General features: G+C 40.4%; 1 protein-coding gene, 1 non-coding gene and 1 pseudogene across 3 annotated transcripts; 2 read left to right on the forward strand and 1 right to left on the reverse strand.

Moving 5' to 3' along the window:
• Positions 1–101,901: 101,901 nt before the first annotated feature.
• Positions 101,902–227,146, forward strand: ARHGAP21 (Rho GTPase activating protein 21). 2 transcript variants are annotated; one of them, XM_039478678.2, is made up of 25 exons: positions 101,902–101,989; positions 153,208–153,387; positions 156,956–156,980; positions 181,727–181,819; positions 183,666–183,744; positions 187,178–187,232; positions 193,895–193,924; positions 195,226–197,122; positions 204,157–204,315; positions 204,456–204,558; positions 207,584–207,620; positions 209,076–209,201; positions 210,225–210,509; positions 212,762–212,826; positions 213,189–213,325; positions 213,878–214,020; positions 214,738–214,893; positions 214,986–215,064; positions 215,585–215,658; positions 215,735–215,824; positions 218,968–219,093; positions 219,276–219,317; positions 219,630–219,735; positions 221,635–221,666; positions 224,640–227,146. In XM_039478678.2, exons 1-25 carry the CDS (start codon positions 101,927–101,929, stop codon positions 226,332–226,334), a joined length of 5,877 nt encoding a protein of 1,958 aa, XP_039334612.1. In that variant the 5' UTR covers positions 101,902–101,926; the 3' UTR covers positions 226,335–227,146. The 2 variants fall into 2 exon arrangements, with proteins under 2 accessions (XP_039334612.1, XP_074261016.1); XM_074404915.1 differs by lacking the exon at positions 193,895–193,924.
• On the forward strand, positions 160,658–168,773 carry LOC141585296 (coenzyme Q-binding protein COQ10 homolog B, mitochondrial pseudogene; annotated as a pseudogene).
• LOC120367699 (U6 spliceosomal RNA) lies at positions 217,525–217,631 on the reverse strand. Its single transcript, XR_005582017.1, has one exon. It is a non-coding gene; the product is annotated as a U6 spliceosomal RNA (small nuclear RNA).
• Positions 227,147–255,340: the final 28,194 nt, after the last annotated feature.

Genomic DNA, 255,340 nt, shown 5'->3' on the forward strand with positions numbered 1-255,340 from the left:
AATAATATTTCCTTTTCTCTTGCAAAACGGTCTAGTTAATACCACCAAGTTTATTCACTCTGAACCAAACATGCAAAAATTTATTACTTGATTAACAACAAATCCATTATTAATTTAGTGTTCCAAAGCTGATTTATAAGGCGGAAAATGTCTGAGTTTGCGTGTGTGTATGTGTGTGTGTGTGTGTGTGTGTATTTCATTGGGAAGTTTGGATTCAGTTATAATCAACATAATTAGTAATACTCTGGGATTTCCCAAACAAATTAGAACCCCTCATTATAAATGGGTCCTTTCTTACAGGGACTAGAATGTACTCATTGCTGACCCATGGACCTCGTAGATGTAAAAGGCAAATAGTCAAATCCCATCGTACCTTGATTAATTTTTGCATATAAGATGGTTTGCCATGTTCCAGGCCTTTTGAGACTGTGAATTTCAGAGCACAGTCAGGCATTTGAACAGCCTCCTGTGAAATCAACTTGTGTTTTCTCAATGGAGAGAAAAAGCAGGCTATCCCACATCTAGAGACCTGGTGTCATGGAAATACGCCCTCCCTTTTGTAATAGAGGTAGTGTGTTCTAGGAAATCGAAATCCGAAACCACGCTCTCCACCCAGTTGTCTGACTAATTTGGGTAAACTGAACATTTGGGACTTTTACTGACTTTGCAATCATGAAGCTTCTCTGGATCCCAAGATGACATTTGAGAGCTGGCAATAAGCTAGTTTCAGGAAGGGAAGAAGGGGATCTCAGGAGGAGCCTTTGCACACTGCTGAGAGGAGGTGTGCAGAGATGGTAAGAGGGTAGCTCACACCTGTAATCCCAGCACTTTGGGAGGCCAAGGCCAGTGGATCATGAGGTCAGGAGTTGAAGACCAGCCTGGCCAAGATAGTGAAACCCCATCTCTACTAAAAATACAAAAAAAAAAAAAAAAAAAAAAATAGCCGGGCACAGTGGCAGGCGCCTGTAATCCCTAATCCCAGTTACTAGGGAAGCTGAGGCAGGAGACTCGCTTGAACCCAGGAGGCGGAAGTTGCAGTGAGCCAAAATCGCACCACTGCACTCTATCCTGGGTGACAGAGCAAGACTCTGTCTCAAAAAAAAAAAAAAAACCAACAGCGGTATTCATGGTTATCTTTGTGCTGCATAATGAAGCTGACAGGCCAGCCACTCTGCACATTTCATTGAGGAGCACGGGGAAGCTTTGGGGTGGGAAGAAGCAAGAAAGTAGCTCCATGCTAGCACCCCAAGCTCTGCAGTTTGGGGAGCACTGTGGGTGAACGGGCACTTCCCAAGACGCCAACCTCCAGAGTCGTCATGCACCACAGACATCCACAAGGAGACCAGAGGCCACGTGAGAGAAATGTGGATAGACAAGATCCAAAAAGCTCAGAGCACCCCAGAAACCCAGTTACGGCAATAGCTTGTGCAACTGCACTACTGGTGCCCTCACAAAGACATCAAGCCAGAGGGAGCCTTGGACCCTGGCTAGCCACTGCATCAGCCCTCAGGAAGAGGTGCCTTTTCCTAAAAAGACGGTCTTTTTCTAGTCCTCTCAGAAAGATAGGTTTTTGCAATTTCTCAGCCAGGAGGGAGTGGCTTTTTAAGACAGGGTGGAGTGACAAAGCCCTATATTGCCCAAGTGGGAGAAAGAAGCCTGAACTAACGTTACCCTGACCTCCTTTGCGTCCAGAGCCTAGTGAGCCTGGAGCAGAAAGTAATCTGTGAGTGAGGAAGTTGTTAAGGAGTCACTCAAGAAGCCTGGCTGTGAAGAGAAGAAGACATACACAGTCGTAGCTGGCAAGATGGGAGATTCCTGTGAACTCACTTGGGAAAAAAAATGATGCGAGAGACTTTCGAGTTTTTATTTGCTGTAGCGAACAGCCACAAAATCCAGAGGAAGTGTATTCCTTGTTAATTGGGGGTAGGGGTTGGGAGGGTCTCTTGCCTGTCTTTGGTGGGATAATTACTTGAGGCCAGGAGTTTAAGACCAACCTGGGCAACACAGCAAGACCCTATCTCTACAAAAAAAGAAATTTTTTAAAATTATCCAGGGGTAGTGGCATGTGCCTATAGTCTCAGTTACTCGGGGGGATGAGGCTGGGAGGATTGCTTGAGCCCAGGACTTCAAGGCTGCAGTGAGCTATGATCACACCACTGCACTCCAGCCTGGGCAACACAGCAAGACCTTGTCTCTAAAAAAAATAGTAAATAAATAAATAAATAAATAAATAAATAAATGTTGATTGCTTTGTAGCAAATCATTCCAAAATTGAGTACTTTAAATCAACAGTAATTAGTTACTGTCTTTAATGGTCGACAAGAGCCAGGAATGCAGAGAAGGCATACCGAAGGTAGTTTGCTTCTGCTCAGTGATGTGCAGTGCTTCAGATGGAAGACTCCAAGCCACAGATTTGTAGCCAAGTTGAACGGAAGGGTGGACAACCTGGGGACCCAATATTTGTGACTGGTCTCTGGAGTGAAGGCAGTCTTAGGGAACTGAGCTTTCAGACCTCTGGAGTCTGATGCTAACTCCAGGTAGTTAGCGTTAGAACTGAATTAAATTGTTGAACATCCACTTGGTGTCCAGAGAACTGGAGAACTGGTTGATGGAAAGAGAAAACATTCCAGAAAGATTGCACTTAGAACAGAATTCTCAAGCTTCTAATGTTTACCAATCACCTGGGAGACAAATAAATATAAATTACTTGGACCTATTCCTAGAGGTGTAGATTAAGTAGACCTAAGTAAAAGCCTACATTTTTAACAATCCCTTCATCTCCTCCAAATGATTTTAATACAGATAATACTCTAGTCATTCATCAATCCAAGGGAACAGGATCAGAATGCTAAATGACCCTTCCAAGTGCAGAATCAGGAAGGAAAAAAAAGGGATAAAGTTCATTAAGGACAAATGTAAAACCATTTACTATTGAAAAATAATACAATAGAGAAAGTGTCACTGCATAAGTGTATAAGAAAAACACTAGAAAGCCCTAATTAACAAAGTACAGGTATTGATCGACTTATGACCTATGCAACTTACGACCGTTCGACTTTACGACCACAATCACTAGCCACGACTGCTCGGCGTCTGGCAGCGCAAACGTTGCCCAGCTGGGCGTATGACAGTGTGGACCAGCCTCTGGCAGCACTACCATCTCCACGTGCACCATTTCAACTGTAAATATGGCCTATTCAACTTACGATCAAATCGTGTTACGACAGTTCCGCGGTCCTGACCGTGGTCCTAAGTCGAGCACTACCTGTATGGATCAGACAAAATGGGGATAAACATTACAGACCATTAAAACAGTGATTTTCCAACCTTTTTATCACATAAATATTTATAAGCAATCATGCTATGCTTAATGACAGGAATACATTCTGAGAAATGCATTGTTAGGTGATTTCCTCATTGTCTGAACGTCGTAAACTTGCCCAAACCTAGGTGAGATCATCTACTACACACCTAGGCCATATGACAGTCTTTTGCTCTTAAGCTACAAACCTGTGCAGCAGTTTTACTGTAGTAAGTGCTGTGGGCAATTGTAACAGTGGTATTCATGTATGTCAATATAGAAAAGGTACAGGAGAAATAATGATAATATAATCTTATGGGACCTTCATTACATATGTGGTTTGTTGTTGACTGAATTTTTATTATGTATTGCATGACTACATATAGAAATACTTCTTTCAAGCACATTTCCAATGTGATCTTCCTGTTGTGAATTCTAAGATCTTTTATGCCTGAGAATATTTTTATTGTGTTCTCATATTTGAATGAATTATTTACTGGCTATCTGTATTAGTCTTTTCTCACATTGCTATAAAGAACTCCCTGAGACTGGGTAATTTATAAGGAAAACAGGGTTAATTGACCCACAGTTCCGCAGGCTATTCGGAAAGCATGGCTGGGGAGGCCTCAGGAAACTTACAATCATGGCAGAAGGTAAAGAGGAAGCTGTCACGTCTTACATGGCCGGAGCAGGAGAAAGAGAGAGAAGGGGGAGGTGCTATACACTTTCAAACAACCAGATCTCATGAGAACTCACTCACCATCACAAGAAGAGAAAGGAGAATATCCACCCCCATGATCCAATCACCTCCCACCAGGCACCTCCTCCAACATTGGGGATTACAATTTGACACAAGATTTGGAAGGGGACACAAATCTAAACCACATCAATATAAAATTCTAGGCTCAGTGTCCTTTCTCTTCAACAAGTGAACACACACTATTTGTTCACCATCTTGCACCCAGTATTACATCTCAGAGGACTCAACCTGAGATTTTATATTTATTACCTTGTGAAGTGCAAAGAATGGGGAGAAAGTCTAGGATCCATGCACTGAGGGAGTCTGATAGAAACAGCTATGGCAGGGCCAGGCACAGTGCTTCACACCTGTAATCCCAGCACTTTGGGAGGCAGAAGCAAGTGGGTCACTTGAGGCTAGGAGTTTGAGACCAGCCTGGCCAACATGGCAAAACCCCATTTCTACTAAAAATACAAAAGTTAGCCGGGTGTGGTGACCCATACTTGTAGTCACAGCTACTCAGGAGGCTGAGGCAGAAGAATCACTTGATCCTGTGAGGTGGAGGCTGCAGTGAGCTGAGATCATGCCACTGCACTCGAGCCTGGGTGACAGAGTGAGAGTCTGTCTCAGAAAAGAGAGGGAGAGAGAGAGAGAGAGAGAGAGAGAGAGAGAGAGAGAGAGAAATACCTTTGGCAAAAAGAAAAAATAATCATTTATAATGGAGCCAGAACTGACTCACGGGTGGATGTTAGAATTCACAAACATCATCATTAAAATTCCCCCAAACTAGGAAAATTTGCCTGCCTCAAAACTTGATGTGAAGCAAAGATGAAAAATATCTCCCTGAAAATTCAGAACAACTAGCAGCCCTTACTTGAGTTTGCAGGCCTAGTTTACATTCAAAGCAAAAGAGTGAATTGAAGAATTGTACAATAAATCTGAATAAATTACTCAGAATACAATGCAGAGAGATAATTGAACAGAAAATATGAAACCAAGTTTAACACACAGCAGCATAGAAACAGAAGATGCAACCTACATTTACTCAGAATTCTAGAAGTGATAGAGACAATGGACAAAGGCATTATTTGCAAATAATAATAATAATAATAATAACAATTGTACATATTCCAGGACTGGTAAATAATACCACTCTACAGATTACAGAAGCCCCGTGAATCCCAAACTAAATGTGTTAGTGAAAGTAACTCTAGGATATGCAGTGGCAAAAAACTGAATTCAGATGTCATTGGCTTAAAACAAGAAAAGATTAGTTTTTCCTCCAGCAAAGTGAAGTGATTTAGGTGGCCCTACTGATTATGTAGCTCTGCTAGGTGGAATGTACTGGCAGGGAAGAGCAAGATGAAAAACAAATTTTGATTATAACTGTCTCAGCCAATAAATGCCACTCATTATTTTACAAGGCATACAAAGGGGCAGACAAAAATACAACACATAGAAGATAAATCAGTCACTGGAGGTGGACACAGAACTGAGTCCAATATTAGATTTAGCAGATATGGCCAGGCGCAATGGCCCACGCCTGTAGTCCTAGGACTTTGGGAGGCTAAAGTGGGTGGATCATTTGAGGTCAAGGGTTTGAGATGCCTGGCCAAGATGGTGAAACCACATCTCTTACTAAAAATACAAAAATTCTCCAGGTGTAGTATCAAGTGCCTATAGTCCCAGCAACTAAGGAGGCTAAGGCAGGAGAATCACTTGAACCCATGAGGTGGAGGTTACAATGAGCCAAGATCGCACCACTGCAATTTAGCCTGGGAGACAGAGCGAAACTCAAACTCAAAAAAAAAAAAAAGATTTAGCAGACATGGTTATTAAAACATCTACTAAAACTGGTCCAGATATTTAAAAATATTAAAGTTAAGTGGAGATATAAAATATACATTTTTAAAGACCCAAATCAAACTTCCAGAGTAAAAATAATGTTTGGTTTGAAAAATACACCAGATGGGATGACTGCTAGATTAGATTTCTTGAAGAAAAGATTCGTGAACTCTAAAACATAACAAAAGAAGGCTATCTAAAATGAAACATACAGAGAAAAAAAGAATTTTTAAAAATTAACAGAGCATCATAAGATCTAAGTGGCTTAATATAGGTGCAGTTGAAATCCCCAAGAATAGGAAAAAGATAATGGCACAGAAAATATATTTGAAGAAATTATGGCCAAAAATTTTTCATATTTGATGAAAACTATACACGCAAGTTCAATAAATCCAAGTAAAAAAACATTTTTTAAAAATCCACAGAAGAGAATGAGTACATCTTTAAGTACTGAAAGCAAAATCTGTCAACCTACATTTCTATATGACGGCGAAATAAAGATGTTTTCGGAAACACAAAAGCTGAAAAAATTCGTCATCAGCAGACCTGTATTACCAAATGTTAAAGAAAGTTCTTTAAGCAGAGGAAAAAATGATACCAGATTAAAGTATACAGTCATATTCAGTGTCCGCAGGGGCTGCTTCCAGGACCCTCAAGGACACCAAAAACTGCAGATGCAGTCCCTTATATATAACGCTAAAATCAGTACGAACATCGTAGAGTTGAATGACACTGTAGATCAACACGACCTGATAAATATTTTTAGCACACATTATTCAACGAGTACAAAATACACATTCTTCTCAAGGGCATGTGGAACATCTGTATTCTCTGTGGTCAAACAAGTCTCGTTTCAGAACTTGTTAAGAAATTTAAGATATGCAAGATAATTATCTGACATCCTCTCTAGCCACGAAACAAGTCTCAATAAATTTAAAAATATCGAAATCATACCAAGTATATTTTCAGGCCACAGTAGAATAAACTAGAAACCAACTACCAAAGGAACCCTTAAAAGCACTGGCCTCCCAGTGCTGGGATTACAGGGGTGAGCCATCCTGCCCAGCCATTTTTTTTCTTTTTTGAGCTGGAGTTTCACTCTTGTTCAAAGAGAGTGTAATGGCATGATCTCGGCTCACTGCAACCTCTGCCTCCCAGGTTCAAGCAATTCTCCTGCCTCAGCCTCCTGAGTAGCTGGGACTACAGGCATCCACCACCACCCCAGCTTATGTTTTGTATTTTTAGTACATGTTGACCGGGCTAGTCTCAAACTCCGGACCTTAGGTGATCCGCCTGCCTCAGCCTCCCAAAGTGCTGGGATTACAGACTTGAGCCACGGAGCCCCGCCTTAAATTTCTTTATGTTGGTTTTCACTTTTCTCTGGTATCTCTTTGAGTAGCTTAATAATCACCCTTTTGAATTCTTTATTTCTGGTCTTTCAAAGATTTCATCCTGGTTTGGATCCATTGTCAGAGAGCTATTGTGATCTTCTGAAGGTGTTATAGAAGCCTGTTTGTTATATTATCAGAATTATTTTTCTTATTCTTAAATTTATCTTTGGTTTGCCTCTGGGTTTTTTTTGGTTTTTTTGTTTGTTTGTTTTTTTGTTTTGTTTTGTTTTGTCTTCATTTCTTCCCCCTTCCCCCACTTAAGAATGTGACTTTATTTTTATTTTAATTTCTATTTATTTATTTATTTGAGACCAAGTCTTGCTCTGCCTTCCACCGTGGAGTGCAGTGGTACAATACAGTTCACTGCAACCTTCGCCTCCCAGGTTCAAGTGGAGGTTACAGCAAGCCAAAATCTCACCTTTGCACTCCAGCCTGGGCAACAAGAGCGAAACTCCATCCGCCCCACCCCCACACCCCTCCAAAAACAAAAAGCTATTTTGTCCCATTGACCTAACGATTAATTTGACTTTCTAGAGTACCAGCACTAGTTCTGGGTATAACACATTAAAAAAAAAAAAAAAGTAGAGGATAAGGAGAGAGCAAAAAGTTGTAAAGAAGTAAAAGTCGAGGCCGGGTGCAGTGGTCACGCCTGTAATCCCAGCACTTTGGGAGGCTGAGGCGCGCGGATCAAGAGGATCAAGACCATCCTGTCTAACATGGTAAAACCCCGTCTCCATTAAAAATACAGAACAATGAGCTGGGCGTGGTGGCACACGCCTGTAGTCCCAGCTACTCGAGAGGCTGAGGCAGGAGAATCGCTTGAACCCCGGAGGCGGAGACTGCTGTGAGCCGAGATCTCGCCACTGCACTCCAAGCTGGGTGCGACGGAGCAAGACTCTGTCAAAAAAATTTTAAAAAGAAGTGAAATTTGAAAGACAGACTAAAGGAACTTAGAGAAAAATCTAGGGCTGGGGTAGACTTAGAGTTTAATTCCAATGTTAGGAGGTGAAGGGCTGAACCCCATTCTTAAAAATCAAGTCCAAGAGTTCCTGCTCTCCATTAGAAAGAAAGAGAAGCCACAACCTGGATTTCTTCTGATAATAAGAACATTTTTCTCAGCCAGCCCGGTGGCTCATGCCTGTAATCCCAGCACTTCGGGAGGCCGAGGTGGGTGGATCACCTGAGGTCCGGGAGTTTGAGACCAGTCTGGCCAACATGGTGAAACCCTGTCTCTAATAAAAATACAAAAATTAACCAGGCATGGTGGTTTATGTCTGTAATCCCGGATACCCGGAAGCTGAGGCAGGAGAATCGCTTGAACCTGGGAGGCAGAGGTTGCAGTGAGCAGAGACTGCACCATTGCACTCCAGCCTGGGCAACAAGAACCAAACTCCATCTCAAAAACCAAACAAACAAAAAAAAAAACAAAAAAAAAAATCATTTTTTTCAATTCTCTGTCTGGTCATACACTATGATTCTACACTTTAACATTTTAAAAATAAGGCCAGGCACGGTGGCTCACGCCTATAATCCTAGGAGAATGAGGTGGGTGGATTGCCTGAGCTCAGGAGTTCGAGACCAGCCCAGGGAGCACAGTGAAACCCCGTCTCTAACAAAAATACAAAAAATTAGCTGAGTGTGGCAGCGGGCACCTGCAATCCCAGCTACTTGGGAGGCTGAGACAGGAAAATCGCTTGAACCCACAAGGGGGAGGTTGCAGTGACCCAAGATCACACCCTTGCATGCCGGCCTGAACGACAGAGTGAGATTCCAACTCAAAAAATAATAATAATAATTTTAAAATAATAGATTTCTCTGAAATGTGTCTTTTGTGCAGAAGGGAAGTAGGCAGGATGATAGAAGGGATGGTCTAGGCCTCCCAAAGTCCTTTCAGCTGTATTAAGCTATTAAGAGTTTCTAAATGGGCAAGAATTGAAAGCATTTTTCCCTAGTGTTTAAAATACACACACCGATGAACTTCTCCATGTTCACACACACTTGATAAACAACGTCGTCTTTAGGATTATCAAAAGTAAAATGTCTCCCAAGATGCGTCGTATTTATTGGTCCTAATATAGATTTGCTTTTTATCATACACTATGTATAGGACCACTGTTTACTAAATATCATCTATTTTCAATATCATTCCTATCTATGGCTCAGATCGTGTTTTGAATACTTAAATTCTGTTTGGTACAGGATCGATATTTTCTCATTTTGTAACACTGTTTATTATGCATATCACAACATGCTTTAATCCAAAGGGCTGCTAAACTTTGCTCAACTGTGGTTGCACCCGATGACTCATAAGCTTCTTTTTTTTCTTTTCTCAATTTAATTCAACAACATCTGGTAGCTTATATAAGGAGAGAGGATGCTCTTTATAATCGGTGACTTTTCTGGACAACATGTTTCCACAATTGGCAGCCTTCCATTTTTCCCTGAGTTACTGCTCTCTTCATCGAGTCTAATATTGGCATCTTAATTTTTTTTCCTAGAGATAAACATGTGTGGGAATTTGGTCTAATATTGCACCATAAACTTTTACAACAATTAGTTACTAAGTCTCTTCTATTAATTTGTTTTGAATTGATCCAAACTTGAAAAAAAAACTAAAAATAAATGTGAACAAATTAAAAGAAACAAGACATCCGTCTCATGCACTTCCTATGTAGGATGTTTTTTCTTTTAGGGGGTTTTATATTACGAAATCTTTGTAGTCTTTGATGACCACTAAAAAGAAGATAAGGGTCAGAGATTGCAAAATGTATCTCTAGATACACTATTCTTTTCTACCCCAATGCTTTCACATCCTTTCTGACTCACAGTCCTTCAGACAGAGATGAACTATGCATAATATTCACACTACTAAGGATTCGTGAAATGTGTCCCTGCATTTCCTTGATGTTCTTACTTTAGTCTTTTATTCATCTTTAAAGTGGTAGTGGGGAAAAATAAACCTGTTGTCTGCAAAGGAGTTATAAACGCTTAGAGTCCTTTAAAATGTTTCTACTTTTGTTTCTTCAGACAGAAAAAGAATAACATTCATGAGAACACATGGACACAGTGAGGGGAACATCACACACTAGGGCCTGTCGGGGGCGGGGACATGGTGAGGGACAGCATTAGGACAAATATCTAATGCATGCGGGGCTTGAAATCTAGTCGATGGGTTGATAGGTACAGCAAACCACCATGGCACACGTATACCTATGTAACAAACCTGCACATTCTGCACATGTATCCAGGAACTTAAAGAAAAAAAAATTTAGAAAAAAAGAATGTTCATTCGAGCCACTTCTTCTTCAGGTGTTTGCATTCTATTTTGCTGGGAAAAAATACCCCAAGAGTTAAAAAACAAAATACACTGCAGTCAAACCGGCTGACAAGATAATAATTAGCTCCATATACTTAAAAGCATCAAAATGAATTTTAGAAAAAAGATGTTGACATCTCATATAGGATGATTATCAACGAATAATCATTAATAATGATTCTAAATAAGGTGTTCAACAAAAGCTATTTTTTTACTTATCTTTGCAAGAAACTGCTTTAGCTTTCTAGTAAATGGATGGGGTTCACTTGAATATTTGATAGTTTGGAGGATTTTAATAAGTGTAATATTTCTACTTCCTCTTTCAACCTTCATTCCATAATATTCATTAAAGAATAAATCCTATCATTAAGCCCAAGAAAAATAATTTGGGTTAAAACAATGTCTTTTGAAGAAAAATCATACACACTTGAAATGTTTCCAGCATAATTCTTTGAGGTCTTGGCATAGTTTCAAAAGTTTCTAATGTTTCAAAGGGTCACTAGTATCTTTCCTCCTGCATTTTTACTCCTAACTGAGACCTTCAATACACTCCTCTAGTTAACACAGTACTGTCTCAGTATAAGAAAGCACTATTTCCTAGCCCATCTATATTCATAGCAGCACTATTCTCAATAGCCAAGAGGCAGACTGAATCCAGTTGTCCATCCAGAGGTGATTGGAAAAGCAAAATGTGGTATATACATTCAGTGGAGTATCACTGAGCCTCAGACAGGAAGGAAATCCTGTAATGTGCCACAACGTGGATGAACCTTGAACCTTGAGGACATTATGCTGAGTGAAATAAGCCAGTCACAAAAAGACAAATACTATATGAGTACACTCTTATGAGTAGTAGGTAAACTTATAGAAACCAGAAAACAGAATGTAATTGTCAGAGACTGGCAGGAGGGGAGAAGGAAATGAGGCTTTCAATGGGTATAGTGCAAGCTTGTCCAACCTCAACCCACAGCCCTGGGAGCCCCAAGCAGCCCAACAAAAAATTGTAAACCTTCTTAAAACATTATGAGATTTCTTTTTGTATGTGATTTTTTTTTTTTTAGCTCATCAGCTATAGCTTGTGTTAGTGTATTTTATGTGTGGCCCAAGACAATTTTTCTTCTTCCAGTGTGGCCCAGGGAAGTCCAAAGATCAGATACCCCTGAGTTTCAGTTTTGCAAGATGAAAAAGTTCTAGAGATCTGTTGTACAGTAATGTGAAATACTTAACACTACTGAATGGTGCACTTAAAGATAGTTGAGGTGATACACATTATGTTCTGAAGTTTTTGACTACAGTTATAAGTATAAAAATATATAAGAAATTACTATTTGCTCAAAGAGGCTTTCCCACTGTGGTAAGAAAGGAATAGAAACCTGTTATCTCATGCATAATATCTTAAAAATAGAGCATGCATCCATTTTTCCTTTTCTAAGCTTCGTAGGGATTAATTTTTCCTGACAAAACTTGATTGTTTTGTTTTGTTTTGTTTTGAGACAGAGTCTTGCTCTGTCACCCAAGCTGGAATGCAGTGGCATGATCTCAACTCACTGCAACCTCTGCCTCCTGGGTTCAAGCAATTCTCATGCTTCAGCTTCCTGAGTAGCTGGGATTACAGGCGCCCACCATCACACTCAGCTAATTTTTGTATTTTTAGTAGAGACAGGTTTCACTATGTTGGCCAGGCTGGTCTCAAACTCCTGGCCTCAACTGATCTGCCTGCCTCAGCCTCCCAAAGTGCTGAGATTACAGGTGTGAGCCATCAAGCCAGTCATTGATTGGGTTATAGAATTTCCCAGCTTTCAGGCAGGAGAATTTTTAAAATTGAAATTTGAAAGGAAGTAAGCACTATATTTATTTAAAGGATATTGAAAATTGCAATTAACTCATAGCCATGCTCACCCGGGGAACTATTAATTTTCATCAAATGGGATGGAGGATTCGTTTTTAGATAAAGAGGAAAGCACTTGGAAAGAAGGGGATACATACGTGGTACAGGCTGAATATTCTTTAAGTGAAATGCTTGGGGCCAGAAGTGTTTGCAATTTCATATGCATAATGAGATCTGCACATACACAATGAGATGGGACCCAAGGCAAAACACAAAATCCATTTATGTTTTACATACACCTTATATAGATAATCTGAAGGTAATTTTATACAATATTTTAAATACTTATGTGCATTAAACAAAGTTTGTATTAAGTATTTATGTGTGGAATGTTCCACTTGGGGAGTCATATCAGCACTTAAATAGCTCTGAATTTTGGAGCATTTCAGAATTTCAGATCAGGAAGCACAGCCTCTATAAAAAAAAAAAAAAAAACAGAGTATCTTCTATTATTCTTACTTCTATGCTCTTCCCTCTTGCTCAGCCAATGCTGTGATCCATTTCTGTTGTGTGGGTGTTTAAGGCAGAGGCAAAGTGACTAAACTCTCTCTTTCAGATGCTCCCATATGCAGCATTTAGGAATCTGGCGTTTAACTCATTTTCTAACCTGCGAGTGGTACACACAGACTTTAGGAAGTTGAATACATGCTCTTCTGCACTGGAGTCTGTGAGAAGGCTGGAGGCAGGAAGGCTGAAATTGACCTTCATCAATTATTTTCTACCCTCACTCCACACCCGCCCTGGGGTCTCTTTCCTGAGTTTCAATTTTGTGGGGAAGGGGATGGTTTCTCCACTTCACAAATGAAAGAAGTATTTCATGATGTATTAGTTCGTAGTTTCTTTGGGTTGATGTAGGTCTCCTAACAGAGTTCCAAAAAGTACCACTGTCCCCACTGATCCTCAGTTTTGCTTTCTGCAGTTTCATTACCCACAGTCAACAGTGATCCAAAAATATTAAATAGAAAATTCTAGAAATCAACAATTGATAAGTTTTAAATTGCATGTTGTTCTGAATAGTGTGGTGAGATCTTGTACCGCCCTGCTCCATCCCACCTGGGATGTGAATCACTCCTTTGTCTAGTGTACCCTGAGTTATAGATGTCACCTGCCCCTGAGTCACTCAGTAGCCATGTCATCTCAGTTATGAGATCAGTGATGAAGAAATCACAGTGCTTGTGTCCAAGTCGCCCTCATTGTACTTAATAATTGCCCCAAGGTGCAAAACTGGTGATGCTGGCATATTACAATTGCCCTACATTTAATTATTCTTGTTCATCTATAGGTGCCTAATTTATAAATTAAACTTTATCGTAACTACCTATGTATAGGAAAAATTAGAATCTATACAGGATTCGGTACTATCCAAGGTTTCAGGCATCCACTGAGATAGTCTTGGAATGCATCCTTTGCAGCTAAAACAGACTACTGGATAGATTCTTTTTCTCTTTTTCTTTTTCTTTTCTTTTTTTAAGAGATGGTGTCTTGCTCTGCCACCTAGCAGGCCGGAGCGCAGATCATAGCTCGCTGTAGCCTCAAACTCATGGAATCAAGCCATTTTCTTGCCTCAGTCTCTCGAGTAGCTGGAACTATAGGCCCAACCTACCACACTGACTAATTTTTTAATTTTTTGTAGAGACAGGGCCTCACTGTGTTGCCCAGGCTAGTCTCAAACTCCTGGCCACAAGTGATTCTCCCCACTTTGGCCTCCCAAAATGCTGGCATTATAGATATGAGCCATCTCACCTGGCCTAGAGCTTCTCTTTGATTCAGTTCAGGTTCATTCATTCACTTGACAAATATTTATTATTCAAGATATACTAGGCAGTGGTCCTTTACAATACAGTGCATGCCTGGCCACGGTGGCTCATGCCTGTAATCCCAGCACTTTGGAAAGCAGAGACAGGTGGACCATGAGGTCAGGAGTTCGAGACCAGCCTGGCCAACATGGTGAAACCATGCCTTTACTAAAAATACAAAATAATTAGCTTGGCGTGGTGGTACATGCCCGTAATCCCAGCTACTTGGGAGGCTGAGGCAGCGGAATTGCTTGAATCAGGAAGGCAGAGGTTGCAGTGAGCTGAGATCACTCCATTGCACTCCAGCCTGGGTGATGGAGTGAGACTCGGTCTCAAAAAAAAAAAAAAAAAAAAGTGCATGTCTATTTAGTATGACTCTTAAGTATCCTAGATATTAGGCCTTTAAAAATCACAAAGTATCTCAAAAATGACTCTAGATTGAAATTGAATGGTGATTTTTTTTTTTTTTTTTAGAGAGATGGGTCTTGCTATGTTGCTCAGGCTTCAGTGCAGTGGCGATTCACAGGCACAACCACAGCCTGGAACTCCTGGTCTCAAGCAATCCTCCTGCCTCAGCCTCTTGAGTAGCTGGGACTCTAAGCACCCTGCTTAAATGATGATCCTGACCATGAACTAGATATTAAATATATAATGAGGCACGTTTTTTTAAATTGCACAGATTCTTACATCATTTACGGAAATAAACAAACCAGCCATCTTTCAAGGTGATATTTCCCAAAGTACCCATGGTGGTGCTGACACAAGCTTGCTCACAGGGAATCTACCCTGGCCTTGAACGCTCACCCCTGTGACCCAGTTCTGGTCTAGGGCTCCCCTGGACAGACCCCAGGACAGGCTACTGTTGGAGCAGCTGAAATATGCAAGGCCTCCAGCCTGGGCCTGCTGGGAGCTAGGGCTGGTGCCTCAGGGCATCCTGACTGGCTGGCTGGTTTCCATCCATTTTGCCTTGGCCCATGGACACTCCTGTCTGCTCACCTTCTGGACCTCAGGCTGTTGGCATTTCCAGTCTGCTGCTGGCTTTGCACCCCGTCTCCATGATCTGCTGCTGCTCAAGCCCAAGCTTGACAGTCATGACTAATGGGGGCAGGTCACCCTTTCAGCTCCAAGGTGATATCCCATCTACCTCCCTCTAGCCTGTCTTACTCAAACAAAGGCATTTTCTTCTAATCCCCAGCAACCTCAGAGCAACTCCAACTGTACATTTGCTTCCTAAACTATAAAAACTAAATGAGAAAGAAGTTTCCCTTACATTCCTTAGAAACAAATGGGAACAAATTTATTAGAAATCACCTTGCAGTTTCATCCAATCTCTTACTGTCTACATATCAACACCTCATTTTAGCTCTCTGGAACTCAAACTTAAAATGCAGGTGCTAAGCTAACCCACTCCTGCAAGCTCTCCTGGTATAATACTGGAAGGAAGAGGTTAAAAGCATAGTCTTTGCAGACAGTCACACCTGTGTTTGAGATTTCTTTCTCTTTCTTTCTTTTTTCTTTTCTTCCTTCCTTCCTTTCTTTCCTTTTTTCTTTTCTTTCTTTTGTCTTTCTCTCTTTCTCTCTCTCTTTCTTTTTTTCTTTTCTTTCTTTTCTTTTCTCTTAGATGGGGGAGTGCAGGGGCACGAGCAGGCTGGAGTGCAATGGTGTGATCTTGACTCTTTGCAATCTCCGCCTTCCAGGGGTCCAGCAATCCACCCACCTCAGCCTCCTGAGTAGCTGGGGACAGAGGCGCATGCCATTTGCACCCAGCTAATTTTTTGTATTTTGGGTAGGGACAGGGTCTCACCATGTTGCCCAGCCTGGAAATTTACTAGTTTTCAACCATGGACAAGTGGTTTAACCTCTCTGAACTTCCATTAAACAGAGATAATATCTACCTCATAGTGTTGTTTTGAGAGTTAAATGAGAACTATATGCGCAGTTCTTACAAAACAGTATTAAACAACACACATAAAATATACAAATACATAATTACATGTAAATGCTTCGTGCTTATATTTTTTTATCATTCATCTCTGGGTATCTTCTTCTTAATCTCGGTCCTTGCTACTTCAAAGCATACTTTAAAGAATAACTAAATGTTTCTGCGGCCAGGTAATATTTGCCAGAAACTTGTGTTTTTTTTATTGGGGTACAGAATTTTAGTTTTTAAAGATACCTTTATCAAAACTATGGTTAAAATAGTTGTGGAGCTGCTCTAATTTGAACAGATGGCTTTTTTTTTGTATAAATTCTTTTGGCAACCGTTTTCTGATCTGATTACAATAAAAATTTTCAAAAGAAGTTTCCATTTTATGGCCAGGCGCAGTGGTTCACACCTGTAATCCCAGCACTTTGGGAGGCAGAGGTAGGAGGATCGTCTGAACTCAGGAGTTGGAGGCCAGCTGGGCAACGTGACAAAACCCCCATCTCAAATTTAAAAGGGAAAAGTTCCAGTTTTAGCTGTTGGGTTTTTGTTTTTGGGGTTTTTTTTCCTGAGACATGGTCTCACTCTGTCACCACAGTATAGTGGCACAATCATGACTCACTGCAATCTCCACCTCCAGGGCTCAAGCAATTCTCCCACCTCAGCCTCTCAAGTAGCTGGGACAACAGGCATATGCCCCCATCCTCAGCTCATCGCTTTGTAGTAGAAAGGGGGATCTCACCGTGTTGCCCAGTCTGGTCTCAAACTCTTGAGCTCAAGCAATCCTTCACAGAGAGGCCAAGATTACAGGTGTGAGCTATAACACCCAGCCAGAATTTCCAATTTTTTTATCTGAAAATCAGAGTAACTCAGTAAATCATTTCTACACTGAGGGAAGAAACCATCCAAGAGGTATTCGTTTGGTGTCCCAAGTTCATGAACACTTTATAAGGCATCTTTCAAGTCAGGCAGCAAAAGAGAAGGTATGCCAACAGATAGGGGAACAGAGAGAATTGTAATCTCATCATACCTCTACTCTGTGAGGTCAAAAATTAAGACCTACCATGTTCCACCCTTCTTTTTCAATTAAAGGCAAAGACGTGAAAGATTGAAGCCGACACTCAGAACTCAGAACTCAAGTGATTCTGACGGCTACACCGTCAAGCTATAACTCCAGGTCCAGTGGATCCTTTCCAGGCCTTACTCTATTCATCTAAGAAACCCAGGAGAGCCAAACAGGCCCCCTCCTCAGCATAGCTATGGTGAATAATTAATTAGCTAATAATAGAAAGGGAAATGTATTATCAATAGTAAATGAGATGCTTACAATTAACTTGGGAGAAAGAAGTAGAAATCAAGAAATAGCCTGAAGCTGGGCATGGTGCCTCGTGCCTATAATCCCAGTGCTTTGGGGGGCCAGGCCTCCTGCTTGAGGCCAGGAGTTTGAGATCAGCCTGGGCAATATAGTGAGACTCTGTCTCTTCAAAAAAATCAAAAAATAAAGAAGTTAGCTGGGCATGGTGGCACACACCTTGCAGTCCCAGCTGCTCAGGAAGCTGAGGTGGGAGGATCACTCGAGCCCAGGAGTTCAAGGCTGCAGTGAACTATGATTGGGCTGCTATACTGCAGCCTGGATGACAGAGCAGACTCTGTCTTTAAAAAAAAAATAGCCTAAGATGCTTCTTTTCATCCCAAACTGCCCTGTTCTCTGAGGCAAGGCTGTTAAACTGCTAGCATTTAGAGAGGCCTATTTCCAAGTCAAATGTTCTTGGAATTTACATCAGTTCCAAGGCAGACTTGTTCAGCATGAGACAAACCGGGTCATGTCAGGTGGTGACCAGAGGCTCTGGAAGGCTGTGCCCACGTGCAGCACACTGTCATTCATTCCTTCTGTGGTGGTAATAGAGTGGCTCCCCAAAGACTTCACATCCTCAGCCTTACAATCTGTGACTATGTTGCCTTACCTGGAAAAATGGACTTTGCAGAAGTGCGAACAAGTTAAGGATCTGGAGATGCAGAGATTATCCTTGATTAGCTGGGCAAGTCCAGTGTAACCTACTTAAAAGAGAAGGAGGAGAGTCAGACTCAAAGAAGGAGACGGGGTGGCAGAAGTGAGGTCAGAGTCATGGACAGAACTTTGAAGATGCTTCACTGCTGGCTGTGAAGGTGGAGGAGGAGGACACAAGCCAAGAAATGCAGGAAGTCTCTGGAACCTGGAAAATGCAGGGAAAGAGTCTCCCCCGCAGCCTCTAAAAGGAAGGCAACCCTGTGGACACTTCTTCGACTCTGGCCTAATGAAGGCCATTTCAGATTTCTGACTTCCAGAGCCATCATAACAAACTTGTGTTGTTTTCAGTTACTAAATGTGTGCTATTTTGTTGCAGTGGCAATAAGAAACTAATACCTTTAGGAGGCAGAGAGTAAAAGATGAAAAGGCACATTTCTCCTGTGGGCATTAGTTCAACGAATATTTATTGGGTTGCTCAAAGTGGCATGATAGCTCGTGCTTATCAGCCACCCGTTACCTGTCAGGCAGAATGGTAAGTACTTTCCGTGCATTTCTCCGGTCCTCAGACCCATCCTCGTATACTCATTGCTGACATCTATTAAATACCATACACTAGACACAGTCTTAAACATTTAACATGTATTATCATGTTTAATTCTTATAACCCTGAGATAGATCACAATCATTCTCATTTTACACAAGTGGAAACAGATGAAGGGAAGCTGAAAGTAGTTTCTCAAGGTCAAATTGCTAAAAGTGATGAAAATTTTGGCTTGTCTGCCTCCAGAGCCTGCTCTCTGTTTTCCCCATTTTCCAGATGAGTAAAATGAGGGGAACATCAAACACCAAGGCCTGCTGGGGAGTCAGGGGCTAGGGGAGGGATAGCAGGGGGAGGGGGACTGGGAAAGGATTAGGAGAAATACCTAATGTAGATGATGGGGTGATGGGTGCAGCAAACCACCATGGCACGCGTATACCTATGGAACAAACCTGCAGGTTCTGCACATGTACCCTAGAACTTAAAGTATAATAAATGGAAAAAAAAAAAAGGAATGGCCTTATGTTTAAAAAGAGGCAAGGACAAGGGGTCATTTATCTTTTAAGGAATATAGTGACTTAAGTAAGAGACACAGAGGGCCACAGGCTCTGTCCTGTTTTGTCTTCTAAGCATCCCTCCGGAGATCTGCACATCACCACAGAGCCAGGTGCTTGGTGAAATGATGCTGGCAAGCAGAAATGAGCAGATATGGCTTCTGTTTGCTACTCCATCTCACAAATGCTTTTTACTTTCTCTTTACCAATTCATACCCCTCCTGTCCATCTCCTCTTGGGTTATTGCCACCCCAACCAGATGATCCCTGAAGTCACATTCCCTCTGTTCTGACAGGCATGCTGGATTGCCAAGGTAAGATTATGTCCATCAAGGCTTGTATCTCTGCATCCTGTGTGTCCTCAGGAAAGTCACAAGCCTTGGGCTGGTAGAAATCATAAAATCATATCTTCTATTTCTTTCCTATCAAACTCTGCCAAGACACTTATTAGTAGAGATATTAATGAATTCAGTTTTTAGTAAGTATGTCATAAATGGTTCTCACTGAGCTTGTTCTTTTATACAGGTAGAAAGAGCAGACCTTGGTTTTAGTCCTGGTTCCATCTTGAGCTATCTGACTGGTATTAGCTGGGGCACTTCGCTCCTGCCCACACGCCTCTCAATTATAAAATGAGAAAGGCCAAGTGCAGTGGCTCATGCCTATAATCCCAACACTTTGGGAGACCAGGACAAGATCACTGGAAGTTGGAAGTTCAAGACCAGCCTGAGCAACATAGCAAGTCAAATCTCTATAAAAAAATTTAAAAACTAGCTGGGCATGCTGGTGCACAACTGTGGTCCAACAGAACGCTCAGTAGATGTTAGTGATTGTCATCATCTTTATTATTATTTGGGCTTTATGAATTATTATTGTTATTGGCTCTTAAGCCAACACAATTTTTGCCACATTGCCCAGGCTGATCTCAAACTCCTGAGCTTATGCAATCCACCCGCCTCGGCTTCCCAAAGTGCTGGGACTACAGGAATGAGCCACTGCACCTGGCCCCTGAGTATATACTAAAAAGGATGAACAGCTGTGAACTTGGGCAGGTTGCTCAATCTCTGAATGCCTCAGTTCCTCACCTGAGATGAATAATACTCCCCACTTTATAGGCTTCTGGTGAGGATTCACACAGTTAGACCTAGACTGGCTACTTAGTAAGCACTCAGTAGATGTTAGCTATCATCATCATCTTGATTATTATTAGGGCTTTATTTATTAACATTATTATTGTTATTATGAGACAGTCTTGCTCTGTCACCCAGGCTGGAGTGCAATGGCACAACCTCGGCTCACTGCAACCTCCGTCTCCCAGGTTCAGGCAATTCTCCTGCCTCAGCCTTCCAAGTAGCTGGGATTACAGGTGCCCACCCCCACGCCCAGTAAATTTTTTGTATTTTTAGTAGAGACGGGGTTTTACCTTGTTGGCCAGGCTGGTCTCTGAACTCCTGACTTCAGGTGATCCGCCCACCTCGGCCTCCCAAAGTGCTGGAATTACAGGCGTGAGCCACCGCACCCAGCCAATTATTATTATTATAGACTCTTAAGCCAATCCCAGTAGGAATTTTACCCACGTGAGGACGGAGCTCCGGCAGGAGAGGGAGGTGAGCTCGTGTTGGAGCCAGTCTACTTGCTGGGAAGCAGAGAAGCCCGGGGTGCCGCCTGCCGGTATTTTTAGCAGTGATGGTGAATCACGAGCAGTTAGTGTCAGAAAGACTGAAAATTGAAATAGCTTCTAACACCTCGACAGTATTTTTACCACACTGTTTTATCTGGGCATTACAAACATATACGGTTTTAATTATATCTTGCTTTGCAGGAGAAAAAAAAAAAAAGAACCCTCAACCGCTTGCCATCTCTCTCCTTTTTATGCGCGTCTTTCTTCATGAACAGCAAGCCTCTAAAAATGACGGCATGAAGTGGGGTGTCTCTCGGCCAGCGGGAGCTGGCCTCCCAGGTCGCACTGAGCCCAGTGTTAGGACAGGAAATGAATGCATTGTACTGAAGGCCGTTTGTGGCCCATTGTTGCTCAGGCTCAGGCCTGCGTGGGGCTGTTTGTCCTCCTGCACACACAGCAGCCATTGTGTCCCCTGCAACATCCGACGTGCAGCTGTGAACAGTTGTGCCCGAGCCAGTTTCTCGGCCGTGGAATTCACTGAGAAAGGAATTGTGAACAACATGTAAAGTCAGGGCCCACATTTTCTCTGGGAATGTTCTGAGCTCTCCGGCATTCCTCCTGCCACTCGGCCAAGAAAAACAAACAAACAGTGGCCTCCTTTGATGTATGCACCTCTGGGCTATTCAGAGGTGGGACTTTTCGGGAAAGGATTGCCAATGTCTACATGGAATCTCCATTCACAACTTTCTGGACCCAGAGACCTAAGGCAACAGAGTCTCATAACTACAAAGGCTGTCCCTGCCACCGATCTCTGGGGCCAAGTGGTGTCCCCACTGCAAACAAAGTCAAGGGGGGGGTCACACCCCATCATTTCACACCATGACAGCTGTGAGACTAATTTGCAGTGTGACTTTATGAACACTGTGTGGTCCTTTCGGGTTTCATATGGCCCACCTCCAATAGGACATATATTTAATTCATCAGAACATGAAATACTTGGCTGGGCACAGTGGCTCACCCCTGTAATTCCAGTACTTTTGGAGACCAAGACAAGAGCATTGCTTGAGGCCAGGAGTTCGAAACCAGCCTGGGCAATATAGAAAGACCCCGTCTTTATTTTTTAGTTAATGAAAAATAAAAAACCAGGAGGCTGAGCGTGGTGGCCCATGCCTATAATTCTAACAGTTTGAAAGGCCAGGGTGGGTGGATCACCTGAGGTCAAGGGTTTGAGACCAACCTGGCCAACATGGCAAAACACTCTCTCTACTGAAACTACAAAAATTAGCCAGGCATGGTGATGGGCACCTGTAGTCCCAGCTACTTGGGAGGCTAAGGCAGGAGGAGCGCTTCAACCTGGGAGGCAAAGGTTGCAGTGAGCCGAGATTGTACCACTGCACTCCAGCCTGGGAGACAGAGCAAGACTCTGTCTTAAAAATATATTAAAAGAAAAACAAACAAACAAAAAAAACAAAAACAAACGGGAAAAACAGCTCCCAGGATAGAAATAAGAGTCAAGGAAGACTGAAGCAGTGAGTTCACAGATGAACATTCATGTCAAGTCTTGGCAACTGTTTACACGTGACAGTTGAGGCTTGGGTTGGCTTAGAAACATTGGTCATTTTTTCTTAAGTGCAGTCCCTACAATTTCGGTTGGTAAATGGTGGGGCGTATAGGCTTCGTTGTGTAAAGTGAACCAACCATCTCGGTTTTTCCTTGGACTGCAGTGGTGCTTAACACAACATTTTGCAAGAGGAGACGTAAGCTAAACATTCACTATAAAACATCTATGTGTATCTGTCTGTGTATGTACACATAAATGTAAAACTGTGTGTGTACACTTGTGAGAATGAATCTCTAATGCTGGGAACAGTGGCTCACACCTGTCATCCAACACTTTGGGAGGCCAAGGTGGGTGAATCACTTAAACCCAGGAGTTCGAGACCAGCCAGGGCAACATGATAAAACCCTGTCTCTACTAAAAAATATACAAATTATCTGGGTGTGGTGGTGCATGTCTGTAGTCCCACTTACTAGGAAGACTGAGGTGGGAGGATTGCTTGAGCCTGAGAAGTCAAGGCTGCAGTGAGCCATGAGCATGCTACTACCTGGGTGATAGAACAAGACCCTGTCTCAAAAAAAAAAAAAAAAAAAATTAAATCTTGAACAAATATAATATATCAATATTTGCCAACAAAGTTTAAGATAGGTAGAATTAAGAAGAACATGACTTAACTAAGTCCAAATGCATAGATGTAACTTTTCCTGACTGACCAAATTTCCAGTTTTCACTATTAAATGTGACTCTGATGTCCATGAACGGTGCAAAGGAGGAAATAAACTTAACTTATTCAACTTGTTCTTCAGAGTCTAAAAGCCTTGTGGGGCATATGTTTAACTTTTACACAATGGCTTTGGCATTAAAAGTCTGCACAGCCTGCCTGTAATCCCTGCATCTTGGAAAGCCAAGGAGGGAGGATTGCCCTGAGCCCAGGAGTTTGAGACCAGCATGGGCAACACGTGAGACTCTGTCCCTACATTTTTAAAACTAGCTGGGCATGGTGGTACATGCCTGTAATCCCAGCTACTGGGAAGGCTGAGGCAGGAGGATTGCTTGAGCCCAGGAGGTTGAGGCTGCAGTGAGCTGTGAGTGTGTCACTGCACCCGAGCCTGGGAAGCCCTGACTCAAAAAAAATTAAAAAATACATAGAAAATTTTAAAGCTGTCGCATAGTTTTCCCTGCTGCTGGAATAAACCGATCTTCTGCTAGCTCTAATTGCCCTAGCAAAAGAACATTATGTTTGACCATGGATCCTAAGAACCCAAATTCCTTGCAATTCCGTTACCAAAGGAAATCCCTGTTTTCCCTCCATTCCCAGCCCCGGAATGCTGTTTTTCTTGTAACCAACAAAGAAGAGTATAAAGGTGTTTATGGAAAGAGCATCCCTGGGAGCCCCTTTTCTGGGACAGTTATTCTTTTCCCAAACAGAGAAGGGTTCTTTTAATAATCAAGTTAGCGATGTATTCTCAACTCTCCCCTCCCAACCGATATTTGAAGCTTGGAATGGCAATAAAAATAACATCACATAGAAAGCTAATTATATTCCTCTTCCCACCCATCCTTCTTGCCAAGTAATCTTGGGTTTTGCCACTTTTTTTTTTTTTTAACATGAAAAAACAGAAGAAAGAGGAGGAGGCAGCAGAGAAAGGGAACAGATTAGACTTTAAAATAGATGTGTCAAGGTGGTTCCCTGGCGGCTCTGTTCCTTGATCTAGTAATTGGTGACTTCAGATCCACTTGCTTTCACAAGCATCCAGATAGCAGTAGATCGAGCAGCAATTAAGGGATAGGCCATTAAGCTGAATTAACTTACTTCTCTAGCCTAACTATTGTCTTTCATGGTTTCCAGTGAAAAACAAATTGAAACAAACATAAAATATCTACCTGAACAAACAACATGTGAAAAAACAAATCCATAGAAATCGGTCAGTTGTTCAGAGGATATTTGCAAAACACTCTAAATTGGAGGTCCTTAAACTTTTTACTCATAACTACCCCCGCTCCACTCCAAAACAAGAAGTTTGAAAAACTATGCAGCACTTTCTCACCTGTTCTAAGGATAACATCTAAAGTTTTTCAACAGCAGTTTAAATAGTTGCCAAGGATGTAATTTCCAGCGGACTGTAAATGTTAATATGGTAAACTAATCCCACAGATCACCTTTAAATGTGTCTGATGAAATCCAAATATCTGGACAATTTAATAGTTATTTTCTTTCACTAAAAAGTATATGAGGCTGGACACAGTGGCTCATGCCTGTAATCCCAGCACTTCGGGAGGCGAGGCGGGTGGATCACCTGAGGTCGGGAGTTCGAGACCAACCTGGCCAATACGGTGAAACCCGTCTCTACTAAAAATACAAAACACTAGCTAGGTGTGGTGCCACGTGCCTGTAATCCCAGCTATTCAGGAGGCTGAGGCAGGAGAATCACTTGAAACCGGGAGGTGGAGATTGCAGTGAGCCAATATCACACCACCACACTTCAGCCTGGGTGTGACAGAGCAAGACTCCATGTTAACAAAAAAAAGTATATGAAAGCTGTTGTTTAATATTTCAAAATAAAATATCTTTGTTTCTTCTTATGGCCTTCTATTTCTTCATGTAATTTTATCCTAATGAAATTTATCCTTATCTATGTTTCTTTTCTTTTCTTTTTTTTTTTTTTTTTTTTTTTTTTTTCAGAAAAGGTCTTACCCTGTCACCCAGGCTGGAGTACAGTGGCATGATCATGGTTCACTGCAGCCTCAAGCTTCTGGGCTCAAGGGATCCTCCTGCCTTAGCCTCCCTAGCAGGTAGGACTACAGGTACCCACTGCCATGCCAAGAGACTTTTATTTTTTGTAGACATGGAGTCTTGCCATGTTGCCTGAGCTAGTCTCAAACTCGTGGTTTCAAGCGATCCTCCCTCCATGGCTTCCCAAAGCACTGTGATTGCAGGCATGAGCCATAGCACCAGGAATTGTTTTGTTTTGTTTCAAGATAGGGTCTCACTTTGTTGTCCAGGCTGGAGTGCCGTAGGGAGATGACAGCTCACTGTAGCCTTGAACTCCTGGGCCCAAGGGATCCTAGCTCAGCCTCCCAAGAAGCTAGGACTTCAGGTGCATACTATCATGCTCAGCTAATTTTTAAATTTTTAAAAATGTGTTGTAGACATGGGGTTTTGCTATGGTTGGGGTCTTAAAATCCTGGGCTCAAGTGATCCTCCTACCTCAGCCTCCCAGAGGGCGGGGATTACAGGTGTGAGCCACTGCAACCAATGAAAAGTTGTCTTATTCATCATACCGTCATACTTCTCTGTCACAAAATAGATTTAAAAACTGCACTTATGACTGGAATTTGGAAGGAGAGATCGAGGTGGATTTGTGATTTGAGGGGTTGGCACAAGCCTGGGAAAGCACTCAAGTTTGGTTCAGCATCATGAGCCGTGTGCTTGGAGCAAACACCATGGGGTCTGGGACATAGCTGTTTCCACCAGTTTCTCCCAGTGAACAAGCATCAGAATCTTGATGCAAGAAAAGAGGGAGGCAAGTAAAAATGAAAGTGCTTTTTCAGCTGGGTGTGGTGGCTCACACCTGTAATCCCAGCACTTCGGAAGGCTCAGGTGGGCAGATCACTTGAGGTCAAGAGTTTGAGGCCAGCCTGGTCAACATGGTGAAACCCTCTCTCTGCTGAAAATACGAAAGTTAGCTGAGCATGGTGGTGTGTGCCTATAATTCTAGCTACTTGGGAGGCTGAGGCAGAAGAATAGCTTGAACCAGGGAGGCCGAGGTTGCAATGAGCCAAGATCGATCCACTGAACTCCAGCCTGGGCAACAGAGGGAGACTCCATCTCAAAAAAAAAAAAAAAAAAGTGTTTTTTCATGCAAAACTCTTTGTGAGATTTTGGAAGCATAAAGCGGGACTGCTTTGGTCTGAGGTATAAGACCATGCCCTAAAAGTGATGGGGAAAGTTTATCCCTACTTTTGTAAGGCCACTCTGCATGGGTGCCCTGGACACCTTGAGACTGCAGCCCTGGAAAGCAGCATGCAGTCACGATTTGCAGCCCCAGGCCAGCATCTGCTCTGGTGGTGCCTGCTTCACAAGGGGTTGCAGACCTCAGCCCAGAATGAGAACTAGGGCTGTATCTGTGGCCAAGTCCATGATAACGGCACTGGCAATCTCAGCATGGTGTTGGCAGAGACACCCCAACATCAGCCCCAGCATCCCTAGAGCAATGATGCCTTCTGTGGTCGTGAGTGACTTCACCCACAGCTGATGAGAGCAAAGTGTCCGTACTTTTGTTCAGATGAATGAGCTGCAGCTTCTGGGGTGACATCTCCTAAAGGAGACCAAATAAATGGCCAACACTCAAAAGACATATTTGCAAACCCAGGTGAAACATCAACCAGGACCCCCTCAAAAAGACTGGTATGGACTTTGAAGAGTCCCGGAGGTACTGCAATAGCAGAGGAAAGCCAGAACCAAGAAAGCATTGCTCTTCTGCATGGATCTGCCTTTATTTATTTATTTGCAAGGCAGAAACGAGGAATTTTCCAGTCCTGCAGAGCACCCAATCAAATTAAGTAGGAAATAGTATTACTGTGGATCAAATCAGAATGAAGGGTACAGGTTGCAAAGAAAAGCAGAAGTTAGTGTGGCAAGACCAACCTTCTAATTCTCTACAAGAGGAGAGAGAGGGGAAAAAAGAGGCATTTGTCAATAATCAGTATCTAGTTCCAATAAACAGAATGCTCAGCGGCCGGTTTTAGTTGTCATTTTTCTTTTTCTTTTCTTTTTTTTTTTTTTTTTTTTTTTTGAGATGGAGTCTCACTCTGTCACCCAGGCTGGAGTGCAGTGGCATGATCTTGGCTCACTGCAACCCCTGCCTCCTGGGTTCAAGCCACTCTCCTGCCTTGGGAGAGTCTCCCAAGCACTTGGGATTACAGGTCTCTGCCACCACGCCTGGCTAATTTTACTATTTTTTGTAGAGACAGAGTTTCACCCTGTTGGCCAGGCTGGTCTCGAACTCCCAACCTCAAGTGTTCCGCCAGCCTCAGCCTCCCAAAGTGCTGGGATTGCAGATGTGAGCCACCACACCTAGCCCTATTTTAGTTGTCTTTTCAGAGGGTTTGAAGATCTATGACTGAGAAGTAATGTAGGTATATGCCAAGCATATCATGGATGACTAAAACAGATGTCTCTCTCTTCTCTATGAGAAAAATGGAGGGGTGGAGGCAGGAAAAGAATCTGTACTCTAGAGAAGACGACATTTTTAAAAAATGAGGCCCTACCTCTAGCAAATTGCCAAAAAATTAAAAATGGGTAGGCAGCTGAGCCCGGCACAGAACAGGTTCCGAAAAGAACTTGCTGTATCCACTAGCATTCTCCCTCTCGGTTTTTAATTTTTCCCAGAAAAATGTGAAAACAACCCTGTACTAAAACAGCTCTGAGCAAGGAAAGCATTTTGGCTTCTGAAGACAGGTCAGCATGTGCTCACATTCCCAGAATCCCCCAGATCCACCCCCCATTAACATGAAACTCCCTAAACCCCAGTTCGCTCTGCAGAGGTGAAGATGAACGCTAGGCTCTATTGCACGGCTGGGTAAAGAAAGCCATCAAGGTCTCTCCCAATCCCAGCTTCAGCAAGTCTCCAGGCCTCTGTCCATAGTCCACTACCTGGTTCAGTTCTAGATGACTTATCTAGTTGTTTGGTTTCTTTCACAAAATTATAAGCTCTTTTCTTCTTCCTCTATGTCCTCCAGATTACCCAGGACACTGGATGGGGCTTAATAAATACTGTTCAATTGATTCGATACACATCATTCAATTGCTGAGCAAAACAAGCCATTATCAGAGAGAATTTCCGCATAGTCCTGAAAAATTTAACCTCTGCAGATCCTTTAAAAGTGAATGTCCTGTAGTAGAGTAATTGCAGTGGAGCAGTGTAATTGCATTTTGGTGTTTCCTGGGCCAGATCCTGTGTAGCTGTGGGAATCTGGGAGTTATATTTTGGACTGATAATTATGTACAGTGGGAAAAGGAGCAAAAAATGGGAGCAAAGGAAGTTCTAGGATATGGCAGACAATTTTTACATATGCAAACTCATTCATTTACATGACAACACTGAGAAGTATTCATTTTACAGATGAAAAAAGCAAAGTTCATAAAGCTGTGAGAAATCGAATCAGGGAAAAAAACTAGAACTCAGATCAAACAGACTCTGAATTTGGGCTCTTTTCAGCACACCAGAGGTCCTCCTGCAGAATGGAAGAAGTCAGGGTTAGGGCATCCGGATGCCTGCTAAAGCTTGCTGACCTCCGGCTCTTGTGTTGGTCCCAGCCCCTGCCAACCCCTTTCCTTTCCTCAGCATCAGGCAAGGGTTCAATGTCACAGATCCACCAGAGCAAAGTGCCCCACTTCCCACAAAAATTTCCCATCCAAATCCTGAGTTCGTTGTACTCTTCCAGGCACAAGGCAGCTACTCATTTAAAGGAATCAAATAAGAAAGGGGCTTTCCTGGGACGGGCGTCCCAGGCTCACGCCTGTAATCCCAGCACTTTGGAAGGCAGAGGCGGTCAGGAGTTCGAGACCAGCCTGGCCAACATGGTAAAAATCTGTCTCTACCAAAAATACAAAAATTAGCCAGGCATTGTGGCGGGTGCCTGTAATCCCAGGTACTCAGGAGGCTGAGACAGGAGAATCACTTGAACCTGGCAGCTGGAGGCTGCAGAGAGTGCAGAACGTGCCACTGCACTCCAGCCTGGGCAGCAGAGCCAGAGAACGTCAAATGCACCATCCGGGAGAGGCGTCAGGTTAGGGTGGCTTTGCATTGTCAGCATTTTACTTTCTTCTTGCCTCTGCTGAAGTCAAAAAAAATAAATAACAAATTTCAGTGTCTGGTTCCCTGAAGATGATATAACCCACGGTCTCCTCCTTTCTTTTTTCTTTTCTTTTCTTTTTTTTTTTTTTTTTTTTTTTTTTTTTTTTGATCCTGTCTTGCTGTGGGAATCTGGGGGTTGCATTTTGGACTTACAGAGTCTCACTCTGTCACTCAGGCTGGAGTGCAGTGGTGTGATCGCTGCTCACTGCAGCCTCTGCCTCCTGGGTTCGAGCAATTCTCCTGCCTCAGCCTCCCGAGTAGCTGGGATTACAGGCGCCCACCCCCACACCCAGCTAATTTTTGTATTTTTAGTAAACACAGGGTTTCACCATGTTGGCCAGGCTGGTTTTGAATCCCTGACCTCAAGTGATCTATCCTCCTCGGCCTCCCAAAGTGCTAGGATTACAGGTGTGAGCCATCGAGACCACTCCTCGTGGTCTCCTCTTAAGATCTCTGTATTTACATCATATTTGCAGACTGGCACTCACAATGACTGCTAGCTCCATATTCATTGGTCAGCCCAGGTACAAGAAACAATAGATCCTTGAATTGTTAGCAACTAAGGATGCTAGCAGGCAAGAGGGAAATGATGGAGTTAAACTGATGTCATTTGTATCATTTGCTGCCAGGAGGCAAGAAGTTAGGTTCCCTAAACAAAACAGAAGGCCAGGTACAGTGGCTCAACCCTGTAATCCCAGCACTTTGGCAGGCTGAGGTGGGGGGATCGTGTGAGGTCAGGAGTTTGACACCAGCCTGGCCAACCTGGTGAAACCCTGTCTGTCCTAAAAACACAAAAGCTAGCTGGGCACAGTGGTATGCACCTGTAATCCCAGCTACTTGGGAGGCTGAGGCAGGAGAATCGCTTGAACCCAGGAGGCAGAGGTTATAGTGAGCCGAAATCAGGCCACTGCACTCCAGCCTGGGTGACACAGTGAGACTCTGTTTCAAAAAAAAAAAAAACAAGAACAAAACAAGACACAGTATATCCCTATTCTTTGTCCTGTTCAGAAGTATGTCCTCAGTTAAATACGGCAGGTTTAACAAACACCTAATACATCTAACAAAATGTTAATAATAAATAAAGGGACTTTCCTGAAGAGAAGGAAAGAGGACATCTAAGGAATAAAAAGGTAAAAAGTTAGAAAGACCAGAGAATGATATGTTACTATCTCTTTAGAATAAAAAATGAATGGATGCGATACTATGCAGAACTGAGAACCCAACCACCTAAATGCCTGCAAAGCGGGAAAAACAAAGAAAGGGGAGTCATTTTTCCCACTTGCCCCCACCAGAGCCCCAGAAAGCACCATGTTTTGGAATCACCAAGTAATATGGAAGATTGTATTAGGCACAGAACTGAAAAGATGGATACTGGATGAAAAGACTACATACACAGGCCAGTGGTGTCTCACGCCTGTAGTCCCAGCACTGCAAGAGGCCGAGGTGGGAAGATCACTTAAGTCCAGGAGCTCAAAACCAGCCTGGGCAATATAGCAAGACCCCCATCTCAAAAAAAAATTTTTTTTTTTTTAAATTAACTAGGCCGGCCAGGCGCAGTGGCTCACACCCATAATTCCAGCACTTTGGGAGTCTGAGACAGACAGATCACAAGTTCAGGAGATGGAGACCATCCTAGCCAACATGGTGAAACCCCATCTCTACTAAAAATACAAAAAATAAATAAATAAATAAAATTAGCTAGGCGTGGTGTCACACACCTGTAATCCCAGATACTTGGGAGGCTGAGGCAGGAGAATCGCTTGAACCAGGGTGTCAGAAGTTGCAGTGAGCTGAGATTGCACTGCACTCCAGCCTGGCTACAGAGTGAGACGCTGTCTTAAAAAAAAAAAAAATTAGCTAGGCCCGGTGACATGTATTTGTAGTTCCAGCTACTTAGGAAGCTGAGGTGGGAGGATTTCACGAGCCTGGGAGGTCCCCATTGCAGTGAACTGGTGGTTACACCACTGCACTCCAGCCTGGGCAACAGAGCAAGATCCTGTCCCCCCGCCACCAAAAAAAAAAAAACTACATACATAATACACCTTGTCTTATTTTCCTTATATATCCAGACATGAGACATACTGCCTACTCACCCACCACTCTAACTCCATCCCACACAAATAGGAAACAAATTACTGTCAATCTGAGACTCTGGATTTAAAAGGGCCTATTGTACACCAAACCACAGACATCACTGGGAAATTCCAGAACATAAAAAATAAAGAGGAGATCCTAAAAAGTTCTAGAGAGGAAAAAAATACACAAGAGTTTACATAAAAAAGCATCAAGAATCAAAAGGGCATTGAATCTCTTCATAACAATAGCAGAAGCTATACATCAATGGATTTATTTTTGATTTTCAAAAAACCTGAGGGGAGTTTGTTTTCTGACTTCAATTTCTATATCCAGCCATATTATAAACAAAGTATAAAGATAGAAACAAACAAAAAAGATATTTTCGGGGGCTGAACGTGCTGGCTCATGCCTGTAATCCCAGAAATTTTGGAGGCCGAGGAGGGTGGATCACTTGAGGTCAGGAGTTCAAGACCAGCCTGGACCACATGGTAAAACCCTGTCTCTTCCAAAATACAAAATTTAGCTAGGCATGGCGGCCCGTGATTGTAGTCCCAGCTACTAGGGAGGCTGAGGCAAGAGGATCATTTGAACCCAGGAGATGATGGAGGTTGTAGCGAGTCGAGATTGCACCACTGCACGCCAGCCTGGGCAACAGAGTTAAGGCTCTGTCTCAAAAAAAGAAAAAAAAGAAAAAAATCTTTTTAGATATTTAAATCCGCAAGTATTTTACTTTTCGTTCACACTTGCAAAGTGTGTATAAAATACTGAATGATGTTCTTTGGAACAATAAGACAGAAAACCAAGAAACAGAAATTATAGAAACCAAAGAACGCAGCAGAGCATGACAGCTGCATGGGAGGCACAGGAAGCAACCAGTTCGGGTTAGACCTGAGGAGAGAAGTCTCCAAGAAGAAGCTCTCCTGGATAAAAGAAAACAAAACAAAACTGATGCACTTGTGTGAAAAACAGAATCAAGAGGCATGTTACAGAGCTGTAGGAGTATTTGGAATTAATGACTGCACAAATTAAAAAAAAATATTGAGTCAATAACTCCAGAAACATGTAGGGACTTTGCATGATGATATCCTGTAAAATATAAAGCAAAGCAAAAAGAAAAAATTCCAGGAACATTTTAAAATTTTTAATAAGAAAAAGAATATATGCTCATCTACTTACCTCAGCCAAAAAATAAAAAATTTACATAGTCAAAATAATGTGAATTCCAAGTATTGATTTACCCAAAAATTATGATATAAGTTAGGAAGAATGAGAAGTCGGGACAGCAGTGGTGTAAGAAAGCCAGATCCTCATCTAGGATAACAGATGATTAAATTTCAAAATGGATTCAGTGAAATACGGTGCTATGAACACCTTACTAAGAATGACGGAGGAAAATGCCATACAGGATAGCTTTAAAGTATATATCATTAAAAAGCAGGACTATGGCTGAGGAGGCGTGGGAGAGGGGTCTTAAAGGTTTTTTTTATTCGTTTGTTTCTTTTTCTTTGAGATGAAGTCTCACTGTGTTGCCCCAGCTGAAGTGCAGTGGTGCAATCTCGGCTCACTGGAAACTCCGCCTCCTGGTTCAAGCAATTCTCCCGCCTCAGCCTCCTGAGTAGCTGGGATTACAACCATGTGCCACCACTCTTGGCTAATTTTTGTATTGTTAGTAGAGATGGGGTTTTGTCGTGTTGGCCAGGCTATTCTTGAACTCCTGACCTCAAGTGATCTGCCCACCTCGACTTCCCAAAGTGATGGGATTACAGGCGTGAGCCACCACACCTGACCAGGGGTCTTAAAATTCTAAAACTACATTCATGAGTTACTTTGGTAAAAAATTTAAATTCATTCACTTTAAATGGTAGTGTGGAAGTACCATTTCAGGTGTCTAGGATGGCAGATGACATGTTTTTGTGTTTGCTAAGACTTGAAGCAGTCACCACCCATAGTAATGGACAGTACATCACTACCCCTCTAATTGTTGATGTAATTAGGAAGAAAACCCAGATTGAAAATGAGTTATTTTTACAATGACTGTGTTTTTTGTTTACTTTCCCTTTTGAATTTATAAAATTACAACATTTAGAATTGGAAGAGACAGGAGATTGAATTAAGATGGTTAACTCAGCACAGACGCCTAAAAATGACAGAAAAGAGATTACAAGTTTAAAATAATAAACCCATAACTGGACTAGAGAACAGGAAGGGGTATTCTTGGAGCACCAGAAATAAGAAGGAATATCTAAATAAGGGAAGGCAGGCAGGGTTGGTTCATAGAGGAGGCTGTTTTTCTGAAAGCCAACAATTGTTGCAGAGAAAGAAGGGATGCTCCAAGCCTCCAGCCCCGAGCCAGACACAGGTTGGGAGGAGTAACAGGGGATCCCAGAGGCAAACCTGCGGGTAACTGGCTTGGGACATGCATTAGGAGCAGCCAGATAAGATGAGCTCTGACCTCTCCTTGCCAAGTAGAGGTGTCTGCCATTGGGTGGGAGCAATGAATGTGAGCTTTGGAAGAAGTCTTGCAAACATTCAGAAATAATGCGAGTCCCTACATCCAGGAGACTGACTGTGGGTACAGTCCACTTGACAGTAGGTATATCTCACCCCTTCTCGAGAATGCTGGGAAGCAGAGAAGGCATTCTAGACAGGATACAAGGACATCCCAGTCATAAAATGAGTTCACACCTAAGAATGGGCACTTTTTTACAAAACCAATATCCTGAAGAGTGATATCAAACTCAATAAGCAGAAGCTCATTTTTTTCTGAGGACACAGAGTTAATATCCTCAGAGAGATAAGAGAGGATATTGCATCCCTGAAACTGAACAGGACTTTTTTTTTTTTTGAGATAGGGCCTCACTCCATTATCCAGGCTGAAATGCAATATCACGATCATAGCTCACAGCAGCCTTGAACTCCTGGACTCTAGCAATCCTCCTACCTCAGCCTTTCAAGTAGCTCCAGGGCTGCAGGCAAGTGCCACCATGCCCAGCTAACTTTTTAAATTTTTTATTTGGTAGAGAGAGGGTCTTGCTATGTTGCCTAGGCTGGTCCCCAACTCCTGGTCTCAAGTGATCCTCTCACCTTGGCCTCCCAAAGCACTGGGATTACAGGCATGAGTCACCACACCTTGGCCATTTTTTTTTTTTTTCCTAAGGAAAAGATTAGAGGCACAGAAATCAAAACTACGGCTAGGCGTGGTGGTTCATGCCTGTGACACCAGCGCTTTGGCTTCCTATTAAACTATAAACTTCCTCAGGGCAGCAACTCTACCTCACTCATTTTCAAGCCTCCGTAGCACCCAGCACTGTCTCTGGAGCATAGCTTGTGGTTAATAACTATTTACTAAGGAGATAAACCTAGTAGTGAACATTGGAGAAACAGGTCTACTTACTTATTCCCTGGGGTTCTTCAAGGAGAACACCACCACTCATGTCTGCTTAGATGTTATTACTAACAGCGGTTGAGTAACCTGCAAAAGTAATAAAACCACTGTGTAAAAATTAGGCCACATCCGGCCATGTTTGGTGGTTCACGGCTGGGTGTGGTGGCTCACAGCCTGTAATCCCAGCACTTTGGGAGGCCGAGGCAGGCAGATCACGAGGTCAGGAGTTCGAGACCAGCCTGGCCAACATGGTAAAACACTGTCTCTATTAAAAATGCAAAATTAGCCGGGTATGGTCTCTGTAGTCTCAGCTACTTGGGAGACTGAGGCAGGAGAATCACTTGAATCCGGGATGCAAAGGTTTCAGTGAGCCGAGATTGTGCCACTGCATTCCAGCCTGGGTGACAATGGTCACATCAAGAATCTTTCCGATTCCATTTGTATTTTCCTTCCTACTGCATTCTTGACCGTTTCTGTGTTGACAGGGAGCTCACCATCTTATCAGTCTACTACAGGTGTCCCCAAACCTTTTACACAGGGGGCCAGTTCACTGTCCCTCAGACCGTTGGAGGGCCACCACATACTGTGCTCCTCTCACTGACCACCAATGAAAGAGGTGCCCCTTCCTGTAGTGCGGCGGGGGGGCCGGATAAATGGCCTCAGGGGGCCGCATGCAGCCTGCGGGCTGTAGTTTGGGGACGCCTGGTCTACTCTGTTGTTGGAGAGCTCTAATTTAAAAGTTTAACAGTTTTCTTGGGTTTCGAATTTTGTCTTCTTGCTCTTAAACCCACTGGTCCTGGATCTACCTCTAGAGCAAAACCATGTTTGCTTTGCCTTCTACAAGAAAGCCTTTCAAATATTTGCAAACACTTATGATGTCTCTCTCCTTAGCCTTCTTGTCTCTGAGCCAAACAGTTAATTTATTCAACTGTTTTTCACCTGACAGCTCCCAGACGCTGTTTTCTTCTGCTAACCTTTTCCCTGCTCTTTTTAGAGTATCCCCAATACCTGGGATAGAAACAACCTGTGGTAGATCCGGAATTGCACATATTTTGGATGTGGCCTAATTTTTATTATTTTTATTTTTTGAAACAGAGTCTCACTCTGTCACCCAGGCTGGAATGCAGTGGCGTGGTCTCAGCTCACTGCAGCCTCTGCCTCCCAGGTTCAAGTGATTCTCCTGCCTCAGCCTCCTGAGTAGCTGGGGTTACAAGTGCCTGCCACCACACCCGGCTAATTTTTGTATTTTTAGTAGAGACGGGGTTTCACTATGCTGGCCAGGTTGGTCTTGAACTCCTGACCTCGTGATCTGTTTGTCTCAGCCTTCCAAAATGCTGGGAATACAGGCTGTGAGCCACCATACCCAGCCATGAGCCACCACACCTGGCCAGATGTGGCCTAATTTTTACATAGTGGTTTTATTACTTCCGCTGGTTATTCAACTGCTATTAGTAGTAACATCTAAGCAGATATGAGTGGTGTTGCTTTCCTTGAAGAACCCCAGGGAATGAGTAAGTAGAAGTAGTCATTAACCTTGAGTTATGTTCCAGAGGCAGTGCTGGGTGCTATTGGGCTTCGAAAATGAATGAGGTGTAGTTGCTGCCCTGAGGAAGTTTATAGTTTAGTAGGAAACTTAAGATAGACATATAAATAAGCCTCTAATGTGGAAAGTGATACCGATGGTAGAAGGATACAGATATAGAGCTATGGGATCCAAAGGCGATGCATCATTTAAAAGCAGAAATGCTTCCTGATAAATAATATCTCAGAAGACTGGAGATAGGCTGGGCACGTTGGCTCATGCCTGCAACCCCAGCACTTTGGGAGGAAGGGGCGGGCAGATTGCTTTAGGTCAGGAGTTTGACACCAGCCTAGCCAATGTGGCAAAACCCATCTCTACTAAAAATGCAAAAATTAGCAAGGTGTGGTGGTGCATGCCTGTAGTCCCAGCTACTCAGGAGGCTGGGATGGGAGGATTGCTTAAACCTGGGAGGTGGAGATTGCAGCGAACTAAGATCATACCACTGCAGTCCAGCCTGGGTGACAGAGCAAGACCTTCTCTCACAAAAAAGAAGGCTGGGGTTGGAGTTCCTGCTGTCCAGACTCCTTGCCTGGACTTGGGTTCTCTCTTTGCCCAGCTTTGTCTTCCCATCTTCTCCTCAGTTTCAGAGCTCAGTGTTTGTCTCTGTTTGGTCTGATTGTTCCCTCCTGGGCTTAAAGATGGGCTGAGAGGCCTAGCTCCAAGAATCAGCCTAGGACTGGGTGCAGTGGCTTATGCCTGTAATCCCAGTGCCAAGGCAGGAAGATCTCTTGGGCCCAGGAGTTCAAGATCAGCCTGGGTAACCATAGCAAGACCCCATCTCTACAGAAAGCTTTACAAAATTAGCTGGGTGTGGTGGTGTGTGCCTATAGTCCTAGCTGATTGGGAGGCTAGGGTAGAAAGATTGCTTGAGCTCGGGAGTTTAAGTCCAGCCTGGACAACATAGCAAGATCCTGTTTCAAATTAAATAAATAAATAAAAGGTTAAATGGTAAATTTTGTATTATGTGTATTTTACCTCAATTAAAAAAAAAAAAAAAAAGAATCAGCCCATCCTTGGCCCTTGGATACTACCGAATTCAATTTCTCACCTCTTTTCCGGGATTTGACCCACAGTTCACCCCTCCTTCTAAGGACTGGGTTGACTTGGTGCTACTCCTCACATGGGCCTGTCTCATGGCTGCAGTGATGAAGATGAAAGATTAGTTAAGGGAAACCATCTTCCCAGAGTTGGGCCTTGTCTTCAGGGGACACAGTCAATAGACTAAAGCTAGAACTCTCCAGGACAAGACTGACATTCCAGTCAGGACTCACCTTCCCATAAACTTGTATGCAGCAGGCTCATTAATTAGCCAGGAGGCTCGTTTGGCTCTAGTCTAGACTGGAGCTGAAGTGGAGAATCTTCATCCCTTCCCCTGCCAATCTCACCAGTGTCACAGAAGCATTTTTTTTTTATATATGAGGTCCCACTATGCTGCCCAGGCTGGTCTTGAACTCCTGGCCTCAAGCAATCTTCCCACCTCAGGCTCCCAAAACATTGGGATTACAGATGTGAGCCACGGCACCCAGCCTCAAATCCCTCTTACAAAGAAAGAAGAGTCTTTTCAAGAAAGAAGAGTTATTTGTTCATTCAATCAGTATTTATTGATCTTGATGTGATCATTATATGAATATGATAATAACAGATTTATGAGAATAAATGGGTCTGTGATTGATTAAATGAAAATTCTCTCCTTACAGGTCCATAAGTATTCCATTTTTATATGAAGACTCTTCTGCCGCAGTCTTGTAGAATCCAAAACAACTGTATCTCTGGGTATGCGTGGAGGCCACTAGTGGCACAATTCCACGTACTTGGTTGAATTATGTCCCTCTCCCTCCCAAACTCATATGTTGAAGTCCTAACCTCCAGTACCTCAGAATGTGACATATTTTTAAGATAGAGTCTTTAAAGAGATAAGAAAATGTCCTACTCTGTTTGGACAGCAATAGCCGAATGCGACAGACCAGGTAGCATAACAACAACAGAATGCTATTTCTCATGGTTCTGGAGACTTGGAAGTCAAGGTGCTGACAGATTTGGTGTCTGGTGAGACACCTGCTTCCTGGTTCACGAGGGCCACTGTGTTCTCACAGGTGAAAGGAGCAAGGGTGCTCTCTGTGCTTTCTTTCCTAAGGGCGCTAATCCCAATCATAAAGGCTCCACCCTTATGGCCTAATCACCTCCTAGAGGCCCCACCTCCCAATAGCATCAACCTGGAGGCTAGGATTTCAACATGCACATTCTGGGGATGGGAAGCACACAAACATTCAGTCTCTAGCATTAAGGTTAAATGAGATCACTATGGTGGGTCCTGATCTAATACTCTTATAAGAAGAGATTAGGACACAGACACAGAAAGAGTATGTGCAGGAAGACACAGGGAGGAGATGATCATCTATAAGCCAAGAAGAGAAGCATTAGAAGAAATCTACCCTAGCCGGGTATGGTGGCTCATGCCTGTAATCCCAGCACGGTGGGAGGCTGAGGTGGGTAGATCACTTGAGGTCAGGAGTTTGAGACCAGCCTGGCCAACAGGGTGAAATCCTGTCTCTACTAGAAACACAAAAATTAGCCAAGTGTGGTGGCACATGCCTGTAATCTCAGCTGCTCTGGAGGCTGAGGCAGGAGAATCATTTGAACCTGGGAGGCGGAGGTTGCAGCGAGCTGAGATTGTGCCATTGCACTCCAGCCTGGGTGACAGAGCAAGACTCTGTCTCAAAAAAAAAAAAAAAAAAAAAAAAAAAAAAAAAAAAAAGAGGAAGAAGAGGAAGAAAAAAAAAGGAGGAGGAGGAGGAGGAAGAAAGAGAAGAAGAAGAAGCCAAACCTACTGACATAGTGATCTCGGATTTCTGGCCTGCAGAATCGTGAGACAATCCATTTCTGTTGTTTAAGCCCCGCCCCCCGCCCCAGCACACGGTGCTTTGTTATGGCAGCCCTAGCAAATGAACACACTCTATCATTGCTCGGCTACTTCTCTCACAATTCAATAACCCTAATCCCTTCAGTGACATTTTGAGACAGAAATCATATCCAAGACATTAGGACTGAACTGTTTTGATTCATGAAAGAATTGAAGAAACACCCAGCTAATAAGCATTCCTAGCAACACAGTGTGCTTTAGGAAAGGAAAAAAAATACGGTGGGGAGGCGGTTGAGCTGTATCATGTCCCAGCTCAGCAAGCTGTCGATCTGCTAAAAAAGCATATTTGTTATTACTCACATTTCCTTCCAGTGTAGGAAGGCTCCCGGGAGCTGGCATTGCTGCATCAATGTTCAACACCCAGGCACGTGGTCACCAGCAGTTCACTCAAATTGTGCAGTCTTTTAACAAGGACCCAGAGATTACAATGTAGATGAACATGAAAACTCTCCAACTTTAATCCCCAAAGAAGGAAGCCATTTCCAGCAGTCGGTGAATACAGGTGATTAGCACCATAGCTTGTTCTCCTAAATGTCTGCCTCGTGATTCTCCTCCCTTTGGACGCTCCCCCTGCCATGCCCAACACACTCCACTGGAGCCATGGGTCACACCACATCCCCAGCTTGGCCATGTCAAGATCCACTTTTGCTTCTCCAGGAAACATTTCTGGCTATGGTCTCTACCTGTTGCCCAAATTTCTTGCCAGCATTTTGAACATTTTCCCAGTTTTTCCCCTAATCTCATGAGCCTTGAGCCCAGTGTGCTTCTTTTTCTTTCTTGTTTTTTTCTTGAGGCAGGGTCTCATTCTCTCACCCAGGTTGGAGCACAGTGACACAGTCACAGTTCACTGCAGCCTCAACCTCCTGGAGTCAAGCAATCCAAACAATTCAGCCTCCCCAGTAGCTGGGACTACAGGCACCCACAACCATGCTTAACTAATTTTTTTTGGTATTTTTTGTAAAAACAGGGTTTACCAGATTACCACCCTCCTCAGCCTCCCAGAATGCTAAGATTACAAGCATGAGCTAAAGCACCTGCCCCCGCCGTGTGCTTCGTAACTTATCACAACCCCTCCATTCCCACTTTGCCCATGACTGAGCTGCCTAACTTATAGATTCAGTTATTCCTCTGGAGAACGTCACCCAAATATGACCTGCTCACCTCAGCCAGGCCCATCAGTTCTCCTAGTTGATGGTTATGAGCTTGTCCCTGTTCTCCTGGCCTAATACACTACCTTTCCAGACCTAGTAAGAAGTCCCCAGGCAAAGCAACCTTTTTGCACAAATCGCCTTATTACTGCCTGAAGTTTGGCCAACATTTATATATTTCTCCCTTCTTCGCATCTTGTAGAAAGAATTTTTGTGTCCAACTCAATGGCAAAACAAATTCCATATTTACTGAAAGCTGGGCACAAAATTCTTCCCTAATGCTCTCTTCTATCAATATTACTGGTAGCAAGCCTACTTGGCAAACCTAAGGACCCAGTTTCTTTTCACATTAGAATATATGTTAGATGCACCAGAAAAAAATAATTCACAAAATGCTCAACATCACTAATAATCAGAGAAATGCAAACTGAAATCACAATGAGGGATTATCTTACATCAGTCAGAATGGCTATTGTTAAAAAGTCAAAAAAACAACAGATCTTGGAATGGATTCAGAAAAAAAGAGAACCTGATTTGATCTGGCTATGTCCCCACTCAAATCTCATCTCGAACTGTAATCCCATAATCCCCAGGTGTGGTAGGAGGGATCTGGAAAGTGGTAACTGGACCACGGGGGCAGTTTCTCCCACGCTATTCTCGTGATAGTAAGTTTTCACAAGATCTGATGGTTTTATAAGGGGCTTCTCCATTCGGCTCTCATTCTCTCTCCTGCCACCATGTGAAGAGGGACGTGTTTGCTTCCCCTTCCGCCATAATTGTCAGTTTCCTGAGGCCTCCTCAGCCATGTAAAATTGTGAATCAATTAAACCTCTTTTCTTTATAAATTACCCAGACTTGCGTATGTCTTTATTAGCAGCGTGAGAACAAATGAATACAGAACTCTTATATACTATTGTTGGGAATCTTACTACAACCTCTATGAAAAACTGTATGGGGATTTCACAAAGAGCTCAAAATAGAACTGCCATTTGATCCAGCAATCCCATTGCTGTGTATCTACCCAAAAGAAAAGAAACTCTTATACGAAAAAGACACCTACACTTGTATGTCGATTGCAGCACTAGTCACAATAGGAAAGACACAGAATCAACTTAGATGAGCATCAATGGTGGACTCTACTTTTACAATGCGGTACATATAATACCATGGTATACTATGCAGCCACAAAAAAGAATGAGCTCATATCCTTGCAGCAACATGGATGGAGCTGGAGGCCTTTTTCCAAAGCGAATGAATGTAAAAACATCACAAGACATTCCCAGCTTGCCACGTCAAGATCCGCTTTTGCTTCTCACTTCCAAGTGAGAGGTATAATTCTCTGTGAGTGAGAAGCAGAAGCTACGTTTAATTAACATAACTTACTCCACGTGTTCTCACAACGGGGACTCCAAATGGTGGGAGGTTGGCAGAGAGATGAGGGTTCAAACTACCCACTGAGTACAATGTTCATTATTTAGGTGATGGGGACACTAGAAGCCCAAACCTCACCATTATATAATACATTCTTTTAACAAACCTGCAAGTGTACCCTCTGAATCTAAAAAAAAAAAAAAAATTGCAAAATGTAACTAAGACTTATAATGCTGCCCCAACCACTGTGAGAGCTCTCATTACAGTCACCCTTTTGGTTTTGGGGGGTCATCCACTGAGCCACCACAATGACCTTACTCTGAAATAAACCTTCTCTCAACCCCTCACTGGCTGTTAGACTAGATGACAGGTAAGTTTCTATCATCTTGCACCCCACTTCCTTCCTCCTCCACTTCGCCACAGACATGCTATGTCACCTCGGATTCTGGGGTGCCTTTCCATGCCCTCTCATTTCTCTCTGCACTTTCTTATCGCACTCTTTCTGCTTGTTCAAAACCACAGCATCATGTGCGCAGAGCTGTTTATGCCCGAGGCGATGCCAGGCCAGTGTATGTTGGGAATAGCCAGGACCCTGCAGCACATATTATTGCCCTGAGGAATACTAATTGCCTCGCTGATAAATTGAGAAGGAAGAAAAGCCTCGAAGACAATGCCAGGTCCATTTTAAAAGGGAACTCTTAAAGCACATATACAGAAACATCATTCGTTTAAAGAAACAATCCCTTTCTCTCTCCTAAATTTGTACTTAATTGGGCTTCATCCTCTGCTCCTCTCTTAGGCCATTTAAAGATCATCCTTTTCAGGGCCTGAACAAGGCATACCCAGCCGAAAAAAAGAAAGAAAGAAAAAGAAACCACAGAGCCCAGAATCAAGGTCTCTGCTGTTGTCAAGTTCAGGATTAGCTGAAAAAGCCCAGCCTTTCTGGTCTTGTCCCGTTATCATGAAACGCCATTTTCCCAAGACATTCTTGTAATACGTCATCATTCGCCAATCAGAGAGCCCAGTGGGGTGATATTTAATTCATGCCTGTCAATCACGACACAAAGAAAAGGCCTTCAGCTGGGCACCGAGAGAATCCTCTGCTGACCGAACAAAGAGTCCGCAGGGATCTGGTCCCAGCCACGAACTGCTGTCAGGAGCGGCTCTGCCTTGCTACCAGGCCCTTGCGTGGTTTCAAAATAATTGATGCTTTGGAAGCAGCAAGGCAGATTAAAGAGATTAAACCGACAGCATCTCTGTGACATGGTCTGGAGAGAATAAGATGGGGACTTTCATGTTTTAGCTCTTCAGTGGCAAATCAGCATGTCCTTGGCATTCGACCTCTGCATCAAATCCAAATATTTGAATTTTAGGGTAAACTGCCGTAGCCTAACCCTGTCGACCGGGGTTTGTATCAGCTCTGTGAGTTCTAAATGGATGTATCAGCAAAACTAGTAAAACTAAGTAGTTGAGATGTGAATCTGGTATATGAAAACTCAGAAACCTTCATTTCCATGCCTTACATTTATCTTTGGAAGTTGGAGGAATACAAATAATAAATAAATGAAATTAAACACTTCCGTAGCCATTGTTGGTAACACAAACACAGGATTCAAAGGCAGCAGCTGGACAACAAAGGGAACAGTTCCTCACATTCAAGATTAGCTCACCAAGGAGTTTTTTTCTCCCCAAAACAGTCCCTGGATAGTACAGTGGTTTTTTTCCTCCCTGCCTCTCTTGTACTAGTAATAGAATCAAAATGGTTTTATATTACATGTTGACGCGAAGTAGGGGAACTCAAGCTTATGCGTCTCAGTGATGCAAAATGGAATCCCACCTTTTTTCTATCCCAAGAACCCTTTACATTTATCCTGTATCTTTTTCCTCCAAAACACTTTCATATTTGTTCATTCAACCTTAATGAAGGTAAAAAATTATTATCATGCCACTGCACTCCAGCCTGGCAACAGAGCGAGACTCCATCTCAAAAAAAAAACTCTTTTACTAACTCTTTTTTAGCTCCCTCTTCACACATGAAGAAACAATGAGGGAAGGTGGCATAAAAATCAATCAATGGGAAAAGTGGAAGAACAAAAGCAAAAGCAAACGGGGTTTGGAGACGGGGAAAGCCCGGTGTTGAACCTCAGCCTCCAATTTCCAGCTCTCTGACTTTGGCAAGATGCTTAAACTCTTTAGGGTTTTTGTTTTGTCTTGTTATGTTTTTGTTTTTTGAGACAGAGTTCGCTCTGTCTCCCAGGCTAGAATGCAATGGCATGATCTCAGCTCACTGCAACCTCCACCTCCGGGTTCAAGTGATTCCCCTACCTCAGCCTCCCGAGTAGCTGGGATTACAGGCACCTGCCACCACGTCTGGCTAATTTTTGCATTTTTAGTAGAAACAAGGTTTTGCCATGTTGGCCAGGTTTGTCTTGAACTCCTGACCTTGAGTGATTTGCCTGCCTTGGCCTCCCAAAGTGATGGGATTACAGGCATGAGCCACCACGCCCAACTAGACGCTTAAACTCTTTGATCATCCGTTTCCTCTCCTGTAACGTGGTAATCATACCTATCTCACAGCAGTCTCACTGCAATTAAGTCAGATTACACAGGTGAGAGTTCCTGGCACATACTAGGCTCTTAGAATTAGTCATGTGTCTCTACATGTCATACTGGGCTGTAGCACAGCCCTCAAGATGACACAGGTACATCTCTGATCCTGCCCTATTTGGGCTTTGAGGGCTTCTATCTGGAGAAATGCCCTCAGAAGGTAACCGCTAAGTGTGGCAAAGAATTGACCAGTGTTAGCTTCTACAGCCATCTGCAAGGAGGCCACCCCGGTGGTTTTCTAGGAGAGCCACAGGAGGAAGGGAACCTCTTCAGGGGCACTGGAATCCTTTGTGCCAGGTGCTTCTTTTCATCAGAGCTGGGGAGTACATTTCAGTGACTTCTTAGACATTTGTGTGGGACACACATGAGCCTGAGGGAATTTTTAAGCCAGGCACAAAGTTAGTTTCAAATACTAGTTAATAAATCTATTTGTCTTCATTTCCTTTTTTTTGCACAGAAGCTCGTAATCGAGGACCTACGTGTGAACAACTTTATATGCATATTTTTTTGTATTTGGTTTACTTGGATTGATAAGATACACTATATTTAAGTTCCTTGAACACTGTGGATCCCCCTCACGTGTATGAATGACTGAGGCTTTGCAAATTAAGGGACGTTTGTGTGAATAAAGTTATTTGATGGGGTCAAAGAAAAAAAAAAGAATTACAGTCATGTGTTGCTTAACAGCAGGGATACCTTCTGAGACCTGCATCGTTAGATGATTTCATTGTATCTTGTAGAGTGTACTTACACAAACCTAGACGGCACAGCCTATGACATAGCAATGCCATATGGTAGAGCCTACTGCCCCTGGGCTACAAATCTGCACCGCATGTGACTGCACTGAATACTGTAGGCAACTGTAACACAATGGTAAGTATTTGTATATCTATCTAAACATAGAAAACTTACAGTAAAATATGGTATGAAGGCTAAAAATGGTATACCTACCGGGCATGGTGGCTCATGCTTGTAATCCTAGCTACTTTGGGAGGCCGAGGCAAAAGGATCACCTGAGGTCAGGAGTTCAAGACCAGCCTGACCAACGTCGAAACCCCGTCTCTACAAATATACAAAAATTAGCCGGGCATTATGGTGGGTCCCGGTAATTCCAGCTACATGGGAGGCTGAGGTGGGAGAATTGCTTGAATCCAGGAGGCTGAGGTTGCAGGGAGCCGAGATGGTACACTGCACTCCAGCCTGGATGACAGAGCAAGATTCATTCTCAATCAATCAATCAATCAATCAACCAAGTGATTTACCTATATAGGGTACTGACCAGGAATGGAGCTTGCAAGACTGGAAGCTGCTCTGAGTGAGTCAGTGAGTGGTGAGTGAAGGTGAAGGCCTAGGACATTACTGTGCATTGCTGTAGACTTTAGAAACCTTGTACATTTAGGCAACACTGAATTTACTTAAAAACTTTTTTCTTCTTCAATAATAAATTACCCTTAGCTTACTATAACTTTTTTACTTTATAAACTAAATGTTTTAAAACTTTTAGGCTCTTTTGCAGTAATGCTGCTTAAAAAAAAAATATATTGTACAGCTGTACACAAAAAAAACTTTTTTTTTTTTTTTTTTTTTTTTTTTTTTTTGAGACAGACTCCTGCTCTGTTGACCAGGCTGGAGTGCAGTGCCGCCATCTCGGCTCACTGTAACCTCTACCTCCAAGGTTCAAGTGATTCTTGTGCCTCAGCCTCCCAAGCAGCTGGGATTACGGGTGTCCACCACCACAATCAGCTAATTTTTGTATTGTTAGTGGAGACAGGGTTTCACCCTGTTGGCCAGGCTGGTCTCAAACCTCTGGCCTCAAGTGATCTGTCCACCTCGGCCTCCCAAGCTGCTGGGATTACAGGCATGAGCCACTGTGCCTGGCCTATTTTCTTTCTTTATATACTTATTCCATAAGATTTTTTCTATCTTTAAATTTTTTAACTGTTTTAAGTTTTAAACGTTTTTTGTTAAAAACTAAGATAAAAACAGACATTAGCCTAGGCCTACCCAGGGTGAGGATCATCAACATCACTGTCTTCCACCTCCACATTTTATGCCCACTGGAAGGTCTTCAGGGGCAGCGACCTACATGGAGCTGTCATGTCCTGTGATAGCATGACAATGTCTTTCTTCCGGAATACCTCCTGAAAGCCCTGCCCGAGGCTGTTTTACAGTTAACTGTTTTAAAATAAGCAGGAATACAGCTCAAATAACAATAAATAGTATAGTAAGTACATAACCCAGTAAGATAATTAATTATTAGCTAGTATTATGTACTGTACATAATTGAATGCACTAAACTTTCATGTGAATGGCAGTGCAACAGGTTTGTTGACACCAGCATTACCACAGACACATGAGTAACGTGCTGTGAGTAACGTTATGACAGTGACGATGTCACTAGGGATAGATTTTCAACTGCATTGTAATCTTTTTTATTTTTTTTATTTTTGAAACAGAGTCTTGCCCTCTTGCCCAGGCTGGAGTGTAGTGGTGCAATCTCGGTTCACTGCAACCTCCACCTCCCGGGTTCAAGTGATTCTCCTGCCTCAGCCTCCCAAGTAGATGGGATTACAGGCACCCACTGCCACGCCCAGCTAATTTTTGTATTTTTAGTAGAGATGGGGTTTCACCATGTTGGCCAGGCTGGTCTCAAACTCCTGACCTCAAGTAATCCACCCATCTCAGCCTCCCACAGTGCTGGGATTACAGGCCTGAGCCACCTCACCTGGCCAACTACATTGTAATCTTATGGGGCCACGGCTGTATATGTGGTCTGTCTAGATGGAAGCGTCATTACGCAGTGCGTGACTGTAGCAGTTTCCTCCTTATGCCAGGAGAAGGTTTGCAGCAGAGCCGGAACTTCTGCCTCTAGCCAGGATGCCCCTGGACCACTGGCTGGCTAAATTGATTCTCACAGCTGACTGGTGTTGCTGGTATCATTCTTAAACTAGATCCCCTTGGGCTCCTTTCCTGCCCCAGCAGGAGCAGCCAGAGCAGACTTTCCAGAAGTTTCTCTCTTTCCTGTTATTTGCTGACCTAATGGAAACCTGGGACTGGAGAAACTTCAGGTAGAGATTAACCCTATGAGACCCAGGGCCTTTTGTGCCCGACACCCGCCTATCATCGTAGGCTATAATTAAGATTCCAAAAGTAGAAATCTCCAGAAAATTTGCCTTTCAAATGTGCCTGCCTTGGCCAGGCGTGGTGGCTCACACCTGTAATCCCAGCACTCTGGGAGACCAAGAAGAGTGGATCACTTGAGGTCAGAAGTTTGATACCAGCCTGGCCAACATGGTGAAACCCCATCTCTGTTGAAAATACAAAAATTAGCCAGGTATGGTTGTGGGTGCCTGTAATACCAGGTGCTTGGGAGGCTGAGGCAGGAGAATCACTTGAATCTGGGAGGCAAAGGGTGCAGTGAGCTATCATGCCACTGCACTCCAGCCTGGGTGACAGAATGAGACTCTGTCTCAAAAAATAATAATAATTTTTAAAACTTTGTTTTAAGTGCTTCCTTGGCCAGGCATGGGGGCTCATGGCTGTAATCCCAGCACTTTGGGAGACTGAGGCAGATGGATCACTTGAGGTCAGGAATTCAAGATGAGCCTGGCCAGCATGGTGAAAGCCCATCGCTACCAAAAATATTCAAAAAATAGCTGGATGTGGTGGTGTGCCCCCATAATCCCAGCTACTTGGGAGGCTAAAGCAAAGAGAACTGATTGAACCCAGGAGGCAGAGGTTGCAGTGAGCCGAGATCATACTACTGCACTCCAGCCTGGGCAACAGAGCAAGACTCCATCTGGAAAAAAAAAAAAAAAAAAAAAAAAAAGTGCCTTCCTTAAGGTGGGAAGCAATAATGATAGCAACAAAGTTTAAAAATGTAAGTTGAGGCCAGGCTTGGATTACAGGCTCACATATATATATATATGTTCAATATTCTAGCATCCCAGAGGTTAAGTAAATATCCTAGCATCCCAGAGGGTTAGGGTTCAGAGAATATGTGATTTTAATAATTATATATATACATACATAGATAGGTATATATACATATGCCATTTTGTCTGTAGAAAAAATTATATATGTGTATATACACACACACACACATATAAATATCATGTATTCACTGAGCCCTAACTCTCTGGGACGCTAGGGCATTTAACTTTGAGCTTCTTGGGGTTTTCTCACCTGCATCCCAGGACACAGTTCCAGAGCCTCACACAGCCCTGGGGCATTGCTGGAGACAGAAGGTGGGGGATGTCTATTGCCCTGGTCCACAAGGGTCCTTCTGTGACTCCCCCGCCACGCTCAGAATAAAGGAATCTTCTGTTAGGCGGTGAAGTCCAGTGCGCCTGGTCTCTTTTCCTTCTCTGAATTCGTGCCTCTGCCTCTTCCCAGGCCACTCCCAGGAGGCCGCTCTTATCCCCACGGTAGGAAAGTTCCTCGAAGTCTGGTTGCCGCCTACTTCTCAGCCCGCCTCTGTCCCCCTTTCACAGGCATCCTCCACGGCTGCCACGCCAAGAAGCCCCCTGCAGCTCGCCAATCCGCCATGATCCCTCATGCCTCCTTGGTTGGCATTGCTGGCCCCTCTACCTGGAATACCGTTCAACGCCCTCCTCCCCACCTTTATCAGCTGTTGTTCATTCCTAAGCAGAAGCTAACTTGTCACCTCCTGCAATGAGTCATCGTTCAGGCCTCCTCCGGGCTCTGTACCGGCTCCTCCTCCATGCTGCTTGCATAGCACATCAGCACAGTGGCACTGATTCCATTTTATTGTAATGGCCTGGGTGCGTGTCTCCTTTCACTGCTCATGTAAACGCAATCTGAGCTTCATCTTTCTTTCCCCAGCCACTGCCTGACATACAGCAAGTGCTCAGTTTAGGCTTGTTAAGTCAATTTTCTTAACAGCATCCCTAATCATCCCTGCCCTCTGCACTTGAATTTATGGCAGTGCTGTCCACAGTGGAGCCATTTAGATATTAATGTGACCACCAGGGGACCACGGGTTTGAATGAATGAATTACATGTTCTCTCTGCTAACCTCCTAATTACAGGGATCTTAGTGGTCAGCCAGTCCAACCTCCTGTTTAGCACAGAACTCACCTTATGAGTAGTCATTCCATCTCTGCTTAAATAATTCTTAATGCTCTTATATCAAGTGGACATAATGCTCTTGTCATGGAAAACACTAGCATGTGGGGTAAATATTAGCAAGAAAACATCTTGGTCAACAGAGGAATCGTCACTCAGTTTATAAGGGCAGAACAGTCCAGAACGATGCTGGGAAAAAAGGGATATTCTGTTTTCAGTGGAGCTTGTTTTTCTTCCAAAATTCGGGCCAGGTGAAAAGGAAGCTTGATTACCCTAATCTCGTGGGCTGTGTCCTGTGGGCTGGTTTTGGCCGAAATTCTCCAGGTGAAATGACTGGAGCCCTCTGCTCCGTCTTCGAGGAGCCTTTGTTATCTCCACAGCGAGTTTTGGACTCTAACAGTTTTTGGAGAAGAAAAAAAGAGGCGAAGACAGTGGCTCTTTGTGTCTCTCAAAGGAGACACTGTTTCCTTGGGTTGGCACAGCCCACCGGCAACGTGCTGCCCTTCATGCCTGATGGTTTTCCTGCCCGGACACACGGACTGCGTGGTACCAGCCTTCACGCGGGACAGAAAGGATGGCTGTCTCCTGTAACGTGAGGGTGACTTCCAAAGCAGCAAATGGAGTAACCGTCTGACCATGACTGTCAGTGATTCATCACCCCTCTTTTTATGTCTCCATGACGCAGGTCTAGGAGAGCACTAACAGCCCTAGCATTTGCAGCTAACAGTGGTCTTCAGCTTAGAAGCGGAGTTTCTAAGGATCTCTCTCTTATTTCCTTTATTTAGATTCATTATCCGAAGTTGAACGTCAATGACACCTTAATCTGTATAAATAGCTGTCGCTTTGGTGCACCCTGAACTTCCAGAGTGATATGGTTTGGATTTCTGTTCCCACCCAAATCTCGTGTCAGGTTGTAACCCCCAGTATTGGAGGAGAGGCCTGGGGGGAGGTAACTGGATCATGGGGCAGCCTTACCCTTTGCTGTTCTCGGTGATAGTGAGTTCTCACGAGATCTGGTTATTAGAATGTGTGTAGCACCTCCCTGTTCTTTCTTCTCCTCCTTTTCCGGCTTTCTGCCATGACGAGAAGTTTCCTGAGGCCTCCCCAGCCATGCTTCATGAACAGCCTACAGAACTGTGAGTCAATTAAAACTGTTTTCTTTATAAATTACCCAATCTTGGCTGGGCGCAGTGGCTCACGCCTGCAATCCTTGCACTTTGGGAGGTTGAGGCACGTGGATTGCCTGAGGTCAGGAGATCGAGACCAGCCTGACCAACAACTGAAATCCTGTCTCTACTAAAAATACAAAAGTTAGCCAGGCGTGGTAGTGCATGCCTGTAATCCCAGCTCTCTGGGAGGCTGAGACAGGAGAACCACTTGAACCTGGGAGGCAGAGGTTGCAGCGAGACGAGATGGTGCCACTGCACTGCAGCCTGGGCGACAGAGTGAGACTCCATCTCAAAAACAAAAAATTACCCAGCCTCAGGTAAATTACCCAGTCTCTTTATAGCAATATGAGAATAGAGTGATTCAGCATCATTCATTCTTTTTGTAGACATAGGGCCTTGGTATGTTGCCCAGGCTGTTCTCAAACTTCTGGCCTCAAGAGATCTTCTCTCCTCAGCTTTCCGAAGCACTGGGATTACAAATGTCAACCACTATCCTCAGCCTTGTTCATTGGTATAGTTAACACACATTTGTTGAGCACCAGCTCTGTGCCCCTGCTGTGCCTGGCAATGAGGATACATATCAGACTGTCACTATTCATGGAGTGCCTTGAAAGCCCAGAGGAAGAGCTCCTGAAACATGGCCAGTGGGAATCATGGAAGGCCTCTCGGTGTAGGTGCTGATAGAGCTGTCACGGTGAACAAACAGGAGTCAGCCAGGGCCTGAGTGGAGGAAAGACATGCAGGATTGTGAAGGTAGAGAGAAAGCTTAGCACACAGAGCATAGAAATTAATTTTCAGTGGCTGGAGTGGGGGGTGTATGTATATTGGGAGAGTGGCAGGAGATACTGATAAAAGTAAAGAGATTTTTAAAACATGCTTTGGTGACTTTGGATTTTTTTTTTAATTTTTTTATGCTTGCCATGGTGGGTCACGTCTGTAATCCCAGCACTTCGAGAGGCCAAGGTGGGCAGATCACCTGAGGTCAGGAGTTCGAGACCAGCCTGGCCAACATAGTGAAACCCTTTCTCTACCAAAAAACACAAAAATTAGCTGGGCGTGGTTGCACACGCCTGTAATCCTACCCACTCGAGAGGCTGAGTCGCAAGAATCACTTGAATCTGGGAGGTGGAGATTGCAGTGAGCATTGCACTCCACCCTGGGCGACAGGGAAAGACTCCATCTCAAGAAACAAAAAAATTGTTTTTAGAGATGGGGTCTTGCCCTGTCGCCCAGGGTGGTATGGAGTGGTACAGTCATAGCTCACTGCAGCCTCAGACTCCTGGCCCCAAGAGATCTGGCTTCAGCCTCCCAGGTAACTGAGACTATAGGCATGCACCGCCATGCCCAGCTAATTTTTAAATTTTGTGTAGAGTCAGCATCTTGCTACGTTGCCCAGCCTGGCCTCAAACTCCTGGGCTCAAACCGTCCTCCTGTCTTGGCCTCTCAAAGCATTGGGATTACAGGCATGAGCCACCATGCCTGGCTGGATTTTAGATTTTATCCTGAAGGTATCTGGGGGCTTCTGAAAGATTTCTTTCATGGGATGGTGAGGTAATCGGATAAAGCCGACAGACCATATGTCAGGACAGCAAAACAATCACACGTGGAGGCCACACATCCTCAGTGGCTCCTGCCAGCCCTAGGAAACAATGTTGCCACAGAAGACACCAACACAAGTTTCAGAAAACTGGATGTTGTCCTTCATCCCTACTGCCTGCATTCCTTAGAGCAGGCGTCCCCAAACCACGGCCCGCGGACCGCATGCGGCCCCCTGAGGCCATTTATCCGGCCCCCTGCCGCACTTCAGGAAGGGGCACCTCTTTCATTGGTGGTCAGTGAGAGGAACACAGTATGTGGCGGCCCTCCAACAGTCTGAGGGACAGTGAACTGGCCCCTGTGTAAAAAGTTTGGGGACACCTGCCTTAGAGGCAGGGAGAGTTGTCTGTACTACTAAGAGATAACTGGTCTAAGAGATATGTGGTAGGTGCTCAACAGATGTTTGTTGAATGAATGAAGGAAGGAAGGAAGGAAGGAAGGAATGAGCAAATGAGTGGTTCTGCCCTCTGGGAGAAGAGGGAACAGAACAAACCTTCTTTGATGGGATTTCATAGTCGACTTTCTGATACTTGAAGATCACTATTTCTTTTTTCTTTTACATTATTTAATTTTTTGTGGAGATAGGGTCTCGCTATGTTGCCAAGGCGGGTCGTGAATGCCTAGCCTCAAGCGATCCTCCTTGCCTTGGTTCCCCAGAGCCCTGGGATTACAGGCACAAGCCACTGTGCCCTAAAACCACTGTGGGGCCTCCGGGCCTCCAATCCCCGTTTAAGTGGCGCTGCTACTACTCAGTTTTTATATGCTGTGGTGCTACGTAAGATTTTATTTGGGGGCTTAATTTGAGTTGGGGGGAAGGAGTTTCTCCTGGCTTAAAAACAATAAAAGGTCAGGCTTAGTGGCTTACACCTGAAATCCTAGCACTTTGGGAGTCCAAGGAGGGCGAATTGCTTGAGCCCAGAAGTTCAAGTTCAGCCAGAGCAACATGGTAAGATCCCGCATCTCTATAAAAAATACAGAATTTACTTGGGTGTGATGGTGCACACCTATAGTCCCACCTACCTGGGAGTCTGAGGTGGGAAGATCACTTGAACCTGAGAGGTTGAGGCTGCAGTGAACTCTGATTGTGCCACTGCACGCCAGCCTGGGCAACAGAGTGAGATCCTGTCTCAAAAAATAACAAATAAACGATTGAAGTCTACTAACAAAGAGAAGGCTTCCTAATAAAACTGGTTAGAAAACAGCCCTGATTTGCTGAGTTCATACAGCAAATATATTGTCACCAATAAAGTTCTTTTGTTGTTTGGTTGGTTGGTTTTTTGTTGTTGTTGTTTGTTTTTTGAGACAGAGTTTCACTCCTGTTGCCCAGGCTGGAGTGCGATGGTGCGATCTCAGCTCACTGCAACCTTTGCCTCCTGGGTTCAAGTGATTCTCCTGCCTCAGCCTCCCAAGTATCTAGGATTACAGGCACCCTCCCACCACACCCAGCTAATTCTGTATTTTTGGTAGAGACAGAGTTTCACCATGTTGGTCAGGCTGGTCTTGAACTTCTGACCTCAGATGATCCACCTGCCCCTGCTTCCCACAATACTGGGATCACAGGTGTGAGCCACTGCACCCAGCCAGACCAATAAAGTTTTGCCTGAAATTTGTTAGGACTGTTTCTCTTGATGACTTGTGTCCTTCTTTTCAACCTAAGCAATACATTTTCTAGATCCTCATGTTCATGTATTGATTAGTAGTAAATTTGGAAGTTATTTTTTTTGGAGTCAAAAAATACCTTCCAGTGGTTGATATTAATAGTTCCTGTAGACTCTCTTTGGATGTAATGATCCTTGGCCTATAACTAGTTTTTCTTTTGTGTCAAACAGCTGTTCTCAGATACTCTAATTTGCTTTCCTCTCAGCATATGGTAGCATTGAACTTTGTCCTGCTGAAATTGCTCATGGCCATGTGATTTGCTTTGGCCAATTACCAAGACCAACTCCGCCATAAAGAACCCCACCCAGGCGGCGCTGAAGGCAGTAAGAAGCCGACACCCAGATAGCACAGCAAAGTGGGACTATCTGGGGAACAAAAACAGCCTTCTGAGCTGAGAGCCTCAGGGAGCTGACAGCTTTCCAGGCTAAGACCTGCATAGTTAGTCTCTCTGAACAGGTGATTATTATTAACAAACAGGTGTTCAGGGTTTTCTCATAGCAGCTGGCTTTTGCTTACCACTGATCAAGGAAAATCCAGAAGGTATTCTCCACGAGGGAGCCACAGGGGCAGGGTCATATATCCCATGCTTAAAGAATTATTTTAACCGATGTGTGATATACATATACTGTGGCAGGGGCGGCAGCTAGGTTTTCCTTGCCATTGTTCTTCTTAGCAAACAATATATTTTATCATAAACTCAGCATTTCTCAGCAATTAGACACTCAGCATTTCTCAACAGCCAATGAAATGAAACTGAAGGTGATGTGTGGACTCTTCTTGAGAGAGGCATTTCACTACCAGTGGCAGGTACCTTACTGCTCCCTTCCATGTCCCATGTTGATTAAAAAAATAGCAGAGCAAAGCATGCTTGCAACCCGTGCTAAACATGTAGCATAATGAAAAACAAGCGTTTTGTTGTCATAAGCACCTGAGATTTGGGATTCGTTTGTAATTAAAACATAAGCTAGTCCATGCTAATATGGGGTTTATCGTACATTTATTTTCCTGTACTTTAAGTTATATTTATGCTTGTTATAATTTGTGTCTTTGTTTCTATAGTGATGAATGTTGATTATTCTTCTTACAGCTCTATACTATTTACTAGGCCATAATAATTCTCTCTTCTGATTTTCCAGTGGTTTTTTTTTTCTATGAAAGAGTCACATTGCAAGAATCTCTCTTAAACGACTATCAATAGTGGGATAGTTGGAAGAAATACTTTTTTCATTATATTTGGCAAAGAAAAAATATACTTCTTTTTAGAGGCTCTCCACCCTTCAGCTGCAACTCATTACTGTCTACCTAAATGCGCTAAACTGGCCAGAAAGCAAATGTTTCCCATTACAAATGACATTTATCAGCTAGTCTCAGGAATCGGTTTCCTTCAAAACTGATCTAGTTTGGAAGTCATAGTTATGACTCACTACTGGATCTTTCGGTGCTTTCAAAGCATAAAAGTACAATGGGTGATATGATTAACATTGACCCACTGCATTTTATTGTATGCGTATATCAACCATAACATTTATTTTTCCAAGAAGACATATTTTTGGCTACCAGTATCAGAATGCCTTCCTTAATATGTCTGGTAGTCTTTCATTTGCATTCATGCTTTGCATTTTAAATTTTTTCATATAACATATTCATCATTATATTTTTAGAATCTGTTATTTGAGTTTTCGCTGCTGCCCATACATCAAATTATATTGTTAAGAAAATGTTTTGAGTAAATGCCATCCAGACTTGAAACCCAATTGAAACATAAGAAGTCCTCAACTTCCCCATGGGTTATGTTCTGAAGATTTATAGTCTGCATTTTGGAGCATGGGTGACATTTCCTAGAAATAATAATTCTGAGATTAATCATTAGTTCCCATCCCAGCCATCCAATGCTGAGTTAACCCCTAAAGTAATTGACATATTTGTTTTGTGTGGGTCGTCTTAGACGTCTAATCAATCACCATTTATAGCAATGTTTGAGAAAACCAATCCGTTAGCATTAACAAAAGGTATACATTGATTTGGAGAAAATGTTTGTATTCGTAACCTATCTTAGGAGGAGGGAAGAAATGTAAAGCCCTAGGAACACATTTTGTTTATTTAATTTTTTAGAGGTGAAGTCTTACCATATTGCCTGGACTGGTTTTGAACTCCTGGACTTAAGTAATCCTCCTGCCTCAGCCTCTCAAAGTTCCAAGAACATGCTTCTTATCTCTCTTACGGCCACAAAAACAATGAACTGCTGACATGTGTTTTTAGAAAGAATGTGGAAGTATAGGAACCTCTTCCTTTATGTGGTAATTGAGGTGAGCATCTTAGAACATCTGGTATGGCTTAGGATGGATGGTAAGATAAAAAGATCTTTGTAAATCAGACATTTCTCATTTCAAACTCAATTTCACACAGTGGCTTAAATGATACTTGAAATAGATCCATGTAGAAGCAACATAATGCAAAATTAACTCAAGTGGGGTCTCACTTTCTCATTCTGATTTTTCAGTTGTAAAGTATTGATCATAATCTACTAGGAGTATAGTCTAACAATAATTTTTAATTAGATGATGCAGCTACAAAACCCACATTCCAACCAGTTTATCCCTACAGTGCTACGTCCATATTGAAATGACTTTGAAACTCCAAAATTTGTTGGTATAGGACAAATAGTATCTGTTTATGTAGTCACAAATTATAGGTGCCCTGGCGTTCTGTCATCTTGACTCAAAGATGAAGTTGTTCAGTGTTGAATCAATAGGAACTTGGTTTTTAGGTATTGTTGGCTCCAGTTTGAAAGCTGTAAAATAGTGGCCCGTGGTCAAGAGAAGGAAGTAAAGAGGAAAATACATGACTTAATGAGGAATTTACCCAGTTCGGCCTTTGGCCATTATGATACTTCTCAAAAGAAATAGAGAAAATGCTTCTCAAAAGAAATAGAGAATGAGATCAAAACAGAGCTTGAACTTTTGAAATCTTGTAGGCATAGCTATGATTCAGGCATTCAATAACACTGACAGCAAAATCCTTCCCATCATGTCTTGAAGAGTGAAACTAGAGTCAACTGTGAGGTTAAATGGTCTTGAGAAAGCTGCCTAGAAGATAAATGGAATTTTCTCTAAGTCACTAGTATTAACCTGTTTGCTAAATTGAATAGAGAATGCCAGGCAGTTTGAAAAATCTAGGAAAAGGTGAAGCAAAAATACAGAGTAGGAGGTCTTGGCTGTCATGTCTCTTCTGTGTTCTATTAATTTCCTGGTCATTTTGGCAACTGAGAGTTAATTTACCCCTCTGCAATGATATCTTCTTGGATTACTTGCTCTCTAACTCTCTTCCAACTTTGATATGTTCATATCTCAGTGGCATGTTACTGACAGACATAGGCATTTCTAGGTACTAAAAAGTGGACGGTCATTTATATTATGTCAGTGATAAGTAGCAGTGGGAGCAGCAGGCTTAGCTACCGTTCATTGACTATTTATTATGGACAAGATTCCATGCTGAGTCCTATATATGGATTATCTCATTCAATCTTCAAAATATTATCAGAGATTTGATAAATTTTGCCCAAGTCCTCCCAGCTATGAAATACCAAACGTAAAAAAGAGTAGTGGATATTGATCTTCTAATCACTTGCTCAAAAAAGTTAACTACCATAACAGCTTTGAATGAAAATGTAAATCTAATATATTCATTCTCTCTGGAAATCAGATGTCTTGTGTGTGTTGGCAACAGAGTTTTGTTTAGGTAACATATGAATCTATTCATAAGTATTATGTGTGCTATCTCATGATTCACTGTTCAATATAGTAGCCACCAGTCATATGTGGCCATTTAAAATTTAATTTTCATTAATTAACTTAAAAACTTAATTCCTCTGTCACTAGCCACAGCTCAGTGCTCGGTAGCCACATGTGGCTCGTGGCTACCATATTGGACAGTGCAGATACAGAAAATTTCCAGCAATACAGAAATTTCTATTGGACAGCATGGCTTTAGTTCCTACATTCTAGTTCTCTCTTCCTCGCTCCTCTCAATGCCTCAGTTTTGTTAAGGTCAGCTCCAATCACGGTAGCAACAATAGCTGTAGAAATTCAAAACCTCATCCCATCTAGAGGAAGAATTTTCTTTTGGGGGTGTTAGAAGTGTGAGGGAACTTTTTTTCCCAGAAGTTTCACCACAATATTGTTATGTCTCATTGTTCCAAATTTGATTATATCCATCTCTGAGTAATCTTTATGGCTCGAGAGATAGGATGTTCTGATTGGCGTAAGCCAATCAGGTTCATGCCCAGAGCAATCTCATTGTAATGACTACAGTTTCATGGCTGTTATCCAATGGGTTAGCAAAAAGATTCCTTGAAAACAAGTTGGAGAACATTAAACAGAAGAATGGAAGATAAATTTTGGTAAGCACCATAAAAATATCCATCATAGCTTTCATTTTTGCTGTTTTTCCAAATCAAGGTTTAAGGATATATTAAAATGCTACGCTGACTGTCACAGGACTCAGACCATAAAGTAGCCTGAATTGTTTCCATAGTCCTGTATTAGAAACTATATTACAATGGCTCTCCAAACTATTCTGATTCAATATGGTCAAAGTCCTTAAAATAGTTTGAATGTTGGCTATATTAAAAGATATGTATCTAAAAATTAGCCAGGCATGGTGGCAGGGGCCTGTGATCCAGCTACTCAGGAGGTTGAGGCAGGAGAATTGCTTGAACCCAGGAGATGGAGGTTGCAGTGAGCCGGGATCACACCACTGCATTCTAGCCTGGGTAACAGGGTGAGACTCTATCTCAAAAAAAAAAAAAAAAAGAGAAACAAACAAAAAGAAAATATATGTATCTTTGGGTAAATATCATAGGAATTGTTGAATGCACCATAGTAATGGATGTTGAAGTTTAAGAGTTTTGCCCAGATCCAAGGAAGAGAGATCCAAGGAAGTAAATGGTGTCATTGGTCAATAAATAAATTTCTTTCAAGTCTTTGCTTTCAGTTTTAATACATATGAAACCTCGGTCTTTTTTTTTTTTCCTTATTTTTTAAGACAGTCTCTCTCTGTCACCCAGGCTAATGTGCAGCAGTGCAATCTTGGCTTACTGCTTCCCGGGTTCAAGTGGTTCTCATGCCTCAGCCTCCCGAGTAGCTGGAACTACAGGTACACACCACCACGTTTGGATAATTTTTTTTGTATTATTAGTAGAGAAGGTTTCACCATGTTGGCCAGGCTGGTCTCAAACTTCTGACCTCAAGTGATCCACCCACCTCAGCTTCCCAAAGTGCTGGGATTACAGGCATGAGACACCGTGCCTGGCCTTATTTTGTTTCTAAAAGTTAGGTAAATGTATACCCCAAGAGGAATTCTCCAACTTGGTCCTCCTTAAACATAAATACACAAAAGAAGAATGCACACTAGTCTGTTTACAATGTAGAACCAAAAAAAAAAATTTTTTGAAAAAGTCATGGTGATGAGTCCAGAATGTCGAAGCCAGTTTTAAGTAAGCTGGCCTTTGAGTTGCTAAGTGTGTTTATTTTTTCCATTCTCCTCTGAAACCATAGTTGCTACAAAATCCCAGAAACAGAACTGCAGTGAATCTACAGAACTACTTTATTCCATCAAACCCCAGTCAGCAAACTGTGATTAAATGGGTGTGAAGAGTAAAACAGCCCAAGATTCCTAAAATGTCACATATTTGCAATTTGACCAAAATGGAACTGAGCCTGTAGGCTTGTCTCACAACATTTTGGCAAGGGAAAGGGAATATCCATGGAAATGGTCTTAAAATTGTCCTTGTTTTCTTCTGAAAAAAAAAAAAAAGTATCAATTTATAAAATAAATTTTTATTTTTATTACTTATTATTATTTAGAGACCTAGTCTCCCTCTGTCACCCAGACTGGAATGCAATGATGCAATCATAGCTCACTGCAGCCTTAACTTCCAGGTTCAAGCAATCTTTTCACCTCGGCCTCCTGAGTAGCTAGGACTACAGGAGCAAACCTCCGTGCCTGGCTAAATTATTTTTTATTTTTTGTAGAGTTGCTGTGTTGCCCAGGCTAATCTCAAACTCCTGGCATCGAGCAAATTCTCCTGCCTTCATCCTCTAAAGCACAGCGATTATGGGTGTGAGCCACCGTGCCTGGCCCCTATAGAAATAAATTTTAAACCTAGAAAAAGGTGTTAACATAGGCACAGAACAGAGCCTCTCAAAGAAGAATAAACCTACTCAAAGCTTCGGTATTTGCTGGATGTGGTGGCTTATGCCTATAATTCCAGACTTTGCGAGGGCAAGGTGGGAGGAGGACCACTCGAGCCCAGGGTGTAAACCAACCTGGGCAACATAGTGAGACCCAGCTCTATTTTTTTTTAAATTAAAATATATTCTTTAAAAAAACGTTGGCATTAGAATTATGCTAGGGACAGTACTGAGACAACTAAGCTTACATTTTAGAACATGCCTTCACCTTTACTAACTGCATTATAAAGAGATCTCTCGACCTTAAAGTGGCTACCTTCTTTTTGAGGTCTACACACTAGCTCTTTCAGGACAATAATTGCAACTCTTATCTGAAATAAATGAACTCACTAGCTTATCTAGACTAACAGGAAGCATTTCAGTGACCTTTGATTATGATGGGGTCAGTTCTTCCTTTGAAGAAATGCCCATTACAGAAATAAGCAGGCTCAATATTCTTCTGTCTAACAATGGATTCTGCGGGTAGAACAGTTATATTGTATGTTGGTCTGTTTATTTGTTCTAGTTTTTGAAATGACAATAGCATGTGTAATTGTCCCATATTAGTTCCTTATCTAAGGCAGAAAGCAAGTCCATCAGCTTAACAATCTCTGATGTCTTTCTTCTTTCTTAAGGTTTAAAAAAAGTAAATCAGAAAGTCAGAATTCTCTGCACCCCTCATTGCACACTTTTGCCTTTCAGGATGAATATTTGACAGTCTTGGAACAAAAGACATGCTATTCCAGGCCGTATAGTACTATACATGTACTCATAAAACATTACTCACCTCTAAATAGTCTTGTGTGACTTTCAGATATTAACAGTAAATCAATAATTAGATGAAGAAAGAAAATATATATATAGTCTTAAGTTTAAACCTAAACAAATATAGAGCATGTTTAATTTATTTAAAGAATTGGTGCTGGGCGCAGTGGCTCAAGCCTGTAATCCCAGCACTTTGGGAGGCCGAGGCGGGTGGATCACGAGGTCAAGAGATCAAGACCATCCTGGTCAACATGCTGAAACCCCGTCTCTACTAAAAATACAAAAAAATTAGCTGGGCATGGTGGCGTATGCCTGTAATCCCAGCTACTCAGGAGGCTGAGGCAGGAGAATTGCCTGAACCCAGGAGGCAGAGGTTGCGGTGAGCCGAGATCGCGCCATTGCACTCCAGCCTGGGTAACAAGAGCAAAACTCCGTCTCAAAAAAAAAAAAAAGGAATTGGTGAGGAAAAATTGATGTACTTGTTAGTTGTGTCTGCTGCTCTAATAGAAAGAGAAAGCTCCTAAAAATATTTGCTAACCTATATTATTTCAACCACCACTACCCTATAATGATAAACAGATTCAGAGTCTTTACTCTAAGTCACTGACAACAGCTGGCAGCACCCAAGATGACTGTTTCCACAGGTTTCCTAACAAAACAGACAACAACGACATGAATGAAAACAGAATATAGTGCTGCAAACAAATACATTTTTCTGAAGAATGTTAGAAAGAATAGGATGTAGTGTAGTGTTGGGGGACATTGTCATTGATGTCACTGGAGCGTAGACCTAGTTCTGGCACTCCAGATGCCAACCTTTTTACTTTCAGAATGCTGTCCTTTCCTTTCCTTTACACTCTATAGTCTGCTTCTAACTCTGGAAAACTTTCCTCATCTATATCCTTTGTTGATATCCTTCTGCCTCCTAAAGCTTATGCCCCCAAAACTACCTCTGGGATTTTCCTCTCTCTCTCTCTCTCTCTGTCTCTCTCTCTCTCTCTCTCTCTCTCTCTCTCTCTGTCTCTCTCACTAATCTCATCAGTATCCTAGGACTAAATATCCCCTTTAGGTGCATGATTTTTACATCAGTGTCTCTAATCCATGATTCAGTTCTGATACCCAGAACTACGTTTCCAATTGCCTGATCAATAGATTCACCTGCATAGTGCACAGGTAAATGACACTCAAGAATGACAGCTACCTTCTCAAAGCAGCTCTTCGTATTAGATTACTACTGATTCCTATTTCTATGAATGGCACCATTTTCCTCCACTCCCAATATGTCAGGAGCATAATTGATTTCTCTATTTCTTCTCATCTCCAATTTCAGTTTTACTGATTTTTTCTCTACAGAATCTTTTGTATCCATTTCCTTCCCATTTTTAGGTCACTGCCACAGTTCAGTTTCACTTTGCCTCCTGCCTAAACTATTATGTATTAAATCATCACATGCGCACCTTAAATATATATAATTTTTTGTCAATTATACCTTAATAAAGCTGGAAAATAAAATAAAATAAACAATTAAAGTAGCCGACCAACAGCATGCCTGGTCTCTTCTAATTTATTCATTGCATGCTGCCAGAAAAATCTTCCTAAAGCATAACTCTACATATATCATCCCCCTAAAACAAACATTTTTATTTATTTATGTAATATGTTTTTGAGACAGGGTCTCACTAGGTTGCCCAGGCCTCTGGATGCAGTAACACCATCATGACTCACTGCATCCTCCACCTCCCAGGCTCAAGTATCCTCCCACCTCAGCCTCTCAAATATCTGGGCCTATCGGGTCATGCCACCACCCCCAGCTAATTTCTATATTTTTTTTGAAAAGACGGAGCTTCACCATGTTGCCCATGCTGGTCTAAGACCCCTGGGTTCAAGTGATCCACCCACCTTGGCCTCTCAGAGTGTTGAGATCACGGGCATGAACCACCATGTCTAGCCAATAAACACTTTTGAAGACTCTCATTTGCACATAAAGTTAAATTCATACTTCTGTGTATCCTGGTTTCATTTTATTTATTTATTTATTTATTTATTTATTTATGTATTTATTTGAGATAGAGTCTCATTCTGTTGCCCAGGCTGTAGTGCAATGGTGTGATCTTGGCTCACTCAACCTCCTCCTCCTGGGTTCAAGTGATTCTCCTGCCTCAGCCTCCCAAGTAATTGGGATTACAGGCACCCACCACCACACCTAGCTAATGTTTTTTGTATTTTGAGTAGAGTCAGACTGGTCTTGAACTCCCAACCTCAGATGATCCACCTGCTTTGGCCTCCCAAAGTGCTGGAATTACAGGCATTAGCCACTGCACCCAGCCTCATTTATTAATTAATTCAATGAATATTTATTTTTAAATGCCAAAAACACAACAAGGAGCAAAAGCATGCATGATTTCTGCCCTCAATAAATTTTCAGTCTATTGTAGAAAATAAATGTTACAGATAAAGGCTTTAAACAAGTTAGAATTGTGAGCACTTTATGAAAGAAAAATAAAACTCATTTTGAAAGATTTAACCTGGTCTGAGAAGACTCTCTTATAGAAGTTGTATATACATACATATATATATAATACACATGTAGAGACTTTGGTTATCTCAAATCGTCGGCTCAAAATTGACCTTTAATTAAAATTGAACGTTTCAGTCCTTGATTAGGCCTTCTTCTGTGCTTTGTTTATGCTGCAGCCTTTCCTGGTAACATATTTTACTGTCCTTCACATCCCACCTCTTCCTTGCAGCCTTTTTAGTAATTTCTTCTCTCTGCTGTTAGTTCTTGCTCCCTAATCCCCGACTTTATATTTACCTCTCTTCAGGTGTGTGTATGTGAATGATCCAATAATCTTGTTAAAACCATACTGTTTGGAGGATACAGGGTTAATATACAAAAATCAATTGCATTTCTTGAAGTAAGTAATTAGAAAATGAATGTTACAAAATCCACTTAAAATAGCGTTTTAAAAAAATAGAGACTCTGCTTCCAGCCCAAATAGAGAAATAGAGGTTGATTTACTTTACCACCTGAAGCAACCAAACAACAAGAAGACAGAAAAAACCTATGAAATAATAGCTTTGAAGGCACTGAGTATAGGTGATGAAGGACAGTGATTCCTGAGGAACAGTCAATGAACAAGGGGAGTGCTACAGATGCCCCACTTTTACCACCATGAGAGTTTAAGAGTTTCTAGGCTGCAACATAGAGAGAAACCAGGCAAAACCCAGTGAACTCCTTGAATTGAGGAGATGCACTTGAGAGTCCAGAAAGGCAGTGGAAGCTAGAGTGTTGAGGACAGAGTAATGGACAGAAGAGTACTACATAAAAGCAGAAGTCCAGGCTAGACACAGTGGCTCATGCCTGTAATCCCAGCATTTTGAGAGGTCGAGGCAGGAAGATTACTTGAGCCCAGGAGTTTCAGGTCAGCCTAGGCAATGTGGTGAGGTCCCGTCTCTACAAAAAATACAAAAATTAATCCAGTAGGGTGGTATACCTCTGTAGTCCCAGCTACTTGGGAGTCTGAGGTAGGAGGATTGCTTTAGCATTGAAGATCAAGGCTGCAGTGAGCTACAGTTGTGCCACTGCACACCAGCCTGAGTAAAAGAGTGAGACGGGGGCAGGGGGGGGGGGGGGAGGGGAGGGAAAGGGAAGAAGAAAGAGGAGGGAGGAGAGAGGAAAAGAGAAAGAGAACGGATGAGGGAAGAGGAAGCGAGGAAGGAAGGAAGGAAGGAAGGAAGGACCTATCCAGATATCTGGAGAAGGTCACCCTTAAGTATGCAGCAGAACATTGAGCAGGGAATGCATGTGAGGAAAGGACTTGATACTGGGGAAAACAGCATTCAAAAGATTAAAGAAAGCACCCATTGCACACAGAGGGCCAGGAATAGTGCCTGCTCCCACTGGACAGAGTGGAAAAATACTGTAATTCCCTGGGCACTGAGTTGAGTATACAAAAGGCTCTTGCCTCAGTATTGAGGACAATTAGCCTTAGACTGAGCACTATGCTGGTCCTACCTAACAAAACTCAAAGCAATACCCAAATGAATCAAACTGCTCCCAAGTTACGTAACTGCACCCCAGAACAAAGCTCAAGAATATTTACAGGAATATAAAATATCCAGCACCTAACAAAGTAAAGTTTACTATGTCTGGCATCCAGACAAAAATTACCAGACATAAAACAAGCAGAAAATAGGACCCTTAATGAGGAGAAATATTTGAGTCCGTTCAGACTGACTCAAAACTGATGTAGATATTAGAATAGACAAGGACTTTAAAACATGTTATTATAACTGCATTCCATATGTCAGAAATTTACATAGGGACATGGAAGGTGCTTTTAGAAGACCCAAATTGAACTTTTGGACATAAGAAATAGAATGTATAAGAGGACAAATCTCTAGATGGGATTAATGACAGATTAAACACTGCAGATGTAAATGTTAATAAACTTGAAGATAGACCAGTAGAAACTATTTTAGTAAAAGACGAGAGAAAAAGAATTTTTTTTTTAAATGAAAAGAGCATCCATGAATGGAATAACTTCAAGTGATCTAATGTATGTGTAACTGGAATCTGCAAAGGAGATAGGAAGGGCAGAAAAATATTTAACAGCCCCAAATTTTCCACATATGACAAAAATTATTAACCCACAGATCCACTAAGCTAAGTGAATCCTCAAGCACAAAAAACAAGTTTTTGTACTAAATTGCAGAGCTTTTAATTACATAAGGCAAAAACTAACGGATCTGAAAGGAGGAATAGAGAAATGAGAAAATACAGTCAGAGAACATTAGAGAGAAGTATTCCCCATGAACATAAATTCGAAACAGAATTTTATCAAAATTAAATCCAACAACCTATTAAGAGCATTATGGCCAAGTGAAGTTTATTCTAGAAATGAAGATTGGCTTATTCAAAAAGGAGTCAACTTAACTCACCATATTAATAAGCAAAAAAAAAAAGAAAAATTATGTGATCATCTCAATGGACACAGCAGATGCATTTGGCAAAACACAACATCCACTCCTGATGAAAATTCTCAACAAAAATTCTACAGATAACATCATACTTAATGTTGAAACACAGAATAATTTCCCTCTAAAATTAGCCTGGCCAACATGGTGAAACCCCATGATGTGGTTTGGCTGTGTCTACACCCAAATCAGCTTGAATTGTATCTCCCAGAATTCCTATGTGTTGTGGGAGGGACGCAGGGGGAAGTAATCAAATCATGGGGCAGGTTTTTCCCAGGATATTCTCATGACAGTGAATAAGTCTCACAAGATCTGATGGGTTTATCAAGGATTCCCACTTCTGCTTCTTCCTCATTTTCTCTTGCTGCTGCCATGTAAGAAGGGCCTTTTGCCTCCTATCATGATTCTGAGGCCTCCCTGGCCATGTGGAACTGTAAGTCCAATTAAACCTCTTTTTCTTACCAGTCTGGGATACGAAAACAAACTAATACACCATGTCTCTACAAAAAAAATACAAAAATTAGACAGGTGTAATGGCATACACCTGTAGTCCCAGCTACTTGGGACGCTCAGGTGGGAGAATCACTTGAACCCAGGAGTTGGAGTTTGCAGTAAGCCGAGATCACAATACTGCACTCCAGCCTGGGTGACAAAGCAAAACCCCATCTCAAAAAAAAAAGAAAAGTTAGATAAATATTAGCCTTGTCAGGTGATAGATCGTGATTACTAGTTTATACAGCTTGTTAATGAGCTATAAACAAGTATTTAATTTTGTAAAAGTAATCTTCAAATTTTCACTCTGTAAAACATCAAATATACATAATCTATTCAGACTTTAAATGTACATGCTTATAAAAATCATATATAGTTTGGAGCCTTTACTTCATCCAACGGTTAAAAGTTTTAAGAAATATAAGAATTGCTGAGCTATGTATAAAGACTCTGAGAAAACAGAAAACAAATGCTCCTGAACTAGCATTTGGATGAGATCAAATGGACTTCAAGACTGAAATAAAATTCCACAGTACCAAAGACAGAGAATGATGAAGAAAGGGAAGAACAAATGAAAATTACAGAAATAATTATACTAGGACTAATCGAATAGAAGTAATGAATGTGATAACTAACAAGCAATGATCCATGTGGAGGAATGTAACTCAGGAAATATGCCTTACAACTGTGAGCCCTACAATGACCCTGGGTCCTGTTCTCATGCCATGCATACCTCTCATTCCACGGGACACAAATATGCCTTTCACATTAGAATGAAGACTATTTCCTATATGCTCAGCCTTTTCAGTGGCCATCAGCAAGGCATAGGGACAGGCTGCTTGTATTTTCCAAAACCTTCCCTTCTTCCTAGACAATAATACATGATTCTCTGAAAGCTGGTTCATTGGCCTCATTAAATGCTATATTTGAGAACAAGATTTTCACATGTGTTTAGAACAAAATATACAATTTGAGAAACAAGATCTGTAAATATAATTGATTATGAATAATTAAGATCTAAAATGGGGGATGTCACATGGATGATGGCCATATTTTTATGGTTTGTTGTGTGTGTTAGAGTCACTTGCCTGCTCTGTTTTCTCTGTTCAACAAGAAGCTCCATGAGGGCAAAGGCTTGTTTTACTTAACTGTGTCCCTTCTGCAGAGCCTTGAGCGTGAGGGGACTTTCCCAATAATTAACCATAATGCCTCAATTAGAGGCATTTATGTCTCTCTGGTGCAAATGCTTCTAATCAATCACTTCTATTACTCTCTTTGGTGTGTTTTGGAAGTGGATTTTTGAAAAGATTCACTCATGCATCTCTTAACTGATTTCTTTCTTCTTTCGTGAGGAGTTCAACAGATAAACAGATAAACTGTTTCCGTTTGTGGTTTGAGTCCTGTTTTCTCTATGATTTCCTCCAAAAGAAAGAGCAATAAGTAAAACAAGGCAAACATGAGCTGTGTCAACATAGCAAAACACCTGCAGAACAACACTCCAAGCTGACAAAGACTTATGCAACTGTTTAATGGTTTGTCCTGGATCCAGCAATAAGATTTTCCTGACAGTAACTCTCTCCCTGCCAAAGTGGCCATAATCCTTAAATCTGGTAGAGAAATTGGAGAGTATAATACTGTCCTGTTGCTTCTGGCAGTGACAGAGTAAAATATGTGGTTGGAGTCTTAAAAAAAAAAAAAAAAAAAAAGATGTACATAGATTTGCACACAAGGCAGAAAACAAAAAAGATAGCAACTAAAACATTTAAAATATATAGGCTTTTGGCCAGGCACAGTGGCTAATGCCTGTAATACCAGCTTTTTGGGGGGCCATGGTGGGCGGATTGCCTGAGGACAGGAGTTAGACACCAGCATGGCCAACATGATGAAACACCATCTCTACTAAAAATGCAAAATTAGCAGGGTATGATGGCATGTGCCTGTAATCCCAGATTCTTGGGAGGTTAAGGCTCAAGAATCACTTGAACATAGGAGGCAGAGGTTGCAGTGCCCTGAGATCATACCACTGAACTCCAGCCTGGGCAACAGAGCAAGACTCTGTCTTAAAAAATAAAATAAAATATGTAGGATTTCATGTTTTACATACATTATATTAGTCCCTTCACCCCCATGCAAATACATATGACAAACCTTGGGGTCGCTGTAATTTTCTTCCTTGCACAGATAAGGAAATGGATTCTGAGCAATGGGAGTATTTCAAGGTCACAAAATCATATTCCTCTTTGATACTCTTTGATTCCTCTTTCAACTCTAATGCATTCATCAACTAATTCAATTTATGAATTAGTGTATGATTATCGACTTTGAGTAGAGCCATTCCTCAGCTTCGACACCATGCTTAAAACTCATTAAAATAACTTCTGGTTTAAATATATATAAAGTTTCTCCCAATTGTCCACTAAAATGGCTATGAAACTACAGAAAAAAAGAAGAAAAATTATCACACACAAAAAACGAAGACATATACAACTTATCGGAATCTGGGCTGAATCTTCATCAACTGAAAATTAGATTTGGCAAACATTAATGAGAAATTCTGAACACTTATACTCTGTGCCAGGTACCTTGCTAGGTCCTAGGAATACACAGTGGACAAATATGGTCATGCTACTGGACTTTACAGAGCTTACGGTCTAACTTGACGGAGAAAATCGCTGAGACATTGCTTCATAGTATACCTAACTCACCTGAAAAGACGTAGAAGCACATTTTTTCACCAGCCCTGTTATTCTTGCATTCAGAGATTCTTTAATAATTGGAATATTGGGCAGATAGTATATTGCTCATAGATCCCGACTTATGTGGCAACCAGAGCACTGATTCACTAATTCTTCTTCTTTTTTTCTGCCAGCACCTGATCTTGGATGCCTGGCTAACTGTTTTTAGAGATGGGGTCTTGCTATGCTGCCCAGGCTGGTCCTGAACTCCTGGCTTCAAGTGATCCTCCCTCCTCAGCCTCCCAAGGTACTGGGATTAAAGGTGCAAGCCACTGTGTTCAGCCTGATTCTTCTTATCCTTCACCTCACTCTCCCGTCCCCCCACATCTTTCTATATTTTTACATTGGCTAGGACAGCAGATGTAAAATCCTTAGCATAGTCTTTGAGTCAGAATACGTTCCCATTAATATGAGCCATTTTCATTATCAGTTTTATTTTTTTGATTCAGAGGTAGCAACCAAAGACTGGGCAGAAAGCAGTGCTCAGGAAAGCGGGTGGTAGAATATTACAGATATAAATGCCAAATGTTAAGTTTCAAAGTCAGAGGGCCAAGACTAGAAGAATCCCATTAAGGGTACTGTATTAGTCAAGTTTCCTCAGAGAAACAGATCCAAAAGTGTTATTAGTCCATTGCCACACTGCTATAAAGAACTACCTGAGACTGGGTTAATTTATGGAGAAAAGAGGATTAGCTGACTCACAGTTCTCCAGGCTGTACAGGAGGCATGGGTTGGGAGGCCTCAGGAAACTTACACAGCACAAGGCAAAGGGGCAGCCGGAACAGCTTACCTGGCCAGAGCAGGAGGAGGAGAGAGAGAGCAAAGGAGGAAGTGCTGCCCACTTTCAAACAAGCACATCTCGTGAGAACTCCATCATGAGACAGCACTGGGGATGATGCTAAACCATTAGAAACTACCCTTATGATCCAATCGCCTCCTGCCAGGCCCCTCCACCAACACTGGGAATTACAATTCGACATGAGATTTGAGTGGGAACACAGAGCCAAACCATATCAAATAGGATGTGGACAGAAGAAGATTTATTTATTTATTTTTAACTTTTTTTTTGAGATGGAGTTTTCACTCTTGTTGTCCAGGCTGGAGAACACAGTCTTGGCTCACTGCAACCTCCACCTTCTGGGTTTAAGTGATTCTCCTGCCTCAGCCTCCCAAGTAGCCTGGATTACAGGCATGCGCCACCAAGCCCAGCTAATTTTTTGTATGAAGTAGAGATGGGGTTTCACCATGTTGGTCAGGCTGGTCTCGAACTCCCGACCTCAGATGATCCACCTACCTCAGCCTCCTAAAGTGCTGTACTAAAAATATAAACATGATATTTTTATATTTAAAAATATAAACATGATATTTTTAGTCTCTACTAAAAATGCAAAACTTAGCCAGGCATAGTGGTGCGTGCCTACAATCCTGGCTAGTTGGAAGGCTGACGCACAAGAATCACTTGAGCCCGGGAGGTGGAGGTTGCAGCGAGCCAAGATTGTTCTACCGCACTCCAGCCTGGGTGACAGAGTGAGACCCTGTCTCAAATACGCACACATACACACACACACACACACACACACACACACACACACACACACACAAGATCTTTAGTCTCCAAAATTAAAATAACATTTTAAAAAGATGTTTAGTCTCCTTAGCAAGACCAGTCTTAGTGAAATTGTAGAGGAAAGAATGAAGACAAGGTAAGGCATAGGCTATTGTTTTAAAAAACTTTGCCAGGCATGGTGGCTCACACCTGTAATCCCAGCACTTTGGGAGGCTGAGGTGGGTGGATCACTTGAGGTCAGGAGTTTGAGACCAGCCTGGCCAACATGATGAAACCCTATCTCTACTAAAAATTCAAAAATTAGCCAGGCGTGGTGGTGCGCCTGTAATCCCAGCTACTCTGGAGGCTGAGGCAGGAGAATAGCTGAACCCATGGAGTGGAGGTTGCAGTGAGCCGAGATCATGCCATTGCACGCCAGCCTGGGCGTCAGAGTAAGACTCTTTCCCAAAAAAATGAAAAATAAAAATCTTGACATGAAGAAAGAGTGAATAATGGGATTGCTATTCTAGAGTAAACAGTTGAAGATTTTGTCTTTTGTTTTGAAATAGATGACTTGATTTTTACTTCATACATCAGTTAGCTATTGCTGTGTAACAAACTTCTCCAAAATGTATTGACTTAATTCAAAAGGCTGAGGGCTAGATGCTCTAGGATGGTTTCAGTTGGGAAACTAATCCCTGCTCCATGTGGTCTCTCATCCTACAGTAGGCAAGTCTGGACTTGTCTTATAGTGGCTGCGGCATTCCGAGGAAGAGAATGGAAGCCCATAAAGCTTCATGAGGCTTAGACTGAGAACTGGCACACTGTCACTCACCTGCATTTTACTGGGAGAACATAGCAGACAAGGTCAGTCTAGAGTCAACGGATGAGAAAATCAGCACCACCTCTTGATGGTGACAACTGCAAAATAACATGGCAAAGGATGCAAACAGAGGAAAGAGTGGAGAACTGGGACCATTTTTATAGTCAGTAGTCATGAGTCCATACCCTATGTCATAGCCAGCAGGAAAAGCGGTACTGAACCTGCAGCAGAGTGAGTTTCTTTTTCTTTTTCTTTTCTTCTTCTTTTTTTTTTTTTTTTTAAGATGGAATCTCGCTTTGTTGCCCGGGCTAGAGTGCAGCAATGCTACACTCTCTGCTCACTGCAACCTCTGCCACCCGGGCTCAAGCAATTCCCCTGCCTCACCCTCCCAAGTAGCTGGTATTACAGGGGCCCACCTCCACGCCTGGCTAATTTTTGAACTTTTAGTAGAGACAGGGTTTCACTATGTTGGCCAGGCTGGTTTCGAACTCCTGATCTTAAATGATCCACCCACCTCAGCCTCCCAAAGTGCTGGGATTACAGGCATAAGCCACTGCGCCAGCCCAGAGTGAGTTTCTTAATCAGCCAATCTGGTTGTTCCTGTTCTGTGATCTGCAAGGATCTTTACTTATTCATGGATCTCAGTGGGTTGACAGCAGTGTTAGAGGCTTCCCTTTCTAGGAAGACAAACCAGCACTCAGATGCAATTATGAATGTTCACATTTTGTGAAATAATTCAATGTCCTGCCATATCAATCCTGTAACTTCATAATTTTATAAAAATTAGTTTACTCAACCACAAGTTTCTTCCTATTCTCCATGATCTTATAGATACTACAAATCATTTTTTGTGGAGTATATTTCTCTAGCTATATTGATTTCTTTAGTGAAGTTGAGGAGCCTTATTGTTTATTTTTTAAATGTATAATAAATAATAATAATAATTGAGACAGGGTCTCCCTATGTGGCCTAAGCTGGTGAACTCCTGTACTCAAGCAATCCTTCTGCCTTGGCCTTCCAAAGTGCTGATATTACAGGCATGAGCCACCGCTCCCGGCCGGAACTTTATTTTTTAAAGTGTTATTTATTCCTTCAAACATAATTGTCCATCAAGCAAAGAAGCAATTTTCAAATGGTCTTATTCCTTAGAACCTACTACCATTAATCTGCTGTTGCTTTTTAGTTTATTTTGCTGGAGTGTGATGTTTGTATTAATGTATGTCTACTTTTAAATATTATTTGTTTTAAAGACTAGGACAAGATCATTGAAAAATGTCGGCCTTGGCTGAGCGCAGTGGCTCATGCCTGTAATCCCAGCTCTTTGGGAGGCTGAGGCGAGCAGATTGCTTGAGATCAGGAGTTCGAGACCAGCCTGGCTGACATGGTGAAACCTGGTCTGTACTAAAAATATAAACATTAACCAGGCGTGGTGCTGCATACCTGTAGTCCCAACTACTCGGGAGGTTGAGGCACAAGAATTGCTTGAATCCAGGAGGCGGAGGTTGCAGTGAGCTGAGATCGTGCCACTGCACTCCAGCCTGGGCAACAGAGTGAGACTCTGTTTCAAAAGAAAAAAGAAAGCAAGAAAAAGGGCAGCCTGAATGAATTATGACCTTTACAAGATTTTATACATATATAAGTAATGCTATACTTGCCGGGCGCGGTGGCTCAAGCGTGTAATGCCAGCACTTTGGGAGGCCAAGGCTGGTGGATCACGAGGTCGAGAGATCGAGACCATCCTGGTCAACATGGTGAAACCCTGTCTCTACTAAAAATACAAAAAATTAGCTGGGCATGGTGGCACGTGCCTGTAATCCCAGCTACTCAGGAGGCTGAGGCAGGAGAATTGCTTGAACCCAGGAGGCGGAGGTTGCGGTGAGCCGAGATCGCACCATTGCACTCCAGCCTGGGTAACAAGAGCAAAACTCCGTCTCAAAATAATAATAATAATAATAATGCTATACTTTCATTTAGCATTTCAGTTTATGCTTAAAAGTAATTATTATGATAAAGAGACACCTACAAGGACTAAAAGATTATGCTCTATACCTTATGAGTGTCACCCACTACTCTAAATAATTTACAGAAACAAATATAAGGCCAGGCACAGTGGCTTACGCCTGTAATCCCAGCACTTTGGCATACTGAGGCGGGCAGATCACTTGAGGTCAGGAGTTCAAGACCAGCCCGGCCAACATGGTGAAAACCCGTCTTTACTAAAAATACAAAAAATTTAGTCAGAGCATGGTGGGGCATGCCTGTAATCCCTGCTACTTGAGAGGCTGAGGCAGGAAAATTGCTTGAACCCAGGAGGCAGAGGTTGCAGTGAACTGAGATTGCCCCCTGCACTCCAGCCTGGGTGACAGAAGGAGACCCTGTCTCAAAACAATAACAAAAACAAAAACTATTGTTTTTATAATGTGCAATGTTAAAATTTTTCAAATAATATGGAAAGTTTTAAAATCAGTGTTTGGTCTGTCACTTAGCGCTTAGTCCTGCAATCTTCAGAGTTTGTTTATCATTTCCTGCCAATAAGTGCCTTTCCATAAACGTTTTTAATATATAAATTATACACAACCACATATTTTTTCATACAATTCTGTATCTACTACTGCCTTGCATATCAGTGCACACATATCTAACTTATTTTAACAATCACATAATATTTAATTTTAGGTATGTACCATAATTTATTTACCAATCCATATTTACAGCCATTAAGCCAAATATTCATTACCTATAAGGACAGCTTTCTGCATGTAATCAAACTGATTTTAGAATTCCTCATTCTATTTGTTGCAAAGTAAATATGAAAAAATATGAAGATATTTCTAACATCATTTGTTGATATCTTTTAAGGATTAGAAAATGGTTGGGAAGTGCTTTGAAATTATTATTTTACCACTGATGTGGCTGTCTCTTCCTTCCCACTTGCAAAAGAAGTTTTGTCATCCTTATACTTTAAGGGTGTATATCATACTTATAAATATAAATAAATTTTTAGCCAGGTATGGTGATTTACACCTATAATCCCAGCACTTTGGGAGGCTGAAGAGGGTGGATCAGCTGAGGTCATGAGTTCAAGACCAGCCTGGCCAACACAGTGAAACCCCATCTCTATTAAAAATACAAAAGTTAGCTGGGTGTGGTGGCACATGCCTGTAATCCCAGCTACTTGGGAGGCAAAGGCAGGAAAATAGCTTGAACCCAGGAGGTGGAGATTGCGGTGAGCTGAGATCATGTGCACTGCACTCCAGCATGGACGACAAAGAAAGACTCTGTCTCAAAAAAAAAAAAATACTATATATATAAATTTTTTAATGTTCAAAATATTATTTTACTATGAACATTAGAGTAAATGCTGATAAGCCTTGCTTACGAATCTTTGATTTTGAATAGAATAATCAGGTTTCAAATGCTCTTCCTTTCTGTATAGCCATCTCCTCCCAATTTCAGAAATGATTAAAGGAACTGAACATTAGATAAACAAATGTGGCTTCATCATGCTTAGAAATTCAGGGACTCTGAACCAGATCTATTCATGATTCTGTGAGTTGTGGAAGCACTCACAGTTCAGATAGAAAGAGCTTATCAAGTATTTATCAAGAATGAAGAGACACTTCCTCATACATAGGCTGATCACAGCTGGAATTGCAAAGAAAAACAAAAATCCCACAAGCTGTACTGATGCACCCAGAAAAGGTTACTTTAAAAAGGCAAAAATAAGTTGGCATCAAAATTGTTTTCTGTAGCATTAAATATCAGAAGGGAGTGAAGCAAATTTTAAAATATTGTGAAACTATTATCAATTTTATGAAATGCCTTTGAATTTTGTATAATAACTAAAAATAATTGCACATATAGTTTGAAGCGTTTTGCATAGATTAGCTCATTAAATCCTCAAAACCAGGTGTTATCTCCATGTTGCAGACTGGAAAACTGAAGAAAGAGAGGTTGCCAAAGGTTTGCAAGTTTACCCATGCAAAGCCAGACATGGGTAAGCCAGCATTTGCACCTCGGCCATGTGAGAAGAGAACTTGATTTCTTAACTATGACTCTGTTTTGACCCATCATAAGAGACAATATGGTACTTTCCCCAACCTGCTGCTTCTAAATACAATTAAAAACATCAGACATTAGGCCGAGTGAGGTGGCTCACGCCTGTAATCCCAACACTTTGGGAAGCTGAGGCAGCCAGATCACCTGAGGTCAAGAGTTCGAGACCAGCCTGGCCAACATGGTGAAAACCCGTATCTACTAAAAATACAAAAATTAGCCTGGTATGGTGGCATGCACCTGTAATCCCAGCTATTTGGGAGGCTGAGGCAAATCGCTTGAACCCAGGAGGCAGAGGTTGCTGTGAGCTGAGATCATACCACTGCCCTCCAGCCTGGGTAACAGAGCAAGACTCTGTCTCAAAAATAAATAAATAAATAAATAACCTATGCATTATATATAAAACCAACATAAGAAGAGCACATGAAAAGATGTTCTGCATCAATAGCCATTAGGGAAATGTGAATTAAAATCACAATGAGATATCACTATATACCTGTCAGAATGAGTACAAGAAAAAATTGTAACATCAAATATTGGCAAGGATGCAGAGAAAGTGGATCACTAATACAATCCTGGGGGAATATAAAATGATGCAATCACTCTGGAAAACACTTTGGCTGTTTCTTTTAAAATATACCACTACTATATGACCCAGCAATTGTACTTCTAGGTATTTATCCCAGAGAAATGAAAACTTATATTCAGGGAGTATAAATTTGTACACACATGGTCTTACAGTAGCTTTATTTGTAATAACCAAAAGCTGGAAACAACCTAGATGACCTTTAATGGGTGAATGGTTAAACAAACGATGACACCTGTAACAAGGAATACTGCTTAGCAGTGACAGGAGTAAGTTATTGATCATGCAACATTCTAAATGAATCTCCAGAGAATTATGCTGAGTGAAAAAAAGAAAATCCCCAAAAGTTACAGACTGTATGATTCCATTTGTAAAACATTCTGGAAATGACAAAAGTAGAGAAAAAGAACAAGTCAGTGGTAATGGTTGCCAAGAGTTAAGAGTGGCTGGGGGAGGGGCGTGGAGAGAAGTGGGAGTGGCTAAAAAAGACAAGGCAACCTAAGGGATTCTTTCTTTCTGTTTTTTTGAGACAGAGTTTTGCTCTCCTTACCCAGCCTGGAGTGCAATGGCATGATGGCACAATCTCAACTCACTGCAACCTCTGCCTCCAGCTATTCCAGCCACTCGGGAGGCTGCGCCAGGAGAATCTGGGAGGTGGAGATTGCAGTGAGCCAAGATCACGACGCTGCACTCCAGCCTGGGCAAGAGAGTGAGACCCTGTTTCAAAATAAATAAATAAATAAAAATAAAGGCTGGGGTGCAGTGGCTCATGCCTGTAATCCCAGCACTTTGGAAGGCCGAAGTTGGCAGATCACTTGAGGTCAGGAGTTCAAGACCAGCCTGGCCAACATGCTGAAACCCTATCTCTACTAAAAATACAAAAATTAGTTGGCCATGCTGGCCTGAACCTGTAATCCCAGTTACTTGGGAGGCTGAGGCATAAGAATCGCTTGAACCCAGGAGGTGGAGGTTGCAGTGAGCTGAGATCGAACCAGTGCCCTCCAGCCTGGGCAACACAGCAACACTCTGTCTCAAAAAAAAAAAAAAAAAAAAAAAAAAAGTTCATAAAAAATAAAATAAAAACTAAAAAGAAGAAGAAAAAGAAATAGAAGCCAGGAGGTGTGATGGAGTGCACCTATAGTCCCAGACACTGGGGAGGTTGACATGGGAGAATCACCTGAGCCCAGGAATTAGAGGCTACAGTGCACCACGATTACACCTGTGAATAGCCACTGCACTTCAGCCTGGGCAACATAGAGAGACTCTGTCTCTAAAATTAAACAAAAAGTGAATGTGCCTCAACCCTGAAAACCATATGTATTATGTTCAAGAACAACAGAAAGGACTGGATGCGGTGGCTCACACCTGTAATCCCAGAACTTTGGGAGGCTGAGGCATACAGATCACCTGAGGTCCAGAGTTCGAGACAAGCCTAGTCAACATGGCAAAACCCCATCTCTTCTAAAAATACAAAAATTAGCTGGACATCGTGGTGCACCTGTAATCCCAGCTACTCGAGAGGCTGAGGCAGCAGAATCGCTTGAACCCAGGAGATGGAGGTTGCAGCGAGCCAAGATAGTGCCACTACACTCCAGCCTTGGGGACAGAGTGAGACTACATCTCAGAAAAAAAAAAAAAAAAAAAAAAGACCACAAAAAGTCATGCTGAGATATGCCACACTATTACCCTTTGGGATGGGGAAGCAAAAGAGGGTGGCATTGGTGCTCGAAGAAGTTCTTCAAATTGAGAGGTAGAGAGGCCAGGCACTGTGGCTCACTCCTGTAATCTCAGCATTTTAGGAGGTCGAGGCGGGAGGATCACTTAAGGTCAGCAGTTCAAAACCAGCCTGGCTAATATGGGGAAACCCTGTCTTTACTAAAACTACAAAAATTAGCCAGGCATGGTGGTGAACACCTGTAGTTCCAGCTACTCCAGAGGCTGAGGCCAGAGAACTCCTTGAACCCAGGAGACGAATGTTGCAGTGAGCCGAGATGGCACCACTGTACTCCAGTCTAGGCAACAGAGTGAGACTCCATCTAAAGGAAAAAGTCTTCTGGTTTATCCATGTTGTAGCATGAGTCAAAATGTCCTCTCTTTTGTTGAGAGGGTCTCTCTCTGTTGCCCTGAATGGAGTGCAGCAGCACAATCATGGCTCACTGCAACCTCTGTTTCCCTGGCTCAAGTGATTCTCCTGCCTCAGCCTTCCAAGTACCTGGGACAGATGCATGCCACCATGCCTGGCTTATTTATTATTATTATTATTTACAGACAGGGTTTCATGCCGTGCACGGTAGCTCATGCCTATAATCCTAGCACTTTAGAAGGCTAAGGCAGGTGGGTCATGAGGTCAGGAATTCAAGACCAGCCCGGCCAACATGGTGAAAACCCGTTTCTACTAAAAATACAAAAAAAAAAAAAAAAAAAAAAAAAATAGCTGAGCATGGTGGCGCATGCAATCCCAGCTACTCAGGAGGCTGAGGCAGTAGAATTGCTTGAACCGGGACCGGAGGTGGAGGTTGCAGTGAGTTAAGATCACAACACTGCACTCCAGTCAGGGCTACAGAGCGAGACTCCATCTCCCCCCTCAAAAAAATCCAGAAACAGGATTTCACCATGTGGCCCAGGCTGGTCTCACACTCCTGGCCTCACACAATCCTCTCACCTTGGTCCCCCAAAGTTCTGGTATTAAAAGCATGAGCCACTGTGCCTGGCCAAAGTTTCTTTTTTTTTAAAAAAAAAGAATTAATAATATATCTTTCCCCTTTCCCTTCCCCCCTCAGAGTTCCCCTCTTAAAAAAGAAAACAAAATAATTAATAAGATTACATGCATGCCTGTAATCCAGCGCTTTGGGAGGCCAAGGTAGGTGGATCACTTCATCCCAGGAGCTCAGAGACCAGCCTCAGCAACGTGGAGAAACCCTGTCTCTACAAAAAAATTCCAAAATTAGCTGGCTGTGGTGATGTATGCCTGTAGTACCAGCTACTTAGGATGCTGAGGTGGGAGGATCACTTGAGCTTGGGAGGTCGAGGCTCCAGTGAGCTGTGATGGTGTCACTGCACTCCAGCCTGGGTGACAGAGTGAGACCCTGTCTCAGTATATATGTATATATAAAATAATATTACATTTCCGTGTGTCTGTGTATCAACCACAGGTTGTATGCATTCATTCATGGCTGGACACATGAGTTGCTTTTGTGTTTTGGCTATTATAAATAATGTAAATAATGCTGGTATGAACATGGGTATACAAATATCTGCTTGAATCCCTGTTTTAACATCTTTTGGGTGTATACCCAGAAGCAGGATTGCTGGATCATATGGTGGTTGTATTTTTAATTTTTTGAGGAGCCACCATACTGTATTCCTTAGCGACTGCACCAGTGGCCTTCCCACCAACAGTGCACGAGGATCCCAGTCTCTCCACATCCTACGAAACCCTTGTTATTTCCTGTTTGTTTTTTAAATTTTTTTTGCTAGTAACCATCCAAACGCATGAGTTTTTGCTATTGTTGCTTTGCTTTGTTTACAAATTGTGACAGTATATTTTTATACATTGCCATAATCAAGAATTATATTTATACTAAAAAAGAATATCTGTTTGCAAAAGCCTCTGAGATGTATCATCTACAGCTGGCTATGCTCAGTGCAGTCTCTCTCATGCCTGTTAGCAAGTCTGCAGACACGGATTTTAGGAGGAATTAGCTTTTGTGAGGTTACCTCAAAATCCCACACCTACTAAGTGATGGTAACAGCCTATTATAGAGGCTATTCTCCCTCTCACCTTATCTGCCTAATGCTCCCAGCTTTCTCCTGTGCCAGCCACTTCCTACATAAATGTTTTGTTTCAGGTTTTTTTGGTTTTTTTTTGTTTTTTTTTTATTTTTAGAGACAGGGTCTTGCTATGTTGCCCAGGCTGGTCTTGAAACCCTGGACTCAGGCAATCTGCCCACCTTAACTTCCCCAAGTGCTGGAATTACAGGCATGAGCAACCATGCTCAGCCCTTGTTTCAGTTTTAGTAGGCTTCAATATTCATTTCAGAGGAAGAGGAGGAGGAATGGAAAAAAATATTCATTTCAAATGCCCATTACTTGGATGTATACATTCTTCTCCATGAAAATAAGAAATTAGGTTGGTCACAGTGGCTCACACCTACAATCCTAACACTTTGGGAGGCCAAGGTGGGCAGATCACCTGAGGTCAGGAGTTTGAGACCAGCCTGGCCAACATGGTGAAACCCCGTCAGATTTTTGATTTTATAAAAATAGAAAAATCAGCTGGGCGTGGTGGTGCATGCCTATAATCCCAACTACTAGGGAGGCTAAGTCGGGAGAATTGCTTGAACCTGGGAGGCAGAGGTTGCAGTGAGCTGAGACCGCACCACTGCACTCCAACCTGGGTGACAGAGTGAAACTCCATCTTAAAAAAAAAAAAAAAAGTTGAGCTTTATGTTTTTACTAAGGCCTTTGACGTATGTGTATTTATTAATATAAAAGTCATAATTCAGTCAAATTAAATCTTTGCTTTAGAAATATTTTCTATGGAAATAAAAGAGAAGGAAAAAATCGCTTAGGAGAAATAAAGTTCCTCTATACCCCTCAGAAAATCAAAGCTATAATGGGTAAGTTTTTATTATTGCCTCACCCTACTTGTTCCATTTCATACAAAACCAGAATAGCTTCCTGTTGCATTGCCAGATGGTTGAATTGATTTCACGGGGACATCGCCCACACGTGCTTTAATGAAGTCCAAACAGAATAGTTTACATTTCTGGACTAAGAAATCCTAAAATGCCTTCTGCTCCAGAATAAGAGAAAGCAAGATATGCAGTCTTGCACACATTCTGAAGTGTCAAGTTTCTGATGGCTTCTGTGAAGTAAGCATTTCCTTTCCCACTAATTGCCTCTCTAGCAGGTGGTTCCCATCCCTGATGGCACAGTGAGATCACCTGAGGGAATTTTTTAAATCCTGATGTGCAGGTCCTACCTCCAGAGAGCTTGAATTCATCTATCTCTATGCTGGCCTGAGCCTCAGGAGTTTTTATTTTGTGTGTGTATGTGTGTGTGTGTACATATATATATATTGTGTGTTTCTGTATCTATGGGTGTGTCTCACTACGTTGCCCATGCTGGTCTTGAACTCACAAAATGTTGAAATGACAGGTGTGAACCACCGTGCCCAGCAAGTGTTTTTAAACTCTTAGAACATTTGATTGTTACCCAGGTTGTGAGGCCAGGTACTACTTAATTGCCGCTTTTATCAACTCAATTTCTAGCCTGATGAATCTGAGATTGAGCCATTGCACTCCAGCCTGGGCAACAAGAACGAAACTCCGTCTCAAAAAAAAAGAGAAGGAAATAGCAAGTTAATTTCATGTCGGTTCCTGACTCATGCAGCCACATAGCTGTATATCTGCTATTCCCTGTTCCCTCTCATGGCCAGCTTTTGTGTTAGGCCTCTGTTCAACCTGCAGCTAGTTGCTGCCGAAAACCTTGTAGTACTTTTATTTATTTATTTAGTTAGTTAGTTAGTTATTTTTATGTATTTTTTTTTTAGATGGAGTTTCCCTCTTACTGACCAGGCTTGCGTGCAATGGCGTGATCTTGACTTCTACCTCCCAGGTTCAAGTGATTCTCCTATCTCAGCCTCCTGAGTAGCTGGGATTTTAGGTGTCCACTGCCAACCCCAGCTAATTTTTATATTTTTAGTGGAGATGAGGTTTCACCATGTTGGCCAGGCTGGTCTTGAACTCCTGACCTCAAGTGATCCACCCACCTTGGCCTCTCAAAGCACTGAGATTAAAGGTGTGAGCCATTGTGCTCAGCCTGAAAAACCTTGTCCTACTGACCTTCCTTAACACAAGGTTCTATGGCCATGCTAGGTGGAGGGGTGATTAGGGAAGGCCAAATTTCCATTTACTGCCCAGTCCTTTTCCAAAACACTCCATCTGAATATATGAGGTTTGCTGAAGTAATGCAACTAACTAAAGAGAATTACAGCCAGACTCAGTGGCTCATGCCTGTAATACCAGAACTTTGGGAGGGTAAGGTAAGAGAATCACTTGAAACCAGGAGTTCAAGACCAGCCTGGGCAACACAGCGAGACCCTCATCTTTACAAAAAAATTTAAAAATTAGGCCAGGCATGGTGGCTCATACCTGTAATCCCAGCAATTTGGGAGGCCAAGGCGGGCAGATTGCTTGAGCTCAGGAATTCAAGACCAGCCTGGGCAACACGGCAAAACCCCATCTCTACAAAAAAAAAAAAAAAAAAAAAAAAATTAGCTGGGCATGGTGGCACATGCCTAGAGTTCCAATTACTTAGGAGGCTGAGATAAGAGGATTGCTTGAGCCTTGGAAGCGGAGGTTGCAGTGAGCAGAGATTGTGGCATTGCACTCCAGCCTGAGTGATAGAATGAGACCCTGTCTCAAAAAAAAAAAAAAAAAAAAAAAGCCAGGTGTGATGGCATGCACCTGTAGTCCCAGTATCTTAGGAGGCTGAAGTGGGAAGATCCCTTGAGCCCAGTAACTGAAGGCTGCCATGAGCTATGAACATGCCACTGTACTCCAGCCGGGGTGACACAGCAAGACTTAGTCCCATAAAAAGAGAATTACAGGCCAGGTGCAGTGGCTCATACCTGTAATCCCAACACTTTGGGAGGCCAAGGCGAGAGGATCATTTGAGGTTAGGAGTTTGAGACCATCCTGACCAAATACGGTTAAACCCTGCCTCTACAAAAAAATACAAAAATTAGCATCGGAGGGAGTTCACAGGGGTGCGGGGTGGCAGTGGTGGTGGTGCATGCCGTAATTCCAGCTATTTAGGAGGCTGAGACAGGAAAATTGCTTGAACCCGGGCAGCAGAGGTTGCAGTGAGCCAAGATCATACCATTGAACTCTAGCTTGGGCAACAACAGCAAAACCAACGGGTCTCCACTAAAAATACAAAAATTAGCTGGGCGTGGTGGTGGGCACCTGTAATCCCAGCTACTCAGGAGGCTGAGGCAGAGAACTGAACTGCTTAGACCTGGGAGGCAGAGGTTGCATTGAGTCAAGATTTCGCCACCGCATTCTAGCCCGGGAGACAGAGCTAGACTGTCTCCAAAAAAAAAAAAAAAATCCTCCAAAATATTGCATCGGTGGTGATGTGCTGCAGTTTTTTCATGTTAATTTCCTTTCCTGACTAGATTTGGATTTCATGATAGGCTGTATACGCACAGCACCTCTCACCTCATCAGTTGTACATTTGATTCAAGCAAGATTCGTTTTAAAAAGTTACACATTGATTTATTGATCAGTACTCTGTGACTAGTCACAGCATATTTTCCATGACCAATAACAACAAAGAAAAAATGCATATGTTTCCAGCAAAGTAGAAAAGATTGATTAGATTTTTATCTTTTTCATCTTTAAATATTAAACATTATAAATGTTAAGTAAATATTATTATTTTAAAGTTAAGGCTAAATTGAGTGCAGTATACTCGACCTATTATTTCAGCACATTGGGAGGCTGAGGTGGGAGCCCAGAACTGTTTTTGTTTGTTTTTGAGATAGGGTGTCACTCTGTCACCCAGGCTGGAATGCAGGGGTAGTATCTTGCCCTCACTGCAACCTTCACCTCCTGGATTTGGGCAGTCCTCCCACCTCAATCACCACATCCAGCTGAGCCCAGAAGTTTGAGATGGTGAAACCCCACCGCTACAAAAAATAAAAGAATTAGCCAGGCATGGTGGCATGTGCCTATAGTCCCAGCTACTTGAGGGGCTGAGGCAGGAGGATCACTTGAGCCTAGGAGGTCAAAGTTGCATTGAGCCATGATTGTACCACTGTACTCAAGCCAGGGAAACAAAGTGAGGCACTGTCTAAAATTAAATGAAAATTAAAAAGACTAAAAGATGAATAAATAAAAGATAATATTTAATACATATTCCTTGCAAAATCCTGTAACATTACAAAACATAACAAGTAGAAAATAATAGCAGTTATTGACATCTTTTGGTCCTACTCACACTACCACTATTCAGAGTGAATATTCTTCCCAATACTGTTACCTGTTTTATTTAGTTTTTACTTAATAATATATCATTACTGGCTGGGCATGGTGGCTTATGCCTGTAATCCCAGAACTCTGGTAGGCCATGGTGGGTGGATCACTTGAGGTTAGAAGTTTGTGACCAGCCTGGCCATGTGTTGAAACCCCGTCTCTACTAAAAATACAAAGACTTAGCTGGGGGTTGTGGCAGGTGCCTGTAATCCCAGCTACTCTGGAAGCTGAGGCAGGAGAATTGCTTGAACCCAGAAGGCAGAGGTTGCAGTGAACTGAGATCTGGCCACAGCACTCCAGTCTGGGTGACAGAGCAAGACTCCGTCTCCAAAATAACAATGACAATAATAATAATACATTGTTACTATTAGGTTGGTGCAAAAGTAATTGCAGTCTTTGCCATTAGTCTTTTCTTTCTTTCTTTTTTTTTTTTCTTTTATCTGAGACACAGTCTTACTGTGTCACCCAGGCTGGAGTGCAGTGGCATGACCTCAGCTAAACTGCAACCTCTGCCTCCTGGGTTCAAGTGATTCTCCTGCCTCAGCCTCCTGAGTAGCTGGGATTACAGATGTGTGCCACCACGCATGGCTAAATTTTGTATTTTTAGTAAAGATGGGGTTTCACCATATTGGTCAGGCTGGTCTCAAACTCCCAACCTCGTGATCTGCCTGCTTCAGCTTCCCAAAGTGCTGGGATTATAGGTGTGAGCCACCGTGCCTGGACTTCTTTGCCCTGTCACCCAGGCTGGAGTGCAGCGGCTTCATTTTGGCTCACTGCAACCTCCACCTCCCAGGTTGAAGCAATTCTCCTGCCTCAGACTCCAGAGTAGCTGGGATTACAGGCACCTGCCATAACACTCAGCAACGTTTTTGTATTTTTAGTAGAAATGGGGTTTCACTATGTTGGCCAGGCTAGTATAGAACTCCTGAACTCAAGTGATTTGCCCACCTCAGCCTCTCTAAGTGCTGGGATTACAGGCGTGAGCCACCACACCCCGGCTTTTCCAATTACTTTAGGTTTTTTTTTTGAGATGGAGTTTTGCTCTTGTTGCTTGGGATGGAGTACAATGTCGAGATCTCAGCTCACTGCAACCTCCACCTCCCGGGTTCAAACAGTTCTCCTGCCTCAGCCTCCTGAGTAGCTGGGATTACAGGTATGTGCCATCTGATCGCAGATGATCTGCCTGCCTTGGCCTCCCAAAGTGCTGGGATTACAGGTGTGAGCCACCACACCCGGCCTTCCCATTACTTTTAATACCAGAGAAGAAGGCTTTAATTGGTTGCTATGGAGAAGGAGAATGGGAGACAGTTTCAAATCTATCTCCCTTAGCTACTAAAATTGGGGTGCTTATACAGCAGAGAAGGTGGGAAAACAAGGATTAGGGAAGGGTAAGGAAGCAATCCTGTTGGATGAGGGTCTTCTAAGTCCAGATGCACTGATCTGAAGAGTTTCAATCCCTTGCCTGAGGGTTGGTTTCCTAAGAACAGATAAGACAAATGTATGTTTCAAGTTTTAAGACTGGGAGGGTCAACTTTTATGTTTATTTTTTTCAAAACCTGTAAATAACAGTTCTATGGGACAAGGGGCACTTTCAGAAGAAGCAGGGGTACTACCTCCTGTGGTTCAGTTGGGTCCAAGACAGCCGGAGTCTTTCTAATTTAGGAGGAGGATTACTAAACCGAACTGGCTCGCACTGAAAGCCATGTTTTCCTAACAGCCTAATCAATGATAACCTTTTTTTTTTTTTCTTTCCGAGATGGTGTTTTATTCTTGTTGTCCAGGCTGGAGTGCTATGGTGTGATCTCTGCTCACCATAACCTCCCCCTCCCGGGTTCAAGTGGTTCTCCTACCTCAGCCTCCCAAGTAAGTGGGATTACAGGCATGCCCCCCAATGCCTGGCTAATTTTGTATTTTTAGTAGAGATGGGTTTTCTCCATGTTGGTCAGGCTGGTCTGGAACTACTAACCTCAGGTGACCCGCCCACCTTGGCCTCCCAAAGTGCTGGAATTACAGGCATGAGCTGAGATTACAGGCATAAACCACCATGCCTGGTCATTTCTGTCACATATTTATCATTCATGCTTTAAAGGATTTGGGGAAATTTCTTTATTTATGCCCCAGAAACATTTAAACTGTATAAAAAGTAAAGATCTGGAAAAAAAAATTTCCATCTCCCAAGAAGCCTCTGGGTTTATGGTACTTTCTTCTTCCTTCCTTCCTTCACCTTTCTTTCTGTCTCTCTCTTTCTCTCTCTCATTCTTTCTTTTTCTTTCTTTCTTTCTCTCTTTATTTCATCTTTCTTTTCTGAGACAGGGTCTTGCTCTATCACCCTGGTTAGAGTGCATCCATGCAATCATAGCTGACACCAGCCTGGAACTCCTGGGCTCTAGTGATCATCCCACTTGGGTCTCCCAAAGCTCTGGGATTACAGGCATGAGCCTCTGTGTCCAGTCTCTTCCATGTATAGTCTATGGGGTGTCTAGTATATGCCAGGATTTGTTCTAGGCACTAGGAATGTAGCAATAAATAAAACAGACTTGTTTCCTGTTCTGAGATTTACATTCTACGCTGAGAAGATAGGCAATAAATAAAATATTAAACAATAGGTGGCAATAAGTGCTTTTTGACAAATTAAAGAAGGTATGTATAATGGGTGGAGGTGGAGAGAGAGAGTAATTTGGGTGGGGTGGGGTGAGGTAGGTGACTATGGTGCTATTTTAAGTAGGATGATTAGGGAAAACCTGTTAGAGCAAAAGCCGGAATCAAATGAGGAGGGTGGATATCTGGCGGGGAGAAGCATAGTCTAGCCTGGGGGAATAACAGGTGCGAACAATAGGTGAGTGACAAGTGTAGTGGGGGCAAGCCTGGGTATTGAGGAAGGTTGAGCAGATTGGGATAGCCTGGAGGTGGATCAGTAGGATAAAGTAAACTACTCTAAAGATTTTGGCTTGTTATCTGAGTGAAATAGGAAGCCACCAGAGAGTTTTAAGCAAAGAAGAGACAAGACCTTATTTAGGTTCTAAAACGGTTGGCCTGGTTCCTGTGTTGAGAGAAGACACTAGTAAAGACACAGCAGAAGACCAGCTGAAGGCTGACATCTTATCCAGGGGATCAAGGACGTCGCTTGGACTTGGGTGATTGCAGTGGAGGTGATCAGATTCTGGATATAATATGACGGTGGAGCTGACAGAGTTGACTGACGTGGGGATGCAGGGTGGGAGAGAAAGTAGGGTCGAGGCTGTTTTGAAGTTCATGGTCTGGAGCAACAGTACCACCAGAGTTGCTACTTAATGTCGAAAGGGCAGATTAGGCTGTCTTTAATATGAGACCTCTTGAATTTTGAGGTGGGGCTAGTCATTTCCAATTTTGCAGATAATCCAGGGTCTGAGGCTTGAGCAACCTGAGTTGCCATTGACTGGTTTTGTTTTGAGACAGAGCCTCGCTGTGTCACCCAGGCTGGAGTGCAGTGGTGGGATCTTGGCTCATTGCAACCTCCCCTTCTCAGGTTCAAGCGTTCCTCCTGCCTCAGCCTCCCAAGTAGCTGGGATTACAGGTGCCCACCACCAAGCCCGGCTAATTTTTGTATTTTTAGTAGAAACGGGGTTTCACCATGTTGGCCAGGCTAGTCTGAACTCCTGACTCAGCTGATCTGCCGACCTCAGCCTCCCAAAGTGCTGGGATTACAGACCTGAGCCACCAGGCCCGGCCTGCTTCCTGGTTTTATATTTCTTACCTGAAGTGCTTCTGTTTTTATCAACAGTTAAGTACTTGCTGTTATCAGATTGATTTTTGCCAGTTTGATGGGTTTGAAATTGGTCTCACTATCATTTTAATTTGCATTAACCTGATTTCAGTGATACTGAGCATCTTTTAATAAGTTTAGTGAAAACATATATTTTCTCTTTCATAAATTGCCTATTTATCTTTTCTATTTTATTTATTGGTTTATGGAGGCTCAGGTTGTGAATTCTTGGTGGGTTATATCAGTTGCATATATCTTCTGATAGAACGGTAGCTTGTTTTCTTCATTTTGTTTCTAATTATTTGATTCATCAAACACTATTTTTGGCAGATTAAATAACATACGACCAGCTTGGGCAACAAATCGAGACCCTGTCTCTACAGAAAAATAAAAAAATATTAGCTAGGCATAGTAGTGCTTGTCTTTGGTCCCTGCTACTCAGGAGGCTCAGGTGGGAGGATCAATTGAGCCCAGGAGGTCAAGACTGCAATGAGCCGCGATGGCACCACTGTACTCCTGCCTGGGCAACAGAGCAAAACCCTGTCTCAAAAGTAACTACAAAATATATACTAAAAATTTATTTGTCGTTTATCTAAAATTCAAGTTGAAATGGGTATCCTATATTTTATCTGAGAACTCTACTGGAGCATCTGCCTTTGACCAAGAGATAAAAACCACCTATGGAAGACAGCAGAGCTATCGCAGCAGGCCTAAAGAGCATACTTTGGGACTGTTACCTCAAAAAGACATAACTTTCTATGTAGCAACTTCTACACACAAGTGCTGTAGTATTTAAAATATCTTTTTGGTACAAGAGCTTAGCCTTTGTTCTAACCAATATGTGAAAACTTCCTTGCAATTCCAAGGATTAAAAGGATTGGCCAGGTGCAGTGGCTCATGCCTATAACCCTGGCACTTTGGGAAACCCAGGCAGAAGGATCACTTGAGTCCAGGAGTTCAATATCAGCCTGACCAAAATAGTGAGACACTGTCTCTCTTAAAAACATTAAAAAAAAAATTTTTTTTAAAAAAAGGATTTACTATGTTTCAGGAATTATGAAAGCAGAATAGTGACTTGGAAGTTACTAAACTTTGGTATAAGAAAAGAAATCTGGCCAGGCATGGTGGCTCACACCTGTAATTCCAGCACTTTGGAAGGCTGAGACAGGTGGATGACTTGAGGTCAGAAGTTTGAGACCAGCCTGACCAATATGGCAAAACCTGTCTCTACTAAAAATAACCAAAATTAGCTAGGCATGGTAGCGGGTGCCTGTAGTCATAGCTACTCAGGAGGCTGAGACAGGAGAATTGCTTGAACCCGGTAGGCAGAGGTTGCAGTGAGCTTCGATCATACCACTGCACTCTAGCCTGGGTGACAGAGTGAGACTCCATCTCAAAAAAGAAAATAAATCTTACAAGAAATCAAAGTGAATTACCTGAAGCAGGGGTTGGCTGAGTGTGGCATATACGCCAAATCCAGTCTTCCATCTGTTATGAAGTTTTATAGAAAACAGCCACTCAATCATTTATACATTGTCCATGCCTGTTTCAGCACTGTAACAGCAGACTTGAGTAGTTGCAACAGAGATCATCACTGTAAAGCCTAAAACGTTTTCTATCTGGCCCCTTACAGAAAAAGTTTGCTGATCCCTGACCCAAAGGAAAACTGTTACTCAACCTAAAAATTTTTCTCCCACATTAATTGATATGAAACATTTTGAAGAAAGCAAATAATGTGACTTAAAAGTTGAATCATGTGGTCATTCACATTTAAAAGCAGCTGAAAGGCTGGGTGCAGTGGCTCATGCCTATAATCCCAGAACTATGGGAGACTAAGGTCCGAGGCTTGCTTGAGACTGGGAATTCAAGAATAGCCTGGGCTAAATTAGCTACTATGCCCAGGTAATTAAAAAAAAACCTTTTTTGTAGAGATGGGTCTAATTATGTTGACCAGGCTGGTCTTGAACTCCTGAGCTCAAAGAACCCTCATGCCTCAGTCTCCCAAAGTGTTGGGATTACAGATGTAAGCCACTGAACCCAACAGTATGCTTTTTTTTTTTTTTTAAATGAGACACACACTAAAATCTGATTTGTTTATTGCCTGCAACATTTTTCCTTTCTTTTTTTGTTTCAAACACCAATTCAAACCAGGCTTTTTTATACTAAGAAGTTATCTGTTGTTTATCTGATGTTCAAATTCAACTGTCTGCTCATTGCTTTTATTTGCTAAACTTGGCAACCCTATCTCTAGCCACTGTGAATCGGGGAAGGGTCTAGGAAGCCACAAATAGAAGCCTTTTAAGGGAAGGCTTCCAGAGTGACACACAGTCATTCCTGCCCATATTTCATTGCCTAGAATTTAGTCATGGCCACACCTAGACACACCTAGATAGAAGAACGGCTGGGAAATAAAGTTTGCTGGTTAACCAGGTGCCTAACTTCTATAATGCCTTCTCTATAATGCCTTCTATAATTCGATTATAGAAGAAAGAGAGAACATTAGGGAAGAACATTATAAATGTGGGAATATTTAGCAGGCTACCATAGCATATCTTTGAAAAAATTTTTTTTTAGTTTCGTTAGTTCTAAATTCTGTCAGAGACATCAATTTCTCTAAATCAGATTTCTGTTGTCTTCCATATTTTCCATTTCCTGTCTAATCACTTAAATCTCTGTCCTTTTCCTTTGTATGTGATGTGCTTAAAAAAATCTATCATTTATCCCACAATTTTCTGCCAGATATTTCTTAGTTTTATTTTTTTAAAATAGAGATGAGGTCTCGCTGCGTTGCGCAGGCTGTTGAACTTCTGGGCTCTAGTGATCCTCCCACTCTGGTCTCCCAAAGTTCTGGGATTACAGGCATGAGCCACTGTGCCTGGCCAGACATTCCTTATTTCTTCTTATTTCTAATTCATATTATCTCTGCAATGGTATGATTTTCCCCTCTTAATACCTTCTGTTCGCCTTTCTAACATCTTTTATATTTCATTCATTGTCTTGTGACTTCACTTTTGATATATTTTATTTTCTTCAGGGCATGAAACATTTGTCTCTATATTTCTTCTGTTTACCAGGGTTAATCTTCTTTCACAATGTATCTTTTCTTTCTTTTAGAATATATTCCGTTATTTCATCTCTTCCCCAATGTCACAGTTTAAAAAGTTTATATCAGTCTTATTTCCTTTTCATTCATTGATGAACATTTGCTATCTAAAATTTCTATTTATACTGAAAAAAAACAGGGTAGATGAATTATCTTTGAGCACCCCAGGATTCTTGTTGAATTCAAGCAATGAGGAGCCACAGAAGAAAGTCAGAAGGAGGCATGAGAATGGGTTTATAAAATATAGTATGAGGCTGGGCCCCTTCATAGTTTCAGTGTTTGTTTTTTTCTTTTTTGTGTTGCAATTTTAAAAAATTAAAATATAATTGAAAAAATATTTGAGGAGAAAAGTTATGTAAGCCTGCATCTATCCTACTTAAGCCCAGATGTGAATTGCCACATATTATCCTGCAATCTTTTCCTATCTGAGGGAAGAAACTTTGGTTAGTTGACTTTTGGATTAATAAGGAATGCAGGAGAGGGTTGAGGGGAAAAAAAAAAAGTAAGGAATGCAGGCAATTATAGGAAGAGAGGAATGGAATCTACCGTGCTAGGCAATATTGAAAGATACTCAGAGTCTCTTGAATCAAGTAATAGAGAAGTCTTTAGGTGTCTCTCCTAATTCTGCCCAATCATGATGAAAGGGAAGGCTGAGACTTTTTATTTTTTTGTGATGAAAAGATTTGGTTACTTGGGATTTGGCCTATGATATTAAAAATCAACTGCTAACACAGTTTCCTAGTTAAAATGATTGGAATTTAGCTTTGTATTCCAAAATGATTAAAACATACTTCAATTCTCCAGTTGTAATATGGGTTTCTCCAGATTGCATGGTATTTTCACAATGTTCCAACTCATATTTAGTTGGGTGGGTGGAAACATTTTAAAAACTGGTCTCATATTTTTAAGGAAAGTTGGAATACTTATAAATGAAAGTCACGATTCTTAGGATAAAATAAAAACTTGCACATGGATTTTTTTAATTCATATTTTTTCTTAAAACATGTAAGTAAACTTAACAATGTTGATGACTATGACTAGCATACCACTAAATTTTAATTATGGAAATTCTAATGCTGAATAACAATTTGGATCTAAAAGAAAACTTTTGATATATGATTATGGATAAGCTATGGGGTGAAATTTTATAGTTATTGCCAAAATGCAAGTGATATTAATTTTTAGGATGGCCTTATGGCCAAAAATCAGCTAAATCATTGACGGTAAAATTTACTTATCGACTTATTGAGATGGAGTCTCACTCTGTTGACTGCCTCTTGGGTTCAAACGACCCTGCTGTCTCAACCTCCTGAGTAGCTGGGATTACAGGCATGTGCAACCATGCCCGGCTAATTTCTGTATCTTTAGTAGAGATGGGGTTTCACCATGTTGGCCAGGCTGGTCTTGAACTTCAGATCTCAAGTGAACCGCTCACCTGGGCCTCCCAAAGTGCTGGGATGACAGGCATGAGTCATCGTGCTGAGCTAGAGAAGTTTAGAAAAGGAGATAAAGTGTGGTATTTCTGAAAGGTGAGGCCCACTCCAAGTGTTCTCTTTGTGGACACCTCTTGTAATTTACACTCTTTTTTTTCGGCATATTCACATAGGCCTACACGTATATCTTTCTGAGGCCTGGACCATTATTGGTCAACCAGGAATTTCTTGAGGTATAAATCTTTATCAGTAATAGTAACGCAAACACCTTTTATTTCCTGAATAATTCTGTGGCAATTTCTAAGTGTAAAAGATGTGGTAGGTATTAGGGGGATGCGAAAGTTCAAAAGCTCCAGGAGGCCTGGCTTGCTGGCTCAGGCCTGTGATCCCAGCACTTTGGGAGGCTGAGGTGGGCGGATCACCTGAGGTAGGGAGTTTGTGACTAGCCTGACCAACAAGGAGAAACCCCCTCTCAACTAAAAATACCAAATTGGCCAGGTGTGGTGGCACATGTTTGTAATCCCAGCTACTTGGGAGACTGAGGCAGGATAATTGCTTGTACCTGGGAGGTGGAGGTTGTGGTGAGCCGAGATGGCGCCACTGTCCTACAGCATGGATGATGAGAGAAACTGCGTCTCACAAAAACCAAAAGCTCCAGAAATTTCCTCTAGAGAGGTTTATAATCTAGATAAAAAAGGAGATAATATTTAGCTAAATAAGCTATTTTTTTCCTATAATATATACATGTAACAAAAGAAGATTGTTTATGATCAAGTAATGGCAAAAAACAAAGATAGAAACAACAAACCAAGACAAACACTAGTACTCTAGTCCAGAAGAGGAAAAGAAGACCATAAACTGAGGGCAGGGAAATTATTCAAGAATATTTGAATTGTGTTCGCAGCCGCCACCGCAACGCGGTCGCTCTCCAACGCCAGCGCCGCCTCTCGCTCACCGAGCTCCAGCCGAAGGAGAAGGGGGGTAAGTAAGGAGGTCTCTATGCCACGGCTCGTACAAAGCGGACTGCCCGCAAATCTACCAGTGGTAAAGCACCCAGGAAGCAACTGGCTACAAAAGCCGCTCGCAAGAGTGCGCCCTCTACTGGAGGGGTGAAGAAACCTCATCGTTACTGGCCTGGTACTGTGGCCCTCCGTGAAATTAGACGTTATCAGAAGTCCACTGAACTTCTGACTCGCAAACTTCCCTTCCAGCGTCTAGTGCGAGAAATTGCTCAGGACTTTAAAACAGATCTGCGCTTCCAGAGCGCAGCTATCGGTGCTTTGCAGGAGGCAAGTGAGGCCTATCTGGCTGGCCTTTTTGAAGACACCAACCTTTGTGCTATTCATGCCAAACGTGTAACAATTATGCCAAAAGACATCCAGCTAGCACGCCGCATACGTGGAGAGCGTGCTTAAGAATCCACTATGATGGGAAACATTTCATTCTCAAAAACAAACAAACAAACAAACAAAAATTCTCTTCTTCCTGTTACTGGTAGTTCTGAATGTTAGATAATTTTTTTTCCATGGGGTCAAAAGGTACCTAAGTATATGATGGCGAGTGGAAAAATAGGCGACAGAAATCAGGTGTTGGCAGTTTTTCCATTTTCATTTGTGTGTGAATTTTTAATATAAATGCGGAGACGTAAAGCATTAATGCAAGCTAAAATGTTTCAGTGAACAAGTTTCAGCAGTTCAACTTTATAATAATTATAAATAAACCTGTTAAATTTTTATGGACAATGCCAGCATTTGGATTTTTTTTAAAACAAGTAAATTTCTTATTGACGGCAACTAAATGGTGTTTGCAGCATTTTTATCATACAGTAGATTCCATCCATTCACTATACTTTTCTGAGTTGTCCTACATGCAAGTACATGTTTTTAATGTTGTCTGTCTTCTGTGCTGTTCCTGTAAGTTTGCTATTAAAATACATTAAACTATATATATATATAAAAGAATATTTATTGTGTGTAGCACTTTATTAGGCATCATATATAGTGAATTAAATAAATCATTGCCTTCTGGAAATTAATAATTAAAGATAGTAATCATGTGTAGAGAAATAATGATGTATATTTAGCAATGCTGAACGTTAAATTAGTAAATCATTTACATTATTTGTTTAAAAGAGATGAAGGAAGAAGCCTACAAATTGTTGACTGTGGAGAATCATTCTCTTCTCTCAGTTACAATAGTTATATGCCTTGCAAGTGTGGTGGGATTTCTGTAGCTGTTTAGTTCAACATGAAAATCTTTTGCTTTTTTGTCCAGGTATGGTGGCTCACAGCTGTAATCCCAGCACTTTGGGAGACCAGGATGGGTGGATCACCTGAGGTCAGGAGTTCGAGAGCAGCCTGGCCAACATGGTAAAATTCTGTCCCTACTAAAAAATACAAAAATTAGCTGGGCGTGGTGGCACATGTCTGTAGTCCCAGCTAACTGTGGAGACTGAGGCACGAGAATCACTTGAACCCAGGAGGCAGAGGTTGCAGTGAGCCAAGGTCGCACCACTGTTCTCCAGGCTGGGTGACAAAGTGAGACTGTCTCAAAAAAAACAAAAAAAAGTATTTTGCTTTTTCAAAGAAATATTAGTAGGTAATGTGTCTTTTTGGTAATGTATGAATAAGATATAAAATCCATAGCATTTTCATAAAACCAACAAAACAAACCCCTTACTCTTCTGAGGGCCATTGGTCTTAATGTAGTTTTGCAAATGCTTCAACCCAAATTCAAATTTCATTTGTGGAATTCACCAGCAAACACTTGTGCTTCTCAGAATTGGCAGCTTCTGTTAACATATTCAGAGTAGAAATCATTCATAGACGATCACAGAATGACCTTACACACTAGGGACAGGGATACTTTGACTCTGTTTCTGGCTTTGACATTTTTTCTCCTTGATATTGGTTCACCAAAACAATCTTATGTCATCAGCAAAGTCAAAACTTGCCTTTTGAGGATATAGTTTCCATCTTCAAAAATGTCTTGCCTAATTTTTAGTGTATAAGGCTGTCTTGTAGTTTTATTAATATAGCTATGGTTAAATTAATATTTTATTAATCTAACTAATAAAATAATTTATTTATTAAATTAATATTTTATTAATTCAGAGACTATTTCAAAGGATAGTCTAAGAAGTTTGGTTATAGGAAACGTACACATTTATTAGGTATACTTGAAGGAGGAAAATAGCCTTTCGAAGCAAACAAACCTAGAATTACTGTTACCTGTTGTTTATCCACGATATTTGGGGATAAAGAAAACTATCAAGATAGCAACCATTTAGTTTCAATCTTCTTTCTGTTACAATGACCCAAAACCTATTGTTTTACCAAATCTCTGACCAGAACTGCTAACAGAGGGCCGCAAGACTAAGTTTGGCCCCCTTTCCTTTCTCTTGCCCTCCCTCTGGTGGGCAGTGTCCAGGTTGGGCTGCTAAAGAGAATTCCAGCGGTTTCCACCTTCCATCAATTACACCAATTAGCCTTTGGAAGGGAGAAAGACTGGCTGTAGGCCTCCTCTTTCCCATGCCTAGGGGTGCCACACCCATATTTTGGTCTGATCAGAAAGCATCCAAATGATGACCAGGCATAGTGGCTCATGCCTGTAAACCCAGCACTTTGAGAGGCCGAGGCCTCAGTTGTTCGAGACAAGTCTGGGCAATGTGGTGAAACCCTGTATCTACAGGGGGAAAAAAAAAGAAAGAAAGAAAAATTAGCCAGGCGTGGTGGTATGTGCCTTGTAGTTCCAGCTACTCAGGAAGCTGAGGCGCAAGAATCCCTTGAGCCTGGAGGGCAGAGGTTGCAGTCAGCTGAGACTGTGCCACTGCACTCCAGCCTGGTGACAGGGTGAGACCCTGTTAAAAAAAAAAAAAAATCCAAATGAGAGCTCATATTAAATATTCTTGTTCATAGCTTCAGAAAGGAATAGACCTAATTTGTAACTAGGTTCATGTATTCCTAAAGAGTGTCAATAAAATGTTATAAACAGTAGGGTTCCTGTTGGCAAAATAGTAAACTTCTGCTTCATAATAATATTTTATTTTTTGAGACAGAGTCTCACTCTGTCGCCCAGGCTGGAGTGCAGTGGTGCAGTCTTGGCTCAGTGCAACCTCTGCCTCACAGGTTCAAGCAATTCTCATGCCTCAGCCCCTCAAGCAGCTGAGATTATAGGCGCGTGCCATCACACCAGGCTAATTTTTGTATTTTTAGTAGAGGCGGTCTTTCACCATGTTGCCCAAGTTGGTCTCGAACTCCTCAAGTGATCCACCCGCCTTGGCCTCCCACAGTGCTGGGATTACAGACGTGAGCCACTGCACTCAGCCCATAATAATATTTTAATTGAAATAATGTTTTTTACATTTTAAAAGCTTCTTCTGTTGTCCAGGCTGGAGTGTGCTGGTGTGAACCCAACTCACTGCAGCTTTGACCTCCTGGGATCAAGTGATCTGGAACCACAGCCATTGGCCACCACAACTAATTTTATTTTATTTTTTTTAATAGAGATAAGGTCCCATTATATTTACCAGGCTTCTGGAACTTGTGGGCTCAAGTGGTCTTCCTGCCTGGGTCTGCCAAAGTGCCGAGATTACAGGCATAAGCCACTGCACCTGGCCTTAAGTGTCTTCAGATCTATTATCTCATTTGATTCTCACAACAGTCCAGCAAGACAGGGAGGGTGCTCTTACAGCTCAGAGGCCCAACAGAAGCCCAGGACACAGGTTTTCTAAATCTTAGCTACGTGCCTTTTGCACTTCTTCATCCGGATAGCCTAATACACTTAAGATAGTAACTTACGGCAGTTCTTAAAAACAGTTCCAAAGTTTGGAACATCACACTTAGATTTGTCCCAGGAATAGAGTTAAATTGGCACTCAAAGGCCACAATAATTAACACACAGTTACGTGTAAGTTGTTATTATTAAAAACCCCAAATTAAGAGGTAGTGTAGTGTTTTATTTATTTATTTATTTATTGAGACACAGTCTGGCTCTGTTGCCCCAGCTGGAGTGCCACACTTGAACACGGCTGACTGCAGCCTTGAACTCCTGGGCTCAAGCCATGCTCCTGCCTCACAGCCTCCAGAGTAGTTGGGACTACAGGCGCACGCCACCATGCCCAGTTAACTTTTTGTTTGTAGAGACGGGTCTTCCTATGTTGCCCATCCTGGTCTCAAACTCTTGGACTCAAGCGATCCTCCCACCTCAGCCTCCCAAAGCACTGGGATTACAGGCGTGAGCCACTGCACCCAGTCTAGGATAGTGCTGTGAATAAAAGAATGGACTCTGAAGCCAGATCCTCTGGGCTTGAATCCTTGCTTCACCATCCACCTCTCTCATTATGTTGTGAGTAAATACCTAGCAGGTGGCAGTTAATTTGAAAGCTCTGGTATTTAGACATATAAGGAATAATTTGCCCTAAGTTACAGGGTAAATGATGAAGTTGGATTGTAATCTTGATCCTTACATCTTACTACCGCTTATAGAAATATTGCCTATCTAGATTATTTTTCCATAATTCTTAAAATATGTTTTCTTTCCTTTTCCTTCTCCTTTCATGGCCCACATTTTACTTTCTTTTATTAAACTGAAAACCTTTTTTATAATCAACATTTACAAAAATTTCTAGTGCAAAAATTTTAACTCAAATGTCCTCAGCTGTTAGGTACTTCGTTTATGCCATCCATGCACATTTGCATGTGTAAGGAGTTGTTTTGTGCTGTAAATTGTTTTTCCCTTCTGGACATAGCTCACTAGCGGTGAGCCACTTGAACCTTGCATTTCCATTCATTTCTTGTTAATTTACTCAATAGTGTCTCGCACTGGATACCGTTGTAACCAGTGGGTTATTCAATAAATTACCAACTGACTGGCAGTTCCTCCTTGTGTTTTATTCTATGTTTCTTTTCTTGATTATTAGCTGACTTGTTTGGTGAGGGGCTGTCAAGAACATGCAAATTTCACAGCCATATAAAAATTACCTCGTCAATGTCTTTCCTCGAATTGAAGCAGAGGATTTAGTGGCAGATTTGGTTTGGCACCTTCCACTCTAAGGAAGATGTAAAAACTAAGGCGCATGTACTCCAGCTGCGGGGAGTTTTCGTCGCCGCTACCCTGTCCCTCATAAAGAAACAGGACCTCAGGTGGTGGGCGGGCGTGGGAGGAGAAGGGGTGTCTTTAAGTCTACAGGGGAGAGTGTAGCAAGAAAGAAGGAAAAGGTAAGGGGACTCTACAGCTTCTAGGTTTTGTTCCTTTTTTCCCTCTGGACGGTGGTGGCAGCTGATCAGACACAATAGCTGGCAGTCCCCCACCGAAGTGAGGATAAAAATGACCCTCAACAGCACCAGCAGGAGCACTGAGGAGGGGAGGGGAGTGTGTACGGAAGGGGGCGAGGATGAGGGTGACAAGGTGACAAATGCTGCCGCCGACCGCGAGCAGCTCCCCTCCGGCCCCGCGAGGCTCGGAGTCCGGGAGCCACTTCCCCGGAGCGGGGCGGGGTGGGAAGGGGAGGCCGAGGGGGCGGCGGCCTTCACCCGGGGGCGGGGCAGAGGGCGGAGCGCAGCCTGCATTACCAGCTCCTGATTGGCTCCAGTTCTCTCATCGCGTCTCCCGATTGGGCAATTTGCAGCGGGAGATGTTGTGAGGCGCGGCGGGGCGGAGCGAGCTGCCCGGGGTCTGTGACAAGGCCCCGGAGCCGAGTGGGGAGGGCGGCGGTTGCGCCGCGGCTCCGGACCCTCTGTGATCTCGAGTGTGGCGGACAGAGAAGCGCAGCCGCCTCTCCACAGTTCCGCTAGCCGCGCCAAATCTGCTCAGCCGCTCTGCAGAATGTATACAGGGGAAAGAACCGAAAGAGCGACGTTTCGCTAGCTCCCCCCTTCCCACCGCGGGGAGGGATTTTGCTGTGGGGCGTGAGGGGACACTCCCTTATCTGGAAGTCCCACGTCTCGTCACAGCCTCATTGCCTTCCCGCTGTTAAAAAAGGGGGGGCACAATTCACCAAGCCCTGTCCCGCGGTCTGGGACCTTGGATCCCTGAGTCTGCAGATGTCGCCGTTAGAGGCTTGTCCCCCTCTCCACCCCTGACGCCGACCACCAGGTGTCCCTTCCCCGGGAGCAAGCCCATCCTTGGCCGCCGCTGCTCAGCGCTCGGGAGTCTGCAGGGGCGGGGAGAGCTGTGTGTGCCTGGTTTTGGGGTGCTGGGGAGGGGCGAGGGCTCGTAGGTCCCGCGACGCACGGGGAGGGGGCAGGCGGGCACCCCCCTCCAGCCCCCGGCTAATCCCCGTTCTCCAGCGTCGGTGCCCCGGGCCCGTGTTATTCAAGACAGAAGATACTCAGCCCCAGAGCCTCCCCTGGGGAGGGGAGGGGAAGGAGGTGGAGTGGGAGGAGGTGGGTCCAGGGAGGAAGAAGCGAGAAATCCGCCCCCGGGAAGCAGCTCCGCGCGGTCGCGGAGCGAGGCGATTCTGTCACTTGGCGTTCGCGGGCGCCGGAGCGGGGCCCCGGCCCGGCCCGGCGAGGCGAGGGGAGAGTCCGGCGGCCGCCGCCCCGCCCCACGCCCTCCCGCGGCGGCCGAGAGCCCGGGGCCGGCCGGGGCAGGTCGCGGCGGTGCCTGGGAGCGGCCGGCCGGGGGCGGCGGCCTCGGAGCGCGGCGGCGGCGGCGGCGGCGGCGGCGGCGGCGGCGGGATCGTCCTCCTGCGGGTCCGACTGGCGCTGGGCGGGCGGGGCGCGCCGTCCTGGAGCCGGCCAGCCCCGTGCGGATCCCCTCGTCCCGCTTCCTCTGGTGCGTGTCGGTTTCTGTTCCGTCTCAGCCGGGAGGGCGCTGCGCTCGCCGGCCGTGGAGAGCCCGGCTTGCCGCGGGCTTCCTCCCTTCCCGCCACCTCAGGCCACCCGGCCCGGCGCTGGCTCGGGGCCGGAGGGAGCCCGCGGCGGGCGGCGGGCGCCGGGCGGGGGCGGAGGGGCGCGCCCGCGTGTGCGGAGCGAGGGCGGGCGGCGGGGCGGAGGAAAAGGCACAAAGGCCGGCGGCGGGCGCTGGGGTCCGGCCGGGCGGCCGGCCGTGGAGGAGGGGCGCCCGGGGCGGCTCATGAATATTAACCGAGCCTGCGGCCTAGCGCGTCCCGGCCGGGCCCGGCGCCCGGCCCGCGTCCCCGCTCCAGCTCGCCGCCGCGCCTCGGCCGCCCGGCCCGAGCGGGCGGGAAGGGTAAGGCCCCCGGTTTTGTCTGGTCCCGGGACTCCCCGCACCTTTGAGAAAGTCCTTATTGGGGCCGCTCTCCCCGGGAGCTCCCGGTCCCCGACCCGCCTCAGGAAGGGGCGGGGGAATCGTGGGGAGGTGGGTGGTGGTTTGCTTTTTCCTCGTTTTTTTTCCCCCTAGGTGGCCACAGGGCAAAGGAAACGGTGTCGAGTTGTAGTTGGGGGAGCGGCCGCGACTGGAGAGTTGCTCGGGTGTAGCTCCGGAATCATGCCCCGGAGCGGGAGTGGCGCCCGCGTCCCACCCGCGGCCGCGCACGCCTCGCCGGCCGTCCCCTCCGTCCCCACCCAGCCCCGCCGCGGGCCAAGGAAAACAGCCGCCTCCTCGGGGACGCCGGCCGGGGCGGAGGGGTGGAGGGGCGGCGCCCGAGTCACCCGGAGACGCCGTCGAGCCCACGCCGGCCCCAGCCAGGCTGGCTTTGTGCTTGCGTTTTTGGGGACCGGAGAGGAGCGAGGAGGGGGCTTGAAAAGTGAGCCCGTTTCAGCCTCTTGGGGGAGAAAACTTCCCCGAAGTGTCCCTGTCTGGGTGATGCAGAAAGGAGCATAGACACCCCTCTGCTCTGCCCAGGAAAGACAGGAATTAAAATGCACTTGAACGGGGAGCGTTTTTTCTTGAGGGCTGCAAAACAGCCAGGTGTGTTTGTCGCAACCGCTGGGCATTTCTGAGGTTTCTCGTTTTTAAAGCCCCCTCGGATTTAAAGACTTTTTGTTTGTTTGTTTACTGTAATTTTTAGTTTATTTCTTTCGCACCGGAGGAAACGCGAATTTGGTGTGGACATGTGGGCGAGACAGTGACAGGCGCCTGGAGAAAGTTCACGCCCTTTAACTTCTCCTTTTTCTAGGATCTCTTTGGGAGCTGACACTCGAGCCTTCACGACCCATTCGGATTTTTTCCAGGACTCAGGAGTGGCACTGGGAAGAAGGGGACGGCTTTCTGCCATTGGCCTCGACACTGGTTGCTAAGAAGACTTGTCGCCTTTGTTTTTAAGTCTCCAGAAATGGAAGAAGAAGGCGAAGTCAGTTGAAGTCACGAGAAATCAGCGAGGCATTCGAAGGCGCTTCCGGAAAACCTTCATTCCCTGGCGCGTTGTCTGTGTCACCAGCCCTGCCCCTCCTCGGAGCCCTGCTGCAGAATTCTTCTTCGGGTGTGTGGTGGCATTTCCCCCCACCTCCAATGTGGACTCCAAAGGATTTGTCCCTTCTTTGTCATTTGAAATGAAATGATGGCCACCCGTCGGACTGGTCTGCCTGAGGGAGATAGTGACAAGCTCAAGGCTTGCGAGGTAAGCGCGGAGCCAGCGTCCCTGGCCGGCAGGGCGGTGGCCTTGTGTCTTCAGCGTACTGCAATTTGGGGGTCACTGGCCACCGGGCCTCACAAGGGCTTTGAGCTGGTTGGTGGGAGCGCCCCAGCTTAGCCAGTAGCGAGGTGAAGCCAGGCCTCGTCTGTTTTCAGGGACCCCCGTGATTCTTTTGCAAGAACATGTCACGCATTTTGGAATGTCCTCATCTTGGTCACCCCTTCTCAGAACCAGGAATTCTCCCGTCTCTGTGGCTGTGGATACTACAAGCCTGAGAATGGGCACCTCTGTATCCGTTTTCTTTCAGTCTCCTTCCAAGATATTTGGAGTAGAGCTGGTTGGGGGTGGCTTTGAGCGTTTTGTGTGTCTGTGTCTAGGATTTGCCCTCCCAGGGGCAGAGAGGGCAGCTAGCATGGTTTTGCACCTGGAACTTTTGTCTTTCTTTGGTACTGACGTGGGAGGCGGGGCCTGGCTGCTGTTGCTGCAGATCTCTACTTTGCGTAGAAAAAGAAGCATTTTTTCGTGAACAGCTGAAGCACAGCCTTGGAAAACGACCTTAAAGAGTCTTAATTCCAACTCTTGGAAAAATCTTTACTGTTCTCTCATTTATACCCTCCTTTCACTGCTCTGAAGTTCTGTGAGCTGCGCTGGGGTGTCAGATGGGTTGCGTTGCTGGTTAGGGTAGCATCTACCATCTTTCCAAGGATCCAGAGATTTTACTTCACCTTCCTGAAAGTTTTTGAGCAGGCAGGACAGAAATCATAGAAAATACATTGATTTATGACACCCATATCCGCTGTTGCCTGTCCCCTTTTTTTTCTTCCTTGTGTTTAGAGATTGAAGTATTTGTTTACTTCTGTTATGAATATACTATGTTTATTATTGGCAGTTTCTGTAATTTGTTCTTTAAATGGACTGAATATTGTTATCCTTTAAATTTTACTTTTGATATGCCTATGTTTTCATTGAAGGGTTGAGGATTACTTTGGACAATAACGTACCCAAATGCACCCTCATTCACTAGCTCATTTTCTTTTGCACCGCGTGTTAAATTTTACCTTCTCAGTCCTTGAAACAAGGTCTAGCTCTAAGTGTGTGAGTTTTGGCGTTTTAGTAAAAATCAATCAGAAGTTAAATTTTGGTTCATAAAGCATGCAGCGAAACTTGCTTCATGCAGCTTCATGTTGAATTAGAAAGTTTACGCAGAAAACGCTGTGAGGTACAGTGTGCTATTACTGTGGAATTTATTGGGCAGAACTATAGGTTTACATTTAGAATCAATGTTTTACTTTTTGACGTCTGTAAACACCTGCTTGCAGGGAAAAGCATGATTAAGTAGAGCACCACAATCCTCTGATCACGGTAAACCATAATAACTCCTTTTGGAAGGCCTACCTGCAACCTGGTGATTGCTTAAATGTGTATTGCAGTTACATAATAATACGGATTGTAGTCCTGAAGCCTTATTTGTCATTGTCTTGTGAATACTTTAATTAGCATTGTATTTGCATTCTATTTGTGAGAACTAATGTTATTTGATTTTTTTTTTTTTTTTTTTTGGTCATTTAAGAGATGCCCTGAAACCAAGAATTTAGACACATCTTGTCCTTGGCTAGCAAGCAGTGTTTCCAGTTTGTTGCACACTTGGCTTTTATTAACAATGACAGTTATGTATTTTTTTAATGGCTGTGAAATTTGTTTTCATTTGGACCTTACTGCTGGCGTGGATATATTGTTTCTAGTTTGGGAATGAAGAAAACACAGTATCATTGATGTTTTGCTCATGTGAAATATATACACAATACTTAGATTTGATATTAAACTACAGTATTATTTGACTTTCTAAAGAACAGGTGTTTTGCTTAGATTCTGTGTGAAAGTGGAAATAAAGGGGCTACACACTGTCCTCATAAAACATTTTAAAAACTCAGGGTTGAGAGTGAAGAGAACTTGTGTTAATTATTGCCTGTGTTTAGTTGTGACGTATTTTTTATTGCTGATTGATGCTTCTCATACACATTAAATCTTGTGAATATTTTTTAGTAATAGAGAGTTGCCAGTGAAATACTTTGGGCTGATATTTAGGTTTTCGAAGACTGCACTTAATTTTTGTCCTCAATTTTATTAGAAGCACTACATTCTACAGTGCTACTATCATTCTTAAAAAAATTTTTTAGAATCAATAATGTGTTTGAATAATACATTTATTGCATTTTTAACAAAGAGATGGGCATGCATGTCTTAATGCTGTCAGGCAAGAAAACCTAACTTTGTAAAACAGAAGAAATCAATGTAGCGAATTAATAGGAGTCTCTGTTTCATGCTTTATCTAATTAGCCAACTCCACCATCTCTGATTAAGGCCTTGTGCTTTGTTGAAAAACAGATTTCTTGTTCATCTGAAGCATTACAATTTAAATGTGTTGATATATGAATGCATTTAGACCTCCCCACCCCAGGATATATGGGAAGGTTCAAAACAAACAGTTCTCTTCAAATAAGATATTAGGACAGTTCAGTAGAATATGTCTTGGCATTATACACTTAGGGATGGTCCAGATTGTAGTCACACAAATTGATATACTTTATACATCTCAAGGTGTATTTTTAAAACTTGATTTCACTCAGTCTGAACCTTTTAAGTGATTTTTGGGGAGTGTGTGTGTGTCTAGTCTGTGAAGTCCTCTGACACCAATATCCTTGAGAACTTGGTCACAAGATCACTTTATATAGATTCTTCTGTTGAATCCTCTGTGATATTATCACCCCTTTTTATATCATCCATATAGCTTCATCTTTCAAGGTTTAACTTTTTTTTTAGCCAAAGAAGAGGAAACTTTCCCTCAGCTTTCTAAACCAATGATTTTTTCCCCATTTCTATAATTTATTTCACTTTTTATCTGTAGTCCATACTCTTGTCCAGTAATAGGATTTTTGACACTTTCATTGTTTACTATTAAACTTTTTACTAATGCAAATGAACTTATTTTTGTTTTGCTTCTTCACCTGGGCTAAGATTATCCATAATTGAAATGTATTATGCTGATGAAATACACTTGTTGGTTGATTTTGAAATAGTGTAAACAATGTGCTAAGACATTTTTCTGGGTACAAGTTTGTATGAATCCATGCGTCGACTCTTCCTTCTGGAATGTTGGACAGTTTGCTTTTTTGCTTTTATCCCAGACTCCCTGGTTCCATCTCGGACTCTCCCTCATCTCCTCCCTTCCTTTCTATCTTCTTCTCCATCTGCCTCTTTTGTAGGGTTTTTGTTCTTCTTCTTGTCCCATTGTTGGTTTTATCCAGAACAGAGCCCTTTCCATTCCTTTATTATATTTTTCACTCCCTGGGTTTTATTTTGCACTCTCCTATGTGCTGGTGACTCCCTATCTACACCTCTGTCTCAGGCTTTATGGTTGATCTCTAAACCTTTTCAGCCAGTTGCCTATTTACCGAACACTTTAGGGGGATATTCCCCAGGCATTGCAAACTCACCAGATTTCACCCCTACCACTGACCTTCCCTCTTCCTGTGCGCCTTCTTTCAGTGAGTAGCCCTACCATCTATTTGTTGGTCTAAGTGAAAAACTAGGTCAGCATCCTTGACTCTTGTGACTCGTCATTCCTCATATGCAGTTTTGTGGAGTCCACATTCCCAATACCCACTGTTCCCACCTGAGTTCACATCAACACTGTCTCTCTGATGAACCACAGAAATAGACTCCCTGTGGAGTGTCCCAATAACCTAGCCTTGTCTTCTTCCATAGCTCTGTCCTACTATAATCAGAATGATCTTCCTGATGGGCAGATCACCTGAGGTCGGGAGTTCGAGAGCAGCCTGAGCAACATGGTGAAACCCTGTCTCTACTAAAAAAGCAAAAATTAGCTGGGTGTGGTGGTGCATGCCTGTAGTCCCAGCTGTTTGTGAGGCTGAGGTATGAGAATCCTTGAACTCAAGAGGCAGAGGTTGCAGTGAGCTGAAATTTCGCCAGCTGATCATTCCATTACCTCCTGTAAGGCAGTTTTCTGTCTTCCTATTTCCTCTGAAATAAAGCTCACACTTCGGTAATTTGGCCTGCCCTTCTGTCTCACCTGTTACTTCTTTTTGTTCTTCCTAGATTGAACTCCCTTTGGGCCTTTTCTTCCACCCTTCCGTCCACTCTCCCCTGCTCCTCCTTCACTCCATGGTTGATTTTACTCATAATTCTGATCTTTTCTTCAATACTGCTTCCTCAGGAAAGCCTTCCCTGACCCTGCAAGACTGTTTGAATTGCCCCTAGTGTATTCTCTCAAAACACTCTGTGCTTTCAGGAATACCAGTTACGAGTTTATCTATGTCTCCTTTGGATTGCAGTCCCCATAAGAGCAGGGACAATGTTTCCACAGTGACTGACACATAGTTCTAAGTGTCGAGTGATATTTTTTGACTGAATAAATGAATATGCAGGAAAGGCCTTACATTTTATTCAGTGTTCCTTTAGATTCCAGGACGTTATACTCTCTTAATGATCTTCTACCTTGTTGTCACCTCCTTTCGTGTCTTTGAAGTTTCCTCAACATCCTGATCTGCTAAACCTTCTGCACCTCAAGGCTCGGTTAACCCTCTTTTCTTCTCCCAATACTGTTTCATGGTTTTAAATGTCATGTATATGCAGGTAATTGACACACACCCCCCCACTTATAAAGACATATATTTCTTTATGAGTACATGTGTACATCTACTGCTGACCTGCCCCCGTCTCTCTCAAATTCAAATTTCTATATCCAACTGACTGACTGCCTAGAATCTCCATTTGGATAGTAAATAAGTACATCTGAAATCACAGTCCTGCCTCTGCCTCCATTCCCCTAGTCCACCTTCCCAAGTCTGCTGCTCCCAGTCTTCCTCATCTTAAGTAGTAGCAATCCCACCCTTCCAGGCCAGGCATCTTGGAGTGATGTTTGATGTCTCTCTTTTTTCTCATACATGACATGTGGATTCGGTTGACTGATTTCTCCACTTCAGTCCTTGCCAGCCTGAAGTCTGTTCTCCACACAGTAATCAGGACAGTTTATAAATCAAATTGTGTCATTCCTTTGCTCAAATTCCTCAGATGGCTTCTCCTTTCTCTGAAGGCCAAAGTTCTTGCAGTGACCTGCAAAGGCCTGTAGAATTGGTCCTCCCCGCTTCCTGAGCGCTCCTCCTGGGCCTCTTCCCTCCTCACTCTGTGCTAGCCATTTCTGGTCTCTTGCTTTTCTGTGTGCATAAAAACATGGGAGTCCCCAGAGCCTTCCCACTCACTGAACCCTCCTCTTAGAACACTCTTCCCCACCCCGGTCCCTGCACAGCTTGCTTCCTTGGCTCCTTCAGGCTTTTGCTTAGAGGTCACCTTCTGAGTGAAGCTTTGCCAACCACTCCCTTAATTGAATGCGCCTCCCCTGCTCCCTCTGCCATGCTCTGCCTTCCTTCTTTGCTTTATCTCCCTGTCACTTAGTCTCCACCTGGCATGCTTATGCATTAGATTTTGCTTGTTTATTTGAGACAGGTAATATATCTAGAACGCAGGTGTTAAGAGTGCAGTTTGTTTTGTTCACATTGTATTTCTTGTGCCTGGAAGTGTGCCTACCACATAATAGGTTCTCAATAAATTTTTTTTTTTTGAATGAATAAATGAAGACTTAGAAACATTCCAAAATGTTATTGAGCTTGCATTTGGACATGTAGTCTGTGAATTCTTACTTTATTTTCTTTTTGAGACAGAGCCTTACTTTGCTGCCCAGGCTGGAGTGCAATGGCACAGTCTGGGCTTACTGTAACCTCTGCCTCCCAAGTTCAAGCAATTCTCCTGCCTCATCCTCCTGAATAGTTGGGATTACAGGCATGCACTAGCACGCCTGGTTTATTTTTGTATTTTTAGTGGAGACGGGGTTTCGCCGTGTTGCCCTGGCTGGTCTTGAACTCCCGATGGCAAAGTGATCTGCCCACCTTGGCCTCCCAAAGTTCTGGAATTACAGGTGTGAGCCACTGCGCTCGGCTGAATACTTACCTCACTTTATACAAAATATGTACAATGTGAAGTATGTTCTTCCTTAGCCTTCCTGCCCACCTTAAATTCCGTTCCATTTCTGCTGTTAAAATTTTTGGTGCCTTTTTTCTTTGTACCTTTTTTACCTTTAGGAAGCTGGTAACCAAGTAACAGTAACGAAGACAGTGTGTAGTACAAACATATGAAACAATTTTCACCAAGAGATAAGATCATAATAATTAAGACTAGCAAAAGTGCAATCAGACTGGTGGGTAAGAGAAAATAAAAAGATAATCAATCTGTCTGTATGGATGACATTTTATTTCTTAAAACAAATGGCTAGTATATGAATGTTTCTTATTACATGTTTTTATTTTTTCATGTCCTGAATATTTCATAACCAGTTAAAAAAAAGATCACAAACATTGACTGTGACAAAATGTTAACAGTTGTTAATTCTGAATGATGAGGATATGAGGATTATATTATTTTTACATTTTCTCTTTTTTATTAGCAAAACAAAAGAATACTATATAGACTTTAAAAATAGGTACTATGTTATCAGTCTTGTGTGAAAATTTGATTTGTAGAAAACCTATGCTGCTTAAAACCATACTTAAAAAGCATATACACTGTTCAAAACAATACTTAAAAATCAATTTTTAAAAAGCATGTTTCTTCATTGGAGGCATAGGATTCATTCTAGGCTAATGATAGTATGGTGTAACTCTGTTATTTAATTTTAATTGTGTGTTTCTTTATATACTTCAATTTGTGTCAGAATACTGTTCCATGCCAAAAGCTTTATGCTGCAAGTTAGGATTAAAGGTAAAACCTGTTAGAATTGAGAACGTTGGCAGTAGCAGCAGCAGGTATCATTAAGTGGCATTTCATCAGAAGCCTGGGTTTGAATGTATCGAGGGGCCTATCACTAGATAAGAGCCATCAGCAAAGTGAGTACCCAGATCTGAAGAATTTCTCCATAAATTGTTAATGTTCCTTTGCATTCATTTCTTCCAAGTTAAGCATTTTATGAAGCTCATTGTGCCTTGATGTTCTTCATTTCTTTAGTTACTACCAGGTCATGTAATCTAGCACAAAAATAAGACTCAGTTTCTTTTGTTCTTTGCTTTGTGAAGGGTCCTGCCATCTTATTATAGTTAACAATATGCTGATTTAAGTATGGGCAATGCTAGTGTTGATAAAATGCACAGATGCTGTTATTCAGTGCAACTATTTTCTGTTACAGAAAGACCATATGGTAGGCACTTGTTTTTCTGTCTGGTTGATGTGATTAGATTACTAAAACGAAAGGTTATTGGACTTAAAAATTGTCCTACTATTTTATCTAATTTTAATTGACTGTAAGTAATTAAATGTGTTAAAATATTACAAGCCTTTCATATATTCTCTGGTTTGAGGTAGAAAGATATCTAATGCAAAAAACTCAATTTTGGATTGCTTTTACCAAAATAGTTTTATGGTTTAAGTTGCCCTGTTCTCATAAAATTGAGTATTATGCAAATAGTTTATTTAACAATATAATCTGGATAATGGGATTTTGTGCTTCTCAAATTATCTGAAAGACAAATGGATATACTGTACTATAGGGTTAAGAAACCTGATGTGGGTCGGGCATGGTGATTCATGCCTGTTATCCCAGCATTTTGGGAGGTTAAGGTGGGAGGAATGCTTGAGACCAGGAGTTCAAGACCAGCCTGGACAAAATAGGGAGACCCCTACCTCTTAAAAAGAAAAAGAAAAAATGATATTTGATGTGATGGAAATGTTTTCTAAGTCCTCTTACTTCTAGTTATCCATTTAATGTGCGAGAATTTCCACTGTGTAAATTTGTGAATAAAAGAATAGATTGAGAACCCAAATTTGATACTTCTGAATATTCATCTATTTTGAGGAAAGTAGACAGATCAAAAGAACCCGTTTATTATTGTAAAAAAAAAAAAAAAAGCAGGGAAGTTAAACACTTTATTTACTTTTCCCTGGTAACTAGCTGCTGTTGAGTTTTCTATTTGATATTGGGCATATTTTTTGATTCAGAATTGGTTACTCACTGCCTTTCCTCCTGTTGCTTATCTCTGTTCTGAAGAAAGCTCTGGCATAGTCAGGAGTAGTGCTATGTATGTAGAACTGTTTATAATCCCACAACTTCTTTGCCTTTTGTACAACCTAAGGAAGACACTGTCTTGACTTCTATTTTTTTATTCATTGCACTAATCATTAATATATTGAGAAGACTTATATTCTTAAAAGTAAATGTCCTGATTTTCTTCTTACTCACAATGTAGAGTGTCCTTAAATATCAGGACGCAAAGCTGGATTTATGATTATATTTAGACATTTCTTCTGGATATGGCATAGCTAGTATGATCTTGGGGATTAATAGGCACCGTTTTTCTTTTTAACCTTGAGTTATTTATATTTCTGTAATACCTAGTATTTTCCTAGTAAATACAGCTTGTATATTTAAAAGAATTTGTATAAGCCTGATCAGTGAGACCTGCTTTCTTCTCTGGGTTCTGCATATTGGCTTCCGGACACATTATGTGCTAGTGGATGTGAGGAGAAGGAAAGGCTCTGGGCATCCCGTTTAAATCAGATTGTTACTCACATCTTTTTAGGGAATTGTTTACTTTTTATTTTATGTAATCATATATCATAGACACCCTTCTCTGTCCATAGACTGTATAAACAGCCCCCTGAATCCATGGGGTTGCACATCTGTGGATTTAACTAACTGTGGATCAGAAATATTTGGGCAAAAAAAATTGTTGTCTGTGCTGAGCAAGTACAGACTTCTTGTTCCTGTCATTATTTCCTAAACTACGGCATAACAACCATGTATGTGGTACTCACATTGTATTAGGTATTGTAAGTAATTTAGAGATGATCTACTGCAGGATGTGTGTTAGGTGATATGCAAATATTACTTCATTTTATATTAGGAATGTGAGCATGCATGGTTTTTGGTATCTATAGGAGATCTTGGAACCAATCTCCCATGGATATTGAAGGACCACTGTATAGATCTTATACTATTTTGTGGCAACATAGCTCCAGTCTCTCTGCCTGTCTATATGTGGTCTTCTCTACTGCTTGCCCAAGTCTCCCTCTGCCTTTCTCTTGTAAGGTCTTATGTCATTGGATTTAGGTAATTCTCAAGATCCTTAACTTGGCCAGGCGTGGTGGCTCATGCCTGTAATCTCAGCACTTTGGGGAGCTGAGGCAAGCAGATAACTTGAGGTCCAGAGTTGAAGACCACCTTTGTCAACATGACAAAACCATATCTCTGCTAAAAATACAAAATATTAGCCAGTTGTGGTGGTGTGTGCCTGTAATTCCAGCTACATGGGAGCCTGAGGCATGATAATCGCTTGAATCCAAGTGGCAGATGTTGCAGTGAGCCCAGACGGAGCCACTGTACTCCAGTCTGGGTGATGGAGTGAAACTCCCTGTCTCCAAAAAAAAAAAAAAAAAAAGTCAAAGTCCTTAACTTAATTACATTTGCAAAGAGGCTTTTTCTTTTTTTTTTTTTCTTATGAGAAGGAGTTTTACTTTTGTTGCCCCGGCTGGAGTGCAATGGCACGATCTTGGCTCATGGCAATCTTCACTTCCCGGGTTCAAGTGATTATCCTGCCTCAGTCTCTCGAGTAGCTGGGACTACAGGCATGTGCCACCACAGCTGGCTAATTTTGTATTTTTTAGTAGAGATGGAATTTCTCCATGTTGATCAGGCTGGTCTTGAACTCCCAACCTCAGGTGATCCGCCTGCCTCTGTATTCCAGAGTGCTGGGATTACAGGTATGAGCCATTGAGCCCGGCCCTCTTTATTAAAATAAGGCCACACCCACACGTTCTAGGTGGACATAGCCCTTGACACTAGGGTTTCTTCTGTTTGGTCACATGCTCAGATGTTTCTCTTTGCCCCTTTCCACATGCTGATGCTATGCACAACTTACAGGTGTTTTTAGTGATTTGCTTCTACTCATTTCTGTTTTGAGGTTCGTAGGAATGCCTTTACACCTAGTTTTGTTGTAAATACTGCCCATGTGTTTTTGTCGTTGCTGTTGGCTTGCTATCAGGCTGCACTATCTTTTTTTTGATGGGAGAAGGGAATTCAGGGAGATTTCCATGTTCATTCTTAAATAAGGAAAAGATAGTTATGTGAATATTATCCTTCATGTGAAACTGGTTTTCTTTTTTATTATTATTGTTTTTGTTTGAGACAGAGTCTTGCTCTGTTGCCCAGGCTGGAGTACAGTGGCGCAATCTTGGCTCACTGCAACCTCTGCCTCCTGGGTTCAAGAGATTCTCCTGCCTCAGTCTCCTGAGTACCTGGTAATACAAACATGCACCACCATGCCTGGCTAATTTTTGTATTTTGATTAGAGATGGGGATTCACCATGTTGGTGAGGCTGGTCTTGAACTCCTGACCTTGTGATTTGCCTACCTTAGCCTCCCAAAGTACTGAGATTACTGGTATACTGTTTTTCTAAAGGATTTTACAGATGAAGATGTTCCCACGTGGGGAGTAAAGATAGGGAAAGTAGACTATATTTAGGAATGATTTATAAAAGCTTGATTATAGTTGGGCCTTTAATCTCTGAGTTTTTTTTTTTTTTTTTGGCTTTTTTGTTATGAACTTTTGTTTAGTGGTTCTTGACTAGTAAGGTTTACCAGTCATACCTGGGAACTTTTGAAAGTCAGATGCCTGAAACCCTTCCTTTCCTTTTATAATTTTTCAGCATCTTAGGGGATGGAATACTATCAGTTGTTAGGTATGCAGTGAGTTTGCTAGAAGGCAAAGTGCTCCAAATACTTTATTTCTTTCTTTTCTTTCTTCTTCTTCTTTTTTTTTTTTTTTTTTTGAGATGGAGTCTCTCTCTGTCACCTAGGCTGGAGTGCAGTGGTGCAGTCTTGGCACACTGCAACCTCTGCCTCTCGGGTTCAAGCAATTGACCTGCCTCAGCCTCCCAAGTAGCTGGGACTATAGGCACCCACCACCATGGTCAGCTATTTTTGTATATTTAGTAGGGATGGGGTTTTGTTGTGTTGGCCAGGCTGTTCTCGAACTTCTGACCTCAGATGATCCACCAGCCTTGGCCTCCCAAAGTGCTGGGATTACAGGCAGGAATCACTGCACCCGGCCCCAGCTGCTTGCTTTGTGAGACTGAGGAAGGAAGCAACTCATATTTTGCCTACAACTGGTGACAATGACCCTTTTGTTCCCAAGATAAAAGTTAATTGTAAAATGATTCAGATTTGATCTAGTGCCAGACTTTCCTGTTATATTTAGAAGTGTCCTTCCACATTTATTAACGAATTCAACAGATATTTATTGAGCTCCTTCTAAGTGCCAGACACTGAGGGTACGGCAGTATAAAAATAGAGACATAGTCTGACTCCTACCTTCGTGGATATATATGGGCAATGGGAAGTACAAACAATTGATCAAGTACTTATAGTACAGTTACAATGAATAGGATATCAAGAGAAGAGTAAGGAGCTACGAAAACATACAGCAGGCCAACCTCTTGTAGAGATCAGAGAAGGCAACCTGTTGTAGAGATCAGAGAAAGTCTTTCTGGGAAGATTATGTCTGAGCTAACTCAGGAAGGAGTTAATTAGGTAGAAAGAAGAGAAGAATGTTGTGGCAGAGGGAACAACTTTAGTTTCTGAATATGCTACAGCCAGGGAGAATATTTGGTATCTTACTAGGGACTCTATATCTAGAGATGCTACATATAGTATATCAAGAATATGCATATCTAGAGTTATTGGATATTCTCCCTAGCTGTAGCATATTTAGCTATAAGACCAGGAAGGGAAAAATACAAAAGTGAGCAACAGCTTTTATTGAGTATTTTCAATGTACTCAAGTTAGTTTTCATAGAACAACTCTTGTTTTTACCTGTATTTCATCAGTTTCTATACAGTCTACATTACATTATTACAGTAACAAGTAAAACAGACATAAATTTGTGCAAAAATACAACTGTGTTAAGTGTGAATGTCACTTGTTGGGAGCAGAAATGAGTGTCTAGACTATCTTCCCAGACATAGAGCTTAGCTTGCTGTTGGATTCTGTTTGCTAGTATTTTGTTGAGGATTTTTGTGTCTGTGTGCATCAGGAATATTGGTCTGTAGGGTTCTGTTGTTGTGTCCTCGACTGGATTGGTTTTTGTTTTTGTTTTTGTTTTTTAGAGAGAAAGTTTTGCTCTGTCACCCACCCTCGACCTGCTGGCCTCAAGCAATTGTTCTGCTTAGTCTTCTGAGTAGCTGGGACTGCAGGCATGTACCACCATGCCTAATTTTTAAATTCTTTTTTTGTAGAGATGGGGTCTCACTGTGTTGCCCGAGCTGGCGTTGAACTCCTGAGCTCAAGTGATCCTGTCATCTCAGCCTCCCAGAGTGCTGAGATCACAGGCATGAGACATTGTACCTTACCCCCTTTCTAGTTTTGGTACCAGGGTGATACTGGCCTCATAGAATGGGATAGGAAGAATTCCTTTTCCCTTGATTTCTTAGAACAGTTTCAGGAGGATTGGTATTAGTTCTTTTTAGTTCTTTGCATGTTTGATAGAATTTGGCTGTGACTCCATCTGGTCTTGGGCTTTTCTTTGTTGGGAGTTTTTTTTTTTTTTAATTACCAGTTGAGCCTTGCTACTTGTTATTGGTGTGTTCAGGTTTTCTGTTTCTTCTTGGTTCAACCTTGAGTGGTTATATGCTTCTAGGAATTTATCCATTTCCTCTAGGTTTTCTTGTTTGTGAGCATAATTTGCTGTTCATAATAGTCTGTGATGATCTTTTGTATTTCTGTGGTATCAGTTGTAATGCCTCCTTTTTCATATCTGATTTTGTTTATTTGGGTCTTCTCTCTTTTATTTGTTACAACCTCTATGGAAAACAGTGTGGAGATTTCTCAAAGAAGTAAAAATAGAAGGCCTGGCATGGTGGCTCATGCCTATAATCCTAGCACTGTGGGAGGCTGAGATAGGTGGATCCCCTGAGGTTGGGAGTTCTAGACCAGCCTGGCCAACATGGAGAAACTCTGTCTCTACTAAAAATACAAAATTAGCCGGGCGTGGTGGCCCATGCTTGCAATGCCATTTACTCAGGGGGCTGTGGCAGGAGAATTGCTTGAATCCTGGAGGCGCAGAGGTTGCAGTTAGCTGAGATGGTGCCACTGCATTCCAGTTTGGGCAACAGGGCGAGACTCTGTCTCAGAAAAAAAAAAGAAAGTAAAAATGGAACTACTGTTTGACCTGGGAATCTATTCAAAGGAAAAGAAATCCATTTATCAGAAAGATACCTGCTCTTGTATGTTTGTTGCAGCAGTATTCACAGTAGCAAAGATACGGAATCAACCTAAGTGTCCATCAGTGGAGGAATAGATAAAGACAGTGTGATGTATTTGGAATGGAAGACTTAATGGACTAGTAGTCAGCCATAAGAAAGAATGAAATCATGTCTTTTGAAGCAATATGGATGGAAGTGGAGGACATTCTCTTTGTTTCCCACCTAACCAGTGTGCTAAGACATTATCTTAAATGAAACAACCTAAGCACAGAAAGTTGAGTATTACACGCTCTTATTCATAAATGGGTGCCAAAAATGTGTACATGTGGAGGTAGAGAGTGGAAGGATAGGCAATGGAGACTCAGAAGGGTGACAGGGTGGGAGGGGGTAAATGATGAGAAATTAATTAATGGGAAGAGTGTGTGTTATTTAGGTGATAAATATATTAAAAGCCAACTTGACCACTACATAATCGATTCAAATAACAAAATTACATATGATACCCCATACATTTATACAAATAATAATAATAGAGTTGAGCTTGCCATGGGATCAGCCAGTATTCAAGAACTAGCCAAGGAATCAAGAATTTTGGTTGGTCTGGCAAATTAGGCAAAGTTCAATTAAGCCAGCATCTATGGTAATTACAGTTTTGTGAATTTGTGAGGTCATTGAGGGAGAGAAAAGGGTGAAGTCCAGAACCTGAGGGAATACCACCAATTAAGGGACAGACAGAGGCAGACAAATCAGCCAATGATTTCAAGACGAGCTAGTTAAAAAGAAGCTTTTCAGTAGCCTCAGTTTTCAGATTTTGAGGACTTTGAATTTGATCTTTATATTTAGCCTTTGCCAAGCTTCCAGCAGCAGCATTGTTTAACCTAGCTTCTCTCAAACTTATTTTGCTATTGAAGACTTTATTCATTTAACTGTAATTTATATTCTGCATCCTATAAAACAAGTAGGAGCATACTCTGGGAAACACTGCTGTATGTAGGAAGAAAGGAGCAACAGAAGGAATTTAGGCAGGGTAGTCATATGATTAGCTTTTGGTTTAAAAGATGGTTTTGTTAGTCCTGCACAGACAAGATTCCAGAGAGGAGTGACAGGATGTTTGGGAGTTCAACTAGATGCCCTGTGTTAACCCAGGAGAAAGTTGATGGGGGTCTGAATTTAGGCAGTGCCAGTGGAATGGAAAAAGGACAGTTCAGTATATGTTTTAGGAGAAGTGACAGAGTTTGGTAGCTGGATATGAGAGGTAAGAAGTCTAAGATGACTGATTTCTGTTTGGGTGACTAGGGGGATGAGTGGTGAAGGGAAGGGAGGGAAGGTGATGAATTCAGTTTTGGACATGTAGTGTGGAGGTATATGTGCTTAGCAAGAGTTTAGTCATGCAGATTTGGAGCTTGGGAGAAAGGGTGGCATTGAAGAGGGGTTTAGAAGTAATTCATAGTTAAAATCATGGGTTGAGGCGATGACATCACCTATGGAAGCGTAAGAAATTAGAGGGAGGTCAGGGATAGAATTCTGATTTAGAATTCTATCTAAAGGGGTGATAACCTTAAAACTATTAATCATTTATCAGATATCTGTTAGACACTGTTTTAAGCATGTTATAGATGTTATTTAATATTAAAAACTTTTTGAAGGTATTTGTTATTGTCTCCGTTTTACAGATGAATAATTTGAAGCTTACAGGATAAGCCTTTAGCCTCCTTGGTCATACATGTCTTACTAAGATCTAGGCTTTTCTCATTTTTTGTTTGTTTGTTTGTTTTTATTTTCTGATCGAGGCTTTTCTCACACTGCTCCATTGCCTTTTGCAAAGAAGTAATAGTTAAATAGTAAGAGAACAAAGAGAGTGGAACTGTGGTACCCAGGATGACAGACATTGAAGGAGTTGTTAGCTGTGTGAGGCACTACTCAGAGGTTAAGAAAGGACCGAATACCCTTTTGTACCCTTGGGATTGAGTCACTATGAGTGTCATTGAGGATAGCGCAGCCTTGTGTTGGAATTTGTTTGCTGTGGACCGGAGCCAGCATGGTTGATTGATTTATATACCACCTCCCCATGTTGTGTTTTCATGGAATGAATAAAGATGCCCAGAAAAGAAGGAAAAAGCAATAACCTTTTAAACATTAAATTATGTTAAATACTGAGTAAGAATTTATGAAAACTTTCTTTCATAATCAGATAATTTAAATGTACTGGTGGGAAGAAGCTTTGGTAAGATGATGTTGTTCTGCCAGTTAGCTATTGCTGCTTAGACAGGAAAGGGAGGGGAAGATCTTACTTGTGGACCACATCACTGCAGAGCTCTGGTAACCCGCTGCTGTGCTGACAAAAGCTGAGTCAGAGAAGAGATGCAGACTGCGCTATAGGCAGTCATGGCCCAGTTCAGGATTTTAGACTGCATGATCAACCACAATTGGAGTTTGTTGTGCAATCTGTATTGTGCATGGAGTGGTCAGGTTTGTTTCATAAATGTGTATGTATATATTTGCTTTTTAATTCAAAACTTCTGTGATGTATAAAGTGAAAGTAAATCAGGATATGAAAACACTGTCTTCCTGTAAGAGTAGGAAAGTAATCTTTTAGACGATTTTTTTGGCCAAAATACTTGTTTAATCTGATAAATCTAATGATGTGAATTTAAAAGAATTAAGGTAATTCTTCATAGCACAGATGAGACAATTTGTAGAGCTTTAAGTGGTGGAGGAGGGGAAGCTAGAATGAATTACTTAACACTAGCAAAAATTAAAGCACTATAATTGTAACATAGGTAAATGTTAACGTATTTTTGAAGGCATTTGACATTGTATTTATAAGAAAGTAGGCAAGATTTTGGAATGAGTTGCTTTTTAGTTTTTCAGTTTTAGGGAAATATGGTTCTTGAGTTCTTTCACAGTGGGATCAAATGGAAGTACTTTTTAAAACTTTTTCTATTACTAGATAGTTTGTTTAGAAAATGGTTATTTTGCAGTAAAGAAAATGTGCTACAATAGCCATCATCTGCTTTTGAGTGTTCTTCCCTAAGAAGCAAAAACTCTTATTTTTTCCTTTATCCCTTGATCAACATTGTTATTATCAGGTTGTTATTAGCAGATTGTTGCTGTTAATCATAAATAATATTGTACATATTCAGCATAATGGCTTCTTTTACAGAATAGAAAGAAACCTGGTTGATAGCTTTTGTTCCAGTTATCAATGAATCTTTGAATCTTTAAAAACTATGAATTATTTACCTCATAAGTTATTCATCACTTTGTGGGAATTTGTTTTTTCTTATTAAAAACAAGTTATTTAATATTGTTTGAAATTTAAAAGGAAACAGTTGAAAATGTTATTGAACGTGATGAGTGTTAAATAAAGCACATGCTTGCTCCAGCCCCATCATTTCTCAGTTCTTCCATAGCTGTGATGTGAGCTTCTTCGTTTATGATATGGAATTAGTTCCCAGTGGGACTTCAGTACTCTTCTTCATGTCCCGTCTTCTCCATTCTGGAATGGTGAGAAAATATTTTCATAGTTTAGGCTGGGCATAATAGACTGATGTATCAGAGAAATCAGGGATGGAGAAGGTCATTTAGTCTCTGTTTCAGCATAAGATTGATTCCTCAATGCACTTTCTAGTTCTGTCCCTAATGGATTTACATTACCATAAAAAATATGGATTTTGAATGGCTACTAAGAGAATAAAAGAAGATACATACTGCAATTATCTTAACATGTAAAATTCATAATATCGGAAGCCTAACGAAGCTGAGATTTAAAATTTTTTATTGTTTAGTGACTAGTCTGCAGCTATTACTAAACTCACTAGTTAGTCTCATCATCAGAAAACTTTCTGCTTTGAGGTCTGAGACCTTTTTAAGACTTCTTCATTCTGGGTAATTCCAAAGGAATTGTATTTGAGTTGCAATAGAATCTAGAGGTGCATTAATGCAGTAAGCCAGCGATAGCAAATGCTTTTAGGTGTGCCTTGGCCTGGGGTTTTGGTAGGATTGTTGTTGCTACAAATCCTTGTGGTTTAGGTATGATAATTGGCAATTTAGTTGCTAATGTCTATGAGAAGAAGAGTTTGTAGGCCAGGCATGATGGCTCACGCCTATAATACCAGTACCTTGAAAGGATCACCTGAGCCTAGGAGTTCGAGACCAGCCTGGCCAACGTGGAGAAACCCTGTCTCTACTAAAAATAGAAAAATTACCTCTGGGCGTGGTGGCTCACACCTGTAATCCTAGCACTTTGGGTGGCCAAGGTGGGTGAATTGCTTGAGCTCAGGAGTTCGAGACCAGCCTGGGCAACATGGCAAAAACCTTATCTTTTTTTTTTTTTTTTTTTTGAGATGGAGTTTCGCTCTCGTTACCCAGGCTGGAGTGCAATGGCGCGATCTCGGCTCACCGCAACCTCCGCCTCCTGGGCTCAGACAATTCTCCTGCCTCAGCCTCCTGAGTAGCTGGGATTACAGGCACGCGCCACCACGCCCAGCTAGTTTTTTGTATTTTTAGTAGAGATGGGGTTTCACTATGTTGACCAGGATGGATGGTCTCCATCTCTCGACCTCGTGATCCACCCGCCTCGGCCTCCCAAAGTGCTGGGATTACAGGCTGAGCCACCGCACCTGGCCAATTTTTTGTATTTTTAGTAGAGACGGGGTTTCACCATGTTGACCAGGATGGTCTCGATTTCTCGACCTCGTGATCCACCCGCCTCGGCCTCCCAAAGTGCTGGGATTACAGGCTTGAGCCACCGCACCCGGCCGGCAAAAACCTTATCTTTACTAAAAATACAAAAAAAAAATGGGTTTGGTCATGTGCACCTAATAATCTCAGCTGCTTGAGAGGCTGAGGCATGAGAATCGCTTGAACCTGAGAAGCAGAGGTTGCAGTGAGCTGAGATTGTGCCACTGTACTCCCACCTGGGCAATGGAGCGAGACTCTGTCTCAAAAAAAAAAAAAAAAAAGTCAGGCATCATTATGCACCTATAGTCCTAGCTACTTGGGAGGCTGAGATGGGAGGATCACCTGAGCTTGGGATGTGGAGGTTGCAGTGAGCTAAGATCAGGACACTGCACTGCAGCCTGGGCCACAGAGCGAGACCCTGTCTCAAAAAAAAAGAAAGTTTATAGAACTTAGCATAAAGTTAAAAATGGCATATGACAGCATCTCCTATGGTTGCTGTGCTGCCACTTAAAGTATTTGGTGGAGGTCACAAAATCAGTGCTTTGGGGGCCAGGCAGTTGAAGAGTACAGAAAGTGAGTGGATCACAGTCAGGTGTTAGACAATAGAGTCTGGTGGAAACTGTGGATAACTAGAGATTCAGCTTCAGGAGATTGCTGTCATTTTGTACCCATCGTTATTGGATCGTTTAGTTTCCAAGCAAAGCTGAAAATTTGGATTTTTATGTGAACTTGTCTTGATTTTTAATGTTGATGACTAATTCAAGATTTTCAAAATAGTGAGATTTTAGCAAAATACATCTGCTGGCCAGATGTGGCTTAGGTTTCTAGTGCGTAACTTCTTGTTTGTAGGAGGACTTAGGGCGGCACTTGGTTTCTTTGAGTTTCACTGTTGAAGCTAAGCAGTGATCAAGGGTGCTGCCGGACACCCTTGGAAAGCTTATGGTATAGGTCAGAAGAAGCATAGGTGAGAGAAAAGAAGTCACAGAACAAGCAGGGTGAGGAAGGAAAGAGAACAACTGAAGGAGATAGACCAAAGAAATGATACCATGGTAAGTGGGAGAGTATATCCATCATGTCTCTCAGGTGGCATATTGAGAATTCTGCAAGGTTACTTTACTTATTAACTATTGTCACCATTGTAGGGAGGCGGTATAGGGCTGCAATGGAAAGTGCAGAGTTTAGTGCCCAAGAACTGAACTCAAGGCCTGGAGCTGTTTCTGGCTCTGTGGCAATGGTATGGCTTGAGTGTTACTTGCCTTCTCCGCTCTAATAGTACCTACATCAGGGATTGTCATGAAGATTAAAATGAGATCACCTGGATATAGCATTTAACATAGTGCTAGGGGGCCGAGTGCCTAATACATGCTTATAATTATTAATATATTCTAGGTTGGTATAGGTGATGTTATATGAGGTTTATATTAAAACTAAAGAGATGATAGTAAAAGTTCCATTACTGTAATTTTAAACATTATAAATAAAATGCGTGGTCACTTGTAAAAACTGGAAAATATAAATTAAAATTGGTTTACATAATTCTTCAAATTCAACTCCTGTTCGTATGGTGATACTGTCATTTTTTCCTCCAGTGCATCTAGTTTGTGTGTGTTTTGTAAGCTGGAATCATATTATGTACATTTTTCCATTTTAGGACATCATTTTCAATGCCTGGGTAATATTATGAGTGTATAGTACAGTGTATAATATTATACACTGTAATATAAACTATTATGTGTGTATATATACTTAAACCATTTATTTGCTGAACACATAAATTGTTTCCAGTGTCTTGCTGTTATAACATATGGTGACTATCTTTGTGTTTTAAAATGTTTCCTGTTTAGGATTATTTTTATAGGATACAGTCTTGGAAGTGAAATTATTGGGTCATAGTGATACTATTTTTAGGACATAACTTTAATAACAGCCTGGGCAGTATAGCGAGACCTCATCTTTACAAAAAAATTAGCTGAGTATAGTGGTGCACAGCCATAGTTCCAGATATTTGGGAGGCTAGGTGGGATGATTGCTTGAGCCTGGGAAGTGAGAGTTTCAGTGAGCTGAGATCGTGCCACTGCACTCTAGCCTGGGTGACAGAGTAAGACCTTGTCTTAAAAAAACCACTTTAAAAAATACATTTCTGTGTTCAGAAGATCTTAGAGAGGTGATTGTTCTTGGGCTTCTTGACAGATAAGTGAATTAAATAAAGTTAGAGATTACAACACTGGTTATTCCTGTACCACCATTAAGAACGGACGTATTTTCTTCCTCCCACCCCCATCCACCTAGATGTGTGATACATTTCAAATGTTATAATCAGTATTTAGAAATAGAGGTTGAATGTTTGGTAATACTAGAGCCAGATACAAGAAGTTGTACATTAAGTTTTCATATATATGACCTATCCCATCCTTCAAGTCCAATGACAGCTGTTAAACAGCCATATACATAGGGAACTCAAAAGGAATGGGGGAAGCAACAAGCATGGGAGATCCTGGTATTATCACTTCTGTAGATGCTTGTATACAGCCTGTGGTCTGTTTTCAGCCCAGCATCCAATATGATCCTTTTAAAGATCCATAGAACATGAATATAGTGTTCTACCAGAGCCCACCAAAGCCTGTCCATATTACTTAGCGTAAAAGCCAAGGGCCTTAAGAGATTTCATTCCCTCCTCTCATTATCTCCAGTACCCTGTTTCCACTTACTTCTCAAACCCTAGTCATTCTTCTCTAACCACACTGGCCTCCTTTGCTGTTCATCTCAGGGCTTTTGTACTCACGGTTCCCACTTCCTGAAATGCCTTCATTTCAGATCTCTGCATAGCATGCTGCTTTGCTTTTGTTTTGTTTTGTTGAGACAGATTCTTGCTCTTGTCACCAGGCTGGAGTGCAGTGGCACCCTCCGGCTCCCTGGTTCAAGTGATTTTCCTGCCTCTGCCTCCCGAGCAGCTGGGATTACGGGCATGTGCCACCATAGCCAGCTAATTTTTGTATTTTTAGTAGAGACAGGTTTCACCATGTTGGCTAGGATGGTCTCAATATCCTGACCTCGTGATCAGCCCACCTCGGCCTCCCAAAGTGCTGGGATTACAGGCATGAGCCACTGTGCCTTGCCTACTTTGCTTTCTTTAGGGTTTTATTCACTTGTTCCCTTCTTAGAGAAATGTTCTGTTCCAATTAGTTTTAAGACGTTACAAAGGGAAAAAATAACCATGCCATTAAAGGCACTTTTTTTTCTTTGAAAGAAGGTTGTAAAATCGTTGGGAATTTTTGTTATTTAATGGAAATCTCATTTTGTCTAAGTCCATTTCAGGAAAGAAGAGCTGGAGGAATCCTGGATTGGATCCTTCAAACGGGAAACAACAAGGAGATAGGCCCACCGAAGAGGCCCCAAGTGTAGTGAAGTTCCTCCTCCCCCTGGGGAGGCCAAATGGAAGAGGGAAAGAGAGGCTGCCTGGAGCATTTTAAACCAAGTTTTATTGCTTTCTCCCTGAAGCTCCTTCCTCTTCTCCCCTACCCCCTCCTTTTTTGTTAAGAAACAGTTGGTAGCCTAGGTCTCTTTTACTTAGCTGTTAAAATCAGCAGCTGCTTCTAACACCAGTTAGAGGGAGGCTTTACGTTGATAAGCTAGGAAATTGGAAATAGATCTTTTGACATGTTGGTACCTTAAACTCTTGGTACTTTAAGTATAGTATCTATACTCCAGTAGTATCTACACTCCTGGAAGCTCCTATGAAATGCAGACATTCAGGTCTCACTCTAGACCTGGCGTCCCCAAACTACCGCCCTCAGGCCGCATGTGGCCCCCTGAGGCCATTTATCCGGCCCCCCCGCCGCACTTCAGGAAGGGGCACCTCTTTAAGTGGTGGTCAGTGAGAGGAGCACAGCATGTGGCGGCCCTCCAATGGTCTGAAGGACAGTGAACTGGCCCCCTGGGTAAAAAGTTTGGGGACGCCTGATCTAGACTTTAGGGAATCAGAATTTGCATTTTAACAAGACCCTCAGGTGATTCTCCTGCACATTAAAGTTCTGCCTTTAATGACCAAAAGAGAGTTAAAGGTTATTTTTGAGAGATACTTAATTTGTTTTTCTTTAAAGATTACTTGACATTGTATCATCGTTTTAAAAATTAAGACAAATGCAAAGTATTATGTGTTACCACTTACCATATTATGTAAATAATTATGTAGAAAAATTCTAAGTAGCTAAATCCTACCTCTCATTTTTGCAACCATTGGATAAGATCCCAAATCAATTTTTATTCTTTTAATTAGGTAGGGAGCCTGAAAATTGGACTTCAGGTTAAGAACCTCTAGGGTTTTTGCCTTGCTTAGGTATAACACAGGTAGACTTACTTAGGTATAATACATAGATCTACTTACGACCTATGCAACTTAGGACCATTCGACTTTATGACCACAATCGCTAGCCACGACTGCTCCGCGTCTGGCAGTGCAAACGTTGCCCAGCTGGGCGTACGACAGTGCAGACCAGCTTCTGGCAGCACTACCATCTCCGCGTGCACCATTTCAACTGTGCCTATAGCCTACTCAACTTACAACTAAATCGTGTTACGACCGTTCCGCAGTCCCGACCGTGGTCGTAAGTTGAGCACTAGCTGTACTTTAAATTGACTTTTTTCCTGGCTTGACCTCCAGTCCTGCCCTCTGTAGCATTGTGGCTTTGTGGGTGTGCTTTGTGAGTGTTCTCTCTGCACGTGCTTGCTGCGCACTTCCAGACTCATGGCCTTGTGCCTTGTGTGGGAGACATCAGATGGAAGTGGTATAGGGAAACCTTGCTAGTGGGCAGGATGCATATGGGATGAGCAGAGACACTAATATGTGTGGGGACACAACTGGCATTGTCAAAATGCACAGATGGCTGGTTTTCCACAGGTGGAGTTTGCAGGTGAGAGCAAGGGGACGCGAATTAAAGCACAGAGGCCTATTAACCGTTGTTAGGAGAGATCCAGCCAGACCGCTTTTATATTTCACCAGCAGTATTTGAGAACCATTGACCTAAGCTTCAGAATTGTAGCTGTCACAACTATTGGCCTTAAGCAGGGGAGGGAAAAAAAAAACACCACTCTCTCTGCCCATCACAGCAAGCCTCTAAAATGATGAAAAATGCCACGGGAACTTTAATTGAATATTTCATGAATGATCAAGAATAGGTAGTATTTAGTGAGTACTTAACTATGTGTCAGACTATTTAACAACTCTGCAGAGTTGCTGTGAATATCACATTCCCATTTTACAGATGAAGCAGCTGATAAACAAGGGCTTAACACTCTTGTCGGGCCACACAGCTAAGAAGCTGCAGAGCTGGACTCAAGCCCAGGGAGTGGGACTCCAAAGCCTGGGCACTTAATGTCTTCTCTTTACCAAAGTGTATAATGTAGTGTTCTAGTCATCAGCTTTTGAAACTAGTAATTCTCAAGATATTTCAGACATCTAGAGTAAATAATAAAATTATATGGATATAATATGCAAATATGTGTATAAATTGTGTATCTCCCTTCCATTCCCAATTGCTGGCCAATTTAGGGAGTAGTGGAGAGAAGTAGACTGAAAAAGAGATAATGGAAGCCAGAAAGGGGAAGAAAAGATGAGAAGAATGTCTGGAATGATAGATACACAGTAGTGAAGAGCTAAAGGTTGAAGAGCAAAGCTAAGGTAGGAAAACACTTTCAAAGGGCAAATCAGGTTTTGCAGTAACTACTAGTGGCTGTGAGTTTTAGCTGCCTTTTGTAGTGTTGATTAGTTGATGTTTTCCCTCTGCTTTGTTACTAAATGAAACCTATAGTATGCTGATATATATGTATAAATATATTGTGAGTTGGTGAATGTGTTATGTAAGCAATATAATTATAAACATTGAGCCTATGTGAGCAGAATTCAGTGTTAAAATTTGAAAAAAGTGGCATTATTATTGTCCTTTAATGATACCTATAATTGCTTTTAGCTGGAAAGTGGTTATGTTTAGATTGTAAGCAATTTACTTTAATTCTGGTTCACATTGATGTATTAGCAAGCCAGCTGCTTCTGGATCTGTAACTTAGAAGACCTATTAGGTACTTGGCCAGAATACCCTGGTAGGGTATTCTGCCTGAGAGCTCTGGTTGAGGGGTGAAATCTGGTTTAAATGAACAAGAAAGGGAAAATGGAAATCTCTGAAGGAAAAAGAATTTAAAGGAACGGTCTAAATGGTATGTGGGTGAATGGATGGCAGACTCATCTGTGTTGGCTTCTTGATGACAGTTGGACTTAATTGCAAAGAGAAAAGCACTTGAAAGAACTACCTCCTCCCCAGCTTTGGGGAAAACAGTTTGCTTGAGAATAGAGGCACTTACTCACTAGTCACTTTGCTGCTGAGAAAGTCTGTTAATACTCTGGATTTTACTTTTCCTATGTTGTAAACTGATTAGATGATTTCCTGGGCTTCTTAATTCCAGTTCTAACAAAAAGTGATTCGTAGAACAGCAGGATATATTTTTACATTGTACTGTATATTTTAGAAATAAATTTTTAATGCCTGTGTTGTACCATGTTTAATTCATGATTGATGGGGAAAGTTTCAGTGTAGGATCTCATTTATGGTGACTTTCAATTTAGAGGATGAATGGAAAAATCCTTCATTTAATACGAACTATACAATAGGTCCATTAAAGAATGTAGCGCTTAACTCTTTCTTTCTTTCTTTTCTTTCTTTTCATTCTTTTTTTTGCCAGGAGTCTTGCTCTGTCACCCAGGCTGGAGTGCAATGGCACAATCTTGGCTCACTGCAACCTCCGCCTCCCAGGTTCAAGCCATTCTTCCACTTCAGCCTCCCAAGTAGCTGGGATTACAGGCGTGCGCCAACACACCAGCTAACTTTTGTATTTTTGTAGAGATGGGGTTTCACCATGTTGGCCAGGCTTGCGTGCAGTGGTGCGATCTGGGCTCACTGCAAACTCTGCCTCCCAGGTTCAAGTAATCCCTTTGCCTCTCAGGGATTACAGGTGTATGCCACCATGCCTGGCTAATTTTTTGTATTTTTTCAGTAGAGACAGGGTTTCACGATGTTGGCCAGGGTAGTTTCGAACTTCTGACCTCAAGTGATCCACCCACTTTGGCCTCCCAAAGTGCTGGAATTAGAGGCATGAGCCACTGCGCCCAGCCAGCCCATCAGGTTTTAAAATAGAAATTATAAATTTCTGTACAAAATATAAGAAAAATAGCATCCTTTAAATTGATGGCCCATTTAGGGAGTAGTGGAGAAAATGTGAACTGAAAGGGAATGATGGGAACTGGGAGAAAAAAGATGGGATAGGAAAGTGGGAGAGGGAACATACTAGACCAAAAGGTGTCTCTATTTTCTTTCTTGCTTTCTTTCTCTTTGTCTCTTTTGTTGCTGAAATGTATCTCTTTGTCATGTTGTCCTCATAATCCTCACCCCTTCACACAGACCCCCTTTACAAGGCCATTTCACCTGTTTCTCAGTGGCTAATACCTCCAATGGCTCTGTTCCTATGGATGGTTTCCTGGCTTAATGAGTTTTTCCCCATCTGCGACATCATTCTCAGCTTTCCCAGGCATGGGTGAGAGCCAGTGAAGGGCCACCCCTAGGAAAGGTTTTGTTACCCATCTCTATAGATTCTGGATCGGGCCTCTGGATGCCATCCTGATTTTGATAGTCATTCCTGCATTTCACCTTGACTTTCAATGTTAAATGCTGCTTCCTGGTCTTTGCCTTTCTGTGATCTTAACATCCTCACTGGTCCTTAAGAAGCCCAGACCTGTAGCATTATCTTCTACTGTCAGTGCTGGCCAGAAGAGGACAGAGAGCTGGCACTGCCTCCATCGGCACATGCAGTGTTGCTGTGAACATAAGAGTATCCTGCGAGCCCTCCCAAAGGTCGCTGTTAGCTGGTTACTTTCCCTGTGTGACATGTAGCACATAGACCTGTTGTAACAGACCCGATTCGCTGAGCCTTCAGATCTCTTCTGCCACAGTCTGTCATAGCAGTTCTGGCATCTATACTTCATTTAATGTGGGCTATCACTTTTTCCAAATTTCCTTGAGCCATCCTAGTAGTATATTTGAGCCACTACTGAGCCCTTGCCTCCACGTTAATCCTGTATTAGGTCACAGTACCTCAATTCAACCTTCAGCCAGCGTCACATTCTACCCCCTTGAGCTAACACCCTTAGAAGCACTCCACAGGCATGCTCTCCCTTACACCAGTGTATGTTAGCCAGGTCCCGCAGCCCTTTGGGTATATTATCCCTTTAGTGTTTTTCTCATTTTGGTCTTGTTTCTCAGCTTTATTAGGTGAGACAAGATCAGCTTTAGTGTAGTGCTAATTTTGCCCCACTACAGAGGCACAGTACCGTTCTGAGTACTTAACCTACTGCCCCTGAATGGTGAGGTTTTTTTCCCACTCATGGGCGAAAATGGGCTCTCTTCCTCGTCCTGTGTGAGTTTCAGGAATTGTGCCTGTGATTTTTTCAGGAGATTCTTTTCCCTCATCAGTGCTTAGCTGAAGACTGGGGTTGGGGAGGACCCCTGCAGATTCTCAGAGCTTCCTGTCTCTCTGGACCACTTTCTTCTCTAGGACTCTGTGCTGTGAACTTGAGCCGCCCTGCCTGGTTCCCCTGCCCTGTGCCAAGTCCCTGAAACTTTCTCTGTAGTAAGCTAGGGCGCCCATAGGACCCACTGTTTGTGTCCTCTTTCTGAGGGGTCACTGTCCTTTGTGACCTGATGTGTCCAATGCCTGGAAACCATTGTTTCACATATATTGTCTGGCTTTTTAGTTATTTTTCGTGGTAGAGCATGTCAGTTCAGTTATCTATTTCTGAGTAATAGATTACTCTTAAAACTTAGTGACTAAAACAGTATTTATTATCATCTCAGTTTCTCTGGAGTGTCAGGAGTCCAGGTGTGGCTGACCTGGGTCCTCTGGCTCAGGGTATCTTTCAAGGCTGTCATCACGGCATCAGCCAGAACTGCAGTCATCTTGAGACTTGCCTGGGGAAGGGTCTGCTTCCAGGCTCACTCATGGGGTTGCTGGTGGGATTTAGCTCCCCACAGGCCCTTGGGCTGAGGGCCACAGTTCTTAAGCTGGCTGTTGGCCAAGGCTGCCCTCAGTTTCTTGACACATGGGTCTCTCCAGAGGGCAGCTAACTATAGGGCAGCTGGCTTCATAAGAAGAAATGATGGAAGAGAGCCAGAGAGAGTGCAGGCGAGACAGGTCAGTCCTTAGTAACCTAATCTTGAAAGTGACACCCATCACATTTGCCAAATTCTATTTATTTATTTATTTATTTTGACACAGAGTCTCACTCCATTACCCAGGCTGGAATGCATTGGGGTGATCTCAGCTCACTGCAACCTCTGCCTCCCAGGTTCAAGTGATTCTTGCCCCTCAGCCTCTGGAATAGCTGGAATTACAGGTGCATGCCACCATGCCTGGCTAATTTTTGTATTTTTAGTAGAGATGGGGTTTTGCCACATTGGTAAGGCTGGTCTTGAATCATGACTTCAAGTGATCCACCTGCCCTGGCCCCCCAAAATGCTGGGATTACAGGTGTGAGTCACCACACCCAGCCTCAATTCTAATCACTAGAAGCAAATCACTAGGTCTAGCCCGTACTCAAGGGTAGAGGATGACATATAGCACAAATATTGCAAGGTGGGTATCATGGTTTTCTTCTTTTTTCTATCACTGTGATTGGTGATAATGCATTTAGGAATTGGGAGAGTTTATTTTGCTGAAATAAATAAATAAATAAGTTCAGGGAGTTTATTTATTTTGCTGAAACTGAGTTTTGCTCCGTCACCTAGGCTGGAGCGCAGTGGCGCCATCTCAGCTCACTGCAACCTCGTCTCTTGGGTTCAAGTGATTTTCCTGCCCCAGCCTCCTGAGTAGCTGGGATTATAGGTGCGTGACAGTTTGCACAGTGTATTTTTGTATTTTTAGGATATTTGGGGTTTCACCATGTTGGCCAGGCTGGTCTCAAATTCCAGGCTCAGGAGATCCACACATCTCTGCCTCCCGAAGTTCTGGAATTACAGTAGGCATGAGCCACTGTGCCTGGCCATGGTTCATTTATATTCTAGGAGGACTTAGAGGATTCAGCATAAAGTAGTATACAGCTATGATGTATTATAGTGAAAGAATACAAAAGCAAAGCGAAAAGGTATATGGGGCAAAGTTCAGAGGAAACCACCCACAAGCTTCTAAGAGTCCTCTTCCAGTGGAGCTACACAGATATGCTTAATTTTCCAGCAGGAGCTTGTTAAAACATGTGTGAAATGTTGCCTACCAGGGAAGCTAATTCAAGACAAGATGTTTATTGGGGGCGAGGTCATATAGGTACCTTCTGCCTAACACATATCAACATTGTAGACTCCCAGAGGGAAAGGAAATGTTCAGCATAAACCACATTGTTTTCACAGTCTAGGCACGAGGACCCACTGTTATCATTAAGGAATGATGGGAACCCTCTTGAAATTCAGGTTGCCAAACACCAACAGAGGGCTGCCTCGCAGGCTGGCCTTTCTAAGGATAGCAGTCAGGCCTCCTGTGTTAATTCTTTCTTGTACAATTGGGAGTGGGAATTTACGTTAAGCTTACCACAAACGATAGTGACCAGTCAAGATATTTTGTTAAATTTGATGATTTGGGGCCTGGGCATAAGAGGGCATGGGTGGATTGAATGGTACTTTCTGGGGCCTAGAGATCAAAGGAATGTAATTTGGGCAGTAATCCTAACATTTAGATCTTAGCTTGGTGTTACATTGTATACTTGTGGTGAATTTAGAAAAAAATAGAGGTTTCAGTGGGCCATTGGTGTATATCTTAAGCACCTGATTTTGTTGTGACCACTTTGCTGGGTATAGACTATAAAATGGGATATATGTATGTCTGTGTTCCTGAAGATTGTAGTCTAGTGGAGGAGACAGATATTAAATGAACACAGAAATAAAAATATAATTACAAAAATAAAACTCTTTTACAGGAAAATAAAACATTCATTTTTTACTCAATATGGTTTCTTTTTCTTCTTTTACTTACTGCTTTATGGTAGTAAAGCCCCTAAGATGAGACGGAGCTTGGATAGTGAGCTTTGAGGCAGCCGGGAGATTTGTATGGCAGGAGCCAGTGAATGGGGGAGAGGGCTGAGGGAATTAGGTTAGAGTCAATCCCTCTGCAAGAGAAGGTTTTAGATTTCCTTCCCAGTGTGATGGGAATTCTGCTGTTGATTTTTTAGCATGACAATGACAATCAGATTCATGTTTGTTTTTGTAAATGTTTTAAATAGAAATAAGCAGTACATAAAATGCATAAATCATAAATACATAGCTTGGTGAATTTTGCATCGTGAACATGCCTGTGTCATTGGCCACCCAGCTATAGAGCATGAACAGCACTTCAGAAGCCTCTGTTATGCCCTTGGCAGTCATTATTTTCTCCTCCAAAGATAATCCCTCTTTAGACTTCACCACCATATACTAGTTTTGCCTGTTTGAACTTTCCTATGAACATTATCACACTGTATGCACCCTTTTGTGTCTGACTTTTTTCACTCAGCATTATCTTTGAAATGTATCCATGTTGTTGCATTAGCTGTGAATTGTCTAAAAATTTATTTATGGTAGTTCATTGCATGAATAGATAATAGTTTATCCAGTCTACTCTTTTTCTTTTTTCTTTTTTTTTTTTTCTCTTTGAGACAGAGTTTCACTCTTGTTGCCCAGGCTGGAATGCAGTGGTGCCATCTTTGCTCACTGCAGCTTACCTCCTGAGTTCAAGTGATTCTTCTGCCTCAGCTTCCTGAGTAGCTGGGATTACAGACTCCTGCCACCACACTCAGCTAATTTTTCTATTTTTAGTAGAGATGGGGTTTTACTATGGTGTCCAGGCTAGTCTCGAACTCCTGACCTCAGGTGATCTGCCCGTCTCAGCCTCCCAAAGTGCTGGGATTATAGGCATGAACCACGGCACCTGGCCTATCCATTCTACTCTTAATGGACATTTAGGTTGTTTCTAACTTTTGGCTATTACAGTTTCCAAAATATAGGGCTGATTTATAAGAAAACAGACTCCTAGAAATTGTTTCTTCTTGTGAAAATTAAAATCACTTAAGCAAATTTTGTATTAAATATTTTATATAATTTAGTGAGAAGAATTGTACCAACTTTCCCCACATAGTCTGTATACTTTCCCTGGATGTTTTCACTCACTCCGTGCCTATAAGTATCATATCATAGACTGACTGATGATTCCCAAATCTCAGATCATTCTCCTGAGCTTAGATTCATTTGTTTAACTACCAAGTATCTCCACTGGCACCTTACAGGTGCTTTCAGCCCATATCACAGACTAAACTTACGTCCTTCCGTACCAACACCATTCCTCTCCATCTACTAGACTTCTGTAATAACAACAATATCAACAGTATTTTCTGTATTGTTCTCTGCTCACTGCAGCCTCTGCCTCTTGGATTCAAATGATTCTCCTGCCTCAGCTTCTCAAGTAGCTGGAACTACAGGCGCACCTCACCACGCCCGGCTAACTTTTGTATTTTTGGTAGAGACAGGGTTTCGCCGTGTTGATCAGGCTGGTCTTGAACTCCTGACCTCAGGTGATCTGCATGCCCCGGCCTCGAAAAGTGCTGGGATTACAGATGTGATATTGTTGGGAACAATATCAACGATATTCACTGTAATATTTTGTTGAGAACAATATTCTCAACTAAAATGTGAGAATTTGTTTGGTCTAGCAAGCTAGTGTTTAAAGATGTGCCCTGTGGCATCGAATGGAGCCATGAACACCTGCACTATTAGTAAAGCAGTATTACTGCCCTTCTTGTAACAGAGAATTCCATTCTGTCTGTTGAGGCTGATCTGGGCGATTCATGTTTCTTATTTCTAGCTTATACATTTTTAGTAAAATTTATGGTATATTGGATTTCTATTTTTTGTGAGTATTGTATGCACTTGTATAATGCTTTAAGGTTCTCTTTGTATAATATATAGCTTATATATTTATGCTTAAAAATCATACCAGTTTGCCCTAGTAAATGGCTTTGGAGGTTTCTAATTGTTCAATCTTTGCTGGTATTATTGGGCTTCTTTAGTATTGTTGGGTCATTTCTGTGTCTTAGCCAATTAAAGCATTCTGTTTAAAAATACTGCTTATTAAAATAATCCATTTTATAATGTTTCCAGAAGTACATTATGTTGAAAGGCAGTTGTATTTATAGGACATAAATTATGAAGTGATTAAAACAGTTTATTACTTTCTGAAAGGCTTTCCTCCAGGGTTTTTAAATAGTAAGTTCCACCAATGCCTTTAAAATGTATCTAAAATACTTTTTGATATTTAATCATAACTTTTCATGAACAAGAGATAAAACAAATACCTTCTACATTCAGGATTTTTTACTTTGCTGGTTTTTTGAAATAAGCCACAATTCAGTTTGACCTCAGCGATGTATTTGAAAGAGCATGAGTGAACTGTGTGTTATTACCACAGTAGAAGTTGGATGGCAGCCTCAGAGAACCGTGGATGCTCTTAGCTCAGTTTCATGCCATTTGCCTTTGTTGCTGGACCCAACAACTCAAAGCTGGACCAACTTAATGTTTCCATCTAAAGTTAGGGTAAATACCAGTGCTCACACTAATGTAAGTGCTCACAGAATGTAAGAGTTTGACCCTCCTACCCAGAAATGCTTGTTATCTCCTCTCTAAGATGTAGTTTCTGCTACCCCAGCAATGACCTCTCAGTTTTTGTGTATTTTAAGCTTCCTTTCCAGTCCCCAGAGATTTCGCCTTGGTTTGTACTACTATATTTTAAGACATTCCCGTTAACCCCAATTTATAATTTTATATAGGAGCTATGTTCTGAATACCAGTGACACTATGTATTTTTGTAATTCAATCTTAAAGAAGCTGGTGACTATGTTGTATCTGCTTTTCTATCTGAGGGGTGCGTGTGTGTGTGTGTGTGTGTGTGTGTGTGTGTGTGTGTGTTTGGAGATGGAGTCTCCCTCTGTTGCCCAGGCTGGAGTGCTGGAGTGCAGTGGTACAATCTTGGCTCACTGCAACCTCCAACTCTAGGCTTTAAGTTATTTTCCTGCCTCAGCCTCCTGAATAGCTGGAACTACAGACACATACCACCACACTTGGCTAATTTTTCTATTTTTAGTAGAGACAGGGTTTTGCCATGTCGATCAGGATGGTCTCGAACTCCCTACTTCAGGTGATCTGCCTGCCTTGGCCTCCCAGAGTGCTGGGATTACAGAAGTGAGCCACCGCGCCCAGCATGCTTTTCTGTTATTTATATTATAGGGTACTTAGAATAGCATGTTATATGCAAAGATGTCTAGCCTCACCAGTAAGAAAAAAAAAATTAGTAAGAATCATTTTCATCTTTAACATATTTGCAAAGATGGAAAAATACCCAGTGTTGGCTGGAATATGGATATAGCAGTCTCATGCTGTCAGTGGATTTGGTTCCCTGGTTTTCCTGGATGACTCTTTAAAATACTGTATTTAAATCTGAAAAGAAACAAAAAGTAAATATTTGAGCCAGCAACTCCATTCTTAGGAATTTATCCTAATGTAATTCTCAGTGGTTTTTCATAGACACTGGTCTGCAAGACAGTTGTAATTGTAATAATAATAGTAGTAGTAATGTAGCAATACCGTGTAGATTTTAGACATTTATAAAATATTGAATAAAAAGAAATAGGTTAGAAGAAGGTTTTTTGAAGTGCGTGTGTGTACATATACATATATATATATTAGAATTTTTTTTAAGTGTGTGTGTGTACGTATACATATATTTATTTTTGAGACAAGTTCTTAGTTTGACTCCAGGCTAGAGTGCCGTGGTGTGAACACGACAGTACTCACTGCAGACTCAACCTTCTGGGCTTAAATGATCCTTATACCTTAGCCTCCTGGGTAGCTGGGACTACAAGTGCGTGTCATTATGCGGGACTTATTTTTTGTATTTATCGTAGAGATGGGGTTTTGCCATATTGCTCAGGCTGGTCTTGTACTCCTGGGCTCAGGCGATCCGCCCACATTGGCCTCCCAAAGTATTGGAATTATAGGTGTGAGCCACCATGTCCAGCCGGTGTGTATGTATGAAAAAGTATGGAAGAATATGTATATGTCTCAAAGTATTGACATAATTTTCTCTAGAGGAGGAATGACAGATAAGTTAAATTATTTCCTTTTTGCTTAAATTTATTTTCTGGTTTATCCTTAATGAACATACATTATGTGTTTCACAAATATAAATTAGAAAAAAAAAAGAATATGTTACCCATTAGCTATTATCTTCAGATTGTTAAAACAATTTGTTAGTGGTGTGGTGGAAAAGTTCCAAGATTAGAAGACTGGAAACTTAGGTTCTAGTCCAAAGCTGTGTCACTAATTAGCTATGAGGCCATCAGCGAGTCTTTGAGGGCCTCAGTGACTATATTTGTAAAATAAATTGGCTGAACTAGATCTATGATTTTAAAAGTTGTTATTAGACTGTTAGTGTTTCCAAGGAATTAGCAGAGTAGGTTTCAGTACAGACTCCCCCAACAGAGCAGATCTGTATACAGTATTGAATATTTATATATTGAGGTTCTGTTCAAAGCCGTCTTTCAGCAAAAGGTCTCATAGATTTGGAGTGGGAGGAAGGGAAAGAAAAAGAAAACCCCATCTCTGAGATTCAGTAATTCTAGGTATGTTTGAGGCTACTCTCTTTAAGCTTCTGTCTTTCTTTCTATTTCTGGGGCATGGGTTCTTTTAGGACAGAGCTTAACTCCTGTATCGTGATGCCCTAGCTCTCCTGGAAACAGCAGACTATGACAGTCTGCCTTCATTGGGAACTAATGAGTAAATGAATGATTCATGTCTGATATGAGAGTGCCTTCACCCTAGCTGATTAGATAGAGACCCAGTACTTTTGCACATGTGAAAAATCATTTCAGCATCTTCTATGAGTTATTTCCCCAAGCAGTCTTGACCCATTGGAGCAGTTACTCTTAATGGTCTGTTCTACTTTAATTTGGATCCTAGTCAATAGTTTGGCCACCAGTATTTGTGTAACATTTGGCAAATCACTTAACCTCTTGGAGTGTCAGTGTTCTGTTCTATAAAATGCTGAATGACCAAATTGAATTTTTTGTTTTTTGAGACAGAGTCTTTGTCTGTCATCCAGGCTGGAGTGCAGTGGTGCCATCTCAACTCACTTCAACCTCCACCTCCCTTAGTTCAAGGGATTCTCCTGCCTCAACCTTCCGAGTAGCGAGTAGGTGAGATTATAGATGCACACCACCACAACCAGCTAATTTTTGTATTTTTAGTCGAGACGGAGTTTTGCCGTATTGACCAGGCTGGCCTCGAACTTCTAACCTCAAGTGATCCACCCGCCTAGGCCTCCCAAAAGGCTAGGATTACAGGCGTAAGCCACATACCTGGGTGCCAGATTAAACTCTATAATCTCTAAGTTTTCTTCTAGCTGTAAAATTCTGTGAAATTACTTAGTCTCTCAGGTGTTGCCAATGAAAATGAGTCCATCATTAACATAGGTTGCTGATGATAGTATTACTGATGACTCAAAATTAACTTATAAAAACTTAGTCACACATACATTTAATAAGGTGAGTCTCTGATAATCATAGTCAAGCTAATCATAGTTCTTCAAAATGGTGAAACTACGTGATAGTGTCTGACCATCTGTCTGTACCTGTATCTTCGTAGCCTGTATACGTGCTTAGTATTGCTTATATCTGCTCAGAGGGGACTGCATTATTTCATTGGTAGCTAGCATGAACTGAAATTTAAGCTTGATTTTTAATTTGGTGATTCCTGTCTACCCTAAGGGAAGGGAGGTAATTGTTTTTAACCATAAAAATGCAATCTGTTCCTTGATTCAGAGTCAACAAGATTTTATTCATTTCGTAAAATAAGTAGCTTTTGAAAATATCTCATATTATTCAGTAAGACCTCTTTACAAGAAAATATGTGTAAAAAATAGACATTTGAGTTTATGTCTGTTTCTTTGTTGTTGTCTAGTTGTTGTGAAATGTGCTATATGCACTCACTGCCTCAACTGAGAAAAACAGAGAAGTAAGGAAATAGGAGCAATTCCCCAACAAAGTTTTAAAGTCTCCATTTTCTGTTATCCTTGTTTTATGTAAACTTTATTCATTTCATATAAATTTTGTTCATTTTTGAGGCCCTACTTTGTGTCAGGTTTTGTGTGTTAGGCACTAGAGTAAGACTTGGGCCTCTTGTCACGAAGCTGCTCTATGATTAAAAAGATAGATGTATGAACAAGCAATTATAATACCGTCGGTAAGGGCACACTCTACAGTAGAGGGCCTGGGAAGCTGCCCCCCACCCCCCCCCACCCCGCCTTTTTTTTTACTTTGAGACAGGGTCTCTCTCTGTCACCCAGACCTGTCACCACGCCTGGCTAAATTTTGTATTTTTTGTAGAGATGGGCTTTTACCATGTTGCCCAGGTTGGTGTCAGGATGCCCTTGCTCTCCTGGAAATAGTAGGTGAACCTCTGGGCTCAAACCATTGCCTGCCTCAGCCTCCCAAAGTGCTGGGGTTATGGATGTGAGTCGTCTCACCTGGCTCAGAAACTGCTTTTAAGTATTGAAGTACACTGATTGGGAAGTTGTGCTGTAAGGCACTTTGGCACTGAGAAAGGAATAGTTTATTCAGTTAGTACACAGAAAAAATGTGAAAACAGTCACAACTCTTCTACAGGGATGTACCACCAAATATTGCAACTGGTTGTGAAAGGTAACAACTGCTTGTGTGCGTGTTCATTATAGGAAATCCATGAGTTTAGGAAAAAATTTAAACAGCTCCTAATTCCAAAGAGTGTGTATATGTGATTAAAATAATTTTGATCATACTGTGGCATTCTATGTCTTATATTTTTCTTAACATTGTTTTTGGGGCATTTTCTCATACCATTGAAAAATGTTCACAGTCATGACTTTAGGAGCTATATCATAATTTACTTAATATTCCTTTTTGTTGCTATCGGACATTAACATAGTTTCCAGTTTGAGTTAATTTTTATTTATTTATTTATTTATTTATTTTGAGATGGAGTCTCACTCTGTCACCCAGGCTGGAGGGTGTGGTGCCATCATGGCTCACTGCACCCTTGACCTCCTGGGCTCAAGGGATCCTCCTGCCTTAGCCTTCCATGTAGCTTGGACCACAGATGCATGCTACTATGCCTGACTGATTTTTAAATTTTTTTGTGGAGACAAGGCCTCACCATGTTAGACAGGGTGGTTTCAACTCCTGGGCTAAAGCAGTCCTCTTGCATCGGCCTCCTAAAGTGCTGGGATTATAGGTGTGAATCACCACGTCCAGCCTAAATAGTTTCCAATTTGTGTTACTATACCTTGGAATAAATAGCTTTTAATATGACCTTTTGCCATTATGTCTTATTTCATTGTTTACTTGCATAGCAAGTATAAAATTGAAGTTTCTTAATATATTGCCACGTAGGTTTACAGGAAGAATGTACTTCCAGTATAAGTATATGTGAATGCCCATTTGATTCCATCTTCTTTAACAATGTGGCACTGTGTTTTTCTTGATTTGTTTTAGTGTAATATCTTTCCTTCAGTGTCCTCTGCTTACTGAAAATACTGTTAGTGGGTGGGTTAACTAAACTGGAGTGCAGTGATATGATCTTGGCTCACTGCAACCTCCACTTCTCAGGTTCAAGTGATTCTTCTGGCTCAGCCTGAGTAGCTGGGATTACAGGCGTCTGCCACCATGCCTGACAAATTTTTGTATTTTTAGTAGAGACAGGGTTTCACTAGGTTGGCCGGGCTGATCTTGAAGTCCAGACCTCAAGTGATCTGCCCACCTCAGCCTCCCAAAGTGCTGGGATTACAGGTGTCAGCCACTGTACCCATCCACGAAGACAATTCTATCAATAAAGTATCATATTTAGAAAAGAAAAAGGTTTGTTGTTCTGAATGATGATCTTATTGCATCTTTATGATTGGTAGATGCTCTTTGGCAGGTTAACAGAAAATTAGTAATATAAATAAAATCATGATCTTTGATTTTGGTAAACATGCTTAAAAGTTAACCAACTATAAATGCTTAATAGAGCTTAGTTAGGCTTTGAGAGTAGGGGCCAAATGATTGTGCCACTATAAACTGTGAATATCTATACTGATCAGATGCTCTGTTGTTTTGGGCCTATACCAAAGGTGACTGATTGCTAATAAACTCTTTTCAATATATATTTAGCAAATTATTTCTTTTCATTATTTGGCTTTCTTTTTGCCTTTAGAAAGTTACATGGTTACTAAAATGTAGGAAAACAAGCAGAAATTTGAATACTTATTACTATAGTACTGCTACATGGTTTGTTGAGGAAGAAATACATGAATAGCCAAAATTACATTTTTAGACCACAGTACCCCCAATTTTAAATATATTGATTTATTCTACTGTGTTTCTTTACAAAAAAAAAGTAAACAAAAGTTTATATAAAGCAAATTTAAATGATTATGGCATCTGAATATCAGTCATTATTTGTTAAAAACCCATTCCTAGGCCAGGCGCGGTGACTCATGCCTGTAATCCCAGCACTTTGGGAGACTGAGAGCGGGCAGATCACCTGAGGTCAGGAGTTTGAGACTAGCCTGGCTAATGTGGTGAAACCCTGTCTCTACTAAAAATACAAAAATTTGCTGGGCAAGGTGCGGGCACCTGTAATCTAAGCTATTTAGAAGGCTGAGGCAGGAGAATTGCTTGAATCCAGGAGGCGGAGGTTGCAGTGAACTGAGATCATGCCACTACACTCCAGCCTGGGCCTGAGAGAGTAAGACCCTGTCTTAAAAAACAACAACAAAAAATAAAATAAAAAAACCCCATTCCTAGTTTGCTCATATGTTCAGCAGTCAAATTGATAACTCCTGGGAAGCTTTCTTTTTGACAGGAATTTTTGTTTCAATAAGATCTAAGTTATTTAAAGTTTCATTTAAAAAGAAAATGCTTGAAGTATACTTTTCTCTGAGCCTCATTTTTAAAAATGCAGATACTATATATGGCTTTCAAAGTTGTAATAATAGTTAAATGTGGCAGTTGTCAGTTAAATTTTGGGGATAATTTATCCTCATTTAATTATGATTAATATTTGAAGAGTACTTGGGTATAGTGTTGTATCTTCAAGTTTTTAAATTTTTTTCTGAGGCAGGGTCTCGGTCTGTTCTGCAGGCTGGAGTGCAACGGCATGATCTTGGCTGACTACCACCTCTGCCTCCTTTGTTCTAGTGATTCTTGTGCCTCAGTCTACTGAGTTCCTGGGATGACAGGCATACGTCACAATGTCTAGCTAATTTTTGTGTTTTCAATAGAGACGGTTTCGCCACGTTGGCCAGGCTGGTCTTGAACTCCTGACCTGAAGCGATCTGCCCTCCTCTGCCTCCCAAAGTCCTGAGATTATAGGTATGAGCCACCACGCCTGGCCTAGGCTTTTTGTTTTTTGTTTTTGTTCTTGGAAACCATCCTGCAGTGTATGTAGCATATACAAATTATATTTTTACTTTGTTTTTCTCTAAAACTGAAGCCATAACTGTTTCTGAAAAATGAGTAGTGGTTGGTTTTTAATTTTCCTGAGAAGAGCACTGAGGGGGTACAGTTGAAACTTTGCAGATAAAATACCCAGTGAGGTCTGTGCATGTCCAAAGGGAAGGTGGTTTCCTAACCATGTGCCCCTCTAGTTGTAGAGGCTGACAGGGATAGAGTACAATAGTGACTGCTTATGGACATTGCTTAGATCAGATTTCTGAGTTGCATATTTCTTTGCAATTTATTTATATTAACAAGCCATCTTCTGGCATTATACTATAAAGACATACCCTAGGCTGAGGTGGGAGGATCGTTTGAGCTTGGGAGGTGGAGGTTGCAGTGAGCCAAGGTCACGTCACTGCACTTCAGTCTGAGTGACAGAGCAAAACTGTCTCAAAAAAATAAAAATATAAGAAAAAAATAAAATTGCCTTTGAAAATAAAGCAAATCAGAGAGAGAGAGAGAGAGAGAGAGAGAGAGAGAGAGAGAGAGAAGTTCTGTGCAGGTAAAAATTAAATTAAAAACCAGAACCCTGAATAGAGAAAATACCTGTGATTCAAAAATAATCCATACATGAAACCATACAGAAACAGCAGCAAGGAATTATGTCAACAGTTTATGAAACCCAGCTACATGGTATTATTATAAATGAATGTCCAAGTAAATACTTAACTTGAATATTGAGAGTTACATTTAAAAAAATTAAGCCCAAATGTTTAATTAGAAGTATTATGGACTGATGGCATTTAGATTGTTCAGCTTCATGTTGTGAGAGTATTACAGTTTCGTTAGTCATCATCTTTATCTCTTAAACGTTCAATACCCACTGAAAACCAGAATTACTTTTGGAAAAAACGTCTAGGTACATCTAGATATTCAACATCAAAGCATTTCCCATTATTGTCGACCTCTATTGGCAAAAAAAAGAGAAAGAAATCTTTAAAATTGGAAAGAAACTTCATAACCAAGCTGCTTGTGAAGTTTTCAAGCATACATAGCATGTAAAAAACTGTATTCAAGAGTCTTCTATCTCAGTTGGAATTTGAACAACCCTTCAGTTTACAACATTTTCACATGTTGAAAAAATTTGCAGAGAAATGCCCTGTCAAAGAATCCTAGTATGTGAGGAATAATTTATAGTAAGATTGATTTCTGTGGCATTAGGACTATGGATAGAGTAGTTTAAAGATATGCAATATTTAAATGTTGAAAAACGTATTATTATTCCCTTCTTATTTATGGCATATAGAAGAAAGCATGGGCTAGTTCCATCACTCACTACTAGCTGTATATTTTTGACAAATTAATCACTGTAAGCCTGTTTTTCCGTCATACTTGTGATATCTGCAAAGATATGCTAAAAGTTTTATGGATATTAAAGTTGTTTTTCCCTTCAGACAAAATGATATTTTATATACTGTTTTCCCAAGTGTCTCATAAGTGATATCAAAATACGTTTTTGAAATAAGCTTTTATGTATCTGTGACCCCTGTGATTTTTTTAAGTAGTTAAATAGTGCATGTACTATGTGCCTGGTACTGTTGTAATCACTTTACAAACTCATTTAATCTTCATAACAAGAATATGAAGTACGTTGTCATTGTCATCCACATGTTAAAGACAAGGAACCTAGGCACTGATTGTGAAGGAACTTGCCCATGAGCCACAACTTAAGAAATCAAGAATCCAGGCCCAGGCAGTCTAGCTCCAGAGTCCATGTCCTTTGCCTGAAGCACGCCATCTTCCAGTGTTACAAAAGAAAAAACGAGCCAGTTAACAGTCATACCTTACTAGTTCCAACAGTTTAACTCCATACAAGAAGAAAAAGTCATGTGGCTGTACACATTCAAATCCTGTCTTATATTTTCTCAATCAATGACATCATAAAAAGGTGCTGCGTCACCATGAAACTGGTCCTAAAGTAAGGAACAAAATTTTACTGTAAGTAACTGGTATTATTAATATCGATGGTAAGATGAAAAGAAAAAACCAAAAACCAAAATGCTTTCCAAGAGTCCATAGGAGTTAGGCTTATAATCTTAGATAAATGATGAAATCAGTATCAGTATCTTTTAAGAGGAACATGGTATAAAGTGCTTTCTTGTATTTTATTATGAATGATTCCTGGAATATACTAGGACCCTGTTCTACTTAAAAGATAGCTTAGGACTTATATATTGTTTATATGGGCACTCTCTTATAATTCTCTTGTATTTACTTTTGTGACAGCCCTATCTCTTTCATCTCTGGTGAACATTTAGACTTTGTACTTTTTATCTGTGGAAACCAGATATAACATATCTATCTAAATATTTTTATTTAAGTATAACTTACTAATATAAGATCCATCCATTGTAAGTATACATTGCAGTGGTTTTTAGCAAATTTATGCAGTTGTGAAACTTTCATCACTGTCTTTTGGAACATTTCCATTGTTCCAGTTTGGAATGCCGGTTTGCGTTCCCTTATGTGAGGTTTTTATCACCTTTATTTGGTTTATGATTAGTGATTTCCCCCTACGTTCTCTCTCACCCTTTGAGTTTGCTTTGTCTAGTTATTATATCTAATTTTTATGGAATTAGTTTTTATCCTTTATTTTGGTTTCTTTTAACCTTGAGTTATTATTCAATCAAATGACCTTGTTATGAAGCCTTTTAAGGGAGTCAAATGACAGTTCTAGTCTACAAGAATGTAACTGCTATTATTCTAGTCATGTCTTGGCTTCTAGCACTCTGATGTTACATGAATTGGCACTCACAGTAGGGAAATAAGATGTGCGTAGGGGATATGTATTAGGGGTTTTCTTAGGTGGAGAAATCCGTGACTGTTGGCTCCTTTCCTGTGTGTGCCTATAGCTTGCCCTTGTTATAAGATCTAACAGATCAGGGGCAATGTGGGTGAGTAGAAGGAGTGAAGAGGGCACATATGTATATTTATTTTCATCTTCTCTTTCCGTGAAGGCCCATAGAAATATAACCCTTTAGGAGACTAGAGGAGCTTCAATGTGATGTTCTTGGTGGGTGGAATGATTGAGACAACTGAGCTATGTCACATTAAGAAACCTTAATTAGTTTGCAGAGAGCAAAAAAGTAACTGTCTGCTCTGCACCCCATCTTCTCTGTTTGTGTAAAGAGCCCAGTAAAACAAGACATAACAGGCTCAATTTAGAAATGTGAAGCATGAAACCATGATCCAAAAGAATTACCTGTATGATTTTTAAAAAAAGAAAACTTGGATAAATTTGGGAGCTGTGAGGCCAAGTCACAATAATATACTAGAAATAAATTTAATACTGTATAGTTTTTAAAATGTTCAAATATGAATCCTACAGCAAAGGAAATTGTAGAAGATAATAAATTAGATCAAAAAGCTGTTAGGGGAAAGAATTTATGTAGATTATGAAATAAAAGATGATGAAAAACAATTTAACATAGACAAAATATTTTAGCATTGAATTCAGGAGACCATTATTTTAATTCTTAATGTGATGTAAACCGGCCTGCAATCTTGGATAAATCATTTAGCAAATCTAGATCTCATGTGTAAAGGGTTCACTTATTTAGATTACATCTTAAAAGATTATTTTGTGCTCTAAAATTATATAATGGGATGGCAACTAAGCACATGAAAAGATATTATCATTTTCCATAAGGGAAGTACAAATTAAGATCACAATGAGATATCACTATATACTTGTCACAATGGCTAAAATAAACAGTAGTGGCAACACCAAGTCCTGTCAAGGATGTGGAGAAATGGATCACTTACATACTGCTGGTGGGCATGTAAAATGGTACAACCAGTCAGGAAAACAGTTTGGCAGTTCCTTATAAAACTAAACAAGCAGTTATCATATGTTGTAATCTGAATGTCCTCCTGAAATTCATATGTTGACACCCAGACCCTCAAGGTGATGGTTTTAGGAGGTTAGGGCCTTTGGGGGATTATTAGGTTCTGAGGGTGGAACGCTATGAATGGGATTCATGCCTCCGTAAAAGAAGCCCCAGGAAGCTACCTTGCCTTTCTGCCATGTGAGCAAGAATGTGCTGCCTATTTAGGAAGTAGGTCCTCACTGAACACTGAATCTGCCAGTGCCTTGATCTGGACTTCCCGGCCTCTAGAACCATGACACATAAATGTCAGTTGTTTATAGGCAACCCAGCCTATGGTATTTTGTTATAGCAGTCCAAATGCACTGCTTTCTTTCTTTCTTTTTTTTTTTTTTAATGACCCAACAATAGCACTCTTGGACATTTATTTCAGGGAAATGCAAACTGTGTTCATACAAGAACCTGTACGTGAATGGTCATAGTATATTTATTCATAATAACCAAAAACTTGAAACAACTGTGGTGTCTTTTAACAGATAAATGGTTAAACAAAATGCTCCATTCTATGGAATACAACTCGGCAATAAAAAGGAATGAACTGTGGACACATGCAACAACCTGGGTGAATCTCCAGAGAATTACTCTAAGTGAAAAAAAGCTAATTCCAAATGGTTACTGACTATATGATTCCATTTGCATAACATTCTCGAAATGACAAAATGATGGGAATATGGAACAAACTAATTTGGGAGACTGAGGCAGGAGGATAACATCAATCCAGGAGTTTGAGGCCAACCTGGGCAACACAGTGAGACCCTGTCTCTACAAGAAAAAAAAAAAACAACAACCCTTAAAACAAACCAGGCATGATGGTGATGCATGCCTGCAGTCCCAGCTACTTGGGAGGCTGAGGTGGGAGGATTGCTTGATCACTGGAGATTGAGGCTGCAGTGAGCGGGATTGCACCACTGCACCCTAGCCTGGGCCACAGAGCAAGTGTCTGTCTCAAAACAAACCCAGAAACAGAAAGAAAAACAGATTAGTGGTTGCCAAGGGTTAGGGCCCAAGTAGAAGGGAGAGAGTAGGTGTAGGTATAGTTATGAAAGGTCAACAAGAGAGATCCTTGTGGGGATGGAACAGTTCTGTATCTTGACTGGTGTGGTGGATGTATACACTTCTGTAATGTGGTAACCCTGCGTAGAACTAAACACACAACAAGTACAAGTAAAACTGGAGAAACTGGAGAAATAGGAATAAGATGAGTGGATTGTATGTGTGTCAGTAACCTGGTTATGATACGTACTGTAGTTTTCTAAGAAGTTAGCTGTTGAAGGAAACTGCATAAAGATTACATAGGATCCCTCTATTTCTTTCTTTCTCGCTCTTTTTTTTTTTGGAGGCCGGGGAGAGTGAGGTCTCACTATGTTGCCCAGGCTGGTCTTGAACTCCTGGGCCCAAGCTGTCCTTCCACCTCTGCCTCCCTACATACTGGGATTACAGTCATGAGCCACCATGCCTGACTATGTAATATTTTTAAAAACTGCCTGTGAATCTATAATTGTCTCAAAATAAGAAGCTTAATTACAGAAAGAACTAAAAATTTAATGACTATTTTATTCATCCACATATCTACTCTGTGGAGCAAGGTTGGGTAAAAAGTAGGTCCTCAATACATAATTATTTACTGAATGAATGAAGAAAGAGAGTGTCAGCGAGCCAGATGAAGATCTGCATGTGCCCAGTGAACTCTAATTTGGATCTCAAAAGGAGGATCCAGTCATTATTTACAGCTTAACTAGACTATTAGGGTAATTAAGCCTAGCATAACTCTTACCTTACAAACGCTACCTAATCATATGCTTGCTTTTGCAGTCACTTAGGAATTTGCTTGAGTATCTCTTGTTATGCTCCCCTAAATCCTAGAAGTGGGGGATAAACTGCAATGGATTTATGGTACATTCGTTTCAAATATACAGTCTCTATAGATGACTTCAGAGACTTTGTTCACACAAATAGCTAAAAATAGGGAGGGAAAAGCTTTTCATCCAAGATCGTTTTTTCTTATTTCTTACTTACTCTATTGATTGCTAACCCAGTTTTTTCCATGGCTCCATTACTTGCTTTGATGCATCTTTCCAGTTACATTTTATGCACAAGTATGTTAAAGTATTTATATGTAAGTACATTAAAGTATTTTGAGATACTGTGATTTAAAGAGCTATCAGAAAAAATAGATTTGAAGACAATGGTGCTTGCAGAGAAGGAATGAAGAGTTATATTTATTAAATGATTACTCAGCTCTTCACATGCATTTCACGTTTAATACACATTCATCCTTTGGGAGAAGTGCTTTTATTCTTAATAGGAGAAAACTGAGGCTTAGAGAGGTTAAATAATTGTCTTCTATACTACAACTAGCAAATAGCAGAGCTTGAATTAGTGCCTGATTCAGCTGACTCCAAATCTCCAAATCCTAGGTTTTTTTTTTTTTCAAATCATGTTTATAGATGTAGGGAGTACAAGTGCAGTTTTGTTACATGGATATATGGTGTAGTGGTGAAGTCTGGGTTTTTAGTGTAACCATCACCTGAATAGCGAACACTGTACGTTTTCAACTTTATCCCCTTCCATCCTCCCCACTTTCGGAGTCTCCAGTATCTATTATTTCCCTCTGTATGTCCATGTGTACCCATTGTTTAACTCCCACTTGTAAGTGAGCATGCTAGCCTATGTTCTGAACTGCAATGTTAAACTGAAAATTAAAATGCTGGGTCAGATAAAAAAAGAGAGAATCACATTCCTATCCCAATCCTCAGCAGCATGCAATATACCTTTGTAACAAACCTGCACATGTACACCCTGAACCTACAATAAAAGTTTGAAAAAAAGAGAATCAAAATAGAATCTTGTGTTCTGGAAGAATGAAAGGAGATAGGAAGCAATGATAAATAAATTATTTTTTACAATGTTAAATTCTAGAATCATTTTTACTTTTTATGGTTTTTTTTTTTTTTTTTTTTTTTTTTTTTTTGGGAGATGGAGTCTTTGCTATGTTGCCCAGGCTGGAGTACAGTGGTACCATCTCCGCTCACTGCAGCCTCCACCTCCCGGGTTCCAGGGATTCTCCTGCCTCAGCCTCCCAAGTAGCTGGGATTACAGGAATATGCCACTGCGCTCAGCTAATTTTTGTGTTTTTAATAGAGACAGGCTTTCACCATGTTGGCCAGGCTGATGTTGAACTCCTGGCCTCAAGTAATCCTCCCGCCTTAGGCTCCCAAAGTGCCGAGATTACAGGCATAAGCCGCTGCACCCAGCCTACTTTTTATATTTATATTTTCTGTATACAAAAATAAATATATATATATATATCCTTTTGTATATCATATTGACTTTATAAGATATATTAAAATGAACCCTAAGAACTCCCCACAGATTTTAACTTATAAATTATCCATTCTGTTGGAGTAATATGTGTGTTTTCCCCAGATCTCAGCCTCATGCTTCCTCATTCACACACTTCTGTGTTCCCAGAATAACCACTTTCTTGAGTTTCATGATAAGCATCCTGTTGCCACTGCTTCTGTTTAAATGTCTTTATTGAGGTATGTTTGATATGTAATCAACTGTACACGTGTGAACTGTAGAGTTTGGTAAGTTTATACACAAGTATGCACCAGTGAAAACACCACAGTCAGGGTTAATTATTCACCATCCTCCATGTTTCCTCATGCCCCTTTGTAATAATCTCCATCCTTACATCCACCCAGAGCAATTGCTAATCTGGTTTCAGTCAGTATAGACTAGTTTTTGGAATTTCTCTAAGATTTATGTTAATGGAGCATAGAGTATGTACTCCTCCTCCTCCTTCTCCTCCTCCTCTTCTTCTTTGATCTGGGTTCTTTAACTCAGCATAATTAACATATTGCTATGTATATCAATAGTTGATTTCATTTTATTGCTAAGTAGCATTCTGTTGTTTGGCTGTGTCATGGTTTATTTATCCATTCATCTGTTATTGAAACATTTCAGTGGTTTTCCAGTTTGTGTCTATAACAAAGTTGCTATGCACATTTATGTACAAGTCTTTATATTGACATATGCTTTCAATTTCTCTAGGAGTAGAATAGCTGTGTCATATGGTAGGTGTATGTTTAACTTAAGAAACCGTCAGACTGTTTTCCAAAGTGTACCATTTTACATTCCCACTAGCAGTGTCTGATAGTTCTAGTTGCTTCACATCCTGGCCAGTACTTAGTATGGTTAATCTTTATATAGCACTTCTCTTACGTGTGTAGTCATATTTCATTGTGGTTTTTGTTTGCATTTCCATTATTGAATTTTGAGAGTTCTTTATATATTCTAGATATAGGTTCTTTATCAGATACACAATTTGCAAATACATTCTACTATGGCTTGATTTTTCATTTTCATCAAAGAGTGTGTGTGCATATGTGTATGTGTGTATATACTTTTCATAATATATGCATATATATTTTGAGACAGGGTCTCATTCTGTAACCCAGGCTGGAGTGCAGTGGTGTGATCATGGCTAACTGTAGCTTCAACCTCCTGGGCTGAGGTGCTTCTTATGTCTTAGCCTCCTGAGTAGCAGGGACTACAGGCATGCACCACCACACCTGGTTAATTTTTTTTGAGACAGAGTCTGACTCTGTTGCCCAGCCCAGAGTACAGTAGCATGATCTTGACTCACTGCAACCTCTGCCTCCGTGGTTCAAATGATTCTCCTGCTTCAGCCTCCCAAGCAACTGGGATTACAGGCACAGGCCACCACACCTGGCTAATCTTTGTATTTTTAGTAGAGACAGGGTTTCACCATGTGGACCAGATTGGTCTTGAACTTCTGACCTTAGGTGACCCTCCTGCCTCAGCCTCCCAAAGGAGGGGATTACAGGCATGAGCCACTGTGCCCGGCTACCTGAGTAATTTTTAAATTTTGTATAGAGACAGGGTCTCCCTGTGTTGCCCAGGCAGATCTCAAACTCCTGGCTGAGATCCTCCTGCCTCAGCCTCCCAAAGTGTTGGGATTACAGGTGTGAACCACCATGACTGGCCAGAAAGTGTCTTTCAAAGAGCAAAGGGTCTTAATTTTGATGAAGTTTCATTTATCTCTTTTTAAAAAAATTCATACGTTCTTCCAATGAATATTTTGTTGTTGTTAATTATGCTCCTTAGGGTTATATCTAAGAGATCTTAACCTAAGTTCATATTTTCCCATTTTTTTTCCAGAAGTTTTGTAGTTTTAAGTGTTACATTTAGGTCTATGATCATTTATTTTATTGTTTTGAGACAGAGTCGCTCTGCATCCAGGCTGGAGTGTGTGGTGCAATCTTGGCTCACTGCAACCTCCACCGTTGGGGTTCAAGAGATTCTCCTGCCTCAGCCTTCCAAGTAGCTGGGATTATAGGCATGTGCCATCACATCCAGCTAATTTTTGTATTTTCAGTAGAGATAAAGTTTCACCATGTTGGCCAGGTTGGTCTGGAGCTCCTGTCCTCAAGTGATCCACCTGCTTTGGCCTCCCAAAGTGCTGGGATTACAGGCATGAGCCACTGTGCCCAGCCTAGGTATATGATCATTTGAGTTAGTTTTTGTTTGTGATATGAGTTATAGATCAAAGTTCATTTGTTTTCTTGCACACAGATAGCCAATTGTTCCAGGGTGATTTGTGTTTACAAGTATTTATATTATACTTGCACAATATTGGCATGGGCTTATGTTTCCTTTGGGTAAATACCTAGGGGTAGAATGGCAGCATCATGTGGTTGTGGGTCTACAGCAGGACTCTATATTCTGTTCTGTGAATCTATGTGTCTTGATGCTAATACTGTACTGTGTTAACTACTGTAGCTTTATAAGCCTTAAAGATTTGCAGTCTAAGTATATCAACTTTGTTCTTTTTTCAATTTTAGAAATATCATAGCAGCTTCCACACAAAAATCTTCTTAGATTTTTATTGGGATTGCACTGGATTTATAGATCAATTTGGGGAGAGTTCACATTGTAACAGTACTGAGTTTTCTAAATCATGAACATGGTATATCTCTCCATTTATTTATTCTTTAATATCTCTTAATGCTTTGGAGTTTCAGTTTATAGATCTTAGAAATCTTGGCAGATTTATCCCTAAATATTTTATATTTTTAAAATAAATGGTAATAAAGTTTTATTTTAATATGGTAATTATAAATGGTAATAAAATTTTTATTTTAATATAAATGGTATTTTTAAAAGTTTTAAATTTCCAATTGCTTATTGCTAGTATATGGAAATACTGTTAATTTGTTTTTATTTTTTGGTATACTGTATATTACTTTCATTAACACTCTGTTTAGTAGAACTCAGTCATATGGCACGGCTACGGCAAGTTTGGCTGGGCAGTGTTGCTACCTAGCTACCTTTTCACCTTTATATGAATTAAATTATTGTGGCAGAGTGTATAGACTCACTGGTGGAAGATAATAAAAAATGTAATAGAAGCAAGACTATTCACATATTTGCAATTCAATAAAGTTGACCTTTCAAAAATACCGGGATTAACTTGGAGTTGTAGTTTAAAACAAAATTTTAGCAGCTACGCAGACATGTTAAATTTAAGATACCTATCAGGTTGGAAGAGGCTTAGGCTTGAAATACAAATTTGGGAATTATTTGCATATAGATGGTGTTTAATGCAGGAAGTGGAATGAAATCACCAAAGGACAGAATATAGCTAGAGAAGTCCGTAGACTGATCCCTGGGTTCCTCTGGGTTCAGAGACGTAGCAGATGAAAACAAAGGAGCCTGAGACAAAGTCGCCTGTGAGTTGGAAGAAAAATCAGTGTGAGAAGTCAAGTGGAGAAAATTCTTCAAGGAGGAACTGACCCCTATGCCAATAAGGCACACATAAGATGAGAACTGAGAATTGATCATTCAGTTTAAAATGTGAAAGTCATAGGTGACCTTGACAAGAGCAGTTTCTGGGAGTTAGGCAGATAAAAGCCTGATTTAAAAGGATTTTGGAGAAATAGAAGGAAAAGAATTGGAAACATCAAGTACAGATAACTTTTAAGTGTTAAGGGGTTTTGTTCCAAAGAGAAGCAGACAAACGAAATCATAGCTGGAGAGAGCTGTGTGTGATCAAGAGAGGATTTTGGCCAGGTGCAATGGCTCATACCTATAATCTCCTGCCACTTTGGGAGGTTGAGGCAGGGGGTCACTTGAGTGCAGGAGCCCAAGACCAGCCTGAGGAACATAGTGAGACCTCATCTTTACAAAAAAAAGAAAGAAAGAAAGAAAATTAGGTTGGTGACATTCACCTGTAGTCCAGCCTAGTTGGAGGGGGGTAAGGTGGGAGTATCTTCTGAGCCCAGGTAGTCCAGTCTGCAATGAACCACGATCATGGCACTGCGCTCCAGCCCAGGCCACAGAGCAGGACCCTGTCTCATAAAAAAGAAAAAAAGGATTATGTTAGGATTAAATAAATAACAAAATACGTGTATGCAGATGGGAATGCTATGTAAGTAAAGAGAGGATAGGTGATGCAAAAGAGAGAGGGGAGAATTGTTGGACCTCTATTTTTGAATAATAAGAGGGAATGGAATCTAGTCTCAACTGCCGGGACCTTGGGAGAATGGAGAGCTCATCTATTATAGCAGAAGGGAAGGCAGGGGAACATGGACACGGTTGCAGGTTGGTGGGGTGGATATGGGAAGTGATTCAGTTCTCATTTTATTGCTCCTGTTTTCTTAGTGTAATAGAAAGCAGGACTATCTGCTGCAGGTGAGGATGGGGGAAAGGGATGAAATAGTCGTCTAGAATGGATGACTGGAGAGAAATGTGTTACTATTGACTGACAACACTAATGGCTTTCTTGAGGTTAGTGGTCATGAACTTAGAATAAAGCTTCATTTTTGTTTTTCTCCACCCATGTTCCCCTGCATAGGTGCAGGAAGCCCAGAGTAGGCAGGGTTGATTTATCCAGGGTTAGGTTTTGTCAGGTAACTTTGAGGAAGTGGGAGAAGGCAAAGGAGTTGAATTGAAGCTGGCTTAGGAGAAAAGTAAGAACATGGATTGATGAGGGACAGGGAATGGGTGACTGGGTCAGGTCCAGATTGAAGAATTGCAAGGGTTGGGGAATGAGAGGGAATGAACTAAATAGTAAAGGAATAGGTGGTGGTTCTAGGTAGGATTCTTGATTTGAGCTTGTTAAGAGGGTTTCAGTCATGACCAGGTGACAGCTGAGAGTGGAAGAGAGGAGGTCAAAGAACAGGAAAGCCAGGGTATCAGAAGGCTTATCTGTGCGGATACTGAATTTGTGCTCAGAACCTGAAGACCTTTTCTATTATTTTCCAATGTCCTTTGTTGCTGTTGGACTATCTGATAAGGTTTAGGTTTCTTTCTTGGTAAGAGTTTTCTCTCTCTTTTTTCATGCATTCTGTTTCTTAGTCTATAGTGCTCTTTAAAACTTCTTTGGTATTATCTTTCATTCCTTCTATTGCATTTCTAATTTTAGCAATTATATATCTATTTTGAGAGTTTTTCGTTGCTTCTGGCTATTTATGGCATTATTTTCTAGAAAAATATTTTAGTTTTTGATAATGGCATGCTTTGTTATAATATAGATAATTTATGCATCAGAAAATAGTTCTTATTGGCACTCAGGTATTAAAACATTTTCACATAGAATTTTTTCTAGGTGAGGAAGTATATTGTGTTATGTAGTTAACTTTTAAATATCTTTTCACTTTAGGTCTCAAAAAGTAAAGATGGAAAAGAACAAAGTGAAACTGTATCACTGTCCGAAGATGAAACATTCTCCTGGCCAGGTCCCAAAACAGTTATGTTGAAAAGAACATCTCAAGGCTTTGGTTTTACATTAAGACATTTTATTGTTTATCCCCCAGAGTCTGCAATTCAGTTTTCGTATAAGGTAAGAGAAATAGTTTCAGCAACTTGAGGCCATTCCTGTTTCCTTCTTGTCTTCCTCTTACCCTTCCCTCTGGCCTTTCTTTTCTATCTTAAAAGAATTAAGCGTTACATTTGCATTTTTATTATATTATTTTTCTTCGTTTAGTTATTTTTTCACTATCAAGAACAGACAGAACTGGAGTCTTCTCTGAAAAATCATAGTGATTCTAAACTCCAAATCTATATTTTTTAAAGACTCCTTATTCCAGACTTTATTCTACATTTCCTAATATGAAACTGTTTATTATCTAGAAAGATAGTAAGTTTTCTGGGCTTACTATGCAAAGGAAATGGATCACTAAAATATTTCCAAGAGTTTTAGTGGAATTAGGACAATATATAGCATTCAGATATGTAATATGATATCATGTTAAACAATTTAAAAACACAGCTTCTCATCAGAATGAATTACATTGACAGGCTTCAGTGGACAGTAACACAAACTGAAAAGGGCAGCCTGAAATATAAAATTATAAAGTGCAGTTGGCACACTGAGTACTTGCTCTGTATTCCTTACCATTTGTTATGAGCGTTTCTTACTTTATCCACACCAGAATCCTGTGGAACATGTGGTATTACTAGCCCCATATACCAGATGTGGAAACTGATCTGAGTCATAAAACAGATAAGTAGTTGATCTGGGATTTGAACTTGACCAATATGCATGCTTGATGCTGAACAATAGTTAATTATACACAATAATATAATGGGAATTATGATATTCAGAAAAGTTATGAGATCCTGGCCAGGCCACTTCTTTTGACCTCTAGATTTCCATTTCATTTGTAGGAATTGAACTAGGGGATTAGAAAGTGTTTTCTAATTCTAAATATCTATGAATCCAAAACTGTCTTTTAAAAAGAAGTGTCTGTATTTGTATCTAGGGACCACAGTTTTAAATCATATTTTTGTTAAGTGTGTCTTCCTAGTAATTTCTTACAAGATAAGCTTTTTTGAAATACTGAATAGCTTTTTTTTTTAAAAATTAATTTGTTATATTTTTGGTTATTTGAACACTGAGATAACAGGAAACAACTGAATAGCTTTTAATGATTGTAAAGAATTGCTACCTTTGTAATTAAATTTATCTGTTTGGATTTTCTGAAATGTGTATAAAACAACTGGACTAGATATCTTAAGAATCGATTTGATATTAAAAAGTCTCAAATAGTGTTGCTTGTGCATTAGGTCACATATGAGAACACTGGATAATTACATTAGGATTACATATTTTTTGTCTTTGTTTTGTTTTGAATAAGAGCTTTGGGTCATGATGAACATATAGGTAGTACAATTTTTTATGAGATAATTTTACCAAACTTACATAAACATACATGATTTTTATTAGAAAATATTTCTAGAAATTTTAGTAGCCCATACAGTAAATCCTTACTTAACATTGTCAATAGATTTCTGGAAACTGCAACTTTAAGTGAAACAGATTTAAGTGATAACGGATCTTACATTGGCTAGAGTTTACTGGGCATATTTCTGGTCATAAAAATATTACCGAACTTGTAAATAAAGACCAAAACACTTCCAGTGTTAAATATTGAAATAAATGTGAGGTGTCCATTCACTTGAGAAAGAGTTATAGGAAGTCCAGAATTGAGGGTGGCTGGAGCCCGTCCCGGCAGCTCATGCAGCTCAGGGCATGAGGTGGGACCTAACCCTGGACAGGATGCACACACGCAGCTGCCCCCATTCAGACCGGGACAGTGTGGACACACCTGTGCATCGAAAATGCACAGCTTTGGGATGCGGGAGAGAACCATAGTACCTGGAGAAATGTACAAACTCCACACAGATGGCGTCCCAGTGGGGAATTAATTTTTCTTGTGAATGTTACAACCAAAGAACTTCAAATGAAATGATGATATTCCAGGACATGCTTACAGTTGTTGATAGCATGGTCATTGGAGTCAAAAGAGCCTGGGTTTAAGTTTCATTTCTGCCTCCTATTAGATCTGTGACCTTGTGTAAGTCAACTAACAGACCTTCTTCACAGGCTGTGTGATGATTGAATGATACAGTACTTGTCACATATTTAGCTTAGAAATTGACACTGTAGTTGCTCAATAAATTTTAGATATTAATGCTATTAATACAAATGTTCTTGCAAACAGGGCTCTGTCTTGTAAATTTTACACGGAAAATATATATTGGAATCTTTCCTATTTTAATTATGAAACTTTGTCAGTTTACTTCAAAGGAATTAAAAATTTTAATATTGTCAAGCTTTTACAAAATGTGTAATTAATATAACAGTGTCCTTATTTTGTCACGTATCTGGCAACCTCAGTCTTAGAACAGATCTTAAAATCAGAAGAAGGAAAAAAAAAACATTTGGCCAGCCAAAGTAAATGTCCAAAAATTATGTAATAAATTATCAGCTCTTCACCCAATGTCTGTTTTTCTTTCTGAGATACATGGTAGCTTCAGTATGTTAGAGACTCAGCAAATATTTGAAAAAAATGTATTTTTATACTAGCTTGTTTTGTTTTGTTTTGAGATGGGGTCTTGCTGTGTTGCCCAGGCTGGAGTGCAGTGGTGTGATCTCAGCTCACTGCAACCTCTGCCTCCCAGGTTCAAGCAATTCTTCCTCCTGAGTAGCTGGGATTATAGGCACAAGGCACCATGCCCAGCTAATTTTTGTATTTTTAGTAGAGATGGGGTTTCGCTGTGTTGGTAAGGTTGGTCTCAAACTCCTGACCTCACGATCTGCCCACCTCGGCCTCCCAGAGTGCTAGGATTACAGATGTGAGCCACCACGCCCAGCAATTTTTGTAATTCAGTAGAGATTGGGTTTCACCATGTTGGTCAGGCTGGTCTCGAACCTCTGACCTCATGATCCGCCTGCCTTGGCCTCCCAAAGTGCTGGGATTACAGGCGTGAGCCACCGTGCCCGGCCTTTCTTGTTTTTAAACATTTCTGATTTCCCAGCTAGAGGTAGATAACATGGCAGCAAGACAGCTTGGTAACAATGAAAGAGACCAAGTAGATAAACAAACTTCAAAATTGAATACAGGAACTTAAATATGTAGCAGTTTGGGATGAATCCATTTATATAGACAGCTCTGGGTCCTGTAATATCTCTAAAGGCACATATAAGTATAGTACAGTAAGTGATGACCTGGCCTTTCCATCTGTCCAGTTGCTTACTTTACAATTTCACTTGGATATCTCTATTAGACCTCTGACACTCAAATACCAGAAACTGAACTCCTGATGCCCTACCCCTGAATTGGCTTCACCCACAACTTTCCTATCTCTGTTTGTAAAAACTGTTATTTTTCCAGTAAAAGACACTTCCTATACTGTTACTGAAGGTGGGCTATAAGTTTGCTTTTGAGCTTGCCAGTGGCTATAGAAGAGTATATGATCAAATTAAGGATACTGTTAGTAAGACTGTAATTGCTACAATTTGGGGAGGTCAGTTTGAATTAAATTGAGTCTTGCTGTGCTTAACGAGAGTTTATAAATGTGTATTCATAAATGAATATATATATATATATTGTTTTTATTTGTAGGATGAAGAAAATGGAAACAGAGGAGGTATGCTATAAACATTTTAATTTGTCTCTGAATCTTTGTCTACCCATTTCTTTCTGTTCTTTAAGTGATATTAAATGAGATATAATTTTTGGTGTTCAAATATATAATAGTTTTTAGGTGTGAGAGGCATAGAATTAAATGTATTTTACTGTAGACTTTAAAATTGTATGAATTCCATTGTCTCATCTTAATTTGAACATGTAATAATTTTATTATTCTATGTGTTTTTGTTGAGAAATATATCATGATAATTCCAAGGAGAGTACTTAAGATTTTTATTTCAATTGGTAATCTTTCTAAATGAAGTGATTATTTTAATAAAGAATGCTATGTGTTTTATCAACTAGGTTTATTGACTCCAATATTGAAAAGAGGATTTGGGTTATTCTTGTAGTTAATGTTATTGTTGATGTAAACATTATTTAATGAACTTAAAAGGACAATCAAACTGAAGATAAATTATTTCTTAACTGATTTTAAATCAACTTTAATGAGTTAAAATTCACACTCAACAAAATGTACCTATTAAAAACTTATTAAAAACTTATTTCTAAATAATTTTAGAAACAAAGTTGCAAAAATAGTAATGAGAATTTTCATGTGTCTTTTATTTAACTTTCTCTAGTGTTAAAAACTTACAATACCATGGTACAATCAACAAAACTAAGCAATTAGCATTGGTACAATACTGCTATTTAAACTACAGACTTTATTTGGGTGTTACCAGTTTTTCCACTAGTATCCTTGTTCTCTTCCAGAATCCCAATGTTGTATTCACTTGTCGTGTCCCTTTAGTCATTCCTTGTATTTTATGACTAGTACTGATCAGTTTTTTTTGTTTTGTTTTGTTTTTTTGAGATGGAGTCTCTTTTTTTTTTTTTTTTGAGACGGAGTTTTCGCTCTTGTTACCCAGGCTGGAGTGCAATGGCGCGATCTCGGCTCACCGCAACCTCCGCCTCCTGGGTTCAGGTAATTCTCCTGCCTTAGCCTCCTGAGTAGCTGGGATTACAGGCACGTGCCACCATGCCCAGCTAATTTTTTGTATTTTTAGTAGAGACGGGGTTTCACCATGTTGACCAGGATGGTCTTGATCTCTAGACCTCGTGATCCACCCACCTCGGCCTCCCAAAGTGCTGGGATTACAGGCTTGAGCCATCGCGCCCGGCGAGATGGAGTCTCTTTCTGTCACCCAGGCTGGAGTCCATTGGCGCAGTCTTGGCTCACTGCAACCTCCGCTTCCCGGGTTCAAGTGATTCTCCTGCCTCAACCTTCTGAGTAGCTGGAATGACAGGCACTCACCACCATGCCTTGCTAATTTTTTGTATTTTTAGTAGAAACGGGGTTTCACCGTGTTAGCCAGGATGGTCTCAATCTCCTGACTTCGTGATCTTCCTGCTTTTGCTTCTCAAAGTGCTGGGATTATAGGCGTGAGCCACTGTGCCCGGCCTGATCAGTTATTTTATAGTATGTCCTTCATTTTCAGTTTATCTGACGTGTTCTCATCGTTAGTTCAAGGTCACACATGTTTAGCAAGAATACCACATTTTCATCTATTTTAAGTGTACAGTTTGGTAAGTTTTGATGAATGTATAACCTGTGAAATCACTATCCCAATTAAGATGTGATATCTAAAACAACTTTTCCATCATTCCATAAAGTTGCCTTATTTTTTTTATTCTGCTGCCTTTACATAGTCACTAATCTGATTTTTATCACTAAAAGGTCAATTTTGCCTCATCTAGATTTTTCTTTTAATAAATGAAATAATGTAGTGTGTACTCTCTTGTGTCTTTTGCCAGGCATAATATTCTTGACCTTCACTGTATTATATGTATGAGTACTGATAGTACTACCTTTTTTTTCCTTTATATGAATATACTACAAATTGCTTACCCACTCAACCTGTTGATGGACTTTTGTAATAACCATTTGAGGTCTTGAAAAGGTTATGGGTTAAAATGTGAAGGAAATGGCTTTTCTTTTTTTTAAGCACTCTCAAAAGTAATCAGAGGGTATAGGGCCAGGCAGGACTCTTCATAGTTGTCACTGATACAAGATGAGCCACTCCTGCATCACCATCTGTCATGCACCAGGGTTCAGGATGAATTCCAAGTGTTACTTGGCATGGGTTAGAAATGAGCCTTAGTGGAGAAAGGGAAAACTCACAAAGCTGGCATCAGCAAGAGAAAAGAGGATGGAGGTCCTCCGTCTTCCCGTTGTCCTGAAGGCTGATGTGCTCATGCCTGGACGACCTACTGGACACACAGCATCTAGAATTCATGCCTCTTACGGGGGGGAAATATACTTCTAATAAATGTAGAAAGACATCATTATAAAACTTCATGCACATCATCATGTGTCTGACACAGCTCACTGAAGTGAATGGATTTAGTTTTGTGCTTTGGCTAGGGAGAGTAAATTTGAACATTTGTAAGAGAAAACTAGAAGATCTGTTACAGGTTACATTCATGCTTTAGGTCCTATACTATTGAAGGTGGGCTATAAGTTTGCTTTTGAGCTTGCTACTGGCCATAGAAAAGATGAGAATATGATAAGTTAAGGATACACATTATTCCTAAAGAACAACATTCTGTTTGCACTGAGATCTGAGACAGGTTTCTCCCCTGGAAAACAAAGAGTGATATAGCAGATCTTTTCAAGACCATTTCTTGCTATGGCTGTTTTTAAAGTGGTTCCTCAATGTAAGCCAGCTGCAAAACCTTAAGGTCTCATTCAGCTTAAAGTGCTTCTTAGCTGGGCATGATATTGCTCTCTGAAGGATATATGGTAATGTATCCTCTTTATACACATGTTTATCACAATTGGGAGAGGGGGAGTGTGTATTGTCATCTTGTGGATAGAGGCCAGAAGTGCTCTTGAAACAGTGCACAGGACAGCCCTCCACAGCAAAGAATTATTTGGGTCAGGCACGGTGGCTCACTCCTGTAACCCCAGCACTTTGGAAGACTGAGGTAGGCGGGTCACTTGAGGTCAGGAGTTTGAGACTAGCCTGGCCAACATGGTGAAACCTCATCTGTACTAAAAATACAAAAATTAGCCAGGCATGGGGGCACACATTTGTAATCCCAGCTACTTGGGAGGCTGAGGCAGGAGAATCTCTTGAATCCGGGAGGTGGAGGTTGCATTGAGCCAAGAACGCACAACTGCACTCCTGACAGAGCAAGACTCTGTCTCAAAATAATAATTATTATTACTGTTATCTGGCCCCAAATATTAATAGTGCAAGAGTGAGAAACCCTAGTTTAAAGTGATGGGCACCAAAGCATTGTGTTCCAAGTGTCTAGGTCCCCGTGAGTCTGGCTTGATCCAGTGACAACTTTCAAACCGTTTAGAAGAATTGATATTCAGGGCTGCATATCTGGTGATCTTTTGTGATTATTATCCCTTACAACTGAACTTGAGATCTGAATTGAGTTTTACTGATGTAGTTTGAGGTTAAATTATATGGTTGCTCTACTGGCGTGTGTGATGTTGATTAAGGGATAATCCTAAGTAAGGAAAGTTACATTGTAAGAAAATAGAGAGTGAGTATAATAACTAGAAGATAAAATGGCTAAAAGAAAAAGTTCATAAAGAATGTAAATACAGCCATCCCCTGATACACACAGGGGATTGGTTCCAGGACTGCCTGCATATATGCTAATCTCCACATACTCATGTCCTGTAGTAGACCCAATGGAATCCATGTATCGGAAATACAGATTTTACATCCTTGTGTTACTGTGAATATCGTATTTTAACTGAAAAAAAAAAAAAATCTGCAGACCTATAGAGTTCAAACCCATTGTTCAAGGGACAAATGTAATTGAAATGTAGTAAAAATTGACTATCAGAGGTCTAATAGATTGAGGGAGAAAATAATTATAAGCAAGGTTAACAAAAAGGTAAATCAAAGTTAGTTAAAAGACTAATAAGATATTTTTTAAAACCACAAAACTAAGGCTTTAAAATGAGAGAAACATATTCAAGTACCTTACCTCTTCTGAAGCAAAGAAACTAGATATTAATTAAGTCCAGAAGATCTATAGTTTTTCTTCCTAAGCAAAGAAGAATATGAAAAGATATGAGAGTATTTGGAGAAAGTGATTTACAATATAATTGTAATATATTTGGAAAAACTGCTTGATTTTGGGAAGTAGGTTGGGAGACTGGTGGAAATTAGCATATGACTGAGAACTTAATCTCATATTTCAGGCATCATAATATATATTTTTATCTTCTTTAAACCTCACTCTAACCCTGTGAAGTATGAGATAATATTCCTATTTTGTAGATGAGGGAACTGAGGCTGAGAAATAGCTTGCCTATATTCAAACAGCTAGTAAGTGATAGTAACTGGATTTCCACATCAGCGTCTTAAATCTTAAGTCCATCTTATAACTCTACCATCTTACTTCCATTGTCATCGTTTTAAGTCTCTTTCCTAATTTCTTTAATTTTATTTTAAAAATAATTCTGGCTTAAAAAAGAGTGACCTATATAGTGTGAAGATTAGTAGATAAATTAAAATAAATGAAAATAAAAATAGGGTATATTTAGTGTATTATGAAATCAATTCTGTGAATTCTGCATTGACAAAGGTCAAGGAGATTCCAAGTTTAGAGGCTGTGAACACTTTGCAGGAGCAACCATCACTTGTTACTCAGTTTTAGTATTTGGCCAATAGTGGACCTGCAAAGCTTAATGAGGTTATGGAGTCTTAGTGCTCTACCTACTTTGATTGCACCTTTGCTTTCCAAGTGTGAGTTTGCTTTTGGCATCCCAATTGATAGGATCGCAGTTGGGGTCACAGGCTATTTCACAAAGGCCTGCTTAGCCCTCTGTATAAAAGTCATGATACCATTTCAGATAACCTGATCATCAATTACAGCATATTGTATGTGAAAAAAATTTCTTCTAACTTCTAGACAATTATTTACAAGTCAGTTTTTAGAATGCAACCTATTCAGAGATAAACGATAAATAATTTAGTATTTTAATTCGATAGAATGTTACAATTTTTATCTTACTGTCTCATTTGCTTTGAAAACTTATTTTTGAGCATCATGAAATCCTTTTATGTAGAATTTTGTGTTAGTTTAATAGAATTAGAGCTTCCAGAGTAATGATCAGAGTCAAAGCCTAGGATCACTGTAGAGAAAATAATTGCCAGGATTTTATTCAAACTCCTAAGAGATGCTGTTGTAATGCCAAAATTCTGTTAAACAGCTGAACGATTTTGGTCTTCTTTCCTTTTGACACTTTAGTGAAATCTCCTTTGCCGCTTAATTTTCTTGTTTCTTTCTTATCAACCAAGAAGTACTGAGCCATTTAATTTTCTGATTATTTTATTTACCCATTGTTTGCATTTTGTTATGGTTCTCATATTCTTTATGTATGCACTGTCTTATATTTTAGAAGTATTTTTTCCTGTTGGTTAGTTTTCTGTACTAAGATGCGGATTTTTTATAAGTAAAAGGTTATTTAAGTAGAATAATATTTTTTGGTGGTAATAGTTGCTTGTGGATAACGAATACCTTGCTGACATCTGTATTCCCTTAAATCTCTGGAGAATATAGTAATTTATAATATATTTATAAAGATAACGAATAGTAACAATATAATAATGTTATATAATTTTATAAATAATATATTTAAAATTATGAATATAAATAAGAAATGAGATATATATTCCTGTGGGTAGAAAATAAAATTTAAAAATAAAAATAATTTAAAAAAAAAAATAGGAGGTGCCAACCAGCTTCAGCGTGTCTTTCGGCAGCCCCGACTGGTCAGATGGCCTTGAGAGAAGGATGGTTTCAGGATGCCATCCAAAGTTGGTGACAGCAGTCAGAGCCCTGGCTCCAGCACATGGGCCTGAGCAGAACATCAGATATTTAACTTCCTATGGTATACTGATGAGCAGACCTCTTCCACTCATACATCAATTTTGATTAAGGAGATACGTGCAGGAACTTTCTTCACAATTGCTGCACCATTAATAAACCAAAGGAAATATTCCGAGAGGAGGATTTTAGGTTCTTCAGTGCAGGAAATGTATGATGTTATATTGGGAATGAAGGACTACAAGCATTTCATTCCTTGGTGCAAAAAAAAAAAAAAAATCAGATATAATATGAAAGAGATCTGGATATTGTAAAGACAAAATTAGAAATTGAGTTTCCACCGGTGTTGGAGTGATACTCAGCAGTAACTTCAGCGAAACCTCATTTGGTAAAGGCCTCCTGTACTAATGGGATACTTTTCAAGCATGGCTCATGATCTAAGACTTTGGGTGGGGTATCAGAAGCATGTTTGGAATTGCTTTCAAAATATAGCAGTGTTACTACCCTCCATGGATCTCTTTTTCGAAGTATTTGAGAAGAAGCATTCACCAATTTTTTAAAATTTTATTTTGAGAGAGAGGGTATTGCTCTGTCACCCAGGCTGCAGTGTAGTAGCATGATAACTTAATGCAGTCCCAAATTTGTGAGCTCAAGCGATCCTCCTGCCTTAGCTTCTTAAGTAGCTGGGACTACAGGTGTGCCCCACTGCCTCCCAGAATGATTTTTAACTGTGTTGACCATTTAAATGATTTGAGTTTCTCTGGTTTTTAGGTAAACATACTAATTAGTTTTTATGAACTCTTAATGCTGGTCAGTAGAACAACCATAAGTGTCTTAAATATTCTTGAGGCTACTTTAGGAAATAGTTACAACGATGATGATGAAGACCACAATAACGATGATAGTAGTGGTGACAGCAGCCAATTTAACAGTGTTCTAGCTGCATCTCAAGACTTAGCATGGATTAACTCATTTAATCCTCTCAACAGCTTTCTAAGGTGGATATTATCATCACTGCCATATTTCAGATGATAAAACTAAAATGCAGAGTGTTTAAGCTACTAGCAGGTGGCAGAGCTGGGCTGCAACTCAGGAAGTCTCTAAATTTCTACCACAGCCTCATAATGTTCTTTATTCTTGGCTGGGTATAGTGTCTCATGACTGTAATCCTAGCACTTTGAGAGGCCAAAGCATGAGAATAGCTTGAGGCCAGGAGGTTGAGAACAGCCTGGGCAACATAGCAAGATCCCTGTATCTACAAAACAAAAAAAGAAAGTTCTTTACTCTCACATAATTCATTCTTGTGTAAGAAAGAGGGTTCTGTTCTCTTGAAAGCTAGACAATAATAAAAGATCCATTTATATATCTTCTTTGAACAATAGTGCTGCTGTGAACATGCACGTACAAGTGTGTGAATTCTTGTTTTTAATTTTTGGGGGTTATACCTAGGAGTAGAGTTGTGGGTCACATGGTAATTTTATGTTTCATGTTTTGAGGAACTGCCGAACTGTTTTCCACAGTGGCTACCCCATTTCTATGTCTCCACCAGCAATAAATGAGGGTCATAATTTCTGTACATTCTCATCAGCATATGTTATTTTCCATTTTTGTATTATAGCCTTCACACCAGTGGGTGTGAAGTAGTATTTCATTGTGGTTTTGATTTGTATTTCCTTAATGACTAATGATTTGAGCATCTTTTTGTGTGTTTGTTGCCATTTGTATATCTTGTGTGGAGAAATGTCTGTTTTTATCCATTGCCCATTTTTAAATTTTTGTTGTTGAGCTATAAATGTTCTTCATATATTCTGGTTACCAGGTCCTTATCAGATATATGAATTGCATCTATTTTCCTCTATTATGTAGGCTATATTTTCACTTTTTTTTTTTACTTTCTTAATAATGTCCTTTGAAGCACAAAAGTTTTAAATTTTGATAAAATATAATTTATCTACTTTTATTGTTTTGCTGATGCTCTTTTTGTTAAAAACTTTTTGATGAGTGGAAGAAAATAAGCACAAAAGAGTACTATCTGATTCCATTTATATAAAATCCTAGGTAAGACAACCCTAAACAAGTCTGTGAGTTGTCATGGTGGTTTGCACCTGTAGACTTTGTTACTGGGAAGGCTGAGAATAGAAAGATTGCTTGAGCTCGGGAGTTCAAGGCCATCTTGGGCAGCATAGTGAATAGCAAGGCCTTGTCTCTTAAAACAAAACTGACATTTTGGGCTGCATAAAATAATAATAATAATAAAACAAAATCCTCTTCTAAACAGGTTTGTGGTTGCCTGAATTTACTGCAAAAGGGTACCAGGGAACTTGTTAGCATGGTAGAACTGTCCTGTATCATGATTGTGGTAGTGGTTACACAGGTATATGCCGTTATCAAAGTTTATTAAACCCTGCACTTAAAATGGATATTTTTTAATCTTATGCGTGTTGTACCTCAATAAAGCTGGTTTTCTTAAAAAAAAGAATATGTACAACTTATCCAATGTACTATTAATTGACATTGGATTGTTTTCAGTGTTTAGCTACTTCAAACAATGCAGCTGTGAGCATTCTTGTATGTGTACTTTTGTACATATATGTACTCATTTCTAGGGGCATGTATATCTATCTGGGCATTGCTAAGTCATGGGTATGCATATGGGTACATTTAGTCGATGCTGCTAAAGAGTTTTCTGAGGGGACTGTACCCATTTACACACACTCCAACAGTGTATGAGAGTTCTATTTGCTCCATCTCTCACTGACACTTGGTATTGTCATTCTTTGTAATTTTAGTCATTTCAGTGGATGTATAGTGGTGTGGACTATGGCTTTAATTTGGATTTCCTGAAGACCAATGAGGTTGATTACCTTTTATTTGGATTTTACCTGTCAGTTCTTTTTTAATTATTAACTTGTAGGCATTCTTTAAATATTGTGAATATGTACTTTGTTAGGGATATATGATTAGCAGATAATTCAACCTATGACTTGCCTTTCAGTTTCTTATTCGTAATTTTTATAAAGAGAGGTCTCTAATTTTAATATCATCTGAATTATCAGTCTTTTATGGTTAATACTTTATGAGTTCTATTTAAGAATTATTTTTATGACTCCATGGTCATAGCCTTCTGTGTTATCTTCAAGATGCATTATTCACAAGCCTAAAATTGCTAAAATTCACCTAAAATTGATGATTTTTGCATCTGGTATGAGCTCAAGATGAATTTTTTTCATATATGGATATTTATTTGACTCACACTATTTTGTGGAAAGTCCATACTTTCTTTACAGCTCTGTAATACCACCTTGATTATAAAGTGTATGTGTGTTTCTAGACTTGCTTCTATTCCAGGGATTGGCCCATGGCTCATTTTTGTACAGCCTCCAAGCTAAGAATAGATTTATATTTTTATAGGGCTGTTAAAAAAAGAAGAATATGCGACAGAGATTGTATGTGTCCCACAAAGCCTCAAATATTTACTGTCTGGCTCTTTAAAGAAAAAGTTTGCCAGCCTTTGTTCTATTCCATTGATCACTTTCTTTACACAAAGACAACACTATCTTAACTAGTGTGGCTTTATAATAAATGTTACGTTGGGTAGAATAAGTCTTCCAGTTTTGCTTTTCAAGATTGTCTTGACTATATTTCTCCATTTGCAGTATCATCTAAGTTTTAGAATTGAATTTTCAGTTTCTATACCCACAAGAAAAAATTCTGGAATTTTGTTTGGTTTTATATTGTTTATAATATTAGAATATTTGAAATATTGAATCTTTTGATCTATGGAAGTGGTGTGTCTCTCTCACGAATGAGTTCAATCGGTCTGCATCTTTTGGGATAATCCTTTGCTTTTTCTTCCTTTATGCCTTTATGTGGTAGATCATATTGGTACATTTTTTTTTTTTTTTTTTTTTTTTTTTTTTTTTTTTGGAGACGGAGTTTTGCTCTTGTTACCCAGGCTGGAGTGCAATGGCGTGATCTCAGCTCACCGCAACCTCTGCCTCCTGGGTTCAGGCAATTCTTCTGCCTCAGCCTCCTGAGTAGCTGGGATTACAGGCATGCGCCACCATGCCCAGCTAATTTTTAGTATTTTTAGTAGAGACGGGGTTTCACCATGTTGACCAGGATGGTCTCGATCTCTCGACCTCGTGATCCACCCACCTCGGCCTCCCAAAGTGCTGGGATTACAGGCTTGAGCCACCGTGCCCGGCCTGGTACAGTTTTCAAATGTGAAACCATCCCTGCATTACTGGACTAAACCAAGCTTGTTCACAATATGTGATGCTTTTTATGTATCACCAGATTTGGTTTTCTGTTTCATTCAGAAATTTTGCATCTCTGCTCAAGGATTGCCTTCACCTAAAGGTGGGCCTTGTTTTTTTGATAATTGGTATTGAGTAGCAGACATCAAAATGGAAACAGATACTAAGACAGGATGAGTTATGGAGGGACTTATTGGGGCAATGCCTGTAAAGGATAAAGATGAGAGCGAGAGGGGACAGGGGGAAGCTTCCGACCATGAGACGGGTGTGATCCCTGTGAAAGAAAAGAGAAGACAAAAGAATTGGTAGGAAGGGCCCATACTGCAGCACAGATCTAAGAAAGCCTGTGCCAGGCCAGTGAAGAGCCCCCAGGCAAACACTTGTCTTTTAGAAGAATCCTGCTTTGGGCCGGAATGGGGAAATGTGGCCTCTCTGTGGATATGGTGATGGATCTAAAGGGTGGCAGCTGGAGCTGTCAGTCAGTCTTCCCTGCGGCAGGTTCTTCTGAAAGAAATCAGAATAGCACACTTCCATGCTTGACATGGTTGGGCTTTTTCTTTTCACCCCTGCTCACAGGCTGTATTCTTTTGGGGACCCCCAAGTGAAAACATGGTGTTTCCTAGAGCTCTTTTCCTTGGCTGACCCTGAAGTTGCATTTTTTTTTTTTTTTTTTGAATCTCCCCAGCCTTTTGAGGTTGATGGAAGCTCTGTGCAGCTGCTCAGTCTCTCTTTCCCATTACTCGGGAACAGGAAACGCCTCAAGGTGAACAGTTACGCAAAGCGCTGGGCTCACCTCTCTGGACTTCTATTGGGAAGCTTGTCCCATTAAGCCCTCTCTGCCTTGGTTGCTTTCTGATATCTTCACACAAATGTGATTATACATCGTCTAGCTTTTCTGGTTATTGTTCATGGGTGGAAGAGTTGATTCTGTAACCAGCTAGTTCACCATAGGTAGATTTAGAAATTTTCACCTGTGTATTTAATGTAATTATGTGTTTATTGTTTAATCTTCACTTTTATTTTGAACTTTCTTTTGGTTCAGACATATTTTTCTCTTTTCTGAGATTTAAAAAAAAAGTTCTCTTCTATACTTTCTACTTGAAAGATTAAATGACATTATTATGCTTTTAGTGGTTATTCTAGAAATAATATGCAAGCTCACCAAAGTCTAATGCTACTTAAAATTCTGTTCTCCTCTTATACAATATACAGACCATAGAACATGTTAACTCCATTATCTCCTTCCTACCTACATGTTGCTTTTTTTATTTTTATTTTTTAAGAGATGGGGTCTTACTGTGTTGCCTATGCTGATCTTGGACTCCTGGCCTCAGGCAGTCCTCAGGCACTGCCCAGAGCCTCAGTCGCCTGAGTAGTTAGGATTATAGGCATAAGCCACTGTACCTGGCTACAGTATGTTACAATATGTTATTTACGTGTTTGCGATGCAGTTCTCTCTCCTTTTTTCTTCTGAAGTATCTGTTTTGCCCTCATTTTTGAAAGGTATTTTTGCTGAGTACGCAATTATTCAATAATATTGAAGATAGTATTTCATTCTTACTTCATCTCCGATAGCTACTAAATTCTCTAGTTTTTATTTCTCTTCTTTTGTCTTTCTGGTCTGCATTCTAGATAATTTCTTCAAATATATGTTCAGTAACTGTTTTTTTAGTTAAGTTTTAAAGTTTGGTTCTGGCCGGGCGCGGTGGCTCAAGCCTGTAATCCCAGCACTTTGGGAGGCCGAGGCGGGTGGATCACAAGGTTAAGAGATCGAGACCATCCTGGTCAACATGGTGAAACCCCCTCTCTACTAAAAATACAAAAAATTAGCTGGGCATGGTGGCGCGTGCCTGTAATCCCAGCTACTCAGGAGGCTGAGGCAGGAGAATTGCCTGAACCCAGGAGGCGGAGGTTGCGGTGAGCCGAGATCGCGCCATTGCACTCCAGCCTGGGTAACAAGAGCGAAACTCCGTCTCAAAAAAAAAAAAAAAAAAAAAAAAAAAAGTTTGGTTCTTAGAAGTTTTTTGGGGTGCTGCAGCAAGTATGTTTGATCATTTCTTACAGTTTTTCACCTGTACTACTTTTTAGGTTTATCTTTTTATTTCGTCAGACATGGTAAGCAGAATTCTTTTATAATATACTGTGCCTGGTGATTCTTTTATCAGGAGTCTTTGTGAGTTTGTTATTCTTGTTTTCTCTGGTAGCTTTAGCTTAGAATGTTGTTTTCTATGAATTTTTTTAACTGTTTTGTGTTTCTTGACCTTCAAAAATTATTACTTGGGGATTCTTTGAGATCTAAGTTGAAAAATCTCTCCTCCAAGTTGTTGGTGTTTGCTTTTTTAGGAACAGGCTATTACCTGAGTTAGCCTACAAATCCATGTCCGTGTCCAGTTTAGACCATAGCCACTTCTTAGAGCTGTCTTTTCCCTTCCTTCTTTTTTTTCCTACTTTGCTCAGCCCCGAATGTAGCCTCTGGGTTGGTGGGGCATTATTTGTAGATACCCTTCCTCTTAAGTGTGGGAGAATCCCTGATAGATTTGTAACTAGACTTGGGCTTTTTTTTCTGATTGCTGGGTAGAAAAGTTCTTAAAATGGATGCTCATGTTCAGTGGCTTGGGCTTATTTCACTGGTATCATTAGTATTTTAGGATGCAATTTTCTAGCAACTGGCTGTACATGTGTATATACTATGGTTCAGATATAAATTACCCGTCTCTCTGTATTAGCCCAGTTACTAGTACACTGATAAGTCATTAGATAATTTGCTGCCCATGTATTTGTCCTATTAAGATGTAGTTATAATTACCAAGTTATTTTTAGTTTGCTATTATGGGTAATATTTCCCAATGTAAAATGTATAAACTCACTTAGATACATGTATACACACATACACATATGCATACATAAACACACACAAAAGTAATAAGTGATTCTGTATGTTGCCAGTAACAAGGTAACTTCAAAATATTCATTTTGTTCTTCTCTAGGGAAAATACAGGAAAGGAGATCTCCAGGGTTGTCTTTTGACTAACTAGGACATGGCTAAAGCACTTGGGAACCTCAGATATAAAGGGCTGTGATGGCAAGAATATAAATATATATAATTTTTGACTTATTTATTTATTTATTTGTGTAAATGAGACAGAGTTTCACTCTTGTTGCCCAGGAGGATACAGTGCAATGACTCAATTTCAGCTCACTGCGGCCTCTGCCTCCTGGGTTCAAACAATTCTCCTGCCTCAGCCTCCTGAGTAGCTGGGATTACAGGTGCCTGCCACCATGCACAGCTAATTTTTGTACTTTTAGTAGACACAGGGTTTCACCATGTTGGCCGAGGTGATCTCTAATTCCTGACCTCAGGTGATGCACCACCTTGGCCTCCCAAAGTGCTGGGATTACAGGTGTGAGCCACTGCACCTGGCTAACCTATGACATGTAGTTTTTAAAAAAGATTGACTTTGCTTGAAAGAGACTTGCTTGGGGAGGAAGTGATAAGCTGCTTTCAAATGTCAGAAAGGATATTTTGTACAAGATGAAGTAGATCGATGTTTCACAATTTTTAAAAGCTATAGATAGACATTTTCCCTAATTCCATACTAGAAAATTCCTACTCATATTTTGGAGACAATCTGAGTGATTGTTCATGCTATGTGGTAAACAAGTAGGAAATTTCTTCCTCCCGACGTACCTGTTCTAGGGAGGTGGTGGCAGCAGCACGAACCTGATGAAGGCAAAGAGAGAAACGATAGGCAAAGACTGAATATTAGAATATGCAGGCTGGGTGTGGTGGCTCAGGCCTCTGATCCCAGCACTTTGGGAGGTTGAGGTGCGTGGATCACCTGAGGTCAGGAGTTTGAGGCCAGCATAGCCAATATGGTGAAACCCCGCCTCTACTAAAAATATAAAACTTAGCTGCATGCCTGTAATCCCAGCTACTTGGGAGGCTAAAGCAGGAGAATCCCTTGAACCCAAGAGGCAGAGGTTGCAGTGAGCCAAGATTGTTCCGCTGCACTCCAGCCTGGTGGACAGAGTGAGACTCTGTCTGAAGGAAGAAAAAAAAAAAAAGAATATGCAAAATAAACTTTCCTTATATACTTAGACTTTTAAGTATTTTTATGGAAAAGAATATTTTTTATGTATTACTTTCAGATTAAAGATCATTAAGGATAGAAATTGTCTTTCATTGCTAGGTTTTAGTGCCTAGTAAGTACCTGGTACCTGTAGTAGGAGCTCAGATGTTTGCTGAGTAAATAAATGTGTTGAATTAAGGGAGGTGCACTGGGATCTTTCTGATGACCACCATCTTGATTTGGCACAAGCTTCTAAAATGACTACTCCCAAAGCTGCAAAATTTAGTATGTTAGATCTAACCTCTGCTGTTGAAGATGAAAAGCAGATTTCCAACTGCCCTTCTACTTTTCTTTGGTCTTTTCCCATCAACCTCTCTAACACAAAGTGCCAGTGACACTCTTTTGATTTAGAAATCAGTTTCCCATAGCTGCTATGTGTGTAAGCTAGAACAATAATAACAAAAATATGGTAATCTTGGATTTATGTAACAACTTGGACTTCCTCTTTATAAAATAAACTGGTAAAATAAGGGGGTCAAGTTAGATGAAAGATTTTAAAAAACCCTTTTATTTGAAGTCCTGGGAAACCTTGCTTATAATGATCTAAAATGCAAGGAGTTCAATTGGATTAAAGAAGCATTGTCAGAAATTCCATTTCTAGGAATAGATTTTAAGAGTTTGAAGTTAATTTGGCAGCCAAGAAAATAAATGAAGTTTTAAAAATAACATGAAATTTAGGATTTCAGAGAACTAATTGAAGATGCTGAACAGGTAGAGCTATACAGGTAAAAACAAGAAGAAAAAGTACATGACAAAGTATTAATGTTCTCCAGAATATTAATTTCTCCTCTGGAAAGAACTTCTTTATAGAAATGTTTTTCTAGGGGTAGCTCTGTAATTAGGTGATTTTGAGCTTTTTTCCCCTAATTTTTTAAATTTATAATTGACAAGTATACATATTTATGAGATACAGTATGATATTTTAATGCATGTATACATTGTATAATGATCAAGTCATTGTATAATGATTTCTTTTTATTAAAAAAATATTTTAGCTGGGCGGGGTGGCTCAAGCCTGTAATCCCAGCACTTCGAGAGGCTGAGGCGGGTGGATCATGAGGTCAAGAGATAGAGACCGTCCTGGTCAACATGGTGAAACCCCGTCTCTACTAAAAATAAAAAAAATTAGCTGGGCATGGTGGCACGTGCCTGTAATCCTAGCTACTCAGGAGGCTGAGGCAGGAGAATTGCCTGAACCTAGGAGGCGGAGGTTGCAGTGAGCCAAGATCGCGCCATTGCACTCCAGCCTGGGTAACAAGAGCAAGACTCTGTCTCAAAAAAAAAAAAAAAATTTTTTTTTAGAGATGATATCTCACTGCGTTGCTTAGGCTGGTCTTGAAGTCCTGAGTTCAAGATATTCACCCACCTTAGCCTCCCAAAGTGCTAGGATTACAGGACTGAGCTACCATGCTAAGCTTTTTTTTTTTTTTTTTTTTTTTTTTCTGTAAATACAGGCTCTTATTCCATCTCCCAGGCTGGAATGCATTGGCTCAGTCTCAGCTGACTGCAATCTCCACCTCAGCCTCTCGAATAGCTGGGACCACAGGGATGTACCACCATGCTTGACTAATTTTTATAATTCTTGTAGAGGCAGGGTTTTGCCATGTTGCGTAGGGTGGCTTTGAACTCCTGGGCTCCCGGCTCTGCCTCCAAAGTGCTAGGATTACAGGTGTGAGCCACCACACCTGGCCAAGTTGATTTTATAGAAGTTGAGCTGTCTTTTTTAAAGCTGCTCCATAACTTAAGACCTTAATCATAGACACCCCTAGTTGGGTAGTCCCATTTTCCTTCCTGATTGCTCTCCGGCTAGTTAGCCTACATTGAAAGTACATGATCCATAATTTAGTAAAGACTTAATTATAATATTTACAGTCCCTGTTTTTGATGTTTAACATATAATTTTTCATCTTTGCTATAAAAACAGAACAGAAATATTTACACGTAAATGCCAAATACATTAAATCAAGAAATATAATTTTTGTTTATTCCCTTAGCAAACATCTGTTGAGTCTGTCCTGTGAGCCACCCACTAAACTAATTGCTGGGAAGCAGTGTGGCCTCTAACCTCACTTATTTCGGATAACTGTGCACATGCCACTTTCAGAGAGGCCTTCCCTGACTACTTCAGAAAAACAGCCCTGCCTTTTCCCTCTTCTTTCCTTCTCACTCTGCTTATTGTTCTCCATAGCACTTTTCACCATTTCTCGTATTTCTTCTTGAGCATTTTTCTCCGTCATTTGGAATGTAGAGCAGAGACTTATTCTCTTACTTTGTTTCTTAAAGCCCAGAACAGTTCCTGGCATATGTACATCTAATGAGTATATATATATGTATAGAACACAGACTCTATTCCTGCAACAACTGCATATGCCTTTGTTTTTGCACTTATGTAATTATTTTATACTTACACCTTCTGCCAGACTAGGAACTACCTTTTTTTTCGCCCGAGACAGAGCCCCTCGTTCTGTCGCTCAGTCTGGAGCATAGCAGCACAGACTTGGCTCACTGGAGCTTCTGCCTCCTGGGTTCAAGTGATTATCCTGCCTGAGCCTCCCGAGTAGCTGGGACTACAGGCATGCACCACCACACCTTGCTAATTTTTGTATTTTGTAAGTAGAGATGAAGTTTCACCATGTTGGCCAGACTGGTCTTGATCTCCTGACCACAAGTGATCCACCCACCTCAGCCTCCCAAAGTGCTGGGATTACAGGTGTGAGCCAGTGTACCTGGCTGGAACTTCTTGAAGTCAGAGTTTTAACCACCAGGCAAGGGGATCTCAGGTGGGGTATCCATTGGGTTGTTGACAGATGAATAGCGTTTCTATCAGGAGGAAGGAAAAACGGCATTCCAGAACAGATTTCAGAGGTATTTAGAAGTTACATTTGCCCAGATTTGGTGGAAGGATTTGAGGATGGAAGTGTATGTCTCCAGTTAAAGAGGCCTTTGGAGCATTATGCTTAGCTTTACTGGCTTGAGTGACTGGTTAGATGGAGGTGTCATTAAATGAAGTATCGAAGAATATCCAAGTGAAATATCTCTCTCCTTCCTCTGGAGAAATGAGTTTAGTTTGGAATAAGTTGTATTTCTGATGCCTGTAGAGAGTTCACTATCTAGTTGAAAATTTGTGTCTGGAGTTCTTAAGAGGTAAGGGGTTGAAAATAGATTTGACAGTCATCATTTTATATGTTATAATTAAGTCTTAAGCATAAATGAAACCATACACAGCATAAGGACATGTAGAATAAAGATAGGACTCTAAGAAATGGTCAGAGAAAGAAGAATCGGGAAATCTGAGAATAAGTAGTGGAAAGGTCTGAGGACAACCAGGAATAGTTGGTAATTTGTTTATTAGGAGGTGATGATTTTAAGTGGGGCAGGGAGTGAAAAACTTGTCCTTTGTCATAGAGAATTCATGAGGATTTGGACTAAAGAGATACATTTGGACTGGACCTGACAAATGGCAGATTGGTACCGTTACTGAGAACAGTTTCAGTGCAGTGGATGGAAGGGAAGAGGAAGACAAATAGGAGTGGGTTGGAGCATAAACATTAGAGCATCTAACTGTGACAAAGTCAGGGTAGGGTAGTTGGTAATTTTGCCCCACAGGAGATAATTTGTTAATTTCTAAGAAATCCTGAATTAGAGGCAACTGAAGGTGATTATAGACTACGTTTGTAAGAAGTATGAAAAGCAAAGGGATAGAGATGAAGCTATGTGGAGGGTTGGAGAGAACTTTTGTTTTTTTAAGTTTGGGAATCTTTTGTATATCCATGAGATTTGGAGAGAAGACTAGGGATTTTCCCACATGAAGTTTTACATGTGAGAAGGGATAATTATGGGGGCAAGGTCCTGAAGGAGGCTGTTGACTAAATCCCAACTTGAAATAGGACAAAGGAAATGAGGACAGGCAAAGAAAAAAAAGTTGAGGATACAGCAGTTGAGTGAACTGGGAGGCAAGGTTATCCAACTAGTGTGAGGAAATCAGCATGGAACAGCAAGTTAAAGAGGGTTTCGTGGCCGGGTGTGATGACTCATGCCTTTTATCCCAGCACTTTGAGTGGGAGGCTGAGGCAGGAGAATCCCTTGAAGTCAGTTTGGGATTAGCTGGTCAACATAGCAAGACCTTGTCTCTGTAAAAATAAAAAAAATAAAGAAGAAGGTTACTAGAAGTTTGAAACGGCAACCTTGAGGGAGCAGGAATTAAAATGCAAGCAAGAGACTTTTCTGAGCAGTGTCGAGAACTGAACTGAACTTGGAAATTGTAAATCAGTGGTTGTTATGCAGTTTTATTTAGCTGTAGTAGCAGGCCAAGAACAAGAACAGAGCAGGTGTATTTTGGAATTCTCCATAGTTAGAGATTGGCAAACCAAATGCTTTGAAAGGTTAAGGGGAAAGGAAGTTGAGGGTGCTGGTGAATTTTGTTGAAATACTGATCCATGGGTAATCTTAATAGGAAAGAAAGAAATTTTTGTTCCAATTTTAGTACATGTGTTGCTGAAGCGAGCATGAAAGTAATTTCTGGAGGGAGACTGGTAGTTTACAAGAATGGAGAAGGCTAAAGGGAGTGGAAGGTCTTGATAAAGTCAAGCAAGGTTAATTAGTTAAAGGATTGAGAGGTGATAAAGTCAGATAGAAAGATAGTTGGTTAGAGCACCATAACAAATTTTTCTGAGTTTGTAGACAAATTAAATTCTAGCATAACAGGAATAATAGGGCTATGAATCTAGATGTGATAATATTGTTTGTGAACTGTGTGACATGTTAGGGAAAAAAACCCAATGCTGCATGAACTTCAAATACTTCAGAAGGCATATACCAGGATTCTTTGTTCATTGTAGGATAATCCACGCCTGGCACATTTGTGAGAGCCCGGTAAATATTTGTTGAATGAATAACACCTATCCACAGTCTTTCTTGCCTGAATAGTTCATAATGCCAGAAAATTTTGATTCACGTCTGACACCTAGTGGTATTGTACTTAAACTACTATTGAGTTTCAATTATTTTTTATCTGAAAAATAGATACTAATTTCAATATGTTGTTCATTTCTCTTAAATAACTGATGCTTGATGCCTTCATATTCTATTATGTGACATACCTCTTTAGCTTTCCACCTTTGTGGAGGATACACTTCTTCCAAGGCTTATCTGACTTTCAGATTGAAAGAAACATAGTCTCATGTCAATGGCCTTTGTTGCATAGGGATAGATTTTTCTTTGGCAACAAAGAAGCCAATAGGAAAAAATACGGTTTTTTGAAATAAGTGCCATAAAAGCAGAGATTTGGTTCAATTAAAAAAATTCTCCAGTAGCAAGTTTGAGAACTCAGAGAGAGAAGAAACAAAACAAAAGCTCAGTCTCAGTGATAACTATTATTTTCTTTGTTTCTTTTATATTTTATTATTTTTTAAAGTCTATAGCACCTGGTATTCCCAGGAAGTCTCCCATCCAAGTATTAACCAGCCCCAGTTCTGCTAAACTTCTGACATTAGACAAGATTGGGCACATTTAAGGTGGTATGGCCATACACGATAGCCATTATTTTCTATTGCTTTGCTCTTGATCACAATGTGGGATAGTTTTTCTTTGTATCAAGTATATATGTTTCCAGTCTGTTAAGAAGTATGTTTCTCTTGTCCTCAGAACTGTAGGATTTTTTTTTCACCTATTATGATCTGTTTTTCTGTGATCTTCATTGCAGAGTTCTTTTTGTAACTGGCATAGTTCAAATTTTATTGCTTCTTAAAAGTAATCTGTTTCCTTTAGTCTCTTTTTTTGTATGCTTAATATTTTAAAATTTTGAATAATTTAGATGCTGCAAGTGATTTTTCTTTAGCATTTTCCACAGAAGGTCACTAGAGATTTAACTCAGCCTTTTTGACTGACAAAGCCCCCAGGCCTATAGATGTCTAAACTTTGGTTTTAGACACAGTCTCTTTGAAGACAGGTATATAGTTTGTGTCAGAGTTATTGGAATTTTTTTTACTATAATCTCTTCTTACCTTTTTACTTGCTTTTCTTTCATGTTTTCCACCCCACCCCCTCCCCAGCAGTATTCCTTGACTACAAACACACACCCTATGACAGTTGAGGTGTTTGTTTGTTTTGAGATGTAGTTTTGTTCTTGTTGCCCAAGCTGGGGTACAATGGTGCAATCTTGGCTCTGCCTCCTGGGTTCAAGCAATTCTCCTGCCTCAGCCTCTCAAGTAGCTGGGATTACCGGCCTGTGCCACCACACCTGCATAATTTTGTATTTTCAGTAGAGATGGGGTTCCTCCATGCTGTACAGGCAGGTCTTGAACTCCTGACCTCAGGTGATCCACCTGCCTCAGCCTCCCGAAGTGCTGGGATAACAGGTGTGAGCCACCACGTCCAGCTGACAGTTGAGTTTTATGAGTATCTTTCAGCCAGTGTTTATTGCTCACTTGCGATGTGACAGGCTCTGTGTACCCAAGATCATCTCTGATTTGTTTGTAAACTTGAAAAGTTTATAATCAGGACTATCATAATAAGTAATACTTATATAATATCTAGCCCATGCAGGTATTTATTAAGTGCTTTCCTGGATTGTCTTTTTTAATCCTCACAACAACCTTTCCAGGTAGGAGTAATTATTATCATTCCCATTTTTTCAGATCAGTAAACTGGGGGCACATACAAATCATTTGTCTAAAGTCACTTGGATATAGGGTTACCATATGAAATGCAGAGTGCTCAATTAAACTTGAATTTCAGATAGGCTGCTACTATTTTTTAGTTTAAACATATATCAAATATTGTAAAATCCAATGACCCCACTTGGAAAATGAGTGGTAGAGCTGGAATTTAAAACCGTGTAATATGGTTATTGGGCCAAAGGTCTTAACTGTTGTATTATAATAAATACAGAGAATAAGAATCGTATCCAACTGGACATTCAGTATTTAGATGGCAGCTACTATCTATATATAATTAATTTTTGTACTCGAATTATTTTTCCCCCAGCTGATCGCATTTACTTCATTGTAGACGTATGTGAATTCTTTCTAATTTCAAGTGTAATATTCAAGTTCAGGTAAATTTATATGTGCTTTGTATATCTTCCTAAGTCAGTAATAATTATATATTAACTAACATAAAATGGGACTTTTTCTGAACGTGGTTACTTGAGCCATTCTCATTCATGTAATATAATTGTCTTTTTACCTTTTTTTCTGCAAGTATAGGAAGATTCAACTATATATGTGCCCAAAAAACCACACCTTTCTTTTGATAAAGTTAAGGAAATGATATTTGAATAAGGTATTTAACAGTTCTCTGAACATGTCCCATGTGTTCTCAAAAAATTGAGAAGTTATAAAATGCAGATGTGGAACTGAAAGCAGCTTTTACTAAGAATTGCCAAGGAAGCCATCTGGGTCTGCTAAGTAATCATACAGGGAAGGAAGGAGTCCTTTTTCCTGGTGAATTACCACAACTCGGGATCAGGCTTTAGTTCTGCATATCTAGAAATTTACTTAACAAAAAATAAAGACCTAAGAGGACTTGTGAATGACACACATTTTAAATGTGATACTTTTGATTTCTAGTTCTGGCAGAATTGTGGAGTACATATCTGAAAAAGAAGATGCTCTTAAAAATTTATGAGTCAAGTGTTTAACTCAAGACTTAGAGCCAAGGTGTTCAGAAACTGAAGAAAAATGTAGTTCTTAGTGAAATCTGCTTATATTTGAGGGATACTTACGGGAAATGTTTTTCTCTAGGAGGAATTGGATGGTACCTAGGTAGCAAGTCAGATTTTTGGAGAAAGTTCAGAAAGGAAAGGGAGCAAGAATTCAAAGTGCAACTCTCAGCAGATGTAACAGTGCTTGCTATAGGATTGGACTCTATTTTAATCTGTTCCATCTTCGTATGTTTTCAGGCATAGTGTATTGAAATATTTGTCAGTGGCAAAGTATGTCTGACTTTACAACAGCAGTCATTTCAAAATTAGTATTTCTTTTATAGAATTAACACCACATTATTTTGGACCACCTCTATTCTGTGTAAGTGAAATTTTCTATCAGAATTTTCAGAAGTCACCACATTGCTAATCAGCCAACTTTTTATTATTTTGTAGAATTCATTAATAGTCATTTACATTTTGTATTTTTAAGTATGATATAATCGCCTTTGAGACACAGTGGAGTAGAAGACATTAACAGGAAGAATGTCTCTTCCCTTTTATTACATAAATCTTTCCATGAAAGCAGTGACTTGATGCAACAAGACTTACTAAGCCTTTAGATCTCTACCCAAGAAGATACATGTTTTTCTTTAATGCCAACTATTGTAAATATTGGATTGACCACAGAGTGACCTAACCTGATCACCAACTTCATTGGAATTCAGCATTTGCATTTTAAGTGATCTGAATTGATAAGAAAGTATTTTTCCTTTTAAATTAATTGTAAGTGGACTGTGTACTTGAATACAGTAAAGCCTGAGAAATGAATCACTTTCAATTACTTGTGAGGTGGCATGGAATTGTCACACTTGAATTCAGACTTGGGTTCAAATCCCCATGCTGCCTTTTAGCAAGTTACTGAATCTCTTTTTCCTCCTCAGTCAAATAGCAATTTTAGGATCATAATGCCCATCTTGAGGGCTTGTGTAAATTTAAACTAAACAAGAAATATATTAATTCATTGAGTAATTATTTGTTGAATGCCTGCTCTGTGTTGTGATATTAATGAACATGACAAAATTCCTGCTCTTTGTTAGTGAGAGAAACACAACAAACATAAGAAAATAAAAATGTAATTTTGGTAGTGAGTTGTAAGTTTTACGAAGAAAAATAAAGCCCAGCACACATAGAAAATTTCAAGTGGCAAAGGAAGGGATTTGAACCCATGTCTACTAGCTTCGAAAGCAATTTTTACTGTGCCCCATTGCTTTTGAAATCTAGTCATTCATTGCTTCAGAGGTCTTCTTTTTAAGTATTTAAGGGGAGTACTCATAGATGTTCCTTTATTAAGTAACTTCTTTTGAGCCATCTTGGTGCATACTCTGGTAACAATTCAGTTTTATATGGCAGTGATTATGAATTCTTTATAGTTGAACTCAATCATTTTCTGCCCAGTATTGCTGTTTAAGAAGTACTATCTTGTTACTCAACACATGTATATGACTTATTTTCTCAGTTACATTCTTCTTTAAGGGTCAGGACTGTGTCTTCTACTTCAGTGATTCTCAAACTTCAGTGTGCATCACAATCACCTCAGAGTTTCTGATTCAGGAGATCTAGGGTGGGGTCCACAAATTTGCATTTCTGACATATTCCCAGGTGATACTGATGCTGCTCGTCTGGGGACCACACTTTGAGAACTACCATGTACTTCCTTCTTCCCCAGCAATACTTAACATTCTATTTATCACTTAGCTTAAATGTCCTCTCATCTGTGAATCTGTCTTTGACTTCTATTTCACTGATAAGTCTAGTTCTCAAAATTTAATGCGTATTAGGATCACCTGGGAAAGTTGTTGACAAAGCCGATTTCTGGTCAGACTCCATTGTCCATTTTTAGCAAGCACCTTAGATGTTAATGCCAATGATCCATGGAAAACAGCTTGTGAAATTCTGACTTACGGGATTGATCATGCTCTCCTCATTGCCAGGACTGTATGTTGTATTTGTCTCTGATTGTTTTTTATACTATACTGTCCTTTGTTTGTTTGTCTTTCTCCTCCTACCAGAGTCCCTGAAGGGAAAGGAATATGTCTTATTCATTGTTACATTTTAATGCTTAGCACAATGCGGTATTAAAAAGCAGTAGAGGCCAGGCGCAGTGGCTCATAGCTGTAATCCCAGCACTCTGGGAGGCCAAGGTGGGTGGATCATTAGGTCAGGACTTCGAGACCAGCCTGGCCAATATAGTGAAACCCCGTCTCTACTAAAAACATACAAAAATTAGTGGGCGTGGTGGTGTGCGCCCGTAGTCGCAGCTACTCAGGAGGCTGAGGCAAGAGAATTGCTTGAACTCAGGAGGCAGAGGTTGCAGCGAGTTGAGATTGCACCACTGCACTCCAGCCTGGGTGACAGAATGAGACTTCATCTCAGAAAAAAAAAGCAGTAGAGTGAGTACCACCTGTATAATCAGCTTTGGCACTTGTTAGCTGTGTGACCTTGGAGACTTTATTTAATCTTTCTAAGCCTCGGTTTCCTCTTTTATGAATGGTAGTAGCAGTATTTACTTGCTATGGAAATTAGCTCTGAGGTATATACAGTATTTAGTGTGTCAGCTGACATATGGAATGTAGCCAGTAAATGGAAACCATTACAGTGTTGTGGTTGTCATCATGTTTTGGAGGAAGCAAAATAAATGAATTAATGAAAACCCCTACATTACAATTTTAGCATCTAAATTCAGGGTATGTATTTAATACTTCATTGAAAATCTTTGCTTAATTGTCTCAAATACTGTTTTATATTTTGGTATTTTAGTGAAGTATTGTGAAGTAAAATTATACTTTGGGCTTCTTCTCTGTAACAGGAAAACAAAGAAACCGCTTGGAACCAATGGATACCATATTTGTTAAACAAGTCAAAGAAGGAGGACCTGCTTTTGAAGCTGGATTATGTACAGGTGCTAATATTCTTCTTTAAACAATACCTTTTAATTTCTTTTTCACTTTATTCCATATTTTGTGTTGGATATTTTTTCCTTTTCTATCTTTCTGTGTGCTTCTTCCTTTTCCTTCACATCTGTTGTTACTAATTTTGAGACCTAATTATGTTTCTTGATGCCCATATGGTTGGGTTTGAACAGAAATAACAATATAAATTGATACACTGAGCGCTTTTAATTACCACACAGATAAGAGACTCTTGGAGGCTCTTTTAAGGATAATATTTTACATGCATTGAATTTTGACAAAGGATTACAAAGTAGCAAAATGATGAAGGTATTTATTTGATATAAGTGAAATAATCTTCTTGGATTTCCAAGTTCTAGAAATGCCTGATCTGCCAGAGTTCAGTTAATTAATTTGCCACACAAAAAGTGGCTTAAGTCTGCAGTTAAGTCTGGCTTCATCTGAAGGTGTCAGTATATGTGGTCTAATTGCCTGGATATAGTAGCTGTTTGTTCTGAAATGTTTTATGATTTTTGATTTTAATAAAACACCCTGAAATAGTTACTCTTTTGTTTTTTAAACATTAATTTAAAATGCAAATAACTGGAAAACTGTCTTTCACTGCCTTTTAAATAAAATGCTGTATTTTCATCTACAAATATTAGAAAGTAGTGGACATCATTGCTAAGATTTATAGGGATGTACTGTTAATGTATTACCCACCTTAGTTATTTTTTTATTATACTTAAAGCAAGCCTAATTTAAGTATCATGACTATGTATAATATGTGTATTAGTGTGCATATGGAATTTCTTTACAAAGAATGTATCATCTGTCATCTTTTAAGCCTCATATGATTGGGGAGGTGAAGTGGGCACACACTGTGATAAGCATACAGAAAGTACATCGCTGCCTGTTTTCTTCTTTCCTCTGTCCTTTCCATTGTTCTTTGTCTCTGTCTTTTCCTTTCTACTCTGAGTTTTTCTGAGCAATCCAATGTCCTTTTCCTTAGTCAAAAGCATGCGTATACCCATATTTAAGTTTTATAGTACAGACTAATCAATAAACCAAATAGATTTGGGAGACTGCAAGGAAATCAGCTGGACTAAAGTTAGAGGATACTGGGGAAATAAAGACAATCGCTATTTTAGGCCTGCCGAATAATGTTCTCTATTAGAAATGACAGGGTAGGGCCGGGCATGGTGATACACACCTGTAATCTCAGCACTTTGGGAGGCCGAAGCTGGTGGATCACTTGAGGTCAGGAGTTCGAGACCAGCCTGGCCAACATGGTGAAACCTCATCTCTACTAAAAATATAAAAATTACCTGGGCATGGTGATGGATGCCTGTAATCCCAGCTACTTGGGAGACTGAGGCAGGAGAATTGCTTGAAGCAGAGGGGCAGAGGTTGCAGTGAGCTGAAATTATGCCACTGCACTCCAGCCTGGGTAACAAGAGTGAGACTCCTTCTCAAAAAGAGAGAAATGACAGGGTAAGTGGAGCGATAATTAGTTCTGCAACTCAGGATAACAGCTGCTGTGGCGTAAGTAGTATACCTCTGGTGACTATACCTTTTGAAATTTCTAAATTCAGTAATGCTTGCAACTCTTACTTAGAACGTGGCTAGTTTCACAAAAAGCTGGATATATTAAATTGTATTTACTTTTGTAAAAGGTATTTTAATAAGCTAGGATATTCATATGTTAAATATACTAGTAATTCTCTCACAATTCTGTTTTTTATTTAATATATCACATTAAAAATAAGGACATTATTCAATAAATATTTCAAAAGTGTTCAAAAGTGACTTTCTGCAGGACTTCTCATGTGTTTTATTTTTTACTCCTCTTTGAAGGTGACCGAATTATAAAAGTCAATGGAGAAAGTGTTATTGGCAAAACCTATTCCCAAGTAATTGCTTTAATTCAGAACAGGTAAGAGTCTTAAAGTATTAATTTTGGCCAGAGATGGGTTTTAAAAATCACAAAACACATAGATGTAATATAGTATTCTATTCTTGTAAGAAATTGTGCTGACAAGGAGATATGGAACTTTCCCATAGATATAATGCATTTAAGAGTTGCCAAGGACCAGCTATCTGAGAAGAGCTTAGTTGGTGGCTTTGGTTTGGCAGATGTATTGGATTTATGATTAAAGTTTAGAGGCTGAGAGGCATACATTTTAGGTTTACTGAGTTTCCCACTTTTATTTGAAGTGAGAAATGTATAGTTTTTTAATACTATATAAATAAAGGCATATATAGTTTATTTTAAAACCTGTTACTGAAGTATGTTACTTTTAAGTATATTTGAATATTCTTCTTAGCCTAAATTAATTCATTTGTTCTAACCAAGGCAACAGGACGTCCCCTTTTAATCCGTTTGTCTGCCTGCGTTTTGCAGAATGGTAGGATTTTGATCTCTAAAGTTAGATACATATTTATAGAGTGACTATCCATGAGACCTCCAAGATCATTTAGTCCTACTCTCTTTCACCCACGTAACTAGAAAACTTTTCCAAATTACAAATAAAGAAGTTAGAAACCAAAGAGGTTATTACTATATTGAATTTCTGTCAAGGTTAGGCCATGGATCTGAGCCCAATCAGATCATCACTCTGTTGTAAGAGGTTCTTCTCAGATTCAAATACAGGAACTTTTGGATGATCTAACGGTTTCTGTTGGTCAGACTCACCTGTTTGTAATTCAATTGCAGTTCTTCATTTTCTGAAGTTTTTTTTATCAAGCCCTCCTAACCATATCTAGATCAACTGATTCTGTAATCTAAATTATTTACAGTAATGCCCTAATACATTGTCATTTCTTACAATTAAATGACATGATCATGATTAATTGATCTCAGAGTGTTTTCTTTAATGTTTTAATATTTAATGGGATTCTAACAGAAAACAACTCTTGAATATTGCCCCTTATTTGATAATGAATGTAAAGCCTCTCCAAGGGTTAACAGGAGATCTACCAAATTTTTTGTGCTCAAAATAATTTAGATCATCATAAACACAACAATGTGTTTTAAATACACGATATGTTTTGTCAGCCCATAACTTAAAATATTTTTATTGTATTAATATCTCTGCTTTAAAAACCAACTTAATCATTGTTTTCTTCAAAATCTACGTTCTTCTATTACTGGTACAGTTCATCTTTCAGAGTAATAACACTTCAACCACTAAAATCAATTTGAATATTAGAGAAATATTTATTCATGATCTTATTTTCATTTAAAAAATTGTGTTTCTTCTGTCTGCAGCTGGTAGTAGATAGGTAATGTAGCACAAAACCCTTGAGATTCTGCAGTGTATTAATGTAAACATATGTCCTTGCTGGCTGGGTACAGTGGCTAATGCCTGTAATCCCAGCACTTTGGGAGGCTGAGGTGGGCAGATCACTTTAGCCCAAGAGTTTGATACCAGCCTGGGCAACATGGTGAAACCCTGTCTCTGCAAAAAAATTAGCTGGGTGTGGTGGTGTGTGCCTGTTGTCCCTGCTACTTAGCAGGCCGAGGTGGGAGGATCACCTGAACCCAGGAGGTCAATCAAATGAGCCTTGATAGAGCCACTATACTCTAGCCTGGGTGACAGAGCAAGACCCTGTCTCAAAACAAAAACAACAAGCAAGCAAACGTGTCTTTGTAGAATAGTTCATGTCAACATCAGTATGTATTTTCTACCAACTGTAAATATTGAATTAAAAGTACCTACATATTTTACTAGTTAAATTTATTTGAACCTGTGGTTCTCATGGGTTTATCATAAACTGAGCATTTATGAAGCTAAACATAATGATTCAAATCTGTCAGAAACACCAGTAGAGTATTCTGGTTTTTGTTGTTGTTGTTTGATTGTTTCTTAATCTCTTGATTGCATTGGGGGGAATCTATCTGATACTGTTAGATTAGCTGTTGAAGCACTTGGCGGAGATAGTAGCATTGCCTTTGCTCTGTCTATGTATAATTCCAGATCATAGGATTCAGTTTTGTTTACCCCTTTGAACTTTCTAAACCTAGGGAAGTTACTTAACAGGAAATACATAGAACCAAAATAAAATAAGATTTTGAACTGTGCCTGTAAAGACACTAAAAGTAAATCATAGGGAAGAAAGCAAATAGTTGAAATGTTACATAGTTATTAAAAATGAGTCATCTCAGTAGTTGTGATGGTAAAGCAATTTCCTTCACTTCTGAGGCCAAGGGGGAATATTGCAAAATTAAGATGTTTAATATTACTCTTAGCAGGGTGCAGTGGCTCATGCCTGTAATCCCAGTACTTTGGGAGGCCGAGGTGGGCAGATCACTTGAGGTCAGGAGTTTGAGACCAGCCTGGCCTATGTGGTGAGCCCCCATCTCTACTAAAAATACAAAAATTTGGCCAGGCGTGGTGGCTCACGCCTGTAATCCCAGCACTTTGGGAGGCTGAGATGTGCGAATCACCTAAGGTTGGGAGTTCCAGACCAGCCTGACCAACATGGAGAAACCCCATCTCTAAAAATAAAAAATTAGCCAGGCATGTTGGCGTATGCCTCTAATCCCAGTTACTTGGGAGGCTGAGATAAGAAAATCGCTTGAACCCAGGAGGCGGTTTGTGGTGAGCTGAGATCATGCCATTGCAGTCCAGCCTGGGCAACAAGAGTGAAACTCTGTCTTAAAAAAAAATAAAAAAATTCACTGGGTGTGGTGGTACATGCCTTTAGTCCCACTCCTCGGGAAGCTGAGGCATGAGAATTGCTTGAACCCAGTAGGCAAACGTTGCAGTGAGTCGAGATTGCACCACTGCACTGCAGCCTGGGTGACAGAGTGAGACTGTCTCTGTCTATCTCTGTGTCTCTCTCTCTCTCTCTCTCTCTCTCTCTCTGTGTGTGTATATATATACACATACACATACATAAACACACTTCCATATATATATATATATATATATATATATATATATATATATTTGAGGTTCTTTGTTTGATGTTAATGAATTTTTAACTTGATGGACAGAATATATGACAATCTATAATTTGTTTTGTGACTTGAATAAAACAATAAATAATTGTATCCTGATATTAAGAGTTTTATCCTAGGACTATTTAATATAAGCAACATACTTTATATTTCTAAATTATAAACATGAAGACTTTACTGATTATGAATAACACAAACATGGGAGGGATCCTACATAGTTAACTTGTGTATACAAAGGTGACTTGTTTTTGTTCTAATGATTTGGTTTTAAAACTAAAGATATAAGAATACCAAAAATAAACTTTTAAACAATTTAAAAATACTTCGAAGTTAACTGTTTTTCCTTTAAATCTTTTTAATACACTTCTGCCTCCCCTAAAATAGTATATATATTCAATTTCAGTGATACAACATTGGAACTTAGTGTTATGCCAAAAGATGAAGACATTCTCCAAGTGGTAAGTTTTATTTATTCAAATATGAGTTGTTTTACAGTCATGAATGCTAGGAGAAGTATTTTTGAAATAGAAGTGTTAAAGATTGAATAAAGAAAAAAGATTGAAGGATTTAAAAACCCTCTGGTTTCTTTTACAGAATCTAAAATTCTCTGCATTTTACAAAAAACTAGACCAAAAATACCCTTGTCAAGTTTTTCCAGTTAAGTGACATGGAAATGTTTTGTTGATTCCACAGTGAACTCTTAATGTTGTCATTTAGAATGAGATTCCTAGAGTTTGTCCTAGTGTTGCTTTCCAGTTAATCCTTGGACCAAAGGTGGAGTGAAACTCTGATCTCTGCCTAGAAAGCAACACTAGGACATTAGAATCTTTTTTTTTTTTTTCCCTTCTCACTATGAACAGAAAAAAAAATTTTTTTTAATACAAGGACAAATTTTATGATTGCCTTTTTCTAATTTTCCACTAAATATTACAACAAGCAGTATTGTATCAATTTATTCCTAAAATGTTCACAATGAATGTAGTCTACAACTTAAGGGGAAAATAAGTTAAAATCTTGAAATGAAACTTGAACAGTTTAGCAGTTAGTCTAAAATATTTTTCTGATTTTTATAAAGAAATAAATTGAAAGGAATGCTTAACTCCTTTATTACGCTTAAGTATTGCCAAAAGTGAGATGATAAAAATATAAATTTCATTCAAGAGAATAATACTTTATTTCAGCTGGTTTTGCAGTTCAGTAGAATAAAATAGAAAAACATTTTAACACACTAACAACAAACAGTTAGATCAAGCAAATGGCAATGGCCACCGAAGTATTTTTTTTTTTTTAATTCTTTTTGGTGTATAATTTTTTTTTTTCTTATTCCTTATAGCGAAATTCAAGAAAAGCAGGGAGCTTATGAACTCTTTGTGGTGGTAATGAAAATGGTGTAGTAATGTTCTTCATTTGTAAGGCTATAGTCTGGACTTAACTCAATGAAGGCCCTGAATAATCAGTAAACATTTTTTACAAAAAAATAAAATCACTAAAGCTGATTCTAATGAGTCATCTTATTCACTGACATGTAAAACTATAATTAAGTGAAACCCATGGGGATTTCACATAATGTTTTCAAAGCATGTCAATTTTATTTAGGAATGTTTTATTGCTGATAACAGATTGCCCTTCTAAAGAACACAGTTAGTTGGAGTTGGGAGACTCAGGAAGGAAGGTACAGCTAGCTGCAGTAATTTTCCTAGGCATGCATAAGTGGTTGTAGAGTTCCTACCCTGGTAATTCAGCTAGTGATCATAACCACAGACACCAAAGGCTCTGAAAATCACTAGAAATAAATAGGGAATTCTCCTCTAGTGTTCTTATGCAGAAGATGATGTATAATGGTAGTGAAGGATTTACCTGGCTTCCTCCTTGCAATCTGAAGACTTGAAGGCAGAATCAACTTTTGCAAGTGAACTGTTTTCTGATGTTCAGTAGACCCTTTCCTTGCCAAGGTGAAGGCACTGTTCGGATGGCTCTTAGAACAGTGTTTGTTTCACAGAATGGCTGGCAAGGAAGCAGTTAAATGCAGAATCACCATCACAGCCTGCAGTGTGATTGATGAAGAGCAGCAAATCACTTTATGCAATGGAAGGAGTAATTTTGTAATAATATGATTAATGGAAAAACAGACTACTTAAAGAAAAATTCGTTTTTTTTTCTGTTATTCATTTTCTCGAATAGTCTGTCTTGTTATAGTTTATTTAAGTAAATCTAAAGTAAAATATAAAATGTCCCAAAGACAGAAAAAACAGTTTAGTAAATAACATGAGCATACAGATCTTCAAGGCTCAGCATTAAAGAGTTCTGGTATACTGTAATATAAAATTTATTTTTAAAACATGGTATTTGAATTACTTTAATCATAAGAAATTTAAAAGCATATGCCTTTAATCATAAAAGAAAACTCTACTTTTAAACCTATCCTTAATTCACATTTGAATGTGTTGTAATTCATTAAGAAATCAAAGGAATATTTAATTCTCTGTTTCTAACATATATTCCAGAGTTAAAATGTTCTTTGAGGCACCTTCAGAAGTATTTATGCACATCTTAAATATATTCAAAAGATACGCTTTTAAGGATGTATTTGTCCCCATGAGGTTGAATATTTATATTGTAAAGAAAAGCAATGGGTAGTATGAACATTTTTACAGCCACTGTAAAAATCATTTACCCATGGAAACACCTATTGTAGTTTGTATATGTTTACCTGGGCAACAGGATTGGGTAGTGCATGGAGGTTTTTTTTTCCTCTCCTGAAGTGAACAGACCAAATTATTTTATAAAGTGCTCTGCTCACCTTTGAGAGGTGACCTAGAAAATATAATTTGGTTTATCCATGCCCAGAGCTGTTTGAAAAAGAAAAAAAAAATTAATTTGGTATAAAACTTGACTGATGTAAAGACAGGTATATAATGATAGATTTCATAATTCATGGATAACAATGATAGAATGTTGAAAACCATGAAGTTAAAATTAAGAATAATTCATTTATGTTTTTAAACTAGTGCTAGTAATAGTAATCCTGTGCTTGGCAGCCTCATTTTTTAAACAAGCATATATTTTCTAGTTTAACAATAAGAATAGTATTACATTCATTTTAATCATTTTGACAGTATTTTGTTGTAATATTTTAGACTGTGGTATCTTAGGTTCATATTTATTGCATAATAAAAAGTTTTTTATTTAATTTTCAAAAACCAAAATGACTTTGTTTCTCTATTAAACGTTATCTGTGCATGAATGAAATAGCCACACCCATGCAGTCACCTAAACAATGATGCTGACTCTCTTGGTCTATTTGGGCTGCTGTAAGAAAATACCTTGGACTGGATGGCTTATAAACAGAGAAATTTATTTCTCACATTCTGGAGTCTGGGAAGTCCAACCTGAAGTTTAGGTGTATTTGCTGTCTAGTGAGGGCCCATTTTCTCATAGATAGTACCTTTCACTGTGTCTTCATTTGATGGAAGGGCTGACACAGCTCTCTGTGGCCTCTTTTATAAGGACACTAATTTCATGCATGAGGTCTACCCTCATGACCTAATCATCTCCCAGAGGCTCCATCTCTTAACTCATTCACATTGGTGATTAGGTTTCAACATATGAATTAGGGGAGGGGAACACAAACATTCAGACCACAGCACTGACCAGAGAGAATACTTCCCCGAGTGAAGTAGTGATAGGAGAACTAGATCAGGGCATTCTTCTTGGCTCCTCACCCAAGTTATTTTGTTAAGCATTTGGCTCCATTGACTCAAAAATTAAATTTTAAGTTAATTGGCTTTTATAACTCTGGAGATTCTTGGGTATGTCTAATGTTTGATTAGGACATTTTACGCCTACTTTGTGCTGTTCAAAGTTAAATAACTTGTGTGGTATAATAAGGAAGAAAGCAGATGGTATAAGGATTTGAACTCAGGTGGGTCTGAGATGGTACCACAGTCCTGTACTGCCATTGAGTAGAGATGAATTGTTTAGGTGGCTTACCATAAGTCACCCTGCCAGTTGTTGTAGCTGTTATTCTAACCTGAAGCTCTGGATTCTGAGTCCAGCGTTCTTTTTGCTGCTCTATGGATATGTGGTATAAGTTGAAAAATGTAATTTAAACTAAGTTTTTCTTGAGGTTTATTAGAATTCCTTTTAAAATAAGCATTTGATATGTTCTGTAATCAGTATAATATCCTATTTAAGATTAAGTAGCCATTTGTCAAGTGTACATCTCGGTGGTCCTGCCTGGAGTAAGGGAAGCAGGAGTGTGAATTCTTGAGGGCACTTTCACATTTTGCAGGTTAGCAGCAGTTACTTTATTTTTTTTAATGTATTTTTAAATAATTACAAGAATAGTATGTGCTGGTTGAAAAAATTTGAAATAATGCAGAAAGGTATAATAAAAAGAAAGTCCTCCATCTCCACCATCTCTTTCTCTCATTCCCTACGCTGGCATGGTTGGCATTTACCAGCAAACATGAAGTTATTATTGCTTTTATCATAGGTAATGGCATTAAATTAATAAATTAACCTGTTAAAGATGAATTGAAGGGCAAGAATTTTAATGTTACCACATTATTCAGGTTTTTTTTTTTTCTTCTTGTTTTACTTACCATTTAATAGACAGTATCATAGGTATGGTCATAGTGATTTTGATGTGACTAAATAAAAAATGAACTAGAAGATTATTTTAGGATTATTTATTTACTATTAGGCACTGTACATATAATAAAAATCCAGGCTGTTAATATTAAGTTGTATTTAATATGCCCTTTAGAGTTCTAATTCCAAAGGAAGAATTCTTTGGATCTTTCTTATTTTCTTCCTCTTCCTCCTTCTTTTTTGAGAGCTTTTTGTATCCAATAGGCAAAACAGCGTTGCTACTATTCTGTTTTCATTAGGGAAGGCTTCGGTTTTAAAATACAAGTTATTAAACTCCTCTAAGGTGTAATACTTAAGTACAAGGGTAAAGAAAGCTCAAGAAGGAATGTGAAGTAATGTACAAAAGGGCTGAATGGAGAAAACAGCTAAAAATGTTTTGTCGTATTCTGTTGAATTCACAAGAGCTAGTCAATTGGGAAAAATGTAAATGTTGTCTAATTCCATCAAAACACCTTCATATGTTGTAAAGTATCTATGTGGGCTTAAAACATAACTAAAATTCAAAATTGTTAATACTGAACATGTAATTCTTATGACATTGATTTCAAAAATATTCCTCCCCAAATTTGAATAAAGAAGATATCTTTAAAATATTAGTTCCAGCTGAGCCCAGTGGCTCACGCCTGTAATCCCAACACTTTGGGAGTCCGAAGCAGGTGGATCACTTGAGATCAGAAGTTTGAGACCAGCCTGGCCAACCTAGTGGAGCCGTCTCCCTTAAAAATACAAAAGTTAGCTGGGCATGGTGACACGTGCCTGTAATGTCAGCTACTCAGGAGGCTGAGGCAGGAGAATCACCTGAACCCAGGAGGTGCAGGTTTCGGTGAGCCGAGATTGCACCACTGCACTCCAGCCTGGGCAACAAAGCGAGACTTCATCTCAAAAAAAAAAAAAAAAAAAAGTTCTAGAACAGCACTTCCCAGGCAGATCTTCTAATTATGTTAAAACCTCTGGGGGTGAAAAATGGGCTCCCTGGCAAATAAGTTTGTACTTTTAAGTTTCACAACGCACATTTTGTCAAAAATGTTCTTGAATGAATTCATATTTTATTATCTCAACCATGTCTGCTTAGATTAGATAATAGTACTGCATGTGCGAGATGTTCCATTGAGTCAGTTCACTGTTAGTGCATGCATATATATGGATTTAAGGACCCTTGTGATAACCCAGAAGTAGGGACCTGTGACTGTAACGTAGACTACTTAGCATTTAGAATTACTATACAGGAATATTAGAGATGTCTGAAGTATGTAAAATATTTTCTCAGGTTTTGATAGTTCCAGCCTTCTATAACTAAAAGATGATATTCTTTCCCAAATTTGAATAAAGGAGTTATCTTTAAAATATTAGTTCTAGAATAGCATTTCCCAAGTAGATATTCTAATTATGTTAAGACCTCTGGAAAAAATGACCTCTATGGTGAATAAGTTTATACTTTCCCTTTGAATTTCACAAAGTACATTAATGTAGTAGTGATTTTGATAAGTCAGGAAGTTTGCCAAGTGACCCTACATCGTCGACCATGGGAACCTCCTCTCCCCCATCCTCCTCTGCAGATAATATATAATAAAAGTACACAAGGACACTGTGGGAAATGCTGTATCAGACAGTTGAGTATTCTTTCATTTAGACACAGTTTTCCTATTGCAAAAAAGTATTCGTATGGATTATAATCAGCATGGAAAAGATAGGCTTGGTGTGTCAATGTACATACTTAAAATGCATATTTGGATTAACTGGATTCCTGCCATAAAAATATTATGTAGACATGTTTTTCTTTATATGCCTAGCTTTAGTTTCTCACTGCATTCTAGTCTGTGTTCTGTAATATTTATTATAGGTTAACAAGAATTACTCTGGGAGTAATATTTTTATGTTTATTCAAATTAATAAAATAGTACAAAAGGCACAGTGTTGAAAGATCTTAATTTTTGAGTGAAACTTAATATAAAAGTCATTTCCCCCTCGCCCGGAATCTTAGTGTAAAGGCAGCTGCAGTCAGCTGACAGCTTGTGGTTATGTTCTGATTTACTGGGGAAGGAGGAGGTTGTACTATTTTAAATGCATAATAGAGCATTCGTTTCGTCATCTGGAAGCAGAGATGGAAGAAGCTCAGGGGAAATGAGAGGCATCACTGTTGATCTTGTGGAGGGAAGCTTTGTAGCATGTTATCAGACAGCAGTGCATATTGAAGAAAATATCTGTTAGGAATGCATGTCACCAGATGTATTTTGCTTTCAAGAATGGTAGACACATCAACCAAGAACCAGATAAAAGCCTGAGAAAATGATGTTCAGAAGAATACTGGAGTTACTCTTTATGCTTCACTGCCCTTTACCTCTCTTGGTACCTTCCAGAGAAACAAGTATAGATGTATTTTTAGCTTGCCGTTTCCAGCATCAATATGACAACATGATTTTGTCTTTATATCAGTAAGCAGCTTCTATGTTTTCCTATTTTCTGCTAGCTACAATTTACAAAGGATGTCACAGCACTGGTAAGAAATGCACAGTAGCCATTTCCTTGCTTTTTAAATCATGTTTTGTAGAGATTTGTAATAAGCCAATCTATTAAAACTGTTGAGTTTGCTTAGAGAAATCCCTCTATGGTGTGAATCTTACTAATTTGCAGAATGTGTTTGTTATAGATGGTTTTCCATCTTTTTTATTTTTATGTTTGGTTTTTCTTTTGTATCCTTTGCATAACTGATGTTACAGTATAATATTTATCTGCATCAGTATTTTCATTTTTAAGTATCTCACCATATTCCTTTCCCTACTACTTTGCTGTTAACGTTTGTGGCTGCATTTGAGCTTTGCAAGCTGTCGAATGCAAAGACAGGATATGATGATAGTCTTGAGTTAAGCTTGTTTTGATTAGGGGAAGATGTGTTACCACACCTGTCTCAGATACTGCACATAGTCCCTGTGTTGCACTGATGAGCTCTGTTTTGTAAAGTCTCTGTAGTTAATTTCTGTTATTCTTAAGCCTTTAAAGAATTGCTGAATAATTTTACAAATAGTTGATAAAAAACAACGTGAGCTGCATGACTGCCTGTTAGTAATAGAGAAATGTCTCCTTAAGTAAGAGACCAAATAAATTTGTACCGTATACTTTTTCATTTCCTTAAAATAAATATATAAATTATATACAGAAAGATTAATTACCTTTTCATATTTTTGTGCCTTTAATACATGTGCTTTATTTCTTAAACTTGCATATTCTCTAACTTTAAATATTAAAATACTTAGCATGGCTGCTGAAGGGCTTAATTTGTCAAAATGATTATTCTGTGAGGGACTCTGTAATGGCTAATTGACAAGATGCTTCAAATAAATTAGATTTAATTTATGATAGTAGTACTTAAAATGCATTAAAGATTTTTAATATTTTCAGCTTTTCTCTGGCAAAATATATGCATCTTCTTTTGCTGGGATTTATTTGGCAGCCATTTAACCTGTCGACTGCTGAAAAATCAGAAGGCTTGAATGGGGAGAATTTTAGAAGCAATATGGGTACATCTGATTGGCTGGGTAGAAATTTGATGAGTATCACATGTTTTGAGCAAAGAGGTGATTGTAATTTGTATGTGTTGCAAATTCTACAATTTATTTGATTTCTGAGAGACGAGCAGTTTCTAGATTTGTAGAGTAACCTTATGTTGTGTTTGTATGCATGCTATAGTGAATGTCACTCAGGAACGAGGTAGGGCATAGTCAGATAAAATAGTAAACTGCAAAAATGGAAATTATTCTTTTTATGAATTTCCAGTGACACCATTCTCTCATTTCTATACAGGCATATTCTCAAGATGCCTACCTGAAAGGCAACGAAGCTTATAGCGGCAATGCCCGCAATATACCTGAACCTCCACCAATCTGCTATCCCTGGCTGCCATCTGCCCCATCAGCCATGGCACAGCCAGTTGAAATATCTCCTCCTGACTCATCATTGAGCAAACAGCAAACCAGTACACCAGTACTGACACAACCTGGCAGGGCCTATAAAATGGAAATACAAGTGCCTCCATCACCAACAGATGTTGCAAAGTCAAACACAGCAGTGTGTGTTTGCAATGAAAGTGTGAGGACTGTCATTGTGCCTTCTGAGAAGGTTGTAGATTTGTTATCCAATAGAAACAACCATACAGGTCCTTCACATAGAACTGAAGAAGTGAGGTATGGTGTGAATGAGCAGACCTCTTTAAAAACGTTGTCAAGAACCACGTCACCACCATTATCAGTTCCCACCGCTCATCTAATTCATCAGACTGCAGGCTCCAGATCATTGGAACCTTCTGGAATTTTACTTAAATCTGGAAATTACAGTGGACATTCTGATGGAATCTCAAGCAGCAGATCTCAAGCTGTGGAGTCTCCCTCTGTAGCTGTTAATCACTATTCACCAAATTCCCATCAGCACATAGACTGGAAAAACTATAAAACCTACAAAGAGTATATTGATAACAGACGATTGCACATAGGTTGTCGGACAATACAAGAAAGATTAGATAGTTTAAGAGCAGCATCTCAAAGCACGACAGATTATAACCAGGTTGTCCCCAACCGCACTGCTTTGCAGGGACGACGTCGAAGCACCTCTCATGATAGAGTGCCCCAGTCTGTCCAGATACGGCAACGCAGTGTGTCCCAAGAAAGGCTGGAAGATTCTGTGCTAATGAAGTATTGTCCAAGAAGTGCATCTCAAGGAGCACTGACATCTCCATCTGTTAGTTTTAGTAATCATAGAACTCGTTCATGGGATTATATTGAGGGACAAGATGAGACCTTAGAAAAGGTCAATTCTGGAACTCCAATACCTGATTCAAATGGAGAGCGAAAACAGACTTACAAGTGGAGTGGGTTTACTGAACAGGATGATAGACGAGGTATTTATGAAAGACCTAGGCAGCAAGAAATTCACAAATCTTTTCGAGGTTCCAATTTTACTGTGGCTCCAAGTGTTGTTAATTCTGATAGCAGGCGTATGAGTGGTAGAGGAGTGGGATCTGTGTCGCAGTTTAAAAAAGTTCCACCAGATCTAAAAACACTGCAGTCAAACAGAAATTTTCAGACTACCTGTGGAATGTCACTGCCTCGGGGTATTTCACAAGACAGGTCACCTCTTGTGAAAGTCCGAAGTAATTCTCAGAAAGCTCCTTCGACACATGTCACAAAACCATCATTTAGCCAGAAATCATTTGTTTCTATCAAAGACCAAAGACCAGTAAATCACTTGCATCAGAACAGTCTGCTGAATCAGCAGACGTGGGTAAGGACTGACAGCACCCCCGATCAGCAAGTGGAGACTGGGAAATCCCCCTCTTTATCTGGAGCCTCTGCGAAGCCTGCCCCTCAGTCGAGTGAAAACGCTGGTACTTCAGATTTAGAACTACCTTTCAGTCAAAGGAATCAAGATTTAAGTTTACAAGAGGCTGAAATTGAGCAGTCAGATACTTTGGATAATAAAGAAGCTGTCATCCTAAGGGAAAAACCTCCATCTGGACGCCAGACACCGCAGCCTTTAAGGCATCAGTCTTACATCTTGGCAGTAAATGACCAGGAGACCGGGTCAGACACTACCTGCTGGCTGCCCAATGATGCACGTCGAGAGGTCCACATAAAAAGAATGGAGGAAAGAAAAGCCTCGAGTACCAGTCCACCTGGCGATTCCTTGGCTTCCATCCCATTTATAGGTGAGCTTTTTTAGAGTCATTGGCTAGTAAGTCAAATATATAAGAAATCTTTCCAAAAAAGTATTATTTCTAGTTCAGTAGGCACAGAAATCTTCCACTGTGATTTTAAAATGCTTTTAGTGAATCTCATAAGCTGTGCTTCAACCAGAGCTTTTTACCCTCCTTAAAAGTTATTTCTTTTGGGAGGCCGAGGCAGGTGGATTACCTGAGGTCAGGAGTTCAAGACCAGCCTAACCAACATGGAAAAACTCTGTCTCTACTAAAAATGCAAAATTAGCTGGGCATGGTGGTGCATGCCTGTAATCCCAGCTACTTAGGAGGCTGAGGGAGGAGAATTGCTTGAACCTGGGAGGCAGAGGTTGTGGTGAGCCAAGATTGCACCATTGCACTCCAGCCTGGGCAACAAGAGTGAAACTCCATCTCAAAAAAAAAAATTATTTCTAGTACCAATTTTTCTTAAAACAAAAAGAACCCTATGTATCTAGTACCCATTTCAGATTTTTATTTTGATGAAACAAAATCTTGAGATTAAGGAAATTGGCAAAGCAAATTGTACCTAATTGTTGATTCATGTGAATCAAAAACCAAGTGGAACAGTTTTGATAATTAGTTATCAACCTTTCATTTAAAAGATGTCTTTTACTTTGTAAAGCATATTTCTTTGTAAATTTAATGTGTACCGAGAGGAAAGACCTCTTTGTTGTCGAGTTCATTTGCCATAGTATAAATCCTGGAATGGATTTGGAGAAGTTACTTAAATTATAAGCGTGTGCCACAGTCACTGGCACCTGTCCTGTTGAGTATTCTGTCTGCTCCCTCCCACCCCAGATCTGTTCTCCATACAGCAGCCAGTGTGATGTTTTAAAAATGTCAGTTAGATCACACCACTCCTCTGTGCAGAACGCTCTTTTTTTCTTCCCATCCATCTTACCCAAAATAGCCTGCAAAATCCTCCCAAGGTCTGAAAGGCCCTCCGGGGCCTGCCTCACAGCTCCCTCTCTGATGGGGTCAGAGAGGTCCTACTTCATCATATCCTATGACGATCTTCCACGTGCATTCCATCTGTAGCTTCCCCAGTCTCCTTGCTGCCCTGGAACATGGCAGGCGTGCCTTGCTACAGGGACAGGTGCTGCTGGTTTCCAGCCCTGGATTCCATAGATAGTCACAAGCCTCTTTCTTCCTCATGACATTTGTGTCTCTGCTCAGAGATCTTATCCAGGCCGCCTTTGTGACTCACCTATCTAAAACAAGTATTCCACACACAGAAGGTGACATTCTCTTCCCCTGAAGCTTTTTTATCTTCATATTACTGTTTCTACTTTACATTTTCTTTTTGTTGTTACATGTTTCTCAGTAGAACTAAAACTACTTGAGAGCAGAGATTTTAAATCTTTAGTTACTTTTGTGTCCCTAGTGTCTCGAATGCTGCCTGGCTTAAAGAATGCACTCAATAATAAGTATTTGTTGAGATAATGGCTGAAAGACAATTTTGAAATGCTGGTTAAATGTACAGCAAAACAACAACATAGTTCTCATCATAATTACTAAGCAGCTCTAAATCATCATCTGCTAACAGGTGATGACATATGTCGTTAGTATTATCTTCATTTTATAAGTGAGAAATTTAAGGTATACAGAGATTAAATAAATTCTCTAAAATCACACAGTTAGTGACAGAGATAGGGTCTCTAGGTTTGCATGATGCAGCTTCATCTTAGAATACAGCTCTGGCGGGCGCCATTTATATGGAATGCCTGTGAAAGGGCGCCCCCCTGGAGGCACACGATGCAGGGGCTTTTTTTTCCGTTTTTTTTTTTTGCCATCAACCGAGGCCCATACTTCTATTGCCCCTGGTGGTTCATGGGTTTATGAAAAGTTCTCCATTATTTTAGCATATAATATGCTTCTCTCTGAGTATTCGTTGAGTTTTTCTTTTTTTAGGGAGACATTTTTAAAGCTACTGAGGACTAACATTTTTAATGCTATCAGTTCTTTTTTTTTTTTTTTGAGACAGAGTTGGCCAGGCTGGAGTGCAGTGGCATGATCTCAGCTCACTGCAACCTCTGCCTCCCAGGTTCAAGTGATTTTTCTGCCTCAGCCTCCTGAGTAGCTGGGACTACAGGCAGTCGCCACCAAACCTGGCTAATTTTTTTTTTTTTTTTTTTTTTTTTTGAGACAGAGTTTCTCTCTTGTTGTCTAGGCTGGAGTACAATGGTGTGATCTTGGCCCACCACAATCTCTGCCTCCCAGTTTCAAGCAATTCTCCTGTCTCAGCCTCCCAAATAGCTGGGATTACTGGCATGCGCCACCACGCCCAGAGGATTTTTTATTTTTATTTTTAATAAAGATGGGGTTTCTCCATGTTGGTCAATTTGGTCTTGAACTCCCGACTTCAGGTGATCCGTCTGCCTCTGCCTCCCACAGTGTTGGGATTACAAGCATGAGCCACTGTTCCTGGCCTAATCTTTGTAAGTTTTAGTAGAAATGTGGTTTCGCCATGTTGGCCAGGCTGGTCTCGAACTCCTGACCTTGTGATCTGCCCGCCTCAGCCTCCCAAAGTGCTGGGATTACAGTGCCAGCCACTGCGCCTGGCCTAAAACTATCAATTTTAAATCTTATTGATAGCTTTAAAAATGTTTCTCAAGAAAAGAAAATGCCTAATTGGGTAGGTGACACTAATAGCTTTTTTTTTTTTTTTTTTAAAGTTCCACACAACTTACGTTTTTTTAATAAATAGGATATATTTCAGTTGTCAACATTGTGGGGAATCTCAACCAAAGATTCATATCGATACTCATATTGATACCCCTAAGGCCAAGCTCAGCAAATAGTAGACTCCTGTTGTAGATGGAATCGTATACATAATCTAGAGTAGGTGTTTTGTAGAAAGCAACTGATGTTGACTGTTTATGAGGTTCCTCATAATTCAGCTCATCTTAGAAGGGACTTTTTTTTTTTTTTTTTTTTTTGCTCTGTCCCCTAACCTGTAGCAGTGGATATTGGGTGTTATGAGAAGAGATCCACATTTGTCAGGGTGCTAGAAATGCTTGTCCTCCACATTTACATTCATCGCAGTTCTCTTGGTTACAGGGATGCGACAGTTATTTCAAATTAGCTCATGCCATGAAGTAATGCTAGCTTACAGGGAAGAACTTCTTTGGTAGACCTGGTTCCATGCATGGCTGGATCCAAATACCCAAGTGATGATACCAAGTGAGGTTTTTTTGTGTTGTTTTGTTTTTTCAATATGGCATCTCACTCTTTTGCCCAGGCTGGAGTGCAGTGGCGTGACCTCAGTTTAGAGCAACCTCCACCCCTCTGGTTCAAGCAATTCTCCTGCCTCAGCCTCCGGAATAGCTGGGATTACAAGCATGCACCACTATGCCTGGCTACTTTCTGTATTTTTAGTAGAGACAGAGTTTCACCATGTTGGCCAGGCCAGTCTCAAACTCTTGATCTCAACTGATCCTCCCGCCTTGGCCTCCCAAAGTGCTGGGATTATAGGCATGAGGCACCATGCCTAGCCTGTGAGTCTTTGTTTTGCTTGCTTCATTCTCAGATACTTTTTCTTCACGTGGTAGAAAAGGTGGCCATTGGTAGCAACTCGACAGTTAAGTGATTGCTACAGTTTTTGTTCTCCAAGGAAAAGAAGAGAAAGTCCATAGTTTTCTCACTGTCACTGTATTGACTCCTGGAGATAATATTAATACAAGAGGCCCTGACTGCATGCTTCTCACCCGTTGGCCAGTCTCTGTGGATTGAGAGGGATGGTTGGTTGGTTGGTCAGGCCTAGATCATGCCCGCCCACAGGAGGGTCAGCCACTCCAGTGAGTCCCACTGAACCTCCGGGACAGACAGGCATAGACACACTCTCTGTAGTTATGTTGCAGAACACGAAGAGAAACAAATAGGATGAGAACATCCTAAAGTGAAAATGCTTGTCAGTTTACAAGATGAAAAACAGTTATAAATCACCGTTTCATCTTGCTTTTATTTGATCATTTCAGTAATAGGTTGTCATAAGATGTTTTTTACATTTTCATTAGGCTTTTCTATTTCTTCCACGAGTTGTCATGTGTTTTGTTCTCTTTCTGCTGTGATTTTAGTGGTCTTTACTTAGAAGAGCTCGTCATATGTGAGGGCTTCCCTTCTTTCCTGCTCTGATATCTGAAAAATAATTATGTAACAGTTATGTGTGAAGTTTTGCAATATAGCTGCTTAATTTTCATACATGTCCACATTTTTCTTGATTTTGAAATCTTTAAGGTGCTTTTCTAAAATATTGATGAGCAATAAACATAGTGGAGGCTTCCTATTCAGATATGATTAATAGAAACATAATTTGGAATATTCCCCATTTGGAAAAAATCCAGATTGAATAATGGAGTAGGTATTATCTGTGAGCATTAGTTACTTACTTTTGGAAAACATTGTTTTCCAAAGCAAAATTTTTGGACATATAGGCCTGAATTTTTTTTATGAAACAATAACCACATTGAATTTTGATGTGTAGCAACTTTGGTGTCCTTCATTCATTGTTTTTATTATAAAGAGCTGTGGTCTTTTAGTGAAAAATGTAAATGAAGACCTTTTTTTTTTTGAGACAGAGTCTTGCTCTGTCATCCAGGCTGGAGTGCAGTGGCACTATCTCGGCTCACTGCAACTCTGCCTCCTGGGTTCAAGTGATTCTCCTGCCTCATTAGTAGCTGGGACTACAGGTGCATGCCACCACGCCCAGCTAATTTTTGTATTTTTAGTAGAGACAGGGTTTCGCCATGTTGGCCAGAGTGGTCTCAAACTCCTGACCTCAGGTGATTTGCTGGTCTTGGCCTCACAAAATGCTGAGATCACAGGTGTGAGCCACTGTGCCTGGTTAAGACCTTATTTCTAAAGTCAGTTCTTTGATTATGTAACTTTGTTTAACATCAATGTTTATGCCACTTGATAATAACAAGTCTGTTGCCCCAGTAGTTCATAAATGTTTTGAATGCATTATTTAATGTCTTAATATTATACGCCTAGGATAAAGATGGTTATTTTCATCTGATAGAATATATTTTATTTAAAAATTTAGAAGTCATTTGAAAGTGTGACAGCATGATGCTTTTGAATATATTTGTATATGAGATAAAAAATTTTGGTTTTTCCTTTGGTCAGCTAACTGATGTTTATTTTTCTACATTGGAAAATAAGCTGGAATTATTGTTTTTACATAATCTGCACATTGGTAATAATTAAAGTGTATATGAAAATTAGAGTTTTTGAATTTGAATTACTCCTAAGAAAACACAGTAATTTTAAACCAGTAGAAAAGTTTTTGTTTTCAAAGGGAATAAAGAATTAGATTAGTATAGTCTCTAAATATGAGGTGATATAATTATGTTTACTTTAAATGTATGTTTAGCTTTTCCTTTCTCCCTTTAACATACCAGTAAAAGGCATTTAGTATAGAGAATTCAAACAATACTGAAATGAGTAAGCCCAGTGTTAGTCTCTTCTCCCATGCCTCCTCTATTCAGCCTACTTTAGAACAGGTGAGTATCTATCCTTCCACCTGTTTTTACAGACATATCTGAAACTGATTATTTTAATCTAGTGTGTTTCAGAAATTTTCTTCAAAATACAATAAGTCAGAATAGATTGAATGAATACCACAAGGAAATCCAAGGATACAAAATTTGAAAATTTTATTTAATGCTTTGCAATAATGCTTAATCTTTGCACAATTTGGATTTCACTCTCTGGTATTTTACATATTAAAATGTTTTCAGTTACTTTCTCAAGGCATAAAATGATTCTCAAAGATTTATACCAGTATAATTAAAGATTTATTAATATTGCATGAGCCCGATACTTTCTGAAGAATACAGTATTTTCCCATTCACCTCAGTATTCATTGATCTGTAACAGAATTATGGATCAGTAGATTCTCTAAGATCAGCCTCCTTTATATCATGTATCATTTGAACAAACTGTGTTAAACATGTGCTAATTTAAATATCAAAATCAGTTTTAAATACGAGTTTTAGTGGAATTAAGTTTTTATCCTCATTGAATTTTTAAAACTTCAGTTATCTTGCTTTTGGAAAAAGAATTGCTGCATTCTTACATGATAGTAAACTGTCATATACTTCAAAATGTCTTCTTTTGCTAAAATGTAAAGAGAAAGCTAAAGAACAGAAAATGAGCTCAAGATAGTTAGAATTTACTGATTTGGGCCATAAAATGGAAATGTTATATTTTTGTAATATTATCAGGCCTCTTGATTAAAATCCTGATAACTGATAAGGAACAGCATTCTTAGATAGTCCAAATTAAAATAGCTGGACCTTTTAAATCAAGGAAGTAAAATCCTGGTTTGTCATTGTAGTATATTCTTTAATGGGTTTTATTTTGGGGGCATTTAATTTTAAGGATTATAGTTCCAGCATCCTATCAAATTACATTTCTTGGCCTCAAGTATTGGAATTTAAATCACTAATGTTTTTTATAAGAGTAAGAATTTTGTACACATAGTCCTAGAAACTTATTTTGAAAGCTCTAGACTGGACTTTGTCTTTCTACAAAAAATGAGATACATTTGTGTGGGGAGAAGGGGAGATACAGTTTTAGGAATTATTGGTTTGAAACCGAGCCTTAACCAGTCACCTTGCTTAGTTTCCTGAAGTGATACTCTGTGATACATTTAAAATTTGAAAAGTAATTCTTTCAGGGTGGTATGTTATTGCTCTAGTTTGATAGGTTTAGGTTTGAAGTACCTATAAATGTTAGTACCTTGACTATCAGTTAGTGAAGGCATTAATTGGTTGGTAAAGCAACTTACTTAATTTTTTATACCATACTCTCAGAATTATTTAGAATTACTAGAGTAATAGCTGTAAATCAATTTTTAGCAGACTGAATAGGTCATTTAGTGATGCTTTGGTGGTGAAGTGTTAAAATTTTTATCAGACCCTCTTAATGATTATTGACTATGAATTCTATTATTAATAACAATTAGGTCATTGAATATTCTACTGATTTTTTTCTTACAGATGAACCAACTAGCCCTAGCATTGATCATGATATTGCACACATCCCTGCTTCTGCTGTTATATCAGCCTCTACCTCTCAAGTGCCCTCCATAGCAACAGTTCCTCCCAGCCTCACAACTTCAGCTCCCTTAATTCGCCGTCAACTCTCACATGACCACGGTATGTCTAAAGGGTGGTTTTGTAAACCATATCTCATACTGTTTCCACTTAGAATACTATGATAAACTGATCTTTCCACCATTGAAAGAATTTGGGAACCACTTGTAAGTGTCTAAATACTGGATTTTATTTAATTTCAGAGTCCGTTAGCCCGCCTAGCCTGGATGCTCAGCCCACCTCAAAGACAGAAAGATCAAAATCATATGATGAGGGTCTGGATGATTACAGAGAAGATGCAAAATTGTAAGTCTTGGGTGTATTATTTTAAATATTTGTATGTGGGTGGGTGTTTAGCATGACATTGACATTTAAGTACTGAATTTAATGTCTTATGTTTTCTAACTTTGACATTAGAAATGCAAATTAAAAAATAAAGTTGTTACATGGTAACATGAAATTGAATTTTAAAAATCAGTAACATACAAACATGGTAGAAAAATATGTTAAATATTCTTACCTTAAGACCTGCAGCCGTTCAGTACTAAGACATAGTATTACTGTTTTCTTTTGTGTAATTCTAGAGCTATTCTCTACATAATCATGTATATACAACTTATGCATATGTATGTATTCTAGTTGTTTTACAAATGACACTGACCTTAGAGATCCTTAAATGTATATAATCCTGCCTCATGCTGTTTGATGATTTTTAAATTTTCCATTGAATAGCTTATTACCATCATATACCTAACCAATATTCTATATCTATATTAATAGACGTTTATATTGATAGAATCTGATGCTATCACAAACAATACTTCATTGACTATGTTTATACCTGGTTCAGTTAGCACATGTGCAAGTAAATATAAAACAGGATTCTTACATCAAGGAGCATGAGTATTTTATTTTTAAAATTTGTTGTTATTTTTCGAGACAAGAGTTTTGCTCTTGTTACCCAGGCCGGAGTGCAGTGGCGTGATCTCGGTTCAGTGCAGCCTCAGCCTCCCAAGTAGCTGGGATTAAAGACATGCGCCACTATGCTTGGCTAATTTTGTATTTTTAGTAGAGACAGTGTTTCACCATGTTGGTCAAGCTGGTCTTGAACTCCTGACTCAGGTGATCTATGCACCTCAGCCTCCCAAAGTGCTGGGATTATAGGCATGAGCCACCATGCCTAGCCATATTTTTAATTTTAATATCTATTATTGCACTCTGTAAAAATTATAGCATCTCACATTTCCACCAGCAGTACACACAAGTCTTTGCTATTATACTCTGTGTATTGTTTAGCCTTTGATATATATATATATATTTTTTTTAAATATTATAATGGCATATTGCATTTTTAATTTGATACTTTTCAGTTGAACACCATGTTGTATATTTAAGATATATTTTTTGTGAACTGTTTTTTTATATTTTTTGGCCATTTCCTATGGATTCTTCTGACTTCTGCATCCTTTTTATGTAAAGGAAGCTAACATTTTTCTGTGATGTGTTGCAAGGCTTTCTTCAGTATTTTTCTTGTTTTTTAAACCATACAAAAATATTTAAATTTTTTTCTGTGGCTATATTTAGGAAATATTTTTGCAGCCTTTGAATTTTGAGTCATATCGAAAAATTGTCACTTCTCCACAATTATAAAAAAATTAGAGAAGTAAACACATTTTATTTTTTGTATACTTAAACCTTTGACTTAACTGGAATTGATTTATTCTAATTAGTGAGCTAGAGAGACAACTTTATGTTCTGATATCTCTGTTCTCCCAAAAGCACCTGTTGAATGTCATCCTTTGCCACTGATACATCATCTTTATTATATACTAAGTTTTACGTATTTAATTTTATTTTGGGGCTCTGTTCTGTTCAGTTGATTTATCTGTGTATTAATTTACACCAGGTTTTGTTGTGGTATTTTTATATTGTCTTTCTTATCTGATAAGGCTGTTGTCCATCATTAATTTGGTTTTCAGAATTCTCCTGGCTATTTTTATTTTGGTATTTGAACCTTAAAATCAGACTTTCTAATTCTTAAATTCTTATGTACATTTTCATTGACACAATGATTAATTTATAAATTGACATCTTTGTGATATCGAACTTTGTGTCAAAGAACTGTTTGTCTTTTTGGTTATCTTTGCATACAATATTGAGAGTTCCATTTGGTTTTTATTTATATTCCAATAAATTTAGTTCTTTCCCAAGCAGCTACTTGAGGGAGGTTTGTGTGAAGCTAGCAGGAATTTTCCTAAAAGTACAGGGTTGATTAGTGAGCTATTTTGACCTTTACTTCTTCCTCACTATATCAAAAACTGCCTACACCAACTACAGACTGTTTCCTGCAAAGATGGCAGGAGTATGTTTCCTCATTCTCCTCTGATACTCCATGGTAATAAACGAGGCTCCTGTCGCCAGCTTCAGCATGCTATTTTCCATTGTTCCAAACAAGGATGGTTGGTTTCAATCTCTCAGAAATTAGTGTACTGCACTTTTCACATCTGCAAGTAATGGTGTCCTCTTCCTCCTGTATCCATTGTTTACTTCACTGCCATTAGCCACCCTTCTTTGTATAGCATAATTCAGAGTCATAGAGCCTCCCAGTACGGTTCAAGATTGAGTTTGCATTATCTGTTTGATTACATTGTTGTTGGGGAGGTGGTTTCTGAGAGAACAGTGACATCTTTAGTAACATCTTCTAAGTTTCTTAAATGAATTTTGAGTTTCAAAAAATGTTTTGACCCTTAATAAAAGTTAAATTATTTTTGACTAATTAACATGAACCTGTCTCCTGAAGCACGAAGCCTTTCAGTGGCAACAGTTGTCTTCCTTTTTGAAAGCAATCAGAATGTGGGTTGAGCACAAGAGTGAGGGGCCAGGACTGTCCCTGACTGCACCCTTCCTGCCACGTTACCAGTTCAGGGTATCCACCAGCAGGATGAGTGAAGATGATAGGGGGTGTCTCCCTGAAGCTGGCTGCTGATGGCAGCTGCTTACTGATCATAATTAACATCACGGAAATCCTTCATATAGCATTGCAGCTATGGTTAACTAGTAATATAAAACCCAGTGTCAGAAAATCCCACACTTAAAGCAGAAACAATTTTAATTACCAGATCAATTAAGAAAGTTCTAAATAATGAGTGGAAAGTTTAAGAATTTATATAATTAGCTTTTTTTTCACTTCCATTGAATAGTGGACATTTAACATAGTAGTAAAGAAATGTCAGATTATGATGGAAAGATTAATGGTAATACTCAAATTATTCTTACATCTTTAAGATTTTTTTTTTGCACTTATTGAAAATATTTATTTTTTCCCCAACAGGTCCTTTAAACATGTATCTAGTCTGAAGGGAATCAAGGTTGGTATTAGAGTGTTTCTACTTACCTTAGTTTAACTCTTCATAGAGAAGTACTTTTATCCAGTAGACAATTCATAAATATTATAAACTTTTATTCTGTAAGTATTGAGTGCATTTGGAAAATATTATATATAAAATGTTCTAATTTCTAAACGTATTCTTCAAGTATGTAATACTCCATACACCTTGTGCTGATTTTTCTGACTTTAATCAGTTAAAGGCCAGAAATGTTACTGCCCACAGTCCTTTTTGTATTCTGTTGTATGTTTTTCTATCCTGGAAATTATTTCGTGTCTTCCCCCCTATACCCCTCACCCAGCCCACCCCTGTCCTCTCTCTTCTCCCCTGCCTTTCTACCTCATTGAAAACATAGAAACTATTAGATAGGAATTTCCTTATTTATTGTCTCCAAAAATATCAGTTTCCTGCTTTTTCAACCTTTACCTTCCAGGTTCAAGCAATTTTCATGCCTCAGCTTCCCAAGTAGCTGGGATTACAGGAACCCACCATGCCTGGCTAAGTTTTGTGTTTTTAGTAGAGATGAGGTTTTGCTGTTTTGGCCAAGTTGGTCTTGAACTCCTGACCTCAGGTGGTCTGCCTACCTCGGCCTCCCAAAGTGCTGGGATTAGAGCCACCATGGCTATCTTAGAACTAGCCTTGTTTCCTCTTTTTCACTCTCCTTCATATCAATTCGAGACTACCCTGAATCTTTCTGTCTTTACCTCTGCTGCTTTAATCCAGCTGCCGTCATCTCTCACCTGGATTCCTGCAGTCACAGCTCTTTTCATGCTTGTCCCTTTAGAATCCACTCTCGACAGAGTACTCAGAGTGAGCTTTGAACTGGAGTACCAGTTACTCCCCACTTTATCACTTAATGCTTCTTTCACGCTTCCTACCATGGCCTAAAAGACCCTTAATGGCCTAGAATTAGCTGTTTGTTGATCACATTAATCAGTGAACAGTGAAAGTGATAATGATATACAGTTATTAACTTAACATTCTCCCAAACTTCTCTTCTCTCTGACCTTTCATGGCTGGCTCATTTTTCCTCCAGATTTCAACAAAATATTTCTTGAGAGCAGCCGTGCCATAGCATCACCAGTTTATAGCTGCTTCTCAGACATCTGTTATTGCATCTTGCTGTTTTCATTCTTCAAATGACAAAAATCACCAGCCATTTTCTCATTTTTCACTAAAATGTGAACTCATGAGAACAGGAAAATTATACCATTTATTATTTCTAATGGTTTAAAAAAATTCATTCAGGCGATTAAAAAAATGATAGTCACTTCCCTTTTTTTAAATGAGACAAAATTTTTAAAAATATAAAGTTAACGATTTTTCAAAAATAGTCCTTTACTTGAAACATTAGAGTTTTCCACAAAGCAGTTTCAATGTGTAAATATTTATAAAGGAAAATGCTGATACTGTACTGTTTCTTGGTCTTTTTTGTAGATCACAGACAGCCAAAAGTCATCAGAAGACTCTGGGTCCAGAAAAGATTCTTCCTCAGAGGTCTTCAGCGATGCTGCCAAGGAAGGGTGGCTCCATTTCCGACCCCTTGTCACCGATAAGGGCAAGGTAGGATGTTTTCTAAGCCACCTTGAATGTCAGAAATGCAGGCCCTGACAAATAAACCATGATGCCTATATATATATGTAAAATGGCACCATATATAGTGAAAAAATCATTTATAAATATATTTTTCTACATAAAGAAAAAAGTATTCCTTGAAAAATTTTTAATTACTGCTTTAGTACTTTTAGTCCTGTGTATCAGCTACATGTAGAATATATTGTCTTATGTTGTGGCAATGTAAAAAAGTAAAGTTTTAAGAAGGAACTCTGCTTGTCTTATTTATTAGCCATGGGCTATCTCAGAGTAGTCCTTTAGGAAGTGGTAATTCAGTTTCAAATTTTTTTGTCTCTCTTCTCAGGTTTTTTTTTTTTTTTTTTTGCCTGTATAACTTTGTTTCATTTTTAAAATATTGCATTAAATACAAAAATAACAATATATGCATCAAGTAGATTTCAATAGGAGAAAACCTTGTCATGAAAATGTTCTATAATATTTGAAAAGCTAGCATGTAAGAACATTTTAATGCTGTCAGGAGTTTAAATTTTGTTAAGAAAACTCACTTTGGATGTGGATATTGTTGCTTAACCATATAAAGTTGATGAACACTGTTAATTTGTGATTTATACAGTTGTTTGAGTACTTCTGCAGTGTTTGTCATTTGTGTGCTCTAAGACTTAAGTCTTTCACTCAAAAGGTTTTTTGGACTGCTTTTAAATTTTCTGTTCCCTTACTGTTTTAATATATTTTGGTACATTTATTTTCTTTGAATTGCTTTGTTTATTTTGCTTTCCAAACTAAAGTTGGGATTTTACTGTCCTTGACTTCAATATGAATACATTGCCTAACTCCGTTTATGCTCCACAATTTTTATCCTTCCTTTCCTCACAAATATGTAGTCATGTAAATCAGCCACCTGCTACCCTAGGTATATGTAAGTGCAGAGGAAGGGTGTTCCTTAATGTACTTACCCTGTCACAAAGATGTAGGCAAATATTCACTATTCATGAACTGTTGCATATTTCCTAGCGAGTTGGTGGAAGTATTCGGCCATGGAAACAGATGTACGTTGTCCTTCGGGGTCATTCACTTTACTTGTATAAAGATAAAAGAGAGCAGACGACTCCATCTGAGGAAGAGCAGCCCATCAGTGTTAATGCTTGCTTGATAGACATCTCTTACAGTGAGACTAAGAGGAAAAATGTGTTTCGACTCACCACATCCGACTGTGAATGCCTGTTTCAGGCTGAAGACCGAGATGATATGTTATCTTGGATCAAGACGATCCAGGAGAGCAGCAACCTAAATGAAGAGGTGGGTGTTCAAAGGAATGCTGGAGAAATCTGACCCTTTCACAACACTTTAAGTAGATTGAAGGAATGTGATAGATCATTTTTATAAAAAATTAGTATATGTGATTTTCATTTAAAACAGTTCATGAAAAGGAAAACTTAAACGTATCTGTTTTATATTGTTTTCACATACTGGAAAATTACCATCACTGAACTAGAAGAATAGGTTATTCATATATTCTGCATACCTTCTCAGAAGCAATGAACTACACACAGTCTACCTACATTCCTAGTCCTGGTCATTTGTGACCAAGTTATTCCAGATCCATTTCTGTTTTTCAAAGACAGGATTGTCGTAGGGCTTAAGTTACAGTAAAAATGCTTATCAGTATAAATAACTATATAAATGCAAAGTGATACTGGTGATTTTTCTTAATGGAATGATACATTCCAGAATATGATATAGCCTACTGTCATACAATAATTGGTTTCTAAGAAAATTTGCTTTTTCGTGCAGAGCAGTGTTTAGGGATTTGAGAGTTTCCTGCTTATGATCAAGATATTTTTACAGTAGGAATTTCAATAGTAAAGATAGTTTTAAAAGTATATATAACTATAAACTTAATGAAGCAAATCTAGCAATGATTAAGTCAGTATTTGCTCGAGTATTTTGTTATCATTAAGTTTGTTTTTCTTCACTGTGTTCTCACTTTTCATGTGCATTGTTATAACCAAAAAAGGGGCACAAAGTTCTCTTATAGTACCCCGGAATGCCTACATTAAATGTAAACTTATGTAAATTATGTTCTAATTTGGTCATTTCCATTATATCCAATTCAAAGTATTAAAATGTACACCATAGGAAAAGTGTGCTTTTTTCCCCTGGCAGTTTACAGTCTGCCTTATTTGTGGTTAACACCAGATCTTTATCAGTGCAACCTATGTTGTACAACTACCCTTTATAAAGAGAGCATCAGACCTGAATTTTTGCAAAATAGGGAGAATAAGAACTTAGATGTAGATTACAGCTTAAATAATAGTTCAGAGGAGATGGGTGTCACAGGCACCTATATGTGTCAGGCATTTCTGTCGGGCAGTAGACTGTCATTGTTAAAACTCCTTCAGATGACTTGTTCTGTGACACATACGCGGCAGTTTTGAGGATTGAATGAGATAAAGCATATGAAGAATGCCTGCCAGGTAATAAACATTTACTTAATGTGAGCTATTATCACCATCTCATCTTAGGACACAGGTACACATATTTTTCCGTTTTATAGATGAGAAAATAATTCGCTAAGCACATAAGCATATGTCAGATACTGTTTTAAACATTTTACATGCATTAATCTCAGCAACCATATGAATATCTCCTGTTATCACCACTACCATTCTACAAACAAGGAAACTGTGGCAAGGAGAGACTAGGTAATTTCCCTAAGGCCACATAGTGACTTAAGTGTCACATTTAAATCCAGACAATCTTATTCTAGATCTTAATTGTACAGTCTCTCAGCTGGTATGTTATTAGTCTATTCAAGATTGCTTTACTTCTGTATTTAAAGATAGTATTCTTTGTAAACTATTATCATTCACTATAATCAAAATGAGGCAAGTTCAAAAAATTGAGAACCCAAGTTGGTATCAATGTATAATTGGAATGAATAGAAAAAGGCATCACGTTATGGTTAACTCTGGGTTTACCGTATAACATTTTATATAAGCTAACTTGCAGAGGTTAAAAACAAGCTAATTTTGAGCTTTTCTCTTCTGATAATCTAACTGCCACTTGTGATACTAGCTGATACTTGGTTTCACTGTCTTTACAAAGGAGTCACTAACAAATTCTGGCAATCTCTTTCCAGCTTTTATCCTCCTATATTATTTTTATTTTTTAAAAAAATCAATTACATGTACATTTTTAAAATGCTGATCATTGTTTCTAGTATTAGAGAAAAACTGGCTGCTTCCTAGTCATTGATTTTAAATGAACAGATCAATTCAGTAAGTATTGAACACTTGTTGCGTGCTGGTACTACCCTAGGTATTGCATGGATACAGAAAAGAAACAAAATCCTTTGGCAATGTTGGGAGGCACTTGGAACATTTGTCACATGGTGATGTTGAATAGAAGCTTTGAAACAGCTCCACTGAGAACAGATGATAGTGATGTTTGTGTTAAATAAGCAAAGCAGTACAATAGAAAGCCTCAAAGAAGTAGGGATCATTTATTTATGTTTAGAATTGATATTCTAATTTTACTTTATTCTATAGGACACTGGAGTCACTAACAGGGATCTAATTAGTCGAAGAATAAAAGAATATAACAGTCTGATGAGGTGAGAATCCCACCTTACCTACAGTTTATTTGGATATTAAATCAGTATAGTCATCCCCCCTTACTTGCAAGGATACATTCCAAGGCCCCCAGTGAATGCTTGAAACCATAGTACCAAATGCTATATGCACTTATATTTTTTTCCCTTACAATAATGGGCGAATAGTGTATCCAGTGTGGATACTCTGGACGAAAGCACGATTCTCATTCTGGGCGGGACTGCATGAAATTCAAAGATTTTGAATTGTTTATTCCAAGAATTTTCCAGTTACTATTTTCAGACCATGGTTGACCACGGGCAGCTGAAACCGCAGATAGAGGGGAATTACTGTAATTGTTAAGAAATGTCATTTCCTTCAACAGCAAAGCAGAACAGTTGCCAAAAACACCTCGCCAGAGTCTCAGCATCAGGCAAACTTTGCTTGGTGCTAAATCAGAGCCAAAGACTCAGAGCCCACACTCTCCGAAGGAAGAGTCGGAAAGGAAACTTCTTAGCAAAGGTATTGATGTTAGCTTTCTAACAAATAAGAAGGATGATTAAAAATTGGCACAGTAGAGGTACATTTAAGTTTTCTGTACCATTTCTACTCACCCGGGCCCCTTGTTAACTAGATCAAAGATCATGATAGGCGTGGCCTAGGCTCATTGGGCCTTTCCCCTTGTGAAGCCCAAGATACCAGTTTCATTGTAAAGACAAAATAAAGGAAAATACAAACAGTACTTAAATCAGAGACATTACACATTTAAATGACTCAGAGGATTCAGGTCCTGTCATTTTGAAATAAAACTATTTTTCCCTTTGTTGAAGTCTCACTATAAAGATGACACACTGATTTTTATTTATTTTTTGCTTTTTTAAAGAAAATTGTAGCACGCATTATAAAAGAATGAAGAAGTTATATGAAAGAGAACATAATATTTTTGGTTTAGGATATATTATTTATATTACAGGACCTGGAATTATCTAAACATTGATAGAGTGTTTTGAAAGTCCTGATTTAAACAGTTGTTTTCATTGTATATGTTGTTTTATTTTGAATGGCAATCGGAAGATGATACCAGTCCCCCAAAAGACAAAGGTACATGGAGAAAAGGCATTCCAAGTATCATGAGAAAGACATTTGAGAAAAAGCCAACTGCTACAGGAACGTTCGGTGTCCGACTAGATGACTGCCCACCAGCTCATACTAATCGGGTAGGAGACACCAACCCACCGGATTTCCTAAAGTCATTACTTCGGTTGTGATTACAGTGGAATCTGAGTATACAGTCTTTCAGACAACAGAGACTGTCAATCTATTTTTTTCCTCTTTATAACAGACCTCAGTTTCCCTGTTTCTGACCTGTAAGTGTGCGTTGCAATCTCATCTGTAATACTTTTTTTCTAATATATTGACTCTGAAATTGAGTAATTACTCAGCCATTAGGAATGTGTCTGAAATGATCGGTAAGAATTCATCTTCAAACTGTGTTTCTGCTTTTAGCATCTTAGAACAAGGACCTGATTAACAAAGTATAATAAATGTAAATGTGTCTGCGTATATTTAAAACATCCATGCTAGGATTCATATCATGAATTGATTGATGTTACTCTTTCCTCCTCTTTTCTTGACTGTCTTTTTATTCAGCTGAATGGTTTCCACATTCTCCTTACCTGTTCGTTCTTCTTTTTAGAGTGTTACCTCTCTGGGGGTCCTCCTCTTTCTATCTCGATCTATTCATTCTCTTCCTACTGTCTCAAATATCTCTTACAGGTTTTATCTATTCCCAGATCTGTAATGTCTGTCTTCTGTATATTGCATAACAGCAATTTATGTGTTTCCTTTTGGATGAAAGGAGCATTTTAGCTGTGATATACAACTACTAAACATTTGTGCTGCATTAAATAAAATGTTTATTTCTTGTTTTGCAGTATATTCCATTAATAGTTGACATATGTTGCAAATTAGTTGAAGAAAGAGGTCTTGAATATACAGGTATTTATAGAGTTCCTGGAAATAATGCAGCCATATCAAGTATGCAAGAAGAACTCAACAAGGGAATGGCTGATATTGATATACAAGATGATGTAAGTTTGCTTATTTTTATTTGAATAACAGATTTTTTTCCCTTTGATGGTACCGATTTCAAAAATACTGTATTTCTATTTTGTACACTTAGAAATGGCGAGATTTGAATGTGATAAGCAGTTTACTAAAATCCTTCTTCAGAAAACTCCCTGAGCCTCTCTTCACAAATGGTGAGTTAAATCCCGTGAAAGATACCAGATGAAATGATTCAACTTACAATTATTAGAAAATCATAGAATATTAAATTGAACCAGGAAAAAATGTCTTGGTCAAAGGAAACAGGAGGTTTTGTTTAGTTCTTCCTCATATGTTAAAAACATAAAAGTTGTGTAGGTTCAGTAAAATATGTATTACCTTGTTCATACATGTTTGCAGCCAAAATTAATATTATTGTTTCCAGTCAAAAGTCTTCCACATAAGGTACAATAAGTAGAAAAATGTTCTTTCAGTCAAGCCAAATATTTAAATGCCATGTAAGATGCTTTACTAGATACTGTTGGAGGGTTGAGGAGGAATGGACAAGCTTTGTAAATATAGGGTGGTTCCTGCAGGGAACTTACATTTTAGAGATTTACATCTCAAAGACTATTTAGAAATTTTTCCCATGTTGTGGTTTAAAATTGACCCTTAAAGGGAAATTATTCACCTAAGCAATTTAAGATAAATTTGTTATATCATTCTTGTTGTCAGATAAATATGCTGATTTCATTGAAGCCAATCGTAAAGAAGATCCTCTAGATCGTCTGAAAACATTAAAAAGACTAGTAGGTATTATTTTATATTTTGGGGGTACAACTAAAATTCAGCTTCTAAATCCATCGTGAAAATAATATGTTTCAGATTCACGATTTGCCCGAACATCATTACGAAACACTTAAGTTCCTTTCAGCTCACCTGAAGACAGTGGCAGAAAATTCAGAAAAAAATAAGGTATGTAAAATGCATATTGAAGAAATGTACTTTTAGTGGCTTTAGTTTAAAAGATTTACTTCATTTTAGATAGTTAACAAAAGGTTTATAATTGAGCATCAAACTGGGTAAGTCTTTCTTAAGATTGCTCTTAAAAGCAAAAGATCCCCAAATCTTAAAATATTTCTTTTCTGGTTATCCAGTAAGAAAAATGAAAAAGTCAGAAATTTTACTTCTGATTTTTTAGCTGTACATTAGTATTTTGAAGAGGTAACATATGCATATGCTACAACAGTCAAAAGGGAAAATAGGCATGAACAGATAAGTCATTTTCTTCCCTTTTTAACACCACATCCTCTTTGTCAAACAGAATAAAAATATATTCTTTATATTGTCTAATATTCAGTTCACATTCAGTTTTTCTATTACAGACAGGAAATTGGCCAGGCTGGTCTCAAACTTCTGGGCTCAAGCAATCCGCCTGCCTCCCAAAGTGCTGGGATTATAGGCATGAGCCACCGCACCTGCCCCCTTCAGTTTTTCTGGATTGTAAAAGTGTCTCTATAGGGTTCTTTGCTTAAGTCAGTATCCACACAAGGTCTACAAATAGTATTTGGTTAATAGGGTATAGTCTTAGTTTTTTGATGATTATTGCCTAAATCTTTTACATCATCAGGGATTGTAAAATGATGACTTTCTAACTCAAGACCATTACTGCCTAAAGTACTGAAACAGTCATTTTAATTTCTAGAAAAGAAAATTGAAACACCACAAGCTCAGGAATACTGCTGACATTGTTTTCTGAGTGATTTTTCCTTCAAGTAGAGAAAGATTCATTCAGATCAGTTTAGTGGCTGTGCGCGTTCTGGAAGACAGTTCTTCACAGTTTTAGTAAAGGTGGATTATGAGAACAGTGTCAACCTCTATTACCTGCAAATCAGGAAGCTTATAGCAAGGTTACAGAACTTCCTTTAGATGCTCAATATTCTTCCTAGTGATAGGGCTACAAAATGGTTAGGAAAAAAAAAAGAGAAAAGAAATGATAGCCTAGACTATTTCCAGAAGTTCATACAGTAGGAGCCAAAGAGTTTAGTATAATTTTAGCTGAAACAGTCTCTAATTTCAGTTTTTCCCAAAGTCTATTACATCAGTCATTCCTCAGTTATGATGAATGTTAGTAAGAGTTACCAAGAAAAGAGTGTTTGATGGTCTAGTTCGTTTTGAAGTATTTTATGGAACATCTTTCAATAAAAATAGAATTTAAATAATTTATGAGTAAACTGTAGACTATTTACCAGTTTTATATAGGAACCAGCTGAAACTGTAAACTCACATAACATATATACATATAAATATTAATGCATGTTATCATTAGTCTAAAAACATATTCATAGACAAGATGGTAGTAGAAATTTTACATAAGGCCTTTGAGATGGTAGACATGTTTTCTGAGCCACCAACACCAGCACAGATTTAAGAGTAAGATGAGTACGTATTCTGAGGGAGACCAGAAGCATTTCTATGTGCCCAGTTTTAAGTATACCTTTGCTACACATTGTTTCTTTTTACCAAGCCAACTTCTAGAAAAATTGTGACTTCAACACAATTTCTCCTTATTCCTCTGCAGTGGCGTCATTATGTGTGTGCTATGCTAGTTAACATGTAGGTGTGCAGCAATTGCTTCCCCTTTTTTTCCAGTTTGGCTTTTTTTTTTTTTTTTTTTTAATATGGAACGCTTCACGAATTTGCGTGTCATCCTTGTGCAGGGGCCATGCTAATCTTCTCTGTATCGTTCCAATTTTAGTATATGTGCTGCCGAAGCGAGCACCAGTTTGGCTTTTTGAGTTCAGTGGTGATTTTTACCCCCCCGGGTATGTTAATAGGGTTGATTAAAATTATTTAATTATCTTAGTAGGGTTGATTACAGTTATTTTAAAGACACTAAGATTTAATGAAGGAAAACAAAAGATCCATCCCTTTGATAATTTTATAATTAAACAAGGAATACAAAATATGGAAATTAATGTATAAACAGAGAAGTAGTGAGACATTCAGATCAAAGCAAACCTAACCAAAAAGTTTCACAAGATTGGTTTCAAGTAAAAATTTGTCAAAAATAGTATTTCCAAACATTGGGTTTTGACACATTAGTGATTTTGATGTACTAGAGGGAAAATCTGGAACCTCTGATGTATCTTGAAGCATTTCTTTTACTTTTCATTTCTCAAGGGAAGAGTTTTTTTGTTTGTTTTTTTTTTAAAAGATAGTGTCTCACTCTGTCACCCAGGCTGCACCCTCAACCTGTTGGGTTCAAGGAATCCTCCCACCTCAGCCTCCTGAGTAGCTTGGACTATATGCACACACCATCATGCCTGGCCAACTTTTTAAATTTTCAGTAGACATGAGGTCTCATGATGTTGGCCAAGCTGGTGTTGAACTCCTAGGTTCAATCCACCTGACTTAGCGCCCCTGACATGCTGGGATTACAGGTGTGCCTGTACTCTTTTGCAAGTTTTTTTCCTTTGATATTAACATTTTTATCAGTTAATCCAGCTTTGGTAAAACTCGTTTTGAACCAAATCAGTTGTTTTCAATCAAAGACTTCTTGGGAAAAAATGAATGCTAATTATGCATCGCATATTATCATTAATGCAGGGAAAAAAAGTTTTGTACATATTTGCTTTGAAAATTTTACTAGGCCACCCACTTATGGTGGCTCACACTTGGGATCCCAGCACTTTGGGAAGCTGAGGCTGGAGAAGTGCTTGAGGTCAGGATTTCAAGACCAGCCTTGGCAACATAGTAAGATCTTGTCTTTACAAAAAAATTTTTAAAAACTTAGCCAGGCATGGTGGTGCACACCTGTAGTCCCAGCTACTCAGGAGGCTGAGGCAAGAGGATTGCTTGAGCCCAAGAGGTCGAGAGTGCAGTAAGCTAGGATCCTAGGATCATGCCACTGCACTCTAGCTTGGGTGCCAGTGTGAGACCCTGTCTCAAAAGATTTTAAAAAATTTTAAAAACCTTGCTAGAAAGCATCATTTAAAAAATCTACATCAAAACCAGTTTTCTGTTTATTCTTTTTTATCAAAAATCCTACAATGGGAATTTCAGCCTACTTCCTTAAGAAAAATTCTGATATATACCAATATCATCCTTTCTTTCAGATGGAACCAAGAAACTTAGCAATAGTGTTTGGTCCAACCCTTGTTCGAACATCAGAAGACAACATGACCCACATGGTCACCCACATGCCTGACCAGTACAAGATTGTAGAAACGCTCATCCAGCATGTAAGTGCATGCTTCATCTCTGCAAGAAAACTCATTTTTAAGGGCAGCCACTGTTTGGTCAGATACAAGTTGGTTCTAATATTTTTCCCTAAGAAAACTACCCTTTTTCTGTGCCATCCTCCAAGCTCTAGATATATTTAAAGTCTTGTTTAATTTCTCTTCTCACCCTTTTTAAATTTTAGCATGACTGGTTTTTCACAGAAGAAGGTGCTGAAGAGCCTCTTGTAAGTATTGTCTGTCAGCATTTGTACTCAGTTTCCTTTGGGACTCTAGATCCTGGCGCACCAACAATGTCAACTTCCTGCTTTGTATGCCATTGTCCGCTTTGCATCCCGGAAGCAGGTCTCTAGCTCAGTTTCTGATCTAATGAATGTACAAGTATGGTGCTTATTTTGCCGTTAATTATGCGTAAATAATGTAAAAACATTAAGCATAGGTGCTTTACTCAGTAATGTGTCTTTTACTAAATATTGTTTAAATTTTAAAGAAAGTATCTTTGAAGAGATGATGAAGAGATCTTTGTTTATTAACCATAGACAACAGTGCAGGAGGAAAGCACGGTAGACTCCCAGCCAGTGCCAAACATAGATCATTTACTCACCAACATTGGAAGGACAGGAGTCTCCCCAGGAGATGTATCAGGTAACTCTTGCCTGGGCAGTCTTGATCTCTAGGCTGAAAGCTACATTCTTACAATATGAAAGAGCAAATCAATCATAGTTAATTGTTACTTATGATTTTTTTCTTTTTCTCTTCCTTTCTACTAATAAAAAACCTTAATCTTCCTTTTCCTGTTGATCTTAATTATCTTCCAGTGACTCTAATGCCATTGGCAATGCATGCAGTTGTAATGCTTGTCAGAATGGAAATATGAGGGAAATGAGCATGCAAACCACTGTTTTGTTCTTTTTTTTTTAATTCACAGTTTCCATGTAATAGTCATCACAAGGTAAAACAGATATATGCTACTGAATATGTGGTTGCTGTGATGGCAGAAAGTATGATCTAGGCTGTATATGTAGTTCTTGAGCCAGGAGTTCTGTTTACAAGCTGCAAGTTAAATCTGTTGAACTGGTAATGGGCACCATTTTCATAAATACAGTGTATTACTTGTCACAGTAAAAGCCAACCTATTTGACATTTATATTCTTCTGTTTCCTATTGCCACCCTAATGCTTGGTTAAGTATGAGCTCTTCTAGGCTCTTTTGATAAAAACTTTCTCCTGCCAAACTGTTGCACTAATCTAGCATGTTGTTTTACACAATGTTCTCCCTTTGTCTCTAGTTCTTGTTTTAGTCCTAAAGGGTTTTTTCAGCTCTTACTGACACAGGCAAATCTATACTGATGTTGAACAGGCGAAGTGGGAGGAGTCTATCACACGGTAATGTCACTAGTGGATTCTGTGATGTCCCTGATGGACAGCTGGAACTGTAGGAAGAAGGAGGATTGTTGTCCACACTGTAGCTGCCTTGTCTGCAGAAACCCCCGATTCTTGTAAATGCAAACATAGTTGATCTGTGGTGTAAAGTTTCTCTTAAGATTATTGTAAACAGATCAATACTACTTTCTTAAAAGTTTTTCTGCTGTTTCTTGTTATTTCTGAAGCAGACCCTGAGGAGAAATAGCATGGTATGGTCTACCAGTTCTTAAAGTCATAAAGCATTTAGCCATGTGTTAAAAGGGGCGTGGCATGGGGCTCAGCTCATTAATTCTGAAAATCAATTTCCCTCAAGTTGAAAGATGAAACGTCAAAATTGGTATTATCCTGAATCTTGCTAGCCCCTTCCTACCCTCTTTATAATTGTATAATCTGAGTTTTTGCCAGACAGTAAAATTATGGTCTCCATTTTTCCATTTCCATAATAGCATTTGTTAATAGACAATTGCAAAACTGGTAGCAATTTAACCAAACTAGTCAAAAGGATCCCTGACTGCACTGCTATGGAACTGGGGTCTGAAGCACAAAGATAAACATTATTTAATATAAAACCAAAGTGACCTGGAAGCAGGAGTATCCTAATGCCTCTTTTGCATCCATACCCATACAGTATACTGCTTAGAAAATTTAAGTCTGACAAAAATCAACGTAAACACACCAGTATGAGTGTCTCTATTGTAGCTAGGGCAGCCAACACTCTTAAAAGTCCTACATTGTGTATCAGTTTCAGATACAGGATGTGGCACATTAAAAAAAAAAAAAAAAAAAATTCTTACACTGTCCTGAAGCTTCTTTATTGCTAGATTTACTATTTAGAGAATCTAATAAACACAAGTATTTCTGTTTTTGTTTAGTACAGGGCTCCTTTGCCATTTCTATCATTGAGCTGGTTCTGCCTACAATTCACAGCATCCTTTCATGGCGGTGGCTTTCTGTGGTGCAGCTTGCATCTTTGTGAGCTCTGACTATCCACTGTGTTCTCTTGTTTTGAGTTTTGCTTTCACATTTTGTTCTGTGCCTGTCTTTCCATAAGTTTTGCATTGTTTGTGGAAAGCAGTAAAGATTGACTAATACTGACCATGTTTTATTTAATTTTTCACAGATTCAGCTACTAGTGACTCAACAAAATCTAAGGTACACTGTTTCAAACAATTTGAAATATTTTAGGGGGGAATTGTTTTTTGGCTGATTGTTAGGGTTGATATACAAATGTGTTCCTGCATCTCAAAAAATTAATTCCCGAAACAATATATGATAGAAAAATACTGGATTTTGAGTGGAAACATGAACTCAGAAGTTCTTAGTCTTCTCATTGTGCAGGTTAGCATAATACAAAGAACTAGGCCATTCTTTAATGTGAATTGGGTCCTAACATATAAAGAAGTGAATAATAGAAAAAGAAGCTTCCCTGTTCCTTCTCTTCTCCTTCTCCAATAATTATCAGCACTCAGCCAATTCTGTTTCCTCTGCAAGCCACCTGCTTCCCTCCCTCAAGGACCATCTTTACACAAATCCCAAACATACCATCTGTAAATATTTCAGAAGTATTATTCATTTTTTTTAATAGACAGTATAGTCTTGCCTTTTCAGCAAAATCACTAATTTTGTTTTTAGAATATTTTTACACAATCTGTTTCCTCAGTTACACAACTTTTTGTGGGAAGTTTATAGTTCTTAGAAAGTTTTTTGTCAAATCAGTGTATCTAAATTTTGCTTTGTTGAGCCAGTAGCAACTAGAATTGTCAGTATTTAAAACTTTGTTATATTTTGTAACAAGATATGAATATCACATATATTTAAATATCATAGTAGGACTCCATATGATTAAATTATAATTCTACAAAATATTTTATCATGTCTCTATTACTTGTGATGTTCATCTTTTTGGTCAGCTTTTTATCTTGAAAATGTTAAACCTACAGAAAACCTGCTAAAATAATGGCACCCAAACCCTTTACAATTAATCAGTTATAAATTCTGGTGTGGGTGTTATATATGGAAACACACACATTTTTTTCTGAATCATTTGAGATTACTTGTAGAGACAGCCCTACTCCTAAATACTAAAGCATGTATCAAGAGAACTGGGGGCACTGTCCTGTATAATTGCAGTATAATTATCATACTCAGGAAACTAAGGTAAGTACAACACATTATCATCTAATGTGCAGTTTTATACAAATTGTCCCAGTAATATTCTTTACTTATGCAGAATGCAGTCGGGGATCATTCCTTACATTTCACTGTCAAATCTCTTTAGACTTCTTTAATCTAGAACAGTTTCCTAAACTCTCTTGCTAGCAGAGAAGATTTTAAATCAGAAAGACCTGTTTGAAATCCCTGCTTTTCCTGTCTCTAGATGCATTTTTCTTAACCTGTTACTACAATAGCCTTTTCATCTTAACCATAGTGGTGTTATACCGTGCCTGAAATATAATGATATCCCAGTGGTATAACTACATATAACACTTTCTGTAGAAAAGTCATTTGCTCCAACACATACATGATCATAAAGACAGTATAATATACTGCATCTCACCATGGAATTGAGATGTTTAAAAGTGAATCACTTGCTCGTACCCAGCAAGCTAGAAAGGATGAACATCAAGGTCTCCCACTTCAGAGCCCATTCACATTAATCCCCTACAGTTTTCAGTAGAATGTGGGAAAATGTAAATAACCATTAGAAATGTGCTGGATAATTAAAGTCTTTAAAAACAAAGTTCTATTAATCTGTCATTTCATTTTGGTGAATTCTTTTTGATAGAACAGCAGCCTAAATTTTTACTTTAAGACTTTAAATAGAGCAATTTTAACTTGTCTAAGATTTTTAGGCAATGGAGAAATATACTGTCTGCTTCTCTTACTCATATATCTCCTGCTTACCTGCTTGTTTAGTGTGTAGTAAACCAGCAGATATTTAGGTACAAATTAATAGATACAATCAAGAACTTAGTATATCTAGGTGCAGTGACTCATGCCTATAATCCTAGCATTTTCTTTAGGAGGCTGAGGTGGGAGGATAACTTGAGACTAAGAGTTCTAGACCAGCCTGGGCAACATGGTTGAAACTACATCTTTAAAAAATAAAAAACTTTTTAAAAATAACCCATTATATATAACAAGTAACTTTCCCAGTAACAGTACACTGAAGTGTTTCTGTGGTAAGGATTTAATTGTAGTTACGTTATTTGCTCCTTTCTTCCTACCTTCCTGAGATGGGAGTCTCACTCTGTCGCCCAGGCTGGAGTGCAGTGGTACCCTCATGGCTCAACGCAGCCTTTACTTCCCCAGGCTCAGGTGATTCTCTGACCTTGGCCTTCCAAGTAGCCAGGACCACAGGCATGCGCCACCACACCGAGTTAATTTTTTGTAGAGACAGGGCTTCACCATGTTACCTAGGCTGGTCTCAGACTTCTGGGCTCAAGCAATCTGCCCACCTCGGCCTCCCAAAGTGCTGGGATTACAGGCACGAGCCACCACACCTGGTGTATTTTGTGAATGTTCTAATTCCATTGTTACCTTGAGATAAATGAAGACATTACCAACCTGATTTACTTAAGGCAGATACTTGAAGATCCAGCCTGAACTAATGGAACACCAGACTTCCCTTATCTCAGTGGGCTTATCCGATAACAGTATCTATATCCTGTGGTATCTGCAATTAGAAAATTGAAGGCAGTCATAAAAATTTAATAACCTATATCAGAATATGATGTTTGACCATGTCACGATGTTGTTTAACCTGTCTCGTCCCAGTGTTCCAAGTGAAGAATGCCTGAGCACTGTGGAAGGAGGTCAGGTGTTTGGGGGATATTGATAGGAACTGGCACTAAGCACACACTGATTTCCCTGAAAGGCAGATGTGTGTGATCTGTGGATTGGCAGCTAAATTCTACCAGGCAAGAAACTGGACTCATTAAATAAAAATTTGTCTTTAGTACAAGGTTAAAAAAAAAAAAAAAAAAAGTGGCTAATTGCATTGTTGATGCTTCCAGAGCTTTAGTAGCTGTAATTTGATAAGAAATATTTTGGAGACAAGCTTGTCAGAAAATGAACTCAGCTGCATTCTTATGCTCAGAGTCTCTCTTCTCTGTTGCTTCCCAGGGTTCTTGGGGATCTGGAAAGGATCAGTATAGCAGGGAACTGCTTGTGTCCTCCATCTTTGCAGCTGCTAGTCGCAAGAGGAAGAAGCCAAAAGAAAAAGCACAGCCTAGCAGCTCAGAAGACGAACTGGACAATGTATTTTTTAAGAAGGAAAATGTGGAACAGTGTCACAATGATACTAAAGAAGAGCCCAAAAAAGAAAGTGAGACACTGGGCAGAAAACAGAGGATCATCACTGCCAAAGAAATGGGCACTAGGAAAGACCCCAGCACCACAAAAGATGAAAAGGTACCACTCGGAAAAGAGAGCACGCCTTCCGAGGAACCCTCAACACCACACAACTCAAAACATAACAAGTCACCAACTCTCAGCTGTCGCTTCGCCATCCTGAAAGAGAGCCCCAGATCACTTCTGGCACAGAAGTCCTCCCACCTTGAAGAGACAGGCTCTGACTCTGGCACTTTGCTCAGCACGTCTTCCCAGGCCTCCCTGGCAAGGTTTTCCACGAAGAAATCAACCAGTCCAGAAACTAAACATAGTGAGTTTTTGGCCAACGTCAGCACCATCACCTCAGATTATTCCACCACATCGTCTACTACATACCTGACTAGCCTGGACTCCAGTCGACTGAGCCCTGAGGTGCAATCCGTGGCAGAGAGCAAGGGCGACGAGGCAGACGACGAGAGAAGTGAACTGATCAGCGAAGGGCGGCCTGTGGAAACCGACAGTGAGAGCGAGTTTCCCGTTTTCCCCACTGCTTTGACTTCAGAGAGGCTTTTCCGAGGAAAACTGCAAGAAGTGACTAAGAGCAACCGGAGAAATTCTGAAGGAAGTGACGTAAGTTGCACCGAGGGAAGTTTAACATCAAGTTTAGACAGCCGGAGACAGCTCTTCAGTTCCCATAAACTCATCGAATGTGATACGCTCTCCAGGAAAAAATCAGCTAGATTCAAGTCAGATAGTGGAAGTCTAGGAGATGCCAAGAACGAGAAAGAAGCACCTTCAATAAGTAAAGTGTTTGATGTTATGAAAAAAGGAAAATCAACTGGGAGTTTACTGACACCAACCAGAGGTGAATCCGAAAAACAGGAGCCCACATGGAAAACGAAAATAGCAGATCGGTTAAAATTGAGACCCAGAGCCCCTGCAGATGACATGTTTGGAGTAGGGAGTCACAAAGCAAATGCTGAGACTGCTAAAAGGAAAAGCATCCGGCGCAGACATACACTAGGAGGGCACAGAGATGCTACTGAAATCAGCATTTTGAACTTTTGGAAAGTGCATGAGCAGAGCGGGGAGAGAGAATCTGAACTTTCAGCTGTGAACCGGTTAAAACCAAAATGCTCAGCCCAGGACCTTTCCATCACAGACTGGCTGGCCAGGGAACGCCTACGCACCAGTACCTCTGACCTTAGCAGAGGAGAAAGCGGAGATCCCCAGACAGAGAACCCTAGCACACGGGAAATAGCCACAACCGACACACCGTTGTCTTTTCAGTCCGACACAGGTAGTTCTTCCAGCACCTTGGCTTCAACAAACAGGCCCCTTCTTTCCATACCACTGCAGTCACCCGACCAAATAAATGGAGAAAGCTTCCAGAATGTGAGCAAAAATGCTAGTTCTGCAGCAAATGCCCAACCTCATAAACTGTCTGAAACCCCAGGCAATAAAGCACAGTTTCATCCCTGTCTTTAAACTGGGGGGTATGTCCACTCTAGCAAGTAAAAAGCTACTGTTACACGTTCCAGTAACTCTGTCAATATTTTCTTGTACCAGAATTGTTATTATTCAGCCTTCATTTGGGCTGGTTTCACCATTTTGCACTGTGAAATAGCTTTACAGTGCATTACTACAGCCAGAAGAACATACATACATACATACATACATATATATATATATTTAAAAATATATTGGATAGTTGTATACAAATGAGCAAGGTTATTTGTTGCAACTTACTACATAGCATATACCCAAAATCACTGAAGAAAATCGCTGGCATTAGTATGCAGCAAATTTGTTCTTTAGGTTTCATCACTAACAAAAGTGCCTCATCATAAAAATACATTTGGTTTTTAGGGTGCCATATTGTTAAAATTAGATAACTTACACATTGAAGAAATGAATGCATTTTATCGGTAACAAATTTCATTACATTTACCAGTTTTAACACAGGTGGATACAGAACTTCCATTCTTTAGTCATTCCAGGTGGATCTGAGTTTTATATTCAAACTTTTAATACAGTTTTTGAGTTTTGTGTGACTTGAATTTTTAATCTTTCTGTAAAATACGTAACTTAAATGAACATATTAAATGTGTATCTTTTCTTCAGATACCAGATTTGATATAAATGTTGTAACATAGGTGTGTAGATAGTGGATCCTGGATGGAACTGGCTTCTTTATCAAGAAGAATATAATTCTGCATGAGGACTTACTGAATCCAAACCTGTGTCATGCCTGTGTGCATACCCAATTAAACACTGGAAATAAAAATTGTTTTGGTGAATTTTGCATGGCTTGACACTTATTCTGATATATTTTTAGATGTCGTCCATTTATAGCAGGCGTCCCCAAACTACGGCCCGTGGACCGCATGCGGCCTCCTGAGGCCATTTATCTGGCCCCCCGCCACACTTTAGGAAGGGGCACCTCTTTCATTGGTGGTCAGTGAGAGGAGCACAGTATGTGGCGGCCCACCAACAGTCTGAGGGACAGTGAACTGGCCCCCTGTGTAAAAAGCTTGGGAACGCCTGATTTATAGCTACCTTACGTGATTAATTGGTCCTAACTTTAAGAAGGTACCTACTATATTGATAGATTTCATCTCCTCCTCTATTTTGCTGTTGTGGGCACATACTCTTACAAATGCTTACATTAGCCTAACCTCACTCTTATAGATCAATAGTATTTAACTCTTCTAGGTAAAGTAATGTATGTTAATGACCTTTTCCTGAGTGAAACAAACCTAAGTTTGGGAGTCAGCCCAACTCTATACTTCCTACATATGTGAACCTGAACACATTATTTAACTTCTCTGTATTTGTTTTCTCATATAAACAGTGACTACCTAGTATAAGGGTGATTAGTAGATTTAAATGAGATCCTCTTCCCCATACAGTATCCACCACACACTAGTTTCAAAATAGATCAAAGCTGTGGTTGGAAGTAATGGTTACAAAAAAATCTCGGCCCATTAAGGCTGAGGAGGACCTTAACAATCATCAAATCCAGAGACTCTCAGCTGTCAAACCTGATAGTTTTTTCTCAAAAGTGTTTTGACATTTCCCCTTTATCATCATGAAATGAAATTCCTAATATATCTGAATGTAACTTTATATCCAGTATGATATAGACTGTAATTCCCTATTACAGTAGAAAAATGAAAGTGATTTATGATAAATTTTTCAAAATGTGAATGCTCAGGTACAACTACATCATGAAAATAATATAATGGAACAGTCAGTTGTTTGCACCAATATATAGAATCACTAACAATGTAGTAACTACACATGGAGATGATACTATAAATAGTTTGCTGCTGGTGATGAAATTTTACCGAGAGTCATGCCCTGCTTTTAAAGTTTTGTTCAAAACAACACACACTTCCCTTAGTTTACATGAAGGGGGATTCTTGGAAAAGTCAGTGTATTATTAAAACTGTCAAAAACACTTTTTACTTACATGTTTTAAAAGTTGTTTTCAAGGCTCAGATAGTTTTCTATTATTTGTTGTTGCTCCTATTTTTTTTTTTTTTCTTTCAAGACAGAGTCTCACTGTCACTCTATTGCTCAGGCTAGAGTGCAGTGGCATGGTCATCACAGTTCACTGCAGAGCTGGGACTGCAGGCATGTGCCACCATGCTCAGCTAACTTTTTGGGTTTTTTGTACTTTAAGAAATGGGCTTTCACCATGTTGCCCATGCTCATCTTAAACTCCCAGGCTCAAGCAATCTTCTCGCCCTGGCCTCCCAAAGTACTGGGATTACCAGCATGACCTACCATGCCCAGCCTTTCTTTGGATTTAATTTGCTGGATATTTTTTTTTATAACTTCTTGAGATGATTGCTTAGAAAATGGATTTTTAGTTGTTTTCTAAAATCAGCATTTTAAGGCTATATGCTCTATTTTTATTATTCATTTTGAAACATTTTCTAGTTTCCATTCTGATTTTTTTAACCTGTGAGTTGCGGAATGTGTTGCTTAATTTCCAAACTTAAAAACTTTCTAGTTATATTGACTCCAGCATAATGTTGTATTATCATTAAACATACATTTGAATTTGAAACATCCATTTTGACCCAGTATATGGTCAATTTTGAGAAATACTACATGTCTACTTGAATATGTATTCTATCCTTATTGGATGCTTTTTGGTTTATTAGGTCAAGTTTAATCACGTTTTACAGACGTGTCATTGTAGATTTCTTACCTGGCTCTTAGCAGTTTCTGAGAAGTGGTAGAATATGCTATGAATGTTGATTTGCGTATCTTGTGTCAGTCTTTATTTTGAAGTTGGCTTACTAAGTTAACATAAATTTGGAATTGTTAGGTCTTTGTGGTAAATTGACCCTTCTGTCATTATGAAATGTCCTTCATAATCTCTACCAAAGCTTTTTGCCTTACAATTATTTTATACATTAATGTAGCTCTATCAGTTACTTTTGGTTAGTATTTGCATAATACATCTTTTTCATCCATTTTAATCCTTTTCTATTTTTCTCATAGCATATTGGTTTTCTTTAAACATAGTCTTTTAATTGGAATATGTAACCCAATTACATTTAATGTAATTATTTATATATTTGGATTTACATCTACATCTTGACCATTTTTTGTTTCTCCATGACTGGGGCATTTTATTTACCTTTTTGTTTTTGGCCTCTTTTGGATTAATACTTCTATTACACCATTTCCCCCTCTGTTAGCATACTTATGTGTTCTTTTAGTGACATCCCTGACTTACTCTAATTTAAATTGGATTCCAATTGTTTTGTGTGTATTTTTTATAGAGACCAGGTTTTACCCTGTTGCCCAGGCTGGTCTCAAATGCCCCGGCTCAAGCAATTAGCCTGCCTTGGCCTCCCAAAGTGCTGGGATTACAGGCTTGAGCCACGGCACCGACCTGGCACGTTTTCAGCTTTACTAAGTCTGGTCAGATTAATCTCCAGAGTTCACCAGCAGTGTATGAAGCTTCTCATCTCTTCACTTCCTCAAGGACACTAGGTACTGTCAGTGTTTAAAAATCTTGTTTTTAAGACAAAGTCGATGGGTATGAGATATTTTTCACTGATTTGTATTTCCTGCATTACTAGGCAAGATATCATGTGTCATATGTTCATTGGCTATTCTGGTTTCCGATTCTGAATCATGTTAACTTTTTTTGTTGTTTTTGGAGACAGTCTCGCTCTGTCGCCAGGCTGGAGTGAAGTGGCATGATCTCAGATCACTGCAACTTCCACCTCTTGGATTCAAGTGGTTCTCCTGCCTCTGTCTCCCAAATAGCGGGAATTATAGCTGCGTGTCATCACACCTAGGTAATTTCTGGTATTTTTAGTAGAGAAAGGGTTTCACCATGTTGCCCAGGCTGGTCTTGAACTTCTGAGCTCAGGCACCCCATCCCGCTCAGCCTCCATAGGTGCTGGGATTACAGGCTTGAGCCAGCATGGCCAGCTACGTGAACCTTTGACCATATTCCTGTTGTCTTTTTCTCACAGATCTTTACAAGATCTGGATACTAATCTTAATTTCAAATTTCCTCTTTCAGTCTATGGTTTTTAAACTTTGTTTCAGATATTTCTTTGCATAGTTTTAAATTTTATTTATCCAGATCAGCTTTTATATGTGTATTTTGACCACCACTAAAAAATACCTCCCTAGCCATAGACATATGGTATATACTTTTTTCCTGGTAAAAAATAAAGTTGGTTTTCATTTGCTGGGATTTATTTTGTGACTGATGTTAGGTAGAATGGCAGCATTATCTTTTCGTATGGTCGTTTTTGATGAGCTTTTTGCCATAAAATGTCAGATCCCTGAATTCCTATGCAAGACAATCAAATGTCCCTACTTGCCATTTCACTGTAGAAAGATTAAACTGTACAACACCAGCAGGGCTGCTTTAGCTGACTGATTTGTGCAACAGAGAACAGTAAGAGCCAGTTGTAGCACAGGCATCTCAGGTGGCTGCCCAGGAAGGAAGGAAGGAGGGGCGTTGTACTAGGGGAAGAGCATCTGTTCCACAGACCTCCCAGCATCCCTGCTATGAGAGCTAAATACCATGAGAGCTGGAACAGCATCTTAGCAGAGTAGAAGGAAATACAAAGCAGAAGGAAGCTTAGTTTTGTCCAGCCAAGAAGGTTGAGACAGTATAAGATGTACTCAAAGCTTCCAATGAAGCAGTTACAAAAGGAAAATATTGGGAATTGGAGATAAAGATTTACCGATTGTCAAATTCATTGATGGTGGGGTCCTGAAGATGCTTTCTTACAGACACAAAACAGATGTCTTGAAAGCTTTACTTCCTGAGAGTAGAATGAAGATAGCAGTTGTAAAAATCTACCAACAGAACAAAACAAAAAACTAGGTGCTCATGTATGACGTTGTCCGAATTTCACCTAGTCAGCATTAGTTTTTAAGGTATGGGTAAGCTTTCCCAGAAGGTGGAATCACTGTACCTCAGTTTTTGCTTATTTTGCTTTTTGAGACAGGGTCTCTGTCACCAGTCTGGAGCACAGTGGTGCCATCTCTGTACCACTCAGGCTTTCTCATCTGCACCACACAACACAGAAAATGATTTGAGAAGCTATTCTCAAAATTCTTCCAAGGATGGATGGTACCTATCCAGTACGTTAGATTTGGATTTGCAGAAGAAAAGTTAATTCATTATACATCCCAATGTCTTGAGATCATCACACACATGTTTAAGAAAAACCATTTTACGGCATATTCTTCAAGGCAGTAAGAAAGGTAATAGATGTAACACAGTAGTTATCTGGGATTCTGAGCGCTGGCAGGCTAACTTCAGATCCTAGTTCTGGCACTTACACGTAGTAGCATCCATCAAGGATTTAATGTGTCAGGGATAATAAAGTACCTGATATGTAGTCACTGCTATGTATGTCAATTATCCACAAGAATGTAAACTCTACAAGGGTGGAGGTCTTTCTTTGGTTTACTGTTGTATTCCAAATGCCTGGAACAACAGAAGGAAGACAGTTGGTACATTGAAAATATTTGTGGAATAAATAGGGGTTTTGTTGAAAGCCTAGAGAATTACATGGTTAAGAGCAAAGCCACTGTATAATTTATTGTCTAACACCGGACACTTGACAATAAAGGACCTTGATCCATGTGGTATTGATTTTTGTGTGTAATAGGAAGTGGAGATCTATACCTTTTATCCCCTGTGGTCCCAATACCCTGTACTGGAAGTGCCTTGCTTCCCCACTGGTATGCAATGCCAGCTCTGCCGTGTCACTTCCCAAATGTGTGGGACTGCGTGCGGTTCAGTGTTCCATTGGCCAGTTCTAGTCCATTGGTCCTAATACACACCTCATAAACCTTGATAGGAAAGCTTCCCTGACTATTGCTTCTTATCCAGGCCATTGTGTGTCCTATGAGCTTCCACATGAATTTATTTTATATCTCAGTATGATGTCTTTACTTTTTATTGGGAAGATTATTCTGTTGAATTTCTTAAGTTGAATGCTTAAGCTGAGTATCAGTTATTTAAGATTATACATTTCCTTGCAAATGATATATGCTGTGTCAAACAAGATTTAATGCTAAGTGTTTTTATATTTCCTGTCGTGATTGTCTTGACACCTGGGTTGTTTAGAAGTATGTTTTAAATTTTCCAGAGATACAGGATTTTTCTAGATTTTCTTTTGTAGTTTTCTAAACTGCGTCGTGGTAGAGTATGTGGTCTATGATTTGAAATTTGTTGAGGCTAGTAAGTTCTAACTAATGTTATATGTGTGTTTCAGAAAAAATCTGTACTCTCCAGTTGAAAGGCACACACCACTGAGTATATGTCTATTGTAATTTCAAATCCATACCTGATCTGATGGATCAAAATCCATCTCATTTTGGGGAGTCTATCAGTTACTGAGCATGGCTGCCCCCAGGATGGATGATGAATTTGTCACTTTCTCCTTATTGGTCTTTCTTTTGGGGGGAGGGGTGGTATTTGCTGCTGTTTTGCATATTTAGAACGGCTATATCTTCCTGTTTCTTACAGGACACTTACGATTACATAATGATTAAATTTTTATTTTTTAGTGATTCTTTTCATTTCTACTTTTACTTAAAGTCTATTTTGTATTTTGTCAGATGTTAATTTCATTACACTAGCTTTGTTTTGGTTTGTATGTTTTCCATTCTTGGTGTCTTATTTTTTCATCTCCATTTCAATCAGTTCTAACTAATGTTGTAGGTGTGTTTGAAAAAGATATATACTCTCCAGTTGAAAGGCACAAACCATTGAGTATGTCTTTAATCTTTAATATATTTTGTCTTTGTATATTAAGTGCTATATACCTGCATTTCTTTTCCTTTCTCTTGTTTTTAAATTAGTCTTACAAACTATGTCATTTAATTTCCCCCAATAATTAGTCATTTCCATTGATAGTACTTACTGATCTGTTTTCATCATCTGTTGAATAGCATTTTGGGTTTTTTTTTTTTCCTGTGACCACTTTTGGGTGACATGTTTTTCATTCTTACTTTTAGATTGATTTTCCCTTCACTTTTCATTTCCTCCCTACCTAATTTCTATCCTTTTAGTGCATACCCTAGGAAATTTAATATGCATACCAAACAAATTTAATCAATAGCTGTACCTTTCTCACAAACAACACAAAGACCTAAGCCTACTTTAAGTCCAGTCATCCTCTCCCAACTTACATACTATTATTACTGTTTTATACAGTCAATGCCAATAGTTAGATTTAGTTACATTTTTACCATTTTCAGTAATCACTGTTCCTTCTTGAACTGCAGACCTACCTTCTAGGATGATGTTCCTTCTACCTAAATTGTGTGTTTCAGAAGTTTTAGTGAGAGTCATTAGGGATAAACATTCTCAGCTTTGGTTTATCTTTAAATGTAATTATTTTGCTTTCACATTGAAAGATTATTTTGCTGGATACACAATAATCTGTATCTGGATACAGCAATCTTTTTCCCTCAACATTTTAGAGATATTAGTCCCTTTTTCTGGGCTTCTGGTGTTGCTGTTATGAATCAGTTTTCAAACTAGGTCTGCATGTTTTTGTTCTCAGACTGTTTTTTTGTCTTGGGTGTTCTGAGGCTTTGCTGCAGTTGTGTCTAGATGTGGGTTTCTTTTTATTATTCTGCTTAGGATTGTTTGGCTTGCTGAGACTGAGGATTGGTATCTTTTGTCTCAGTTACTTTTAACATAGGCTATTCCCCTTTTGCTCTGTTATCTCCTTTAGGAGCTCCTCCTATTAAACATATGCTTAATGAAATTACTGTATCCTCCACATTTTTTACCTTATTGTTTATATTTTACTTCTCATTTTTTTCTCTGTGCTGCATTCTGGGTAAGTTCTTCAGAACTATTTTCCAAGTTATTTTTTTACTTTCAGCTATGTCTAATGTGTAGTTTAACGTATTCAGTGAGTTTTAAATTTCATTTCTCTCACCCCTCTAGAAGTTCTATTTAGCTGTTTTTTTTAAAACAGCCTAGTCAATTTTGAGATCTCTTTTGCTTGCATCATATTTTATACCCTTTTATTTCTGTAAAATATAAACACATTTTATAAGAATCACAGGACCAGACTGCCTGACTTCAGATCTAGACCTTGCCATTTACAAAGTGGATGCGTTTGGACAAGCCACCACCTAACTTACATGTTAATTTTCCTCAGATGTAAAATGAGAAATAATAATCCTCTCGGTTATTATGTTTTCTGTTATTTTATGTTTGGATCCAATAGCTATCACACCTTTAGTTTTAGCAAGGGTGATTCTTTAATGGGATATTTCTACTGCCTGGTGCCTAAGGTGATCTGTTTTCTCGTATGGTAAAGCTTGTGTTCACAATTTATGCAAATTAGGATAATAGACTTATTTTATCATTCTTATCTTTGAGCCAGAAGAGTAAACATTTGTCATGGTATACATAGTTCAGTATACCCAAATGGTATTTTATATATCTTTGAGAATACCCAAAGAGTGCTTTTTAAAGACTAAAGGAGGGAAGAATCATACAATCATATTGCTAAGTGCATATTTACAGTGTAACTTTGCAAGTCAGCATCAGATTCCTAGTAGCTCAGAGTCATACAGGAGTCTCAGGAAGGTTTTCTTAGAGGATTTCTTACCTTAATCTGAGAATAAAAGCCTATTGGTAAGTAAAACTGAGACCCACTGTGAAGCCAGGTGACTTTATATAATATTACACTCCTCTGTGGCTAACCTCAGATACCAAGAAATCAAAAACCGTTAACCTGGGCAATAAGCCTTGACATTTTTAGACTATATTGTTATAGAAAAAAAAAAAGTCTCCTTTATATCATGTGTCGAGCAGCCAGAGAGCCTCGCCTCTCTCATTTATCATTCTCTCTCTTCGTCTTGGCCAAAGTGATGGACTTGAGAAAGCCTATTAAAGTTTTCCTTAGGCTATATTGACTTTCTTATAACATTCCATATTTCTCCTTCTCATGAATTCTTAGGAGGAGAAATACCCAATTATTCCCTTCCTACTTTGCATGAGTGAGCTCTTCTGGAAACCTACATATGGCCCCACAGGATGCTTGGGCTGCAGGATAATGAGGGGAGCCACAGCTTTGATTACAGACCCTCGTGGTACCTGGGGGTTCATTATTATTGATTAGTAGACACTTCGCATCCCTGCCCTGAGAAAACATCATTCAAACAGAGTGATTTAACCTCAGTGGAAGAAGTGATGAGCAAAATAATCTTAAGCTTGGAGATTTCTCATGGAGAGAAAACAGAACAAAAACTTATGTAGTCAACCATAAAAGCAGAAATGTGACTTTCTTGTTTAAAAGAATGCCGTATTATGTTTCCAGTATTGACAGCATTTTAAATGTTGGAAAATAGTCGTCATCCCATTCCTCCAGCCTATTTTAGCAGAAATCCTGCAAGCAAAACTCAGGTCTTTAGAGTGTAGCTTTAGCCTTTCTTTCTTCCTTGGGTTTCTTCCCCAGCTGAAAAGGGGCTGAAAACTGAAGCTTACCCCGATGTCCTTTCTTACGTAACTGTGTCCCGGAATTTTGTTACACTCATGCCCTCCAGCTGCAGCTCCTGATAGCTTTTTCCAGCCCTCTCTCACCTAATTATTTTCATCTCATGTGGTCTTAGTGAACTGATTGCTTGCCTGTGGCCATAATGAGAAGACAGTGTTCAAGGCAAGCAAAAAGATGTCATATAAAAATGCAGATTTTTTAAAAACTGGAAGGTCTAGCAGCGCTAATCTCAGTACAGGGTGGTCATCCCTTAGAGAGTGCATGTGTGCTCCCCAGTTTTCTCAGCCCCACCACCTGCCTGGACCCACTGCACAACAGTATTGCAATCACTGCATTAAGCCCCAAATTTCTGCCTTCACTCCTGGCATGAAAGAGATGTCCTTGAATTAGAAATACAACAACGCTTTGGACTCTCTATCCTGCGTCAATACATTCTATCCAACTGATTCTATGTCTCTACCCAATCCAGCGACTCATCAGGGATAAGAAAGAATAGGAAAGGACAATTGAGAAGCAGTTCTCCTTCGGACATATGCATTTCCCTATTGCCAAACTGCCTGCCTCCACCACTTCCTGTATAACAGCTAGCATTAACTGAGCACAAACTGTGTGCCACGCCCTGTCCCAAGTGTTTGATATGCATCAATACACCAGGTCTCACAACTGCCCAGTAAAACCGATTGTGATGCAGAGTCCTGGTTACTTCCCAGTACTACTTCTTAGAGACCACACTTCTCAGCCTCTTTTGCAGCTAGGTGGGGGCATGGGACTGAGTTCGCGCCTGTAGTCTAGAGGCGTCCCCAAACTACGGCCCCCTGCGGCCATTTATCCGCCCCCCTCCCCCCCGGCGCCCTTCAGGAAGGGGCACTTCTTTCATTATCGGTCAGTGAGAGGAGCACAGTATGTGGCGGCCCTCCAACGGTCTGAGGGACAGTGAACTGGCCCCCTGTGTAAAAAGTTTGGGGACACCTGGAGAAGTGGTTTATGTAAACTCCAGCCTCTGCCTGCACACGCAGGGTGCACGGGCTTCTACATGCTTTCCTCTTTCCACAGACTGGACACAGCCCGGCTTCCACATCCCTTGTAACGCAGGAATTTCAAAATGAGAGCCTTGCACAGTGGATCCCAAGTAGATGACACCGTGAGCCGCCTACCTCTGGGCTGCTTGGAGATGAAAAATCACCTTTTCTCGTTTCAGCCGTTATTACTTCAGGTTTTCTGTCATTCACATCTAAACCTAGCCCCAGCTGACACAGAAGTATAATATCCCTGTCTTACAATGAAGAAACTCAGGCATAGAGAGAGATTCAGCCATTTGTCCAACGTTAGCCCAGGCCAATTTTAGGAATGGCAAATCTGAGATCCCCACCTAGATCAGATCCCGCCCCCACCCCCAGCATGTCCTAATGGCTAGTGATGGTGTTAGAATGTGTCAGATTGACTCTAGTGGTTCCAGTGTTCATTCTGATAACCCAGAATTCTAGGACCTGTAAAAATTTGAGAGGTTTCTACCACTTTATAATATACTAAGAACACAAAAGTAAATGAGAACATCAGGTTAGTATTACATATTTGAATAAAATCTAGTCCACCTGAGGATTTTATATTGTATTTTGTTTTTGAGACAGTCTCACTCTGTCACCCAGGCTGGAGTTCAGTGGTGTGATCTCGGCTCACTGCAACCTCCACCTCCTGGGCTCCAGCTATTCTCATGCTTCAGTCTCCTGAGCAGCTGGGATTACAGGTGTGTGCCACCACACCCAGCTAATTTTTTCTATTCTTAGTAGAGCTGGGGTTTCACAATGTTGACCAAGCTGGTCTCAAACTCCTGGCCTCAAGTGATCCGCCCACCTTGGCCTCCCAAAGTGCTGGGATTACAGGCTGAGCCACCGCACTTGGCCCACTTGATGATTTTAGATGATGATGTATTATTTATGTCACTTAGAAATGAGATTTTTGTTTTTTTCCATGCCCCAAGTTTACAACAAGAAATAAAGCTTTTCTAAAACAACAGAATTCACTAGGTGAAGTACATCAAAAGTAGAGCGCATAGAAGATAGAAGTCTGTTTAAATGTGTTTATCTTCTCTTACGTATGTAATTTAAACATGCTTTTAATTGCTAACTCAGCCATTTTCATAAGCAGTCTCAGTTGCTCAGGGGAAAATGAAGCTCAGAGTAAGGGCTGTGAGAAACAAAATCCCCTCAAGGAAAGATGCTTTGATTTCTTTAAATTCGTTTCATTTTCTGCTACCAAAAGTCATTTCTGAGAGAGACAAAATACTTATTTGCAATGAGTCAAGCTGAACATACTACATAGCCCAATTCCTACTTGAAATTCAAGCGAAACAATTCTTTTCTTAAAACATCTCTCAGGTCTGCAAAGATTCCGCTGCCACATTCTAGGATGATTGCTCTCATTTGGTTCCCCAGAGCTCTCCCACCGCCGGCACTGGCTTTGCCGCTATTGTCCGGATTCTTCCTTCCCTCAACCTCTGCTCCCTTTTTGGAGGTTCTTGGCTTCAGGAAGCTGCTCACACATTGCGGCCACTCTCCCTGACTTCAGAGCTAGGTTGCCACCATTACATCACTCACAATGTCACCGTCTCCTCAGCACCTCCTCCTATCCCTGATGATCTTCTCTCCCTCCTTTTCCTTGTTCCAGGCAACAATGCTACCTCCAATCAGGTACCACTTTCCAGCCCTGTTTCCCACTGGGAAAGCCATGAGCAGATGTCTTGGGAGAAAGAAGCTGATTGGGTCACTTCACTTCCTCAAAGCCAGGCTCAAGTCTTTTCCAGTGCTGCGGCAGGAAGACGGCCTAGCAGAAAGCCACTTTTCCTCCCTGGGGCAGCCTTCCCACAGAGGCTGGCACTGAGCGGTGAAAGGAGCCGGAGCCTCAGGCAGGCCTGGAGCTGACTCTCGGGTATGGAACTCTCTCAGCTGGGCCACATGCCACCCAGGTCCATCTGAGGGGACTGCGCTCTTCTTCCCAGATCAAGCTGCTGTCACCACCTCAGGGGGTACCAGAAGTGGGGTGGCATTTTCTCTGGAAGCAAAGGGGGCCGTTAAAGCCCAGGCATGGTAGATGGTATGGCTGCACACAGGGTGGGGGTGTTTGATGGAAGCATTTTAGCCCTTTAGACTATGGTGTGACTGCCCCTGAGACAGAAATTGAGCTAATTTTTCAAAACCTTGGTCTCCAGTTAAACCAAAAATGTAAAGAACTTGTCCACTTTTCTCAATGCCTCCACCTTTCCAGAAGCACCTGACATTGCCATAGCAAAAGGATATGGGAAATGTGCCCGGCTGCCTGGTCAGTGACTGACATAATGGAATCTAGAAATGTCCCCCCAGCATCGCCCCTGGGCAAGCAGCATGCTTTAATGCTGCAGAAGGTGGAGGTGGAAGGAAGGGGTGGAGAAGTGAGGCTTCCGACCAACGGGCAGCAAGTCACCCCACTCAGCTCGTTAGGCATCGGGTGGGTCACTGCCTTGTCAGCCTCTGCCACCTATCTCCTGAGCTTCTGCACAGCCACAAATCAGAGTTAGGAACCCCCTCTGCTTTCTTTTCATATTTTATTTCCTTCTTTTTAGAGACAGGGTCTTGCTCTGTCGTGCAGGCTGAGTGCAGTGGCATGATCATGGCTCACTACAGCTTCAACCTCCCAGTCTCAAGTAATCCTCCTGCCTTAGCCTCCTGAGTAACTGGAACTATAGGTATACACCACCACGCCTGGCCACCAATAAAAAAATGTTTTTGTAGAGACAGGGTTTCGCTATGTTGCCCAGTCTGGTCTCAAGCTCCTGGGTTCCAGCAGTCCTCCTGCCTGGGCCTCCCAAAATGCTGGGATTACAGGTGTGAGCCACTACAGCTGGCCCCTTTCAGCTCTGAGCCTCCAGCTTCTTTTTCACCACTCCCCTGACTGCTTCCAAAATGCTTCCAAAACACATTTTTTTCTGCTTAAAATCCACTACTACTTTCCTTTTTCCTACAAAGCAAGTGACTAACTTGGTTGCCTAGCCCTTCTTATTTTAGTTCTGACTACTCCTACGCCAAGGCTCGCTCCCCTCCAGCCTGATGACGTGTGTCCTTGGCTTGCCTTAAAGTGGACCCTCTCTTCTCTGCACTTCCAGCTGCCCTGAACATTCACACCGGCAGCACCGTGACTATGTGTCCATTTGCTGCCTTTCCTGCTGTATTTTCAGACCCTTGAGGACAGGGGTGGAATGTTACCCACATGCTGGCTAAGGAGGCACACAAGAGATCTGGTGGCACTGCAGGCTTTGTGCCCTCAAGGCAGGTGAGCAGCAGGGCGACCACACTCTCTACGGCACCGGCACGCAGGGCCAGCGCCTCCTCCAGGGAAGAGGGCCAGAGTGACAGGGCCTGGTTGAGCTGGAGCACATCTTTAGGCAAAGCTCCTCCAACACACGGTAGGCCCACTCCTCCTGCACCCCGCTGGCAGCTCCCGAGAGTCCTGGTGACCAGATGGCTCACCATCCTCGGGGATCCCTCCTCTGCCTGCCTGCCAAGCTTGTGCTCAGTGACAGCCCCTCCGGGAGCCTTTCCTTCCTGCCCAGAGCACCGCTTCTCTACCTCGAGGTGCCAGCATTTCTCATGCCCTTTCTTCTTGGAAGAGGGGGTAGGTAGGTGAGAGATTTCAAGACCCCAGGTCACTCCTTCTAGGTGACAGTCTTGCTTCTCCAGGAAGAGGGTCTCTGAGAAGTCATGAGCGCATCAGAAAGGACCTCCAACGGGGCCCTTGCGGCATCGGGATGCGGCGTGTTCTTTTGGAAGCAAGAGCCCTGGATTCTCTCTAGAACAAAGCTGAGGGTACGTCAGACCTGGCCCTGGGCCTCAAAGCTGCCAGAGATGGAGCAGCACCAGGTGTGTCTGGCTCTTCTCCCTCCCTCTCTCCCACCCCCGAGAGGTTCTTCAGCTTCTCTGGGGACACCTGCCTTCTTCCTCTCCCTTACTCTGGTCCCTTCCTAACTGCAGCCAGCTCCAGGCCAACTAGGGGCCTAACTACCAGGTTTGAATGAAACTGAGTTTATCAACTTAGCTGGCAGCCTCTGTCCCGAGCAGCCAACAGAGGCCAGGACAGCAGAGCACAGCTGGAGATCCACCTGTGCGGGTCCCCCTGGGGCTGCCCGACCAAAAGGGGTTGGACTGTGGGCAGGGCTTCAATGAGACTTCAGTGACAATGTGAACATTGGAGTTTTTAGTTCTTACAGACCCTGGGGTTGGGGGCACTTGGCACACTTGGAGGTTGCATGCACACACACACATGCACCCACACACACATGCACATGCACACACACGAAGGCCAGGGGGAGCAGACAGGGAAAGAGACCCCCTTATCTGAGCAAGGCCTTTGTTGTGTCCAGGGGATTTTCCAGACAGGTTTCCCATGGGGATCTTTTCTTGGTGGGTTTAAGGCAGGCAGGCCTAACTTCTAGGACGCCACCCTGCGACCTCACAAGCAGGTAGCCTCACCTGCTGCAGGGGGAGGGGAGAGGCGCCTCCAAGTTCTTATCTCTGGCCACCGCCACCGGCTGGAGCCATTTGGGTGGGGCAGAGTTCTTACTGGAAACCCCGTCAGGGCAACTGAGCTCTGCTCCTGGTAGATGAAAGGTAAACTTACATTAAAAACTGGATGCTGAGGCTGCATACAATTAGAAACACTCCCTGCACTCCCGTTTCTAAGTGCTGTCTTCAGCTTCTGCCCTACTGCTGAGGGAGTATTCTTGGGTCAGCTGCCCCTCAGCCCCCAGCTGTACAGGACTCTGAAGGGTGAGTCTCAGGGCCCCGAGTTGGTGCAGGTGGCCCTGGAGGATCTGCATGATGCTCTTGCTCCCGGTCCCTTTGGGCCTTGCACCTTTTTAAATTTTTTTTTTCCTCCTGAGACAGTCAAAGTTTCGGTCTGTCACCCAGGCTGGAGTGCAGTGGCGTCGTCTTGGCTCACTGCAACCTCCGCCTTCTGGTTCAAGTGAGTATCCTGCCTCAGCCCCCAAGTTAATGGGACTACAGGCGTGTGCCACCACACCTGGCTAATTTTGTATTTTTAGTAGACACAGGGTTTTACCATGTTGGCCAGGCTGGTCTTGATGTCTTGACCTTGTGATCTGCCTGCCTCGGCCTCCCAGAGTGCTGGGATTACAGACATGAGCCACGACACCCAGCCCTGCACTCCTTCTATCTTTTTAAAAAATTTTTTGAAATAAATCTCCGCCCACTGCAACCTCTGCCTCCCAGGTTCAAGCAATTCTCCTGCCTCAGCCTTCCCAGTAGCTGAGATTACAGGTACTCACTGCCATGCTCAGCTAATTTGTGTATTTAGTAGAGATGGGTTTTTGCCATGTTAACTAAGCTGGTCTTGAAGACCTGGTCTCAGGTGATTTACCTGCATCACCTTCCCAAAGTGCTGGGATTACAGGCACGTGCCACCTTGCCCAGCCAATGCTCCTTTTCTTAATCTCACCCATGCTGATGCTCTGGGTGTATGGTCTACTTCCTGCTGATGCCCTGACCCCTATGCCTGCAAGAGGGCTGCAGCCTGGCAGACAAGGCGAGCTCTCTGCTGCAGAGCTAATCAAAGCCTCCATGGCAGCCCTGCTCTTCAAGGTGTCCTCACAGTGATCCCAGGAAGACCCCCTTCCCACAGCTACTGTCACCCCTCTCCTCCTGCTTCCCAAACAATGAATCAACACATCTGGGGACATCAGGTCTTCAGCCTGGAGATAAGCACGTGTGTGTCACAGTCCAAGCCAAGAGAAGGCAGCAGGTTGAACTCCCCGAAGTAAGATGACCTGGGATGCCAGTGTGGCTGGGAAGCTGGCTTTGGCAGGGCTCAAGACAACAGTACAACTGGACGTATACATACCGCATGTCTACATATAGAAAAGTTACACATCAAGCTGACGTACTGCTAAACAAAATCTATGTTATGCTTCCGCCTGGATAAGTCTATTTTCATAAATTCCGTCAACATCCTACCATAAACAGCCATCCCTTGGAAACCTCTCCAGCCTAGAAGTCTGTACTCCAGAGCTCTCTACCATATAGACATTGGACCTAGGGTGGAAAGCCCTTGCAGTCCCAGAGGGCAGGTTTGGGGCATTTGGGCAGAGTTCCAGGGCCCCTGCAGGTGGAACGTGGCCAGTGTAAGTGGACAGGTGTCTGGACCACGCGTGTGTCCTCACACTTGCAATGTGTGTGCTTACAATGGCCATGCTCCACGTGCGGGGACCCTCTTGCAGGTATCGGGCCCTGAAGATGCCTCATCTGTAGGGGCAGTGCCACCTAAGCAGGGCCCCGTGGAGCCCTCTAAAGTAGAGGCCTGGGCCCTTCTTGCTTAAATCTCAGGACAGTTCTTTTTGCTGTTGGGTTTTAATAATCTAGGCCAGGATCTAATAATAAAAATAGCAAGCATTACCGAGCACTAAGTGACAGACATTTTAAGCTCTTTGCACATATGACCCGATTTAGGCTCAAAACAATTTCATGAGACAGACTATGATTTATATCCCTTCTAGAGAGGAAGGAATCTTAGGAACAGAGAGTTTCAAAAAGTATCCAAGGCTTGGAAGCTGGTAGGTGGTATAACCATGTTATATCTGGGCAGCCTGTCACTGGAGCTCTGTTTTTTGTTTGTTTGTTTGTTTGTTGTTGTTTTTTAAGACAGAGTCTCACTCTGTCACCCAGGCTGGAAGTGCAGTGGCGTGATCTCGGCTCACTGCAACTTCTGTCTCCCGGGTTCAAGTGATTCTCCTGCCTCATCCTCCTGAAAGGCTGGGACTACATGCACCCACCACACCCAACTAATTTTTGTATTATTAGTAGAGATGGGGTTTCACCATATTGGCCGGGCTGGTCTCAAACACCTGACCTCATCATCCGCCTGCCTTGGCCTCCCAAAGGGCTGGGATTACAGGCATGAGCCACTGCGCCTGACCCGGAGCTCTGTTCTTAACCACTGTAATATATACTCCTTTGTCAGTGTACCATATTAATAACTATGCCTAATCAATGTCATTGATCACATTAACAGAAAAAAGGGGAAAAATCAGGTGGTCATCTCAATAGATATGGAAAAAGCATTTAATAAGATTTCATATTCATAAGGTGGAAGAAAAAACTGAGCAAATTGACAATATAATCTGATAATAGAATATAATCTTATGAAGATTATTTTACCATATAACCTATAGCAAACTTTATACTTAATGCTATACATTAAGTATAAAGGTAACGGTAATGCCACCATTACCTGAAATGATACCAAAATGAGAAAAAGATATAAGAAAACTACAGACCATTACTCATGAACTTATACCCTCAAGAGTCCAACAAAATAATACAAATTAAATCAAGCAATGTATATAAAAAGAGTTATATGCCATGGTCAAGTGAGGTTTATCCCAAAAAATGCAAGATGGGTTTAACATTAAAAAAAATCAATATAATTTACTGTATTAACAAATTAAAAGAGAAAAACCGTAAGACAACTTTTCAAGAGATGTCTATTGAAAAGTTATTTGGAAGAATCCAAATTCTTGAAAGCTGTAAACCCCTGAGAGCAGAAACAAAAGAAGGGTAACTGCTAATGCCAATCCCATGTAGGAAAAAAAGAGACGATACAAAGTATCAATACCAGGGACACGAGAGTTGATACTGGTACATATTCTACAGGTATTAAAAGGAAATAAGGAAATATGAGCAACTTTATGCCAATAAATTGGACAACTTAAGGGAAATGAAAATATTCCCTGAAAAATAATCTACTAAAGATTACTCAAGAGGCCAGGCTCAGTGGCTTACATCTATAATCCCAGCACTCTGGGAGGCCAAGGCGGGTAGATCACCTGAGGTCGGGAGTTTTAGACAAGGCTGGCCAACATAGTGAAACTTGTCTCTACTAAAAATACAAAAATTAGCCAGGCATGGTGGTGCACGTCTGTAATCCCAACTACTTGGGAGGCTGAGGCAGAAGGATTGGTTAAACCCACGAGGCAGAGTTTACAGTGAGCTGAGATGTGCCACTGCACTCCAACCTGGGCGGCAGAGAGAGACTCTGTCTCAAAACACAACAAAACATTACTGAAGAAGTGAATAACCTGAATAGCCCTGAATCTATACAGAAATTGAAGCTGTAGTTTAAAACCATTAAACAAAGAAAAGTCTAGGTTCAGATAGTTTCACTGGTGAATTCTACGAAACATTCAAGAAAATAATAAAACCATTTGATCCAAGTTATTTCCAGAGTTTCCAGAAAATAGAAAAAGTAAGTATACTTCCCAATGCATTTTAGAGGCCACTATTACCCTGAAACAATACCACAACCAGAAAAGCATATAATAACAATACAACAGACCATTCCTCATGAACTTATACCCCCAAGTGTCCAACAAAATAATAGCAAATTGAATCAAGCTATATATATAAAATTATATGCCATGTTCAAGTGAGGTTTATCCCAAAAATGCAAGGCGGGTTTAACGTAAAAAAATTTAATATAATTTACTGTATTAACAAATTAAAAGAGAAAAACCATATTAACATTTCAAGAGATATTAAAAAGTTATTTGGAAGAATCCAACATCCATTCCTGTAAAATCTCTCAGCAAACTAGAAATATAAGGGAACATTTTCAACCTGATAAAGAACATTAGGAAAAAACTTACAGCCAACATATCTAATGGTGAAAGACTGAATACCTTCTCCCTTAGATCAAGAACAAGAGAGGAATGTTCACTTGTACCACTTCTCCTTCCCAGTGTACTGAGGGCTCTAGTCATTGCAATGAGATAAGAGGAAAAACACCATCCAGACTGGAAAGGACGAGGTAAAAAGAGTTTTTATCTGAAAACATGCTTGACTGTGTAGAAAATCAAATGCATCTACAAAATGCTCTTAGAACTAATAAATATAATTAGCTAAGTTGCAGGATAAAAAGCTGATATGCAAACATAGATTGTAATTTTTTTTAAATTTTGAGATGGTGTCTCGCTCTGTCACCATCAGGCTGGAGTGCAGTGGTGTGATCATGGCTTGCTGCCACCTCTGCCTCAAGTGATTCTTTGGCTTCAGCCTCCCAAGTAGCTGGGACTACAGTCGTACACCACCACACCTGGCTAATTTTTGAATTTTTAGTAGAGGCAGGTTTCGCCATATTGGCCAGGATGGTCTTGACCTCTTGACCTCATGATTTGCCCACCTTGGCCTCCCAAAGTGCTGGGATTGCAGGTGTGAGCTTTTTCTTTTTCTTGAGACTGTGTCTCACTCTGTTGCCCTGGCTGGAGTGCAGTGGCTCAATCTTGGCTTACTTCAATCTCTGCCTCCCAGGTTCAAGCGATTCTCCTTCTCAGCCTCTCAAGTAGCTGGAAGTACAGGTGCACACCACTATGCCTGGGTAATTTTTGTACTTTTAGTAGAGACAGGGTTTCGCCACGTTTGCCAGGCTGGTCTCAAATTCCTGACCTCAAATGGTCTGCCCGCCTCAGCCACCCAAAGTGCTGGGATTACAGGCATGAGCCACTGTGCCCGGCCATAGATTGCATTTCTAAATACAATTAGAAATTAGTCAAACTTTTAGAAATACCATTTATAACAGCATCAGTGCATATGAAATACTTAGGGATAAATCTGATGAAAAATATGGAAGTCCTATAAACTAAAAAACTATAAAAACATTGCTAAGAGAAATGAAGGAACATCTAAATAAATGGAGAGACACACATCTTGTTTATGGGTCAAAAGACCTAATAGGTTAAGATGTCAGCTCACCCCAAACTGATCTACAGATTCAAGAGAATCTCGATAAAAATTCCAGCACACTTTATCATATAAACTGACAAATTAAAAATTCATATTGAAATTCAAAAGACCTAGAATTGCCAAAACAACTTTTATTACAAAGCTACAGGAAACAAGAGTAAGGCACTGATGTAATGCTAGACAAACAGAGCAATGGGGAAGAAAGAAATTCAGAAATAGAACCACAGATATATATATATGTTCAATTGATTTGACAAAGACCAAAGGCAATTCTATGGAGAAAAGACAGCCTTTTCTTTTTTTTTTTTTTTTTTTTTTTTTTTTTGAGACGGAGTTTTGCTCTTGTTACCCAGGCTGGAGTGCAATGGCGCGATCTCGGCTCACCGCAACCTCCGCCTCCTGGGTTCAGGCAATTCTCCTGCCTCAGCCTCCTGAGTAGCTGGGATTACAGGCACGTGCCACCATGCCCAGCTAATTTTTTGTATTTTTAGTAGAGACGGCGTTTCACCATGTTGACCAGGATGGTCTCGATCTCTCGACCTCGTGATCCACCCGCCTCGGCCTCCCAAAGTGCTGGGATTACAGGCTTGAGCCACCGCGCCCGGCCCGAAAAGACAGCCTTTTCAACAAACAATCCTGAAACAATTGGATATCTACACGCAAAATATGGACTTTCATTCATACGTCACACCATATTTAAAAAAATGCAGAATTGATCATAGTCCTAAATGTAAAACTTAAACCTATAAATCTTACAGAAGAAAATGTAGGCATAATTATTTTTGATCAAGAATTAATCATTTCTTATGATCTCAAAAATACAATGTCTAAAAGAAAGAATTGATAAATTGAACTTGATTAAAATTAAAACTTTTATCCTTCAAAAGACAACATTAAAAGAATGGAAGGCTGGGCGTGGTGGTGCATGCCTGTAATCTCAGCACTTTGGGAGGCTAAGGCAGGAGGATCATTTGAGTCCAGGAGTTCAAGACCAGCTTGGCCAACATGACAAAACCCTGTCTCTACTAAAAATATAAAAATTAGCTGGGTGTGGTGATGCATGCCTGTATTTCCAAATACTCAGGAGGCTGAGGTACAAGAATGAATTGAACCCAGGAGGTAGAGGTTGCAGTGAGTTGAGATTGTACCACTGCACTCCAGCATGGGCAACAAAGCAAGACTGGGTCTCAAAAACGAAAAAAATATGTAAAAGACAAGCTACAGACTGGGAGAAAATGTTTTCAAAGCTTATATCTGATATTAAAAAAAGAACATATATAAATAAGTTTTAAAACTCAATAAAATAACATCAGTGATTTTAACAGACCCCTTACCAAAGAAAATAGGTGGATGGCAAATAAGCACCAGAGAGAGGCTCTGATCATTAGTAATTTAGGAAATATGAAAATCAAAGTGACATTGAATTACTAAACGCTTACTCTAGAATGGCTAAGATTCCAAAGGACTGACCATATCAAGTGTTGATGAGGTTGTAGAGGAACAGGCAATCTCAGACTGATGACAGGAATGTAAAACGTATTTAATCCAACAACTTTGGAAAGTAGTCTGGTAGCGCCTCAAAATACTAAACAGAGTTCCCATGTGGTCCAGACATGTCATACCTAAGCATTTGCCCAAGAGGAGTGAAAGCATATTACCATGCAAATACTTCTCCACAAATGTTCACAGTACCTTTGTCATAACCAAAACCCTGAAATAATCCATGTTTATTAACAGGTAAGTGGATAAACAAATTATGGTATGTCTCTGCAATGAACTACTACTTAGCCATAAAAAGAAATGAACTATTTATATAACATGGATGAATTTGAAACAATTAAAATGAAAGAAGCCACAAAAAATAATACAGGGTCCAATATTCCAGTATTGAAAAATCGGGAACACTCTAACTCACCCGCAGTGACAAAAAGCAGACCAGTGTTTGGGAAAGGGGGGATGGGAAGGGGGATTAGAAGGGAACATGAGAGAAATTTTGGAAGTCAAGAGTATGTTTGCTACCTTTATTGTCATGATACTTTTGTGGGTGTCAAAACTTGGGAAATCATACCCTATACATATGTGCAGTTTATTGTATATCAATGTTATTCAATGTAGTGAGCAAAGTTTAAGATGCCCCTGCAGTGATCCCACCTACTCGTAGTAACAGCCTTGAGTAACCCTCCCTTCTTGAGAAACTTGTTTCTAATCAAATGTTACCTTGATGTTAAGGGGATCACAGTTCCAAGTTTGTAACTGCCCTCTTGCTGGCTCACTCTATGCCCCGCTGGCTTTGATGATGCCACTTGCTATATTGGGGAGGTCCATGGGGAAAGGAACTGAAGATGGCCTCTGGTCAACAGCCCACAAGGAACAAAACCCCTACCATCAACCACTTGAGCTTGGAAGCAGATCCTACCCCAGTCTAGATTCCTGGAGAGACTCCAGTTTCAACGAAAGCCTTTTTGTGGCCGATTTTTAAAGCAGGTAACGCTGCTAAGCTTATATGGATTCCTAACCAATATAAACTGAGTTGTTTTAAGCCACTAAGTTCGCAGTAATTTGTTTCACAGCAATAGATAACCAATATAATTCTTTAAAAAGGAAACGAGCAAGGAACAAAACCAAAAACCTACAGTGAGTAGTACCCACACAGCTACCAGAGTAGCTAAAATTAAATACTGATGATACTGAATGCTTGGAAGTGAAGTAATTTAAAGTCTCATACACTGGAGTATAAACTGGTGCTGCCTTTTTGGAAATTCTATGGTTCGGCAATTCCTCTCCTAATGATAGACCCAGCAAAAATGCAACCATATATGCACCAAAAATATATACAACAATGTTCAAAGAAGTTAGTAATAGTGCCAAACTAGAAGCAAGCCAAGGCCTTATTAGCAGTAAAATAGATTAATGATGATATCTTCAATGAAATACTGTACAACAATGAGAAATAAACTATGGATAAAACCAACACCTTAGATGTTGATCTCAGAACCATAATTAGGTGAAAAAAGCAAAACACAAAAACACACTTAATTCAGGTAGAAAACAAATCTAACTAATATATGGTTATAGACTCACTAGCAAGGAAATCAGTTACTTGTGAAGTCTCTCGGAGGTGGCATGGGGATTTTGGTAACTTTCTATTTCTTGATGTAGTGTGGGAGGTACACCAGATACGTGTACTTTGTGAAAACTGGGTTGTACACTTCTATGTATGTTATACTTTATAGAAACCGGATTGAAAAACTGGTTCATATAAAAAACAACATACCTCATAGCTACGTGGGATTTTAGAATCTACAAGGCACTTGGCATCCATGCACTGTACTTTTATCTATGTTATACTTTATAGAAAATGGACTGAGAAAAAGATTTCTCACAGTTCTGGAAACTAAAAATCCAAAATCAAGACACCAAGGCTTGTGCTGGCAGATTTCTTGTCTGGTGAGGGCCCACTTCCTGGTTCACACGTGTCTGTCTACTCACTGTGTCCTCACATGGTGGAGGGGGCAAGGGAATGCTCAGTATCGTGTTCATAAAGGCTAACTAATCCCACACCTGAGGGCTCCTCCCTCATGACCTAATTACCCCTAAAGGCCACATCTATTACCATCACACTGAGAGTTTGGATTTCAACCTAAGAAGTTGAGGGAGATACAAACATTTAGTCCACAGCAAATGTCATTCTTTAAAAACAGGTAAACAATCTGAAAGAGGTATTTGTACATGAGAAAACTGACATGGATATTTGGGACCTGGGATACACCCAAGATATTCCTTCTAATCAAACTAATCACTGAGTACTTTTTTAAAATAAAAAAATACAGCTAAATCAGTCATATGAAAGTCTGTCTTCACAGTAACTCATCATCTGGGTCATCTTGGAATTAGTAATCCTGATCCTGTTAAGACAGAGTAAACAATGGGGTGGCTGTCCTCATAGGGCTCTGAGTGAAAGAGATGTAAAAACCCAACGGATAAGGTGTGGAATTAGGGCAGAGCCGCTCAACCTGGGCACACCTGATGCCCTGAGCCAGCTCATTCCTTGCTGTGGGAGTGGGGGGCTGTCCTGTAGCCCCCTGGGCTCTATGGACTAGACAGGCGTCCCCAAACTTTTTACACAGGGGGCCAGTTCACTGTCCCTCAGACTGCTGGAGGGCCGCCACATACTGTGCTCCTCTCACTGACCACCAATGAAAGAGGTGCCCCTTCCTGAAGTGCGGCGGGGGGCCAGATAAATGGCCTCAGGGGGCCGCATGCGGCCCGAGGGCCGTAGTTTGGGGACGCCTGGACTAGACGTTGGTAGCACCCCATCACCCCAGCTGTGAGAACCAAAAACATCATAGACACTGTTGAAATGTCCCCTGTGGGTGATGGTGGGGGCAAAATCACATCAGGTTAAGAACCTCTGAGGTACAGCTGTGGTCTCCGGAGACGGAGGGGTCAGTTCTGCCGGGGAAATCAACAGAGGCCGCAGAGAACTCGGAGTACATCTGAAATGACAAAACCCCAGGCCAGGGCATTCCCATAGTGCCAGCGTCTGAGAGCCTGGACATGGGAAGTATTGACAGAACTTCAAAAAGATGCCCAAGCAGAATTTCTCTACCTTCTTTGGTAGCATGAGACCTTTTGTTAGAGATGAAAATTCCAGGGGTGCATCTGGTGGCTCACGTCTGTAATCCTAGCACTGTTGGGAGACTGATGAGGGAAGACTGCTTGATCCCAGGAATCTGACACCAGCCTGGGAAACACAGTGAGACCCTGTCTCTACAAATAATAATAAAACTTAGTGTGCCTGTATAGTCCCAGCTATTTGGGAGGCTGAGGCAGGAAGATCACTTGAGTCCAGGAGTTTGAGGCTGCAGTAAGCTATGGGCATCCTACTGCGCTCTAGCTGGGTGAGAGAACAAGACCCTGTCTCCAGACAAAAAAGAGGGAGGAAGGGAGGGAGGGAGGGAGGGAGGAAGGTGGGGGAGAGAGAGAGAGAAAGAGAGAGAGAGAGAGAGAGAGAGAGAAAGATTCTGCATAGCTCCCCCGACCATCCTATGGCTTTGGGAGAGAATAAGGGTTACCCATAAGCTGAGAATTACTGATCCGCATGTAATGTTCTTGCTTATTCATCAGGCAAAAAGTTACTGCTGAATAGCATGGGGTGAAGTTGGAGATGTTGACAGAGCCAGCAGGCTCTAGAAAAGGCTTTAGATTTTATTTAAATGCACCTAGAACGGTCTGTTGAATTGAACAGGTGGAAATGTGACAAGGACAAGGATACATAGAAATTTTTCTTCGAGTCCAAAATAGCAATTACACAAATATCGAACAGTGGCTACATGGCTTAGTTTCTGCACAGGCGGAGAGGTTTGGGGGCTTTTGGTGACAGCCGTTATTAAGTGAACCATGGGCTGCTGCTCAGAATTTAATACAGCCATAGGTGCACAAATAGAAACACAGTGTGCAGGTCAAGAGATGGAACACAACCACTAGGCCCTGCCTGCAGACACTTGCTCAGACTTTGATAAAATATGCCATCATCTGCTCCTAACTACCCTTTAAAACGGAATTGAGAGCCAGGAGCAGTGGCTCACGCCTGTAATCCCAGCACTTTGGGAGGCTGAGGCAGGGGGAATCATGAGGTCAAGAGATTGAGACCATCCTAGCCAACCTAGTAAAACCCCGTCTCTACTAAAATACAAAAATTAGCTGAGCACGGTGGTGCACACCTGTAGTCCCAGCTACTTGGAAGGCTGAGGCAGGAGAATTGCTTGAACCCAGGAGGCGGAGGTTGCAGTGAGCTGAGATTGTGCCACTGCACTCCTGCTGCCTGGTGACAGAGCAAAACTCTGGTAAAAAAAAAAAAAAAAAAAAAAAAAAGAAGAATTGAGCCATTGCAGCCTCAACTTTCTGGGCTGAAATCCTCCGATCTCAGCCTCCTGACTAACTGGGACTATAAGCACACACCACCAAGCCTAACCATGACATTTCTTTTTTTTTTTCCTGGAGACAACATCTATGTTGTTCAGTCTGGTCTAAAACTCCTGCACTCAAGTGATCCTTCTGCCTTGGCTTCCCAAAGTGTTTTTTAATCCACATGTTTACAGCTTCTAGGTCCTTCAGCCCTGTGATGATCAGCAAGATTTCCTCCAGAAATTCCGCAGGTGGAAATGAAAGAACAGCAAACTCATTGTCAGCAGAGTGAAATGTACAAAAGGCAGGGGAAAGAGCTGCCTGCCAGGGATTCCCATTCCTGCCCATGGAGTTTGAATTCCCACAAGGTTCTACTCTGGATCTTCCCTCTCACACTTGGAATTCCACCACTGGACACGTGACCCTTTGGCTAAGTTGCTGTCGTCTTCCTATTGTCCTAACATGCTTGGAAGGGAGATCAGTTTTCTAGTGCCTCAGTTTATCATTTCACTTCTCCTGAAGATAGAAACAATGGAAGGCACAGAGTTCTGAAAAGAGATCCCAAGCTGAGGACAAATGCCACCTGCCTCACATTTTTATCTGGGGTTACAGCTGCATATGGCTGGTACATTGTACATTTAAAATTTAATTGGCAAATAACATATATGTTCATGGGATCAGTCGCAGGTGTTGTGGGGGAAGGGCAGGCAGGAGGGTAGCCCTGAGGACCCTTAGATGGCCATGGGAAAGCACACACGTTGAGCACCTACTACGTGCCAGACGTTCCCCAGTCATCCTAAGACCCCCGGCAAGCCAAAGGTTGTTCCCATTTCACAGACAGTTCCCATCACACATAGTGATGGCTTTATATATATAAGGCATACTGATCAGATCTGGGTTAATTTATCCATCATCTTAAAACATTTCTCATTTGTGTTAGGAGCGTTCAATATCCTCCTTCTGGCCATGTGTGGTAGCTCACACCTGTAATCCCAGCACTCTGGGAGGCCTAGGTGAGCGGATCACGAGGTCAGAAGTTCCAGATCAGCGCGATCAGTAGAGAAGTCCCATCTCTACTAAAAATACAAAAATTAGCTGGGTGTAGTGGCCGGTGCCTGTAATCCCAGCTACTCAGGAGGCTGAGGCAGGACAATCACTTGAACCCAGGCGGCAGAGGTTGCAGTGAGCTGAGATCACACCATTGCACTCCAGCCTGGGGTGGGGAGAGGGGAGGTGATCCTCCTTCCAGCTATTTGATGCTATGTAACATAGCTGCAGCAAAAACTGACATAAGGAAACGGAGTCAATGAGATGCAGAAGTTCCAGATGACCACCAGATGGCAGCAGGGGACCAATCTTTTCCTGCTACGCTGCAGCCTCTTAAAGCAGCCTTCAGCCTCAAGAGTGTTAAATGTGGATGACGTGAACAGTAGCAACCACATGCCCCCATGCCTCGACCCCCAGCCTGCATCCCACAGAAGAATGTGAACCTTCCTGATTTTTTGGCAGGTCCTGCCTTGGGCTCCTCTGTGTGCAATACAGACATTGATTCCTGTGCTTATTAATAATTTACTGATCCCCACTGTCTACTTCACCCTCCAACAAGGTCTGTGAAGGAGGGCGTACTCACAGAGGGCACTCTGAGATCCAGGTTTTCTGGCGTGAACAGTGTGTGAGTGGAGATCAGAAGGATGAGGAGGAGGTGAGGTGAACATTCCAGGCACAGGAAGCAGCTTGTGGCTTGGGCTGGAGGAGCAGAACAAAGAACATGGTGGCTGGGCCAGAGGGAGCCACAGGGCAGGTGGGTGAGATGCCCACAGGGAGAACCCAGAGTTGCTGTGCTTGCCCTTGGGAGTGTCTCCCTTGAGGGATTTTAGACAGAAGGGGCAGAAGGAGGTCATGGCTCCTTTCTCTGGAGTTACTCAGCGAGAAGGAACTCTTTTTGCAGGATGGGAAAGGTATGTCAGGCCTAGCAGGGCATCTTCCACAGTGCAATGGATTCTGTTTACGGAGATCATTTATGCACAACACTCTTCAATCTCATAAATGATCTAGTTATTCCTGAACGTTTTCTTCCCTGACTCCATTTCCAGGTGAGTTAACCGACTGTTTGAGAGTCAAACACACCTTTTTGGCTTAGCTTCCTGGAGCTGATGTCAGGTGAGAAAAGCACTTCTCAGAGAGAAGTAGAGACCTCCTTTTCTGGAGGAGACCAGAGATGTGACGAGGCAGCCGAGGCCACGGACTCAGACCCTGGTGTGTTGTCAGATGAGCACAAAACCACAAAGTGGAGAACACTCGGGCGGGGAGACCAAACAGGTAAAAGACAAACTCTGCCTTCCTCGCAGAGCTAAGAAATCTTAGCTCTCTGATATGGTTTAGCTGTGTCTCCACCCAAATCTCATGTGGAACTGTAATCCCCAAAGCTGGAGGTGGGCCTGGCAGGGGCAGGTGACTGGGTCATGGGAATAGTTTCTAATGATTCAGCACCACCCCCAGTGCTGTCTCATGATAGAATTCTCACAAGATTTGGTTGTTTAAAAGCAGGTAGCACCTCCCCCTTCGCTCTCTCTTCTTCCTGCTCCAGCCATATATGACATGCCTGCTTCCCCCTTGCCTTCCACCATGATTGTAACTTCCCCGAAGTCTCTCCAGCTATGCCTCCCATACGGCCTGTGGAACTGTGAGGCAATTAAACCTCTTTTCTTTGTACACTACCCAGCTTCAGGTAGTTCTATCAATTTGAGAACGGACTGATACAGCCTCTAATTCATCTGCAATC

The sequence above is a fragment of the Saimiri boliviensis genome, chromosome 8, assembly GCF_048565385.1.
Source record: "Saimiri boliviensis isolate mSaiBol1 chromosome 8, mSaiBol1.pri, whole genome shotgun sequence".
Taxonomy (NCBI): Eukaryota; Metazoa; Chordata; class Mammalia; order Primates; family Cebidae; genus Saimiri; species Saimiri boliviensis.

Bases quoted from the DNA above. Each gene is read 5' to 3' on its own strand.
- ARHGAP21 (XM_039478678.2), top strand. From the start codon at position 101,927: ATGATGGCCACCCGTCGGACTGGTCTGCCTGAGGGAGATAGTGACAAG. The intron at 183,745-187,177 runs GTAAGAGTCTTA...ATTCAATTTCAG, and splicing joins ATTGCTTTAATTCAGAACAG to TGATACAACATTGGAACTTA. The intron at 193,925-195,225 runs GTAAGAAATGCA...ATTTCTATACAG, and splicing joins CAAAGGATGTCACAGCACTG to GCATATTCTCAAGATGCCTA.